The 288358-nt window shown below is 42.6% G+C and overlaps 5 protein-coding genes, 3 long non-coding RNA genes and 1 other non-coding gene across 13 annotated transcripts in view; 4 read left to right on the top strand and 5 right to left on the bottom strand.

The window, feature by feature from the left end:
* Positions 1 to 39631: 39631 nt before the first annotated feature.
* On the top strand, positions 39632 to 55198 carry TSGA13 (testis specific 13). Its single transcript, XM_032305232.1, has 8 exons — positions 39632 to 39731; positions 40860 to 41031; positions 43719 to 43797; positions 46007 to 46078; positions 47133 to 47339; positions 51811 to 51950; positions 52767 to 52894; positions 54809 to 55198. The coding sequence occupies exons 2-8, from the start codon at positions 41009 to 41011 to the stop codon at positions 54973 to 54975; spliced, it is 816 nt and encodes a 271-aa protein (XP_032161123.1). The 5' UTR covers positions 39632 to 39731; positions 40860 to 41008; the 3' UTR covers positions 54976 to 55198.
* Positions 42121 to 42225, top strand: LOC116569728. The gene has a single exon (XR_004277159.1). It is a non-coding gene; the product is annotated as a U6 spliceosomal RNA (small nuclear RNA).
* A 119-nt stretch (positions 55199 to 55317) lies between the features above and the next one.
* On the top strand, positions 55318 to 171393 carry COPG2 (COPI coat complex subunit gamma 2). 3 transcript variants are annotated; one of them, XM_032305225.1, is made up of 24 exons: positions 55318 to 55417; positions 56582 to 56634; positions 57208 to 57288; positions 59850 to 59921; positions 76825 to 76904; positions 85062 to 85137; positions 86610 to 86702; positions 88019 to 88105; positions 89145 to 89302; positions 112772 to 112905; positions 113671 to 113738; positions 115974 to 116162; positions 120219 to 120314; positions 120634 to 120877; positions 122694 to 122769; positions 123596 to 123699; positions 124191 to 124316; positions 125425 to 125487; positions 125948 to 126087; positions 126658 to 126829; positions 169009 to 169106; positions 169864 to 170002; positions 170237 to 170335; positions 170784 to 171393. In XM_032305225.1, exons 1-24 carry the CDS (start codon positions 55381 to 55383, stop codon positions 170912 to 170914), a joined length of 2616 nt encoding a protein of 871 aa, XP_032161116.1. In that variant the 5' UTR covers positions 55318 to 55380; the 3' UTR covers positions 170915 to 171393. The 3 variants fall into 3 exon arrangements, with proteins under 3 accessions (XP_032161116.1, XP_032161117.1, XP_032161118.1); XM_032305226.1 differs by lacking the exon at positions 88019 to 88105; XM_032305227.1 differs by lacking the exons at positions 55318 to 55417; positions 56582 to 56634; positions 57208 to 57288; positions 59850 to 59921 and adding an exon at positions 65354 to 65387.
* LOC116569175 lies at positions 132710 to 156326 on the bottom strand. Its single transcript, XR_004276895.1, has 3 exons — positions 156211 to 156326; positions 150407 to 152746; positions 132710 to 133962 (listed from the first exon to the last, which is right to left on the bottom strand). It is a non-coding gene; the product is annotated as an uncharacterized LOC116569175 (long non-coding RNA).
* On the bottom strand, positions 171297 to 190000 carry MEST. 2 transcript variants are annotated; one of them, XM_032305231.1, is made up of 12 exons: positions 189936 to 190000; positions 180977 to 181131; positions 179232 to 179311; positions 178766 to 178843; positions 178517 to 178653; positions 178305 to 178363; positions 177168 to 177208; positions 176545 to 176615; positions 176193 to 176294; positions 175567 to 175643; positions 173522 to 173585; positions 171297 to 172603 (listed from the first exon to the last, which is right to left on the bottom strand). In XM_032305231.1, exons 2-12 carry the CDS (start codon positions 181128 to 181130, stop codon positions 172486 to 172488), a joined length of 981 nt encoding a protein of 326 aa, XP_032161122.1. In that variant the 5' UTR covers position 181131; positions 189936 to 190000; the 3' UTR covers positions 171297 to 172485. The 2 variants fall into 2 exon arrangements, with proteins under 2 accessions (XP_032161122.1, XP_032161121.1); XM_032305230.1 differs by lacking the exon at positions 189936 to 190000 and adding an exon at positions 184381 to 184649.
* A 21562-nt stretch (positions 190001 to 211562) lies between these two features.
* LOC116569177 lies at positions 211563 to 231882 on the bottom strand. The gene is made up of 4 exons (XR_004276897.1): positions 230443 to 231882; positions 227911 to 228014; positions 225703 to 225865; positions 211563 to 212780 (listed from the first exon to the last, which is right to left on the bottom strand). It is a non-coding gene; the product is annotated as an uncharacterized LOC116569177 (long non-coding RNA).
* An 88-nt stretch (positions 231883 to 231970) lies between these two features.
* CEP41 (centrosomal protein 41) lies at positions 231971 to 278300 on the top strand. Of its 2 annotated transcripts, XM_032305228.1 has the most exons (11): positions 231971 to 232263; positions 245813 to 245876; positions 259889 to 259936; positions 264828 to 264889; positions 265810 to 265879; positions 271325 to 271475; positions 273553 to 273704; positions 274114 to 274181; positions 275275 to 275389; positions 275853 to 276068; positions 276766 to 278300. In XM_032305228.1, exons 1-11 carry the CDS (start codon positions 232231 to 232233, stop codon positions 276912 to 276914), a joined length of 1128 nt encoding a protein of 375 aa, XP_032161119.1. In that variant the 5' UTR covers positions 231971 to 232230; the 3' UTR covers positions 276915 to 278300. The 2 variants fall into 2 exon arrangements, with proteins under 2 accessions (XP_032161119.1, XP_032161120.1); XM_032305229.1 differs by lacking the exons at positions 231971 to 232263; positions 245813 to 245876; positions 259889 to 259936 and adding an exon at positions 262245 to 262458.
* LOC116569176 lies at positions 258410 to 261371 on the bottom strand. The gene is made up of 2 exons (XR_004276896.1): positions 261114 to 261371; positions 258410 to 258552 (listed from the first exon to the last, which is right to left on the bottom strand). It is a non-coding gene; the product is annotated as an uncharacterized LOC116569176 (long non-coding RNA).
* Positions 278301 to 286509: 8209 nt separating the features above from the next.
* CPA1 (carboxypeptidase A1) overlaps positions 286510 to 288358 on the bottom strand; it is a 6696-nt gene continuing 4847 nt past the window's right edge. Inside the window, exon 10 of the mRNA XM_032305427.1 lies at positions 286510 to 286784. Coding sequence (XP_032161318.1) covers positions 286597 to 286784 — 188 coding nt within the window. The 3' untranslated portion in view covers positions 286510 to 286596. The remainder of the gene's footprint in view (positions 286785 to 288358) is intronic.

A 288358-nucleotide genomic window follows, 5' to 3' on the forward strand; every position in this document is an offset into this window, starting at 1 on the left:
AGATGATGGAGGCAAGATTTATAGGTTAGTCCTGTTTGTTTGTTTTTTTTAAAGATTTTATTTATTTATTGGGGGTGGGGGGAGAGCACAAGCAGGGGGAGGGGTAGAGGGAGAAGGAGGCTCCCTACTGAGCAAGGAAGGAGAGGGGAGCACAAGCAGGGGAAGGCGCAGAGGGAGAAGGAGGATCCTCAATGAGCAAGGAAGGAGGGGGAGCACAAGCAGGGGGAGGGGCAGAGGGAGAAGCAGGTTTCCATTGAGCAAGGAACACCCTGATGCAGGACTCAGTCCAGGACCCTGGGATTATGACCTGAGCCAAAGGCAGATGTTAAACAACTGAGCCTCCCATGTGTCCCATAAGCTAGTCTTTCTTAGTCTTGGGTATTGTTATCCTTTCACTCGGGCAGCCAGACAGCTCTTGAAAAGCAATTATTAGTGAATTGTCTTGGAAAGGGCTTCCTAGTTTTATTGATGTTTCTTTTGCTTCTTTTTGTTAAACAGGTGGAGCTCAATTAGCTACTGAGTGTGGGGATTGGTTAGGGTCACCTGAACCTCTGGGCCCTTCCCCACCCCAGCCATCCTGAGTTCTGATGTAGGAATAACCAAAGCCATTAACAGAATCTACTGACAGGACTCTTCCTGAATTCTGGTTTGGGAGCTGGGAATGAATTCCAGGTTAGATCTTGGGTGCAAGAGAATTGGATCCCCAGTCCCTGCTGGGAGGGTGTGAAGAATAAAGACCTTGCCCCTATCCACAGGGGCACACAGATGTGTGCATGCACACGCGTGCACTCTACACTCCCTCCTTTCTCTTGTACCTTTTTACCTGCAATGTGTATGCAGTACATTCAGATCCAGCTTTCACCTAGCAAGCACACCTGTTGAGGCCCAGACCTGCCTTCCAGAGGCAGGTCTGAAGAGCACCTCTTTCTGTTTCCACATTTGGAGCAGCCATGCCCCCTTGCAGCACTCCAGGTGTTTCCTTTATATATTCTCCTTTGGGTAGGTCATCCCAATATGAGGAATTGGAGCAGCAGATGGTATTAGAAAGCCCAATTCTGGCCATAGATACAGCTTCATCAACAAAATATTGATTTTTAAAATATTTTATTTATTTGACAGAGATCACAAGTAGGCAGAAAGAGAGGAGGAAGCAGGCTCCCTGCTAAGTAGAGAGCCCGATGTGGGGCTCAATCCCAGGACCCTGAGACCATGACCTGAGCCGAAGGCAAAGGTTTTAACCCACCCAGGTTTGAGCCACCCAGATGCCTCAAAATATTGATATTTTGATCTTCATTAGTCTGATTCCTATCCCTATTACCTAGGTGGTTGAGAACTGAGAGAGGAAGGGAATGTGATTAATTTTCTCCCTTAAGCCCTAACACATGCAAATATGCTTTGGCTATATATCTTGGGAAATAAGCACTCTGATAGAAATTAAGGAACCAAAATAAGACATGTGGAGATGGGACGTCTGGTGTGCCATGGCATAGGTCTTTGGCACGTTAATGATCTTGGACCATTCAGTTCTTTGACCTTTTCATGTCCTAGCAGCTTATAGTAACTAGCTTTCATACCCAAGTTACCTCTTTAGAGGTACTGGACATAGGACTCTGTGAAAGTAGGCTGCCTAGGCCACTGTGGCTGATCTTGGTTCACATAGATATAATTGAGGCAGACTTGTTGCAGAAGGGAGAAACACCATTAAAAAAAAAAAAAGAAAGAAAGATTTGTTTTTTTGAAAGAGAGCACAGGGTGGGGCAGAGGGAGAAAGAGAATCCTGAAGCAGACTCCAAACTGAGCAGTGAGTCTGAGTGGCTTGATCCTAGAACACTGAGATCATGACCTGAGCTGAAATCAAGAGTCGGATGTTTAACTGACTGAGCCACCCAGGTGTCCCAGGGGACGCGCTGTTGAATGGAACAATTTGTGCTGCCTTTATTGTCAGCCAAAATTGTAGATGAGGACTTTAAGGTGCAATGGCATAAGTTCTGTGTGAACTTCAAAACGAAAGCTTAGCAGATTCTATCCCTAAAATTGTGCTGGGGATTACCAGGTGGCATTAGATCAGTTTCACCCAATTTGGTTCTCTCTTATCTTTTTATTATTTTTTTTTAAGATTTTTATTTGGGGAGCCTGGGCGGCCCAGGTGTTAAGCGTCTGCCTTCAGCTCAGACCATGATCCCAGGGTCCTGAAATTGAACCCCGCATCCTATCAGGCTCCCTACTTAGCGGGAAGCCTGCTTCTCCCTCTCCTTTTTAAAAAAATTTTTTTAAAAATTTAAGACTCTCTTAAAAAAAGATTTTTTTATTTATTTGAGAGAGAGGGAACATGAGCTGGAGAGGGGAGGGGAAGAAAAAGACTCCTTGCTGAGTGGGGAGCCCTATGTGGGGCTCCATCCCAGAACTCTGGGATCATGGCCTGAGCTGAAGGCAGAAACTTAACCTACTGAACCACCCCGGTGCCCTGTTGCCTTTCATCTTGATTTGAATTACATTCTTTATGTAATTCTCTCTCCCAGGAAGAGAACCATGGGAGGGACCAAGTTCTTTATTTCACAAGGGGTACCCAGTGTCAACTTCTGTTTTTGTCCCAAGTTGGTGCCAGGTATGTGGACTATATAAACCCTGACAGTGAAATTTCAGGGACTCAATCTGTTTTGTCACAGAGGGATAGTGGATTTTAATCATAAATATAAAAAAAGAGGATGCAAACGTTTGTTGTATATGGGCTTGGGATAGAGAGAAGCCATGCCATTATAACCCCAAAGAATAGGAAGGCTATTTTTTAAAGGGTGTGCCTAAATTCTTCTTTTCTTAGGAATCAAGTCTTGAGGAAATAAAATAGGAATTGTATTTGCCTCAAATATATGTTTAGATCTGGAAGTCAAAATGGAAGAGTGGGAGGGTAAAAAATGGATAAAGACAGGTTGATTGAACTGGAGGAAGGGAAGGATTTCTTTAGAAGAAAGGTGATGTTCTTAATTGACAATACAAATGGGAAATTAAAAAAAGGCCAGAAGCTAACCCATATTAAAGGTAAGATATATAAGAGGGTGGTAGTTTGGTCATTAATAGGTTGGAGGAGGTGCCCGGAATGCAGTGAGATCTAATAGAAGAAGATGAGCTCTCAGAGAGAAAACAAGAGTGCATACTTCTGCCAGGAATCTCAGGTCCATGGGAATATTGAGAGGTACCTACCTAAATCTATAGATAAACCATTAGAAAAATCATCCTTTTAACACTGGGATATGTTGGATACAGAATACGTAGACAATACTTTCAACATTTTTGGTTAGTCTCAGGAATGTCACCATTGAAGTGGAATAGGAATATTTGGGGTGCCTGGGTGGCTCAGCATAAAACCCTTGATTTCGACTCAGGTTGTGATATCAGAGTCCTGGGATCCAGCCTTGAGTCAGGCTCTGCGCTCAGAATGGAGTCTGCTTGTCCCTTTCCCTCTGCTCCTTTCTCTCTTTCTCTGAAATAAAAAAAAGAAAGAAAGAAAGAAATGGAATAGGACTACAAATATGGCTCAGAGAACATACAGAGTTAGGTCTCCAAGGGAAAGCATAGGGTGGAAGAAACATATAATAGATATGTTTCTATTTCTAAACATATAATAGATCAAAGTTTTTAACAGGAATCAGGAAGAAGTAAGCATGATCTTCTCATTTGATTCCAAAATAAGTATTTTTGAAAACTCAACACCAATTTGTGATATAATTTGAAAACACCTTCGTAGAGGCACCTAAATGGCTCAGTTGTTACATGTTTGCCTTGGGCTCAGGTCATGATCCCAGGGTACTGGGATGGAGTCCCGTGTCGGCCTCCCTGCTTAGTGGGAAGCCGGCTTCTCCCTCTCCCACTCCCACTCCCCCTACTTTGTTCCCTTTCTCTGTGTGTCTCTTTCTGTCAAATAAATAAAAATAAAATATTTTTAAAAAAAGAAAAAGGAAAAAGAAAACACTTTGGCAAACTAGTAACAAAAAAAGATGATTTCCTACATGAATAAAGAGTATCCGTCACAAGCCTATAGCAAACTTAGTGTTGAAAGATCACAGGCATTTCTATTGACCATATAGTGAGATAAATAGTCTTTAAAAGTATAGTCTTTAAATAGTCAAGGCAGGTAATCACATAAAAATACAACAAAAATATAACCAAAACTCATGTATTGGGAAGTGTAAAAGCAAACCTCTACATGACTCAGCAGCAGAGACAATTACAAAATTTAGACCTGAATGAAAACCAAAAGCACTACATAGCAAAACTTCTGGGATGCATGAAAACAAACAAGAAGAAATGTTCTTTATAGCCTTAAGTTGTTTATCAAAAAAAAAAAAAGAGAGAGAGAGAGAGAAAGAGGCGCCTGGGTGCTTCTGGCTCTGAAGCATCTGCCTAGGGCTCCTTGCTCAGTAAGGTGTCTGCTTCTCCCTCTCCTGCTCCCCCTGCTCTCTTGCTCTCTCTCACTCTGACTCTCTCTCCAATTTTATTTATTTGAGAGAGAGTGAGTGAACAAGAACACACACAGACACACACACACACACACACACGTGGGGGGAGGGAGGGTGCAGAGGGAGAAGCAGGGTCCTGCGGAGCAGAGAGAGCCTGACAAGGAGCTCGATCTTAGAACTCTAGGATCATGACCTGAGCCGAAGGCAGATGCTTAGCCAAATGAGCCACCCAGGGACCCCAGTAAATAAAATCTTAAAAAAAAAAAATTGAAAGTGAATGAACCAAGCTTTCATCTCCAAAGGAAAAGGAAAGCAAACCCAAAGAAAGTAGACATTACCACGAACTATGCATTCTCATTATGGAAGATATCGCCCCCAAGGTAGCAAAAATTGGTTCTTGAGGGGTCAAAACATATTTGATATTACAATGATTGTGGCCCTTCAAAAGACCGTACCACATAAATACATATACACTTTTTAGGTAGTTTAGGTGGGGAGGAGTTGGAGTTGATGATCAAGAAAAAAATATCTTGAAAGTCTCTTAGAGGGTGATAATGAAGAAAGGTTGAAAGACATGCTGTAGATAAAAGCCAAACTTGGTGAAACAGAAAGAAAAAATGAGAACTGATGAGTAAAACTTTTAAAAGCCTAGTTTTTAAAACTAGGGAAGTATGATTAAGAAAAAAAGAGAAAAGACACAAAAAACTTATCAGGAATTAAAAAGATGTAAAATCATGTAGCACATGAGCAGGTTTTAGAAATCATAACAGAAAAATGCAAACAAACTTTATATCAATAGAGTTGAAAAATATGGGTAATTTTATAGGAAAATAGAAACTTTAAGATAGTCTAAGAAAATGTAGAAAAATCAGAAATTGAAATGGCAATCAAAGATGTAGTCTCCAAAACGGCATTAGGTCTAGGTGGTTGCATAGGCAAATTCTCTAAATTTTCAAGAAACAGGTAATTTCCATCTTTAATAAATTATTCAATTTTAAATTATCCAAATTACATTATATGATGTAGTTAAATTAACTGTAGTACCAAAACAAGTGAGAGACAAAACAAACAAACAAAAAACCCTAACCATTTTTATTTATGAAGATGGGTGCAAAAATCCTGAGTAAAATATTAGAAATTCTAATCCAGGAGTGAATGAAAAAATAATGGATTACGATCATTGAAATTTATCTAAAAATGCAATATTAATTCAATAACAGATCTATCAATATAATTCACTTCATTAATTGAAGAAAGGAGAAAAATCAATGTCTTTTTTATATGCCAGCAGTCATCAATCAGAAAAGGTAATAGACTGATAGCGTATACGGTAGCAATTAGTAACAAAAAGAACCTTTATAGGTAAGACTATAAAACTTTTACTGAATGACGTAAAAGAAAATATGACTAAGTAGAGAAAAATATTGTATCTGTGGGTGGTAAAACTCAATAGTATAAAGATGTCAGTCTTTTTCTCAAATTTATACACTCAATGCAATTCCAGTCAAAACCCCAAAAAGATGTTTCATGAAACTTTTTCAAGGAAATATTATAGTAGATTGTGGAGGGAAACTGAGGAAGAATTGCTTTACAGATATCAAAATATTACAAAGCTGTGGTCTGGTCATTAAAACAGTGTGATAAAGTGCAGCTAAGTGGAATTGCATGAAGAACTCAGAAACGTATCTGTGAATATAGAAGAGTTTGGCATATGAGAGTGGCACTTCAGATCAGTAGAGAAAAGCCAGACTAGTTTGTTAATGCTTTTGAGATAATTGGCTTTTCATGATGAAACAAAGTAACAAAACACAAAATTACTTTCTATCTCAAATCTTTCAGAAAAATAAATTTCAGATGATAAATATCTAAACATTTAAGCCATAAAAATATTAGTAAGAAAAAAAACCTGGGAATTATCATAGCAGATAAGAAAGACTTTCTTACCAAGGACACACACAAATTTTTTTTTAAGATTTTATTTGAGAGAGAGCGAGCGAGTGAGCACAGGAGCAGGGGGAGAGGAAGAGGGAGAAGCAGACACTCCTTCTGAGCAGAGAGCCTGATGTAGGGCTCGATTCCAGGATCCTGAGATCATGACCTGAACCGAAGGCAGAGGCTTAACTGGCTGAGACATCCAGGACACATAAATTTTTTAAATAAAAATTCAAAGAGGGAGGGGCACTTGGGTGGCTCAATGGGTTAAAGCCTCTGCCTTCAGCTCAGGTAATGATCCCAGGGTCCTGGGATTGAGCACTGCATTGGGCTCTCTGCTCAGTAGGGCACCTGCTTCCTCCTCTCGCTCTCTGCCTGCCTCTCTGCCTACTTGTGATCTCTGTCAAAAGAAAAAAAAAATTCAAAGAGGGAAGAGATAGATTTAATTACATAAAAATTCCAAGACATTTTCTAATTTTTTAAATTTTTTTATTACCATATAATGTATTATTAGCCCCAGGCGTACAGACAGGTCTGTGAATCGCCAGGTTTACACTTCACAGCACTCACCATAGCACATACCTTCCCCAATGTTTATAACCCAACCACCCTCTCCCTACCCCCCTTCCCCCAGCAACCCTCAGTTTGTTTTGTGAGATTAAGAGTCTCTTATGGTTTGTCTCCCTCCTGATCCCATCTTGTTTCATTAATTCCTTTCCTGCCCCCCAAACCCCCCCACATTGCCTCCCAACTTCCTCATATCAGGGAGACCATATGATAATTGTCTTTCTCTAATTGACTGATTTAGCTCAGCACAATACCCTCTAGTTCCATCCAGGTTGTCGCAAATGGCAAGATTTCATTTCTTTTGATAGCTGCATAGTATTCCATTGTATGTATATACGTATATATACGTATATACATACCACATCTTCTTTATCCATTCATCTGTTGATGGACATCTAGGTTCTTTTCCAAGATGTTTTCTATCTGAAAACCTACACCAAGTTAAAGATCAAGCTACACTCTGAGAAAAAAAAAATTAACAGGCACTGGATTAATATCCAGAATATATAAAGTCCTAAAGATGTAAGAGATAAGGACCCAAAAAAGTGGTCAAAAGATAACAACAAGAAATTTAAAGAAAGAGCCAGGACTGAGACACTCCGGCAGTCTTTAGCCTTATGTGTTTAATACTTTTGTTCTTTTAAAAGGAGAATATCTTCATGTATTGCTTACATTAAGTTAACAGTTTAATGATATTTTCTAGGAGGGGAAAACACTATTGGTTAAAAAAGAAAAGCAGATGGTAAAGTAGGAAATGACATACTAGGCAAATGTTAATAAAAGGAGGTGTGACAAAATATCAGTCAAAACCAAATTTGAAGTCCAAAACATTCATGGGGCAAAGATTTCCTATGGAACGAAAGTTTCGGACTTAAGGATCTAAAGCAATCAAGACCTTTTTTGCCCATATATTAGGGATGTCAGCTCAGGAGTTCTAGAACCTATCCCAGGACTTGGACAAGGGTTTCCTCCCCCATCCCTCACTAGAAAGTCAAAGACCCATTCCCATTGTCTAAATTCACTGCCGGGGGGGGGGGGGGGGGGGGGGGGGGGGGCGGGGGGAGGGGAAGAATGCTAACAAAGGTTAGATCCCAAGGGAATTAACCCCAACTAAAATGCCCTCAGGAAACTACCCACCCCCCAATCCCAAGGCACTTCTTTCCTTTCTTCTCCTTCAGAATATTCTTTGACTCTCTCATTTTTCTACAATAGCTTGACCTAAAATGCTAGTTCCCCTTTCAAAATATTCTAGTTTAGTAAAGGGGAAGAAAATAAAAACGACCTTAAAATATACAAACATTTATAGGATGGTAGCTAACCGCTATCTGCTAACTGCTAACCTTACCTTATTAAACATGCTCCCACTTCTTTAATGATAGAGGAAAAATCTAAAGTTGTCAGACTCTCTCTCAGGGCTGACTCATTTCAAGGGTCTTTTTCCTCCTTTCCTACCCTGGTTTCTGAATGCTGGGAGCTTATGTGTTCCTTTGAGGGCAGAAAGGGAAGCAGTGTCAGGACTGTATTCTGTGTTGTCCTATGGTCTTCACTCATTTTCCATGCTGTGTGGCTGTTCCGAAAATCCCTAGGCATATAGTGCTTGTGCCCTATGAGTTGGAACAAGTCCTATTGGGTTCTTTTGGCTGCCTTTCTCATACTGCTGGAAGCCTGTTTCTGTCGCAGCCTCTCATTATGTGGTTTCTATGGAGAGACTTGGTCTTATCAAATGCAGACCTTGTCAGGACCTTGGGTTCTCCCAACAATTTTGGATCCTCTTACCAAGACATGAAAAACACTGGCTCCTCTCCACACACTCCAAGGCCACAGAGAACTGTAACAGACACAGGTCCATCTGCCTAACCACCTCACAGCCATTTCAGAATTACTCCTGGTATGGTACCATATTGCCAAGCACGACACTGAACATGGAGTGGAAGTGAAGGACCATTCTAGATGTTCCAGATTCTACCTCAACTTATCTGGGTATCCTGATGTTGTATCCCTCATCCCCATTCTGGGCCAAAGCCCAAGGAATGAAGGGGCTGATGGAGGCCTTCTAAGTCATCAAAGCACCAAGTAAGCCTAGTCTCAACTTCTCTAACCTCCCCCCTTCCTTGGCTCTTCCAACTAGAAGAACACTTCATTTCCTCCTTCAGGAGGTGGCAACTTCCCACCATCATATGCCAACTTCACTTTACCTATTGATTATAGTAAAACTTTCTGTCCAGGCTACAGGCTTTCCTCTTAATATCTAAGTGTGTTTATAATTCAGAACTTCCTTTACTTTCCCAACAAAGCTTTTAAGACTATTATTTAGCTCTAGGCCTCAATAGCTGAACTAGAATCATTATTTACCTTTGCATTCCTGCTCTAACAATCACGATGTTCTCTGAGGCAAATAGATGTCTCTGGGTAAAAAGGGAATGGTCATATGGGAGGAAATAAGGGGAAAAGAAAAATCACATTAATATTTTTCAAAACACCTCCCCACACCCATTTTTAGTCTGGTTAAAGATCACGTTATTAGTTCTGAAGGTGGAGCTAAGAACAAGGTTTCACTTCCCTCTAACTAATTGGGTCTTAATAAGAGAACGTACCTACAAAATAGAAATAAAACCAGAGGAAGTTTAGTCAGTCTTCTGCAGACCCCTAGAATCCCGAAAAGCTCAAGGGAAAGGAAGGATGACAATTATTACCTCCCTGAGCAGGGTATTCATGGCACAAGTAAATGGCATCAGAGGGTATCAGCAGTATCCTGTCACTCTGCTGGTCCCCAAGGAGTTCTAGGCCCACTCATCCAGTCAAGAGAGGGAAGGCAATTTGGTCAGTGGGTTCCAGCAGGGGTCAGCAATGGATTGGACAGGAGTGCCTCTAGCAGCCCCAAAGACGGTGCTAGAAGCTTTCCTTCTGGGATTACGTGTACTCATGGCTTTTACCTAAAAGAATCAGGCTTTCATGGGCCAGGCCTACATTTCAACAAATATTTATTGAGCATTTACAATGTGTCAGGCACTGTTATAGGCACTTAGGATATATATGTAGGGGTGGGGGAAAGATCCCTGCCTGTGTGATTTCATATTCCTGCAGAAGGGATATAGAAAGAAACAAGAAGTGAATGATATAGTATGTTAGGTAAAAATTCCATAAAGGTATGGAATTAAAAAAAAAAAAAAGTCGGCCAAGTGGAATCAGGACTGCTGGGTGGGAGTAGGGATTAGATTGAGGTCGTGAACAGGGTGATCTGGATAGGCTTTGTCATGCAAACAAGGCAAGACCAAGGGCAGGAAGAAGGTGAGAAAGTTAGCCAGAGGGGAAAGTATTCAGGCTGCGGGAACAGTGAAAGAAACCACCATAGGGAATGAGATAATACTTAAATCAAAAACAAAAATAAAAACAAACAAAAACCAAAGCCAGGAAGGAGAGCAACATTGTAGGAGCAGTTATGACCAGAAGGAAGAGGGGATCCCAGATCATATGGACCTTAGAGGCCACTGTGATAACAAAGGCTTTTTCTCTGGGTGAAATGGAGTCACCAAAGATTTGGAGCAGAAGCATCATATGATCTATTTTGGGTTTAAGTGGATCATTCTGACTGCTGTTTGAAGGATTTAAACTAAGAAATATGTTGGGTGACAATGTAATTAATTTAAGTAAAAGATGACGGTGGCTTAGAGAAGGCAGTGAGAAGCAGTCAGAATCCGACATTTTTATTTATTTATATATTTTAAAGATTTTATTTATTTGACAGACAGAGATCACAAGTAGGCAGAGAGGTAGGCAGAGGGGGGTGGGAAGCAGGCTCCCTGCGGAGCAGAGAGCCCGATGCGGGGCTCGATGCTGGGCTCGATCCCAGGACCCTGGGATCATGACCTGAGCCGAAGACAGAGGCTTCATCCACTGAGCCACCCAGGCACTCCAAATCTGACATTTTTAAAAGGACAAGCCAATAGACTTCTCTAGGGGATTTGGTGTGGGGAGGGAGAGAATGAGAAGAATCAGAGCGACTCAAAGTTCTTCGACCAGAGTGCGGGGAGGACGGAGTTGCCATCAACCGAGATGAGGAAGGCGAGAAGTGCAGGTAGGCTTGTAGAGGAAGAACCAGTGTTCCGCTTCGGACATGTTGAGTCTGAGTATGTTCAATGTCCCTGTAGAAAATCTGAAGAGACAATGAAGTCAGTCTGGAGTTGGAGAGAAAGGTCTGGGCTAGAAATAAACATGTGGAATTAATATCATATTTAAAGCTATAAGTCCACATTGGCTGCTCAAGAGAGAGTGTGTAGAGGGAGAAGAGAAGGGCTAAGACTGACCCCTGGGGCACTCCAACATGAACAACCGGAGAGAGTTGCGGAAGAAGCAACAAAGGAGACCGAGCTGTGACCGGAGGAGTAGGAGAAAGCCAAGCGCATGGTGTCCCAGAAGCCTAGTGAAGAAAGTGTCCGAAAAGGGAGTGGTCTGCTTGGTCAGGTGCTCATGCTATTTTCAAGTAGGATGAGACGTGGGGAGCTGGCCGTCCACTTTAGCCACTAGACGGTCATTAGTGACCGTGCTGAGAGCACTCTGGTGGTGGAGTGCTAGGAGTAAATGCCAGATGGCCACGATTTGGGAAAAACGGAGGGAAGAACCCGAAGACCATGATTATAGGGCACTATTCTGAGACATTTTTCTGCAAATGGGAGCAAAGAAATGGAATGGAAATTATTAGGAAAAAACGGGGTAAAGGAAAGTGGTTGCTTTAAAAAAAAAAATGAGGAAAGGAGCGCCTGGGTGACTCAATCTGTTGAGGGTCTGCCTTTGACTTAGGGCAGGATCCCAGAGTTTTGGCATCAAGTCCTGCATTGGACTCCCTGCTTAGCAGGGAGTCTGCTTCTCTCTTTCTCCCTCTATCCTTCTGCCTTCCCCAGCCCCATCCCTTGGGCTCTTTTTCTCTCTCACACTCTCTCTCAAATAAATGAATAAAATCTTATTTTTAAGATTCTTAAATCTTAAAAATAAGATTTTATTCATTTATTTGACACACACACACAGAGATCACAAGTAGTCAGAGAGGCAGACAGAGAGGGAGGGGGGGAAACAGGCTCCCTGCTGAGCAGAGAACCCGATGCTGGGCTCCATCCCAGGACCCTGAGATCATGACCTGAGCTGAAGGCAGAAGCTTAACCCACTGAGCCACCCAGGCACCCTTGAATAAAATCTTTTTTAAAAATGAGGGAAAATAGTATGTTTATATGCTAATGAAAATGATCCAAGAGGGAGTTAAAAGTTGTTAATGCAAGACAGAGATGGGGAGTATTAAAGGAGTGATTTTTTTTTTTTAAGATTTTATTTATTTGAGAGACAGAACAAGAGACAGGTAGGATACACAAGTCCAGAAAGAGGCAGTAGGAGAAGCAGACTCCCCACTGAGCAGGAAACCTGATGCGATATGGGACTCCATCCTAGGACCCTGGGATCATGACTTGAGCCACAGGCAGATGCTTAACTGACTGAGCCACCCAGACGCCCGGAAGGAGTGATATTCTTGAGGAGGCAAAAGGCATTGGAATCTAGAACAGAAGTGGAGGGATTAATTTTAGCTAGGAGCATGGATTTCATCTTCAAAGCAGTTGGAGATTCAGCTCTATCTCTTCCCCATTGAAGCCTGTTTGACACTTTAATGACCCTTAGTTACTCAATTACAACTACAGAGTCTATAATGGGGCATCTGCTTCCCTGATGAATTTCCAGGTTGGACAGTAAAAGGGAAGGGTCCATCAAGAGCTTGGAAGTATTAATTCTGAGTTTCAAATCCTACATATCTTTATCCTTAGATTATTAATATTTCATAATTTCTCTTCCCAGCACCATTTTTAAGGATGAATGCGGCCATTTTGATCTGGAGTCGCTGGAGTGACTGAGACAGACAGAGTCTTCTAGTCCATTTTGGCAAAATGTTAGTCATTAGTTACAGTAATGCCCTTGTAACAGGCAATCTTGCCTTGTTGCCCAGGAGGTCCTGAACATATATGCAATCCTCTTTAGGGGACCACTGTGATTGTGTTGAGGGTCTGGTTCATCCTGATGTAGTTCTTATGGTACCCAGATAGTTTTTGTTTTGGAGTCCTAGAAAATAGACCTCCTTCCCATCTTCCCAAGTATTTGTATAGCGAACACAAAACCACTCTTCTCAGGCAGCCATCAGCTTAATGGGTTTGGGGTCATAGGCAATGTCACAGTGATATTCCCCTGGATTATTTGTGAGATTTGCCCTTGCCCCTCACTATGTGTGTTTTAGGTCTAGCATTAAAGGGTTTCAGCATTCATTCTTTATACTTTGGCGGAGACATAAGGCACTTTATTGACCAGGGCGTTGTAGGTCAACCATTCCGTTATTGCCCAGAATACCAAGTTTAGTTCAACAAAAGCTGAAAGATTTTCTCCAGGGCTGTAATTGGATGCTGTCTGTGGCAATATGCACATCCAGAGGTTCGGAGACCGCTTGTTTATTTTTTAAGACTCCATGTCCTGCCAGAGCGATAGGAGGCACAACACCAAACAAGGAGGCCAGTCAAGGAGCCCCCAGGTAGAAGGCTGATGGGTGACTAGGTAGATAAGCTATAATAAGATACTGGTAACTCGACAAGTTTATAAGGCACCGAGTCTTCTTTGAAAAAGCCACCTTTAGGGGCAAGTCCACATGACAAAAGGCATTTCATGCTCAGAAGTGAGAAAAATCACTGGGATTATGGAGCTTGGAGATCCACAAATACTTCTGAATGGGCTCTGGATAAGGCATCATTGATGCAACCCTGCAAGAAAGTTCTGAGGGAGAAGGGAACACCAGGAGAAAGGTCTTACCGTTCCACAAAATTGTAGAAGTCAGAAGAATTCAAGCAACTATGGTTAATTATGCTGAGAGTAAGCTGCCGAGCATCACAAGGAAGGGGAATGCTGTTCATTGGAGTACACCAAGATCTAAAGGAAAACATGGACCATATTAATGGCAGCAAATAATTGTAGTGGGTGTTATATCTGAGCCAAGTTAGAGACGCAGGCAACAATCTCTGAGTCACCTGTGGCTAATCTTTTTAAGAGGCCGTATGGAAGATTTAAGAGATAACAGGTAGGAAAATGACTTCTATTGGAGCCTATCAGGTATAATTGATGTATTTTCCTTTTAAAGTCACAAGGCACCAGACATTACCATGTCATTTAAGATCCCAGCAAGAAACATGGCACACTCAAATTGGGTCAATAGAGGAGAGATTAATAAAGGTACTATTGTCAAAGTTGTGCATAGAGGTTAGGTATCCTGAGGTTCGGTATCCTGAGGCTAGTAATTTGGGGTGCCATTACCATTTCTAGACTTAAAAGAGCAAGGAGAAGGACTGAGCAGAACCTGAAAAGGGAGAGAGCTGTGCAGAGGGGTCCCCAGACAGGTGAGATGCTCTTAAGTTTAGGGGGGAAGCCAACTTGTAAGAAGCTGCTAGGTGGGAATCCAGAAAAAACTACTCTGATCTCACTCTCCTCCCTTCCACAGAGCTTTCCTTACTTATTCCCCATTGGTCAAACCTAACTAGAAGCCAGAGGACAAGAGAGTGTTTTGACTGGGTCAGACTTCTGAGGATGAAAAGCAGGGAAAGGTCGTGTGTGGATATCGAGGGATATCAAAAGGAGGGATATTGAAAGCTATCCAAGAAATGTCAGTAACTTGGGAGAGCTATTGGGATACCAGTGGTTTTTTTTTTTTTTTTTTAAACTTCCTTAGGTGATAGAACAAAATTCCTATTCTCTGAAAACAGGAGATCCTCAAAGCACATTATGGAACACTAGGTCTCACTGCCATTCCCTAAGACAAGCAGTACTCTCATGGGGTTGGCATGGCCAGTAAGACCAACTTTGAAAAACATTCCCTTTTACCAATTTACAATTTGAATGCTCTTTTATCCTTATTACAGAGCAAGAACAGTACATTTCCACTGTAGACCATTTAGAAACAAATTGAAAAAGTAAAGGAAAAACAGTCTTGTAATCCCACATTCTTATGCTAATCACCGCTAATATTGTGGAATAGATATTGTAAGTTTCTTGAGCATACCTTACATAGGTATTTGTATATATTTTTAACTTTGTATTTTCACATGATTTTAGACAGGAAGTTGCAATAATACTTCACACACTTGCCATCTCGTTTTCACAGTGATCATCCAAACGTTAACCTTTTGCCACATTTGCTTTATTCATCTTTCACTTTTTCATCTCTGTCTCTCTCTGTACGTACATACATACACACACGATTATAATTTACACACACATATACCTATCGTTTTTTCCTTGAATCACATGATAACTTTAAAATTTTAGCAGAGGCAACTTATGCCAATAACCTCGAAACCATCGATATCCCCAAGTGTAATGGGAATCCTCAAAATGAAGAATAATAGAATTATAATGATGACAGAGCCCTTATCAAAGATTTTCATCAGATCACAGCAGACTTATCTAGAAATTAAATACCCTTGAGCTTTGCAAATGCCTTACCGTCTCTTTGCAGTTCTGAGACCGACTGTGAGGGGTCCTGAGCGACAAATGTCCAGCCATGCTCCTATTGAATCAGAAGAAACTCTTCGAATTGGGTGAGCCTGGGTGGTATCAGGTGGCCATGAGAGGGCTCAGAGGGAGACCTCAGAAGGTCGCCTGTGAGGGGATGTGTGGAGGAACTGAGCCAATCGTGGGCGGCCAGGCCAGTGATGCTGCATTCCTAAGATACTGTAGCTTGACGTCCCATCTTATTTAATGCATAGTACATCATTGTGGGGAAGTCAATTCCAGGTGTCCAACTGTAAATGCTTGGTATAGGAGTTAGAGAAATTAGTCATTCCTGCGAAGACATAAGCAACCTCCCTCACAGTGGAATCACTAGGGAAAGAAGAGAAATTAAGGCCTTCTGTTACCTGTCAGGTGCTGATTTAAGTAGAATAATGCATTGGGGCTGGGTTAAATCTTTCTTTCCGGCTGAGCACGTCACCTTGAGAATTGGCATAAAATAGAGCCAGATGCTAAAATGTCTTCTTAAATTGTTTTTCAGGGTTGAGCCTATTCCCTTGAGGGGTACAGTTGAGGATATCAGATTGTCTGTGGTTCTAAAAGCCAAACGGCAAGAGGCTTAGCAACAGGGTCAAATCCCTGCAGGATGGCATTGAACCGGATGTCAGTAGAAGCCTGGAGAGTCCAGCTTGGGCTTACCAAGGAGCATCATGTGTCTATCTGATCCCACACTTGGCCCTGTTTTAAAGGAGAAATTGCATTATTTTCATTATAAACTGACACAGGTTTCAGTTCATTCAGGGGACTGTCTCTTTGGCCACAAAGAGACCCATTTTAACATAGTAATTCCTCACAACGTGGATTTCTTGGGAGCATCCAGCCATGTCCTGTAAAGGAGCTGGCAGTTGGTTCTCTAGCTGAATGTCTGCTCAGCCAAAAGACTGCCAAGGGACCTGCCCTGTGCTCTGAGATCAGAAGGGAAAAAGTGGAAGAGAAATGGCAGGGAAGGGCTAACAAGAAGAGAGTAAGTCAAGACTGCTCCTTCCTCAAGTTCTCAGCTCTGGGAAGGAACTGCACATTTGGCTCCTCCAACTGCCTTCGAGCCTGGAAGTTAGCTGCAGGGGGTAGAAGAGACTGGGGGCAGTCTTGTGGGGCTGCCACAGCAAGGCAAAGGTGCACCCCATGAAAAGAATGTGCTGTGAGCACCCTAGTTGGAAGGTAGCCAGGGGGAGAGCTTGACAGTGAGTTTGGTCTCAGGGGAGACTATGGAAGCCACCATCTTGTCAACACTGTGTCCAGAGGCAATAGCCAAAGAGAGACATAGACAATCTCTTCCTGAATAGCCCTCTGCTATTCCTGTCATCAGAAGAACATGTGCCAGGGGCGCCTGGGTGGCTCAGTGGGTTAAAGCCTCTGCCTTCGGCTCAGGTCATGATCCCAGGGTCCTGGGATTGAGCCCCGCATCGAGCTCTCTGCTCAGCAGTGAGCCTGCTTCCTCCTCTCTCTCTCTCTGCCTGCCTCTTTGCCTACTTGTGATCTCTGTCTGTCAAATAAATAAATAAAATCTTAAAAAAAAGAAGAAGAAGAAGAAGAAGAAGAAGAACATGTGCCAGAAGAGAGAGAGGGGTGAGAGCCAGACTGCTTCCCTCCTCTCCAAGCCACTGGAAACTAGGGTGAATAAAGGGTTTAGGGAAGACCTTAAAATCGCGATAGGATTTAAGTTGTGGGATGAAGAGCAAGGAGTCATAAGAACTGAAAATGACTGTTTTAATAGATGAATTGGTAGGAATCGGCAGGAAAGGAAGTTTCAAAAGAACAATTCCTAGCAGTCACTAAGACCCCTGGATTCTACCCATACTCCTCTTTCCATCTTTGCCTTCTTAGTACAGCAGCAGCAGCTTTCTCAAGGATCAGATGCACACCAACAAACATCATAAACTCCTTTTAAATCTAATCTTCAAGTGGCATGAGGGGCCCCAAATGGGCAGGAGGCAGTCTGAGCTTCTAATTCAATGGGGCTGTTGTGGATGTCCTAATGGAAGCATTTCTTCTTTTGGTATTAGGAGCTTTAAACAAGCAAAGCCCAAAGCACCAAAGAAAGGGGGGGGGGGAAACCTTTGCAAATGATATAAGAATCCCAAGCAGCTACTTACCTTGACCTGTGTATTCTGACTTTGAAAGAATCAATCCCATATAGAGTCCTGATTCAGAACACATGCCCCATCAAGCATCCTGATCCTGCAAGTGTTGTCTCCCAACTGACACCAAAACTGAGTCTTCAAAAGCCTTTCTACCCAGCAGCTTCTAGACGATGCACCACATGGCAAAAACCTAGTATTGGTTTTTGTGGTTTATTGTGGATCTCATGGGCGTAGTCAAACTTTTGCTCTACTCTTTCAGGAAGGAGCGAATTTTTTGGTCCAAAAAAAAGTTACATGAAATGTCAGGTTAGTGAATGAACACGAAGTCCAAAAATGATGCTTATGGGAGAGAAAGAGCAGGCAAGAAAGACCAATTCATATCCAGAGTAACTGTTCATTCCCAGGGTGGGAAAAAGCAGTTCCATTCATGATTGAAGGGATTCGGATCTGCTACCATTCACCTGGCTGTGAGGGCTCAGATGTTGCTGCTACTCACAGGTTCATAACTTGAGACAGAAAATAAATCTATGTTATTGATCCTATGTATAAACTCCAAATCTGCCATTATTTCACTTCATTCATGAGCCGGTGAAACGAGCTCTCAGCGTTTGGAGAGTCTGATTGACATTTGTAGTACAGGTCGTGCTATTTACCTGACACTTCAGCCTTTTCTGCAGTAGGAGCCTCTCAGTGACCAGCCACAGGGAACACAGATATGCTTACACTCTGGGTTCATTCTGAGCATTTCCTTCATTCATTCTCTAACATTCAGGTTCCCAGCAGAAACAAATGGCATGTGAAAATAAGATGTTTCAAGGAGGTTAAAAGGGTTGTTTACAAAGGTATAGGCAGCATGTAGCACAAAGGAGAGCATAGTACCCTAGTGCTGTTACCATAGCTAGACCCAAAGGCAGAGGGTGGAAAAAAAAGACCCAGGATAACATCATGAAGAGAGGGCCACCTAGAGGAAAACTGTGACATTCATTTGCCATAACCCAGTAGGGAGAGAGCCAAGAGAGTGTATCATCTGACTTCAGTCTCCTTCTTCCTTCTCATCTCCTGCTGGGGTTCTTACCTACCGAACTCAACCAGAAGCCAGAGGACAAAGGATGCACAACAAACAGATCAGCATCTCACGGCAGAGAGCAGGAAGTGGGCAGAGAGTTGGAAACAAGTGAAGAGTGAGTCTAAAGAAGCACACGGGAGATCTCCAGCACACATTTCTTTAAAAATTATTTATCAAGCATACTATGTGCCAAACACTATTCTAGATATTGGGGACTGAATAGTCCAAAAAAGGAGACAAAATCTTTTAACCTCAAGCAGCTCATAAAATAAAGTGCACACATAAAATACATAGTATATTATATATTCACATGTTACAATAAGAAAATTAAGCAGGGAAGGGATATGCAAAATATTGGCCGAGGAATATTATCACCATCTTAAATAGGATGACAGAGAGGATTTCAGGGAAAACTTGAAGGAGGTCAGGAAGGTGGCCTGTAGATAACTGGGAAAAAGCAAACCATACATAGCGAATAGCACACAGAAAGGCTCTCCGATATGAGTATCGGAGTATTTGAGGAACAGAGAGAAGGCTGGTGGGTGAGGTAGATTGAGCAGGGAGAACACTATTAAGAGAGAATATCAGAGAAGTAAAGGAGGGGAAGAGACAGGTGGAGGCCATACCATGTAACAATTTGTAGGACATTGATAGAAAGTTGGCTTTTACTCCAAATGAGACAGGAAACCATTGGAGGGTTTTGAACCGAGAAGGAGCATGATCTGACATGTGTTTATGTCATCATTCTGTCTGCTGTGTTGAGCTAGACCCCACATGGAAAGGAGGATGGAGATTAAGAGAAGGATACCAACTAGGAGGGTATTACAGTGATCTATTCACGGGCCAATGGCAGTTTAGACCATGATGGTAACAGGGTTAGTGAATGGTAAAGGTGACAGGATTTGCTAAAGGACTGGATGTAGATGGGAGAGAAAGGGAGAAGGTTGATGCCAAAGGTTTTGGGTTACTGGAAACATGAAGGTGGTAGGTAGATACATGAGTCTGGATTTTAATATGCTTTTGACAATGTGGTACCTGGAAACCAAGGAGGGTTTGACCAGCTATGACAAGTGCTGCTGAGAATTTAAAGAATTGACCTAAATTTACTGTTGGAAGAAGCAATGCAGGTGACACTTGTAAGAGCAGTTTTGGGAAAGTGTTGGGATGTATAGCACTTTGAAGCAGCATCAAGAAAAATGGGAGGAGAAATATTGGAGATAATAAGTATATACACAACTTTCAAGAATTTTGTTATAAAGGAAAGAAGAGGAAAGATGGACCTTTTCTCTAACCCTCATTGTCACCAATCCTCCGATCTTGATCAATTAAAATTTACCTTAGAAACTGAGGTATGGGGCGCCTGGGTGGCTCAGTGGGTTAAGCCGCTGCCTTCGGCTCAGGTCATGATCTCAGGGTCCTGGGATCGAGTCCCGCATCGGGCTCTCTGCTCAGCAGGGAGCCTGCTTCCTCCTCTCTCTCTCTGCCTGCCTCTCTGCCTACTTGTAATCTCTCTCTGTCAAATAAATAAATAAAATCTTAAAAAAAAAAAAAAAAAAAGAAACTGAGGTATGAGTCTGAATAAGAAAATCTTTCAATAAAATTCACATCAATATACTAAAGAGGAAAATGCAGAAAAATATCTTATGCTAGTAGGCAGCAAAAACACTTGATTTTTGATAAACATATATTTATGATGGAAATAAAACTTTCAGAAAACTAGGAATAGGAGGAAAGTCTTCACCTTGATAAAGTTTATATGTCAAAAATCAATAGTAAACATAATTAATAGAGAAACTTTAGATTAGGAGCAAGATTAAGATGCCCCATCTCTACTATTATTTACTCAAGGCCCTGGCCAACTTTATAAGGAAAGAGATAAAACTGCCACTATCTGCAGGTGATGTGATCATTGACCTAGGAGAAACAGCAGAATCAACAAACATTAGAACCAATTTCTCTAAACCAATAGTAGCCAACTAGAAAATGTAGCAAAAATAATATACTATTCACAGTAGCAACAAAACTATGAAGTGACTACATTTAATCCAATGTACATAAGATTTTTGTGAAGAAAACTTTTAAATTAAAGGATATAAAGAAAATCTAAAAAAACGGAATTTGATCTTCTCAAATGCTACAACTTGGTAGTAGAATGACTTATTTTTGAAAAAATTAATAAAGGATATAAAGAAGACCTATAGGTAAAATTTCATATTTTGGTATAATGCAACTTTATGTTACAATAATGTTTTCCTAAATTAATCTATAATTTTAACCAGTCCAACCCAAAATTCCAGTTGGACATTCTGAGGAAGGTGATAACCTGATTTTTAAATATGAATAAAAGTTTTTAAAAAAATTAAATCTTTAAAAAAATTTTAAATCTTAAAAAATGAATGAGTGTGGAAATGGAATTTATCCTACCTGATATTAACAGAATATTGGCTCTCAATACCTGATATGAACTAGTTTTCGCTCAAGAACAAATAGACCAGTAGAATAGAACAGAGAGTTTAGAGACAACCCTTTATGCATCAGAATTTAACTTACACCAAGCAAGGCACCAAAAATCCATGGAGAGATGAAGATGTATGTATGTATTTATGTGTGCTTCTATGTATTGGTATATGTATTCACAGAAGATGTTGAGGAAAGTGGCTCAGTCAGTGAAGCAATATAAACCAAATTATCAGCTAACATCATCACTATATTGAGAAATAAAAATTGCATCATTACCTACCATCAAATACAAAACATGAGTTAAAGATTTAAATGTGGGGAGAAAAGCCATAGAAAAAAATTCAGAGAATATCTTTATATCCTAAGAGCAGGGATGTATTTTTAAGCAAAACTTAGAAAACACAAACCATAAGACAAAATACTGATGAATTTATTATATCAAATTTAAAACTTTCCAAAACTATAGTGAAGTAACACTTCACACCCCTAGAATGGCTACAGTTTTTTAAAATGAAAAAATAATAAATATTGGCAAGGGTGTGGAGAAATTGAAATGCTCATACATTACTGGTGGTAATATAAAATGGTTCAACCACTATGGAAAACAGTCTGATGGTTCTTCATAGTATTATCGTAAGACCCAGCAATTCCCCTCTGAGGTATATACCTTAAAGAAGTAAAACCAAGTCCTCCAAAAAGTGTATGTTCATGCATGTTCATAGTAACTCAATTCATAATAGCCAAAAAGTGGAAATAGCACAAATGTCTATTAGTGGAAAAATGTGTAAACAAATTGTAGTGTACCCATAAAATGGAATATTACTGAGCCATAAAAAGGATAAAGTAGTGATATATGCAATAACACAAATGAACTTCCCATTTGAAGTAACTTCATTATGCTAAGCAAAAGAAGCCAGACACAAAAAGTCACATATTGTGTATCATTCCATATATAGGAAATATCCAGGATAGAAAAATCCATAGACAGAACAGATTGGTGATTGCCAGGGGCTTGAGGGTTGGAAGGACAGAGAGAAACCGCTTAATGCATAAGGGGTTTTACTTTAGAGTGATGTAAATGTTTTGGAACTAGGTAGAAATGGTGATTGCATAGCGTTGTGAATGATCAACATGTCACTGAATTGTTCACTTTAAAATGGTTAATTTGGGAGCACCGGGGTGGCTTAGTCGTTAAGCGTCTGCCTTCAGCTCAGGTCATGATCCCAGGGTTCTGGGATGGAGATGTGAGTCGGGCTCCCTGCTAGGGAAGCCTGCTTCTCCCCTGCTTATATTCCCTCTCTCGTTGTCAATCTCTCTGTCAAATAAATAAATAAAATCTGAAAAAAAAAAAAAAAGAAAAGAAAGAAGGAAAATAAAATGGTTAATTTAAAGTCTTGGTGGAGGCACTTAAAAAAAATCTTCTATCCCTGGGAAAAAAATTAATAGATAATAGAATTAAAGATTGCTTATATTCTTTAAAGTTAACAATGGACTGATACCTAGAATATACAGAAAAAATCTTGTAAATTTACAAGAAATAGATAGGAACCCTAATAAAACAATGGGCAAAGCTAGAAACCAGATTTGCAGAAGAAACCAAAAGTTGATAAAGTTGAAGAAACGCTCACACTCGTTAATAATCAGGAAAATGCAGATTAAAAAACACTGAAATGTCAATTTACATCTATTAGAAGAAAATTAGAAAGTTTAGTGATACTAAGTATGTGTGTGAGAATGTGTCTTAGATCATATTCTGCAGAAATAGATCTTGAGCTGTGGACTCATTTGCAAGCCACTTACTAAGGAAGTCATCCCACGATAACTTGGTAAAGGGAAACAGAGGACAGAAAAATGGAAGAAACCAAGCAGAGATGGACAGATCTTCCTTGACTTATGATGGGGTTAAAACCATTGTAAGTGGAAAATACTGGTAAGTCAAAAATGCACTTAATACACAAAACCTCGCAAGCATCATAGTCTAGACTAGTCTACTTTATTATTTTTTTAAAAAAGAATTTATTTATTTGAAAGATAGAAGGAGAGCACAAGTCATGGGGAGAGGCAGAGGGAGAAGCCAATTCCCTGCTGAGCAGGAAGCCTGATGGGGTGCTCGATCCCAGGACCCTGGAATTGTGACATGAACCAAGGGCAGCCACCTGGACACCCCTAGCCTAGCCTACTTTAAACGTGTTCAGAACACTTATGTTAGCCTACAGTTGGGTAAAATAATCTAACCCAAAGCCTATTTTATAATAGTGTTGAATATTTCATGTAATTGATTGAGTACCATTGCAAAAGTGATAAACAGAATTATTGTAAGCGAATGGTTTGCTCACATTTGGGATCCTGTGGCTGACTGGAAGGGCTGGCTGCTGCTATCCAGTATTGTGAGAGAGGATCTTACCATCTATTGCTAGCCTGGGAAAAGATCAAAATTCAGAATTCAAAGTAAGGTCTCTACTGTATATATGTTGTGTGGACACCATTGTAAAATAAAGAAATCATTGGTCAAGCCATCATAAGTCGGACACCATCTGTCTTTGAGACAGTGGTCCAGTTTCAATCTGATGTCAGAGGGGACAGTTCTGGAAAGGACATTACATCTAAATCTGAGCCATTTTAAGGCAGAAGAGTGGGCTTTAATAAATTTTTTTTTTTAAAGATTGTATTTATCCATTTTAGGGGAGAATGGGCAGAAGGAGAAGAGAGAGAGAGAGAGAGAGAATCCTCAAGCAGTCTCCCCGCTGAGTGGGGGCCCAGCGCAGGGCTCCATCCAGGATCCTGAGATCATGATCTGAGTCAAAAATCAAGAGTCAGCTGCTTAACTGACAGAGCCACCTAGGTGCCCCTGGGCTTAAATATTTACTACTGCAGACACGCATTGCCTACTTGATGCCCTGGGGTGACTTAAACCCCTATGCACTTCCTATTCTCTGATCTAAGGCTGTTGGCTCCAACAGCCCAAGGGCATTCCTGTAAAGTTTTTTAGGACCAGCTAGAAGCAAATCACACAGAAACTGGGAGATGAGCCCACAGAGACAGAAAAAGGGATTCCTAAATTTCTGGGCAAGGCAAGAATAGTGTCTGCAATAAGATACGGGACTGTAGGAACCTCCAGGACTACTGGTGGGAAAACAGATTGAATATGCAATTGTGGTGAGTCATCCAGCATTTGTTTGACAAATTGTATTAGACAAACATGCCTATCATACGATCCAGCATTTTTATTTTTGGATTTAGATCCCAAAGAAGTTATAACGTGGGTTCGTAAGAAGAATAGTTACTTGGACATGTCCACAAGGACATGGCTTTTTTCCCCCTGGGAATCACTAATGTGATCCTATTATTAAGGCTTCACGCAGGCTCTTTTCATCATCCTGAACTTTTAGCATCATTGGATCACTGAATTATAAGAGCCAAGTGACAGACTGCTTATTTGCAGTCTGAACTAGCTGAGGAAACTTCTTGCTTTGGGCTCCACTCAAATTTGACAGTTTTCCGAGAGTCACCTGTTGAATATGTCAACACAACACGTCCAAACATGTCATTTGTTGCCTGGAAGTAATGTCAAGTCTTTTTCTTAGTGTTAAGAAAGATCGCTCCTTTACCTGGAAGGAGATATCTTCACATACCCCCTAACTGGACCCCTTACAAGATGTACTGATGTCAAAGTCCTTCTATTTCCCACTTCCTGGCATACATGAATTTTAAGATTTTTTTTTTTTTTGAGATAGAATAACAGCAAGAGAGCAAGAGAGAGAGCGAGCATGAGCTGAGGATAAGGAAGGCAGAGGGAGAAGCAGGTTCTCTAAGCAGAGAGCCTGATGCAGGGCTGGATCCCAGGACCCTGGGATCATGACCTAAGCCAAAAGCAGCCACTTAACCAACTGAGCCAGGTGCCCCCTGGCATACATGAATTTTAACAAGGCTTTTAGGATACTTCCTGGACCCGCATAATAATCTTTTAGATAGTGAAAGGATCAAAATTCCTGTGTGGGTCTGGGTCTAGTCAGAAAAGTGGAAACCATGCTTGATATTTCAACCAGACTCCAAGTTAATGCTGGTCCCCAAGCACAGGGCACTCTCGTACTGGGGTATTACTTTCCAGTGGGTTGCTCCTGGTAGCTACCTCCCCCTTCTATTTATCCTCCAATATCAGTCCGAACGTTCCCACTCCACTTTATCTCTCGACTGGTGTCTTCTGCCCCCGAAGAGATCCAGAAGTGTATAATCCTACATCTTAGGCTGATTTCATGGTGTCCAGAGTGTTCTGGTAGGTAATTAGCTCACTTTAGAAGGCCAGTTGAAACAGGGTCTCCTACTTCTCCACCATCTTGCCTCACCCCTCCCATGCTTGATATTTAAAATGAAGGGTATTGGGTAAAAGGTAACTGGTTACACAATTGGAACACTGAACAAGCAAAAAAAGAGAGGTTGAGGTAATTCAGAGGTTAATATCTCTAGGATGAAGTTACCCTCCCCAGAGCTAGAAGAATAAAATGGAAGCTGTGATGTTACCAGAATCTAGAGAGGAGGACACTTCAGTGCTGGTACATAGACCGCCCAGCCCACTTAATGGGAATATGGCGAAATGGATAAAAGAGTAAGGTGGGCTTGGCAGTTACTTCTGTCATGACGGAGCATGATGAGGCTATTGCTGGGAATTCTTGAAAAAGCTGGAGGCTGGAGCTGACGGGTATGCAGGCTCAAACTGGAAATTTCTTTCCTCCTCTACTTTCCAATTCCTAAAAGTGCCACCAATTGGCAGAACACAACCAGAAGCTAGCTAGCAAGGGGATCTGGAAAATGAAGCTGGTGGAATTCAGTCCCGGCACTATAGCGTAAAGGTATTTTGCCAGCCTGCCAGATGAAAGCCTCTAGATTTTTTTTTTTTTTTTTTTAATCCTAGCCAAGATAACCCAGCACCTACCTAAATTCACCTGGGTCACACTAAGCTTCTGTTAGTGGATCTATTTTGCAGGGGAGACTCTTGGACATTGCTGATAACATAGACGGTACAGGAAGCAAGTTAGGTAGATGTAGAGGAGATTTAACAATTGGAAAGAGTGTGAGCCGGACACAATCTCCATGCACTATATTCTTTTGTTTTCAGCATTCTGTATTTTTATATTTCAGATGTGTCTTAGTAAACAATGTACATGCTAAATTTTTTAAATCCAACCTGAGAATGTCTCTCCCATAGGTGAGCTTAATCCATTTATAGTTATTATGAATATTAGTTTATTTGGGCTTACTTCTAATATTTAACTTTATATTTTCAATTTACCATGTTTTGCTTCTGCTTCTCTTCTTTTCCCTTTCTTGACTTATATTGCATCAGTTTTTCTTTATTTCCTTCTCTTTACTTAAAAATTTTAAGTTTCTTCTCTGGTATCTCCTACTTAAGTCAATAAGCCTTTCCTGCACACCAGATGTTCTATATTAAAAATGCTAAGCAGGAGTGTACTTTTTTATCATTTTAAATGAAAATATTATAATGGGTTTTATGTCAACAAAAATATCCTGATCAAGTTCTTAAAACATACAGGAAGAAAAAAAATCATCGTGTTAGGAAGAGAAATGCTTTCCAATTGCTTTCTGATCAGAAACTATATAATTACTAAACAGTTGATTTGATGCAATAATTTGGTCTCTCAACACCAGCGACATCTGAAATGCATGTTCCCTTGTCAATACTTGTGCTTTATAAAATGACTACATATGATTTCAACATTCTGCTAACTGTATTTCGAATGTAAATCAAATTACTACTTGCATGTTTTTAAAATATGCATTTTCAAAGTCATATTGAGTTTTGTGGACATGAATATGAATTTTTCTTAAATAAACAATGAAAGATATTTGTATTGCGAGAGATGCTTTTATAAAATTGGCATTTCATGTGCTCGCTTTGGCAGCACATATACTAAAATCGGCATTTCAAAGCAAGGGAACATTTACAATATTAACAGGCAAGATAGACGGTACGATATATCTGTATATGCTCTTAGTAATTATTCTTCAAATTTCAACATGCAGTCTTGACAAAGTGAAGAAATACGTTATCCTCCCAAACAGAAAGTGTTTAGAAAACTGTTTATGTCTGAACTTCCCCTTCTATTCTCCCTACTCTTGACCAGTATTTTGGTTCCATCTTGTTTTCTTGGTAACTATTCATTTTGAAAGAATTTAAAACTTAAGAGAAAAATTTGCAAGAACAGTATCTGCCCTTAACCTAGATTAATCAATTGTATACATTTTGCCCCATTATCACTGGTTTTCAGAAAATTTTTAGCCTTTTTTTAAAGATTAAAAAAAAATGTTATATATTTATTTGCCAGAGAGAGAGAGCACAAGCAGGGAGAGTGGCAGGCCAAGCAGGGAAAGCAGGAAGAGGAAGAAGCAGGCTCCCCTAAGTAGGGAGCCTGATGCGGGGCTCAATCCCAGGACCCTGGGATCATGACCTGAGCCGAAGGCAGACTCTTAACTGACTGAGCCACCCAGATGTCCCTTTTCTAATTTTATTTTTTAAAGTTTATTTATTTATTTTTTTTTAATTTGAGAGAGAGTACAAACAGGGGGTGGCAGGCAGAGGGAGAGGGAGAAGCGGGCTCCCCGCTGGGCAAGGACCCGATGTGGGGCTCGATCCTCACCCTGAGATCATGACCTGAGCCAAACGTAGACACTTAACCAACTGAGCTACCCAGGCAACCCTGGGCATCCCTTTTTAAAAAGATTTTAAGTAATCTCTACACTCGGTGGTGGGGCTCCAATTCAGATCAAAAATTGCTTGCTCTACCAACTGAGCCAGCCAGGCATCCTTGGTCTTCAGAAGTTTGAGCAAAATATGCCTCCATGTTATTTTGTTTTTGTTTATCCTGCTTTGCATTTATAGCCTCCCGAATCCACTGATTATTGTTTTTCTCCAAATTTGGAAACTTTTGGCCACTATGTCTTCACATATACTTCCTCTTCTTACCAAGGCCTCCAAATACACATTGATTAGACTATCTGTTATTGTCCTATAGGTCCACTGAAGCTTTATTCATTTTTCTCAGCCAATATTTTCCTATGGAACATGTTAGACTCAGTAAAGTCATAAAAAGACATATAAGGTTTTCCAAATATTAAAAAAATAGTGTCATTAGATGTTTTTCTTTTTTTAAGTTTATTAGTAATCTCTAACCTAACATGGGACTCAAACTTAAACCTCAGATCAAGAGTCACATGCTCCACAGACTAAGTCAGTCAGGGACCCCTAGATGTTTTAGCTGTGTGACTTGAACTATCACTGACCAAACAGCTTTTCACAGGATAATGTATTTCCCTTCTATATGTAGATATTTCCCCCTATAGTAATTGGGGTTTTGATTGGGTTAAGGTTTTAATCTGATATGGTACCTGTGTGTAGTGGGTTTTTTTTTTCCTTTTTATAAATCTCATTATGAAATTTTCTAGGAGAATTTCTAAAAGTGCTTATGGACCAATGTAGAATCTAGATTTCCTGAGGGTATGTGTGGGCTAACTCTACCAACCAGTCCAATGGACCATCTCCAGGACAAAGTTTCAGGAAAAGGTTAAAGTCTGCATGTGTTGAGTAGCTGCCTAAGCCTATGCAGTAAGAGAGAAGAATGAGGACTACTCTAGCATATTAGGAACCACGCGAAGATGTCTGGCCATATATATAAGATAAAGAAAGCGGGCACTGGGGAAATAGACTGGCCTCCTTGCAGATCAGATTATATAAAGCTCAGACATTGCTTTAGTCAGAGTTTAGAGGCTATTTTTTTTCACATCCCAAATTAGGAATTTGAGCTCCCAAACTACATGTAATAATGTAATAACTATTAATTTGATCAGCTCTCCAGTACATATTTAGCTGTATTGGTTCCCTCAACTCTAAATCAATACCTTGGCTCATGTTTAAACTGGTCCTAAAAACTCAAAATCCCTCTGTATCTGCTAATGGATTCCTGAACTATTCTTTCCCAAAGTTTTTATTCCCAGGAATCATCAAAGAGAGGTCCTCTCCCCTGCCCCTCCTCCCATTCTTTTCATTAAGGACTTTCTAGCTGCTACCATCAGAGGGCGACTTTCAATAATTTCCTGTATCCAGGCTCCCCCTTGGGGTGTAATTCCAAATTGTTCCCAAATATCATTCTTTTCATCTCCTGTTAAATCTCTCTGGGACTCAGTCATTTTCCCAGATCTACCATCATAAAAACATCTCCCAACCCTTTCCTAGCCCAGTTCCTAAATGTAAAAGCCGTGAGGTCCAGCTATAAAACCAGAGGAACATTCTTTTCTTTTATAGAAGACCAGCAGGACATTTCAAATCTGTCTTCCTCCACCTTTCTTCATTCATTTGCTGATATGTCCCTAGGTGGCCTTCTGTTATTTCTAAAGCTAACATTCTCAAGATATAATTCTCTCTTCATCTGAAACACCCAGTAGGTTGGCCCTACCTGCTCATCAGGACCCTCCCATTGTTTCTGTCCAGCTTGACTCCTAAATGGAGACATAGCAGAGGCAGGCTCCCTGGAGTAAATGTTCAGCCCTTGAAATGGTATTATATCATTCCTCTTGTAAGTAAAGACCTCTTCCTCTCTTATCTAGTCATCATAATACTGCTATGGCCTTCATAATGCAATTGGGTCATAACTAATGGATACGTCAGGGTCAAAATGAGCACATAGAGCAGAAAGGAAAGGTAAGGAAATCCCTCAGAGAGGCTGTGGAGAAGTCTTACAAATCTCTTAAATCAGGTTCCACCCTGATATTTCCTCGAACCTAGTATTTCTTCTTTATTTTTAAAATTTCATTTACTGGGACGCCTGGGTGGCTCAGTTGGTTAAGCAGCTGCCTTCAGCTCAGGTCATGATCCCAGCGTCCTGGGATCGAGTCCCACATTGGGCTCCTTGCTCCGCAGGGAGCCTGCTTCTCCCTCTGACTCTGCCTTCCACTCTGTCTGCCTGTGCTCGCTCTCACTCGCTCTCTCTCTGAAAAAAAAAAAAAAAAAAAAATTTAAAAAAAAAAATTTCATTTACTTATTTGAGAGAGAGAATGAGAGCATACAGGAGTAGGGGAGGGTCGGGGAGTGGCAGAAGGAGAGGGAGAGGCAGGCTCTCCACGGAACAAGGAGCCTGATATGGGACTCTATCCCAGGACCCTGGGATCATGACCCAAGTTGAAGGCAGATGTTTAACCAACTGAGCCACCTGGACATCCCTAGTATTTTATCTTTTTATTTTTATATTTTTATATTTATTTATTTGTATTAGTATTTTATCTTTAAAACAAGATTAGAAGGAAGGAAGTTTGGAATGGCTGTCAAGTACCACCAACAATGTATAAAACTCCCAAATATCGCATAGTCTACATGGAAATTTCAGTTGAGTCAGTCACTTTTTCAGTCAACAAATAGTTGCTGTGTGTCTCCTGTGCACCAAGTACTGCTCTTCCAGGCACTAGGGATATAGTAGTGAACCAAGCATGCAAAATTCTTGCCACATTGGAGCATATATTCTCATAAAGGAGATCGATAGTAAATGAACAAGTAGGAACATTCAGGTAAACATAAGGGCTTTGAAGAATAGTAAAGAGATACAATATGATTGGGAGTGAGTACCTATTTGGTATGGTTAACCAAGGTCTCTCTAAGGTAACACTTGCCTATTTTCAAGTGAGGAAGAAAGCCATAAGAAATTCATGGTGAACAGTGTTTCAGAGAATGGAATTAACAAAAGCCCTGAAAGTGAATGACTTAACATGTTCAAAGAATAGCAGTAAGTTCAAGATGGCAAAAGTAGCTGACACGATGAAGAGCCTAGTAGGAGATGAAGTTTGGGAGGGGCAGGGAGAATCACAGAGCATTGTATAATATGGCAAGAAGTTCAGATTTTATTTTAAGTGTAATAGGAAGCTATTAAGCAGGAAATTTCTGTGGTTTTTGTTTTTGGTTTTTGTGTTTTGTTTTGTTTTGTTTTTGTTTTTGTTTTTTACATTTAAAATATCTGTCTGTAGGGACACCTGGGTAATTCAGTCCGCTAAGTGCCTGCCTTTAGATTGGGTCATGATCTTGGGGTCCTGGGACTGAGCCCCCATCACATTGGGCTCCCTGCTCAGTGGGGAGTCTGCTTGTCCCTCTCCCTCTGCCACTCACCCTACTTGTACTCTCTCTCTCTCTCTCTGTCAAATGAATAAATAAAATCTGAAAGCAAGCAAGCAAGCAGGAAGAAAGAAAGGAAGGAAGGAAGGAAAGAAAGTCCTGCATAGAGGATGTCTGGGTGGTTTAGTCGGTTCAGCATCTTCCTCTGCCTTGGGCTCAGTTCATGATTCTGGAGTCCTGGGATGGAGCCCACATTGGACTCCCTGTTTGATGGGGAGTCAGCTTCTATCTCTCCCTCTGCTTCTTCTCTCTTGCTCATTCTGTCTCTCAAATAAATAAATGAATAAATCTTAAAAAAAAAAAAACCTCAAAATAGCTTCCACCCTCTCTTGTGAGTAGATATCACCACATTTTTTAAAAGTTTTTAAATTCCAGTATAGTTAACATACAATGTTCTATTAGTTTCAGGTATACAATATAGTGATTCAGCAATTCTGTACATTACTCAGTGCCCATCATGGTAAGTGTACTCTTTAATCCCCATCACCTGTTTCACCCATCTCCCCATCCACCTCCCCTCTGGTAACCATCCGTTTGTTCTCTATAGTTAAAAGTCTATTTCTCAGTTTGTCTCTTTTTCTCCCCTTTGTTCACTTGTTTTGTTCCTTAAATTCCTCATATAAGTGCAGTCACGGTATTTGTCTTTCTCCAATTGACTTATTTTGCTTAGCATCACATTCTCTAGCTCCATCCATGTTGTTGCAGTTGGTGAGATTTCATTTTTTTTTTTAATGGCAGGATAATATTCTTTTGTATATGCATACAACTTCTTCTTTTTTTTTTTTTAAAGATTTTATTTATTTATTTGACAGAGAGAGATCACAAGTAGGCAGAGAGCCAGGCAGAGAGAGAAGGGGAAGCAGGCTCCCTGCTGAGCAGAGAGCCCGATGCGGGGCTCGATCCCAGGACACCGAGATCATGACCCGAGCCGAAGGCAGCGGCTCAATCCACTGAGCCACCCAGGCGCCCCTGCATACAACTTCTTTATCCATTTACCAGCTGATGGACATTTGGGCTGCTTCCATAATTTGGCTATTATAAATAATGCTGCAATAAACATAGGCATAAATATATCCGTTGGAATTAGTGTTTTTGTATTCTTTGCATAAATATCCAGTAGTGCAATTACTGAGTCATAGGGTAGTTTTATTTTTAATTTTTTAGGAATCTCCATGCTGTTTTTTCCACAGTGGCTGCACCATTTCGCATTCTCACCAACAGTGCACGAACATTCCTTTTTCCCCACATCCTCACCACCACTTACTCTTTCTTGTATTTTTGATATTAGCCATTCCAGCAGGTGTGAGGATATAGCTCATTGTAGTTTTTATTTGCATTTCCCTGGTGATGAGTGATATTGAGCATCTTTTCATGGACCTGTGGGCCATCTGGATGTCTTCTTTGGAGAAATGACTTCTTCCCATTTTAAATTGGATTATTTGGTTTTGGGGTGTTGAGTTGTATCTACTATTTATATATTTTGGATACTAATCTTTTATCCCATATGTTATTTGCAAATATCTTCTCCCATTCGGTAAGTAGTCTTTTAGTTTTGTTGATTATTTCCTTCACTGGGCAGAGACTTTGTATTTTGATGTAGTCTCAATAGTTTATTTTTGCTTCTCTTGCTTTTGCCTCGGGGGACATATGTTGAAAGAAGTTACTATGGCCGATGTCAGAGAAATTATTGCCTGGGCTCTCTTCTAGGATGTTTATGCTTTCAGGTTTCACATTTAGGTCTTTAAGCCGTTTTGAGTTTATTTTTGGGTATGGTGTAAGAAAGTGGTCGCGTTTCATTCTTTTGCATGTAGCTGTCCAGTTTTCCCAATACCATTTGTTGAAGAGACAATTCTTGCCTCTTTGGTCTAGGGTTAATTGACCATAGAATCATGGGTTTGTTTCTGGGCTTTCTATCCTGTTCCACTGATCTATTTTTGTGCCAGGACCACACTGTGTAGATTACTACAGCTTTGTAGTATAACCTGGAATCTGGAATTGTGATAACTCCAGTCCTGTTTTTCTTTTTCAAGATTGCTTTAGCTATTTGGGGTCTTTTGTGGTTCCATACAAATTTTAGGATTATTTTTTCTAGTTCTATGAAAAATACTACTGGTATTTTGATAGGGATTGCATTAAATCTGCAGGTTACTCTGGGTAGTATATTTTTTAGTAGATCTACACACAGGGGCACCTGGGTGGCTCAGTCAGTTAAGCATCTGCCTTCAGCTCAGGTCATGATTCCAGGGTCCTGGGATTGAGCCCCGTGTTGGGCTTGCTGCTCAGAGGGGGGCCTGCTTCTACCTCTGCTGCTCCCCCTGCTTGTGCTCTCTCTGTCTCTGTCAAATAAATAAATAGATAGATCGATAGATCTACAAACAAATTTCATGGCCTTGAATTCCCAGATTCCCAATTTCCAGCTCTTTATATTTCTCCATTTCTGACAGTCTTTCTTAGCTCCCCATTTAAGCCAGGGTGACTATTATTGCTGCTACATTCTCCTCCTCATAAAATTCATTAGCTCTGAAAATCATTTTCCATTCATTCATCTCTGAATAATGCTAGTTCTGTTCAGATTTGGTGTTGGTCAAAGCTGAGATGAATGAATTTATAAATCTCAGTCCCCCTCTGCCCACAGATGGAAGACAGGTTGCCTGGCAAAACACCCTGCCCAGTCTCCGGTTTCTAGCAGGCTTTCCTTTTTGCTTTTCTGAGAAGATAACTTTCTGAGCACCCTTCCCCTCCACCCCATCTCCTGGTTCTCTGGTGTCTGTGCCGGTGTAGACTGTTAACACTGCAGCTATAGCTTTCACTGCAGCCAGGCTGTGGAAATACTTGAGGTACCAATGAGGTACCAATTACCCCTACCAGCAATTAATAAAGTATTTATTAAATTAATAAATAATTCCTACAAGCAATGAATAAAAACATGCAAGAATCAAATGAGTTAAAAATACCAGCATAGGGCACCTGGGTTGCTCAGTGGGCTAAACCTCTGCCTTCGTCTCAGGTCATGATCTTAGGTTCCTGGGATCGAGACCCTCATGGGGCTCTCTGCTCAGTAGGGAGTCTGCTTCCCTTCCCTTCCCCACCACCTGCCTCTCTGCCTTGTGATCTCTCTCTGTCAAGTAAACAAATAAAATTCTAAAAAAAAAAAAAAAATACCAGCATTTTTTTGTTCATTGTTTGGTTGGTTTGTTTGCTAGAAGCTAGTTCGGAGACTATGGCTGGGGTCTGAATATAAATTTGGCTTCCTAATACATGCCCTGTACTAGAAAGACATAGCCAGTCACTGATAAACAGTAGGTGTCTCCTGACAAAGGAAGAGCCTCCCCAGAGTTTTACCACATGTTGCTGGTGGGCTGTTTATAAAACATAGAGGCAGGAAAGGGATAAGCTATCCTTGCTCAGTACTATCTGCTACTACTTCTTTCTTTAAAAAAAAGAAAAGGATTTTATTAATTTATATGAGAGAGAGAGAGGGAGGGAGAGGGAGCATGAGCAGGGAAAGGGGAAGGGCAGAGGGAGAAGCAGGCGGTCTGATGAGCAGGGAGCTCAGGGCAAGACTTGATCCCAGGACCCTGGGATCATGACCTGAGCCAAAAGCAGATGCTTATCCAACTGAGCCACCCAGGTGCCCCACCACTACTTGTTCACTGTATGAGGAAAGAAGGGTGGATGCTACCATAGCAATACTTTCAAAGGGGTAGATAGTTCTTTTTTTTTTTTATTAAGATTTTATTTATTTATTTGACAGACAGAGATCACAAGTAGGCAGAGAGGCAGGCAGAAAGAGAAGGGGAAGCAGGCTCCCCGCTGAGCAGAGAGCCCAATTGGGGGCTTGATCCCAGGACCCTGGGATCATGACCTGAGCTGAAGGCAGAGGCTTTAACCACACAGGAACCCCAATATTTCTATTTTATTACCAGTTCAAAATAGGAGGACAGGAGGATGTGGTTCTGCAAAGAGTTCTTCCTGCCTGGTGTCCTCATTCACTGCTCTTGCTCCTAAGGTCATATCTTTCAGAATGCCCTGTGTCACCCCAGCACCCCGTCCTCACCACCCAGCTACCCTGTCTGTTAGGTCTCCATCTGGCTTTGAAAAGTTGTCGAGGTGGAGGTATGAGGGACCCACTCTTAGGTTCTGTAAAAAGGGACCATCAACCTGAGTTTTGGTTGAGCTAACGCCTATGCCTGAAAAAGAAGACAATCGGTGGAGAATGTGTGATAAGTTCACATTGTCTTCTCTCAGACAGTCTCTGTTCCAGCCAATCCTGGCTCTGCCATGAACTCCAGCTTAGTAGTCTCTTTCAATCTAGACTTATCTGCCTTACAATCAGTGGTGCTATACTATTTACTAAGCTTTGGCCATTTCAGTGAGTTTTTTTTTTTTTTCAAAATTTATTTTATTTATTTATTTATTTATTTATTTATTTATTTATTTATTTATTTGACAGAGAGAAATCACAAGTAGATGGAGAGGCAGGCAGAGAGAGACAGAGGGAAGCAGGCTCCCTGCTGAGCAGAGAGCCCAATGCGGGACTCGATCCCAGCACCCTGAGATCATGACCTGAGCCGAAGGCAGCGGCTTAACCCACTGAGCCACCCAGGCGCCCCCATTTCAGTGAGTTTTAAAAATCCTTTCTTGTACCTTCAAAAGCTGCAGTTCAGATCTGGGGTAAGGTAGAGGTTCTCCCTTTTTCATGGTATTGTCTCTTTCCAAGATTTCCATGGCTATCTTTTCCTGGTTCTCCTCCAACCTCTGGCCACTCTTTTTCAGTGTTCTCTGTACCTCTACTCAGGTTGCTCTTCTGTTGGTGAATGTGTCACCCGGGACTCTGTCCTGTGTCTTGGTGTCTTCAGCTCATCATTTCTCCAGCTTGATCCCACCTACCCATGGTTTCCACTAGCACATGAACTTGAGGCTGTCTCCCAAATGGGGCACTCTATCCCAAACCTCTCTCTTGAGCTCTAGACCCATATTTTAAACCATTGATTAGACAAAATCCCTACCTGTACCTCATATCCAACTAACCCAAACCAAAATCCCCCCCAAGCCCACTCTACCTCCCTCATTTTCTAATTTAGTACATTGCACCTCCATTCACTCCAGGATTCAAGCTAAAACTGTGACTGTATCCATCAGCCTGTGGATCCAACTGGTTAACAATTGGATGATTATCCTATTATTCTATCTTCCTAAATCTTTCAGATGTCCCAGGCTGCTAGCTGGCTTTAGAGCCCACATCAGCTTAGGTGGTTGTTTTTGTTGTAAACAACAGAAATGGACTCTGACTAATTTCAGAAGAAAAACGGTGGGGTGAGGATATTTGAAAAGCTATTGGGAAAGCTCACAGAACTGAAGGGAAAGCTGAGTACCTATGCTTCAGGGAGGACTGGATCTGCAGCAGCTTGAGAGATCTTGGTTGGTGGAGCTTAGCCCTTCTGCAAGGGAGGCTGCCTAAGACAACTTAGCTACAATCATCCTTCAAGTCTCTGTGTCTTTTTTTAAAAAGATTTTATTTATTTATGTTGTACCCAAGTTTTGGCATCTGAGAGACCACCAGGGAGCCAACACTGATGCAGTCACACAAGGGTTTATTTGACAAGCTTAAGCTTGGGCCCAAGTATACCCGACACAGCAGAGTGGGACTTGGACCCCAAGCTTAGTTAAGGCAGGGGTATTTATGGGTTTCTGTTACTAAAGCAGGGTGGGGATTCCTGTTACTAAAGGAGGTTGGGGGGTCTCTGGAACCAAAGCAGGGTGGGGATTCTTGTTATCAAAGCAGGGTGGGGGTTCTTAGAATGAAAGTAAAGTAGGGGAAAGTTCAGCCCCTGGGCATAGGGGTCTGAGATGGCTGCCGGAGCTAAGATGGCTGTACTTATGCTAAGGCTAAACCTGAGGTGGGATGGCCTTAATTTTTCTCGGCCTCCACAATTTAGTCTATTAAATAAATTTATTAAATTTATTTTAAGTTTATTAAATAAATTTATTAAATAAATTTTATTTATTTTTTATTTACTTATTTTATTTATTTAGAAAGAGAGAGACAGCACAAGCAGGGGGAGAAGCAATCTCCCTGCTGAGCAGGGAACCCAGTGACCTGAGATCATAACCTGAGTAGAAGTCAGCCACTTAACCAACTGAGCCACCCAGGCACTCCCATCTCTCTGTGTCTTTATTAAACTCTCAGATTCCTAGTGGAGAGAATCTGGTTGGCCATCTTTGAATAGGTCATCCAGGGTGAGGAGACAGAGGTGGATAGCACAAACTGACTCTTACATTTTCTCATTCCTTCCTTAGTACCATAGGCTTCTCAAAGGCCTCTCTGTCTTTCTAATCTATAATTCATACTCTCACCATTTTCTTTTCTTTTTTTTTTTTTTTTTTAAGATTTTTAAAATTTATTTGACAGATCACAAGTAGACAGAGAGGCAGGCAGAAAGAGAGGAGGAAGCAGGCTCCCTGCTGAGCAGAGTGCCTGATGCGGGGCTCGATCCAAGGACACTGAGATCATGACCTGAGCCCAAGGCAGAGGCTTAACCCACTGAGCCACTTAGGCATCCTTGTCACCATTTTCATATTTCTAAAATATGTATTGTTTAATATCTCTCCTGACTTAAAATCCCTCAATAGGTCTTTATTACTCATAGAAGAACATGTGTGTTTCTGTCAGGGACTACACTCCAGGATTTGGACCCGGGCTTCCTCCCCAGTTTCATCTCTTTTCTCCCTTTTTGTTAAATCTTATGTTCTAGGCATAAGCTATTTGCATTTCCCCTACATAAACCATGCTTTGTTCTGTTTTGTTTGTTTGTTTGTTTGTTTAATTTTTTATTTTCAGCATAACAGTATTCATTATTTTTGCACCACACCCCGTGCTCCATGCAATCCGTGCCCTCTATAATACCCACCACCTGGTACCCCGACCTCCCACCCCCCGCCCCTTCAAAACCCTCAGATTGTTTTTTAGAGTCCATAGTCTCTCATGGTTCACCTCCCCTTCCAATTTCCCCCAACTCCCTTCTCTCTATCTCCCCATATCCTCCATGCTATTTGTTATGCTCCACAAATAAGTGAAACCATATGATAATTGACTCTCTCTGCTTGACTTATTTCACTCAGCATAATCTCTTCCAGTCCCGTCCATGTTGCTACAAAAGTTGGGTATTCGTCCTTTCTGATGGAGGCATAATACTCCATAGTGTATATGGACTACATTTTCCTTATACTTTTGTCCGTTGAAGGGCATCTTGGTTCTTTCCACAGTTTGGCGACCGTGGCCATTGCTGTTATAAACATTGGGGTACAGATGGCCCTTCTTTTCACTACATCTGTATCTTTGGGGTAAATACCCAGGAGTGCAATAGCAGGGTCATAGGGAAGTTCTATTTTTAATTTCTTGAGGAATCTCCACACTGTTCTCCAAAGAGGCTGCACTAACTTGTTATGTTTTTGCTTATTTGCTGCCTGTTTCTCAAAAGCCCATTTTTGTCTTCTCTTCACGTGTTTCACTCGTACTCACCTTTCTAGGCTCAGTTTAGCTGTTAGTCCCAAATGTCCCGGGATTTAGTGTTCTTCCTCTTTGATCTGACAGCATCCCAAACTGATCTCTGATCTGGGCATTGCAATGTGTTGCATTGAACTCTTTTTTTGTCTCTCTTCCTGGCTAAACTGTGTGGTCCTTGAGGTCAAGGATTATGCCTGATCTGTGTTTGGTTCCCATTGCCTCATATGGTGCTTAACCCATTATAAGCAGTCAGGAAATATACTGAAACAAACAAATACTGATTTTTGAATCCTAATACACAAAACACTGTGGGGGGGGGGGGGGACAAATGCATGTAAAATTCACATATCACTCTGAAGATGTTTACTGCCTAGGAGGAAAACAGTATCTGCACAGAAGAAAAATACAGGTAGAACTATAGAATTGTACACACACACACACACACACACATAATGCCCGCGGGCTAGAATTTGGGATTGGATTGATCTGGGAAGTCTTCTCTGAAGAGGACAGACTTCAGTACTAACATAAAGAAAGAAGAGGATTCAAATGAAGAGGTGGAGAGAGCCTTATAAGTATGGGGAATAAGAGAGAAAGATTTCTGTATTTGAGGAATAGGGTAAAAACACTGGCTAAAGTAGAGGTTGATTAAAATATGGTGACAAGGTCAGGGTGTATATAGGGAAGTCATAGGTTGGAAAAACAAATTGGAACAGATGGGAGCAGATCTTGTTTAAGCATGTCTTTGTGCTGCCTCCAACACAGAACACCTCAGCATTCTAGATTGCCGACTCATCACAGATTCTGTGTCTCCTCCAGAATCAAGAAAAGAATAAGGCACTTTCAAAATGGAAAGTTTCAGTGCCGAGGAATCTCCCTTTCCTCAAGGAAATAGGGTTTCCTGATGTCCTTCAAGGTATTGTACACCAGATCTTTCCCTCTCTGTTTCAGATGTGGTTTTTGTGTTTGTGTGATTTTGTTTTTTCCACCCTGGGTTACAGAAGAGTAGCCCAAGATTTGTACCTCCCAGTTTGATGGCTTCTACTTATTGTAGTTTCAATATACACATGAATTGGACTCACTTCCAGTAAGCTAAAGGTGAGAAAAGGGTGAAAAGCTCATTAGTCTATTCCCCTTGAGGGAACGTTCAGATTTAATCTCAGTCTAATCATAAACTCCAGACAACTGTCTTTAGGGTTTCTGTCTAGACAATCGAACTCGATATAAACCTTAAACAATTACTTATTGACACTGTCAACACGAACACAAGCTTTCCTCCAAATCCATGGGCTTTATAGTGGCTTGGGCTGATAGGCCTATCAAAGTTCTACTTAATTGCCAAGACCTCCATAATTCGATCCATCCCACTTATATCCACTTTTATGTCTTGCTACTTTGAACAGCAATGACAAACACCTATCAGGTGAGTGACATCACACACCTTCTCATTGGCCCATAGCTCAGGCTCCACACATCCTTTAGGAAATGTCCCTCTAAGCCTCACTGACCTTTTTTCTCTAAAAGGTGGCTTGCACATCATCAACTTTTAGCTTCCATTTTAAATTGTCTATATAAAAAAAAATGTAGCAATTCCCTGCCACCCTCTCCCCATACCAACATATACACACACTTTTCCTAGCTTCCCAGACCTGACATATGGAAGCACAGTTGTATTGAAAGGGGAGATAAATGAAAGCATCATTGTTCTCCAATTTGCTCCCACAATTGACCCGTGAGTCAATTTTATTTCAGTTCTTAATATAGGGAAATTTTACTGCTGTCTAAAGGAGTTAGAGTGTTATCTTTAAATCATTTGGTTAGCTCTCTCCATTTTTACAGATGAGGAAATCAAGGGCCCAGGAGACATATATTAGCATGCATTTGTCATTCTTATTTCACATTTAGAGGTCACTTCCTCTCCCCACCCCCACCCCTCCCACCCCACCATCTACCACCCAAGTTCTTGAGGACAAAGGTCATCATGTCTTGTGCATTTTCTGCATTCACAACAGCACCTACCAGTCTTCTCTCGTTTCCCTCGTAGGATCAAGAACGGGGCTGGGCACATGATGTGTCCGAAGGAAGGAATGGATTGAATTGAGCCCCTCCAGAACGTGGACTCTTTGGAGGCACTGAATTTCTGTCTCTGGGTGTATACTTGCCTTGGACTGGCCCACTGAGTGGTGAAAAGCAATGGACCAAAAGAGATATGCCAAGTGTGTAGTTTTGTTTACCTCACTAAATTATAAATACCGTTTTATACAAACGTGACTTGTAGTCCAGATCTCTTTGAACAGGTCTAGTTCCAGAATAGACTCTCATTAAAAATGTTCTAATTGACCAGTTGCTCTCAGGTCAAAACCCAGGTCTTGGTCTGTGTTTCATGCAGCAACTAGAGTAGCATTAGCAAAAAGAAAGTGCCAGACTATCCTTGGTGACACTGCTGGATTAAAGGAACAGTTCTTCCCATGGCTCTATTAGAGCCTTAAATTGGCCTTAAAAAAGAGCATCTAGGATCCTGTGTTGCCTTTGAAATAATAAAGAAGCATTTTGAGAAGTGCTATAATAAAGATTATAGTGTATTATTATAAGATTGCTTAAGGTAGTAGGACACATCAAAAGTGTTAAGAAGTTAAGTGGGGATGAATTTATTTTGGTTTATTCACAATGTGTCACCTTCTCCACTTGACACTATTTTTAAGACCTCTGGCCTGAGTTAGTGATGAAGTTCATAGGCAGCAACAGACGGAAGTGATCCATGCTTGGGTGGGACTTGATACTGGATTTGGGATGATTTGTACCATCCTACAGCAGTTGACCTGCCACCTACATACATAGCCTGGCTATTTCTACTTTTCTTAGTTTGGTCCTTGCACTGCCACCCTCATTTTTTAGAGGAGCAAGGTGTACTTCAGGTAGATCCAAGCTCCTACTTAATATAAGCTAGTTTATTACCCAAATAGGAACTATCTCCAAGGAGGAAACAGGCCATTTATTTTAATCATTAACCCAATCTTACTGATGAGCATCTTTCACTATGTTTAGGCACTAAATGGGTTTAGTAGAATTAGTGAGGGATCTAAAATAGTTTCTTACTAAATATTGCAATGTCTGTGTCCCCCTCTTTTCTCCAAAAGGAATTGGTATCTGGGTAGGGGATCAGAAAGTAAGAGAAAGAACAGAGTGTGAGGATATTTGCCATTGATGATTTTTACCACCTTAGTCCTTGATAGAGAAACCTAGCTATGGTTAGGTACAAGATGGGAGCCAGTAATCCAAGCATGGTCATTAAGAATTGAAAATTTGTGCTCATGTCATCAGCACATATACTAAAAATGGAAATACAGAGAAGATTAGCATGGCCCCTGCATAAGGATGACATGAAAATTTGTGAAGTGTTCCATATTAAAAAAAAAAAAGGAATTGGAAATTTGGTTGTGAACTCCCACTAATAATATCCCTTCTCATGGAATCAGTTACTGACAAAGGTACAGTCATTTCCCTCCAGAGAAGAGTAGGCAGGTAGGGGCGCCTGGGTGGCTCAGTGGGTTGCCGCTGCCTTTGGCTTGGGTCATGATCTCAGGGTCCTGGGATCGAGTCCCGAATTGGGCTCTCTGCTCAGCAGGGAGCCTGCTTCCCTCTCTCTCTCTCTGCCTGCCTCTCCGACTACTTGTGATTTCTCTCTGTCAAATAAATAAATAAGATCTTAAAAAAAAAAAAGAAGAAGAGTAGGTGGGTAGGCATTCAAAACAGTAGGTGGTCTTTAAGGGTATTTGGAAAGTCTAGTTGCCCAAAAGAATGTCCTTAAGAAGTCCACCCAGAGCACTTCCTTAAGTTATCTAAAATCACTACTTTAGAAGAATTCAACTTACCAGGTATCATCATGTCTCCAAGAGGTCCCACTTGCTTAATTCTTCAAACCGAAGTTTTGTTTTCTCCCAGCATGCAGGCTGGATAAAAAATCCTATTCTTTACTATACATACATATTCAATTAGTGATCACCCAAATTGGGCTCTTTTTTTTTTAAATTTTTTTATTTCTTTTCAGTGTAACATTATTCATTGTTTTTGCACCACACCCAGTGCTCCATGCAATATGTGCCCTCCCTAATACACATCACCTAGTTCGCCCAACCTCCCACCCCCGCCCCTTCAAAACCCTCAGATTGTTTTTCAGAGTCCATAGTCTCTCATGGTTCACCTCCCCTTCCAATTTCCCTCAACTCCCTTCTCCTCTCCATCACCCCATGTCTTCCATGTTATTTGTTATGCTCCACAAATAAATGAAACCATATGATAATTGACTCTCTCTGCTTGACTTATTTCATTCAGCATACTCTCTTCCAGTCCCATCCATGTTGCTAGAAAAGTTAGGTATTCATCTTTTCTGATGGAGGCATAATACTCCATAATGTATATAGACCACATCTTCCTTATCCATTCATCCATTGAAGGGCATCCTGGTTCATTCCTCAGTTTGGCAACCGTGGCCATTGCTGCTATAAACATTGGAGTACAGATGGCTCTTCTTTTCACTACATCTGTATCTTTGGGGTAAATACCCAGTAGCGCAATTGCAGGGTCATAGGGAAGATCTATTTTTAATTTCTTGAGGAATCTCCACACTGTTCTCCAAAGTGGCTGTACCAACTTGCTTTCCCACCAACAGTGTAAGAGGGTTCCCCTTTCTCCACATCCTCTCCAACACATGTTGTTTCCTGTCTTGCTAATTCTGGCTATTCTAACTGGTGTAAGGTGGTATCTCAATGTGGTTTTAATTTGAATCTCCAAATTGGGCTCTTCTAAGTCAGGCTCCCAAACTCTGTCGACGGAGATTGAGAATGGGCCAAAGACCAGGCCTCAGAGTAAGAAAATATAATCAGATATTCTGCTTCTTTTTCAGGTTTCAACAACACAAATCAAGCCTTCCAAGAACCATCTCAGTTAAACTTGAGAAAGCAACAGTGGTTGATAATGATGAGGTAAGAAGGAGCATTAGAGGAAAGAGAGTACTTTATAAGTTGGGTTCACAAACTTACTGTTGAAAAGGAAAAAGGGGTTAATATTTATATAGAGAGCAAGGTTAATTTATCCTGATTTTATGAAAGGGAAAGAGAGATTTAGAAAAGAGACAGGGACATATCAGCAACTAATCAGGGCTAGAAGCCAGGGACCATAATCCTATCTTAGAAACCCAACTTGGCAGGGCACCTGGGTGGCTCAGTGGGTTAAAGCCTTTGCCTTCGGCTCAGGTCATGATCCCAGAGTCCTGGGATTGAGCCCCACATTGGGTTCTCTGCTCAGTGGGGAGCCTGCTTCCCCCTCTTTGCCTACTTGTGATCTCTGTCTATCAAATAAATAAATAAAATCTTCAAAAAAAAGAAAGAAAGAAAGAAAGAAACCCAACTTGGCTAGACTTTATGGCCACCTCTTGCTGCAAAACCCCATTGGGTAGCTCAGTTGCTTCCCAAGATTTCTTCATATGCAAGTGAATTTTCCAGGCCAATTTTATTTTACCAGCCAGGATAGTGTAATTCAACATAAAACCAAAAACATATTCCACTTAGGACACTGTTGTGGTTTTGGTCAACCACTGTAGACTAATTTGGAAACATTTAAGAGTAAAAGCATTTTCCTCAGAGACTTTCTCTCCCCTAAAATTAAAAAAACAAAACAAAACAAAAACAAACTATTGGGGCACCTGGGTAGCTCAGTAAGTTAAGTGTCTGACTCTGGATTTTTGTCTCATGGTCATGAGATTGAGCCCTGTGTGGGCCTCCATGATGTGTGTGGAGCCTGCTGAAGATTCTCTGTCTTTCCCTCTCCCTGTGCTCCTCCCCACCCTTCCCTTCTCAAAACAACAACAACAAAAAACAAAAACAAAAACACAACACACACACAAACCCTACAAAAGAAAAATTTTCACATAGTTCTCTCAAAATTTTTCTGAGACTTCTATGATTCTAAATATATATATCATATCTGTGAAGCAGATTGTTTATAATGTATCTTTGCTTTGAACAAAGAGACTTCAGTTTTCCAAAAGGGTAATAAAATGAAATCTTTGCATCTTTGGATTTATTTCTTCCCATTGTTCCTCATGGACTGCATGGCGTGGCTCTGATAGTCTTCCTGGTCTCTCCCCCCAACAGCCCCTGGTCATTGCCAGTCCCTGGCATTTTCCTCCAGGAGCACAACACCTCCCCTCATGGCAATGTTCTGTCCCATCCTTATTTCTTCCCTCTTTTCCATTCACGTTCATGCTTTCCTCACCTTTCAGCACATGTTCCCTTTCCTCTGCACCCCATCTTACCATATCACCCCCTTGGGGGCATGGCAATCTTTGGAAATGCTAATCCAAATACAGGATTGTGCCCGCTCCTCTTTTTTTTGATTTCTGATTATTCTAAGCCCAAAGTAACTCAGAGCTTTTCTCTCCTCGTGCCCTCATGCCTTTGACTCATCTCTAGGTGACCTAGGGCTGAACTAGAGGCCAGGCAGGGTCAGTGAAGGAGAGGCGGGAGGCCCAGCAACTGTACAACCAAGACATGACACTCTACCAGTCTGCCAATCACCAGCACATCCACCAGCGGAAAAATGCCAAGTGGTAGACAGAAATATTACTGGCATTCAGTTATTTTTTGGCAACATTTCCAAAAGAATCACATACTATAGAAAAAAAAAAAAAAAGCAAAATGCACCATTGTCTCTCCCTTCCTCCGTGTGTCTACTTCCATCTTGGCAGGCAGTGGTCCCTGGGGCTCCCTTCCACTACAACCCTGAGGTGATTACCTTTTATAACTTGCTTTTCTCCCTAGAGGGTGTCCTCTGTGTTGATTTTTACCTGATTTCCTATAGAAATGGAAAGGGCAGAAGGAAGAGATGTGATGCCTTGGAGTGGTTTGTCTCATCTGAACTTTGATGCTGCCCTTACCTACTTCCCCCCCTCACAGCTTTACCTGACGTCCGTAAAGTGGGTCCACATGTCCACGGACAAGCTTTCCTGTGGGGGATGCTTCAGAACGTAGCTCTCCTTGCTGTGGCCTGCATTCCAGAATTCCGGGGTACAAATCCTGAAGGACATGTTCTCCTCGCTTAATTCATACGAGAGACTAGTTTTTAGTTAGATGCAGGTGAGTATTGTTTAGGCTCTGTGCAACTTGAAACCGCTGTTTCAATTATTGTCTCTAGATTTGTGATCCCGTTGGGCCATCAAAATTTGTTCTGAAGAATCTTCAGCTTTACACAGTCCATCCAAATTTGGTAAGTGATAAAGGATTCACTGCCCCCCAACAACAACCCTAACAGTAAAGTCTAGGCATGGTGCCACCAGCTTCTATGACTGCACAGTCTCCTGGCACAGGGAAGCAGACCTGTCTTAGGACGCTATGCTGAGTATATGGTGATGGTGAGGGACCAGGGAGGACCTGGGAAGAGGGTGGTCCCTACAGCCGATTTCTTTTTTTTTCAGATTGCACAAGCATGCACGTGCAGAGGTAGGGTGGGAGTGGAGTGGCAGAGGGAAAGGGAGAGAGAGAATCCCAAGCAATCTCCCTACCTAGCATGGAGCCCAATACAGGGCTCAATCTCATGACCTGAGATCATTGAGATCATGACCCAAGTCAAACTCAAGTGTCAGAGACCCAACCGACTGAGCCACCCAGGTGCCCAGCAGCTGATTGATCTTTAAGTTGAGAAAACCTATTTCTAATCAGGAGGTATTTGATTCTTTCCCTCTCCAGTCCTTTGCCTCCTCCCTACAGACAGAAAAGCAAATTTTGTGGGACAGCCCCTTCTCGCACCACATCTTAAATGACATGCTTTCTTTTGTGACTGCTTTTCCTTTATAAGGTTGTGCTTGTGGAGAAATGTTGGTGTGTGGGAAGATGCAGGAGGGGGCTGTGTTGGTCTCCCTGAACAAGGAAGGAGCTTTGGTGTATGGCAATTTCTCCATTTGCCTCGGAGAGAGTTGTAGAAAAGACCATTTAGGTTTAACATGGAAACTTATCGTTTGCCCCACTGGGTTCAGCCAGATGTGACACTTTTCCAGGAGAACTAAATCGTCTCACTCCGTTTATGTGGAAACTTTTCCAATTCATTTCCTCATCCCTTAGACTATTTGTGGGGGGCTGCTCTGAGGGCAGAGAGGGACGGGTAGCTTCAGATATTTTCTGTAAAACACATTTCAGAGCAGATTTGTCCCACCCATGTGCAGCCTCTGTCCCTCCCCCACAGAGGCAGAAGACTAGCCAGTTGATTGGTGAATCTTCTCTTGATCTAATCCCTTTGTCTCTCTGGAAACCTCTGTGTCACTCAGGCAAAGTACTATGAGCCTTTGAAGCCCACTGCCGTGCAGAAATTCCTGGCTCGAAATGAGAAAATCAGAAGCTTCATGTTGAAAGTAGCGGAGTATGACCAGGATAAGACCTTACTGATTATGACCAACAACCCACTTCCCTGCCCAATTGACCAAGAAGGAAAGGACATGGCCCCAAAATACTTCTCCAAGGAGTTGCTGCTCAAGGTAATGGCACCTGGAGAAGCATCCTGGCACCTTCAGGAAGGACCCCCAGGAACTGGGAGCTAGCTTGAAGAAGGGAGTTAAATTAACATGGAAGATGGTACTCAGGAGCCAGCTTCTTCCTTCTTATTCCTTGCTACGTAGTATACACACACACACACACACACACACACACACACACACACACACACACACATACGAGCCTGGAGAGCCTGGGAAAGACTCAGAACTACACAAGCTTGTGTCATTGTGCAACGTCATTGCATGGTCCTAATTAGAAATTGTTCCTCCTTGGCCAAAGACATTTAGTTTGTAATTAACCAGGTAAAACAGTCATTGGCTTTCCAGTTGAGTATAAAGCAGTAAAGGATAAATCAGGAAATGACGAATAAGGAATAGAAATAACTAAATGGGAAATGGGTAGAGGGTTATGCTTTACACCCATTGCTTTCAGGTGTCAGAAGAAATGGAGAGGAACAGGGCGGAGAATTCACTATCATGGCAGCCAGACATTTGGGACTCTGTTCTACACTACAGAAGTTCATGCTCAATCCAGTAAACAATTGCTCAACATAAACAAAACAAAGAACTAAAATATAAAGATGCTTTCAGAATATATTCTATCTGGAAGGAACTTGGAGCCTAGTAGGAGACACTGATCAATACATGAGAAATATAAAAGTTATTATTAATACACCAGGATATATGGATAATAGAATATGCGAGATATAGCACTAATGTAGAGTAGAGCTCTGTGTCTTTGTTGGGGGGAAGGGAGTAATCAGGGAGGTTTTACAGAGGAGGTGCCCCCTGACAAAAGAAGGGGAGAATATCCCCATCAGAAGGAAAGGCAGAGGCATGAAGACCCAAGAAAGTGAGGTGCATTTACGGAGATGGGAAAGAGTCAATGGGGGGATGTAAAAGGTATAATCAAATTGGCACTTTAGAAAGACTGTGTTTGGAGTTTGAGAGAAAGATGTGTTCACTGTGGAAGGGATACAAATCAGATCAGTTGTGATGTTACTACAACAGTCAAGGTGAGAGTTGCTGAAGAATTGAACTAAATCAATAGCAGAGGAAGTGAAGAAAATGAATTTAAAAGATATGTAGGAATCAGGATCTAAGAAAAGATCTTGACAGCCTTGAGAGCAGGCCTAATACAACAAGAAGAAATTGAATGAAGTAAGTGAAAGTGCAAACAAAAGAAGCTAATTATCACAGAAATTACCCAAGACAGACCCTTGTGATACAATGTGGTGAATTTGAGGTCTGTGTTTCCTTAGTGCCCGGATGAATGGCAGTAAAAGCTTCCTCTCCAAACAGAGGGTAAATTGCCAATATGCAATGATACATGCCGAACGTGAGTTCATTAATGAATTCATTGCCTATGGTGTCTTGGGGTTCAGAATTTGTGTCCTTTGAGCATCAACTCAGTGGTGCATTCTCAGTGGTTGTGGGTAATGTACACCGAGAGAGGAACGCATGCTGGCCCAGGATTGTCCTACTCCAGGTAGAAAAGGAACTACAAGACTATTGTGTTGCTCCAAGTAAGAAGAGCTTTCTGCCAACAGTTGGCACTTTCTGAGCCTTCCAGATCACATGCAGGACCTGATCATATCCATGGGCAAATTATGCTACAGAGTTAAGGCACTGATTGTCAAGGACTGAATCCATGGTAATTCCTCAGGCTCTCTGGGACAAGTCCAAGAAGAAGGCCAATATCTAGAATGCTTCTTTCATATTCATGCTGCAACATCCCTTTTCCTTGTTAGACAAATGTGACAGCCTTTAGCGAGCCTAAGATCATATAAGCATTCTTTTGCTATGCCTACGCACGTATATAAGAAAAGGGTGAGTTCCAGCAGGCAAATCGAAGAATGGAGCCGGCATGTCTGTCACCAGGATGGCTTTCCTCACAGCCCCTTCTAAGTGAAATGGCCCTACCACCATTCATGAAGAAAAGGATGCCCTTGTACAGCTAGCCGGGACCTGAGGAGGACCCCAGACCCCGGGAAGCACAATTCATAAGCTGATTGGTGGTGCAGAGTGGTATCCCCAAGTGAAAACAAACAAACAATCACCCCAAGACCAACAATCAAACCAACACCAAAGCCCACCAACCTATCAACAACCAAAAATCCCTCACAGCGATCAGATTCCTGCTTCCAGGCATCTGAGTTGGGGAAGGGGAAGATGAAGGCAGTGGGAATGAAAAGCTGAAAGGATAGGTAGAGAGAGGCCACTAAAGAAAAAAAAGAAGTTAAACCAGGACGAAGAGGAGTGTGTGGGACCATGAAAGTAGAGGAGGCACAGGACAAAGTTCTAGGGAAATAGAAATGAGTAAGTGGAAGCTACAAGGAGAAGAAGGATACAAAATAAAGGCAGGGAGCGAACATGGTAGAGAGAGAAGGAAGCAGACAGGAAGAAAGTAGGAGACAAGCTAATGACGGGGCAGAGATGAGATACACCAACTCATGCTGTGGTTGTCCTTAGCGAGTGCCGGCCTGGATTCCAAATACTTTTCCTCTCCTGTTTTTCTGGCATGAGGTCCAGTTCTGGTAATGATTCTGTTCTTTTTGTGGCCAGATTGTTAGCTAAGTCTTAGATCCTAGGCCCATCAGCTCTTAGAGTAAAACCTCTATTTGTTAAGGTAACTTAGAAGTTCTTCAAAACTGGAAGAGCTTAAAGAGGAGGAGTACAGAATTTAAAAGACATGATTCAACAGGAAGGTTTTTTTTTTTTTTTTTAAGAGGCTTTAAAATTCTGGGGGAAACAGCTCAGTGTGTATCATTTAATCAGTCTGGTCATTCATTTATTCTTTCATTGACTTGGCAAGTGTTTATTGAGCACCTACTCTGTGCCGGGCACTGTTATGTGCAGTAGGGGTGGGTACACCAAAGTCTGGCTCAGTGAAGTTTAATTCCAGGGAGGCAGACAGACCAGAAGCAAGTCAACAATCACACAGATACTGTGGAATGTGCTAGGTGCCATGACAAAGCAGGATAAGGGAATGGAGCACGATGGGTGTGAGGGGCAATTCTAGATAGTGTAGTTAGACGAGACTCTCAGAAGAGGTGATGACATTGGAATAGAGACTTTAGCAGGGTGATGGGATGTGTCCTGCTGTTACTAGCATGTTGTTTTCATTTCAGATTGCCACACATTAGGAAGAATCTAAACAGTAGCTTTCTCAAGTGAGTTACAGGAAAAATCAGGAGAATAGAGAGCCGAAAGCCAGATCACATGAAAAAAAGTTCAAAATAGGGGCAATGTTGAGCCTAAGAGAGGAGAAGGAGCTTAGGAGGAATGTGATGGATCTCTTCAAATTCTTTAAGGACCCTGCAGAAGAGACTCTAGATTTGTTCTGTTTGGGCTACACGGTAGAAGGTTGGGGGGGCAGCCAGCAGCTGAGCAAAGAGGAAATGGGTTGAGTCGTTTGGTACAGGAAGATTGACCACTTGATAGTGATACTGTAGAGGGGATAAGAGGGTCAGATGAATGGTTAGACTGGATGACCTTTAAGATCTTTTCTTAAAGTCTTTGATTCTATGACCTTTAGTAACGGTGAAATGATTACCTCACAAAACACCCCATTTCATGACCTTTTCACTGCAGACAGAGAATGAAATGTGAATGAGGCAGTCATCTTTGAGAAAGGAAGGTAGAGTCCAATGGATTTCTTTCCCAATGTATTACCAAATGCTTGGTTTCCTAAGTGATTCACTAATTGAATCCTTCTCAAAACTGGGTAAAGTCCTCTGCCATTCACTTCCAAGGGCCACTGGGCAAGTCCAGCCAATGACTCAAGACCCTGATCAAGCTTTGGACGTGTCATCTGGCAACAAAACAAATGGGTACGGTAGTTTCCACCCCCACCTCTTATCTACAGTCTCTGTGGTTTCAGTTATCCAGAGTCAACCTGGGGCCAGAAGCAGCTGTTCCTCCTTCAGCAGTAGCCTAACGCTAAGTCACCATGCCTATGTCATTCACCTCCCTGGATCTCATCATGTAGGCACATGTTACCATCTCACATCATCACAAGAAGGAAAGGGGTCAGTGTAGTATATTATTTTGAGTGAGAAAGAGACACCATTTACCTAACTTTTAATACAATATCATTATCCTATTTTATTGGTTATTGTTAGTAATCTCTTACTGTGCCTAATTTAGAAGTTAAACTTTATCATAGGTATGTACATATAGGAAAAAATATAGTGTGTCTGGAGAGCTCGGTACTATTTATGATTTCAGGCATCCCCTGGGAGTGTTAGAATGTATCTTCTGTGGACAAGAGGGGGCTACTGTAGTAGCCCACTCAGGGAGCTGCCTCCTTTTCTTTTGGTTTCAGTCCCCACTTCCCTCTCTGGCAGGTTTTTTGCATCATTTTAGAGGAATTAAAGCCGAGTCCAGGAAATCAGTCCAGTCTCAAGGGCTCAGCTTACTCCATCACTTACTCTTCTTTCCTCTGCTGCAGGAAGGTCATCGGCCCAAGCCCGCTGAGAACTTCTGCCTACCCTTGATGTCTCAGGAAAAAAAGTTACGATCTGGACTGAAACCAACCTTTCCTGTGACCCTGTCGGAGGATCCTACATCCAAGCGAGAACAGTGGTTTAGGTGTAGTCCCAGCTCTTGTACTCATTTTCTTCCCTATCATGTCCTTATTCATGTTACTATCTTTTTTCATCACAATTTAACGAAAGCTTTTCGATTGTAGGAAATATATAGAACTGCATAATAAGACAGCTTTCCTACATGACCCCCAACCTCATTTATTTCCTAATGAAAAGAGACAGTAATGCAAAACTAAGGTTTTTCACTGAGAATGATTTTCAAGAGTGAAAAGAAGTACTCAAAGAGCTATGAGAGGAAACAGAACAGTATTTTCCCCCAGTGCATGTAAAGAGCTGTGGCTTAGGAACAATATGCTAGGAGATTTCATTTGAAACCAGGTACAGGAGCAACCCACATTTAATTTGGGGAGGAGAGAAGATCCTTTATTTTATTTTTACTTTTTAAATATTTTAAATTTTCATTTTAAAAAGATTTTATTGATTTATTTGACAGAGAGAGCCAGAGAGCCCAAGTGGGGTCGGGTGGGGAATGGCAGAAGGAGAGGGAGAAGCAGGCTCCCCACTGAGCAGAGAGCCCAACATGGGGCTGGATCCCAGGACCCTGGGATCATGACCTGAGCCTAAGGCAGATGCTTAACTGACTGAGCCACCCAGGCAACCAAGAAGACATTTTAGAGTTCCTTCACAGATTTACAATGCTGGGTTCTAGAAGTATCCCTCCTGTTGAGCAATACTCCCACTCCATACCAATGAGCATTCTCTAGTGACTGTCCTTTCTTCTCTCCCAGAATTGGAATGTAGTGAGTGCTTCCATTAATGCCCTGCCCTAGGATCTATTAAATGAGCTTTCTTTCTTAAGGTTTTCCACCGACAATGATTTCAAGAGCGAAGGGAAGTATTTAAAGGTCTATGCTTTGAGGAAACAGAAACAAATGTATCCCCAGCTCAACTTTTCTTCAGTCTGTAAAAGAGATATGAGGAAAGATGGTAAGCTTCTTTCTTTTAAAGCAAAGGTTTATAGATCTCAGATGTGGGCAGGAGGCACAATCTTTTGGGGACAAGAGATAAGGGCAAATCAACCTCTCTCATGGAAGTTCTGGAAACTATTTTTCCTTGTAGCATAGATGCTAAGAATTGTTAAGAGGCCTGAGTGATACTAGGCTTTGGACCCTGTTAAAACCTCAAATTTCTTTTTTTTTTTTAAACTCTCAAATTTCAGGAAAGCTCTAGCCTAGTGTTTCCCAAACTACATCGCCTACCACTTTGATAGTTTTAGCCGTATTGGTGTATTATTTGCCCTGTTACTTGGTGTTTTTCTTTAAAACTTTTTTTTGTTGTTGTTGTTCCTTTCTTAATACTGTATCATACGATATAATAGTTACATTTTTTCCCAATATAAATTTAGTCGAATTTATAATAATTAAAATTTAAAATATTTATCTATGTATCATCTAAAACCACCTTGTATTTTGCACATCAGACTTTGTGGAAAACTATTCTAGAAGGACCAAAGGATAAGTCTGAGGTTCATGAGTTTCTTTGGGATCGAGGCGTACACGGCGTAGAAGGGGTTTGTGATAAGGTTTTACAGAAGAGAATGCAATGAAAATGCTCCTTACACATTATCATTCATTTAACATTTATGGGGCAACTGTAAGTGTTGAACACTTACCAAGCTCCAAGACTGTTTTTCCCCCCCCAGTTCTATAATAATAAGTAGGGATGTTTATTTCCTTCAAGGGAAATTCCACCCCTCCACCAAGGTAAGGTTTGAGCTTTATAAGCAAGGTATGATGAACATAACAGTTAATAGCACATTAAGTAAAGGTGGAGTTACATCTTAAATGATATTGTGCGTAGGATATCAGCAGTTTGGTTTAAGTCAATACTGGGGGAAATAATTTCTCTGGAATCTAGAATCTAGTCTAGATTAGAATTTCTCTTTCTCAAGGGCATGAATCTTTAAGGATCTACCCAATTTACATTTCTAAATAGAACACATAATATCTCTGTCTATAGCAACTAGGAGATCTCTGGTGACTTTACAGTTTCCCCTAAGAAAAGTGAGTACCCTACTCCCTTATGTATCCAAAGGGCCCCTTGTGATGCTTTCCCTAAACAAAGACAATGGGGGCTATGAAGTTGAAACAATGTCTCCACTTCAAGCAAAAGAGACTGCTAGCCAACCCTCCTTCTGCCAATAGTCAGTCTCCTTACCAGTTTGCTGGGCATCTAAATAAAGAAAGATTAGGTAGAGAATGGTTTGGATGGGGGCCATAATTGGTTGGGAAGTGATTAGGAGGCCATCCAAGAGACAGATGATAGGAACTGAATTAAGGTGATAGCAGTAGGAATAAGGAAACAGATTCACGGGGTATTTACAAGACATAATACATCAAAGAAGTGCGGAGGGATGGAAGCAAGAAGAGCCCAGATTGGAAACTTCCACGAACAGGCAGAGGTTGAAAGAGAATCTGGATAAAGTGAGGACCCTGAAGCCAAAGGCAGAAACAGTTTCTTAGGTACACGCTCAGACAGGAAAACGGAACACCACCTACATTTTAGGAAAAGGCTAAGAGGAATATGAATGAATGTACCAGTGAGTACACCCTACTGAGTTGTCTAAGTGTTCATAGGGTTGCAGGTGGGATCATTTGAAAGGGGTGGGATGAAACAGGGAAGTCTCCAAACTGGCAGTATTTTAAACAGGGTTTTGATGAAGGGAAGGAATCCACAACTACAAAGAAGGTTGGGCATGGTAGTCCATGGTCTAAAATTTACCCTCTTGCTAAGAGTAAACTTTCTTGGTCTCTCCAAGCGGGTCTCCTTCCTGCCTCACATTGAGTGTCCTAAATCTTCTGGAAATCCACATTCACCAAGGCGCCCTGTGCTTTGTTGCAGTTGCAAAGTCAGGGAATGACCCGCCGACTTCCAAGATGATTTGGGAACCACTAACCCTTTCTTCGCTCCTGGAAGAGAAACCCATCAGAACTGTGCCAGGGGGGAGCATGTTCCGCAATGGAAGGGCCCAGCAGTGGGTAATCAAAAACGCCACTGTCGTCAAGTGAAAACAAACCCTCCGGGCCTCCCGCCTCGGTCTCCAGAGACTAAGGGGACTGCAGAAGTCACCTCCCAGGGCGTGCCAACCTAATAAAGTCGCATTCTGCCCGCTCCGGGCCAGGGCCAGCCCCCAGCTCCAACCTGTCGCTGCAGGGGCCCGGACGCAGCCCAGGGGCCCCAGCCCCTGGCCCCGCCTCCGCCCGGCTGGGGGAGGAGGAGAGGGCGTGGCCGCGTCCCCAGGGGACCAGAGCGGCCGCGACAGCCGGGGGAGGGCGGGCCTTCTCCCCGAGTGACGGGACGGCGACCCAACCGGCGCCAGAGCACGGGGCCGGCCTTCCTGCAGTCTCTTCCGCTCGCCGGCTGCGGCGCCTGGGACGGTTGCGGTGGGTCTGGGCGCTGGGAAGTCGTCCAAGATGATTAAAAAATTCGACAAGAAGGACGAGGAGTCTGGTACGCGCTGGGCTTCTGACGCCCACCCTCAGCCGCTGGGGCCCCTTCCCCGCCCGCCGACACCTGCTCTCGGGGGCCGCGGACCCGAAGGCGTGGGCGCCGGTGTGCCAGGGGGCCGGAGTTGGAGCCCGCCCCTCCCTCCGCCCGGCTCCGCTCTGCCGCAGCCTGGGGCCTGCCCCTAGCCCCTCCCCCGGGCGCCGGAGCCTCCCCTCGGGTCGCGCGCTCCCGCCCCGCGCCCGCGCGCCGCGTCCGGCGGCTCGGCGGCCCCGCCCCCCGCTCCCGCCCCCTCCCCAGGGCGCAGCCCCTCGGAGCCGCCTCCGCCGCGCTCGCGGGGGGGTGGGCTGTCCGCTGAGGAGGCGGGCCCGCGGCGCGTGGCCGAGGGAGTGGGTGCGCGCGTGTGAGAGCGGGGGGCGCTGGTCGTGGTAGGCCCGTAGCGGGTCTGGGCTCGACGGGACAGTGTGTGTACGTGTGTGTACGAACTTGGAAGTGCCTTGTACCTTCCAGTCTTCCGCCCCCCAGGGGGTTCAGACTGTCCCGTGGTACAAGGTCATTTAATGCTGAGGCATCCAGAAGTGAGTGCGTTCTTGATACCCGTCCTTGGTCCAGAGCAAAAGGGGAAGATGCCAAGCCACCTGAAAACAACCCCCTCCAAACTCCCAAACCAAAACCCCCCAGTGTTTGGTGCTGCTCTCCCATGGTGTAGTCGAGATTTGGTTTTAGGAAATCTCCATGGCCTCTTCCAGCTTGATATGATAGGGTTCTTTACTGAACTCTTTTTTGCCTCGCAGTAATTGTTGGAAACATGTAAGATAGTGCTTGCCTTTGGGGAGATCCAAAGGGCCCAGCCACCATCTCATCCATCTTAGCTGTGTGCCCGTGACATACACTTGTCACATTCATGTGAAAAGAGGACGGGGGAAGAGGGCACTCATTTGGGGCAGGGATCCTGCAAAAGAGAAGTACAAGATCTCCAATGGCTAGCAAAGTCAGCTAGTCCCAGAATCGGAATGATTTTATTCAATTTGTATGTGTATTTGTAAGGATTCTCACTTTGATATCCAAGTGGTCACTCCACTTAGGTGAGCTATCCCAAGCATTCAATAACCTGTAGACATAAATTGGTCTAGGACAGTTCTTAAAGACATTTTTTTGTTTATAACATAGGTAGTGGCTCCAATCCTTTTCGGCATCTGGAGAAGAGTGCTGTCTTACAGGAGGTATGACTTGGAAGTATTCTGTGTTCTTTCTTTTCTATTCTATTTTAGAATGGTGGTCAGAGAGTCCCTGGAATAGGGTGACCCAAAATAAGAATTGAGGAATGCAGTAATGTTTTCGGAGAATACAGACATGAGGGAGAAAAAAGATGGTTACTTATCCTCAGAGGGTCTAGAGCTTATGGAAATGCAAAAACATGTAGACTCTCCCGCATGTTGATAATTTTAAATAAAATGCCAAAGAGGTGTATAGTACAAGGTTACTGAAGGAAGTTGCAGACATTAAACTAATTGTATTTAAATGCTGTGAGTAAATACTGTGATTCTTACTTAACACATAAAGCGCATACAGTTGAAGTACTAGGTCTAAGGGAAAGAGTTAGTATGGAATAGAAAGTCAAGACCGTGTGTAATAATGTATCATATACTGTGATAAATTGATAACTGTAAGCAATTAACATTATTTGGATATTGTGATCAAAATATATAGTTTATTTGATTAAAATTGATTTTTTGTAATCTGTGATAGAAATGATAGAAAATATACTCTGTATAACAATTTTTTTTGTCCCACAGGCTCGTATATTCAATGAAACACCCATCAATCCAAGAAGATGTTTGCATATTCTTACAAAGATTCTTTACTTACTGAACCAGGTAAACTGTTTTGATTTGCCTTAGATTTGCTTCCTGGAATAGAAATACATAACATGCAGTGAAATGCTTTCCGGAAAATATAGTTGGTTTTTTTTTTTTTTAATTCACTTAATTTAAAAATATACAGTGTTTGATTCAGGTAAAGATATGTAAAGGTTATATAGGACAAGGATTATGACACATACTTCTGTTTTACTCATGAGGTACTAGATCAGCTAAATGCATAGTAGGTCCTCAATCTTGATTTGAATTTAACAAGTTTTAGTTGATGTTAAAACATGTTGTTTAGATTTGTTCAGAGGTCTCATGTCCCTCCAAAAATACAGTACAAAATTTTAAATTCCAGTTAGATAGTTTACTTTTTTTGGAGGGAGAAGAGTATAGTGGTGATTTTTTTTTTCTCCAAGCTTTGATTTTCATATTTAGAGTTTATATGTATTATCCCTACTGTACCATGGCAAGCGATATGATTCTGCGCTTAACCATTCTGTGCCTTAGTGTCCTTCTCTATAAATGGGGATTATGATAATGCCTATTTTCTAAAGTTGTAATGATTCAATGAGATAATGAATGGAAAGCACTGAGAACAATCTTGGACATGCACATTCAGGAATAGTTTTCATTCATTCATTCAGCAAATATTTATAATACACCTGTTGATTCCTCTGCACTGTTTGAGGCACTGGGGACATAGCAGACAAAACCAACAAAAGTATTTGCCTTGATAGAACATGGATTCTGTTTGCTGTTATTGCTATTAATTTTATTTTTTGTGTGTTTTTGTTTGTTTCTTTGTTTTGCTTCAGACCAAAAATTCTCATGAGATGTCTAGGACCTTAGAAAATGTGATTTTGTTTCTTAGATTCACACACTCACACATGCACACATAAATATACACTTATATATACTTAAGGTGGCTTACATATGGTGTTCAGAAGACCATGGTTTCCAATTTGAATTCCATGAGGATATCAAATTTTTACTGTATTTCATTACTGAAGACACGATGAAGGTTTGTTCTTTGCAAATGGAGACTGAGCAACAAGTACTTACTTTGACATAAAATATCATCTTGTACCAACATCATATTCTTCTGTGGTAGCATATTAGAAGCATTTAGGACAAAGTCAGTTTGATTTAATTTTTCATAACACACATTGAGCCCAGGTTGGCTAAATCCATTGTATAAGCAGAGTTTTGAGTAGTTGAAGGCAGTGCAGAGTAACACACACTTTTATATTGACCAGTACCTCTTTGATGAAAAACTCATGTTGAAACACTTCATTATCTTGATAAGAAAATTACCAGTGTAATCTGATAAATAAACACAGTCAACTACAGAAACAGGTTTGGGAACCTTAGTTTTATCTTTGGCCTAGTTCTTGGTATTGCTTTATGGAAACATACTTTCAAATTCCTGCCACAGCTGATCTATCGACTCATATATTCTGAATTTCAAGCCCAAAAGTAGGGACTTAGGGTTTACTGAGCTTACTGAAAAGTGCCTGGACTTCCATATGTTCACTAAGTATTTATGGAGGAAAGGGAGGGAAGTCTCTGACTTACGAGCATGTTGGGTCCTCTGATTTAAGAACTGTGAATTCTTATACTCTGTGTTTCAAACTCAACTTTTAAAGTTTTTCACCAAAATTTGTTTATTCTTATACCCATAACAAATAGATCGAGAACTAGCTATATTCCGAGCGAGATCTGAAGCCCTGAAAAGTGATTGAGGCTAACGCATTATGAGGATTGCTTTTAATGAAATTGGTTATTCAAATGTTAATGTTTCAGGTGGTCTCTAATCTGGAATTTTTTGACTGTGAGTGAAATAAGTTATCTCACATCTTGCTACTTAAAAACATGCCATTCTCAGCAGCATTTGGATCACCAGCAGCCCGTTAGAAATGCAAAATTTCAGCCTTCACCCAGGGCTATTAAAGCCGATTCTGCATTTTGGAAAGATCCTCGGATGATTTATTAAGCATATTAAAGTTCTGATCCAAAGCATCATCCAAAGCCTGACTTATATAACTAATCTAGTTCCTGCCTTTTTGGTTGGTCCCTTTTTACCATATTTTCTGGGATTCCTAATATATAGTTCTTTATAATTTAATATTTATTGTGCTCCTATAATATGTCAGGCTTTGTGCTGGGCATTGGATTATAGAAATATAAAAGGTGTGATCTCTGCTTGTAGGCAGTGTAGTATTAACATGCCATTCTGATTAGGAACTCAACTTGCTACTACTTTCTACCTCCTTATAAATTGTGGTTCTCTAGGGAAATCAAAATAGTTCCTGCTAAAAGGTTAGAGACAACTATTCCAGAACTTTTCTAGCATGGTGTATAATACTGAATTATTTCAAATAAGGAGTGGACACAATGCCCATACAAGTTTATAAATTGAAAGCCAGAAAAATAGCTCAGAGGCAGAATGTTTACAAAGAAATTTTTCCCCTGAGTTCTAAAAGATTTTTGCAGGAAAAAAAGGAAAATCCTTAATATACTTTTTTTATTTTTTTTTTTAAGTTTAAGAAGTTGTTTTCAATTTTCCTTAGGGGGAACACTTTGGAACTACGGAAGCCACAGAAGCCTTCTTTGCAATGACTCGATTGTTTCAATCTAATGATGTAAGTCTTTTTATTTTCTTCTTTTAGGCTGGAAAAGCTCCTTTTATTCTTTCTTCTTGGGGAGCTTAGAGTGTTCCAAATTAGAAAACGTTGCTTGAAATATTTAAAATTACTTAAACATTATTTATCTTCATCAGATTTTTATTTTTTGTTTATATTTTTATTTTTTCTAAGATTTTATTTATTTATTTGGCAGAGAGAGAGAAATCATAAGTAGGCAGAGAGACAGACAGAGAGACAGGGGGAAGCAGGCTCCCTGCTGAGCAGAGAGCCCAATGGAGGGCCCAATCCCAGGATGCCAGCATCACGACCTGAGCCAAGACAGAGGCCCTAACCCACTGAGCCCCACCAGGTGCCTCTTCATCAGATTTTTAAATGTTCATTAAAAGCCATGTGAATGTGAAAGATTGACAGTATACAGCGCAAAGCTCTTCCCCCACAGATGTCTCACGCAGTCACAAAAGCCGTTCATTTTCCAGCGTGCAGCATGTCCCCGGGAAGATGGGCTGGTAGAAGTCTCTGGACGTAGCTACCACATTTCCAAGTCCCAGTCAAGTTTCTGGGGGGCTTGGGATTGCTGCTAGTAAGCAGTGGGCCTGGCCACTTGAGAAGAAGAGCAGGAGCAGTGTGGGGAAGAGGACACAGGGTAGGGAAAAAGAAGCGTAAAGACGAACTAAAGTTGCCGGCATCTCTGTGTGTATCTCACTGCCTTAGAGCACCCGACTTCCAGAGCACCATGACTCTACAGCTTTACTTCTGTTTTCTAAATGTGCTGCACATTTCTCTTTTGCCCAGCTCTAGCTCAGAACCTACAGGGGAGGGAGTTCTGCGAGATAGACTTCCCAGCTTTCTGTTGACATAACTTGTCCAAATCTTGCGGTTATTTTTGGTATGTAACTACATACCTTCACAGGCCACGTTTTGTGCCCAACCCCCAGGAACTTCTAGGATTTGAGTGTGGTTATATGTCTGGATAACGATAGGCTTCGGGAATAGGTCTCCAGGAACTTAGCAGTGTGGGTAGGGTAGCTGTCTCAGGTGAGGCCATTACTGATTCTTCAGGCAAAGGGAGACTCTTTGCTCAGACAGAGAATGAAGAGCTGCTTCTACTTGTAGAGGAGTCTTGGGGAATTTAAGAGTTCAAGGTACTCAGCTTCATCAGAATCTTCCCATATGTCCCTATCCCAATTTTCAGGGTCCTGCTCCTTCCCAGTTCAAAGTCTTCCCTTTAATCTAAGATGCCCCACAGGGTGTGTATTGAATTTTCATTGTCTTTAGCCTCATGGAGGGTTTGCTTTTCAGAATTCTCAGAGTTGCGTCCACGTGACACAGGCTTTCTATGAAAGTGTTATGGAAGACTTCTAGTCTCTTTCCCAGACCTTGAGCCGTGAATTTAAAACTCTGGACTCATTTCTTTTACCAAGTTCTCCAGTGTACTTCGAAGCAACTAACCTATTGTATAATACATTTCTACAAAAATTCTATGGCAGCAACTACTGGGTTACCTAAGCCTTCTCTTCTATAGGTCCTTAATGATGCTTCTCTGCAGGTGATGATTTAAGTATTTTGGCTCTGCGTGCCATGGGCGACTAGTCTCCCCTTTACCACTGGAAACAGGGCCATTAGTGCCTTTTATCAAATCAGAGAAGCACCTTCAGGTTTCTGTTGTTAAGGTCCCGTTTCCCCTTAATTGCTTCCTCTACCAGAAATTCAGGGTTCAATCAGGGAAGCAGAACCAACTGTGATTTTTATAGATTTATGTATTAGAGGTGTTAGACTAGAAAGCCAGGCATTTCAGGCTGCTGGAGCAAGGTCACGGAGAGGGACTATTACAAAAGTTATGGAAGGCTGTTGTCTCTTTGTGGCTCTGTGAATTTGCAGCCCCAGGTTTCTGTTGCCCAGAGGGGTGGCAGCTGGGAAGAAGAGTTGGCTGTGGAGCAGGGAGGGGTTGGAGCAAGGACACACTCGAAGCCTCTGGCCCAGAGGTTGTATTAAGGAAAGAAGGCATGAAATCATTTTCTAGGAAATGGATTGGGGAAATGTAGGTTGTTGGACAGTATGAATGGCCCCTTGGAGTTAGTGGGCATGAATTGAAAGTATTAGCTGGTAGTATGGTGAATGTTTTCCTCCAGCTGCAGACTTCTGGTTAAAGCGTGGAACAGTTGGAGATTGGCTTTAGTCAGGGTTAGGGTTTTGCCAGGTTAGTAAATGGAGGGAAGAGCAAGGAAGTCGAGAGCTTGAAATATTAACTGTGCAATCTGCTTAGGAGGCAAGAATGAACAGGGGCTGATCGGGGCAGTAAAGGGTTGATCGGATCCATGAATTGACATAGTGAAAGGGCTGCTGGAATCAGGAGTGGTGGCTGGAGAGTGAAATGCTTGGAAATGAAATTAGGAAAGGGATGCGGTTATTGAAGGGGGTGACAGTGGAAGTGGGTGATTGCAGAAGGAAGGAGGACGGGTCCTGGGAGAAGTCAGTTCTATCAAGAGGTTAGAGTTTTAGAAATATTGTCTGTATGGATATTAAAGTCACCAATAGGGCACCTGGGTGGCTCAGTTGATTAAGCATCTGTTTTCAGCTCAAGTCATGATCTCAGGTTAGAGACAAGATGGTTGCTTTCAGAGAAGAATTAAGGATATAAGGGATTTTGCTGAGATTTTTCAGAGAACTTGGTGGAAGCTTTGGGATTTGAGAAGGATGGAAGTTAGAGTCTGATTAGATGCTGTTCCCAGCTGCATGGCGGTAAATGACCACGTGATGAGTAATGACCAGGACATTTCAGGGTTTTGTAGTGTTTGTGGTAAGGAGCCAGGTGCAGCATGCTGTGATTCATTTTGTGGGTCCCTTAGGCAGAATATGGAAAGGGGGGTATGGTTTTTGTGAGGAGGAGAGGGAAGTGGGGATTTTGCCGGCAGCGTGGGGGGCTTCTTCCTTTTCCAGCCATCGTTTACCAGAGGGTAATTGCTATCTTGATATTGGTAATCTCCTATCAGTGTTTATATCTCTATGTTTTCATATGTTTGTATCCATAATCTATACTTAGCATTTTTATGTGTTTAAAAATATAAGTGGGGGTGCCTGGGTGGCTCAGTCAGTTAAGCGTCTGCCTTGGGCTTGGTTTGTGATCCCAGGGTCCTGGAATTGAGCCCTGCGGTGGGTTTCTGGCTCAGTAGGAAGTCTGCGTCTCCCTCTCCTTTCCCTCCCCTCCCCCCACTTGTGCGCGCGCGCGCTCTCTCTCTCTCTCAAATAAATAAATAAAATCTTTAAAAAATATGTATGTATTTTATATACTTACTTACATATGTAAGTATGTATTCAGAGGTGCCTGTGTGGCTCAGTCGGTTGAGCACTCAACTCTTGATTTCAGCTCAGGTCATAATCTCAGGGTCCTGGGATCGGGCCCCATGTCAGGCTCCATGCTGAATGTTGAGTCTGCTTGAGGCTTCTCTCTCCTTCTCCCCTTGCCCCTCCTGCCACTCTCTGTCTCGCAAATAAATAAATAAATAAATCTCAGAAAAATATATAAGTGACCATATTGTTACTGCAGTTTTCAAAATTAATGTTTTCAAGTTCAGCCTTCTTGCTGCACGTACTTCCACTTTATTCAGTTTCACCGCTGCTTGTGATCCAGTGTGTTAATACACAGTATCTCTCCTCATTTATATATTCTCCCAGGGTAGATACGTGTGGCTTCCACTCCTTTGCTGTTACAAGTGATACCATACACAATGTTTATGTACATGTCTTGTGCACATAGAATTTTTCTGGGATAGAGATCTAAAGACCTACAACTGGAATTTCTAGGTAATGGCAGTGATTCAATCTTATCAAATTGATCTTTGAACTGATCCTGTCCTAATTTACACAGACATTGCTTCAAGTCCTTACTTGTTCTGATAATAATTTCTTATTATCAGACTGAAGTGTTTGCCATTCATAAGAATGTGAAATGGCATCTCTTTGTGGTTTTAATTTGCATTTTCATGATCATCACTGCACTTGAAACTTCCTATGTTAAGTGGCCGTTTTACTTTCTTCCTTTGTGAATCGTCTGTTCATATTCTTTGCTTATTTATATTCTTCTTACTGACTTACAGGAAAACTTTTTTTATTTTAGTGTTTAAAAAAATCAGCTTTGTCGAGTATAACTTACCAAGTAATAAAATTCACCAATTTTAAATGTACAGTTCAGTGAGTTTTGACCCATGTCTGGAGTCCGAGAACCATTCCCACATTCACGACACAGAAACCTCTCATCACCCCAGACTGCACCCCTATGTCGCTTAGTTGTCTGACTCCTCCCTCCACCCCTAGCTCCTGAAAGTCAATGAGTGATCTACTTTCTGACAACAGAGTTTTGCATTTTCTAGAATTTCACTTTAATTTAATCATATAGTATATAGCCTTTTATGACTTTAATGTCTTGTTTCTTTCTCTGAGCATCCGGCCTTTGAGACTGATCCAAGTCTTTGTATCAGTCGTTTTTCATCTTTGTTGCTGAGTAATATTCCACTGTATAGAGGTGTTCTACATTACATATTCATTCACAAGTACTGGTTATTTGAGTGATTTCTAGCTTATGGATATTATAAACAAAGGTGCTAAAAATATTCAAGTAGAGGTCTTTGTGTGGACCTACTTTAATTTTCTTTGCTTAATTTCTAGAAGTGGCATTGTTGGGTTTGCATTTTCTTCATGAGGAATGTATTAAGCAAATACATACTTGTTTGCCATCTGTATATCTTCTTTGGTGAAGTGTCAGTTCAGATCTTCTACTTTTTAAAAAAAAAATCATGTCTTTTGTCTTCTTACTCAGTTGCAAGTTGTCTTTATATTTTCTGGATGTAAGACCTTTATCAGATAGGTGTTTTGATATCCTCCTAATATGTTGCTTGTATTTTTATTCACTTATACTCTTGTCTCCTCCATTAAAAAAAAAAGGTATAATTTTCATAGAGTAAAATCCACCCTTTTTATGGTATAGTTTTATGACTTTTGACAGATGCATACAGTAGTTATTATCACTATTGCAATCAAGATTTAGAATGTTTCCATCACTGCAGAAAGTTCGCTCCTGCCTCTGCATATGATCTATTCTAACCATCCTCAGCCCCAGGCTACCACTGGTGTCTTCTTTCTGCCTAGTCTAGCCTGTCTGGGAGGTCACAAAAGTCCTATCAGACCACAGGAAGCCTTCTGAGTCACTAGCATAAGGCGTTTGATGTTTGTCCGTGTTACTGTTTGCTTCAGGAGTTTGCTTTTTTTTATTTCATTGTAGTGTTTTATTATGTGGACATACCTCAGTTTATCTGTTTGCCTTTTGAAGGATACTTGGTTTGTTACCATGTTTTGATGGTTACGAATAAAGTTGCTATAAACATTCAGGTATAGATTTTTAAACGTAAGTTTTTGTTTCTCTTGGGTCAGTCCCTGGGAGTGGGATTGCTGGATCTTATGTTTAACTTGGTAAGAAGCTGCCAACCTCTCTTCCGTTTCTGCCATCACGGTTCTAGTGACTGCCTTTCTGGCCAGCACTTGGTATTGTCTTTTTTTGCTTTTTAAAATTTATTTCTCTTTAATTTTAGCCATTCTAATAGGTGTATAGTGGTATCTCTTTGTAGTTTTAATATGCATTTCCCTAATGACTAATAATCTCAAGTATCATTTTGTGTGCTTTTTTTTGCTCTTTAGGTAGCTTCCATGCTGAAGGATTTGTCCATAACTTTTGCCCATTTTTACATAATTTGGTTGTATATTTTCTTATTTTTGAGTTTTGAGAAGTCTTCATGTATTCTGGATACAAGTCCTTTATCAGTTGTGTTTCTTACTATTTTCTTCCAGTCTGTAGCTTGTTTTTTCAAAGAATAGAAGCTTTAAATTTAGCCTTTCAGAGAATAGAAGCTTTAAATTTTTTTTTTTAAGATTTTATTTATTTATTTGACAGAGATCACAAGTAGGCAGAGAGGCAGGCAGAGAGAGGAGGGAAGCAGGCTCCCCGCTGAGCAGAGAGCCCGATGCGAGGCTCGAACGCAGGACCCTGAGATCATGACCTGAGCTGAAGGCAGAGGCTTAACCCACTGAGCCACCCAGGCGCCCCTAGAAGCTTTAAATTTTGATGAAATCCAGTTTATCAATTTTTTTTCTGTTGTGGATTATACTTCTGATATGAATTATAGAACTCTTTGCCTAACCCAGTGTCACAATGATTTTCTCCTATACCTTTTTTCTAGGCATTTTGATCCATTTTGAATTAATTTTTGTATATGGTATAAGGTGAAGGTTGGATTCCTCTTCCTCCTTTCACCATCTCCTCCTTTTCCTCCTATTTTATTTTCTCAACAAATGGTACTGGAATCGTTGCATATTAGTATGGAAGGAGGGGGAAGAGGTGATGACTGAGTTACATTGGCACACTGGAACATTCTGTTTTGTTTCATTGAATAAGAATAAAGATCCTTATTGAATCTTATTGAAATAAAGACCCTTATTGAATAAGAATAAAGGTAAGGATCTTTATTCTTATTCATATCTTATTCAAAGATACAGATCTTTATTCTTATTCCAGTACCACACCATCTTTATAGATACATCTATAAAGACTGTATCTTTATAGTAAGTTTTTTTTTTTTTTTTAGAGATCATAAATAGGCAGAGATCACAAATAGGCAGAGAGGCAGGCAGAGAGAGAGTGGGGAACAGGCTCCCCGCTGAGCAGAGAATCCCATGTGGGGCTCAATCCCAGGACCCTGGGATCATGACCTGAGCTGAAAGTAGAGGCTTTAACCCACTGAGCCATCCCGGTGCCCCTATAGTAAGTTTTAAATCAGGTAGTGCATGTGTTCCTTTTTTTCCCTCTTTTTCAAAAGTTTGGGTCTTCTAGGTCCTTTGCTTTCTATATGAATTTTAAAATCAGCTTCCATTTCTATTTTTTAAAGTCTGCTAGAACTTTGAGGGGGATTACATTGGATCTGAAGATCAGTTTGAGGGGAATTGACATTATAATACTGTGGTTTTTACTCCACAAACGTGGTATTTATCTTCCCTTATTCAGGTCTCTTTAATTCCTGCTAGCAGTATTGGAGCTTTCAGCATACAAGTCTTATACATATTTTTGAATTTATCCCTAAAGTAGTTAAGATTTAAAAAATACTATTGTACTTGTATTGTTTATAAGTAGTTTCTAGAATTAAATTGGTTTTTGCATATTTCTGTGATTTTGTTAAATTCATTTATTAGTTCTAGGGGTATTTTGGAAGATACCTTAGAATTTTTACTTTTCAATCTGTTTGCCTTTGATTATGTGTCTTAACTTACTGTCATCTTGCACTATTATACAGTATAAATAGAAGTGATGGTAGGGGACATCCTTGTTTTGTTCTTGATCTTAGGGGGAAGGTATGTCGTCTTTTACCACTAAGCGTGGTGTTAGCTCTTAAGTTTTTCACAAATGGCCTTTATCAGTTTGAGGAAGTTCCATTCTATTCCTAGTTTGCTGAGAGATTGTGTATGTGTGAGTGTAAGAGAATGGGTATTGAATTTTGTCAAATGATTTTTCTATATCCATTGGATTATCATGGCTTTTCTTTTTCAGTATGTTATTAATATGGTAAGATGCATTTATTTATTATTCTGGAAAATATAAAGTCTTTTGTTTCTGTTTGTTAAAAATTTTTAAGGATTTTTTAATCCGTGGTCATGAAATATATTGATCTCTAGGTTTTTTTTAATGATATTTTTGTCTGGATTTTGTATTTGGATAAGGCTGGCATTGTAAAATGAATTAGGAAGTGTTCCTTCCTTTCTTCCTCTTCACTTTCTGGAAGAGTTTTTGTAGAACCATTAATTTTTCCTGAAGTGTTTGATGGAGTTCACTATTGAAGCCATGTTTTTTTGTTTTTTGTTTTTTTTTAAGAGGGAGAGGTTAGGTGGAGGGAGAGGGGGGAAAGAGAATTCTAAGCAGTCTCCTTTCCCAGCGCCCATACAACCAACTAGGGGCTTGATCTCATAGCTTTGACATCATGACCTGAGCCAAAATCAAAAGTCAGATGCTTAACCGACTGAGCCACCCAGGCTCTCCAAAACTGACTTTTTTTAAAGGAACCTTTTAAAAAATTAACTCCATTAAACAGAAATAGATATGATACTATTCAGATTATTTATTTTCTTCAGTGAGCTCTGGTGGTTCAAGGAATTTATCTATTTCATGGAAGTTATTGGACTTTGTTTCCCTAAAACTGTTCATGATATTCCCTTATTTTTTGTAGTGTTTGTAGGATCTATGGTAATGTCTCTTCTTTCATTCTGACACTGGTAAATTGTATCTTCTCTCTTTTATTCCTGGAAGCCTATGGAGAACTTTATAAACTTTATTGATCTCTTCACAGAACCAGCTTTTCGTTTCATTGATTTTTCTCTGTTGTTTTTCTCTTCCACAGTAATTGTGCAAAAAAAAATAGAATGCTGAAAAATCAAGTCATGAGAAGGGGGAAAGAAAGAGCTAGATTAATCAAGAAGGACAAATGTAAATCATATAAGATGATAAATATAGACCTGAATATATTACTATCTACATTAAATGTAAATGAAGCACACAAAGAACATTTATAAAAATCGACTATATACTGAGCCATAATGCAAGATGCAACAAATTTTTAAAGGAATGAAATTGTACAAACTGTGTTCTCTAATTACAATGGATTGGTGTTGAAAATGAATAATAAAAGAGTCCCTAGGTAATTCGCCATATGTTTTGATATTCAAAACATATTTCTGTTCTCTTTCTAGCCATGATGCAGTCAAGGGGTGAGGCTTATTCTGCTACTTATTCTGCAAATACCTAGAAAGTCAAACAAAATATATTACACAGTAGTTTTTAGACATTAGATTAACAGGCATCCCAGGATTGTGATCTGAAGAAAAAGAAAAACTAAGTGAGCTCTAGGATTGCGTTAGCTCACTGCCCAGAGGCAAATCACAGGTATCAGGTCAAGGAGGGCACACTGAAAAAGAGCCTAGTTATCTCTCTGGAGTATGGGAAAGCCAACCGAGAAAGCGCAAATTTGTAGAGCAGAGTAATAGAGAGGAAAGAAGTCAGGGGAGAGGGAGAGAAGCAAGAAAGGAAGGAGGTAGTTCCAGCAATTTGCTGAGGGGTTCCCCTTGAATCCCTGGGTAAGAATTGATATGTGCTTATGTAAAAATAAACTTCCCAAGGCTAAAGAAAGAATCACGAGAACACAGGGCTGGGAAGAGTCCCCATTTCCAGCTAGGGAGAACAGAAAAACCTTGTCATTTGGTATAGTTCTCAGAAAGGCATCACTTCAGCAATGGAGACATATGAGACTTGTGCTAAAGTTTAAAAAGGCTTAAAAGTAAACCTCAAAAGTAAAAATACTGATTCCAGGCTTTTAATCTCATGAAGAGTAAAGTATCATACTACGTAAAAGAATACAACAAAATCTAGCATCTAAACCTGACAGTGTACTGCATCCAATGAAAAATTATGAGGTAATCCAAGAAGCAGGAGAATATTTTCCATAACCAGGAGCAAAATGCATCAATAGATCCAAAGCCAGAAGTGATATAATGATGGGAAGAGCAGATGATGAAATAAAGCACCCATTATATATAGAGACTTTGTGCCTAAAAATATATAGAAAGACATAAGAATGAGGAGCAAAATGGAAGGCATCCAGAGAGACCCAAGTGCACCTTCTAGAAGTTAAGGAAAATAAATTTATATGAGCTTGCATGTAAAATGAAAAATACACCTCATGGGGTTAATAACAGATTAGAGACTGTAGGGGAAGAAAAAAATCAGTAACCTTGAGGACAGATAGAAATTATCCAAAATGAAACCAAGAGAGAAAAAAGACAATAAAAACGAACAGAGCATTAGTGGGGTAATAGTTTGGAAGTTCTTTTAGTGGTTACCCTACAAACTACAACATGGTTATTTGACTTCAGAATCTAATATTCATCTTTATCTTGTACCTGTTCGTGGAAGATTTGAGAACCTTAGGACACTCTTATTTTGTATATGAATATTTAAACATATACGTGAACATATTTATACACACATGCTCGTTTACTCCTGTGTGTCATAACACATCATTTCTTGTGGGTTTTTGGGTTGTTCATTGCGATTTATCCATGTCCTCACCACTTTCTAGAGAAAGTCTTTATTTATTTATTTTAAAGATTTTATTTATTTATTTCACAGAGAGACACAGTGAGAGAGGGAGCACAAGCCGGGGGAGTGGGAGAGGGAGAAGTAGGCTTCCTGTTGAGCAGGGAGCCGGAAGCGGGGCTCGATCCCAGGACCCTGGGATCATGACCTGGCCTGGAGGCAGATGCTTAACTGACTGAGCCACCCAGGCACCCGAGAAATTCTTTATTTTTTAAGAGAAGTCTTAGGTCCACAGCAAAATTAAAAGGAAGGTACAGAGACCCCATTATCAACATCCTTAACCAGAGTGGTAAATTAGTTACAATACATAAGCCTAGATTGGCACGTCGTAATCACACAGAATCCATAGTTTAATATTCACTCTTGGTGTTATACAGTATAAGGATTTGGACAAATGTGTAATGACATGCGTCCATCATTAAATATTATACAGAGTATGTTCACTGACCTACAGATCCTCTGGGCTCCAGCCAATCATTCCCCATCCTATCCCTCAAACCCTGGCAACCACAGATGCTTTAGCTGTCTCCATAGCTTTGCGTTTTCTAGAATGTCATGTAGCTGGAATTATATAGCACATATCTTTTTCAGATTGGTTCTTTCAGTTAGTAATATGCATTTAATTTCCTCCGTGTCTTTTCACAGCTTGATAACTCATTTTCTTTTTAGTGCTACACTTGATCTTAGCCAAAAGGCCGAGAAGCGATCTTCTTTTTAGTGCTAAGTAATATTCTGTTTTCTGGATGTACCACAGTTTTTCCTTTCACCTACTAAAGGACATCTTGGTTGCTTCCAAGTTTTGGCAATTATGAAAAAAGCTGCTATAGAGAGCCAGGCTGGCTCAGTCAGTAGAATGTGTGACCCTTGATCTTGGGGTTGTATGTCAAGCCCTATGTTGGGTGTAGAGATTACTTTAAAAATTTTTAAAAATTAAAAATAAAATAAAATTTTTAATAATGCTGTAAGCTTCTGTATGCACCTTGGCCATGCTGATAGACATTTTCAGAATTTCCTGGTACAAATGGAAATGCAGGTTTTTATGTGGACATAAGTTTTCACTTCCTTTAGTTAAATACCAAAGAACATGATTGCTAGACTGTACAGTAAGAGTATGTTTAGTTTTGTAAATCACCAAACCTTCTTTCAAATTGGCTGTACCATTTTTATTTCTACCAACAATGAATGAGAGAGTTCCTGCTGCTCCACATCCTCATCAGCATTTGGTGTTATCAGTGTTCTGAATTTTGGTCATTTTTTTTTTTTTAATATTTTATTTATTTGACAGACAGAGATCACAAGTAGGCAGAGAGGCAGGTGGGGTGGGGGGGTGGGTGGGAAGCAGGCTCCCTGCTGAGTAGAGAGCCTGACGTGGGGCTCAATCCCAGGACCCCGGGATCATGACCTGAGCTGAAGGCAGAGGCTTAACCCACTGAGCCACCCAGATGCCCCGAATTTTGATCATTCTGTTATGAGTGTAGTGGTATCTTGTTTTAATCTGCCTTTCCCAAATGATATATGATGTGGAGCATTTATAATCTATGAAGAATTCTTGTACTTCAATCGTTATACTTCCATATCTTTATTTGTCATTTGTTTATCTGTTTAAGTGAAGCATCTTAAGGTCTTTGGATCATTTTTACTTAAGTTGTTTTTCTTATTTTTGACTTTTAAGGGGTTTTTGTATATTTTGGGTGACAATCCTATATCAGATAGGTGTTCTACAAACATTTTCTCCCAGTCTGTGGCTTGTCTTCTCATCCTCTTGACATTGTCTTTTGCAGAGCTGAAGTTTTTACTTTAAATAAAGGCTGGTTTCTTTCTCTCTCTCTCTAGAAAAAGGTAGGGGGTGGGGGTTGGTGGTGGTGCCTGGATGGCTTAGTTGGTTGAGCATCCAACGCTCAGTTCATGATCTCAGGGTCATGAGATCGAGCTCTGCATTGGGCTCATGCTGGTTGTGGATGCTGCTTAAGATTCTTTCTCTCCCTCTGCTATTCCTCCCCACCCCCAACCCCCCAAAAAAGGCTGGCTTATTCATTATTTCGTCTATGATCATACTTTTGTCGTTGTATCTAAAAAGTCATCCCAAGGTCATTTAAGTTTTCTCCTAGCAGTTTCACAGTTTTGCATTTTATTTTTAGGTCTGTGATCCATCTTGGGTTAATTTTTGTTAAGAGTGTAAGGTCTGGGGGCGCCTGGGTGGCTCAGTGGGTTAAACCTCTGCCTTTGGTTCAGGTCATGATCTCAGAGTTCTGGGATCAAGGCCTGCATCGGGCTCTCAGCTCAGTGGGGAGCCTCCTTCCTCCTTTCCCTGTCTGCCTGCCTCTCCCCCTACTTGATCTCTGTCTGTCAAATAAATAAATAAATAAAATTAAAAAAAAAAAGAGTGTAGGGTCTGTGTCTAGATTCATTCTTTTGCATGTGGGTGTCCAGTGGTCCCAGCTTGATTTGGTGAGGAGACCATCTTTGATTTGCTGTACTGCCTTTGTTCCTTTGTCAAAGATCAATTGAGTGTATGTATACACGTTCATTTGTTGTTCTGTAGCTCAACCAGACTACCTCGTTACTGTGTACCACTTTTCCTCACTCTCCATTTCTTGCTATATTTCTGAGTTATTACCTAGAATAATAATTTTTCCTGAGCCTAAAGAATATACTTTTTAAAATCTTGTCCTTCCTAGATGTTAGATATTTCATCCTCTGCCTGGAAGGCTCTGGGCTTGTACTTCTGTGGCTGTGAGGTGTTTGCTTTTCTGAGTTGGCATCTGTGAATTTCACTTCATTTTATCTTTGGCTACATAGTGAAATTTTTTGTTCCTATTTTATTCAACATTTCAGTGTATTTGTTTAGGCATTGTGTTTCAGTGGTCACCGGCACATATTTGCCAACACTTTGTATTGTCACTCTTTTTAATTTTACCCATTTTGGTGGGTGTGAGGTGGTATCTGAAATATGCTTTTTGGTATTTCCCTTATGACTAATGTTGAGGGCCCCACCCTCCCCATTTTTTGTGCTTTAGTTCAATTTTTTTTTAATGTTTTCATGTTTTATTCAAAGTCTGACATGTAGAGTAGCTGGCATAGCTATCTTTAACTGTCAGAAAGCATCTCAGGATGAAGTTAACTCACAGCTTTCTTTCTTTCTTTTTTTTTTAAATTAACATATATTATTAGCCCCAGGGGTACAGGTCTGTGAATTGCCAGGTTTACACATTTCATAGCACTCACCATAGCACATACCTTACCCAATGTCCATAACCCAACCACCCTCTCCCTACCCCCTCCCCCTGGCAACCCTTAGTTTGTTTGGTGAGATTAAGAGTCTCTTATGGTTTGTCTCCCTCTCGATCCCATCTTGTTTCATTTATTCCTTTCCTAACCCCCAAATCCCCACATTGCTTCTCAACTTCCTCATATCAGGGAGATCACATGATAATTGTCTTTCTCTGATTGACTGATTTTGCTCAGCATAATACCCTCTAGTTCCATCCACGTTGTCGCAAATGGCAAGATTTCATTTCTTTTGATGGCTGCATAGTAGTCCATTGTGTATGTATACCACATATTCTTTATCCATTCATCTGTTCATGGACATCTAGGTTCTTTTCATAGTTTGGCTATTGTGGACATTGCTGCTATAAACATTTGAGTGAACGTGTCCCTTCAGATCCCTACATTTGTATCTTTAGGGTAAATACCCAGTAGTGCAATTGCTGGGTCTTAGGGTAGCTCTATTCTCAAATTTTTGAGGAACCTCCATGCTGTTTTCCAGAGTGGCTGCACCAGCTTGCATTCCCACTAACCGTGTAGGAAGGTTCCCCTTTCTCCATATCCTCACCAGCATCTGTCATTTCCTGACTTGTTAATTTTAGCCATTCGGACTGGTGTGAGGTGGTATCTCATTGTGGTTTTGATTTGTATTTCCCTGATGCCGAGTGATGTGGAGCACTTTTTCATGTGTCTCTTGGCCATCTGGATGTCTTCTTTGCAAAAATGTCTGTTCATGTCTTCTGCCCATTTCTTGATTGGATTATTTGCTCTTTGGGTGTTGAGTTTGATAAGTTCTTTATAGATTTTGGATACGAGCCCTTTATCTGATATGTCGCTTGCAAATATCTTCTCCCATTCTGTCACTTGGCTTTTGGTTTTGTTGACTGTTTCCTTTGCTGTGCAAAAGCCTTTGATCTTGATGAAGTCCCAATAGTTCATTTTTGCCCTTGCATCCCTTGCCTTTGGCAATGTTCCTAGGAAGAAGTTGCTGCCGCTGAGGTCGAAGAGGTTGCTGCCTGTGTTCTCCTCAAGGATTTTGATGGATTCCTTTCACACATTGAGGTCCTTCATCCATTTTGAGTCTGTTTTCATGTGTGGTGTGAGGAAATGGTCCAGTTTCATTTTTCTGCATGTGGATGTCCAATTTTCCCAACACCATTTGTTGAAGAGACTGTCTTTTTTCCATTGGACATTCTTTCTTGCTTTGTCAAAGATTAGGTGACCATAGAGTTGAGGGTCTATTTCTGGGCTCTCTATTCTGTTCCATTGATCTATGTGTCTGTTTTTGTGCCAGTACCATACTGTCTTGATGATGACAGCTTTGTAATAGAGCTTGAAGTCTGGAATTGTGATGCCACCAACTTTGGCTTTCTTTTTCAACATTCCTCTGGCTATTTGAGGTCTTTTCTGGTTCCATATAAATTTTAGGATTATTTGTTCCATTTCTTTGAAAAAAATTGATGAGATTTTGATAGGGATTGCATTAAATGTGTAGATTGCTTTAGGTAGCATAGACATTTTCACAATGTTTGTTCTTCTAATCCATGAGCATGGAACATTTTTCCATTTCTTTATGTCTTCCTCAATTTCTTTCATGACTACTTTATAGTTGTCTGAGTACAGATTCTTAGCCTCTTTGGTTAGGTGTATTCCTAGGTATCTTATGGTTTTGGGTGCAATTGTAAATGGGATTGACTCCTTAATTTCTCTTTCTTCTGTCTTGTTGGTATATAGAAATGCAACTGATTTCTGTGCATTGAATTTATATCCTGACACTTTAGTGAATTCCTGTACAAGTTCTAGCAGGTTTGGAGTGGAGTCTTTTGGGTTTTCTACATAAAGTATCATATCATCTGCAAAGACAGTTTTACTTCCTCTTTGCCGATATGGATGCCTTTAATTTCTTTTTGTTGTCTGAGTGCTGAGTCTAGGACTTCTATTACTATATTGAATAGCAGTGGTAATAATGGACATCCCTGCTGTGTTCCTGACCTTAGCAGAAAAGCTCTCAGTTTTTCTCCATTGAGAACGATACTCGCTGTGGGTTTTTCATAGATGGCTTTGATGATATTGAGATATGTACCCTCGATCCCTACACTTTGAAGAGTTTTGATCAGGAAGGGATGCTGTACTTTGTCAAATGCTTTTTCAGCATCTATTGAGAGTATTATATGGTTCTTGTTCTTTCTTTTATTAATGTGTTGTATCACATTGATTGATTTGCAGCTGTTGAACCAACCTTGCAGCCCTGGAATAAATCCCACTTGGTTGTGGTGAATAATCCTTTTAATGCACTGTTAGATTAGTTCAATTTTTGTGTCTCTAGTTTTATTCTGCTTTGTGGTAGATTTTTATTTTGGGGGGGGGGACAAATATTCTTTAGCTCTGAAGTTTTGGTTTTTATTTTTTGTTTTCTTCTCATGGTTGTTTCAGATGGGTGTTATCTGCCCCATTCATCTGACCGCCACTGGCTTTCTCTTTCTTGGGGTGATTTTTTTCTGTGTTTAATTACCGTGAGAATCCTCACTTCCTTCTTCTCTTTGCTTAATGGGCTCAGTAGTCTCCACCTCTTTGTACAGCTTGGAGTCTGGAGCTGGGTCTGAGGCATTTGAGTTTCACTACTTATAAGAAGTGTGACGTCATTGGTAGGGAATGAGGCTAGATAGGCTGGAGGAACCAGGGCCCATAATGTATGAATAAACCAGAGACCAGGTGAAGAGGAGCATAGATGAAACTTTACTATCGTTAGGTGAACAGTTACTTTGGATGGAAATAACTTGGTAATTGAAAATGAAAGTTGGTTATACAAGCACAAATACTTCAAGGAAAAACATCTGCATATGCTGGACTGAGGGAGATATAGAGTCTAATCTCTCTCCATCCATATATTTAAAGTATTTGTAAAAATACATTTTCCAGGATAAGTCTTTCCATAGGTTTCTTGGGGAAACCTATGTCTTTGGATTCACACTGTCAAAGTTTGGATCTCTGCATCAATAGGATTTTTAAATTTTTAGTTTAAATCTTAAAATTTTCACCTCGATGTTGTTCACTATATCAGTGCATCATTTCCTTGTTTAGGAAATAGCGGTGTTCTGAATATTTTCTCATCCAGATATTTTCAAAAGGATTTTTTGAGTAGATGAGAATCTTATTAAGAATAACCTTCTAGGGGCATCTGAGTGGTTCAGTGGGTTAAGCCTCTGCCTTCAGCTCAGGTCATGATCTCAGGGTCCTGGGATCGAGCCCCACATCGGGCTCTCTGCTCAGCGGGGAGCCTGCTTTCCCCTCTCTCTCTGACTGTCTGTCTGCCTGCTTGTGATTTCTGTCAAATAAATAAATAAAATCTTAAAAACCTTCTAAATATATCTACTTGGGGCCCTCATTTCAAGAGTTTAAAGAAGCATTTCCTCATGAATAACCTGTTGCCTTTTATAAATAATTTTTCAGCAAACGCTGAGAAGAATGTGCTACCTTACCATCAAAGAAATGGCTACAATCGCTGAGGACGTGATAATTGTCACAAGCAGGTATGTGAATGGTCAGAACCTAACATGAGGCATTTATGTATTTCATGGAATATTTGTTTTTCTTTTTCTATTAATTTTACTTTTTTGACTGTAAGAAAGCTAATAAGAGTTAAAAAAAACTTAAAGTATTCTTTCCTAGAATGTGGTTGTCGTCATGTGAAAACCAGGCCTATCTGATAAAGAAGTCACAAAGGGTAATGCTATTAGATTTGCTAATACATTTTTAAATGTTCATCATAATATGTGAACGCACCCAAAATGTAAATGATGCATTGACATAAAATATTTACAATAAGCATATCAAAAGGCTCGTAAATACAGTATGTAAAGAACTCTTGTACTTCAAAAAAATTCCAAGTGATAATTCATAGAACAATTAATATAAAGGATCTGATTGTTTTTAATCATTCTCACTAGTAATCAAAAAATGTAAATTAAAAATGCAAATGAGTTATAAGATTTTTACCCATCAAACTGGCAAAAAAGAAAAAAGGTGGTAGGTACTTATAAGGGAGACTGGTATTTTGTATATAATAAGAGGCAGAATAATAAATTGATTCAGGTTTTCTAGAAAGCAGTTTGACAGCATTCAAATGTTAAACATTTGAAAAGCTTTATCCCTCTGACCCAGTAATACCACATTGATGGAACTATGCTCAAAACATAATCAGAAATAGCACAGGAAGAGTTATATATAATAATATTCATTGCAGTACTGTTTTCACTAGCAGAAAGGGTAAAACAATGTAAATGTCTGCTGTTGGTGAATTTAATTATGTATATATAATTATATGTAATTAATCATGTTATAATCAGATTATGTGGATTATTTTTATTTTTTGAGACATCTTTAATGATATGGAAAAGTCCTCATAAAGTGCTGAATGAGAGTTGGAGTCAAGCCTTATAGGTTATATAGTCTCCCTTTAAAAAATGCTTTATGTATATAGATAAAAATGTATGGATGGCAATATTCTAATGATATATACTGATGAAATATACCGATGATAACAGTAGGTTATCTCTGGTGTCTGGGATTGTGGGTATTTATTTTCTTAAACATTTTGAGAATTTCCCAATGTCCTAGAGTGAGGATGTATAACCCAATTATTAATTATAATTCATTTAAGTGAATTTGGCCTTTGTACAAGAACATCAATTTTGGAGGAGGGTGCTTGTTTTTAACCAGCAGTTGTCTTTTTTTTTTTTTTTTTTAATTTTTTTATTTATTCCTTTGACAGAGACAGATCAGAAGTAGGCAGAGAGGAAGGCAGAGAGAGGAGGAAGCAGGCTCCCTGCCGAGCAGAGAGCCCGATGCCGGACTTGATCCCAGGACCCTGAGATCATGACCTGAGCTGAAGGCAGAGGCTTTAACCCACTGAGCCACCCAGGCGCCCTAACCAGCAGTTGTCTTGAATAAGTTTCAATTAATGAAGCTTTCAGCTGAAAATAACAGAAAGGCAGATATAGTCATTAGGCATAGAGTAGCTGGTGTTGGTTCAGTCGTGCAACAGTGTGTGAGCGCTGGTATTTCTTGAATTTCACATTATTGCAAAATAGATGCCTTCATTACTGGCAGGGCACCATTCAAGGAGGGAGGGGTACCAGGAAGGGGGCCAGTGAGTGCCAGCACCATCTGCCTCTTTTATCAGGTATGCAGTAGCTTTTCCCAAGGCAATTTGTAGATTTCATTTGACACAGCTGTGTTATACGACTCTCGTTCGGACCAGAAAAGTGAATATTTCGCTTTTAAAGGCCAAGTACTAGGGGCAGGCAAAGGAGAAGGGGTTGAAAATGGGTATTATATTAGTTAGCTAACAATATTTGCCACAAGTAACGAATGAAAAATCTTCACTTAGGTTGCTTATACTCACTGAATATTGGAAAAGTTAAAAATAGATTAGGGTTTTTTTGTTTGTTTAGCTGTTAGTACTTCCCTCAGAATCCTATTAGGCTGCCCTGAATTATGGTTTTCTTCTAGCTCATTTTAAGATGATGTAGTAGATGTAGTAGGCAGAATAATGGCCCCCCCAAAGATATCCCTGGCCTAAGTCCCAGGACCTGTGACTTACACTGCAGAGGGGAAGTAAAGTGGCTAATCAGCAGGTAGGGGGAACAGGGTGGATTATCCAGGTGGGCCCCGATAAGGATAAAGCTCCTTAAAAGTGGAAGAAGGAAGTGAAAGGGTCAGTGAAGAGATGGGGTGATGGAAGCAGGTCACAGAAGCAAGGTTGCTGGAGGAAGGGGGCCATGAGCCAAGGAATGTGGGTGGCCTCTGGCAGTTGGAAAAGGCAAGGAAATGGATTCACTCCTACAGCCTCCAGAAAAGAATGTAACCCTAGATACCTTGATGTTATCCCGTGAGATCCGTGTTGTATTTCTAATTATGGAACTGTTAAGATAAATGATTGTGTTCTTTCATCTTTAAGTTTGTGGTAATTTGTTACAGTAGCTATAGAAAATGAATAGATTTTGTAACATGTAAATATCACATCAACACATTGTGTACTTTAAAATTGTACAATGTTACATGCTAATTATATTTCAAAGCTGAGGGGGGAAAACTTGGTACCCAGAAGTGGGGCACTGCTATAACAAATAACCGAAAATGTGGTAGTGGCTTTGCCATTGGGCAATGAGTAGATGCTGGAAGAATTTGGGGAACATGACAGAAAAGGCCTACGTTGCTCTGAACAGAGTGTTAGCGGAAAGCTGGATGTCAGTGACCTTGGCAGATCCGAAAGAAGTGAGCAGGGTAGAGAAAACTCTTATCCCTATAGAGAATGCTCACAGTGTTTTGAAGGTACTGTTGGTAGAAATATGGACGCTAAAGTTGCTACTGGGAGGGCTCAGAAGGAAATGAGGAAGGTGTTAGCAACTGGAGGGAATGGGACCCTTGTCCTACAGCTGCAGAGAGCTTAGTAGGATTGTGTCCCACGATTATATAGAAATCAGGGCTTGTGAGCTTGGCTGTTTAACTGAGATTTCCAGAATGTCAAGGTGCAGCCTGGTTTCTTTTTACCACTTAGAGTAAAAGTGGAGAGTAGAGAAATGAATTGAGACACCTGTTAAAGAGCCAGGGGTTCTTTCTAAATACATCATTGTGTTGTACACCTGAAACAGATAGGTTATGTCAGTCGTACCCCCTGCCCCCAAATCAAGAATTCCTGATGTGGGAAAATTTCAGCCTACCAAAATGGCAAAGGATGCTAAAAATCAAGCCATTCAGTAAGAAAGTGTGCTCTGCAGGAAAAGTCAAAAGGAGTTACTCTGCAGCCTTTTGCTAACACCTCAGAAGGATGAAAAGGTCAGAGAGTCTTCACTCACACACAACACTACTAAGAGATCAGGAGTGTGACTCATAGATTCCCTCGGCATCTAAGCAGAAGCCAGAAATACAGTTGGGCCTCCTTAGGCAAGTTCTGTGGTGGAGGCCCCCGTCTGAGGGAGTGAGGCCCTGCCTGTCTGTGGGGTCCTGGAAGGCTCGTGAGACGCTTGCAGCAGCAGCACCACGGCCAGTCTGGATGAAAGGGATGGAGGGAGACAAAGTGAAAGAAGGTTGTCAGGGTCCCAAATTCTCCCAACAGGATACCGTAGGCCGAGAAGACAGCTCAGCTTTAAACCCATGCCGCCCTCACAGAAAGGAAGGATGGCTCTGAGGGCAGGGTACAGGCTCATAGCGTGGAACTGGGAACTGTGGAGAATTCTACCCAGCAGCTGAAACCTTTGCCAGTTTGCTTGGCTGGATTTCAGAATTGCTTGGGACCAGTGACTTTTTTTTTTTTTTTCTTCCTCATTCCATTTTCTCCTTGTGAACAGGACAATCTAAGTGCTATCCTGTGATAGCCCCACCATTGTATTCTGGGAGCAGAGAACTTGTTTTCTAGTTTCACAGGCCCACAGGTGGAGAGAAATTTCTCTTTAGGAGAGCGTATACCCAGTCTTACCTGTACCTAACTGAGCCGATTTTTGATAAGGTCAGGATTTTTGAGTCAGTGGGATTTCAATGAGCTTTTGGGCTTAGAGTTGGTGCTTTAATGCCTTGAGATCTGGGGGGGGGATCTTGGCGTGGGGTGAATGTATTGTACCTGTGAGAGATGGCTGCAGCCTTGCTGACACAGTGACCTTAGCCCCATGAGCCCTATGTTGGACTGCTAATCCACGGGAACTGTAAGACAGTAAATTTTTATTTGAAGCCACTAATCATGGTCCTCTGTTACAGCAAGAAAAGAACTGTAATAGAGTGGATGACCACTCTGCATATGTAGACTGTTGTGTGACCTGAGAAACCATGGAGATTAAGAAAATCTGAAGGCAGACACTTCATAAAATGGTATACAAATGGCCAATAAATACATGGAAACGTTCTCAATAGTATTAGTCCTGAGGGAAATGCAGATTAAACCCTCAGTGAGATATTCTTCCATACCCACTAGAATCTGTTAAAATAACAAAACCTGACAGCACTAGAATCACCGAGTATATTGTAGGTGGGAATATAGATTGATACAATTGCCTTAGAAAAACCTACACAGAAAACTTATGAGGAAAAAATAACTTAAAGCCCTGAAAGACTCAAAGTTTGCTTGAACAAATGTTTCTGCATAGATCAATTAAACAAAGATTTCAGTATTCTCTAAATTAATTTCAGTAAATTCAGGGCAATCTCAGAAAAAAATCAACAGGCTTTATACTATGGAGTTAGAAAAGTTGGTACTAAAGTTTGTGTGGAAAAACAAACATTTAAGAGTAGCCAGGAAACAACTGTAGAAAAACTGTGAGCCCTACAGGTCCGTGCAGTATTAAGGCCTGAACACTTAACAGTGTGATATTGGTGGATGGATAGACACCAGAATAAAATTGTGTGATGACTCTAATGAGTCACCTTGGCCATGCTGATTGACATTTTCAGAATTTTCTCGTACAAATGGAAAGCATAGAATTAGACCCAAATACATATGGAAATTTAGTGTATGCCAAAGTGGTATTTCCAGTCACTGGGATAAAGAGGTATTTCCTGATACATGATGCTGGGACAACTGAGTAGTACTTGGAAAAATAAAAGTAGATCTGTATTTCATATCCTATACACAAATAAACGAAATGGACAAGGAATATAAATTTAAAAAATGGAAGCCTACAGGTACCAAAAGAAAACATGAGTGTATTCCTCTTTATTTTTGTTGTAGGGGAAAGTTTTGTTAGGACTGTAATTCCAGAGGCAGTGAAAGAAAAGACTGAAAAAAATTTGACTACATAAGTTTCTTTTAGTTACGTGGCAAAAGCACTACATAGAAGATGATCCAGGGGTTTTGGGTAGGTCTTAGTGGCATGGTTTCTTATGTCCATGGTATCCTACACAACATTGCCACTCCTTTTGTGACAAAAGTGATGTGACCGTAAGCTCATGACTCAAGAGATCCAGTAGTGTTAGCATATTCTGTTTCACCTAGGAGCCGACAGCCTGATGCAATGGTGGGATGACCTATGGAATGCTCAGCTGGGGTAGAAGGTTAGAGATGGGACCCTATTTAGTTGGAAAATTCTCCTCTAGGATGCAGCCTATGCATTAAATGGATGGTCAGTGTAGTGTATGGTACCAAGAAATATACTATGTGGGTCTAGGAATCAAGAGGTGGAAGTAGGACTTCCCATTGACTCCTGGTTCCCACTGTTTGAAGCTTGCCTTCAGCCCAGAAATACCCCACGCTTCTAGATCTGTGTGTCTCAGTGACCGGTTGGCAACAACAGGCACCCACCCCAGGTTCCAGTGTCAGAGAAGTCATAGGGCAGACAGGGAGCTGGATTGCACATTGGAAATGATGACTACTGTTAGGCTACTTTGGATTATTTATGTAGTGGATTATTTACCAGCAGGTTTAAAAAAAACCAAAAAAACTGCTGTCTTCAGTTACCATAGAGGTAATTGACCTTGATCATGGTCTGGAGCTAGGCTTGTTGCTATACAAACATGGAAGAGAGGACTGTATCTGGAATTCAAGGTATGGAGTATATTTTGGTGTATTCATGTCTGAGACAGTGGTGAATAGAGAATAGGGAACAACCACTGTTCCACCCCTGCTAAAATCTCCCAACAAAGAGCTCACATCCCTTGGGGTAAAGGTTTGATCCACTTACCAGACACCAGACCAAGAGCACTAAGGTGCTGGCAGAGAGCGAGGGAGATATAGGAGGAGTGATTATGGGAAGGAGATAGTGAACCTCAGTTACGGCTTTGGAATGGGTCATAGCAGCAAGGATTGTACCATATGCCCGTCATTTTCCTGCATCTTGTAGAAAGAATGGATGGTTACCATCTCGCAGGCTCGGTGATTGGTTCATTTTCCTGGAGGACACGTTCAAATTTGAGGGGTGCAAAGGGTGGACTGTTCTGGGTACTGCTTTTGAGCCACCTCCCGTTTTCTCAGCCTTCCCTCTGATCCCTGCTGCACTTGTGGTCCGCCGCTCTGGGCAGGGGCTGGCTCCCTGGCCTCGGTAGTCCCTCACTCCAGGCATACGCCGTGCCCGCCTCGTGTTTCTCCTCTTGCCCTGCCGTTCGCTGGCACTCCGGTTTGGGCACTCACCTGTGGGAGTTAACATGTGAATTTAACCCAACGGGGAGTTAACACTCTGGATTTAACTCTGCCAGTGGCCGAGACCTAGTGGGTAAATTCTTTCCTTTTCATGCCTGCAGCGGCAGTGACCCACTAGAAAAAATTTCTTTGTATTAATTTCCCTCCTTTTTTGCTCACCTTCCTGTCTTCACTTCCCTTCCCTCAGAACACATTCCCAAATAAAGTACCTGTCTGTAAGCCTTTGTCACGGCAGCTCAGACTGAGAGAAGCACGGAGCAGCAGTCAGCAAACTTTCGCCTATGGCTAAAACTGCCACCTCATTTTGTAAATAAAGTTTTATTGGAACACAGCCATGCTTTTTTTTTTTTTTTAATGTCTTCTGCATGGCTGCTTTCATGCGATGCAGAAGCCAAGGAGAGAGACCTCAGAAGAAACTGAACCTGCCAAGCCACAATTTCTATCTAATTGGAAAAATGCAAATATTTGTGAAAAAGCCAGGTTGATAAATTATTTATATCCCAATAGTGGAAATCTGTGCCACTATTAAAATGATATTTTAGGTGTATATTTGGATATTTAAAAATATATAAGTACCTAAAATTAAAAGAAAAAACCTACCAATAGGGAAAGCTTATTAAGATATATTAAGTGAAAAAGGGAGGTGCCAGAAGAGTGGAGATTCACCTGCATGTGTTTTTATATCTCTGTGGTTTTATATATTTTTTAAAAGTTCCTTAAGAAAACGTTAGTGACTGTTCACAATGATTGTCTTTAGTTGAGCGGCACTATAGCCGAGGGTGGTTGAGGCGAGGCTTCGACTTTATATTATGACTTTCTGAACGTTTTCAATGCATACTCTTATAGGAAAATACTTCTGTAACTAAAAAAAAATAAAGAAATTGAAGGACTATCAGTTCTTCACAACTTTCTCCTCTGGCAACCTGACGGAGCAAGTTGGAGTTGTAGGCTGTTTTGGATCCTGTGAAGGGGAGGCGATGGACAGTCGGTTTGGAAGACAGGAAGATAAAAGGGTGAATAACAGCATGTAAGGGCTAAAAACCTCTTTGAAGTATGGACATGGAATTCAGTAGCTCCGTCCAACTCTTCTCCTTATTTCTGAAACGCAGTAGAAAGGTCTGAAGTCACTGACAACTGTCGCTTTAGGAAGCCATTCCTGAAAGATCAGAACCTCGAGAGTTAATCATTTTAGTCCATGTCTTTTAAGGAGTCTGATGGGTTTTTAGGAGTTGGGGGATTTCACCATTGTCTTTACTTTTTATGCCAGTTACAAGTACCTAAAGTTATATATTTGTTTATGTGATAAAGTATATTATCTCCCCTCTCATTAATATGTTAGCTCCGTGAAGGCGAAGACTTTGTTTTGCTTGCTGCTCTAAACTTAGGCTTTTTAAGAGCCTTTTACCCAATAGGTTTAATGTTCCTCTACAGAAGACACTCGGTGAATATTTGCTGAATGAATGGCTGCATTAAGATAATTATGGGGACAATGGGAATTAGCTGGGGGTGAGCTCCACAGGAGGGTGTTAATTGATTTCATGGTACCTCATTTGATTTTTCTTAGTCTGACTAAGGACATGACTGGAAAGGAAGATGTGTACCGAGGCCCAGCCATCAGGGCTCTCTGCAGAATCACTGATGTAAGTTCTCTTTGTTTACTGAAGCATCAAAAGGGACAGTGTGTTTATCTACAGGTGGGCGTGTACATGTAATAGGATTCCTTAGTCTGACTTTGTGGTCTTCGGTATTACAGAAACCACCAGAAAGGCTTTTGTGCCTCCAGGCTTTTTTCCTTTCAGGTCCTGTTTTCCTTTTGTGTATTTAGATTGGTCTCTTTCTCTATTTGCCCTCATGGAATTTTGTCCTAGTCCGGGAACATTGCTTGCAGGAGACCAAAACCCATTTGAATTTAGTTTTTTTGTTTTTGTTTTTGTTTTTAACTTTATTGTAGAGAGTAGATCTTTCAGAATTTGAGGTGAAGCTTACAACAGATGCCAGAGCAAGAAATAGGACATCTCTGAGGAACTCAGCAGCAAGATTTCTAGGATATTTACGATTGTGATCCATCAACTTACCAGGCTCAGGCCTCCTCACTGAAATAGTGGAGAGAACCTGGTTAGCCATCGGCCGGCCTGTGGCCGTGTAGCCATGTAGATGTGAGTCAGGTATTTAACCTTGACTCCATCCCTGACATCTGGAGGGATGAGGTTATAAAGTGTATTAGGCTGTCCCTTTCTAGGAACTCTGAGTAGGAAAGGTTAAAAGGAAGGGCAGGCTGGGCATTGCCAAGCATATCAAATAATATTTCAGCTCTATCCATGGTTTGGTATGTTTTATGTGGATGGTTAGTCTTCTCAAGTTTTAAAGGTTGTGTAACAGCAAATGGTAAATCTGGATGCTAAGAGGAGTAGTAGAAATGGTACAATGTTCTTTGCTGCTCAACTGTTTGGCTGTGGTGGTTTTTGTTTTTCGTATTTAAATTGATCACAGAAGACGTGACAGAGGCAGTGCTGGCAATAAGGCAGTCTGAGTATTGATCTCCGTCTGTTTACACATCTTCATCTGCTACCAGCCTCCCAGTGCTCAGCTTTCCTCCAGTTAAATTTAAAAAGAACTTTATTTTCAGAGGATTTCCTATTGAGGGCTTACTATAGTAGTATATTAACATGTAATTCTTTGGTATCTAAAATAATCAGGGATTCCATTTGATTGAGAGGATTCTATGGAACCCAAATAAAATACATCCCCTTCATACAGAGGTATCTTCAGAATTTCAAAACAGCTCCATCCCCATCTAGGAATTTCTTTTGTAACTGCCCTAAGTTGAGCCTCTCTTTACAAACTGGGATTCTCCACTTTGAGACTATTGATGTCATTGTCGAACAGTTAAGTTTTTTTCCTTCCATATACACTTAAATATTCCTCTTTGAAGATTTTTGTCTGGGTCCTGCCCTCTGGGGTAGGATTACTCTGTTATATGATAATCCTTTTAATGCTTTCTAAATACTGGCACAGAAACAAATAGATGACTGCTTTTGTAAATGACTTTGAAGCAGTAGTTTTGGGTGAAAATGTTTTGCTTCAACAGCGTTTTCTTTATGCGCGTTACCAGGGAACAATGCTGCAGGCCATCGAGAGATACATGAAGCAGGCCATCGTGGATAAAGTCTCCAGCGTATCCAGCTCCGCACTGGTGTCTTCCTTAGTAAGTGAGCGAGCAGCCGCCTGCTTCTAGCGGCCGTTAGTTTCTACCACAAAAACCAAGTATTACTGCGATTCTCTCCCAAATGAAACATTCACAAAATGTACCTACATCATTTATCCCAGAGGGTTTTATCAGAGGAGCGTTAAAATGGGCAGTTAAAAACATGAAATTTTCCCTTTTGGTATGATGCTGTACAGGTCTCTAAAAAAGTCCTTACTGTCTCAGCAGCCAGTCAACTTACAGTTTATATTTTTCTGGGGTTTTGTTTTGTTTTCTTTCTAATCAAGGTGTGAAAGAGTTCCAGATTCAGTTGAAGTTCCTGATGAAGAAACACAATTGAGATTTTTCTTTTCAGTGATAAAATCTGGATATTTGTATCTCAAATAGTGTACCCAAAACTTATGTAAATTCCTCTTTTTTTTCCTTTTCTGGCTTAATGAATCTCATTTATTCGTATGAAATCTTTGTATGTTCCACATTTTAAGAAAAAATGTACATTAAATCTTGGTTTAAAAAAAAACAAAACCAGGAAATCTTCATGTTGAAAGGTTTTGGTAATTAGAGTTCTGTTGTATACATAATGAAGATGGGGTTAAGGGAAAGTGGTGGACAGACAAGACACTGGCTGAGTTTTTAAAAATTTTTGTTTATTTTTTAAATCATTGTGACCTGTACTTCTGCCTCTTGCTGCTTTATCCTCTACTTTCCATAGCATGTGTGGTGTCCTTTAGTCCAGAGCCTCTTGTCCCACTTTTACATTTCTTACCGGAAAGTGGTCTTTGTTTCAGCAATACCTTTTCTTTCTCCTGTTTATCCAAACAAAATGCATTCATCACAGCCTGATCACATTGCATTTGATGAGAATCGGTTGTTCCTGCGGGAATGGATTAGGTTAGACCCAGAAGAGGTTATGGGTCTGGAATATAGTTGGTCAAGCAGGGGATATATCAGTACTATTTCTCTATCTCTCTCTTTTTCCCTTCCAGTTGAGTTCTACTTCCTGGAAGTAGAACCTAGAAAGCGAACATTATTAAGCACCTTCTAGTCACTAGCCCTTCCTTTGCTGTCCGTCCCTTCGCATCGCGTTCTTTCATGCATGTCTCTCAGCGACCCCCCACCCCCACCCTAACATCTTGGAGAAAGTTTCTGGTTTATTAATTGCCTTGTGAGTAGAGATTTGAAATAGATTACTAAAAGCTACAGAGTTGTCTCTCTCATTTGGAAATGTCTGTTAGTGATTTTCTAAGAAAACCAGTTCATGCTTGCAAACCTCTAGTCACCGTGCATGATCTCCTCTTACTTTGCTCTGTGTCTAGCACATGATGAAGATAAGCCATGATGTGGTTAAGCGCTGGGTCAACGAAGCCCAAGAAGCTGCTTCCAGCGACAACATTATGGTCCAGGTACCACCATCGAGTCACACTGGGTCTTGGGACCAGATTTCTTTAACCCTCCTTCTTAGGGGCAATGTGTTGACTCCCCAGATGTGTACTAGCTAAAGGCTAATACGGAGTGGCTTATTAGTACGTATTCTCAAGTACGTATCCCACTGATTAGAATTACTGTCTGAGGCCCTGCTAGTGTTTCTTAAAAGCTGTAGGAAAGTTCAAGAAAGATTCTTACATTCAGTGGTGGTTGGAGATGCTCATTCCAAAGGTCCTTCATATTGCATTTCCTACCTTTATTTGAAAAATAATTTGTGATGAAGGATGTCCCAGTTCTAGGCTTTTCAGAACTTTGTTATGGTAGACATTACACAAACAGTGAAGAGTAATTTTTAGTTTGTGAAACTTAAAAACCTTCTTGGGAAGATCTTTTGATACTCATTAGTTCCTAATTAAAAGGAATACGATTAAAATTTTAACTGGCAATTTTGTGTACTTGAGAGGATATGTATTCATCCCCTTTCAGTGTTTACAATTTCTCATGTTAGCATATTCAGTTATGAGGAAACAGAGTAGTAATTTTTCCCTCAAGGAACATTCTCACTCTTAACTCTTATTGTGTTTTTACACAAAGTGCCACAATAATTACACTCTTTAAGTCTGCTTTAGGAGTTTACTCCTTTAACTACTAACATGGCCGCAGATGACTTAAAGCCACTAACAGAGACCTGTGACACTGGTAAAGCCTGGGACCCGAGAGCCTTTGTCCTAAGGATGTGTGGGGGCCACGCTGAACCTTCTAGAGCCATCTTCGGATTGTAGGTCACATCTTTAATACCGCTGGTCCAATCTGAGTCTTTGATTTCTGGGGGTGAAGCTCTTATCCTCTCAGTCTTGCCTGTGTGTGATTCAGTATGCAGAAGATATTCTGTTGGTATACATTTCACTTGGGTATCTCTTTACTAAAAATCTAGGGCCATATGATTTGATTTTCCTGGAAGTTTGTCCTCTCTCTCCTCAGCTTTCTGTGTGTGACATCGTTTTTCTTGTTCTTCAGTACCATGCATTGGGAGTCCTGTATCACCTCAAAAAGAATGATCGCCTTGCTGTTTCTAAGATGTTGAATAAATTTACTAAATCCGGTCTCAAATCACAGTTTGCTTACTGCATGCTGATCCGAATTGCCAGTCGCTTACTAAAAGAAAACGAAGAGGGGTAAGTGTCTTCACCTAAACCCCAGTTATTTTCTGTTTGCTGGGTTAACCTACTTCCGAGTTTATTTCCTTTATGTATTTTTTTGGGGGGGGAATGCTGATTTTACAGATGGATTTGGTGTTTTCCAAATAAAGAAAATTCATGGGATTCTAAGTAATGCAATCTTTTTTAAAAATTTACCTTAATGTATGCTCTGGTATATGTGTTTAATAGATTATGATCGCAAATAATATGGTAAGAAACTGATATTGAACAAGAAATACTTTTGGGTTTTAGGGTGTGCAATAATGTGAAAGCTAGAAGTGACATGAAGAATCTTGTTTGTTCCTTTTATTTTTATAAAAGAATATTGAAGTGCTGTATTTAATGATTTATTTATATAAAGGGCATGAAGGAGGAAAAGAGAATTCCACATTTGTAAGGCTCAGATCATTCATGAAGTAGTGTTATATTATTTGATGGTAGGCTATGATAGTAGAAGGATGAATATTGTAATCTCTTAACTAACCACAAAAAAAGAAAATAGATCTAGCATAAATGTCAACAGAGAAGGTAAAATGGAATATTAAAAAAAATATATTCGGTTGAGCTTCCTGCTTCTGGTAATGGTGGAGTAGCTTGTTCATACTAGTCCTCTGCAAATACTTCTGTCATTAATACAAAACTTTGCCTTCCATCAAAAGTAGGAAAACCCACCACTGTTTGAAGTACTGGTGAGTGGTGAAAAGTAGGAAAAACTGAAAGGAAGTTGATGTTTGAGAGGCAGAAGCTGTAATAAGTGAGATTTCTATATTTCTGGCTAGTCTCCTGAGATCCTGCAGTTCCCAGATGTGGGATCACAGAAAGCCAGAGTATTTACTGGACAAGAGGGGTCAGAATATAGTTTGAGATTGGAGGAGTGATGAAAACCTGTGCTGGAAATCCTGAAAGGAGGGAGCCTCAATTAGGGTAAGCCCTACCAAGGCCATTTCAAACTCTGCAAAACTCTGTGGTGTATATACAGTAAAAAATTGATAGAAATGCAAAGAATTTGGAAAATGTGACTAGTAGTTAAGAGATAAAGCAGTCAACAGATACTGACTCTGATATGCCCTGGACATTGGAATCAGCAGACAAAAACTTGAGCAGATTTATAAAAGATGCTTTCAAGAGTTTAAGTGGGAAATAGTTATAATGGATGAGTGGGGGAAATGAAAACTATAAAAAGGGACTAAAAAGATATTCCAGAGCTTTAAATTCCTTGCCAGTCAGAATTCAACCAGAGAAGCAGAACCTGTAGCAGATAAATATATAAAGAGATTTATTACAAGGAATTGGCATTTCCAGTAGGAGCTTGCTAAGCAAGTCCAAGATCTTTAGGGCAGGCTGTTGGGAAGGGAAGATACCACAGGCAGGTTGGAACTCGGGCACAGGGTGAAGCTGCTGTCCACTGGTGGAATTTGTCATCTCACATTTTACTATAAGCAGCAAGATGAAACCAGGTCACACCTTCAACACTTTCCCTGGAAAATTCCCTCCAGTAAAGAGTCAGGTTCATTATCTACAGGTTATATTTTCCCTATAACTGCAGGACAGGATTTCACGAATCTCTCCACTAACCTATAATAAGGATCCATTTTACTCCAGTTTACAATAACTTCTTCTTCCTTCTGTGCTCTTGCAGGATCCCCCAAGACTGGATTTTCCCCCTTCCTTCCCTTTTAATTCTAGTATAGTTAGCATACAGTGTTCTGTTAGTTTCAGGTGTACAGTATAGTGATTCAAGAATTCCATACATCACCCAGTCCTCATCAGAACAAATGCACTCCTTAGTCCCCATCACCTATTACCTCACCCCCATCCACCTCCCCTCTGGTAACCATCAGTTTGTTCACTATAGTTAAGAGTCTGTTTCTTGATTTATCTCTCTCTTTGCTTTGTTTATTTGTTTTGTTTCTTAAATTCCACATATAAGTGAAATCATATATTTTTCTGACTTATTTCACTTAGCATTATACTCTTGAGCTCCATCCATGTTGTTGCAAATGGCAAGATTTTGTTCTGTCTTATGGCTGAATATGGTTGTGTGTGTGTGTACGTACACACACACATACCCAGTCTTCTTTATCCATTGATCTATCGATAGACACTTGGGCTGCTTCCATAACTTGGTTACTGTAAATAATGCTGCAGTAAACATAGGGGTGCATTGTATCCTTTTGAATTAGTGTTTTGTGTTTTTTTTTTTAATTCTTAGGGTGAATATCATGGGGTATTTTTATTTTTAACTTTGAGAAACCGTAAACTCCATATTGTCTTTCATAGTGGCTGCACCAGCTTGCATTCCCACCAAGAGTATGAGTGTACCTTTTTCTCCACATCCTCACCAACACTTGTTGTTTCTCATTTTTTTTTTTTAAGATTTTATTTATTTATTTGAGAGAGAGGAGGTGAGAGAGAGCATGAGCGAGGAGAAGGTCAGAGGGAGAAGCAGACTCCCCATGAAGCTGGGAGCCCAATGCGGGACTCGATCCCTGGACTCCAGGATCATGACCTGAGCCGAAAGCAGTCGTCCAACCAACTGAGCCACCCAGGCCTCCCGTTTCTCATGTTTTTGATTTTAGTCATTCTGACAGGTGTGAGGTCGTATCTCTGTGGTTTGGGGTTGCATTTCCCTGGTGATGAGTGATAGAGGGTATCTTTTCACGTGTCTTTTGACCATCAGTATTCTTTGGAGAAATGTCTGTTCACGTCTTCTGCCCATTTTTAATTGGATTGTTTTCTGAGTGTTGAGTCTTATATATTCTTTATATATTTATATATAAATATATATATATTTATATATTCTTATATATTATTTATATATTTTGGATACTAATTCTCCATCAGATATGTCCTCTCCTTGCAAATGACCTCTCCCAATTAGTAGGTTGTCTTTTAGTTTTGTTGATTGTTTCCTTTGCTGAGCAGATGCCTTTTATTATGATGAAATCCCTATAGTTCATTTTTGCTTTTGTTTCCCTTGCTTTAGGAGATGTATCTAAAAAGATACTGTTACAGCCAGTATCAGAGAAATTACTACCTCTGCTCTCTTCTAGGTTTTTTTATGCTTCCAGGTCTCATATTTAGGTCTTTAATCCATTTTGAGCTTATTTTTATGTATGGTGAAAGAAACTGGTCCAGTTTCATTCTTTTGCAGGTAGCTGTTCAGTTTTCCCACACCATTTGTTGAAGAGACTGTCTTTTTCCCATTGCATATTCTTGCTCTTTTTGTAGATTAGTTGACCTTATATTTTTGGGTTTATTTCTGGCCTTTCTATCCTTTTCCTTGAATCTGTTAACCTGTTTTTGTGCCATTACCATACTGTTTAGATTGCTACAACTTTGTAGTATAACTTGAAATTGTGATACCTCCTGTATGGTTTTGTTTTTTTTCAAGGTTGCTTTGCTTATTTGGGGTTTTTGTGGTTCCATGCAAATTTTAGGATTGTTTGTTCTAGTTCTATAAAAAAATACTGTTGATATTTTATTAGGGATTACATTAAATCTGTAGATTGCTCTGAGTATTATGGACATTTTAACAATGTTTGTTCTTCCAATCCATGAGCATGGAATATCTTGCCATTTGTGTTCTTTTTAATTTCTTTCATTAGTGTTTTATAATTTTCAGAGTACAGGTTTTTCACCTCCTTGGTTAAGTCATTCCTAGGTATTTTATTATTATTGGTGCAGTTGTGAAAGGGATTGCTTTAGTTCCCTTCTGTTTATTATTAGTGTGTAGAAATGCAGTGGGTTTCTGTTACATTGACGTTTTTCATCCTGTGACCTTACTGAATTTATCAATTCTAGTAGTTTTTTGGTGGAGTCTTTAGAATATATACTATATTATATATAGTATATGCAAATAGTGAAAGTTTTATTTCTTCCGTACTAACTTGGATTCCTTTTATTCCTTTTTCATGTCTGATTGCTATGGCTAGGACTTCCAGTACTATGTTGGATAAAAGTGGTGAGAGTGGACATCCTTGTCTTATTCCTGATCTTAGGGGAAAAGCTTTCTGCTTTTCACCATTGAGTATGTTAGCTGTGGTTTTTTCATTTAAGGCCTTCATTATGTTGATGTATATTCCCTCTAAACCTACTTTGTTGAGGGTTTTTATCATGAATGAATGTTGTAGTTTGTCAGATGCTTTTTCTGAAGTGATCATATGGTTTTTATCCTTTTTCCTATTGAAGAGATATATCACATTGATTGATTTGCAAATATTTAACTACCTTGCATCCCTGGAATAAATCTCACTTAATTGTGGTGAATGATTTTTTTTTTTTTAAGGATTGTTGGATTCAATTTTTAATGTATATATATTTTAAAATATTTATTCATTTATTTTAGAGAGAGCATAAGTGGGAGGTGCAGAGGGAGAAGGAGAGAGAAACTCAAGCAGATTCCGTGCTGAGTATGGAGCACTACACAGGACTCAATCTCACTACCCTGAAATCACCTTTTGAGTTGAAACCAAGAGCGGGATACTTAACTGACTGCAGTCACCAGGTGCCCTGATTTGCTAATATTTTGGTGAGGATTTTTGTATCTGTGTTCATCACAGATAGTAGTACTTTTTATTTTTTTTTTGGTAGTGCCTTTATCTGGTTTTGGTATGGGGGCAATACAGGCCTCATAGTTTTTATTCCTCTTCTATTTTTTGGAATAGTTTGTGAGGAATAGGTATTAATTCTTTAAATGTCGGGTAGAAGCCATCTAGTCCTGGACTTTTGTTTGTTGGGAGTTTTTTGATTATGGATTCAGTTTTATTGCTGGTCATCTATTTAAGTTTTCTATTTCTACTAGATTCAGTTTTGGGAGGTTATGTTTCTAGAAAGGTATTCATTTCTTCTAGGTTGTCCAGTTTGCTGGCATATAGTTTTTCATAATATTCTATTGCAATCCTTTGTATTTCTGTGGTGTTGGTTATTATTTCTCCTCTTTCATTTCTGATTTTTCTGAGTCCTCTCTTTTTTGATGAGTCTAAGGGTTTATCAATTTTGTTGATCTTTTCAAAGCTCATCTTTTCAAAGAACCAGCTCTGCTTCTTTGATCTCTGTTCTGTTTTTTAGTTTATATATAGTTTATTTCTGCTCTAATCTTTATTTTCTCCTACTGGTTTTCCATTTTGTTTTTCTTTTTCTAGCTCCTTTAGGTGTAAGGTTAGGTTGTTTATTTGAGATTTTTCTTGCTTCTTGAGGTAGGCCTGTATTGCTATAAACTTCCCTCTTAGAACTTCTTTTGCTGCATCCCAGAGATTTTGAACTGTTAGGTTTTCATTTTCATTTGTCTCCATGTATTTTATTTCCTCTTTGATGTTTTTGGTTGACCCATTCACTGTTTAATACTATGTTATTTAACCTCCATGTATTTGTGCTCATTCCATATTTTTTCTTGTGGTTGATTTCTAGTTACATAGTGTTGTGGTCAGAAAAGATGCATGGAATGACTTCGATCTTTCTGAATTTGTTGAGACTTGTTTTGTGGCCTCATATGTTATCTACTCTGGAGAATGTTCCATGTACACTTGAAAAGAATGTGCATTCTGCTGTCTTAGGATAGAGTCCAAGACCAGATTTCTACAAGTGGTCTGTGAACCCTCACAGGCAGTGTTCTTAAAGACCATATTGCTAATAGCAGTCTGTTTAAGGCAATTTAGGCTTTTTTCATCATGCTTCCCTGAATTCTACCAGCTTCTACTGGCTTCTAGAGACAATTCCACAGTTTCACGTTTTTTTTTTACAGTAACACCTCACTGTCAGATACCAAAATCTGTATTCATTCTTTATTGTTACTATAACAAATGATCACAAACATAATGGCTATTAAAACATCCATTTATGATCCTGTGGTTCTGTAGGTTAGACAGAAGTCTCATGGGCTAAAATCAGAATGTTAGAAGGATGCTGATGCTTACTGGAGGCTTTGGGGGAAGAATTCACTTTTAATCTTATTTACGTTGTTGGCCAAATTCATTTCTTTGTGGTTAAAGATCAGTAGGTCTCTATTTCCTTAATCGCTGTCAGCCAGGGGTTGGTGTGTGTCATGTAAGATAACATATTCACAGGTTCCATGGAAGAAGCCTGGACATCTGGGGGGCCATTCTGCCTGCTACACAGACAGTAACCGAAATGGGTAATTTACTGGATAGACTTAGCAGCAGACTAGAGATGGCTAGCAAAAGAGTGAAGGAGTTAGTGTATTTGAAGGAAGAGTAATAGAAAGTAACTAATTTGAAGAACACAGAAAACAGATGAAAGAAGAATAAATGCTTCAGAGAACTGTGGGTTACTGTCAACTGGTATACCACTTGGTGTGTAATTGGAATTCCCGAGGGAGATGTGAGAGACGGGAGCAGAAAAGCTATACGAAGAAATAATGAACAGATTTCCCAATATGCATTCATTCCACCAGTGCAAGGTTCATTTAACAGTCAAAACCCAACATAACATTCCTCATTTAAAGAATAAAGGAGAATAATCTCAATATCGTAATGGATGCAGAAAAAGCACTTGATAAAATTGAGTGACAATTTATGATTGGAAATCTCTTTTCACAGCAAAGAATAGAAGGGAACATCATTATTCTGATGAGGGTGCCAAAAAAACTTCCAGTAGACTTTATACTTATTGGTGGCCTATTAAGGATTTCCCCCTGAGATTATAAATGAAACAAGGATGCCTACTAACATTTATATATATGAATATATATAAACTTTTTTAAAGCAGCATTTTACTGGAAGTCATACTTGATGCAATAAATAAAAAAAAAATCTAAGGATTGGAAAGAGGGCATAAAACTGTCTGCTGACAATATGATTGTGTATGTAGAGAATGTAAAATCTATGCATTAGCTATCGGAATTGATATAACTGATATGTGAATTTATCAAGGTTACTGGATAGGTCAGATTCCAAAATTGATTTTATTTCTATATTCCAGCAACCAATCAGTAAAATAAGATTTTGAGGGGCACCTGTTCGGCCAGTCAGTTAAGTGTCTGACTCTTGATTTAGGCTCAGGTCATGATCTCAGGTTTGTGAGATCACACCCCACATCAGGCTCTGCACTGGGTGTGGAGCCTGCTTAAGATTCTTTTTCCTTATGGTTTGTCTCCTTCCCAATCCCATCTTGTTTCATTGATTCTTCTCCTACCCACTTAAGTACCCCTGGGGATAAAAATACATGTTTATAAAAAAATAAAAAATTTAAAAAAATACATAAATGAGGGGGAATAGGATTGTGTTTTAATAAAGCATTACTTATGGATCCTGAAGAAAAAAAAAAAAAAGATTCTTTTTCCTTCTGCCCCTCCCCTGCCCTACCCTCTCCTTCTTTTTTTGCCTTTTCTACATAAAATAAAATAAAATACATTTTTAAAAAAGACATATTTATTTGAGAGAGTGTGGGTGCCCATGAGCTGAGGGAGGGGCAGAGTGGGGGGTGGGGAGTAGATTCTAGGCTGAGTGAGGGGTCTGATTTGGGGCTCAATCCCAGGATCCTGAGGTCATGACCTGAGCTGAAACCAAGAGTCAGACGCTCAACCCATTGAGCCACCCAGGTGCCCGAGAATAAAATGAAAGTTTGAGGGATGCCTGAGTGGCTCAGGTGGTTGAGCATCTACCTTTTGTTCAGATCATGCTCCCAGGGTCCTGGGGTCCAGCCCTGTGTTGGGCTTTCTGCTCAGCAGGGAGACTGCTTCTCTCTCTGTCTCTCTCTCTCTCTGTGTCAAATAAATCTTTTTAAAAAAGAAAGCTCACCATAAAAAACAAGTAAAATTGTGAAAAGATGGCACTATTTGTATTGAAATCAAATCCTTAGGAATAAATCTACCCAAAATCGTATACATTTCTACACAAAATTATAAAATGTTCTTGAAGTATAACCTGAGTAAATGAAGGGTTAAATCCTCTTCTTCGATTGGAATATTCAGTACTATAAAGATGTCACATCTTACTTTGATCTTTGGATTCAGTGGACCCCCGAGCAGAATCTCAGTTGGCATCTTCTAAATACCAAACAGGAATGCATACATTTGTGCGTCAAAAGACAAACCAAGGATACTTCTAGTGCTGCTATTCCATCCAAATGGAAAGAGTCTGAATGTCTGACAGTGTTAGAATGAGAAAAATCAGTTGTTGTGTATTCATACAGTCAGTCATGTTCAACAGAAATGTACAGAGTCCTATAAATGAAACCACGTGGATAAATGTCACTAAGTCACACAGATACATTCTGTATGGTTCTGTTGGAATTAATTTGAGACTTGGTAGGCACAACCCATCTGTAGCCTTAAAAGTTCCTATTTATCTTTAGGGCAGAAAGACAGTTGTGCCTGGAAGGTGGCATCTAGGGACTCGAGATACTCACCTTCATCATGGTAGCTTTGTAATAATTCACTTACTCCTGTTGTAGAACAAATTACTGAAAAACTTAACCTGATTAAAAGGACAAATACTTATTTTCCCCCACATAGTTTCTGTAGATTAGGGGTTTGGGAGTGTTCTTAGCTGGTTCCTGCTTGAGATCCTTCATGAGGTTGTAATCAAGATGTTGGTCGGGGTTGCAGTCATTGGAAGGCTTGGAGGAGGCTGGAGAATCTGCTTCCAGGGTCACTCACTCACATGACTGGTGCCTTGGTGCAGGCTGTTGGCAGGACATCTGAGTTCCTTGCCTCTCCATAAGGCTGTTCAGCGTCGTCATGACATTGCAGAAGTCGGTCATTTTTTTGTGACTTAGTCTTTGAAATCACATTTCAACATCTCTGCAATATTGTTTTGGATAAAAAGATCAACTCTCTTCAGTGTGGCTGGGGACTAGAAAAGGGAACGAATACTACCAGAAACCAAGAATCCCTGGGGGCGTCTCCAAGTTCAGCTACTGTACTAGTATGCTACAGCTGCCTTAACAAAATACCCCAGATTAGGCGGCTTAAACAACAGAAATGTGTTTGCTCACAGTTCTGGAAGCCAGGAAATCCAAGATTAGTGTGCCAGTAGGGTTGGTGTCGGGTGAGAACTTTCCTTTGGGTTGCAGACTGCTGCCTTAGCACTGTGCGCTCACGTGATCTTCCTTTGGCACATTTGTGTACGTGCGCACACGCCAGGCAAGAGCAAGTGGTCTATCAGATCAGGACTCAACCCTTATAACATCATTTAACTTTAATTACTTCCTAGAGGCCCCATCTCTAAATAGAGTCACACCGTGGGTGTGCAGGGAGGCTTGACTATGAATTTGGGGGAGTGAGGGGGACACAGACATTTCGTGTACCTTCTGTATTTTTATAAAATTTAATACGAAGTTAACACTTTGAGGTGGCTGGTCAGTTCTCAGGCCTATGGAAAGGTTGGATCCTTAGAGTGAGCACACACACGGAGCACCAGAGGCTAAGTAGAATGCAGTGCAGACATAAGTGAGCAAGCTTTAACGCTGAATTTTTTCTTAACGAGGGTAAAGAGAAAATTCTAGAGATTTTATGAAAACAAAGATACTTAACCTGTAGTTTTACTTTAGGTTTCTCTGTGGCATTGTATGCAAAGCAGCAATGGAGCAGTGTCTTCCTGGTGCTGTGGGAAAATAACGGTCAGCCTGGAGCACTCTCCCAAACTGTTGTTCAACAGTGGGCCTCAAAGCAAGGTAGTTTTAAGCATAAGGGTTTACCATAAATAGTCTGTCAATCACTTGTAGGAATTATTCATAGATTTACTCCAGCATGAACAAATACATGCTCAGAAGGCAGCAGTGGGATTTATGAAGTAAGAATGAACAATGGATTAGTATAAGCATTAGTAATTATAAATATTTTAACTTTAAAATTTAATAAAAAGCTGAGATTCCAGAAGACAGCAACATGATAAATAACGGTGTAGCTAGTGGTATTAGGTGGACATGAAAGCATGCTAAGATTTTGGTTTGGATTTGTTTTGTTTGGTTTGTTTTGGTGTTTCTGGGGAGAAAGATGTTAATTTTTATCTTCTTATATTTATTTATTTAAGCAGTCTCTACCCCCAACATTGAGCTTGCACTCATGATCCCGAGATCCAGCAGCCAGGCACCCCAAGATGTTAATTATCAATGTTAAACTTTGTCAGAAAAACATATGGCCTAGTAACTAAGAATATAAATGGAATGTAAGGCTTAAATAAAAATGGATAAAAGAAAACCTGATCAAAGTTTAGTGAAGAATAATGGAATATATAAATAGAAAACAAATCAGGTGGAGTTCAGTGTAAATGTATTAGTTATCTCTTGCCGTGTGATTAATTAGCACCAAACTTAGCTTATCACAGACATCCTCTCCTAGTTTCTGTGGTCCGGAATCTGGACATGGCTTAGCTTCCAGTTTTGGTCCAGCGTCCTTCATGAAGTTGTAGTCAAGCTGTCAGCCAGAGCTGCTGTCATCTAGATCTGGAGGATCTACTTCCAATTTCCCTCGTATAAATGTGGACAAGCCTCAGTTTCTCCCTGGCCGTTGGCCAGGTGCGTCAGTTTCTTGCTTTGGCAGCCTCTCCACTGTCTGCTTGAATGTCCTCACACCATAGCAGTGGCTTTTCCCAAAGCAAGCGAGCAGTAGGAGAGAGGCTCAGGTAGAAAACTGCAGTGCCGTATAAGCCAGCTAATCTTTTCTTTTCTTTTTTTTTTAATTCTTAAATTTTTAATTTATTTGACAGAGATCAGAAGTAGGCAGAGAGGCAGGCAGAGAGAGAGAGGGAAGCAGGCTCCCTGTTGAGCAGAGAGCCCGATGTGGGACTCGATCCCAGGACCCTGAGATCATGACCTGAGCTGAAGGCAGAGGCTTAACCCACTGAGCCACCCAGGCACCCTAAGCTAGTTAATCTTGACTGTGACCTGCTTTCACTGCCGATGTATTCCCTCGGTCACAGAGACCAAGCCTAGTATGTGGGAGGGGACCACATGGCGAAGTGGGTTTTCAAAAGTATAGAGTCTGCGGGACCATCATAGAGGTTGCCTACCAAGTAAAAATGTTTTGAATAAATGTGGGTGGGTTTACTGACATTATGTCAGGATTACTTATTAAAAGTGTCAGGTCAAGGGGCGCCTGGGTGGCTCATTCGGTTAAGTGTCTGACTTTAGCTTAGGTCATGATCTCAGTCCTCGGATTAAGCCCCATGTCAGGCTCCCTGCTCAGCTGTCCCCCCACCCCATGTGCTCTCTCCCTCAATAAAATACATAAATAAATAAAATCTTTAAAGGAGAAAGTATCAGGTCAGGTAAACAAAATAAGAGACCTATTATATAGCCTTTTAATAAAAGACACTTCTACGGCTCCTAGGTGGCTCAGTTGGTTAAATAACTGCCTTCAGCTCAGGTCATGATCCTGGGGTCCCAGGATTGAGTCCTGCTTGGGCTCTCTGCTCGGCAGGGAGTCTGCTTCTCCCTCTGACCCTCCCTCTTCTCATGTTCACTCTCCCTCTCTCTCTCATTCTCTTTCTCTCTCAAATAAATAAAATCTTAAAAAATAATAAGTTTTTAAAAAGACACTTTGAACAGTGACAAGGAAAAGTTTAAAATGTATCAAAAATACATGCTTGATAGGCACTAACACTACAGACACTGATTGCTTGCCTAGCAATAGTAATACAAGCCAGAACACAAGGAATCAGGATTTAGAGCATTAAAAATGACAAAGTGGGATTTTGTATTTTGACAAAAGGAGTGGTCTAAAAAACGGTATCACAGAATTGACTTTATATAAACAGTCGACTCTCAAATAACAGGTTTGAATTGTGCAGTCCACTTACATGTGGATAAATATAGTACAGTACCGTAAATGTATTTTCCTTCTGGTTTTCTTAACATTTTCTTCTCTCTGGCTTGCTTTTTTATAAGAATATAGTATAGAATGCCCATAGACATACGAAGTATGTGTGAATCAACTATTTATCATGTCAGTAGGGCTTCCAGTTTAATAACAGGTATTTGTGGTCAAGTTTGAGTTCAAAGCTATACATGAATTTTTGACTGCTTAGAGGTTTGGTGCTCCTCATCCCTGCACTGCTCAGGGACGGTTAAGTACTAACTGTACTTAATAACGTTGCTTCACGATATGTCTAGCAAAATTTTAAATATAAGAAAATAAAGGGTTTGGAAGACGCCTAACCCCTCATCTCTCAGAAACCGACAAATTACTTACAAAAGTAGAAGACTGTAGTCAGTCTCTAGATCACTGGTAACAAGACTGATCTCATTTAGAATCTAGATCCAAGAGAGAATATGCAATATTCTTGAAAAATTTTACATAGTATATATATAGGGAAATGCATAAGACTTAAAGTTGTATGTACATTATATATAATTGCTGTGGAACGCCCATCTAATGACCATATGCTACGTAGTTGTGCAGTTCTGGTGTCCTAGAAATGCTTTATGTCATATTCTTGGTCATACCTACCGCCAGTAGAAGTCACTATTCTGATTTCTATGTAATAATTTCTTTGCTTTTCTTTAGATTTTTACCCCCTGTGCATGCCTCCATAAATAGTAAGGCTTGGTTTTGTCTTGTTTTGAACATTATGTCAATAGAATCATGCTAGATTTTGTATCTTTTTTTTTTCCACTCAGTATTTTGGTGTAAGATTCATCCTTGTTTTTGCTGAAGCTCTAGTTCATTTTAATTTTCTATTTCCTTGATTGAATCCTTCCAGGTTCATTTATATTCATTCTTCTATTAATGGGCACTGGGTTGTTTTCTGTTTTGAGCATTTACTAATGAAACAGCCACAAACAGCATTCCTGTGATTATACGATGCTACCTCATTACCGTAGCTGTCTCTCTCTGTACGTAAGCATTTATTTCTATAGCTTGGTCTCCAGGAATGGAATTGGTAAATCATTGTTAAGACTGTTTTTCAAAGAGATTATACCAATTTACCTTCTAGCCAGTAGGCTGAGATCCCCTGAGGCCAAGACTTGATGTCAAATTTTAAGATTTTTACTAATCAGAGAGGGTGTATTAGATTTTCTTTATTGAGATATAACTCCCTTACCACAAAATGCACCTTTTTGGAATGTGTATATTCAGTGGTCTTTAGTATATTCACAAAGTTGTGTAACCACCACGACTAATTCCAGAATATTTTTATCATCCCAAAAAGAAACCCCCAGCCCATTAACAGTCATTCCCTATTCCCCCCTGCTCTCAGCCCCTGGAAAACATTAATCTGCTTCTCGTTTCTCTCGATTTGCCTGTTCTGAACATTTCGTATGAATGGGATCATACAATATGTGTGGTCTTTTGTTTCTCGTTTGTTTCACTTATAGTAATGTTTTTAGTGTTCATCTATATTATAGAAGTATCAGTATTTTATTCTTTTTATTGCTAAATAATATTCCATTGGGTAGCTATCCTGTATTTTATTTATCCATTTTTCTGTTGATGGACATTTGGGATGTTTCCACTTTTCGGCTGTTATGAATAATGCCACTATGAATAGTCATGAATAGTTTTTTATGTGAGTATGTTTTCCATTCTCTTGGGTCTATACCTAGGAGGAGAAATGCTGGGTCATAATGTAACTCTGTGTTTCACTTTTTGAGAAACTGCCAAACTGTTTTCCAAAATGGATGGATCACTTTACATTCTTGCCCACAGTGCATGAAGGTTCCAATTTCTCTGCATCCTCCCCAACACTCATTATTGTCTTTTTTTTCTTTTAAAGATTTACTTATTTTTTAAAGGCGAAAAAAAAAAAAGCCTACGGGGTGGGGAGGGACAAAGGGAAAAGGAGAGAGGCTCAAGCAGACTCCCAATCCCGTGACCCTGAGCTGAAACCAAGAGTTGGTGACTGTGCCACTGAGGCACGCCTGTTTTTTTTTTTTTTTTTAAATATTTTATTTATTTATTTGACACACAGAAAGAGTACAAGCAAGGGGAGCAGCAAGTCGAGGGAGAAGCAGGCTCCTGGTGAGCAGAGAGCCTGATGCAGGGCTTGATCCCAGGACCCCAGGATCATGACCTGAGCCAAAGGCAGACGCTTAACCGACTGAGCCACCCAGGCGCTCCCTGTCTCTTTTATTATATAGCTCATAGTATGTGCAATGAAGTATCTCATTGTGTGGGTTTCTTCCCCCATTAAAAAAAATTTTTTTTTTTAAGATTTTGTTTATTTGACAGTGAGAGAAATTACAAGCAGGGGGAGCTGAGCTGAGCAGAGAGCCTTTTGTGGGGCTCAGTGCCAGGATGCTGGCATCATGACCTAAGCCAAAGGCAGATGCTTAACTGCCTGAGCCACCCAGGCTTCCAGGCTTCTAGGCTTCCTCCCCATTGCAAAAGATATATTGACCAAAAATTGTACAAATAAGCTCTCAGTTTGATAACAACAAAGGCTGCATTTCCCTAACGACTAATACTGTTGAGTATCTTTTCATGTGCTTATTGGGCATTTATAGATTTTTTAAAAAAAAGATTTTATTTATTAGAGAGCACAAACCGGGGGAGGGGCAGAGGAAGAGGGAGTAGCAGACTCCCCACTGAGCAGGGAGCCTGACACGGGGCTCCATCCCAGGACCCTGAAATCATGACCTGAGCTGAAGACAGATGCTTAACCAACTGAGCCATCCAGTCATCCCCAATTGTAGATTTTCTTTGGAGAAGAGTCTGTTCAGAGCCTTTGCTCATTTAAAAAACTGAGTTATTTGTCTTTTTTTGAGTTGTAATTATTAAATATACTTTGGGTACTAGGCATTTATTAGATACATAATTTGCAAATATTTCCTCCCATTTTATAGATTGTGTTTTTAGTTCCCTGGTTGTGTCCTTTTATAGAAGTTTTAAATTTTGATGAAGTCCAGGTTATCTAGGTTTTGTTTTGGGCTTTTTGTTTGTTTGTTTTTGGTTGCTTGTGCATTTGGTATTAATACGGAGGAAACATGATCTGATCCAAGGTCATGAAAATTTACACCTATGTTTTCTTCTAAGAGTTTTATAATTTTATCTTTTACCTTTAGGTCTTTGATACATTTTGTGATATTTGTATATAGAGTGAGGTAGGGATCCACTTTCATTCTTTTGCATGTGGAGATCTGGTTGAAATAGGAGTTTGCAGTAGTCTCAGCACTATTTGGTGAAAGATTATTTTTCTGTTGTATTTCCTTGACATCTTTGTCAAGTCATTGTGGTTTTAATTTATAATTCTGTAATTACTAATGAGTTTGGGAACCTTTTTCTATGTTTTTTTAACCATCTGAATATCTTTTCTATTGAAATACCCAGTTTTCAATTGGGTTATGTGCCTTGTTCCTACTGATTTCTAGGAGTTCCTTTTGGATTGTATATGTTGCAAATAGGTTTTCCCACTCAAGTTTGTCTGTTCTCTTTTTTGGTGTCTTGATGAGCAGAACTTCTTTAATGTAGTCAAATTTATCAATCTTTGACTTTTGGAATAATTTTCTTTTGGTGTCTTGCTCAAGACATCTTCTAGTCCAAATTCTCAAATATATCTTCTGTGCTATTTTTTAATAAGCACTATAGTTTTGCACTCGCTTCGGCAGCACATACACTAAGCATTATAGTTTTAACTTTTGTGTTTTAGGCCTATAATCTACTTGGGATTGTTTTTTGGATATAGTGTGAGGTAGCAATTTAATGTCTTTTTGTCCTCCCTATGGATACCGAGGAGTCCTGCTGCCATTTGTTGAAATACGGGTTCATTCCCACTGCTCTGCAGTGTCAGCTTTGTCATAAATCAGGTATCCTGTACTCACTGCTCTCTTTCTGGGCTCCTCGGCTCTAGGAGCTCTATTTGTTTCTGCATCAACAGCACGTTCTTTATTATTGTAGCTTCGTAATAGTGTAGATATATGGCGGAACAAATCCTCCCCTATCCTGCCAGCATGTTTGCCAGTTCTTGTTTTGCATCTTTATTTTTCTGTGCATATGTATATGTGCTGCCCTAGCGAGTGCTCTGTGCATATCTATGTAATATTATTAGGCATTTTTTAGCCTTGTGCTCAGTCAAATTTGCCTCTTCCTGGGATACTCCCACCAAGACCATTAATAACAACCAAGGAGTTCTAAAGTGGGCAGTGATATCCCCCAGGTTTTTCATTCATTGGGATTTTAGGGCTATTTCTCACAAGTAGTGAGACTAGCCATCCCAGTGTCTGGTCATAAGGACAAAATGTGTCTTTGACCCCTGACCCTTTGATTTACTTCCAGAAGGCTGCAATAGAAACCTGACTTGATCCCCACCTCACTCTAACAGTTCTTACACAAATAGGCACAGATGTCCAAGGAAAACTCACACATAACCTATTGGAGCAGCATTCATTGGGAGAAACCCATAGAGACCAAAATCATACCAGGTGCACTGGGTGCCCAGGTTCATACATTCTGGTTCAGTGCACAGAGGTCTATCAGGGCACTGAGAGAGGGATTATGACCAAGGGGCTTTGTGGCTTCTAAACTGCTTTAAGTACAGGAGCAAAAGTGATGCACTGTTGTGATCAGAGTGGGATGCAGGAGTAGCATAATGTGATTACACATTACATCTGATGCTACAGGAGAAAGAAATTGTAAGAGACTACCATGAACAATTATATGCTATAAGTAGAACCTGTTTTGACAGCATAGTTTTTTAGGGGAAGCAGCCCTTCTTTGGCATATTCAGCGTCCGGGATCCAAATCTTGCAGCTGTATGATGTGGCATGTTAGTAGCAGGAATCTTCCTCTTTCGTGGTTGGGGAAATACCAGCCCCTCCCTAGGCATGATGGGAAGGAGTGCCGGTCCAGATTTTGTGGTTGAACCAGAATTGATTGCCATACACATTGGGCTGATTTCAGTTGTCATGGAGCTTCATAGGAACTCAGCTCCTTTTTTGGGGGGCCAGCAGGTCAGTTTTGGATGAAATGACCCTTACTCCTCACTTGTTAATTGTCAGAATTTCTCTGGCAGTTCTTTCTTATTTTCTATGTATATTAACATAGATGGCATTTTGAAAAACTTGTAATTTTTCACTATAAACTTCCCTCTTGGTACTGCCTTTATTGCATGTTTTTGTTTGTCCCATGGTATTTTCTAATTTTCCTTTTTAAACCGCTTTAAGTACTTCTTTGACCCATTGGTTGTTCAAAAGTGTGTTTACTTTCTACATATTTGTGAATGTTTCAGTTTTTCCTTTTGTTATTGATTTCTGGTTTCATTCCGTTGTGGTTAGAAGAGATACTTGGTGTGATTTTAATCTTCCTCGATTTGTTAAGACTTGTTTTGTGACCTAACATGTAATCTATGGAGAATATTCTCTGTGTACTTGGGAAGAATGTGTATCCTGCTGCTATGGGGTGGAATGTTCTGTGTATGTCTGTTAAGTCCATTTGGTATATAATGTTATTCCAGTCCACTGATTTTCTATCTGGATATTGTATCCATTACTGAAAACAGGGTCTTGAAGTGTTTTACTATTATCGTATCACTATCTGTTTTCCCTTCAGATATGTCAGGGTTTGCTTTATATATATAGGTTTTTGAAAATTGTTTTGACTATTCTAAGTCCTTTGCATTTCTATATAAATTTTAGGATCAGCTTTGAATTTCTACAACAGAAGCCTGCCAGCATTTCGATAGGGATTACACTGAATAGAATAATAGATCTACTTTGAATAAATCAGTTTGGGAGAATTGCCATCTTGCTATTGATTCTTCCAGTCCGTGAACAGAGACAGTTTTTGTATTTCAATTTCTCAGCAGTGTTTTATAGTTTTCAGTGTAAAAGTCTTGCATTCTCTTATTAAATGTATTTTTGAGTATTCTTTCTGATGTTATTCTGAATGGAATTATTTTATTAATTTCATTTGGATTATTGTTGCCAGTGTATAGAAATACAGTTGATTTTTGCAGGTTGACCTTGTATCCTGTAGCCTTGCTATGGTCATTTATTAGTTCCGTGTGTGTGTGTGTGTATTATTCCCTGGGATTTTCTATTTTCAGGATCATGTCATCTGTGAACAAAGACAGTTTTACTTCTTCCTTTTCAAACCAATGTTTTTAATTTCTTTTTTTGCCTAACTTTACTTTCTTGAACTATCACTAAAATGTTGAGTAGAAGTGGTGAAAGTAGACCTCCTTGCCTTGTCCCTGATCATAAGGGGAAAGCATTAAGCATGACATGTGTTTTTTGAAAGTGCCTTTTATTAGGTTGAAGACATTTCCTTTAGTCTCTAGTTTTTTGAGAATGTTTATCATGAATGGGTGTTAGATTTTTGTCAGTTGCTTTTCTGCATCTATCAGGATATTGTTATTTCTGTCCTTTATTTTATTAATTTGGCATATGACATGCATCAATTTTCTCATGTTAAACTGGTTTTGTATTCCTGGGATAAATGCTACCTGGTGATTGTGAATATTGATTACTTTTTTATATATTGCTGGATGCAGCTTGCTAATTTTTGTTAAGGAGTTTTGTGTCTGTTTCAGAGATATTGGACTGTAGTTTTCTTGCAAAAATTTGTCAGGCTTTGTTATGGGCTTTATTGGCATCACAGCATTAGTTGGGAAGTAGTGTACCCTCCTCATTTATTTCCTGGAAGAGTTTCTAAAGGATTGCTATTATTTCTTTAAATATTTGACCAAATTAACCAATTAAGTCATTGGGACCTGTGTGTTTCTTTGAGGGAAGATTTTAAATAACCCATAAGCCTGTTTAGAGTATGTATTTCTTCAGAAGCCAGTTTTGGTAGTTTGGTATTTCTAGGGACAAATCCCTAGAAATGACTTAAAGTTGTTCATAATATTCCCTTATAATTATTTAAATTTCTTTAGGGTCAGTAGTGGTGTTCTTTTCTTCATTCCTGATTTTGATAATTCTCATCCCCCTAGTTTAGCCAAAGATTTGTCAGTTTTGTTGATCTTTCAAAGAACTAGCTTTGGGTCTCATTGATTTTTTTTTTTTTTTTCCTGCATTCTAGTCTGTTGATCTTTCCTCTAATCTTCTATCTTTTGCTTGCTGTAGGCCCGATTCACTATTCTCTTTCTAATTTCTCTAATTTCTTAATTGTAGAAGCCTAGATTATCGATTTGGGACTTTTCTTTTTTGGTATCTGTGTTTAAAATTATGTGTTTCCTTCCTACCTTTCTTTAGATATATCTCGTATCTTTGTTTTCATTCAGCCTAGAATATTTTCCCATTTTCCTTTTGATTTCTTCTTGATACATGGTTTTCTTAGAAAATGTTTAATTTCCAAGTATTTGGGGATTTTAAAATTTATTTTCTGTTGTTTTATAATTTAATTCGGTTGTAGTTAGGAAACGTGCTTTGATTTCTGTTCTTTTAAATGTATTGACATTTGTTTCATGACCGGTACTTAATATATCCTTAAGAACTGTCCAGGGGCGCCTGGGTGGCTCAGTTGGTTGAGCAGCTGCCTTCGGCTCAGGTCATGATCCCAGCGTCCTGGGATCGAGTCCCACATCGGGCTCCTTGCTCCACGGGGAGTCTGCTTCTCCCTCTGACTCTGCCTTCCACTCTGTCTGCCTGTGCTCGCTCTCCCTCTGAAAAATAAATAAATAAAATCTTTAAAAAAAAAAAAAAAAAAAAAAAAAGAACTGTCCAGATGCACTTGAAAAGAATGTATCTTAGTCGTTGGGTTGAATGTTCTGGGTTAAATTGGGTGATTACATTGTTCAAGTCTTCTGTGTCCTTGATGATTTTTTGTCTAGTTCTAAGGATTATTGGGTAGGTATGGACATTTCCAACTATAATGGTTACGTAATCTATTTCTCCTTTGATTTTGTCAGGTTTTGCTTTGTGTATTTTGAGGCTTTGTTATTAAATGTGTATGTGTTTATCATTGTTATATCATCCTGATGTATTAATTTCTTATTATGAAATGTCTCTTTTTGTCCCTTTATAATATTTTTGTCTTAAATTCTATTTGTCTGGTATTAATATAGCCAGTACTGGTCTCTAATGGTTACTGTTTGCGTGGCCTATCTTTTCCCATCTTTTTACTTCTACTCTGTGTCTTTGAATCTAATGTCTGCTCTTGTAGATAGCATATAGTTGGAGCTTGCTTTTTTATTCTGTCTGGCAATCTCTATTTTTTGGTTAGGGTAATTAGACTATTTATATTTAATACAATTATTGATATAGTTGGATTTACTTTTGCCATTGTGCTATTTGTTCTGTATGTCTCCTGCTTTTTTTGTTGTTTGTTTTTCTTGTCCTCTTTGACTGCCTTGATTTTTCTTAAATAAATATTTTCAATGTATCACATTAATTTTTCTGTCAATATTTTCACTTTTTTTGTTTTTTCTTAGTTGTAACTCTAGGGATTAGCATATACATTTTACTTTACCACAGTCTAACCTCAGATTATTACTTAATTTAATTTTTGTAAAATATAGAATCTGTTCTCCAATATATTTTCATTCTCTCTGGGCTTCTATTTACTATAATTGTCATGTATGTGATGTATAAGTGTTATAAATCCAACAACATACAGTCAGTCCTCAAACAACATGGGCGCTAGGGGAGACAACAACCTCCCAGGTAGTTGGAAATCTGCATGTAATTTTTGACTCCTCCATAATGTAACCACTAATAGTCTACTGTTGACCAGAAGCCTTACTGATACTGTAAACAACATGTATTTTATGTTATATGTATTATATGCTGTGTTCTTACAATAGAGTAGGCTAGAGAAAAGAAACTGTTATTAAGTAAAGTATAAGGAAGAGAAAATATCTTTGCAGTTCTCTGTTATAAAAAGTCTGTGTATAAATTGACCCATGTGGTCCAAACCTCTTGTTCAAGGGTCAACTGTAAAGTTATAATTATTGCTTTGTAACATTTGTGTCCTTTAAAGTAGTTGAGAGAAATGAAAAAATGAAAAAAAATTTATCATTTTGATAAATGACTCTTTTATGTCAGCTCATATATTTATCATTTCTAGTGCTCTTTATTTCTTCCTGATGATTCACATCACTGTTTACTGTAAATCCTTAGGTCTAAAGACTCCTTTAGTACTTTTTGTAAATCTGGCAGCAGTGCATTCTCTGGTCACTGCTTATCTGGTAATGTCTTTTTTTTTTTTTAAAGACTATTTTCTTTTCTTTATTTTATTTTATTATTATTATTTTTTAAACATAAAATGTATTATTAACTCCAGGGGTACAGGTCTGTGAATCTCCAGGTTTACACACTTCACAGCACTCACCATATCACATACTCTCCCCAATGTTCATATCTGGTAATGTCTTTTTTAGCCTTCATTTTTGGAGGATAGTTTTGCTGGATATAGAATTCTTGTCTTTTTTTTTTTTTTAAAGATTTATTTATTTATCTGACAGAGATCACAAGTAGGCAGAGAGGCAGGCAGAGAGAGAGAGAGAGGGAGAAGCAGGCTCCCCGCTGAGCAGAGAGCCTGATGTGGGGCTCAATCCCAGGACCCTGAGACCATGACCCGAGCTGAAGGCAGAGGATCTAAACCACTGAGCCACCCAGGCGCCCCGAATTCTTGTCTTTCTATTTTAGCTCTTTGACTATGGCATTGTGCTGCCCTGCGTCTTCCATTATTCGGGTGGAAAGGTAGCCACCTGATTGTATTGATGCTCCCCTATAAAACAAGATGAGTAGTTTTTATCTTGCTGCTGTCAAAATCTTCTCTTTGTCTTATGCTTTCAGCAAATTGACTATGGTGTGTCTCTGTGTGAATCTTTTTCTCTTTATCCTGCATGGGATTTTTTGAGCTACTTAAGTGCATGGATTAATGCTTTCATCAAATTTGGACAATTTTTTTTTCATTATTTCTTCATATATTCCTTTTGTCTCTTTGTTTCTCTCTTTTCCTTCTGGGACTCTTATTATGCAGTTGTTCATACCCTTGGTCATATTCCCTAGAACTTCAAGGCTCTGTTCTGGTTTTTTTTTTTTTTTTCTTTTGTTTTTCTCAGCTGGATTATCTCACTTTACCTTCCTTCAGGTTTACGGGTTTCTTTCTACTGCCAGTGAAGATCAGCTGCTGAATTGCCGATTTGAATTTTCTTTTTAATTCATTATTGCACTTTACAAATCCAGAATTTCTATTTGGTTTCTTTAAAAACAACAACACAATAAGTAAACTCAAACTCCTTTTTTCTTTATTGGTATTCTCTCTTTGGTGAGATATCATTGTCATGTCTTAAATTCTCTTTTATTCTTTAGATATGGGTTCCTTTATTTCTTTGAACATGTTTATATTCATCACAAAGTCTTTGCCTGGTAAATCCAATACCAAATCTAATACCTGGGCTTCCCCAAGAATAATTGCTATGGACTGCACACTTCATTATTTCTTTACATGTGTCATAATTTTTTGTCAAAAACTGGGTATTTTAAGTGGTGCGGTAACTCCAGTAATCACATTTCCCTCTTCCCCATCCTCAGAGGTTGTTATTGTTGCTGCTTGTTGATTGTTGTCTGTTTAGTGACTTTCCCAGATGTATTCTGCAGTCTTACTCTTTGTCAGGCAGTCACTGAAGTCTCTGCTTAATTAGCTAAGTCATCAGCTTGATGATTTGACGGATTTAAGCCAGTAGGTCTCCAACTCTTTTTCTAATGGGCACTTTGTATGTTGGGACATGCCTTCTGTGGTCTGGCAGTTTACAACCCTGCCTTAGCCTTCACTTCCTACATTCACAGAACCTCAAAGTCAGGCATGGGTGAGAGCCTTCTTAGTGCTTGTCTTGTCTTTTCTGGGTATTTACATGCCTTTCTACGTGTGCATGGCCTTATGGATCCCCAGGAATATGTCAGAAATGGCCAAAGTCTCTTATGGTGATCTTATTTCTCAGATTTTCCTTTTAAGTTTTTTGACCAACCTCTTGTTTACCCCAGATGGAATCACTGGCTTGGCAACTGCAGTGTTAAACAGTTGCCACTGATTCTTTGGGACAAACTTGCTGAGGCTAGGGCTTTCCTCACCAATTGGGCTCTGAGTCAGATGAAATAAAGAGTAGCTCCATGAATGGGGCTTTTCTAGGGAGCCCAGTCAGGTCAAATAGTGAAAGTTCCCTGGGAACAGAGCTTTTGAGAGAGCTCCAAACCCATCTGCCTCCTCCAATGGCTGCTAGGCTGCTGGCTTTCAGAGCTACTGCAATTCTGAGGCTTCTGATTTCCAAGGCTACCATGAGACTGGGAAGAGGGAATAGAAAATAGAGCAAGTGAAAACACCAGAAAGCTTGTTTGCTGTTGTTATGAAGATTCAGCTCTTTTTCTTGAGTAAATGTTTCTGGGATTGTTGCAAGCCTTTGGCTAATTTCTAGAGTGCTGAGAAAGTTAATTTTGAAAATTTATGCCAGTGTTCTCATTGCTTTTATGGAGGAATGGATTTTCAGTGGTCCTTCATCCATAATTCCAAAAGTGCTTCTCAGTCTGCCTGTGTTTTTAACTGCTATACATATTATACCTATTCTTTTTGATACCTAATGATGCCCTATTTATATTTATTGTCAGCCATGAAAGTCCACTCTTTGATTTCATTGAGAGCTGCTTGCGAAATAAACATGAAATGGTTATTTATGAAGCTGCTTCAGCAATCATCCATCTTCCTAACTGTACTGCAAGGGAGTTGGCACCTGCCGTTTCAGGTTAGTTGTGTGTTTGATAGCTGGATTTTGTTTTTATTCATATGTTTTTGTTTGAAGTTCCATAGTTCTGCAGGGTAGGTAGTAAGAATGATTTTTGAACCCCAGCTCTATTATATATACCTTTGTGTTCTGATATGTAGATGATTTATTTTTGTTGTTCTTTAATCACCTTTTTTTCAGAACTTACCATTTCCCTATATAAAACATTAAAAATTTTGCGCTTGGAAGACAAGTAACTTTCATGCATTCAGTTCTCTTTAATGTTTGAAAAGCCCATTTGCTCTTTTTTTTTTTTTTTAAAGATTTTATTTATTTGACAGAGAGAGACACAGTGAGAGAGGGAGCACAAGCAGGGGAAGTAGGAGAGGGAGAAGCAGGCCTCCTGCCAAGCAGAGAGCCCGATGCAGGGCTCAATCCCAGGACCCTGGGACCATGACCCGAGCTGAAGGCAGACGCTCAATGACTGAGCCACCCAGGAGCCCCCCCCATTTGCTCTTATAACTATAAATATTGCTACCACAAATTCAGATATTAATGGGTATATTAATTCTTACAGAAAAATAAACCTTGTTTCCTATATTTAAATTTTGTATTACAGTTTTACAAAAAGTGCTTTTGTTATTTTTGATGATTCATGTGAAGTTTTAATGCTATGATCTAATCTCTTTATACATATTTTGAATATAATACTTCATGTACTGTATTTTCAGATACATGCAATATGATGAAATGAGCTATATTAACAATGATCTTTTTTCTTCCTAGTTCTTCAACTTTTCTGTAGCTCTCCTAAGCCAGCTTTGAGATATGCAGCTGTGAGGACCTTAAACAAGGTAGGTGTCCCTTTGCCAACTATTGACTTATATCAGTGTTTGCTTGAGAATCATTACATGTGAAGCATTTGGCATCCTCTCCAAGGTTAGTAGATAGGATTTTTGGGTTTCACTTCTGTAGCACCTTCCTTGTATTTGTGGCCGGAGGTGTGGCCATTTTTCCTATTCAACTAAAGATTATAATTCATTTCTGACTTTGAGCACTTGATAGCTGAGAACCACATTGTCCAGTATGATGGCCATTAGCCATGAGTGGCCATTTCCATTTAAATTAAGTAAAATTAAATAAAACTAAAAATTCAGCTCCTCCTCAGTCACTCTCACCCCACTTCATCTGCTCAGCTGTCATGTGGTTAGTGACTCTCAATATTGGACAGAGCAAAAATATAGAACATTTCTATTACTGTAGAAAGTTCTTTTGGACAATGCTGGTGCAATACAATGTGAGTCACATGTGTAATTTTAAATTTTATAGTAACTATGTTAAAAATTTTTCAGGCGAAATTAATTTGAATTATTTACCCTTATATCTACAAAATGTCTTATCAACATGGAATTGGTATAAAATTATTAAAGATCTATTTTACCTTGTATTTTTTCACACTAAGTCTTTGACATCCAGTGCTTATTTTATGTTTAGAGTATATCTTAATTTGGACTAGCCACATTTCAAGTGCTTAATAGTCACATTTGGTTATTCGCTACCGTATTGGACACCATAGGTTTAGAGGATACAACTCAGGAACATAGAATAAATTAAATAACCATAAACATTTGAAATGAAAGTTTGGGTTTTTTTTAAAAGATTTTATTTATTAGAGAGAGAGCACAGGTGAGAGATCACAAACAGTGGGGGAGAGGTAGAGGGAGAAGCAGACTCCCCACCAAGCAGGGAGCCTGACATGGGATTTGATCCCGGGATCCCTGGATCGTGACCTGAGCTGAAGGCAGACACTTAACCAACTGAGCCACCATCAGGGCACTCTTGAAATAAAAGTTTAATGTAGTAGAAGACTTGTCATAAGGCAGTGTGTGATCTATTATAAATTAATTGTATGAACAATTGGAGGTAAGAGAAGCCATGCATAAACCTTTACAGGACAGCCAAGGAAGAACCCTTTACAGAATAACAACATGAATTGTATTTTTAAGAAGTGATATAAGGCCACGTTCCTTTATCTATAATCTTGGGGCCAGATGTGTCTCAGAATTCAGTATTCTATGAATTTTAGGAAGGCAAAATGGTGCTCTTATATTATATACTAACCTCATTGAGACTATAGCAGTACCCTACCATTAAAAACATTAATTTTTTTTATTTTTATTTTTTTAAAAGATTTTATTTATTTATTTGACAGAAATCATAAGTAGGCAGAGTGGCAGGCCTTGGCGGGGGAAGCAGGCTCCCCACTGAGCAGAGAGCCCAATGCGGGGCTCCATCCCAGGACCCTGGGATCATGACTGAGCTGAAGGCAGAGGCAAACCCACTGAGCCACCCAGGCGCCCCTCTTTTTTAAAGATTTAGTAGTATTTCTGTGCTGTACATAGGACTGTCCTCACTATGTAGAATAAATTCATATTTAACTCATTTTACATTAGTTTGGGTCACATTTTCCTGTTAAATGAATTTTGATGCTAATACTTCGCTGAGTTTTCAGATTTTTAAAATTGTGGGTAAAGGATTCTGTACCAGTATTGAGATGGAGAGGTGAACATTTTGACAAAAACAAAGAAGCAGGAGAATGACAGACATGTTTCAGTGAGTGTGAGCAGTCCAGTTCGGCTGGAGTTTGCTCAAATACAGAAATGTTTTCGAAGTGATAAGATATTAATAGTCTTTGAGCCGTGTTTACCACGGTAGGTCCTGTTCTCCGAGATCCTTACATCTAGGGAAATAGATACCCATGGACACACGTACTATAAAGAGAAATGGGCCAACTGTAGCACAGCACAGACTGTGATATTGTTATAAAGATTATAGAAACCTAGGAGGAGAAAGTGCTGTTATACTGTGACTCTGACAGTTAATCCTTTATCAGATGATGTATCATACCTTATTAGTTGGAAATATTCTTCTTAAAACAATTACTTTTGACCTATTTTGTCCCATTTAGATTTTTAAAAGCTGCTTACGTTAATTAAAATTTCTGTTTTCCTCTTCCTTTGTTTTTGAATGTTCCTGTCTTCTTCAGTAGCAGTTTGCTTATTACTTTATTTTTCTTGCCCTTCCACAAGGTGGCAATGAAGCACCCCTCTGCTGTTACTGCCTGCAATCTGGACTTAGAAAACTTGATCACAGACTCAAACAGAAGTATTGCTACTTTGGCCATCACTACCCTCCTCAAAACAGGGAGTGAGAGCAGTGTGGACAGGCTCATGAAGCAGATATCTTCTTTTGTGTCTGAAATCTCAGATGAGTTCAAGGTAAAAGTTTAAATATGATCATGTTTCTCCCAGTCTCTGGCTTGCCTTTTTCTTAACAGTATCTTTGGATGAGCAAAAGTGTTAAATTGTTATGAGGTCTAATTTATTAATTTCTTTCACTGTTATATTGACTTTGTCTACCTCCAGGCCTTAAAGATATTTTCTTATGTTTTCTAAATGTTTTATGGGTTCAGCTTTTACATTTTGGTCTGTGATCCAATTTGAATTAGATATTTATGTATTGTGTGTGATAAGTTCAAGGTTTTTTCCCCACACTAATATCTAGTCATTCCAGCATAATGTATTGAAAACATCTTCTTTTCCCCCCATTGGAGTGCTTTGGCATCTTTGTCTGAAAAGCAGATAACTATATAATAGTAGGTGTATTCTTGTTTCCTTATCATATTCTGTTGATCTGTTTGTCAGTCCTATGCCAGTAGCATACTGTATTGATTAATGTAGCTTTCTGGTACCTTTTAAATGTAAAGCAGTGTGGTCTTCCAACTTTGTCCTTTTTTTACTATTTTAGGTCCTTACATTTCCATATAAAATTTAGGATCAGCTTATAATTTCCATAAAATAAAGTTGGCTAGAATTATGATTGGAGTTACGTCGAATCTGTAAATAAATCTGGGGGGAACTGACATCATTGCAGTATTCTTCCAGTTCATGAATATGGTATACCTCTCCCTTTATTTAGGTCTTCTTTAATTTCTCTGAGCAATGCTTTATAGCATTTACTCTATTGGTCTTGCACATCTTTTGTTAAATTTATATCTAAATATTTTGTGCCTTTATATCCTATTGAAATTTCTATTTTATTGTTTGCTAATGGTATATGAAAATACTTTTTTTTTTTTTTTTGCTTTCTCATAACTTGGTATCCTTGCTAAATACCCCTATTGGTTCCAGTAGTTGTTACACATTTGTTAAGATTGTCTGTATAAATAATCATATTATCTATGAATAGAGACAGTTTTGCTTCTTCATTTCCAATCTAAATGCCTTCCCTTTCTTTTCTTTTCTTTTCTTTTTTTTTTTTCTTATTAAAGTAACTAGGACTTCCACTATAGTGTTGAATAGAACTGGTGAGAATGTGTCAGAGATGATCAAAAGAATAATAAAATAAATTTCAGTTAAAAAAGTAAAGTAGAAAAATTTTGTTATTTCTCTTTTTTTCTCAATCAAGTATAACTGGCTTTATTTATTCTTTTCTACTATATATCTAGATTATTTCTTTTTTTTTTTTTTTTTTTTTAAAGAGTACACAGGAGCAGTGGGGTCGGGGGAGAGAATTTTAAGCAGGCTATACACTCAGTGCAGAGCCTGATGCAGGGCTCAATCTCAGGACTCTGAGATCATGACCCGAGCCAAAGTAAAGAGTCAGATGTTTTAACTGACTGAGTCACCCAGGTACTCTTATATCTAGACTTTCAAAAAACAAACTTAGCCTATATATTCAAGTAGACATTTTGAATCTTGGGGAACCTTAGGAGTTTATGAAGGTCATTGTGTGGTACAGCTTACTGAATGAATCTTCTATGCTTAGGTATTTATAGAGTTTTCAGTATTTTGCAATTACAAATAATGCTGCAACAGATAATCTGGTGCATACGTTTTCTTAAAATGTTGAAGGTATATCTCAGGGTCAGTTTCTAGAAGTTCATATGCTAGGTTGAAGGGTAAATCAATATGTAGTCTGTTTGTAGAGAATGCTAAATTCCACCAGCACATAGAAGAGTACCAGTTTCCCTGTGGTCTCACCAGTAGAGTGTATTGTGTGTTGAAGTTTTGCCAGCCTGACGGGTGAGAAAGTGATCTTAGTGTAGTTTTAATGAATTTTTCCTCCTATGAGGGAAGTTAAACATCTTTTTACATTTTTAAAGATCATCTAATATTTCTTTTCAAATATCATTTTTTCATCTCTTTTCTCCATTTCCTATAGGAATTTTGGTCTTTTGTTTCCTCAGTTATTTTAAGTTTCTTGTATGTTAGGGATATTAGTTCCTTATATATGAAATATGTTATGATATTTTCTCCCAGTTTGTCCTTTGTCTTTTGACTTTTCTTATGATGTCTTCTGTTGTGCAAAAGTTTGTTCTTTTTATGTAGTAAGATTTGTCAATCTTGTTGCATTTGACGTTTGGGTAATAGAAAGCTTTCCCTTCAAGGGCGCCTGAGTGGCTCAGTTGGCTAAACGTCCAGCTCTTGATTTGTGCTCAGGTCATGATCTTAGATCTTAGATCAAGCCCCATACAGAGCTCCATGCTGGGGGTTTTCTCTCTCCCTCTGCCCTTCCCCTGACTCCAAAAAAAAAAAAAGGAAAGAAAGCTTTCCCTTCAGATTTTAGAATATGATTGAGTGAATAGGGATTCACCTATGATCTCTTCCAGTGGGTGCATAGTTCCATGTTTTCATTTAGATCTCTGATACATTGGATTTTATTATCATATATGAAAAATGGAGCTTATCTTACCATTTTCTTATCATTTTCAGTGATTATCCAGCCCCCACCCATTTATTTAAAAGACTGTCTTTGCCCCAGTGATTTGAGATACCACCTTTATTATCTGTTGAAGTTCCATATGTATGTGGGTCTGTTACTGGGCTTCCTATTCTGTTCTGTTGTTCATTTACTCATATATCAGTATTACACACTATTTTAAATATACACACTTTGTAGGGCATATTAATATCTCATTCAGCCCCCTCGCATGACTATTTTTATTGTTTCCAGGACTATTCTTCCATGTTTTTTTTTCCTTCATAAATTTTAGTATCAACTTGTCTAGCTTCATGAAAGATCTCATCATTGGCATTCTTACTGGGATCGCATCAAGATAGCTTGATGATGTTGGAGAGATCCTGTCCAAGAACAAGGGATATCTTTTAATTTGTTCGAATCTACGGTTTTGCCTTTCAAGAATATTTTATAATATTTTTGTTAGTTTTGAATGCTTTCAAAATGCTTTTCTTATTTTCTCTGTTTGTTGCTGTTAGAAACCATTGTATCCATTTTATCTTCTAACTAGTTACGCATGTATATGTCCCCTTTGTATAGTGCAAGTTCTCTTCCAGCCTTAGAAGATACAGTGTCTCCCTCTAAAAGTAAAGGGCAGGTTTCCACACAGCCCTAGAAGATACAGCTAGTGCTCTCCCTAGAGCAAAAAGCAAGCATGCTCACTGTCCAGGATAATAAAGATGTTTCCCTTCAGCACAAAGGTCCCGCAGGCTTACTACCCTCTTGAAAATATTTGAGTTCCATGCCTCAGGATTTTTCTGTAATGAGAGCTACTGTGGCCCTTTTGACATTGTCCTCTGAGGAAACTGGCCCCCAAATGCTGATGCTCTAGCTATGCTGTATTTAATTGTCCTCCTGATTCCGAGGTCTTGTTTTCTCTACCACAATCCATGAAATTTGTGACAGACTAACTTGTTAGCTTGGAAGTAGGGGAAAATCTCATACCCTTCTCACTTCTTGACAGTGGTCTTCAAAGTTGTGGTAAAATTTTTCTAGAAACCATTTTGTGAAGTGGTTCCCAGGTAATTTTCTATTTGTTCTATGGAAATTGGCCTATTTATGCTTTTTTAAAAAAATCTGTTTATTTTAGAGAAGAGAGCAGGAGCGCAAGTGTGCAGAGGGAAGGGACAGAGGGAGAGAGAGCGAGAGAGAATCTCAAGTAGACTCCCGAGCTGAACACCGAGCCCGATGCTGGACTTGATCTCATGACTGAGCTTATGGCCTGAGCCCAAACCAAGAGTCAGATGCTTAACCAACTGAACCACCCAGACGCCCCTCTTTTGCTTTTTATCTTTACTCTTCACTTTAAAAATTTTATGTGATTATTGGCTTAGAGCAAAGGAATGGGGTCTCTTGAATGAACTTCATTTTTACATTGTTTTTTATTTTCCTGGGAGGTCTCCTTGCCTGTCTTTCAGAAGAACCACTCCAGAAAAGTGTTGTGCCACCTTAGCTTTCAATAAATACGAGGGAAAGTATGCCTCGTAGCTCAAGGTGTGAAGATGAACGTCCTTTCTGTGTTTGTTTCTCCACAGGTGGTGGTTGTGCAGGCAATTAGTGCTCTCTGTCAGAAATACCCTCGAAAGCACAGTGTCATGATGACTTTCCTCTCCAACATGCTCCGAGATGATGTAGGTAGACATGTTTTCATCACAGGAAGTTGCTCTCTTAAATTTTATGATTCCCATGAAATATCAGACAGTATTTAAAACAGCTCTGTCACCTTGGCATGCCTCCAGAATGGCATGCGTAATTTTGCTTGCTGTTTTATCATTACTAAACATGCTGTTGTTTTAGTTTTCTCACTTGGAGAGAGGGAAAAAAACCCACTTTTGTTTCTTTCAGAAGGGAAAGGAAAGGAAATTTGACTATTAGAAGCTTGAGCCTGGGAGTAGAAGCATTTCTCCAAAAAGCATCCTCAGAATGAATGGCGATTTTCTCTTTTGCCAGGGAGGCTTTGAATATAAGCGGGCCATTGTGGACTGCATAATCAGCATTGTGGAGGAGAACCCCGAGGGTAAAGAAGCAGGTCTAGCCCACCTTTGTGAATTCATTGAGGACTGTGAACACACTGTTCTGGCTACTAAGATTCTACACTTGCTGGGCAAAGAGGGCCCCAGAACGCCTGTCCCCTCCAAGTATATCCGCTTTATTTTTAATAGAGTCGTACTGGAGAATGAGGCTGTCAGAGCTGGTGAGTCACTGGAACCCTGATACCGATGTACCTGCTCATCTGTGGAAATGCTTGTTAACTCAGGGGGGTGGTGAGGACATTGGAAAATGAAGTTACGATGTCTGTTCGATGGTAGGATCTTGGAGCACGCTTAGGCCAGGCACACTGCTCTTCGTCCGCACTCCGGTTTCCACCCCGATTTCTGCCTTACCTTAGAGACAGACGACCCTTGACTTTCAGTACGATGGGAACACAGTGGTGGCAGCATGTTTTTTTTTTTTCAGAGTTAGAGTTACTCACACTGTCGATATGAACATCTATGAATTGTGTGTGTGTGTGTATTTAAGTGACTTTTTACACAAGTGGTAGAAAATTATTTTGCTTCTCCTTCCTCCCCTTAGCCTACGAACAGGCAAAAATCTCTCCTGTTAAAACTACAAACCCACCTCTGATGCGTTGTTTCTTACAAGCTCACTGACTAGACCTCCCCTGTCAGGCAAACTCGAAGCAGCAGTTATTAGCTGCCTCCATAAATTTATTCTCCATTTTTTCTTCAACTCACTATAATCTAGCTCTCTCCCTTAAAAGCCCTCTGAAGCTACTATTTTAGAAAACTTACTTAGAAGCTAGTTGGGAAAGCAAGTCAGTCACTGACGTTCTTACCTTTGTTCACCTCTCACTCAGCCTGACGGACTCTTGACTAAACACATCTTGAACGCTCTCCCCCTGTGGTGTCCACAGTAGCCCGCCCCTTCCATCTCTCCCTGTCTGATTTATAGAGCCCCTCTTTCATTCCATAAATACTTAGTTTTCCTTGGGGGCCTGTCATACAACACATACTGTCTTCCTGGGGGGCGTCTTCAGCCCCACAACTAGGGCGCGGGGACACCGCCGTCCCGCGTCTCTTTCCTGAACCCGCATGTCCATGGTCTCCGGCACTTCGGGTTCAACCCAAAGGCAAATCCTCACCTTTACCGTCCACTCCGCAGTGAAGACGGAAGCCCCTGCTGCTGTTTCAGAGCCCCCTCTGCCCGCTGACAGGATTCTCTCAGTCCCGCTCTGGGCTCCCCTCCGCTTCCGAGAATTCTGAGGCTCACGCTTGCCCAGTCTGCTCCAGCGCAGAGCCTCTGCCTCAGCCTCGCTCGGCTGTGTCCGTTCCAGGGTTGGACCCCCTCTCTCTGCCCCTCGTGCTCCTCTCCTGCCCCTCTCCTGCCTTGGCCCCCTGGCGAGCACTGCTTGGCCTCCCCGTGTTAGCGCAGCCAGCACGGCTCAGCCCCTTGTCTTCCTTCTCCAAGCAGTTCCGAGTCCCTTTCTCTGTTCTCACACGGCATCCTGGGGGTCACTGTCCCGGGGCTTCCTCTGCTCCCCTGTCCTTATCTCTTCCCTCACTTGTCTTCCCCACTGGAGTACAACTCCCGGAGCTCAGGAACCATGGCTTTTCTCTTTCCACCTCCAGCACCTAGCTCAGTTCCTGACACAAGTTAGGTGGGCCATAAATCTTGACTAAACGAAGTGAATTTGATAATAGAGTTTCTTATTATGCTTGGGGCTGGCTGTTTGAGTTCGAGCTGAATTACCTCCCTGTGGAATACGAGGGGTTGTGGTCAGAGTGGAGGAGAGCTCCCGTAAGAAATATATATGATTCTTTTTCCTCAGTGCATGGAGAATTTTCCTACTCATAGCTCTCTTGGGCCTGCAGATTTCTAGCTATGCTTATTACATGGAGCAAAGAAATAAAATCAAGAAACACACACTCATTTTTTTGGAATGACTATTGCTTAACTTTTGAAAAACCAATACAGCACTTAACGTTGTTTTATTTTATGCTTCATTATAGCTGCTGTGAGTGCTTTGGCTAAATTTGGGGCTCAAAATGAGAATCTTCTCCCAAGTATCCTAGTACTCTTACAAAGGTAAGTAAGACAATGTCTTTTTTCTTTGAAGAACACCATATGGCTGAATAGAGACTTCCTCATATCAAGTGCTTTGTGAGGCTTGAGAGTAGAATTGATGGAATAAGTCAAGGGCAAACGGCATTTCCGTTACCTTTTCTAGTAATCTTGTGTGTGCTGTGTCCGCCGTAATTTTGACTTTGAATTTCTGTTGTGTGAGTTTGAGGAAGTAATCTGAATGCGTGTGCCTCAATTTGCATAATAGGGGCCAACTTCAAAGTGATGCACTGTGGAGAGTTGAAAAATCAGCTTTTCATGGTTTCCATGACTCCCTATTTGATGAGGAAAAGACCTGCTTTCACAAATATACTGTGATTACATCTTATAATCGAAGCAGAAAAATTACAAGCCAGAGGCTGGCTGGTTTCACTAAAACAAATTGCCATTTGAGTAGTAACACTGCCTGGATTCTGAATGCTTGTTAGGATCCTTGGAAAGCAGAATATTCCTGTCTTGTAATTATAAAGAAGCCGAAGTCTGCCAGGGTCGTGTGGTTGCATATTCGAGAATAGAGGCCAAACTGCTAGTTCACGTTGTCGTAGCCTTCCTGATTATTCTAACGCTTACTTGCATGGTGCTTCTGGTTCGTAATGACCCTGTTTCTTTACCAATCTCAAACAGTCTCCAAAATTCATGGGGATTGTAAGATCCACCGTTGGCCATCGTGGACCTCTTTTATAAAGGGGGTAGCAGAGGGCCTCAACGGTGCCCTTCCAGGGTGGTGGTAAAGAAGGCGATTAGAAGTTGCTAGGGTACTGTGACATACCCCTTCTGTGTCCCCGGACAGGTGTATGATGGACACGGACGATGAGGTTCGGGACAGGGCTACTTTCTACCTGAATGTGCTGCAGCAGAGGCAGATGGCGCTGAATGCTACGTACATTTTCAACGGTCAGTGAGAGCCAGGGATGGAGACAAACACACTTTTATGCCCCAGATGGGGTCTTGGAAGCGTTATTCGCATACAAGCTGACTTCATTAGGCAAAATGCTTGATTTTTTTGTCTTTGAATACACTTCCATTTTTAGGGGAACCTCAAGTATATAAGAGCCCAAAGAACATGGCTTGTTCCCGGTTCTCTTTAAGCTCCGTCTTGGTTGGGTTTGCCTTTTTTTCTTATGTTAGGATTATTCCCACGTGGCTAAGTTGCTTTCTTTTCCGGAAGGTACTTCTAATCTGTTGGAAATTTTTATGCTCTGCTCCCATGCTCCCTTGGGCAAAATTATAAGGCAGTTTTATAAAATAGCTTCATTTTGAATGACTTCAGCTGTAAAGTCTGTGGTCTTACTCTTCTCTCTCGTCAGAAAGCTTAGGTTAATATTACAAATCTGGGCCTGTCCGGATCCTGGGATTGTGATAATGCCAAGATTTCTGTTTCATAGGCCTCACGGTCTCGGTGCCAGGGCTAGAGAAGGCCCTTCACCGGTACACACTGGAGCCTTCAGAGAAACCCTTTGACATGAAGTCTATTCCTCTTGCCGTGGCCCCTGTCTTTGAGCAGAAAGCAGGTAATGGGAACACTTAACTGTCAGTTTTTCTGTGTGTAAGTAGTTTCATACCCATTGAATACACTGTTAATACATTTTCTCAAATACTTCTTTTAATTGTCACTTCTAAATCTTAAGGCACTACGATAGGCTTATTTTCTTAATTAGGGATTTAAATAGTCTTTCCTGGGGCACCTGTGTGCCTCAGTCAGTTGAGCATATGACTCTTGGTTTTGGCTCAGGTCATGATCTCACGATCATGAGATCAAGCCCCACATTGGCTCTGCACTTGGGGTGGGGGGAGGGGAGGCTGCTTGAAAGATTCCCTCTGCCCCTCCCTGCACTTGCATGTACGTGTGCACTCACACTCTCTCTTAAATAAATAAATCTTAAGAAAAAAAATTAAAAGTTTCCCTTGGTTTTCACATAGACTAGGAAGCCTGACCCAGACTGAGTGTTTTCTTCTTTTAATGCTGACTGTTACAGCATTTGAAGTTAGTGGGTCTCAGAACAGTGATTGCGCTGTTACCTCCTAGTTTTATTTTTTTCTGAAATTGGTAAAGTCTTAGTTAATTTTGCTATTGGAGATTTGTTGTGAAAGAATATATAGGACAGGATCCTGAAAAGTATTCTCAAAGAATATCTGACTTTAAAACTCTAACACCAACACCACCACCACTAACAACAACAACAACAAAAAAAAAAAAAAAAAAAAAAAAGGAAGGAAGGAAAGTGTTTAGTGGCTCAAACTGAGGATGAAAGATATTATGCTAACCTTCAAAACTTTCAGTATTTCTGTTGATATTATACCAGTAATTTTTCCTGTTTGAATCACGAGATTTGTTTTATAAATCATTCCTCCTTTTAAGAATAACTTTTTTTCCCCATCCTGGTCCATTTAAAGCAAATTCTGTATTTTGGGGGCCATTTTATTTCACAAAATACATTCACTAAATACACTTTAAGTTGAACTTCTCCCTAAAAACGGTGTCAAAGAGTCTACCGGTATGATTTAGGAATAGCTCTTTATGTATCTGCTAGAAGTTTCTGCCCGCTTTTCTTTCTGTCTTCATTTTTAGCGTGATAGTGGGAGGGACACTCACTTGATTGCTCATATCTGTCTTTGTAGAAATTACACTTGTGGCCACCAAGCCAGAGAAGTTGGCTCCTTCCAGGCAAGACATTTTCCAAGGTATGTTGATTTGATGTGTAGAAGTAATAGTCTTGCATCCCAGGCACTGTAAATATAATGAAGTCTCCCCAATTTTATTCAAAGTGATTAATTGTTAATGCAGGAAATCTTTATATGACTGAGTATCTATTGTTCGAAGTGACAGTTGCTGGGGCTACCTGGAGCCCACGGTAATTCCCACCTGCTAACTTACTAACTGGGAATATTGTCCTTACTCTGTATCTTGGTTAACAGGGAACTCAAATTCTACAAAACTAGGAATTTAATTTCTTTTATTTTCCCCCTTGTACTAATTCAGTATATAAACTCTCTTAGAAGATTATTTCACTAAAGCTTAGGGACATAGTTGAGCCTTCCACTGTGACTAAAACAGTGGAAACTTAAAACATTTTAGGCACCCAGAGTAATGTCTTTTCCTCTCTCCTGTTGCTTTCTTCCTTCTCATCTTTTTCCTCAAAAGAACAATTGGCTGCCATTCCCGAGTTTATGGATCTGGGACCCTTGTTCAAGTCTTCTGAGCCCATTCAACTTACAGAAGCAGAGACGGAATATTTTGTTCGTTGTATCAAGCACATGTTTACCAACCACATCGTGTTCCAGGTGAGGAAGGTACCGCCACCGGCTCCCATAGCATCTCCAGGAGCTCAGAGAGCAGTGTTGATTCCCCTTCAGTTTATGATTCTAGCTGCTTTCTACTGAGGAGAGGAACTTGGCCTCATTTCTGGGGTGTTCCCTAACTCCATAGCTATAGAAATGCCTTCATATGATGGTTAAAATGTTAAAGGACATAAAAGTGAAATGTGTGAATAAGTCAGAAAACATCATGTACAACCTATTCAAAAACAATCATCATTTAACATCAGGGCAACTTAAGTGGGTTCTTCAAGAACTTGGGTTTTGGTTTGATTCTTAGCTACCAGACTTCCACCATCTCGTTTGGTAGAACTCAATCTCAGGAAAGAGAAGGAACTGATAAATAAAAGAAACAAAAGGAACTCAAGGCAACCACTCTTGCCTCAATAAAAATCTTAGGAGGAGATGTGCAGGGTAGTCGAGGGAGGTGAATGCTAGTAGGTTCCAGAACGGAGTTGTGCGTCGTGGGTGGGAAGGACCAACATTCTAGGGAGGAGTTGTGCACCTTCGTCACTTCTCTGTCTGCTGACTTTTCAGTTTGACTGCACCAATACCCTAAACGACCAGCTGCTGGAGAAGGTGACCGTCCAGGTAGAGCCGTCGGATTCCTACGAGGTGCTGTGTTGCATCCCAGCCCCTAGCCTCGCTTACAATCAGCCGGGAATATGTTACACTCTGGTTCGCCTGCCTGATGATGACTCAACCGCAGGTACTAACCCCCAGGAGGGAAGAGAGAGGAGTAGGAATGCATTACAACTTGAGCTCTTAAATGTCTGGGCAAATGCGTGGGGTTCGGGAACAGGATTCTTTTCCAGAATGAAATATAATGATAATGACAGTGTATTTATATTTATAAAACTCATTAGTGCTGCAGAAATAACTGGTTTTGTAACTAAGTCTCTGAGTAGTATTCACTTGACGTTTAATGTTAAAAACTGAATGTATACAGTGGTAGCTCAACAAGGAATTCCTGCTTCCTGGTGGAACAGTGTAACCATTGAAGAGGGTTCACATTCCTGATGTCTCCTGTGAAGGATCATGGTCTCCTCCTCCTTGATGTTTGTTTCTGGGGCAGCCTAAGGACTTTGTATCTAGTAGGTCCATGACATTTTAAAACAATTGCTTCTGGGGTCCTGTAGTGCAAGGCTGGTGGCTGAGAGTATATCCCATCCTAATGAGTGGCTTAGCCAACTTCTGTGTACCCACATTTGAGAAGGGCGATCTAATTCTCTCCTTGACCCACGTGCAGTCTTGAGAGGGGCGGGGAGGCCTATGAAGGAGGGCCAACTGCTAGGGCCAGCAGTGTCTACACACTTGGGGTTTGAGGTCCTGTGACCAACCTCCTGTGAATGTCAAGTATTTATTGTCGTGATTTCTTTTCCCATTTTCCCGCCTGAATTCTTCTCTTCCCACATTCACTCCACTTCTCGACACTGTTACCCAGTTTTTACAGAAATAAACACACATATCACATCTATGTTTTAAACCATTTTTATTACTAGTACAGGAAAAAAACAATTTTTATTACTAGTACACAAAAAAACAATTTTTAACTACTAGTACACAAAAAACAATTTTTACTACTAGTACACAAAAAAACAATTTTTACTACTAGTACACGAAGAAACAATTTTTACTACTGGTACAGGAGAAAACAGAAGTTAACAAAATTCACAAATACTGGGGAAAGAAGTTACAGAGTTACAAGAAATTGTAAAAGTACTAGTAAATAGTTATCCCTGGTCATCATTCAGTTCTGTCTGGGGCTTAACCTGCCTTCTCTTAGCTCCTCTCCCAACTCCCTTTTTAGTTGTTGGTTCTGGGAGCCCCTGCCCAATCTCCTCTGTGTTGGACGATAGACCAGGCTACTCTCTCTAGCACGAGGTAGATTCGAGTTGGCACCATTGCTGGGTCTGAATCCCAGGTGGTTCCTTCTGGCCCTCGGCGGACCTGCTGTTCTCTTCTGCAGCCACTCGGGATCCCTAACCCCCTGGGTAGGAAGGCACTTTCCTCTCTGGCCTCCGGTATTTCTCCTTCAAGCATCAGGCCATCTGACTTTGACTTTTAATCACCTTCTTTATCCTTTATGCAGTTTCTCTAGCTCCAGCCCCTTTTGGCTTCACTTGCTTTCCTGGTCGTTTCCCTCTGACATTCATCTAAAGGATGTCCACGAGCCACTAATGAAGCTGGCCGTACTCTGAAGTCAAGCCAGTTTTATTCACCCTTGTTCTAAACCAGTATCAGGGCCCAGTCTTAACATGGCCCTGTGGCTTCCACCATCATCCTGGGAAACTGGGAAACGGCGTTTTATCTTTTTTTTTTTTTCTTTTCTCCAATAGCCCCTTCTCCTTTTTTTCAGAATTCCTCCCCTTATTGGACTTCTAAGGTTTCTCTTTTTTTAAGGGATGCCATTACTTTGCAATTTAATTTTAAAGGGAAGTGAAATGTCGAACTCACTGAAGAATCCAACTCTTCCCAACTGAGAATACTAGCTCCTTCCATTTCCCCAGGCTCACTTGGATAGTCGACAACTCAGGTGCCTCACACTCCAGGGAGTGGTCTTCACAGAATACAAGAAATACAAGTTTACAATATCAAAATACAGAAAACAACAATATCGAAATTACAGAAATTACATTGTACAGGAGAAAACAACCACAACAATAAGAGAAAACATTTCTACCAAGAAAAGAAGCATAGGGAAGGTTTTCTCACCCCTCCTTTCCAAAGAGTTAATTTATTTTTAAAGCGTAGATCTTACAAATTAGCCCAGAGGTTTCAACCTTTGGTCTGCTGGCTGTGGACTCTTTTGCTTGATGGTTTGTTAGTATTTTATTTATAAAAATTTGGCACTTGGAGAATTTTCTTTGTTTCCTATTAAACTTTTCAAGGGGTTTGCTGATTGGTGTTAAACTCTTGTTTAGAGTTATAAACTCTTGTCCTTGCGTCTTGGAGAAAAGAAATGGAATTTTGTCTCAATACTTGGACCTTTAAAACTTAATTGTTAGTAGTCAATTTATATTTGACCCATCACATGCCTGCTTAAAACAAAACTCCTTTCTATTCTTTAGTTTGGTCAGAAATTCACACATTTTTAATCAATGGCCAATTCAGAGTCTTTGCTGTGCAAAGAACAGAAGTGAAATACCAGGGCATAGATGGTAATAAGAGTCTTCTTACCGCCCCCCCCCACCATTTTGCATTTTCCCCACCGCAAATACTATGAATTTTTCCAATCACCTGAAGATCTATACATCACTTCTACTAATTGCAAAAAGTTTATTTTTCACACAACCACAGAAGAGAAAAAGAAAAAAAGAAATTACACAGATCGCGATTTCTATCAACTCGAAAACTGTATAGCATAATAGAAAGACAGAGATAGATAGATTTTTGGGAGATAGATTGGGATCTGGATTTTGACTGCTACATATGGACTGGGTAACTTAGACAGATTATTAATTCTCTGTAAACCTTTTAGGACTGTTACAAAGATGAAATGAAATTCATAAGATGATTAGCATGGTACCAGACACACAGTAAATACTCAATAAATGGAAGTTGTTATTGCTTCATCTGGAACTACCCACTTCCTCTCTTTCTTCTTTCAAGTCTATCACAGTTCACAAGGACACACGCCCTCCAACCTCCAGAGAGCTATCCTAGCAATTATCCTGATCTTTGCTGTATCTTGAGCTTTTCTCTCTCCCCCCTTACTATATATGTGTACAAAACATCTAAACCCCATCTGACAAGATTTACCTAAACCCAACACCAAGATGGTCCCATAAGTCCTTCCCTCAGATTGTGGGCAGTGTGGGGAAAGTTATCGGTATCACAGATCTCAATTCTGTGAGTCCTACTGGTCATCTTCTGTCCTCCAGCTGTTCCTCCTTTATGCCAAAATGCTTAGAAAAGCCTTCAAGGCAGCCTTCTTTCTTAGTGTCCTTTCCCATCCAGCAGCTTTCTTTCCCCTGAGGCTTTACTGCACTCAGATGACGTGTGCGACATCCTACAAGCCTTTTCCTCTCGCTGACCCCTGCCTGTTGAGCTTTTTGTCCCACTCCCTGTTCCGAATCACTGTGACCCCTCTGTTTGCATTATGGGACCATCCGGCCTTAGTGTATCACACTTCCCATCTCAGACGTCTTCACCGCATTTAAATGACTCACTTAAAAAGTCTGCAGTGGAAAGTACCCATCCCAAGATCCGGCTGAACAGCACACGTGTAGGTGCCTCGCCCTCTGTCACCAGGGACACTGTGACAATTCCTAACTCCTCTCTGCTGTTTGGCTTGACTTCCTGCCAGCATGTCCTTGACACCCATCCTCACTTGAGCTACTGCAGGATTCCGACAGGCTCCGAACCACCCTCTCCCCCAACACGGCCATGCTCCAGCCCCCTGCCGGTCTGTAGTCTCCATTCCATGGTCTGCTGTTCGATATTAATCATATTAGCTCCCGACACACTGGATGAGCAGCTTCACTTAACTGAAATACATCTCAGAGTTTCTCACTTTTATCTATCTACAACCACTCACTGGAATCCTTCTTCATGACCCTTCATGAAACTCTGCATCCTTCAAGCTAGGCACATATCCCAATTTCTTATTCAAATACTAAAAAAGTAGGACAGGTAGAACATTATTATTCAACCACCACTTCCTCTGCCTCCGTCACCAGAGTGGGCAGCAGTCTGGCCAGTATTCCTCCAGTCTGACCCATGTTGAGATTGGCCAAGATTCCCAGTCCCCTTATCCACCTGCTCACTCATCTTGCCCCCGCATCTGGCTCCCTTCACATACACTGAAATTTCTATCATTCCCTTCTCTGTTTACTTCCTGCCTGCTTCCCGTCCTATTACGTGTTCCCTTGTCATAGCATCACCGGCATACAAATCTTTGTTGCTGCCTTTCCTGCATGATATTGTCTCTCCAGAAGGCAACAAAAGGTGGCATATCTACTCATTTCCACTTTCCCTTCTTTTGGCCATAGAGAAAACCCTCCGCTTGTCTGCAGCAGTCAGGCTTGGTTCCACTTGCGAGTGACTACTCTCATCACTCACAGTTCCTCTCGTGACTGGCATGCGCCTTGATCTTTGGACACCAGGAGCGCGTGAAGCACCTTCAGGCTTTACTTCATGAATTTATCTCCAGATGATACGACATTATTCTCCTGGACCTATCTACCCACTTCCATGTGATGATCTGAGAGAGTTTGCAGGCAGACACCTGTCTTCCTACGACAATTTATTTTTATAAATTTCTCCCATTTTCCTTTATCCCATTAACGGTGATCAAGTTCACAGGCAGCGCTGTGCGTCATAACCATTAGAATGTTGCTCAGTAATTCCAAGAATTAATTAGTAAGTATACTGTCAACTTAATTTCATTTTAACCACTTCTCTTCCCGTTTTTCATCTGCTCATTTCCATTAGAAAGACAGTAAATATGTTAGTAGTGTGTCACCATCAACAACATGCATATTTTCCAGTGCTTGGAGCAGTGCTTTCAGAGTCCATTGGGCTGCCTGGGACCACCGTGCTTTCTGCTTGGCTATCCGGCAGCTGCTCCCTCTGCAGATACTCTGCACTGTCTGCCGTCCCATCAGAGCACGTGCCTGAACATCCAACAGCACTCACTTGCTTCTATTTCCTAGCGTGCTCCTGCCTTCTGGCCTCAATACCACATAAGCCTTTCCTCTCGCCCCCAGAGCTGCCTGTGTCCCCGGATGGGGAGTTCTTCATCGCACTGTTCCATTCTCCCTGATGCCCTTTTATCAACCTGAGCCCTTGAAGACTCCTCCACCCGCCTGTCCCTTTCTTGTCCCATATACTCCCGCGACACACCCTGCCGTGGCGGCCTGACTCCACTGTCACTCTCTTTTCCACACTGTGCAGGATCACTGTGCTCAGACACGGGCTCTGCTCCACTTCACTGCCGCCTGCCCGGCACGTGAGGGAGTCCCAGCTCTTTTCTTTGACATCTGCTCCCTACTTGGCCTGCCCTCCTGCACCCCGGGTGACCAGCTTCTCCGTCCCCAGTGAGCTATACTGAGGCCCTCTGACGCTGAAATCATGCTAAACCCTCTACCTTCTCAGGGCCACCATTTGGGAGGAGGTCCTTCTCTGGGCATTTCTCTGACCTTCCGTCTTGTCACCATCCCCTGCACCGACTCGGTTGTCTACAGCATTCTAAATGGGCCGCGACCTCTCCCATCTCCTCCTCCGCGGGCCTCCCTATTCTCCCCCACGGTCCTCAGCGGCCATGGTCGTCCTCTCGCACCAGCTTCCTCATGCCCTCGTCCCCACTTGGGGGACCCGGCTCCTGGTCTCTCCACATCCACTCCTTCTGGGCTCTGTGCCGCCCTCTCGGTATAGCGCGCTCCCCGATCCTCTCACCAGCCTCTCCCGCCCTCCCTGCCAGGCCCCATCACCTGTCCTTTGTCACTCTTGTCGCCCTGTGGACCACCTCTGCTCTCCCACACTCTCCCACCCCTGCAGACTGCTCCCCTGTCCCCGCTCCAGGGCCCCGGCTCAGCGCCCCTCCTGCTTGGCGTCTCCCCTGCACACGCGGCACAGTGACCTGAGCCACCTGACGTTCCTTCAGCCACCCTCTGGGAGTCATCCCGCTGGACTCGGGGTCTCCTCTGCTGAGCGCGCCCTTCTCCATCCCGCACCCGCCGCTCAGCCCAGGTCAGTCGTCTCTGCCTCAGACACACGGCGCTGACCCCGCTCCAGCCACTGCCGTCTCCCTCCGCCTTCCTCTTCCAGTGTCCTCCGCTGGTCTGCACCCCCGACCCACTGACAGGAAACCCCAGCCTGCAACCCTCCACCACCCCACCACCCCGATCCCCACATCGAACCAGAGGCCTTCTCGGCTACATCCATTTGCTCGCTGTCTGCCTGGGCCGGGCTCCTTCTCCCCCACGTCTCACGGCCCTGACTCTGCGGCCTCCCCCGTCACCTACCCTGGCCCGGGGACTCACCTGCTCAAGCGTCACCTCTCTGCCCGCCTTCCACTCGGCCCCTTCCACCCAGTGATTCTCACCCGAGGACCCACGACCCCCAGGACTGCCTATCAGCGTCATCGTCTGGGCGTGTTGTTGGGTTTGCTTTTGCACTGAGCAGAGCACAGCTCCCCCTCAGATGTTCTGATAGGCCTGCCCTGGGGGCCGTGCCCACAGCCCCCCTCGGGTGAAAACCACCCCCCCACCCTCGGGGAGAATCACTGCAATGGAAGGTTGCCTGGACTCCCTGGGCAGCGCCCCGCCCTCGCGCACCTCTAGCCTCCTGCTTCCATCAGCGGCCGGGAACGCTTGTCCTCCAGGCCCAGCACCGCCCCAGCGGCTGACACGGGCCGGCTCTCTGCCCTTGGATCCCCTGCGTCCCCCCCGTATTTACTCTCTGACATGTGACCTAACCCAAACCCCAATGTGCGCTAGAGCACTGTTCTCTTCCTGACCCCTGCCCTGACGCTCTTGGTGGCTGTCTCTTTTTCTAGTGTTTTTCTCTTGGTATATGTCAGGACACCGTTCCCCTGCAGAGCCTTGGCCCTCACGTCCCTCTGTGACTCCTGCCAAGCGCACCTCTCCCTCTGCCTTTCTGGCAGCTGCTCTCCTGTCCTCTCCATGTGGACTCCCCAGTCTTCCCCGTCGTCTCTTCAGTCTGCGCTCGTCGCCCTCAACACTGGGTGTGAATCAGTCCACAAGCTCAGTTTGAGAACGGGCTTATCTCTATGTCTGGAGTCTGCCCATGTCTCCCCACACCCCTCTCCATTGCTCCTATCCTGCCCTCATGTCCAGCCCCATCAAAGCCAAGTCCTGTCACTAACCCCAGCCCCACCTCCCACCCCGTCCCCTCCGGATCCGTAGTAAAGAGCCTGGCCGAAAAGATCTACCCTCGCCACCATATTCAAGGCCGTGGGAGCAGCTCCTGCCACCACCTCTTCTTCTTCCCTCCTTCCCCTGCCACCGCTTGGGCCGCCCTCGGCTGGCCCACCTCTCTGAGCTTCCTCTTGGGGGGCACCTCGGAGACGGGTCCGGACGCCTTCTTTGCCACCTCCCTCTTCTCTGCTCACCCTGTTGGTGTCCAGCCTGTCTCCCTTCTCCTTCGTCCCCTGGGTGCCTCCCTTCACCTTGCCTGTCTCTGAGACGTGACCCTTCTGTCACACTCCATCAAGACCCCTTTGGAGGGTCTTTCTCAAGATCTTTTCTCGCAGGCTGCATTTCTTCCCTTTTCCTCCTCAGCCCGGGGAAAGCGCCCTGCCTCTTCCCCAGGACTCGTGCACCTCAAAGCTCCCCAGAGCCTGTCATGGAGTCCCATTGGGTCGTCCCCTCACCATCGGAAGCGCTCCTTTCCCGGGACCTGGGCTCAGCTCACACTCTTTCCATCCCCTCAACAGGCCATTGTCCTCTCTGAAACCATCTGCTGTCGCTCTTCTGGTCCTTCCACCGGCTCTGACCCGCCTCCCTGTGTGAGGCTCCCCTTCCCCTAGCCTCACCCCACCTCACCTTCCTCCTTCCTCTGTCTTCCCTCTCAGTCGAGCCCTTGCACACAGGACTTTATGCCAGACCTGGACTTCCAGCTCGTGCTCCTTCCCTCACCTCCCTTGCTTCCATTCCTTCTCCCCTGGGTCCCCTGAGGCACCCCCACCCTGCACACCCCACTGACACTGTCCAGATGCCCGTCCGCCCTCCTTCCTGCTCGGCCACGTGATTTTGAGCCCATCCTGTCTCTCTCCATCCCGGGCAGGCTTCCCACCTCAGTTGTCCACCCAATGAAGCCTCTAAAACAAGTGTCCCCAGACCTTACCCCCCACCCTGCCCCTTGCTCTCCTCCTGGGCCCCTCCGCTGCCGCCATCATGTTCCTGGACCAAACCTGTGGCACCACACTGCTTTGAAGTTCCTTCGTACCCTCCCTGTCCAGTCCCTGCCCCAGGCCGGCCCTGCAGCCCCCTGAGGCAGCACCCACAGATTCTGTGGCTGCTGCATACTCTCCCTTCTGCCTCGGTTGCCACCCATTCCTCCACTCTGTGCATCTTTTCGACCCACACAGTGGACTCCAAGCACGTGAGTCCATCCCGAGTCCCTGAAGGGGACCTGCTAGAGGTCTCTGGGCCGGATCTGTCGTCATGTGCTGTGCTGCCCCCCACTTCTCTGTTTACCTGTATCATAGTCCCCTTCTCCTCCTGCTCTGGGGGCCCCGTCTCCAAACGTCCAGCCTGCAGAATCTCCATTCTGCCCCTGTCATTGGGCCTGAACACCACACACACCAGTCCTCTCCCTACCTAAGACATGGTGATGTCCCCGACAGAAGCTTCCAGGCCGCCTCCCTCTTTTCACCACTGAGCCCCTTGCACACTCCTGAGGTTCCCTGCCCTTTCTCTGCTCGTGGACACCCTGACCCAGCCTGCACCCTACTACTACCTGCAGGGCTGCTCTCTCCCTACTGGATGCAGAAGCACCTCGCATAGTCCGCCCTCTGTTTCCTCGTCTACTCTTGTCTTCCAGAAACCCTCTGCTTCGTCCTCAGCATCCTGTCCCACTTCCCCGAGCACCTTCTGGTCCTCCCATGGACTCAGTGGTCTCTTCTTCACATCTGCTCTCTTCTGACCGGCCCTCGTGCTCTTCTGTGGCCAGGCTTTGGTCCCCAGCCTGATGTCCCAAACGCATCTGCTCCCCAGTCGACCCCAAATACTCTCCCCTCTGTGGCTATCATCCTGGAGACAGTGTGTGCTTCTCTGGACGTCTGACTTTTCTTATCTCCATATGCCCTTCACAGACAGGGTTGACTGGCCCTTCAAATGAGCCTCTACCTCGACCACCTCATCCTCCCAGGTCTTCTGAGGGCTTCCTCCCCTCTTGGGGGACCCAGCTCCTGGTCTCTCCACATCCACTCCTTCTGGGCTCTGTGCCGCCCTCTCGGTATAGCGCGCTCCCCGATCCTCTCACCAGCCTCTCCCGCCCTCCCTGCCAGGCCCCATCACCTGTCCTTTGTCACTCTTGTCGCCCTGTGGACCACCTCTGCTCTCCCACACTCTCCCACCCCTGCCCCCTCTCCAGGGCCCCAGCTTGGCGTCTCCCCTGCACACGCGGCACAGGGACAGTCCTGTGACCTGAGCCACCTGACGTTCCTTCAGCCACCCTCTGGGAGTCATCCCGCTGGACTCGGGGTCTCCTCTGCTGAGCGCGCCCTTCTCCATCCCGCACCCGCCGCTCAGCCCAGGTCAGTCGTCTCTGCCTCAGACACACGGCGCTGACCCCGCTCCAGCCACTGCCGTCTCCCTCCGCCTTCCTCTTCAGTGTCCTCCGCTGGTCTGCACCCCCGACCCACTGACAGGAAACCCCAGCCTGCAACCCTCCACCACCCCACCACCCCGATCCCCACATTGAACCAGAGGCCTTCTCGGCTACATCCATTTGCTCGCTGTCTGCCTGGGCCGGGCTCCTTCTCCCCGACGTCTCACGGCCCTGACTCTGCGGCCTCCCCCGTCACCTACCCCGGCCCGGGGGCTCACCTGCTCAAGCGTCACCTCTCTGCCCGCTTTCCACTCAGCCCCTTCCACCCAGTGATTCTCACCCGAGGACCCACGACCCCCAGGACTGCCTATCAGCGTCATCATCTGGGCGTGTTGTTGGGTTTGCTTTTGCACTGAGCAGAGCACTGCTCCCCCTCAGATGTTCTGATAGGCCTGCCCTGGGGGCCGTGCCCACAGCCCCCCTTGGGTGAAAACCACCCCCCCATCCTCGGGGAGAATCACCGCAGTGGAAGGCCGCCCGACTCCCTGGGCTGCACCCCGCCCTCGCGCACCTCTGGCCCCCACTAGTTGTCACTGACACTGTTCCTCAAATTCCCAGCGTTTCCCCACACTTGGACATTGCCCCGGCTCTGTCCTCTTGGAACCACCACATACATCCCTTCCATAGTTACTCTTTGACACTGATGTGCCCCAAGCCCCAGTGTGCACAAGGGCCCTGTTCTCGTCCCCCCTCACCCTCACACCCCTCCCGCCCCACCCTTTAGGACACAAGGCACTGGGACAATATCTCTGGCCCCAATTTTGTTCTTTTGGTGTTTGCCATTGCCCCTTACAGTATGTTACCCCTCCTGATTTCAGACCCGTGACACCGTGTCCCTGTAGAGCCCTGCCCCTGTGGGTCTCACGTCCTTCTGTGACTCTGCCAAGCCCACTCTTCTTCCGCCTTTCCTACAGCTGCTCTCTCTTGTCCCCTCCAGGTGGATTCACTGGTCTTTTCTGCCCTCTCTTCTGCCTATAGTCTTCATCCTCAAACCTGGACGTGTAATCAGCCTAGAAGCTCAGTTAAAAAAGATGTTTTTTTCAGTACCCAGAGCATGGCTCATGTTTCCCAACCCCCACCCCCATGCCCACTGATCCCAACCCTACCCTCCCATAAACCCATGCCACACCCCAACCCAAGTACTGCCCCCACCCCATCCCCCCTTCCCACCCCAACCCCCCCTCCCGCCCCATCCCCCCTCCCGCCCTGATCCCCCCTCCCGCCCCGATCCCCCCCTCCCGCCCCAACCCCGCCGGATCCGTAGTAGAGCCTGGCCAAAAATTATCCCCTTGCCACAACATTCAAGACTATAGGAGCAGCCACTGTTCGCCAGCCCTTTCCCCCCTCTTTCCCCTGCCTCTGCTCCCACTGGAGGGCCCCACCACTGGAAATCTCCTTCAGATTGGCATCACCGGGACCTGCATAGATTCCTGCCTGTTCTCTCTTCTCCTTGCTCCCCCTGTTGGGTCTCCCATCACCCTTCCACCACACTTCATTCTCCATCCTTCCCAGTGCCTCCCTTCACCTCTGAGGTGTGACCCTCCAGTCACACTGCATCAAGGCCCCATTTGGACAGTCTTTCCCATGATCTTGCCTCACGGACTGCATTCCTTCCCTTTCCCTGCTCAGCTCAGGGAGAGCACCCTGCCTCTTCCCTAGGACCTATGCACCTCAAAGCTCCCCAGAGCTTGTCATGGGGTCTCATTGGGTCATCACTTCACCACCGGGTGTGCTCCCTTCCTGGGACCTGCTCTCAGCTCACACTCTTTCCATCCCCTCAGCAGGCCACTGTCCTTTCTAAAACCATCTGCTGTCCCTCATCTGGTCCTTCTACTGGCTCTGACCCCACTCCCTGCGTGAGGCTCCCTTTTCCCTAGCCTCACCCCACCTCCCCCTCCTTCCTCTGTCTCCCCTTTGAGTCAAGCCTTCGCCCATGGGACTTCACCCCAGTTCTTCCACTTCCTCCTCTTCTTTCTTCCCTTGACTTTGGTGCTTCCCTCTCTCCATCAGGTGTGAGGAACCACCCAGTGCATTGTGTTTGATCTCCCACTCCTGGTTGACATGGTACAGACCTTCTTTGCCCTCCTTCCCTCCTTCCCATGTTCCCCTCACCACACCCACCTGTAGACTTAAGACCCTCCTCTCAATCTGCATCCCATTGTGCCTCGCCCCCACCTGCTGTCCACCAGAGGAAAGGGGTCCTCAAAGCCCCAGTCCCTGCCGTCTGCCCCTTGCTCTCCCCTCTTGTGCGCCTTCACCACCCTCATCACCATCTTACTCTAAACCTGTGACAGTCCACTGGTTTTGAAGGTCTTAGCCCTTTTCTGGTTCCCTGTGTGGTATCCCCGCCCCATGCTAACCCTCATCTTCAGCCCTGGGTTACAGGGCTTCCTTCCTTACATTCCCTTTCACCTTGGTTCCTACCCACTCCCCCACCACTTCTAAGCAGACTTGCTGTCCACACATTGGACTGTACCCACCTGAGATCCCACTTCAGCAACCCTGAGGTGACCCGCCATGGTTTCTGTACAGGGTCTGTCTTAATGGGCAGCGTTGCCCCTTTTGTTTTTCACTTCAGTTATCGGGACTCTTTTCCCCACCTGCCCCTGCGGGCCCCTGGTAGTCAGGAGTCTGAACTGTGGTGTGTTCAACTCTGTTGAACTCAGCTCTGTTCCTGCTGTGGCCCTCCTACCCTCTCCCCACCTCCTGCCTGCTGTCCCCAGATTGGGGCTCCTCAGCCTCCCTCTATTATGTTGTGCCCCCCTTTACAGACCCGGAGTTCCTGGTACATCATGATTTTCTCCCCTCTTCCGTGCTGCTTGTTGCTTTGTTTCCTGAGTTCCATGACCTCTCATCTGAAGGACCACCTTCCATGGCTGTCTTTCTCTTTCCATGCCGGCTGCGCACTGACCTGGCTCGGCCCATCCCCCACATCTGCTTCTGCTCTCCTAGAGACCTCTTCCCCTTCAGCGTCCCATCCCACTTCCCCATCACATGCCTGTCATGCAGCACGTTTCCAAGCTTTTCTTGACATCTCCATTTGGACCAGCCCTCTTGTTCCTCCTTGCTGTCACCTTTGTCCCCAACATGCCATACTAAATCTGTCTCTTGTTCCAGTTTGCCCAAGACCTTTCAGGTCCGCCATTTTGGAGGGTGTTGCTTCCTTAAGCTCCTCTCTGAACTTTGATCATCTTACCATGATCCGCTGACAGGGCTGTCTTCCAACATTTCAATGAGCCACCGCCTGTATGACCTCATCCTTCTGGCCTCCTGTGTCTCCCAGGTTCCATGCTTGTCTTACCTGTGCTGTGCACGTTGTCCTACACGGGCATCCTCATGCCTCTGGCTTACTCTGGGGCACACAGCTCCTGGTCTCTCCATGTCCACTTCCTCCTCTGGGCTCTCTGCCACCCTCTCAGCACAGTGCACTCCCCGATCCTCTCACCAGCCTCTCCCGCCCTCCCTGCCAGGCCCCATCACCTGTCCTTTGTCACTCTTGTCTCCCTGTGGACCACCTCTGCTCTCCCACACTCTACCACCTGCTGCAGCCGCTTGCCTGCCCCACCTCCAGGGCCCTGGCTTGGTGGCCCTCCTGCTTGACATCTCCCCTGCACATGCGGCACAGGGACCGTCCTCTGACCTGAGCCACCTGACGTTCCTTCAGCCAACCTGTGGGAGTCATCCCACTGGACTCGGGGTCTTCTCTGTCGAGCGCCCTTCTCCATCCCGCACCCACTGCTCAGCCCAGGTCAGTCGTCTCTGCCTCAGACACACGGTGCTGACCCCGCTCCAGCCCGTGCTCCCGCCCCTGTGCGCCCACGCTGTCCTGTCCTCCTGGGCCCCACAGATGTCCCTCCCTGAACCTTTCATGCTTCCATTCAGACCCCTTTATGCTCCTCTGACAGTGCTCTCAGGGAGCCTGTTCCCGGTTCTCCTCCCTTCTCCCTTTCAGGACAGCATTCCGCCCTCTGCCTGCCCTCCCGCTCTGGCCCCCGCCAACCCCAGCCCGACACCACTGCACTCCATGTCCACTGTAGAGAGCCCTGGGTCCTCCCGCCCAGCCCTCCTGTCTTCCTCCCTCCCCCCTCCCCCAAGCTTCTCTCTCCCAGGTGCTCCCCTTCAGTGCAGTCTCCTGTCCTGTCTGTCCCTTCCTATAGGGACAGGGCTCTCTGCTTCTGTCCATAAAACCCAACTACCTTTGGTTGCTCCTTCCATCTCTCAGTCTTATTCCTCAAGTGTCCTCAGCTTCTGGGCTACCGCCTTTGCTCTCCAGTCCCAAGGTTGTCGGCGGATCCTAGCACAGCCTCCATCATTCCCGGTGCCTTGTGGGCTGTATCCATTTCCTCGCCAACTGCCTCGTCTTGAGTTCTCGTACCCCAGGTCTGACAGTCTTGACTGATGCCTCCACCCTTACTGATGGGGACCTCATCTGCTCGGGCTTCATCTCTCCGCCCATCTCCCCACTCTGCCCCTTCCCCCAGCAGTTCTTCCCCAAGACTGCTAGCACGCACCGACTCCTGTCACCAGCAGCAGCAGCTCAGGTTTTTGTCCTGTACTTATTTATTTGCTTATGGTTTGTCTCGAACAGAGCTCTACTCACCCCTTCAGTCTTTTCTTGGGCTTCCATTGTGTCCCATGCCCACCGCCCCATCCCAGGGAAGGATCACTGCGGTGAGAGCCCAACCTGCCTCCCTGGGTGGCCACTCCCCTTGCCTGCCTCCAGCCTCCAGCCATTTGCCAGCAATTTGGGTTCCTCAAGTCCCAGCACTGCCCACAGTCGGATGCCAGCCACGTCCCGACCCCTGGCTGCGTTCCAGCCTCATTCTCTCCTTATCCCCTCAGCACACTCCCCGCTTCCTCCAACTCTTAATGACTCACTGTGATACCATGTGTTGGTCTTTCTCCATGGTCTAGTCTTTCTCCATGCTTGCGGCTGGCCCTTTTCTTGCGGTACCCATTCTCATCAGATCTGTGAAGCAGTCCCACTGTACATCCTTGTTCTTCCGGTGCTCCTGGCCATTTGTGTTACCTGCTAACCAGACCTTTCCCTCCACCTGGCCCACAGCTCCTCTCTCTGTCCTTCCTGGGTGGATTCACTCCCGCCCCCCCCCCCCCACCAATTCCCCATCCTGTAGCCTTCACCTACCACACAGGACGCAAAATGAGCCCCCTTCTCAGTCAAATGAGATGGATTTGTCAGTGTCGGAGCTTAGCTTGTGCCCCCCTCATCTCTGCACCCAGTAATGCTCACCTTGCCCTCCCATCTAACCCACATGCAGACCTGAACCCTCCCTCACATGTTGTCAGAATCAGTGGTAAAGAGCCCACCAGAAAGTTCTGCCCTTGCCACCACAGTATTCAGGGCCACAGAACAGCTATGGCTCCACTCCCACTGCTGACTACCCCTTCTCCTCTCCCTTCACCCAGTGCCTCTGCTTCTACTGGCGGAGCCCGAGCTCCAAACTTCCTTCTGGTTGGGACCTCTGAAATCTGACTGGATTTCAACCCGTCACTTCCCTCTCCTTCCCCTCCTCTCCCCTCCCCACCCCCATTAGTGTCCAGCCTTCCTCCTGTCTGTCACACTTCTTCCTCCTCTTGGTGCCTCCCATCACCTTATCTGTCTCTGGGAGTTGACACTCTCATTTAGTTGCAACAAGGCCCCATTCTGCCATCCTTCCTGCCGCCTTTCCTCGTGGGACACTTTTCTTCCTCTCTTCCTCAGGCCACCTCTTCTCTGGAACCCACGCATCTCATCTCTAAGATCCCTGATGCCTGTCATGTGGGTGCACTGGGTCATCCCTTCTTCATCGGGAAGTGCTCCCTCCCATGACCTGCTCTCACAGCTCACACTGTTTCCATCGTCTTGCCAGGCCACATCCTCCCCTGAAGCCATCTGCTGTCTCTCATTCCCATCCCTCCACTGGCTCTGGCCACCCTCTTCCCTTTGGGCTCTCTTTTCCTAGCCTCACCCCATCTCACCTTCCTTCCTTCTCTCTCCACTTTCAGTCAAGCCCTTGCCCAAGGGACTTCACACCAGACCTGCCACTTCCTCCTCCTCTTCCTCCCCACGCATTCACAGCTTCCATTCTCCATCAGGTCCCCTGAGACACCCCCGCCCATCGCCCTTGCCCTCCCTCTCTCCTCTGCCATGGGCTGGATCCCCTATTTCCCCCTTGGCCATGTTCCTCACAATAACCACATGCAGGATTTAAAGCCCTCCTCTTGAGGCACCTGGGTGGCTCGGTGGGTTAAAAGCCTCTGCCTTCGGCTCAGGTCATGATCTCAGGGTCCTGGGATCGAGCCTCACGTCGGGCTCTCTGCTCAGTGGGGAGCCTGCTTCCCTTCCTCTCTCTGCCTGCCTCTCTGCCTACTAGTGATCTCTGTCTGTCAAATAAATAAAATTTAAAAAAAAAATCTTTTAAAGCCCTCCTCTCACTCTGTATCCCATTTTGCCTCACCCCCTCTGTTGTCCACTGAATCACAGCTCCTAAACCAAAGCTCCCTAGGTCCCCACTATCCTGCCCTTACTGTCTCCCTCTGTGTACTCTGCTGCCCTCATTCTCTTCTTGGACACCCCACTGATCTTCAGAGTCCCCCTCCTTCCCAGTTCCCTGTGTGGAGTCTCTGGGCCTCATGCCTTTGCCAGCCCCACAGGATGGGCAGAAGAAGGATTCAGTACTTGGTGCAAAATGTCACCTCTGCTTTGGTTGCCACCCACTACCCTGCCATTTCTAAGCATATTTGCTGCTCACAAAATTCCATGTAAGTCCATTCCAAATCCCTGAGGGTCCCTGCCATGGTTTCTGTGCAGGGTCCATCATAATGTGCAAAAATGCCATGTCTCTTGTTTCACCCTATTTTGACCCTTTTACCCACTTCTGCTGAGGGCTTCAAACACCCGTCTGTGGCATCTCAGCTTGGCTCAGCTCAGCTCTGTCCCTACCATCTGGCCTCAGTACAGCACATGCCAGCCCTCTAACCTCCCAAGATATCCACTGTCCCTAGATTGAGAGCTCTCTAGGCTGCTTTCCCCTTGGTGTCCCCTCTACCAATCCCGACTGCCCTGTACCTTCATGAGGTTCTTTCTCTCTCCTCTTCTGTGCTGCCTGTCCCTTTCTTTTCCCTTCGGCTTCTCTGACCCAACTCACAGCCCCCAAATAGCTTTCTCATGGATGCCCACGACTACTGTCTATATCAACGCTTGACTGGCTGAACCTTGCTTGGTCCACTCTGCTTTTTCTGCCGCTCTTGTCTTCCAGAGACTCTCTTGGTCACCTTCAACAGCCTGTCCTACTTTCCGTACCACATGCCACTCACAGAAAAGACTCAATGGTCTTTTCCTTAACATCTACTCCCTTCTTGACCTGCCTCCTATTCATTCTGTTGCCAGCTTGTTCAACTCTGATTTGCTGTACTGAATCCATCTTATGTCCCTCTTCAGGCCCAAGCACCTAGCCTTTTCAGGTACACCATGTTGAAGACAGTGGTTCCTTATCAGTGCTTCTCCAACCTTTCATCATTCCCCCCAATGCCCCTCACTGACCCGGCCATAGCCAAAGTTTAACAGGCCACCTCTCCCACCCCATCTTCCCCTGGCCTCCTCCAGCCTCTCTCAAGTTCCTTGCTGCCTGACCCGCAGTGTGTTCTTTCTTCTGCATGGGCTTCCTCATGCCCTTGGTCCACTAACAGAGGCAAATTCCCTCACAGCTCTCTCCTTCAAGCTAACTTACTTTCTTGGTGAAGTACAACGCAATATCCTTTGAACAAGCCTCCCATGCCCCAGCTGGAAGAAGCCCTCACCAGTCCTTTGTCACTCTTTTGCCCTGTGCACCACCTCTGCTCTCCCACACTCTCCCACCCCTGCAGACTGCTTGCCTGCCCCACCTCCAGGGCGGCACCCCTCCTGTTGGCGTCTCCCCTGCACACGCAGCACAGAGACTGTCCTGTAACCTGAGCCACCTGACGTTCCTTCAGCCACCCTGTGGGAGTCGTCCCTCTGGACTCGGGGTCTCCTCTGCTGAGCGTGCCCTTCTCCATCCCGCACCCGCTGCTCAGCCCAGGTCAGTTGTCTCTGCCTCAGACACATGGTGCTGACCCCGCTCCAGCCCGTGCTCCCGCCTCTGTGCACCCACGCCATCCTGTCCTCCTGGGCCCCACAGATGTCCCTCCCTGAACCTTTCATGCTTCCATTCAGACCCCTTTATGCTCCTCTAACAGTGCTCTTAGGGAGCCTGTTTCCAGTTCTCTTCCCTTCTCCCTTTCAGGGCAGCATTCCACCCTCTGCCCTCCCTCCTGCCCTGGTCCCTGCCAGCCCCAGCCTGACACCCCTGCACTCCATGTCCACTGCAGAGAGCCCTGGGTCCTACCCCCCAGCCCTCTTCCAGTCCTCCTCCTCTCCTCGCAGGCATATCTCCCACGGATGCTCCCCTTCAGTGCGGTCTCCTATCCTGTCTGCCCCTTCCTTCTGTGTGGACGTCCCCTCGGATGCTCTCTGCTCACACAGTATAACCCAGCTCTCTCGCGGTTACCATTCCCTCTTCCTCAGCTTTAGTCCGCCAGTGTCCTCAGCTCCGGGGACACTCACTGGCATTCCACACCTTCCACCCTGAGAGCAAATCCCAGCACTCCCCTCATCATTCCAGGGGCCTTCTCGGCTACATCCATTTGCTCACTATCTGCATCCATTTGCTCACTGTCCTTCCCCCCGTCTGATGGCCCTCACTCTGTGGCCTCCACCTACCCCAGCTCAGGGGCTCATCTCTCAAGCGTCACCTCTTTGCCCACCTTCCACTCGGCCCCTTCCACCCTGTGATTCTCACCCAAGGACCCACGACCCCCAAGACCACCTATCAGCATCATCATCTGGGTATGTTCTGAGGTTTGCTTTTGTGTTTTGGGGGGTTTGTTTTTGCTTTGAACAGAATATCGCTCCTACTCAAGTGCTTTGCTCCCCCTGCCCTAGGGGCCATGTCTGCAGCCCTCCTCAGGTGAAAACCAACCCTTCCCCCCCTCCCCTGCAACCTAGAGAAGAATCACTACTTTGAAAGCCCTGACTTCCTGAGCTGCCATCTCTTCTCATGCACCTATAGGTGTCCATTGTCTGCCACGGAATCTTCGTCCTCAGATCCCAGCACTGGCCCCACTCTGTCACGAGCACTCTTCTGGCACTCTTCCTCTTGGAACCACCATATTACACTCCCTTTTGTGTTTACTTGTTGACATGTGACATGCCCCAAATCCCAGTGTCACAAGCACTGTTCTTTTCACACCCCCTGCCACACTCCTCTTACTCTCTCACCATTTGTGACTCTCAAGCATTCTGAAATATCTTTGGTCCAGTCTGGTCTTTCTTCGCATTTGCCACTATCCCTTTACCTGTGTTACTCCTGCTCATTTCAGACCCGTGACACTGTCGCCCTGTAGAGTCTTGCCCCTGTGGTCCTCACGGCCTACGGATGTACCTGCTAACCACACCTTTCCCTTCTACCTTTACTGTGCTGCTCTCCTTTGTCTTCTCCAGGGGAAGTCAGTGGTCTTTCCTACCTTCTCAGCCTGTGGTCAGCAGCCTCAACACTAGATGTATAATCAGTCCACAAGCTTAGTTAAAGATGGATTTCTCAGTGCCTAGAGCTTGGCTCATGTCCCCCCCGACATACACACCCCAACCCCAACCCCTCCCCACCCCTAGCCCATTAATCCCAATCCTACCCTCTAGACCCAGTACAACCCAACCCACCCAGTAAAATTTGACCCACACCCCACCCAACCCAACCCCTTCCCCTGTCTCCCCCCACCCACCCCTTTCCCCACCTCCCACCCCCTTCCCCCACCTCCCACCCCAGCCCCACCTCCCACTCCCAGCCCCCACCTCCCACCCCAGCCCCATCCCCACCGGATCCGTAGTAAAGAGCCTGGCCGAAAAGTTCTACCCTTTCCACAATACTCAAGGATGTATAAGCAGCTGCTGCTAGACACCCCTTTTCCTTCCTTCCCAATGCCTCTGATCGCACTGGCTCGCACCAAGATCTGAACTTCCTTTGGCAGGCATCTGGGAGATCTGCCAGGGGGCACACTGTACCTCCCCCTTCTCCCTGCTCCCTGTGTTAGCATCCGCCTTGTCCCCCTTCTACTGCATTCTCCTTTCCTTCAACCCTTGGGTGCCTCCCCTTACCTGGTCTCACGAGGAGATGGCCCTCCTGTCAAGGTCCCATTTGGACATTCCTTCCTGCAGCCTTTCCTCGTGGGCTGTATTGCGTCCTTTTCCCTCCTTGACTTAGAGCTCATGCATCCCCTGCCTCTTCTTGGAGCTCATGCATCTCACTTCTAAGGCTCCTTCATTTTTGTCATTTAACTGCACTACGTCATCCCTTCATCATAGGGATATCTCCTTTTATAACTCTCTCACAGCTCATACTTTTTCCATCACCTCAACAGACCATGTTCTCTCTGATACTATCTGCTGTCACTCATCTGGTCCTTTCACTGGCTCTCACCACCACCCTTCCATGAAGCTCCCTCTTCCCTAGCCTCACCCCATCTCACTTTCCTTCTCTCCCTTCCCTTACAATTAACCCTTTGCCCGTGGGACTTTACACTGGACCTGCACTTCCACCCTTCCTATCACTCATGCTCTCCCACTCCCCATTGTCAAGTTCCAGATCCCTGCTCTGCCTTCTTTACCTCTTAACCACATTCTTCTCTGAGCACCCAAGTGCAGGGTGTAAGACCCACCTCTCATTCTCCATCCCGTTCTGCCTGGCCCCCTCTGTCAAGGGCCAGATCAGGCATCTGATCAAACATTGTGAACAAGAGCCCACCACCCCCAAGCTCTTGGCATGCTTTTCTCTCTCCTTCTGTGCATACATTGTCTTCTTAGACTAGACGTAGGACATTCCCTGGTTTTGAGTGTCTTCTACCCTCCCTCTCTGTGCGGAGGCTCTGTGCAGACCAGACCTCTGTCCTTGCCGGCCCCCCTAGAATAGCAGAAGCATGAACTGGGTCTTATAAAATGTCACCTTTGCCTTGATTCCTCCTCCACTCCCTCACCATTTCTATTACCTATCTGCTACCCCCACGCTGGCCTCCATCCACAGGAGTCCATCCCGCATCCCTGAGGCTACGTGCTAGTGGTTTCTGTGCAGAGCCTCTCAGTGTGCAAGACTGTGTGGTTTCCTCTGTTCCATTCCCCTCACTGAATCCTTTCCCTTCTTGCTCCTGACGCTCCCAGCTTTTCAGCCCCTGTGGCTGTGGGGGTTCTGCTCTGCTTCTCCCATCTGCTCTCCCTACTGCACATGCTGTCCCACTGCCCTGTGAGATGGGGAGCTTCTCAGGATGCCTTCCCCTTTTGCAAGGCCCCCTTTATCAACCCTGGGTCTCTTGCATAATTGAAGTTCTCTTCCCTCTTCTATGCTACCTGTCTCTTCTTCTCCTGTCTACTCACCGGACCCAGCACACTCTCGAAGACTGCCTTCTCACAGCTACTCAAGATGCCACTGTCTCCTCCCCACATGGGCTGTAGAATGTACCTTGCTCAGCCCATCCTCTGCCTCTTCTCCCACTCTTGTCTTCGAGACACCCTCTGCCATATCTACAATGTCCCGTCCTACTTCTGTCACTGGCCGCCATCCTGGGATAGATTCAGTGGTCTGCTCCTTGATGTATGTGCTCCCTTCTGACCTGCCCTAATGCCTGCCCCATTCCCAACTTCCTCACCCCCAACCTGCTGTGCTGAATCCATCTGCTGTCACCCCAACTCGTGCCACCTTTTCAGATCTGTCACTGGGGAAAGGTCCATGTTTCTCTGGGCTGTGTGGTGACACATCACCTCCCACCATGCCCTGCAGTGACAGTGTTCTCTCCAATGTTATCACAAGGCCCCTCAGGCACCCTGGACGTCCGACCCCCCCTGGCCCAAGTTCCTGGCTTGCCTGATGCATATTACACTCATTTACCTTTATGGGCATCTACATACACCAGTCCCACCAGGGGCAAAAGTTGCCAGAGCCTCCTTTTGGCTCTTTCTCAACCCTCTCTTGGGGCAGTGTGGTCCCTTGTGCTCTCCACAAGCCTCTCCTGCCCTAATTACCAGGCCCCAAACCTGCCCTTTCTCAGTCTTCTCGCCTGTTAGACCACCTCCTGAAGCCTTCACACCTAACCTGTCTCCTGAGCCCAGACTAAAGGTCTCACCTGCTTTGTGCCTCTATGTGTACAAAGGAAAGAAAATGTCTAAGTTAATTCATGAGCCATTCAGCCACCCTGTGGGAGTCGTCCCGCTGGACTCAGGGTCTTCTCTGCCGAGCACGCCCTTCTCCATCCTGCACCCGCTGCTCAGCCCAGGTCAGTTGTCTCTGCCTCAGACACATGTTGCTGACCCCTCTCCAGCCCGTGCTCTCGCCTCTGTGCACCCATACCGTCCTGTCCTCCTGGGCCCCACAGATGTCCCTCCCTGAACCTTTCATGTTTCCATGCAGACCCCTTTATGCTCCTCTGACAGTGCTCTCAGGGAGCCTATTCCCAATTCTCCTTTTTCCTTCCATCCTCTGTCCTCTGTCCTCCCTCCTGCCCAGGCCCCTGCACTGCCATGCAAACATCAGAGCACTTAGCCTCAACCTACACAGCCCTGGGCCCTGCCGACCACCCCTCCTCTCTTCCCTCTCTCCCCAGCAGGCATCTCTCCCCCAGATGCTGTCTTTCAGTGTTGTCTCCTATCCCTGCCACCCCGCCCTCCTGTGGGGCCATTCCCTCAGGTGCTCTCTGCTCCCGTGCCACACACAGCTTCCTTCTGGCAGCCACTCCCGTCTCTCTAGATCCTGCAGCTAAAGCATCCTAGGCTTTGAGAACACCACTCTGGCATACTAACTCTTTACCCAGCCCCAGTGTTCCAGAGGCCTTCTCAGCTACATCCATTTGCTCGCTGTCTGCCTGGGCCGGCCTCCTTCTCCCCAACGTCTCACGGCCCTGACTCCCCGGCCTCCCTGGTCACCTGCCCTGGCCCAGGGGCTCACCTGCTCAAGTGTCACCTCTCTGCCCACCTTCCACTCGGCCCCTTCCACCCAGTGATTCTCACCCAAGGACCCACGACCCCCAAGACCGCCTATCAGCGTCATCGTCTGGGCATGTTGTTGGGTTTGCTTTTGCACTGAGCAGAGCACTGCTCCCCCTCAGATGTTCTGATAGGCCTGCCCTGGGGGCCGTGCCCACAGCCCCCCTCGGGTGAAAACCACCCCCCCATCCGCGGGGAGAATCACTGCAATGGAAGGTTGCCCCGACTCCCCGGGCTGCGCCCCGCCCTCACGCACCTCTGGCCTCCACCAGTTGTCACTGACACTGTTCCTCAAATTCCCAGCGTTTCCCCACACTTGGACATTGCCCTGGCTCTGTCTTCTTGGAACCACCACATACATCCCTTCCATAGTTACTCTTTGACACTGATGTGCCCCGAGCCCCAGTGTGCACAAGGGCACTGTTCTCTTCACACACCTTCCCCTACTCCTCCTCTGCCTCCAGCAGTTGACTCTCAGGCATGGTGACAACAATCAGTCCCAACCTGGTCCTTTCCAGCAATTGCCATTAATCCTTTTCCTATGTTACCACTCCTTATTTCAGACCTGTGGTGCCATCCCCCTGCAGAGCCTTGCCCTCTGGTGGTCCTCATGGACCTTTGTGATTCCTGCCAAGCCCACTTCCCTTCCGCCTTTCCTGTGTATCTTGCCTGTGTCCTCTCTAGGTGGATTCACTGGCTGTTCCCAGACTGTCATCACCCCCAGCATTGTACATGTATCAGTCCACAAGCTCAGTTAAAGAATGTTTTTCTCAGTGCCTGGAGCACAACACATATCCCCACCCCCACCCCCCCACCTCCCCACCCCTATGCCCACAGATCCCAACCCTGCCCTCCCAGCCAACCCCAGCCCAACCCCAGCCCCCACACCAACCCCAGCCCCAACCCCAGCCCCCACACCAACCCCAGCCCCAACCCCAGCCCCACCTCCCACCCCGTCCCCTCCGGATCCGTAGTAAAGAGCCTGGCCGAAAAGATCTACCCTCGCCACCATATTCAAGGCCGTGGGAGCAGCTCCTGCCACCACCTCTTCTTCTTCCCTCCTTCCCCTGCCACCGCTCGGGCCGCCCTCGGCTGGCCCACCTCTCTGAGCTTCCTCTTGGGGGGCACCTCGGAGACGGGTCCGGACGCCTTCTTTGCCACCTCCCTCTTCTCTGCTCACCCTGTTGGTGTCCAGCCTGTCTCCCTTCTCCTTCGTCCCCTGGGTGCCTCCCTTCACCTTGCCTGTCTCTGAGACGTGACCCTTCTGTCACACTCCATCAAGACCCCTTTGGAGGGTCTTTCTCAAGATCTTTTCTCGCAGGCTGCATTTCTTCCCTTTTCCTCCTCAGCCCGGGGAAAGCGCCCTGCCTCTTCCCTAGGACTCGTGCACCTCAAAGCTCCCCAGAGCCTGTCATGGAGTCCCATTGGGTCGTCCCCTCACCATCGGAAGCGCTCCTTTCCCGGGACCTGGGCTCAGCTCACACTCTTTCCATCCCCTCAACAGGCCATTGTCCTCTCTGAAACCATCTGCTGTCGCTCTTCTGGTCCTTCCACCGGCTCTGACCCGCCTCCCTGTGTGAGGCTCCCCTTCCCCTAGCCTCACCCCACCTCACCTTCCTCCTTCCTCTGTCTTCCCTCTCAGTCGAGCCCTTGCACACAGGACTTTATGCCAGACCTGGACTTCCAGCTCGTGCTCCTTCCCTCACCTCCCTTGCTTCCATTCCTTCTCCCCTGGGTCCCCTGAGGCACCCCCACCCTGCACACCCCACTGACACTGTCCAGATGCCCGTCCGCCCTCCTTCCTGCTCGGCCACGTGATTTTGAGCCCATCCTGTCTCTCTCCATCCCGGGCAGGCTTCCCACCTCAGTTGTCCACCCAATGAAGCCTCTAAAACAAGTGTCCCCAGACCTTACCCCCCACCCCGCCCCTTGCTCTCCTCCTGGGCCCCTCCGCTGCCGCCATCATGTTCCTGGACCAAACCTGTGGCATTCTTAGGTTTTTGAAGGTGTACCCCTGCCCAGCTGAAAGTCCCTGTTGGAGTCTCTAGCCACGTGTTTGAATTCCACCCTTCAACCCTGGAATAGCAGAAGCAGGAATTTGGTGACTGTTGAGAAAGGTCACTTACGCATTGCTTCCTGTTAGCTCCTCCCCCATTTCAAAGCATATGTGTGACCTACATACTGGACTCCATTCCCTGAGACCACCGTGAACTCCCTGAGGTCTCCCATCAGCAGTCTGTATTCAGTACCTGTTCTGATGCACAGGGCTGCCACACTCCTCAGTCACCTCTGTCCCTGTGTCCCCTGTTCCTCCTTGCTCCTGAGAGCCCCGGATCCCTATACCCAGGTGGTAGCATCTTCCCTCTGCTCTCTTGCTACTGTCCAGCCTCAGTACCACACACGACAATCTTTGTGCCACCCCCGAGATCTGCTGATGTCCCCAGATTAGAAGTTCTTTGTACCCCTTCCCCTTTTCCATGGTGCCCCTGACCCTCTGGTGTGTTCAAGAGATTCCGTCCCCTCTTCCCTACTGCCTGTACCTCGTTCTCCCACCGATTTCCCTGACATGACTCACATCCCATGGACCCACTCTTTGTGGCTGCCTCAGTCTTCACTGTCTTGCTCTCCCTCTGCTGGATGTAGACTGAACCTTCTGGGCCCATCCTCGGCCTATTCACCACTCCTATCTCTGAGAGATCCTCTGCTTCCCCATCTATGTTATGTCCTACCTCCCCATCACGTGCTAGTCATGTGACATCCCATTGTCTCTTCACCGCTCCCTTCAAGACAGCCCTCCTCCCTCCATGGTCACCTTCCTCAACACCGGGTGCTGTACAGAATCAACCTACTGTCCAGACTCACCACTAGGCACCCCACCTTTTCAGCTCTGCCATTTTCGAGAACGTTGGTCCTCCTCTAGACTTCTCTATGACCTAGACACACCCCATCCTGACAGGATTCTCTCTAAAAATTACCCAGCCAACTACCTCTCCCTCCTCAACCTCTGGCCTCCTTCCATGTCTCCCACATTCATCACACATTCTTCACATCCCTCTGTGCTTTCTTGTCTTACCTAACACCATGCTTTTCTTCTGACACCAGTTTCCTCACGCCCTTGTCCCCACGTGGGGGACCCAGTTCCTGATCTCTCCATATCCACTCCCTCTGGGCTCTGTACCACCCTCGTGGCACCGCACACTCCCCGATCCTCTCACCAGCCTCTCCCGCCCTCCCTGCCAGGCCCCATCACCTGTCCTTTGTCACTCTTGTCGCCCTGTGGACCACCTCTGCTCTCCCACACTCTCCCACCCCTGCCCCCTCTCCAGGGCCCCAGCTTGGCGTCTCCCCTGCACACGCGGCACAGGGACAGTCCTGTGACCTGAGCCACCTGACGTTCCTTCAGCCACCCTCTGGGAGTCATCCCGCTGGACTCGGGGTCTCCTCTGCTGAGCGCGCCCTTCTCCATCCCGCACCCGCCGCTCAGCCCAGGTCAGTCGTCTCTGCCTCAGACACACGGCGCTGACCCCGCTCCAGCCACTGCCGTCTCCCTCCGCCTTCCTCTTCAGTGTCCTCCGCTGGTCTGCACCCCCGACCCACTGACAGGAAACCCCAGCCTGCAACCCTCCACCACCCCACCACCCCGATCCCCACATTGAACCAGAGGCCTTCTCGGCTACATCCATTTGCTCGCTGTCTGCCTGGGCCGGGCTCCTTCTCCCCCACGTCTCACGGCCCTGACTCTGCAGCCTCCCCCGTCACCTACCCCGGCCCGGGGGCTCACCTGCTCAAGTGTCACCTCTCTGCCCGCCTTCCACTCGGCCCCTTCCACCCAGTGATTCTCACCCAAGGACCCACGACCCCCAAGGACCGCCTATCAGTGTCATCATCTGGGCGTGTTTTGGGGTTTGCTTTTGTGTGTTTTTGGGTTTGCTTTTGCACTGAGCAGAGCACTGCTCCCCCTCAGATGTTCTGATAGGCCTGCCCTGGGGGCCGTGCCCACAGCCCCCCCTCGGGTGAAAACCACCCCCCCATCCTCGGGGATAATCACCGCAGTGGAAGGCTGCCCCGACTCCCCGGGCTGCATCCTGTCCTCACGCACCTCTGGCCCCCACCAGTTGTCACTGACACTGCCTCAAATTCCCAGCGTTTCCCCACACTTGGACATTGCCCCGGCTCTGTCCTCTTGGAACCACCACATACATCCCCTCCGTAGTTACTCTTTGACACTGATGTGCCCCAAGCCCCAGTGTGCACAAGGGCACTGTTCTCGTCCCCCCTCACCCTCACACCCCTCCCGCCCCCACCCTTTAGGACACAAGGCACTGGGACAGTATCTTTGGTTCAATACTGGTCTTAGTGTTTGCCACTGTCTCCTTCCCTACGTTACCCTCCTGGTTTCAGACCCGTGACACCATGTCCCTGCAGAGCCTGGCTCCTGTGGGCCTCACATCCCTCTGTGACTCCTGCCAAGCCCACTTCCCTTCTGCCTTTCCCACAGCTGTCTCCCTTGTCCTCTGCGGATGGATTTACTGGTCTTTTCTGCCCTCTCTTCAGCCTGTGATCATCATGCTCAGATTTGACTTGTTATCAGTCTATAAGCTCATTTAAGAAGATGGTTTTCTCAGTGCCTGGAACATGGCTCATGTCCCCCTCCCTCACCCACATCCTATTCCTGTCAGTCCCAACCCTGCTGTCCTGTCCAACCCAGTCAAAGCCACCCCACCAGGACCCAAACCCCATTCCCCACCCCATCCCCTCCTAGCCGGATCCATATTAAAGAGCGTGGCCAAAAAGTTCTATTCTTGCCACCACATTCAAGGCCACAGGATCCCACAGCTACTGCCCTTTTCTGTGCCTCCTTCCCATGCCTCTGCTGGAGCCGTCTAGCCTCACGCTCTGGAATTCCTTCTGGTAGGCCCCTGAGTTGTGCCAGGATTCTTACTTAACTCTTCTCTCTTCTCACTACTCCTCTTGGTGTCTGTCTCCCAGCACATTCCGTCCTGTGTCCTCCCAAGTGCCTCCCATCATTGTCTCCCAGTCTGTCTCTGGGAGGTGACCTGTTCAGCTGCCACAGTGCCCCATTTTGACATTCCTTCCCAGGAGCTTTCCTCACACAACCCATTTCTTCCTTTTCCCTCCTCAGTGCAGGTAAGCACCCAGCCTTTCCTCCAGCGTCTGTGTATGTCAAAGCTCCTAGTGCCTGTCAGGGAGTCCCAATGGCTCATCCCTTCCCCATTGGGTGTGCTCCCTCCTGAGATCTGCTCTCAGCTCACACTCCTTCCATCCCCTCAGCAGGCCATGTCTGCTGTAAAACCATCTGCTTTCACTCATCTGGTCCTTTCACTAGCTCTGGCCTCCCTCTTCCCTTTAGGTTCTCTTTTCCTAACCTCATTCCATCCCCCGTTCCTCCAGCCTCCTCCCTTTCAGTCCACCCCTTGCCCACAGGACCTTACGCCCCAGGCCTGCACTTTCAGCTCACCCCCCTCCCCTCCCCTCCCCGGCTTCCGTTCCTTCTGCGCGAGGGGTCATCTGACGCAAGCTGCCCATCGCGCTGCCCTGCCCCTCCCCACTGAGACTGTCCAGATCCCTCCTTCCCTCTTGGTCTTTCTCCCTTGGCAACGCCGCATGCAGGTTCTAGGATGTGCCTGCCCCCCTCTTTCCCCCCCTCTCTGGTCCTCTGTTGTCCACCTGGTCAAGCTTTTCAGTGAGAGGTCCGATACCCCATTGGTTTCGACGGTCCTCCCTCCTCCTCTGTGGAGTCTTGCTGCTACCTACTAGACCCCCACCCTCTCTGCCCCCTGGCCTAGCTGACGCTTGCTTCCTACATGCTCCCCCAGCGTTTCTAAGTGTATCTGCCTTCCACACCTGGGACGGCAGGCACAGCAGTCTGTCCTGTGTCCCTGAGGCCACCTGCCACAGGCTCCAGGTGGGGCCTGACAGTGCGGTGATGCCTTCCTTCCACCTCATCGTGCCCCTTCCGCATTTGTTCATGAGAGTCCCGAGTCGTCGGATGCCCAGGGTGTGAGGTCTTCCCTGGCCATTCCCGCCGTCCCTTCTCAATGCTGCATATGCCACCCTTCTTGCCCCCTTGCCCCTTTTCAGCGGCGCTTCCTCTACCCATCCTGAGCCCCTGCATGTGTGAGGCCCTCTCCTTTCTCCCCTGCCGCCTGTCCCTGTTGCTTCCCTTCCACTCCCCTGACTAACTCCCTACCACCTGTCACATGAGGGAGTCCCAGCTCTTTTCCTTGACATCTGCTCCCTACTTGGCCTGCCCTGCCGCACCCCACCCCCACCCCCAGGTGACCAGCTTCTCCGTCCCCAGTGAGCTATACTGAGGCCCTCTGACACTGAAATCATGCTAAACCCTCTACCTTCTCAGGGCCACCATTTGGGAGGAGGTCATTCTCTGTGCATTTCTCTGACCTTCCGTCTTGTCACCATCCCCTGCACCGACTCGGTTGTCTACAGCATTCTAAATGGGCCGCGACCTCTCCCATCTCCTCCTCCGCGGGCCTCCCTATTCTCCCCCATGGTCCTCAGCGGCCATGGTCGTCCTCTCGCACCAGCTTCCTCATGCCCTTGTCCCCACTTGGGGGACCCGGCTCCTGGTCTCTCCACATCCACTCCTTCTGGGCTCTGTGCCGCCCTCTCGGTATAGCGCGCTCCCCGATCCTCTCACCAGCCTCTCCCGCCCTCCCTGCCAGGCCCCATCACCTGTCCTTTGTCACTCTTGTCGCCCTGTGGACCACCTCTGCTCTCCCACACTCTCCCACCCCTGCAGACTGCTCCCCTGTCCCCGCTCCAGGGCCCCGGCTCAGCGCCCCTCCTGCTTGGCGTCTCCCCTGCACACGCGGCACAGTGACCTGAGCCACCTGACGTTCCTTCAGCCACCCTCTGGGAGTCATCCCGCTGGACTCGGGGTCTCCTCTGCTGAGCGCGCCCTTCTCCATCCCGCACCCGCCGCTCAGCCCAGGTCAGTCGTCTCTGCCTCAGACACACGGCGCTGACCCCGCTCCAGCCACTGCCGTCTCCCTCCGCCTTCCTCTTCCAGTGTCCTCCGCTGGTCTGCACCCCCGACCCACTGACAGGAAACCCCAGCCTTCAACCCTCCACCACCCCACCACCCCGATCCCCACATCGAACCAGAGGCCTTCTCGGCTACATCCATTTGCTCGCTGTCTGCCTGGGCCGGGCTCCTTCTCCCCCACGTCTCACGGCCCTGACTCTGTGGCCTCCCCCGTCACCTACCCTGGCCCGGGGGCTCACCTACTCAAGCGTCACCTCTCTGCCCGCCTTCCACTCGGCCCCTTCCACCCAGTGATTCTCACCCGAGGACCCACGACCCCCAGGACTGCCTATCAGCGTCATCGTCTGGGCGTGTTGTTGGGTTTGCTTTTGCACTGAGCAGAGCACTGCTCCCCCTCAGATGTTCTGATAGGCCTGCCCTGGGGGCCGTGCCCACAGCCCCCCTCGGGTGAAAACCACCCCCCCACCCTCGGGGAGAATCACTGCAATGGAAGGTTGCCTGGACTCCCTGGGCAGCGCCCCGCCCTCGCGCACCTCTAGCCTCCTGCTTCCATCAGCGGCCGGGAACGCTTGTCCTCCAGGCCCAGCACCGCCCCAGCGGCTGACACGGGCCGGCTCTCTGCCCTTGGATCTCCTGCGTCGCCCCCGTATTTACACTATGACACAGATGGGCCCCAAAGCCTAGGCTACTTTACAGTTATACTTTTTTATTTCTTGGATTTGTCTTCCCTCGTCATCAAGAGTCATTCTTGAGTCTGACTTTTCTCTTTACTTAATATCCTATTCCATGCCTCATTCATTCCAGTGTTTAATTTTACTGGTTTTCAAAGTGCTTACTGTTTCCTGTCTCCGACAGACCTTTGGAAATCTACTGCAGCTCTCATTCTTTCCCCGCTGCCGTTCTGCAGGCGGTTCTCTCCTCTTCCTCCCATCCCTCGTCCCTCTACTCCGCTCTCTTTCCCGGACCCTTTGTTTCTTTCTCTTCTAGATCTTGTTGGTAACTGGAGCCTAGCTTGAACTCAGCTCCAAAAAGATAAACACTCTAAACTCCCTCACCAGATTTCCATCTTGTTCCCACTGGACATTTTCTCTTCCTTCATTTACCCTTCATAGCTCCTTGATTTCCATACTGTGATAAGTTTTGCAAGATTCCCTGTCCAACCACCTTTAGTCACTCTTGACTGTTTTCTCTGTCATGCATTAGTTTTACTGTACTCTCACTTTTTCATGGTCTCTGCATATAGTAGTAAGTCATGCAACTTTTGTTCCTCTTTTATTTCCATTATTACTGAGGATACTTTTGTCCCTGAGAAAAAGCGAATAGGAGACTCTTCTAGTCCCATCCGCCCATTTCTGCATAGCGCCCCCATGCCTGCCTCTCCCTGCCCTCCCACCCCTGGCCCATAATCTGCCCAGTACCGCTCTTCTCATCACGTTCAATGCCCTTTCTAGGTATGAATGTGTACTTTTTAGTGCCCTTCCATGACACCCTTTTCCCCTATGACCTCTGAGTCCCTTTTGACCCATTTCTTAACCTCTTTCCCCCTCCTTTGTTTGGAACCGGATTAAACACGCAACTTGATCCCTCTTTTCCCCTTTGCCTTTTGCACACATGCCACTCTAATGCCTGCATGCCTTCTGACTTCTTTCCATCCTGCCTTCATGCCCTTCTGTACTTTCCGCCCACCTGTAACCCTGTATCCGCTTCCTTGATGCGTGCACTACTTCCACTGCCCTCATGCTTCTGCATCTCCTTACTGGAAGATCTTCCCCTTATATTTGCTCTAGTTACTTGGAAACAAGGGCTACTTCATCCAGTGCTTGTTTACTTAGTTTCCATCATCTGTGTTCTTCCTCGTTCTATTAGCTACCGGTACAGTGCCAAACCTTGCCTCAGTATGCCCTTCTGCACATGACCTTCCCCACTTGAAGGTACGTTTTGCTTTTCCACCCACTTTCTTGGTGCCCCTCCCCAATTTTATCTTTTATTAACCGCTCATATACTGGGCATGTATCATTCTCTTCCACTCACTAGTAACTCCCTGTTTGGCCTCCTCTTTATATTCTGCATCCACTGCCCTATCTGGTTCTGTATTTCTTCTTTCCTGCAGATTTTGCTAACTGGCTTTCGCTTCTATTTATTCCTTGGTAGGATTCCTGCCACTTTCCTCCTTTTAAGCCCACTTGATGGGACCCGTCCCTAACCCTTCTCTTTGTCCGCCACACTTTGTTACGCAAACATACAGCTCATTTTACTCCTCTCTCTCTTCTTTTGAGAACTGCCTTACCACACAGTTCTCTTCCTGACTTACCTGTTTTATAAGTATAAGCAATTTTCATTATCCTTGGCTTAAAGTATTCTGAGTAACAATTTTTGTTAGTAAATGCTTACGTTGCTCTATTTTAAATTTGAAAAAGCCCTTCACATCTCCCTTTAAAAAAAAATCCAACCTATTTTCTCAACCATCACAAAAATATTATTACAAGAACTTTCAAGTATCTCTTATAGTATAAACCATTTTAAAGGACAACTACATAATTACTTAACATATAATTCATTCCTTAGTGTACGTGTTTGTGTGCAGTATACAGTGCTCCCATGCTAAAATAAAAGACCGTCCTTAAGTGCATTCTCCTTTTACGCTGCGAGGAATAATGAAAGGCTTTCAAGATAAATAACAAAGTCATGTACATTTTTTAAGTGAAATATATAAAAAAGAAACTTTTTGGAACATGTACTTACCGACTGGCGAATTGCTTGAGTTGTTCCACGCATTTTGTAGGGAAAGTGATGGAGACAACGCACAACACATTGAAAAACTTTGAGCATAGGAAGCAAGCCTATTAGCAGAAGAGCTTCAACCCCAGCAAACACATACTAGTCTGAACACCCTTGTGTGCAAAAAATAATGCTGACTTACTGTGGTTTTGCAAGCACATGGGGAGGGATATAGAGGTAAAAACTTCATGGTAACAAGTACTTTGATAATGTGTGTAGTTATCTGGTAGATGACACCTGCGTCCCTCATTCTGGTCTATGTGGTATTTGCCATTTTGAACCCTGCACATCCCAAACCCAGCCTAAGTCATACTTCCCCTCTAACCAGCATTTTCTCTCCCTTTCTCTTTCTTCTCGTTTTACACACATCTTTTCAGTTGCTTCTCCCGCTTTCAGCCAGTCCTTACACAATTCCTTAACTTCTCAGCAAATTTAACATCACTCCCAGGTGAGTCTTCCATAATTTCTTTTGAGTATCTGCCCTACCAGATCTTAAGCATTCACTGTGAGTGCCCACCACTCCTCAACCCATAAGCATTCATTTGTTCGACAGAACAAGTACTCAGTCCACACCTCCTAAAAAGTCAGTGGGGATGTTTTTAAGGTTTCCACCAATGGCTTATCAGGGTTTTTCTTAGTCCATCTCCTCCTAACCTTTCCTAGGAAGCAATCACTGAGTCATAAATAAGCGGAGACTTCAGGAGCCAGCGCACCCAGCTCCTGCTGTCTTCAGGCCCTGGAGCCTCTCCCATTCCAGACCCAGTTCTAAGATGGGACGGCTGCTCTGTTTCTTTCATTCACACCTGTTGTGTCTTGCTGCCGTGCCCTTTCTTCAGGTGCTCTCTTAATTCCTACTGTGCCTCTGCGCTCACGTGCCATCCTCTTTTCCTTTGTATTCATTCGGTCATGACCTTTGGCGCACATAGGCAACAACAGCCATTTCTCCCATCAGTAGGACTTTGCAAATAAGTGTTCCATCTGCAGGCAGCCTGAACATTGCTCTTCTGATCTTTTCTCCATTTTCCCTTTCTCCTGCTGCTGCAAACACCCTACGTTTCCTTCCTCATTCCTCCGCCTTTCAGCTGGATCATTCCAGGGAACCTAACCGCCTCCTCTACAGTTTTGATACTCAGCACAGGCTGAATTCTTGGATCTTCCTTATTTCCTACACTCTGTATGGAGTCTGTTTGCACCTTCCATGCAGCCTGCACTGCCCGAAGCTCCCCACTGTGGCCCATTTTATGTCCATCCCGTTTAATCTCTCTCTAGCTTCTCGTTCTATTGACAATACCGATGGCTTCCCATCTTTTTCCAGCAAAGCCTTCTGGTAGCAACACATCATATTCCAGTTCTTATGTAAGCCACATCCCAACCTCTTTCCTGCTAATCTGATCATCTGAATTAATATGCGACTCTACACTGAACTTCCAATTCTGACTCTCTCTGCGCACTCCCCGTGCTGGCCTTTCCTGCCCTTCCCTGTTTGCCATTCCGCAAGACCTCCTGCTCTGCACCGAGCCTAGATGTCACGCTCCCTCTTCTCAGATTCCCGCCTCAGTTCTTCTCTACTTCTTCCTTCTCTCCCTCTTTAAATACATGTCTCAGTAGTTTCTCACACTTTCAGCCAGTTCTGACGTGATACCTTAATTTCTGGGCAAATTTTAACATCCATACTTCAACGACTTCTTAATTTCCTATGATTATTTGCTCCGTCATAGCTTATTAACATCTGTCACATTTTCAGCTTCCATCTCTGATCATAGTGAGGGAGCCGTTATTTTTCTCTTGAGGTATTCTCCCTTAAAGATCCCCCCCTGCTGCTTACCGAATACAGACCATGCTCTCACCGGACCCCTCCCGCTGCGCTCTCCCATTGGACAAACAGGTCGCCATCGATGGCTTTGCATCAAGATTCATCCTGAGCTTGCCCCCTAACTATTCATATCCGGTCTTTCTGTGAAAATTATTCCATCCCTCCCACATCCACACACCTACCACCCCACTCCTTTATATCCTAAGTTGTCTTTGTGGTTTTTTAAGAGAAAGAAAACATTACACATATAATTAAGATTTCCTCTGTACCACTTCAGAATCACTTTCCTCTCCCTCACTATGTAATCTGATGCTTCTGTATTTATCATTGTAATAGATATTTGTCTCCTTCAATACCATGTAATGCTGTCCTTGAGGATTTTAAATACATGTATGTGTGTATAGACACACACACACACACACACACACACACACACATATATATATATATATATATATATATATACACACCACACACATATTCTTTAAAAAATTTCTCCCATCAAGACTTCAAGAGTTAATCTGCTTCCTGACTTCTGTCCATATGCAGGCCTTTAACTTATTATGTACACCATTCACTGCAGCCTTTAATATTTTAACCAATTAGACCTCTTCTAAGACCTGACAGATTTCTCCATTCTGGGTTTCTTTAATCCACATCGTATTTGCCATCTTGTCACTCTGACTACTGAGAAACTGCTCAAATTCATGAATGTGCCCATTACTTAACTCCTTTCTTCTTTTGTATTTTGTTATGCTCTGCATATCTTAACTACCCCTCCAGCTGTCACATCACTGATACTGACGACACGACACCTCACATCACGTGTACCACCGCCCTGCAGTGTACCCTAACAATGGGTACGCACCTAAGCTTTATGTCCCTTATGATTTCTAACCACTCAAGAAATACACATAATCTTGTCTACAAACCATTCACCCACACTCCCTGACTGGTCAGTCCCGATGTATTCTCAGATTGCTAGCAACATCTTTTTAGAATTCCTCTTAATCAAAGTCCCTTAAACCTGGTCTGCATTTTTGCCACTCCATTTACTAAGTCTTCTCTAACTCATACAATGGTCCTTTTCTCCGCTCACAAACCCTCTCCCGCTTCTTATTCCATCCCAACCCTGGTCTAAGCATGTGCCTCGCCCATCAGCCTTCAAGAACTGGCTGCTTCTCAAACCCTCCCTTCACATCTGCAGCAGTCTTCGCTTTGCTCTTCCAGTCCTCTCCTCCTTGTACTGTATTTCACCCCAGAGAAACATGCTGCCCGAGCTTCTGGGTCCCTCCTTCCAGCTACCGCCTACTTCCATCTCCTTCTTCCAGATTTCCACTGGCTCTTCAGGACACACATGTTGGGTGCTCACTGCTCAACCCACTGCCATCTCCCTGGTGTCCTACATTCACCACCGCATCCGCTCTCCCTCTCAGTTCAGCATAAACATCCGCAGTATTCCTGCTTCTGGTTTGCCTTTTATGTCCATGCCTCTCAGCCTATTTGACCTTTGATACTGAGCAAACATGCTACCTCCAGGATCTTTCCAGCAAAGCATCCTGGAGAGCAAACCTCGAACTCCAAGTCCAACTCCATCACCTTCTTACCTCACTCTCTCTCCTTGTTAATACACAAATCTGACAAATGTCCAACTCCCATTTCCTCAAGTTCCCATTTGGCCCTCTCTAATGCCCTTCCGTATTTATTTTTCTACCTGTACATTTTGCAGCCTTGCATAACCCACACATCCCCTCTCCTTATTGTTCCCAGCCTCCGTCTCTTGCTCTTTGTTCATGCAAGTCTCCTCGGTTGCTTCTCTCACTTTCTGCAAATCCGCATCTCCTTAATTCCCGAGCATGTCTTTAACATCCTGTTAAAGTACATTCTTTCCAGTATCCCCTGTGCATCTTAACCTTTCAGAGTGGGGAGTGATGACCTTTGGAGGTTCCCTCCCCTCGGGTCCCCACTCCCTCACTCAAAACCAAGTGTCTGTTTTTTAGACAAGCCCTTCCCTGAGAGAGCAACTAACCAGTCTCCTTCCTTTTCCATCATGACCTTTGGCCCGCGTGTGGTGCCATATACTTCCAGTTAGCATCAGGGACCATTTCCACGTCAGTATTCAGTGGTTTATCTTCTCATCTGATGGCAGTTTTAACTGTGTTTTACTCCTTTTTCTTGATTTTTGCCTCATAAAAACCACCTTCTATTCAGCATCCTTCTTCCGTGCAGAGACTACGAACGCACTTACCGTTCCCACAGATTCAGACTCCCTTCTGGATAAACCAACACCTCTGATTCAGCCCTCACTGTTCAGACTGTGGCCTGGACCGCAGGTCCGTCCGCTGTGGCCGCTCTCCCCTCCCCTTCCGCAGGGCCTCCTGAACAGCTCCCCTTCCTCACCTGTATGTAGCCATACCCCCCGCCTTTCTTTCTTCAGTGGTCATGACTGGGTTAACGTAAAACCACTCTACAGAGTCCCTACCCTGACATCCCCGTGTCCCTCACTCCAGCCCTCTTCGGCGACCTTCCCCTTGGCCCGGTTACTCTCCTGCAAGCTCCCTGCCCTAGCATGAGTCACGGGGCCCCTTGCCCTATTCTAACCTCCCTTCCCTCCGTATCCCCTGTCCTTTCGTACAGTCTCCCCAGTTGCCTATCTGTCAGCGGGTGCTCACATGACAGGCTGCTAGCAAGACTCATCAGAATGGCTCATCTGCCTTCCTCTAGAGCAGTGGTTCTCAAACTGCAGCTCGTTAAGACAGACTCAGTGGCTCAGGCGGGGCTGAAGCACACGTGTGAGGAAGCACTGCTCTAAACACTCCCCTCAGCCGAGTCCCTTCATTAAAAATTTCCCACTGAGGCATCAAGACCGAGTCTACTTCCGACTTCCATTATTTTGCAGGCCTTTCTTTCTCTCTCAGTACACGCATGAGTCCCTGAGGTGTGGCCTTATGCCCAACATATTAGGCCAGTGAGGCCCTTCCTTGTTGCCGGTGGGGTCCCCATTCTGGGGGACTGCGTGGTGCACATGGTTTTTCTTAGTACCACGCCGGCTCCTGAGAGTTGCTCTCTCCACACTGCTCGTCTTGACCTTAACCCCTCTTCCCCGCCCTCACCCCGCACCTCTGGCCCAAGTGTGGGGCCTTCTCTTTCCAGTCAATACCCGACATTCTTCAGGTGACCTTTTAATCTGGGGGCAACTGTAATGTCACTCTCCCATTCCTGTCTCCTATTACCTGTCCTGCCCTAAAGAAATAAGCTGCCTTCTCTTGAGTACCACCCCCCGCCCCTCAGGCATGGCCTCCTCCTCAACAGCTCTCCACCAGGTTTTCTCCCCACTAGTAAAACATCTCCGCTTGACAGTAAATTCTAGGGTGACTTCAGTGTGGCGCTCACGTGACAGTTATCTGTATGCCTTCGGTTGCTTGCCCTGACATGTCTTTATTCCACACAGTAGAATTTCATCTACCACCTGTACAGAGAAGTAACAGAGTTCTACTCAAGTTGGGTTCCCACCATGACCTCCGGACACTCGTCGCCCAATACTTGTCCTCCCTGCTGCAGACACACTATTCACACAGCAATCCGGGGTCCACGTGCTGTCCTCGCTTTGTACCAGGGGCATCTCCATCCTTGTCCTTCCAGTCCCCCTCACTAGAACAGCCAGTCCCCTTCAGGCCCTACATACTGCTTTCAGTTTGGCTTTAAGACCCAACATTTAACAAACCAGACAGACCTCTTACAAGATCTTACGGGATTTCCCACTCTGGGGAACTTTATTCTTCCCCTTCTCTGTCCCTGCCACCCCCCCTGCTCCCCACTGCTCCTCCCACAGCCCTCCCTTGGTGCAGTCTCCACGGCTCTCCTTTCTCATGTGATCGTCATCTTTGCCCCAGGCACGGCACCATAGCCTTCCTCCCCAAACCGGCTGATCTTCAGGCGCCCCCACCTCTTCCTCAAGCTCTCCCACTCTTTGCCCGGGTTGACCCCAAATGAGCATCTCCATTACCTACAGAGCTGCTTGTCTGGTCGGCTCCCTTCTTGGTATCATCTCTCATGGGTTTGGCTGTTGCCTTGTTCCTCTTCCTTGTTCTGTCCCTGCTCTGCCACGTGCACTTGGCCCCTCCATTCAACCCCAGCTTTCACAGGACTCCTGCCCCTCACCGTGGCTGACATCCATCCACCCTAGGCTCTTTAACCTTTCACTCTGTTGGTCACACTGTGGCTTCAAGGGAGAGTCCCACATGGCACTCCTTCGTGACACCACTTCTTATCAGCCACTTCCTCTCCACACACTCTCTCCTTTGGTTGTAATCTAGCTTTGCTCACAGCTCTCTGCCTACTGTCAGCTCGGCGGCCTCCCAGCGCCCTCGTCCTGATCTTTTGTGTCCTTCCCTCCTCGCACGTTCTAGTTCACTCCACACCTTAAGTGCCCTCCCTTCTTGGCTTCTGGCCTCCAGCTTCTCGCTCTTCTCCTCCATGCTATTTTCATACCAGTCAGCCCAGGAACTGTCACTTTTAATCAAGCCTTACATGGCAGGTAGCTTCAAAGAGCAACCAACTTTAATGGCACTTCACAAATTAAGGTGGGACACCTCACCCAACCCTCCTTTACTTGTCCCCTCTTGACAGAAGGCATGGGTGCCAGACATTTCTCTTCAGATGTGCTCCCTCATCCTCTTCAGCCGTTCCCCACGGCACAGTAAGCTCTTCTCCGGACAGACCACCTCCGTGCACACTACTAAGTCAAGACCGGGATCTCTAAAGACACCAGCGATAGCTTTTCATTAACTTCCCTATCACCCAAGTCCTTCAACTCCCAATTTCCCTCCAAATGGGGGCCCCAAGAGCTGGTCCACTCCTGCCTCTGACTGAAGTCCTTGCTCCTCACACTTTTTAATACTTCTACACAAAACACCCAAAACGTAACCAGTGAGCTGTTTAAAGCTCTCACAGGATGCCCCATCCTAGACCTTCTTCATCCCTCCCCTGCTCTGCCTTGTGGGTCTTCCACTACTGTGTTTCCTTTTCTCTGCTCCCAGTTTCTCCATACTGCGTCACGACTTAGACTTACGGCCCAGGAATGATGTCCCATCCTGGCAGCCGTTACGTCATTCCTTAGTGACTCCTTCCCATCTGAGAGCAACTTAATGCTGCTTTTTCTGTACCTTTCCTCCTTTTCCCCTACATTTGTCCTAGAGAAAACCTTCTTTCAGCAGCCCTCCAGCCACGTGCAGAGCATTCCTGGGGATTCAGCCCTCTTTCCTGGTGGGTATTTGCTCCTCGGGTTTGGCACTCACTCCTCGAGTGGCGTCAGTCTTCCCACACGCTGTGTACGGCAGCCGTTCCTGTTCGGTGCAGTCCGGACCTGCACGGACTGCTGTAGTTGGCGTTTTACATCTAGCCCTTCTACCCCTTTCTAATTTCGGCCCCACTGGCCATAGCCTTTAAATTATTTCAACAAAGTTTTCTGGAATGTTCTCATAGCCGCATGTCTTATTTAATCAGTCTCCCCTCTGGTGGCTGAGACCTGGCAACTCCCTGCTGCGTGTCCTGTGCCCGGCCTGACCCCCACGTCTCTCTCCTGGCTTCGTTTCCAGCGTCTGTCTTTTCTCTAATTTGTGTTCTTTCACACAGGTCTGCTCAGTAGCTACCTCTCATTTCAGTCAGTTCTCTTAAGACAAGCCTCTTCTGAGAGGAATTTTAATGTAGCTCTCCAGGGCATTCTGCCCTTACTCCCTCTGGTTATTTGCCTGGCTTCATTCATGAAGTTCTCATCTTTGTTATGGCAATGGATTCGATATTGTTCTCTTGCCATGAAAGGGCCTCCTCACCCCCTCGCTCATCACCCAGTGTTAGCCATCCTTTCTGGCAACCTCAATAGATTGGTACCAGTGGTTTTGCTGGAGTTCACCTTAGATGCCCTGTAACCTCTCCTTCTATCAGCCAAACCATTTACTTAAAAATTTGTCATAAACATTTCGAAACATTCTAATACTAGTTCTTTGGCTATCTTAATCTGTTTCTGTATCACTTACCTACACATTAAGTGTCTTAGGTCCTTACTTATACCTAAAATTCAACCAGTTTGCCCCAGGTTATGGTCTACCCCTGTTCCCAGTTGTCTCCTATTCCTCTTGCCCATTTGGCTGTAGCCTCCCTGCTTACTCAGAACCAAATGGGATTCACATACTCTTGCATTACCCAACGTCTATCCTGCTCCTCATTCTTACTTGATTATGACCTTTGTCCCTGCCATAATCCCGTATCTCCTCTCTTTGTCTGAATACTTCAACTGACCCATTTTAGGTCTGTTAACTTCCACTTCTTTCTTCCTTCTTCCCTTTCTTTCCTGCAGAAAACCCTACACTAATTTAACCACGATCATTCTTTGACCAACCCCTCCTGTTGCACTGAAGTAAGATTCTCTAGTCTTAACAGGTACACTCTGTCCTACATGGCACAACCCACTACTGTCATCCGTTCTCAAGGTATTCTGTTAAATTCGTTTGCTCTCCAAACTCATAACCTGTTTTGTATAGGATTCCCACGGGTGGCTTTAGTGATTTCTAATATTCCAGTCTCTTGACTGCCTCCGCAAACCAGAGCCTGTTAGAAAATACCTGGTCTCTTTCATTTGAAATACAAGGTATTCAAATTTGTTCCTAAACAAATTCGCTTCAGCACGCTATGCCTTAGCATCTCTTCTCATTTCCACTTACCCCATGGCCCTTCTGGTGGCTTTCCTTTTTTGTGTGTACCTTCCACTGCTTGCCTGCCCAATCTCTTTTGCATCCTTTGAGATCCTGTTAAGCTGTTACATTCTTTCAAGTATTTTGATTTCCCCCGGCTGTTAATCCTGTACCCCCCCCACCGCCCTCTATTCCAACTTACAGAATCTATGGCGTGGAGTTGTAGTGTCACAAGTACAGGCAGATAGCTGCCCCCCACACACACACACACCTATTTAACTCCTAGACAGTCTGCTGAGACAGAAGTCATGTCTCAGTCATCTTTTTACCCAAAGATCTGACACATTAGATCTAATGTGTACATGTCTGATGTCAGCATGTACTGACATTTACCACATACGTGACTGGAAGGAGGGAGGGAGGGAGGAGGGAGCTTAAACTTGAGACTGAGCAGATGGAAGTCCCACTACCCAGCATGTCATATATGGTCTTTACATCAGAATCTGTTCTTTTCCTGTCCTTCCTATCCCCCAGATAACTCTCTTACCCCCCAGTGTCTAGTATGTTTTGTACCTGACCCTAAATGCCTTTTCTAAAACATCCAGACTTAATAAATGCCTGCCTTCCATCCGTTCAGAAAATCTCTTCATGAAGACTTCCCTTTCCAAAAATGTATCCCCCGATTTCCATTTCTTTCTTATTCTACCATTCATCCCCAAACAATAAGGCTCACTTGTTTTTCCATTCTAAGACACTGACTCTACCAATGCCAGAATCTCACTTCAATCTGCTTACTGCAGGTTGAAAGCTGACATAAAGCACATTCACTCTGGTGGCCTGGCCTGTGGACCCACTGTCAGTCCACAATCTAAAGATAAAATATTGATACTGAGATTCTTGAAGTACTTCGTGTTAATTTAATGACCTGTGTGGTTTTTTTTTTTTTTCCTTTGTCAGCTCCTAAAAGTAATGGTTCTTCTATTTTTCAACATGTAGACTCTTGACAAGCATGGCAAAAAGCCCCCAAAGGTCTCTCCTGGGCTGCTTGCTTTATGCAAATATGGAAGCAGTGTTGCCCATGTTGTCTTTTCTGTGCTGTTCTAACCCATGGTGGGGGATGGGTTTTAGAGTCATTTTGCGCAGCTGCGCCCGCCATGGGCAGCCGGGACTCTGCGCTCTCGAGGGAGGCTTTGTGCCTGCACTGGCCCTGACCCAGGCTCGCCTGCTGTTTCTCGCCCAGTTACAGCCACCTTTAGCTGCACCATGAAGTTCACGGTCCGGGACTGCGACCCTGACACCGGGGTTCCGGCCGAGGAGGGCTATGATGATGAGTATGTGGTGAGTCTGCCCCCCGCCAACCCCAACACTGCCTCTGACACCCTTGCTCCACCGAGTGACTGCTGCCTGCAGGAAACATGCTGGCGACATGGGACATGCACGGAGGGGGCTTTAGTTTCCCACCAACCACAGCTGAGGAGGACCTGGACAGAGCCTCCTCTCTAAGAGGAGTGTGTCATGCCAAAGAGAACTGGGATGTACCACTTAATGACTGAGTGAAACAGAACTCACGCTTTGATGTCTTTATAATGGGGATAATTAAGAGATGAAACAATTACATGATTTTCATGGAGATCAATGAGTTTTATTTCAAGTATTGCGTTTTTTTTCTGTTTTTGTTTAGCAGCATTTAGTTTACTTCTAACGTAGCTACATCACAGACTGAGAAGCCTTCACAGAATATAGGGAAAAGTTTAATAGGGATCAGGCTATTAGTGAAGGTGATGTTCAGAAGACCAGCGTGGCCTTGAACGCGAAGGTTAGGTGTGGCAGCAAGACCACTTTATACCCCAGGGTTACGCATGTTGATCTGAATATAGCTCTTGCCAGATGTCCTATTTTCTGCTTTCCTTTGCTAAGTCCTACATCGTTAGATTTATCTAGACCACAGAACTTAAACTACTTGGGTGGTCAAGTTTTTCCTAGTCTCCTGCAAAGGAGAGAATACCAAATGATAAAACCATTCTGATCAGTCCCTTCTGTCCTCATGGTGTCCTGAAGGACTTTCCTTTACTGAGCCCTGCTTGTTACCCACTAGCTGGAAGATCTTGAAGTGACTGTGTCTGACCACATTCAGAAAGTACTGAAGCCTAATTTTGCTGCTGCCTGGGAAGAGGTGGGAGACACCTTTGAGAAGGAGGAGACCTTTGCCCTCAGTTCTACCAAAACTCTCGAAGGTGAGAACAGTTTTGCCATCTGTGTATTGCAGGATGAAACCTAATGGACGTATTTATTATTCCAGAGTTGTCTCTTTTCTTTACATATTTCATAAACCATTTTGCTGTCTTCATCATCTAACTGAGTCAGCTGGGTTCTAGTCTGGTGGCTTCCCTCCTCAGCACCTGCTGGGACAGAGGCAGACCCCTAGGCTGAACTTTCCTGATACTGTTGAATCTGTCCCCTCAACACAGAAGCTGTCAACAACATCATCACATTTCTGGGCATGCAGCCCTGTGAGAGGTCGGACAAAGTACCTGAGAACAAGAATTCCCATTCCCTCTATCTGGCAGGTAAGAAACTTCCATCAGATTCCCCCTTTGTATGGTTGCAAAATAGGAACGGGTGTGCACAGGCATCACAGGGGTTGTAATTTACAGCCCTGTCAGTGTGAATAGTTTGTTATAGCTGCTCAGTTATTCACAGGCTATCCTTAGGCTGTTCTTTGAAGAGGTAAGTTTGACCTGAGACCCTTGAATCACTCCCACATACCAACACCACCATTTCCCGCCTCTTGAGTACTCCAGACCAGTACTACTGAATACCTTCTATGTGCCTGGTATCATGAAAATACAAAAGATTAACATTTTGTACACAGGATTCAGTTCTCACCATAAACACAGATCTCTAGAAAAGCTAAACTAAAATAATAGAAAGGAAATGCAGGCAGAGCATGACGTATTTCATTATTCAGAGCTTGTTTTGAGTTCTAACCTAGTTTTCCTTGCTTTTCTCTCTCAGGTGTGTACAGAGGTGGCTATGACTTATTGGTGAGGTCCAGGCTGGCCTTAGCGGATGGAGTGACCATGCAGGTGACTGTCAGAAGCAAAGAGGGAACACCTGTAGATGTTATCTTAGCTTCTGTTGGATAAATTTTTACTGGACGAGATGATGTCAATGCATACTTCATTGTCAGTGGGCTTTTAGGCTAGTGGCATGAATTTCCCAGAATCATACTTTTAAAGATTAATGGCTTTGGAGAAGCAAATTAAATACTTGGCCCTGAGCCAGCAGATCAAGCAAATATCTGTCCTCGTGCATGTAAATTTTTTTTCCTTTTTTTAAAAATTATACTTGGTCAACTTTGGTATGACAGTACAGCTTTGGGTGATCTTGCAAATCAAATACTATCCTGTACCCCAGCTGCTTAAACCTCATTATAGTCTTTAATTTAATGTGCGTCTGAAAGCTCCTGACAATGTTGGAAAGCTTTTATCCCAGAGGGGTGGCGGGGGAGGGGAAGCGAGAGTCCACTTTTGTCAAAATTCATTTTTATTAATAGAAAATAAACACTTATTCCAGTTTCAGTTATACTTGAAGTTGCTAATAAAAAAAAAATCTAAAATAATCACTTAATTCTCCTGTTTCGACTAAGACAGTGAAGCTGTGGCTTAAAAAAAATTTCAGCACCATTTGCTCATAGGTCTTTCAGAATTTGTTCTTAAAGTTTCTAGAACTTTCCTGTGTGGAAAGTACAGGAATTACTGAGCTACAAGAGGAAGTCTCTCTGAGACGACCAATGAGAAGTTAAGTTAAGCAGTCATCAGACAAGGAATCTCTGTATGTTCGGTTCGGTAACCTGGACTATACAACGGTCCCCTCCCCTCCAGCTCAGGAGGGACATGCCTCAAAGCACTGAGGTATGAAGAGTCAGACTGTTATTCGCTGTCAGAATTAGCTAATAACAGTGTATCTCTGGCACAGATGCTACTGGTCCTTAGTATCCTGTGATTTTAGGAACTTCTGTAAATAGTCTGGATTTACTTCAATGTATTCAGAAATTAAACCTATTTAATAAGGTTCACTCCTCTGCCAGAGTATCTGCTGGTTTAGTATCCTTAGAAAACACATATAATACATGTAGGTAAATCGTAGTCTTAAAGTATACTTAGAATACTGCGTTATTCAAACCAAACCCTATTTTAAACAAAATGTCTATTAATAAAAGCAGCCGAAGAAACGAAATCCCAAGTTATGACAAGGGAGACTCACTCTCACTTGAAGCTGTGTTGCCGAGAGAACTTAAGAACGCATGTGCCCTTACAGCCGTTCAAGGACAAGTCAGGAGACACCCTCTCCTCTGTCTTTACCATAGGACTCCGGTCAAGGATGGGCCCAAAATGAGCGTTTCTAGATATTTCAGAAAAGTCCACAGAAGTGTTAAAAAGACTTTGAAGAAGTTCCTAATAGCGCAAAGGCAAGTCCATACACTCGCTCAGATGTGAAAAGAACAGGAGGTGGACTGTTAGGGCCATCCTTAGCCGGAGCTTCTGTGGGCTTTTGACTATATGCTGATCACCAATGTGCATCAGGTGGACTTTTGTGAGAGAATAGTGTTTGGTGGCCAAGACCTCTTTTGGGCATTTCTTCCTAAGTGGAATACACAACAGATAAGGGAGTGGGTTGGGGATGGGGGTAATACAGGGAAGCTACTCTTTCCAGCTCAGAAGGAGTTGATGAAGCCCATATATGCATTCAAGAAGCCCATGGGATCCTCTAGCTGTGGATAGTGGCTAATGTGGTCATCCAGAATCGACACTGTGGACCGCGGCAGCGTTTTCCTAGTGGAAGAGAACAGCATGGAGGTGAACTTGAGGCTGCAGGGAGGGGACGGATGCAAGCCAGTGGGCAGCCCCGGTAAAAGGCCCTTGCGGACATACCACACTGGAAGGAACCAACAAAGAGCTTATTCACCTTCTACTTTGGAACTGTATCTTAGGCAGATAAACTTGCCAATTCTATTTATGACATAAACAGACTCATTCTTAAATGTTCATAATCCAACACACAACAAACTGAGCATTAACACTTTGCAACACCTGCCCAAGCAGGAGGACCTTCCAGCTCCTTAGAGAAGCATGAGGCATTAAACAAGTAGGCCACTCAGCAACTCACTGTCCAAATAAAGATAACAACAGACCTTCCTTAACCCTGGGAGGAGATGAGGGGAGGGCATTTTGCTTAAAATTAAATGCACACTATTTACTACTGGGTTGTTTCTGCTAGGCCACGTGAAGGTATGGGATGGTCTTATGTGACACAGTCAAGATTTCGTATTCCAACACCTTCTGAGTAAGTACCTAGAGAAACTATGAACCGATGAGAAGGCACTTTTCCACAGTGTACTCTTCTCCATCTCTCCTTGCGGTCTGCTGAGCTGAGGTGGAGGAGTTAGCTTTATGATCAGACTAAAGCAAACATTTCTTAAAATAGATCTACTTCCACTCCTTGGTTCACATGATAGCTTTTTCTTACCTGTACACCTACGGATATGTAGTAACCATGACAGTGAAAACATGCTGTGTAAATCAAGCCAACATATATATTTACATTTCTGAATGTAAGAAAGTAAGATTCCCCAATTCATCCTTTTCTAACATGTTTCCTGGATGAACAGCCAGCAAGGGCAGAAACAGTGGCTATCCTGTTCACCACTGTCACCATGAGGAACAAAGCAAAGACCCCTGAGGGAGACTCACCTGTACAGCTCCAAAAACTCTGGATAGGGATTTACAGGATCCAATGGCCCATAGATAAAATGAACTAGGAAAGAGAAGAGGAATGAATTACTAAAGCGCTCACATCTATTCTCCTACCCTCAAAAAATACTTTTTCCAGTCTTATTGAGAAATAATTGCCATATATCACTATATGTAAATTTAAAGCATACAGTATGAGAGTTTGGTTTATGTATATTGTGAAATGATTACCACCCAAAAGAAAGAAAAAAAATTCTTGTGCTGAGAACTCGTAGGATCTACTCTCTCAACTTGTTAGCTGTAGTGGTCATGTTGTCCATCACATCCCCAGTACCTGTAAGTATGGGGCTGTATATTTTGACTACCTTCCTCCAGTTTCCCTCTCCCCCGACCCCTGGTAATCATAAATCTATCTCTTTTCCTCTGAGTTGGGTGGGGTTTTTTAGATCCCACACAGAAGTGAGATCATATGGTTATTTTTTCTTCTCTCTGACTTATCTCACTTAGCATAATGCCTGGTGGGCCCATCCATATTGTCACAAGTGGGAAGACTGCCTTTTTGTGGTTGAATAATATTCCACTGCAACGTGTGTGTGTGTGTGTGTGTGTGTGTGTGTGTCTGTATGTCTGTCTGTATGTCTCTCTCTCTCTCACACAGCTTTTTTATCCATTCATTGACTGATGGGACACCTAGGCTGTTTCCATGTCTTGGCTATCATAAACAGTGCTATGAACAAGGGGGTGAGGACATCTTTTCAGGTTAGTGTTTTCACTTCCTTTGGATATAGTCCCAGAAATGGAGTCACTGGATCATATGGTTGTTCTATTTTTAATTTTTTGAGAATCTTCCATACTGTTTTCCATTGTGGCCATACCCATTTATAGTCCCACCACCAGGGTACCAAGGGTTCTCTTTTCTCCACATCTACACCAAAACTTCTCTCTTATCTTTTGAGGACAGCCATTCTAACAAATGTAAGGTGATATCTCATTGTGGTTTTAATTTGCATTTCCCTAAGGGTCAGTGATGCTGAACTTTTTTCATGTACCTGATTGGCCTTTCCTATATCTTCTTTGCAGTAAATATCTATTCATGGCCTTTGCCCAGTTTTTAATTGGCTTGGGTTTTTTTTGCTATTGAGTATATGAATTCTTCCTATATTTTGGACATTAACTCCTTATCAGATGTATGGTTTGCAAATAATTTTCCCATTTGTTGATGGTTTCTTTGACTGTACAGAGCTTTCTTAGGTTGATGTAGTCCCACTGATTTATGCTAGAAAACCCAGCTTCTTTCAATAAGAAGGTTATAAGGAGCTTCTGGGAATAAGCCAACAGTCCATTTGGGACAGTTCTCCTATATACAGACACTCATTCCCTCCCCTCCAGCTCCTCTGTGCCTGAACCCAAAGGACTAAGTCTCACTCTCCATATTCTCTTCCTATAAATCCAGGATACTGTCATCATTTAGGTCTCTCTCCAGTTACAGCTGGCCACTGACATTTTAAATCAGCCACTAATTTCTGGAGCACTACTATGTCTGGGACACAGCACTGATTTTTTTTTTCTTTTTAAATCTATAAGATTAAAGAGACAAATGAGCAGAAACCACCTACAGCCTCTCGATTAGTCATAGAAACCACTTTCTGTCCCACCCAGCAGTTCAGCCTGTAACATGGCAGCCACGGCCACCGCACCACGCCACAGCCGCTCCCGCCCCCACTCCTGACACGGACCCCAGCTACCCTGGCGGCAGCAGCTGTTTCAGATCCTCCCTCTACAACGCGTGTCCAGATTTGCAGAGTAGGGCTGCCAGATTAAATAAAAGATGCCCAGTTAAATTTGAATTTCATATAAGTAATGATTTTTTTAAGTATAAATATGTCAAAATATTACAAAGCACATACTTATTCTAAAAAAGTATTTGTTGTTTATCTGAAATTCCAATTTAGCTGTGTGTCTCATATTTTTATTTGCTAAATCTGGCGATTACTTTCGCCCTATGGTCCCTCAGTCCTATCAAGATGTAAGGTAGAGATACTCACTGGGAATAGTTACAGAAGCAAGAGCTCCCACCCAGCGTCTTCTAAACTTCTTCCTCTGGTTGATGTACTGTAAGAGACTATAGGACAGCCAAGTCAGCAAGAGGAGAACAAGAAATCTTTAGTGTTACAGGAATGCAAAGGCATCCTAAAACGAAAGCTGCTACATTCTCATTGGGACCAAGTCGAGAGCATTCTTTGTGTAAGACTGAGAGCTGTCCTCCTCGGTCCCTGCTGCTACGGAAAAGACATGAAAAAGAAAGAGACATGCATTTTTAAGAGGTGACTAGGCTCCTTTCACGACCACGATTAGACATCTTGAGGCATTTAATATTCACAAAAAGCCCAAAGTAGGATGTGCCAAAGTCCACCGGCCAGTTAGAAACTGAATGAGCATTAGAATTTAAAGCTGTTTATCTAAACGTTGTGTGACACATGGCTTACACTGATGGCTCACTCGCTATTTTCAATTTTTTTCTTCTTAGAACAGTGCGTGACTTCTTGGTTTGCCTCACAGGTCAGAGAGAGGGAATAAGCCAGCAAGGAACAAAGCAAGCAATACTCCACCTATCCCCACTTCCTCCCAAAAAAGAGCTTCCCTGGAAACCAAAGCGAAGTGTTATTCTTACCTGTCGATTACTAAGTTCCCATCGTTGTTGCGAATCCCTGCCCACATGTCCCACAGCTCACTCTCAGAGGGGCGGGTGTACGGCCCAAAGACTGGGGTGAGACTGAAAGAGCCCGAGAGAGCAGGAAGACACATGTGAGAAGAATCCAGAATGTCAAATATGACTGGAACCTCATAGGTCATACAGTCTGACCCTTAACTGATTTATGAATTCCTTCTACTACTTCCCTGGCAAGTGGCCAACATCTTTGTTTTAAAGTATCAAACCCTAGGATTTGGCCCAGAATTTTAATGGCAACTTTTCACTACACTGTTCCCAGGCTATAGCGAATCAATCTCTGACAATGACTTACCCTCGGGAGAACACAAAGAAGTTCATCAATCGAGTGAGAATGGGTGACAACATGCCTCCATCTTTGAGAAGCTGTAGGTGAAGAAGTAAAGATGTTAGAGAAAAAAAAAAAAACCACTAACCAGAACAAAAGTTTTATATTAGGAACTAAAAAAGGACTTTAGTCAAATGTCCCGCTACTGAAATGTTTGTTTATTGGCCTTTTTTGTTTTTTATTTATTGGTTTTGTTTGTTTTGCCTACCCATTCTCTCACAAAGACAAAACCTATTTGTAATTCCCTTTAAGATTACATTTCTACACTAAATCCCTAAGCCTTCTAACTGATGTATTCAACGTTAGGGTCTGATCTGTTCAGCCACCGTGCTAATGGCACAGATCTCTAGATAGCTGTATTTCTCTAAGTATCTGTTGATTTCTTACCCTCAGAAATGAGGCTGTACCTAGAGGCTGCTTGGGTTTTATCAGCCTAAGAAGGAAAAAACTACCTTTATTAATGTAAGTTCCTGAGGAGAGCATTTTCACTATGGCCCATTACAGCAGGTATGGCCCTTATGTAGGTCCTAGCATTATTCATGTTGGTATAAATCTTAAAAACTAAAGATTTTGTGACCGGAGTAGCCAACCTTTTGGAGAAGGAGAGGACGGTGAGTCTCAGGAAATATACCTATAGGAGAAAAAGAGACTTATGTTAGTCATTTACCAACAACCGTAGGCCAAACATGGGTCCATTACTGGAGACTACCCCCCCTTTGGGGTCATCACTGCCAGAAACAGGATTACCAGTAAAACTTAGTTCTGTCATCTAATTACTTCTCCAAGGAATTCTGTTTAATAGGTCAAATTCTGTCCCACTGGGACTAACGTCCCCACGATCAGAGTAGAGAAACGGGAAAGATAATGTCGGTGCCCGTCCTTAATGCTGATGACTAAACCTTAACTCCCCCTTGGCCTTTCTAACCATTCCTCAGAGCACCCAGTATTGTTAATGGTTTGGGCTGCAAAAGAAACCACCCATCTTTTTTTCAGGGACTGCGGGTCCCTGGGCAGGGTTGGGGGAGAAACGAGAGTTTTTCCTTTTCCATTTTTCTCTGGAGTCAATGGGAGAAGGCCCTGAGCACTGCTGATAAAGGGATAGACTCCTGCCCCAATCTGCCCTTATGGTATTCAGGAGACATGTGCATTATTCATGGATTTATACGCTATGCTCCATGGCACACAAAGAAAAAGAAATCCCTCCTAAAGGTCTAATCAGAGGCTCAATAATTTCTACCTAAAACCTGGCACTGCCACCAATTAAGTTTCTGCAGCAAACCACAGGAGTACCAGAAGCCCCTGCGGCCTCATCACGACTGTTTGCTGATCCAGTGCGGCTGCTGCAGATCGTGCCAAACGTCACCAACCCTCCTCACTCCCGAGCGCGGTGCTCGCTGGACCGCCCCGTTGACCTTGCTAAGCGATGCTTTTACAAAGAAGCCCTTAGCTCTATAACACGGCTTTTTATGAACTGTATGTTGATACGATCCATTTCTTTTATAATCCTATTCATTTTATTTTCTGTATTTAAAAACGTTATTTTGAGAAGGGGGCAATAAATCTCATTAGGCCACCTAAGTAGTTCATGGCACAAAAAGGTCAAGGGCCTCTGGTTTAATTGTGTCTGCCTGCAGTCTCATCAGATTCCCATTTAGACGTCGAGGTGGTATCTTCCTGTGGCCCTTCGTGGCTACACCTCACTCTCCACCCACCATCACGGCAGTTACCTCCGTTTGACAGACAGAGACTCTTTATGGTAAGCCGACCGGATCGATTCTGCTTGAACCTAGAACAGGTGAGGGAAACACAGCTGAGTGGACATAACACTAATCCAGCAGCTGAAGACAAACTCCCAAGAGGGAAAAGGGCTAGAACGAAACTTCTCCCAACATCTCAAGCCAATGCGACCCGTGGTGCAGAAGCCTATGACCTCACTGACCTATAGAGCAGCTCCTGAGCAACGATGTCTCCGTAATCATGAGACAGAAGGTTGATCCTGCGGTTCTGGAGCCCCAAGTGCCGCAGAAGTGCCTCCACGATGCTGGCCTGCTCAAATATGGAGTAGTGATGCGGTCTCTAAGGAGAAGGCGGCCCAGACATACAGGAGGAAGTCATGAGTGCAGAGCCTCTGCCAGCCAGACCCACTCCCTCCCCCACCCAACACTGGTCCCATCCAGATGCTGCTTACTGGTTTGTCACTGAAGCCAAAGCCCAAGAAATCAAGCGCGATTACTCGATGAAACCTCAGGGTCAGACCTTCCCAAATCTACAAGAAAGAAAGAGATGATCTGGCTTCTATGATCCTGCGCCGCCTCTTCTCCGGCCTACAGCACAGGAATTTCATTCCTATCTTAGCTTAGCAAATGGACTTTGATAAAGGGAAAATCTTGTGCAAGTACCACAGGCCCTCAGATGATGCTCTTCGTTTATTCCTAATCTCCACCGAGGGGAAATCTCCAGCATTTTTAACTTGGCAATGATCCTTCCCACATCACCAGAGTTTTTACTGCCTTACATTAAACGAGAAACAGCTCTACACTTGATCCTATTTCATTAGGCAATTCAAATACAGAAGAACCTTCCAGTGCTGAAAAAAGAAATCCTTGATTTTGGATTTTTAAAGAAAGTAGGATCTAGAAATCTGATTTTATTACCTTGTACCAATCATAGCTGGATGTTGGAAAGCCATGTAAAAGCACAACTATCTCAGGACTTCCAACCACACCCACAGAGTCTGGGAAGAAGGAAAGAAATGAGTTAGGCTGACTGCCTATAAAAATAACCTTGAAAATCTTAAACTCTAAGTAAGCTAGTATAAAGGACAAGAAACCCTGACTAAATTAATGAAATAAAAATAAATTCCTTTTTAAAACAGAAGCTTACTGCTTTAGGTAAAAACAGGCATTGGATTATTTTCTTTTGTATCTTAAAAACTTGTAAACAACACATTTTATATGAAAATGCTGGAAGGCAGTCTGCTTCATTTCACCTATTTTTTTTTAAGTATTTCTCCATTTTTTCCTTTTTTCTGTATTATCAATATGTAAGTTGTTTTTCACAGTAAAAAGTAACCTTGTGAAGTTAAAAGTATACAATGACAACATAAACACTACAGATTCTTTGTACCTTATCATTAAGGGCCTCGCAAAAATTTTCTAAAATATAGCAACACTTCCTCAACCTACTGGACACCTTAGTTTACCCTGTTTGTCCAGCACCTTTATTTCTTCCAGGGGAAAGCCAATCCAGTATCAAAAGCATAACGCTCAAACTATTAACAATTCTAACAAGCAAAGGATTAAGGGGTATAGACGTGGACATTTTTGAATGCAGAAACATTTTAAATTAGCTAAACATTTAAACAGTAAAATGCCTTGCTTGTAGCATTAGATTAAAAGTGGCACATTCATACATCCTGCCAGGGGCATGAGATTTGGTAAGGTTTGCAAAAATAATTTAATTGGAACCAATTTTAAAATACTGTTATTCTTGAGAATCCATGCAAATAAAATCATTCCATTGACAAATAGTGTAGTTTGAAAATATATGGAACAAATAAACATATACACGAAGATATCCCTTCAACATTAACTATTTAAAACATGAAAAAACTAGAAACAACTCAATGACCAATATAAAGAAAAGTAAATACTTACTTAGTTGAATATAGCAAATGAGAGGGGGTCAGGAGCAATAATGAAAAACGGTTTATGACAAACATTTTTCGTTATTGCTCTTGACCCCCGCCCAAAAGATATCTTTTCCAGTCTCGTTTCAGTTTCTTTACCTATAAGATGGGGTTAATGGCACCCATCTTCAAGTACTGTTGAAGTAAAGATATTTTAAAGATAATAACAAAGGTTAAATACATAATTCAATGACTAACATATGGTAATTACTTGATAAGTAGCAGTTATAATAATTATCATTAGCAAGTTAATCTATACAAAGGTATAAGGCTTAAAATCACATTTAGTTATGCATATAACAAATACACTTTATAGAAAACAATAAAATGAAATCAGGGATGGAGGGAAACAGAGCGAGCAGTAGGGCTAGCCGTTGAACACTAGGGGCGCTCAAAAGAGAAAACTGCTATCTATCAATACAAATGAGGCTATGAAGAGAAAATCATACTGAAAAGTCAGCTCTACAGATACCGGAATCTCCATTCCATTGCTCCCACCCAGCTACCCCTATCAGTTTCCTTTGACTTTCCCTGCTATGGAGTTTTTAAGGGGAATTAACTGCTTCCTTCAAGCACACTACACAGAAAAAGAGGATTCTTCCCCCTCCCTCCCTTGAGTGGCAACGAGACCAACAGAAACAAAGTGAGTACCTCAGTGGGACTCACGGAACCTATGATACACGCCGGGTGCTCCAACAGTCCTCTTCTTACCTTGGTAGAAGATGCGCAGTCCCTTGTAGGTGAAAAATTTGCCCGAGGACTTCCAAGAGTGAAGAGCGGGAGAAAGCTGGGGAGGGGGGATATGCAGATAGGCCGCCAGCAGGGGCACGGCCAACAGCCCCACCTGAACCCACCACTCCCTCATCCTGTAAGACAATCAGAGACCTGGGGTAAGCAGTCAGACGACGCTGTACATGCTTTGACAAGCCCCAAATTGGTAAAATGGGGTGGGAAATTTCTGTCCCATGCCATGGCAGAAAGTTTACCAAGAATGCAAGTATACCTCTCCCCGCAATGCAGTCACCATACCTGCTCACCATTCTAATTTTAAGGAAAAAATATATTACTTTAATACATCATCTTCCCCCTCTCCTTCCCACTTTAATCCCTTGGCACCCACCCACCCCCCCCCCCCGTGCTTTTCCTAAAACCTGAAGAGGTTTTTACGTAAAGCAAAAGGAAGTTAAGTATTCTGCACCTTTTTGTTGGCTTTTATCAAAGCTTCCCCAGGAAAGATTTCCTTCCTATTTATTCTAAAAGCTCTATCACCCACCCACCAGCACCCCCCTCAAGTAAAATGTTAAATATATATAGATATACATATGTAGTTTTCCACTAATGTTTAAAATAGCATCACATGTTCTTAAACAGAGCCATTTTTGATTTTTTAGTATTTATCAACTCTCTGACCCCAGTGAAGCCCCACTTGGTACTACTCCCTGTGTCTGTGCTGAGAAACTGCTCCAGGTAAACAGTTTGTAGGAAGCTAGGTACGCTGTGTATTTCGCCATAAGCAGCTTTGCCATGACCCACAATATCTAATCTCTTGAGAGGTCAGGGCAGCAGGTTATATTTCTGCTTTTCTTAGACTCTGAGGTAGCTCCCATTTATTTAATTTGTTAGAACTGGTACCCCACACACACACATACTGCAAACCCCTCAAAAAAAAATGAGTCAGAGCTCATATCCAACACCTGAAAATTGCTTTTGCCTTTGGAAGGAAAGCACTGGTTTGCATACCCAACCTTCTCATGCCCAGAACTTCTAAGTCAGTCTATCCACAATGAGGAGTGCTAAACAGGAATCAGAGACAGTTCCCTCTGTTTCTAGTTGGACTGCTAATAGTCCCATAGTCAGCAGGGAAAGAATTATCAATACAATGGAAGTTCTCTAAAATAACCAGAATGGAAACACCTTCTAAAATGAAAATCTAGCCATAAATCAGGGAAATGAATTGTTACAGCCATGGCAGCAGTGGCTGTGTGTACACACCCTTCCACCATCTTGCCTGTGATCTGGCCACAATCTCTATCCATCATAAACTAATCAAAAAAAAATTTTTTAACTCTAAAACAAGTCCCACAGGGGCCAAATCACCAGTGCCTTAAAGACTCTGAGCAGCACTGCCTATTTTTTTTGCATCACCAGGGAAGTCTTTTTTTCCCCCCTTCCTCCAAAGCAGCTGTCCAGAAAACACACCCAATGATTTGGTTGTATCTTTCAAGTTAATATTACAAATGATTCCCTAAAATGCCCCCCAAACATCATCATATCACCATTTTTACCCCACAACAGCAGCAGGCTACATCCCAGTATCTACTTGAAAAATGAGATGACAGAAAGTATCAGGTTTGGATATCATTAGCTATCATCTGTCCTGTACTTCAGCTCCTACATTTGCACGTTCACATTTCATCACTCCTTCCCCAACCCCCCCCCCCCCCCCCCCCCCCGCTTTTCCTCTCATTCATTCAGGGGTTCCAGCGGAGGAATATCTGCAATGACTCAGCAGAGAGCCAGGGAGGGGCTACGAGAGGAGCGGGCAGAAGGGCAGAAGGAGGCTCCCTGCAAGAGGGGTGGGGGGGGGAGTTGGGGGGATGGAGGGAGGGGGATTGGAGTGGAAGGTGAGCGATGGGGGGATGGAGAAGGGTTGGAGGGTGGGGGTGGGGAGGGAAGTGGGGGGGGTGGGGAGGAAAGTGGGGGAGGAGCGGAGGGTGGGGTGGGCAACGACTGTGCATTTTCCACTCCTGGACACCCCCACCCTCTATACCTTCCTTCTCTTTCACTCCACTAAAGAAAAGAGGCAACCTTTCAGGAAGCCGTTTTCTAGTTTAATTACTCGGTAAAAATGTTCCTAACGACATTTTGGGATTTTTAGTAGGGAAGCAATCTGGTAGTCAGTAGCCGAAAGGGATTAATCATTTTTTGACCAAAATCTCCATTACTTGACGAGCCACAAGTCAAGACTATAAATTCAGCAAACCCAAGTAGCAAACGTTCTGGAAATTAATCAACCCTTCCAAGCCTTGATTTCTTCGTCTCGTCAAGAGGAAAAAATACATTTAATACCACCAAACCTGCCACCTTCCAGCGTCGGGTGAGGCTGTGAACTACTTTGTAAATCATTGCAAACAATTCACGTGTAACATTATGACAGTTTGATCACATCATCATTCTCACTTAGCGTCTCATTACCGAAATCTGAAAAATACTTACGCCTCGGTGATATGGTACTGCAAGTTCTAGTCACACCTATGCAGTAACTCACGCCACAGCGATACCAGGGTCTTCAAATCCTAAATCGCGCCAGAGCGATACCGGCGTCTACAAATCTTAAATTGCGCCACAGCAATACCACGGTCTCGAAATTCTAAACCGTGCCAAGATGATATGGGGGTCTAGAAACCCAAAGTCACGCCAGGGAAATGCCGGGGTCTAAAAATCTTAAATCACACCAAAGCGTCACCAGGGTCTAGAAATTCTAAATCGCGCCTGAGCGATGCCGGGTCTAAAATCCTAAATTGCATCCCAGCGGTATCAAAATCTAGAAATCCTAAATCGTGCCAGGGTGATGCCGGGGTCTAAAAATCCCAAACTGTGCCAAGGCAAAGATGGGGTCTAAAAATCTTAAATCGCACTAGGGCAACGCCGCGGTCTAGAAATCCTAAGTCGCGCCAGCGCGAAGCCGCGATCTAGAAATCTTAAGTCGCGCCAGGGTGAAGCCGCGATCTAGAAATCTTGAAGTGCGCTAGGACGATACTAGGGTCTAAAAATCCTAAATTCCGCCATGGCGACACAGGGGTCTAAAAATCCTAAGTCGCATCAGAGCGATACCAGGGTACAGAAATATCAAATCTGGGAGATCTCCAGCTCCATATTCTACTGCGTCCAAGAGTGGCATCCCCTCCCAAGTAAGCGGATAGGGCTCAGAGGGCAGGCAGGTGCTCCCCCCAACCCCAAACCCCGGGTGGGGGTTTTCCCTCCACTGCGGGAGTCGCGGTCCAGCAGCCCTGGCACGGACACACAGAGTCCCCACCAGCTAGCCTGCACCCACCCTCTCCCAGACGGCAGCTTGGAGCCAGCCACACCCCCTCGCGCCTGCCGCACGCACCCACCTGCGGAGGCGATCTCGGCGTACCATGGCCGCGTCTTATCCCATGCCGCCCGGCACACGGTTTGGAGCACCGCGCGCCGCAGCTCCCGCAGCAGGGCAGGCCGACCGGCAGCCGGGCACAGCCTACAGCCTGTGAGGGCGGCAGCGGCCGCGGCAAGCAGCGAGCAGCCACCCGGGCGTGCGCTGCGGCACTGCGCGAGATGCGACTGCCGCAGAGGAAGCACCAAGATGTGCTGGTTGCCGCGGCAGTGCCGAGCGAGTGGGCACCGACTTTTAGAGCCCACCCGCGCTCCGCCCCTGGCCCGCCCACCGCGCCGCAGTGCCCCTCCTGCCACAGCCACCGCCCCTCCCCGCGGCCCCTCCCCGCAGCCCGGCCGCCACAGCAGGGATGGAGCATCCTTCTCACAGCAGCACCTCTAGGGGGCACCTTTAGAGTTGTCGACCCCCGCCAGCACCCCACTGCTCCCTCACAGGCCCCCCCAACCCTGAGCTCTGGGTTCTGCTGAGTTAACACTGCAGGAAAAGACCACAGATCCCGAAATCCCAACACACACCCCAACCACAGACCACCACCCACAGTCCCCCCCAACCCCAGAGGTGGCCACTCGACCTCAGGTGCAGGGGCTCAGAGCGGCCAAATGTGGTTACCTGCTCTCAGTCTGCACCACGCCCGAGGCATGGGTTCTGAACTAGGCGAGTACCCAGTACAAAGCAGCGGTCCTCAAGTGCCCAACACCTCTTAAGTCCCTAACTATGGGACCTATGTCCAGCCAAATGGCTAGGGAACGATAAGCTCTGCTGGGGTCCAATCTCATCGGCTGATTCGGGGTACAGCGGCTAGGAAGCAAGAAGGGCAAAACTTGGGGGAAAAGTCTGGATTCTCCCTCTCAACCACGGCCATGACCACGGCGCCAGGCACGTCTCCTTTGCAGCAGCACTACGTGGCCCGCATGCCAGAGCCCCGCCGCAGCCCTCTCGCGCGTATCGGGCCAGAAATAATGATATTCACAATTATGAGACGAAAACTCCCCCTTTTTTAGATGTACGATTGAATCACAATGCAAGGGCCCCAGCGGTACAGGAAAGAGGGAAGGAATTTCCTTCTTCATCTATAATCCTTTAAAAGGCATATATTACGCCTTTGGAAAGAAAAGTAGAGAGAATCACAGTGTCTACGTTCATTTTCTGGCTATAAACTTAAACTGATGAACGCGCGCGCGGGATGCAAGCGAGCCAGGCAGCCCAAGCAGTGCCGGCTCCCTCCAGCGGGGGCGCTGCAGGCCTCTCCTTCCACTCACACCCGCCAGCCCGGGCCATTCCGCAGCCCAGAGCGCAGGCAAGCATGAATCGCAAAAGGCCAGTCCAGCGGAGCCCACCCAAGGCCGCCCAGCACCTAACATTGCACTGGAAGGTAAGGGCCACCAACCAGACACAGGAGAACCCACCACTTATGAGCTGTCATCAAAACGGGTGGCGCAATCCAGGGTACACTTCTGGTGTCCGATGAACAAGGTCGTGAAAGGAACGATTTTTTTTAGCACCTACAATGAGCTAAGAGCCGGGGATACAAAGACGAATGAGAAATGGCCCCTGCCCCAGAACAAGATGCTGACCATCCGGTGAGGAAGACGGACAAGAACTGACGCCGCTTAAATTTTCTCTTTAATTTCCTGGCAACATTCTGTGACAGGCTGGCCCCCTCCCCCTAACATCTAAGGCCCTCAAAGGCCGAGCCCAAGTATTATTCACCTTTTGTATCCCCAGAGCCCGCCACAGTGCCAGCCACAAAGCAGGCCCCTAATAAATACTGCATGAATAAGTACAAGAATTTGAGGGGCGCACAGGGGAGGAAGTAATTAAGGGGAGGGGAGGAGGGTTGTCTTGAATGATGAATAGACATTTACCGGAGAGACAAAGAGAATTCCAACCAGAGGGGACGGCATTTGCAACCGGAGGCGCAGGACTGCGCAACCTTTGGGGAAAACTGCAAGTCCTCTGGGTCCAGCGCCGGCAGGCAAAAAATTAGGCTACAACGAGTATTTCATCCTAAGGAGTTTGGAATTTGTCCTAAAGAAAATGAGAAGCCACAGATGGATGTAAACCCTTTATGGACTCAAATGGTTACTTACCAAAATATAAATTACTCCCTTTAACAGTAGAAGATTACCTATTTTAACTAACTACCACCTTTTAAGGACTGAATTAATTACTTAGCAAAATTCAAATCAGTCCTCTCAACAGAGTAAAGGTTTTCCCATTTTAATTAAGACAATAGTAACAACCTTTGCATTATTTTTTTTCCCCCGTACTTGTTGTCAGTGAGTCCCACGGATTCCATACTTTCATTCTTACCACACCAGGAATACCAGCACCCAAGATGAAGGCAGTTTGATATTTAACCGACTGGGCACTTACAAAGGATCTTATTCTGAGAGCCTTAGAACGAGTGGACACATAGGAGAAACTGCTAGGGGGAGGCATGGAGAGGGGACCAAGGAAGCTTTTGAAAACAACAGGAATTCTAAGTGAGGTGCTCAAGAGAAACAGAGTGGCTAGAAAAAACTTCCTTGGAGAAGGAGGAATTAAGGGTTGAGGACTTCAAACCCAGAACTTGCTTAGGCGACAAAAACATTTCTATTCGGAAGACCCTCCAGTGCAGAGGCAACAGAGTCTTAACAATGCAGAAGATACTATGAGAGGTCGGCTTCGCTAAAGCCGGGAATTTGCTTTTCCAAAGTCGAGAGGACTATGCTAGCAAATAATGCCCAGGAACTAGAGGGTTAATGAATTTCTAAATGTGGAATTCTAAATTCCTAAATGTGCCTGCCTTACTTCCAGAAAGAAGCTTCCTCCACCCCGGGAGAATCTAGCCTAAGGTATAAAATAGTCCAAGCGCCTGAGAAAACATGCAACCATACATAAATCCAAAATCTGCCTCCGGCTTGCTCTCAGTACACTCTTTCAGCTCTTGGATACAGAAAACATAATCCACAGACATCCGACATGCCGGGCAGCGCATTCCCTCGACCAGCAGCTTATTGGACACTCCTGTCACATTCCAATTCTAAGATGGTCCCCCATAATAAGACCTCGGATTTGTGCAAAAATTAGTGTCGGAAGCTCAGCATTCATTGTGCAACAGCGGTATGAGATCAGTGGGGCTGGTACCATACGTTTGATCATATTTTTTCTAACCCCGGTGTGAGACCCATACTATGACAAGCACAAGGATATTTCTGAAGACGAAGAGACAGAACTGGGACCGCCACTCTGAAGAGCCATCTATAATTATTGATTCAAATAAACGGAAGAAGTTCAACATGGGAGAAATTTGGCTGAACAGCACATGTTAGAGACTTAGGGCTTTAGGGGACAGGGAGCCAATGTGATATGGCTCCAAAAATGCCATTGTAGACTGCAGAATGTCATTAGAGAAGCACCGGGAATAAATTAACTCTACTCTATTTTGCTAGTCAGACTTCACCAAAAGTATTTTATTCTGTTTTACAAAGCAATTTAAGAGACACATAAACAGGAATTTGTTCAGGGATCACCTAAAAATGCATTGCAAATTCTGTCACTGAAGGTATAACCGCTCTCATATTTTAAGCATGGATCTTCACCAATTTATCCCTAATCCTTACAATAACTCAGCAAGAGGACTATTTTCATCCACATTTTGCAGAGAAAGATACAGCAGCTCAGAGCACTGAGTGTTAGTATGTAAAGGACTGGGAACTGAACACAGATGTGTCTGGCTCCAAAGCTGGCGTTCTTTCCACTACCCCACACTGCCTCCCTGTTTAAAATAACTGGGCATGTTTAGCTGGAAGAAAAGAAGCCTTGTGGAGTACGTGGAAGAAGGAAATGTGTTAGCAGTCCTCAAATATTTGTGGAAGCAGCATTAGACATTTTATTCTGTATGGCTCCAATGAGTGCAAATTGTAGAGAAACAGATGTCGATTCAACATAAAGAATTTTCCAACAGTCAGGTCTGTCTGGAGAGACTGAGTGGGCTCAGCCATTTTGGGACGTGACAAGTTCCCCGTCACGAGGGGCTGGGTAACCCTGTGGCAGGTATGCAAGCTCTGAAGAATGCACGAATGACCTTAAAGGTCTTTTCCCATCTGACAGAAACTAAGGATCAGAGAGGTACTGGAACTTGGCCAGGGTGACCCCTCTACCTAAGGGTCAAATCCAGAACTAGGTCTTCCCTGGGTCCCTCAGCCCACAACTCTTTGTACAATATGACATTTCATGCTGAGGGCAAGAAAAATTGAAATCATCAATACAATCACACAAATCTCCCTCTCAGCCAAATTTAATTAATATATCCCAAAAGTGACTGGTGTTTTCCTCTTCAGGCTCATTTTTGGGTGAAAGTCTTTGACTGAAGAAAGTTCAAAAGATGTGTGGTAGAGAAGCAAAAGGTGAATAATCCATTAACCAGATAAAATGAACCTAAGTGACCGAGAGCTGTTTCTATTGAGTATAGTGTCACTTGGCCCCCCGTGTATCTTCACACACCCTCTGCGTTACTGGGCAGGTCCCATAATCCCACACCCAGTCCTATCCCACTGATCCGTACCTACAGCACATCTTACACACTCACACAGGTAAGATAAATAGATTGGAGGATTCGAAATAAAATTTGTCTCTTGCATTTTGATAGCTCTTTGCCTTTCACATATATTATCTCATCTGATGCTCACCACAGTCCTCTAAGGAAAACAGCTACTTTCTTTCAGACAGACAAGCAATTTCCTAGATGCCTGGGGAAGAGAGGACGACGGTACACAACTCACTTAAAAATAAATAAGTAAACAACCTCCTTTCCACATTAGATTATTCCTCCAGCCTGGATGAGTCAACCCAGAAGCAGGTGTTTCGCTTTTGCTCGATTGCTATCCTCACCTCACACCTTCTCCAGCTGTCCTCCCCCACCGTGCCCTCCAGTGCCCCCACCCACGCTACTCCTGCGGCGCTGCCTCCCGAGTCCCCGTTACTACCACACTCCCCGGGCACCCCCCCCCCCCGCGAGTGGCTCCAACTCCCAGGGCAAACTACCCTCCCTGCGCCGTGTGGCCGCGTCGACGCACCCGCACACCCACCGAGGCCCCTGTGGCTGCCACATCCCTGGCCACGACCACTACGGCTATCCCAGCGTGGGCAGGCACAGCCTCCCAGGAACGCGAGTCCCGGTTCCGTGGAGGGCGGTCAAGCCGACTAAGGGGAGTCACGCCGAGGGCAAGGGTTAGGGGACTTTTGTGTTCTCGTCCGACCCCAAGGTTCCGGGAGATGACGACCGAGGACCTCGCCCACGTGGCCCTCGTGTGGCGCGCACACCTCGTGCAGCCACCCACGAACCCCAGCGCGGTCCTGCACGCCCCCAGCATATCGTCACGCACTCCTGGGCCATTATCATCACTCCAAGCCTGGTCCCCAGCATGTGTGGGTGCTCCACGCACACTATCCACATTCCCCAAGTGTGGCCACACCCGCTCTTCGGGGGGGTCTGTGAGGGTTAGGGTCACTTCTCCCCCGCCCATCTCTTACCTGACTCAGGTAAGACCTGGGCTACAACACTCCATGTTTGGGGAAAACGGTTGCGCATGCGCTTCCTGCGGCCAGAAGTACTGGGCCTTACCCCAGTCCCCAGGGAAGCCCAGCCAAGCCACTGAATACCCGGCTCTGGGCTAGAGCGTCGCCCCTCCGTGCATCGGCCCGTCGCCCCCAACCCAACCTGTGCAGCCGCCTTCTCCCTGCCGGGCGTCAGCGCCACCTATTGCAAAGGGTATGAAATGGCAGTCTGTGCCTTGGAGAAGAATCTGATGGATTGGATAAATGAGAATAAAATTTTATATGGCCTCATCTTTTATGTGATAAACTGAAGGCCAAAGAACAGATATTTGGGTAGTTGTTAACTTTGTAGAGATCTTTGGTGTGTCTTCTATATCTCAGCTAGTCATAGTCCCTAACGACTCGTAGTACCCTAAAGGCTCCCCAGTCTACATCTCCAGTCCTGTCCTCTACCCCCAAATTCTAGATGCATATATTTGCCTGCCTTGTGTTCATCTTGCCATGAATGGTGCACACACATCTAATATTCAACAAGGGCGAAGTTAAATTCACTGTCCTTTCTCCATGTCCTCCTTCCCACACTATCATGACTTCCTAAGAACCTGTGCTTCCTTCTCTACTCTCTATCTTGGTTAATGACATTACCATCTATTCCAGTCACCCAACACAGAATCCCCGTGATGTAATGGAATGAGGCTAAAGAGCCTGGCAACTTTGGGTGTAGATGCAAGTTCCTTCCTTTCCCCTCCTATCCATCTTACCTCCCAAGTGTCTCTTGAATTCATCTGGCTCCCCTCTGTTCCCACTACTGTTTGTCCTTATTCAGGTCTCATTATCACTCACCTGGACTACAGCCTTCTAATTGGTTTCCAGGTCTCCATCATCACATCTTTCTAATCCATCATTCACGCACCTGCCAGTGATTTTTCTTAAAACGCTTTCCTGCCTCCCTATTGCCAATGTTAAATTCAAACTCTCTGACTTGCCATGCAAAACACGAATCCTTCCTCTAGAATCTTCTTTCTTATCATTTCCACCTGTCCCCACACTCCCAAAACTTCCCAAAACTTGTACTTCCTCCCAAACACCATGGGTTTCCTTTCTCCCTGTTCTCCATGCACACATATTCTTTTCCCTTACCAAATATATTCTTCCCCACTTTGCTACCTAAAAAGTTCATTCATCAAAACTCAACTTAGGGGGCGCCTGGGTGGCTCAGTGGGTTAAAGCCTCTGCCTTTGGCTGAGGTCATGATCCCAGGGTCCTGGGATCGAGCCCCACATTGGGCTCTCTGCTCAGCAGGGAGCCTGCTTCCTCCTCTGCCTGCCTCTCTGCCTACTTGGGATCCCTGTCAAATAAATAAATAAAATCTTAAAAAAAAAAAAAAAACCAACTTAGTTGTCACATCCTCTTGCAAGCCTTTCCTAAAACCTTCCCACAGAACAATCACTCTCTCCATTGTGATATCTGCGTCCCTTGCACACACTTGAACAGTTAAACTTGAACAGGGACAGCTTCTTGTTCATGTCTGACTCCCTTGTGCCAAGCCAGCATTTTATAATAAGAATGAATAAAGCGCACATTTGTTCATCACTATGTGCCAGACTCTGCTAAACTCCTTATATATGTCATATTATTTAATTCTAGCATATAAAAAGAGCTATTATTGTCTTCATTTAACCAATGAGAAACTGAGGCTTTGAAAGATGAAGGAGCTTACCCAAGGTGGCTGAGCTGGTAAGTTGTGGAGCCGGGATTTGAATCCAGATATGTCTACTTATGTTTATTCATCCAAAAGTTTGTGGAATTGGGGTGCCTGGGTGGCTCATTCGGTTAAGCATCCAACTCATGACCTCAGCTCAGATCTTGATCTCAATATCGTGAGTTCACACCCCATGAGTTCAAGCCCCTACTTTTTCAACATTATTAATGCTTACAGAGTTAATTTATTTTTTAAAGGGAAACACATAACTATTCTATGCTAGTGGAGGGAAACAGACTGTTCTAATTCAAACTAATGGTACAGAAGGTCAAAGAAATACCCTTGATATCAGGTGAAATAAGAAAACAATCCTGCTGTTATTCTGTATAATCTGTTCTTACTATATGCATGTTATGAATACTTTCGTATTGTAATGTAAGTACATTTTTTCGAAACCACTTCTGGGTGTGTGGGGGAGGAGAGATATAAATTAAGAGAGTCACCATCAGAATGCTCAAGAAGTTGCTGGAGGGGTGCCTGGATGGCTCAGTCAGTTAAGTGCCTGACTCTTGATTTCAGCTCACGTCATCTCACAGTTGTGAGATCAAGCCCCCCCATCAGGCTCCATGCTGGGCATGAAGCTTGCTTAAAATTCTCTCTCTCTGCCCCACCTCTCTCTCTCTCTCAAAAATAATACATAAAGTTATTTTTAAAAAAGAATAAAAAAGATTCTCTCTCCTTCTCCCCCTCCAACTCCTCTTTAAAAAAAAAATTGCTGGAGATGAGGATACCAAAATATTATGTAGGATGCCTGCTGTCTAAATGAGCTAATATTTGAAAAGCCCTTCAAAGAATGCTTGGCACACAGGAACTACTCTATTACTACTACTGCTATTACTGTTGTTGTTGCTGTTAAGATCTTCAATAGCTCCCAATTCAATGGTACAGATAAGCACATAAGCTGATAACAAGCAAAGTGATGAATGAATAATACAGCTGTGAACAAAAGTCCAAGGGCATTCCCAGAGTGGAAGGGGGCATGTATCTGCCAGGGAATAGGGAGAGGGGCAGGAAAACAAGATGGCACCCACAGATAACACGACTGGGGAAGGTTGCTAGAACCAGAGCAACACCACCTAACTTCCGCAGAAACATTTGTCAGCAAATCTTATACTACTGAAAGTTCTGTTTCTCCAAACCTCTAATATTTGAAGTTTCCTTGCTATTCCAAGCATTCTTTTGCTGCTGGCGCAGGGATGGGGCCTTAACCACTGGGCAAAACGAGACTTTCACCAAGTTGGCATGAGAGTGTGCAGGAGGGAGAAAGCTGAGTGCAGCTTATGATGGTGTGGCCCTGTCCTCAAAGGAGGTTCCAACCCCACCTGGAAGTCCAGCTAGAATAATCAAGCTGGACCTGGAAGTCCAGCTAGAATAATCGAGACTCCAGCTAGAATAATTGAGACTCCGGGAAAAGGACATTCCCATCCCCCAGCCTCCAAGCCCTCCTTAGCAGAGGAGAGACAGTTGGGCATAGACTTGGTGATGTGTGCCCTGAGCAAGAAGGAAGGGCTAAGTAGCAGAGGCCGTCGTCCAGCTTGGCAGGCACTGCCCAATAAGGCGCACCTCTTTCCTCCAAAACCATGCCAGGTGTCTAGCACACTAACCCAGTGTTTCCTAAGCCAAACGACATGGAAGGCTGCTTAAAGGTCTACATTCTTTACCACAGGCCATTAACTTTATACGTAGGCAAAACATATTTATGTTCCTCCCGTTCTTCAATAAACAGAGTAAAGAAACTTTCTGTGGGTAGTTCACTCTGGACCAGTGAAATGAGGGCAGCTATTCTGATGGGAATAACTAATGAGACACATACAGAAGAAAAAGCTAAACATTAAACAGAGGAACACTGTTGGTGGAATTAAATAGATAGAACTTTTTTTGGAGAGCATTTTGGCAACGGCCATCAAAATTGACCTAGTGATTCGACTTTGCCAAATTTATCCTATATGTATACCCCTTAACATGTGTTCAAGGATGAACAATGCTGCATTATTAGGGGTAAAAAAAGTTTTTTTAACTGAAAATGAGCTAACTGTCCATCTATAGGGTGCTACCTGTGAGGCTAACACCTAAAGCTTCTGGATAAACATGAAAAAGCAAGGTTCAAAACAATGTTTGTTACAATCCTACTTATATAAAAACATCTGTGTATCGTGTATCTAAATATCTCTATATTTATAATATTGATATATTTGTATATGTATTAGAAATGCCTGGAAAGATACAGATGTGGCAAATTGGCAGCTTAGGGACAAATTCGGGCAACAGGGAGATTGGTTTTACTGGGGGTTTTTGTTTGTTTTAAATTCAAATCTGGAATGCCTTTAGGAAGGGTTCCATACAGCTTGCTCTCTTAACTCTTATTATCTTACCTTCGATTCCCTGAGTCTTCTTTGCCGGGGCCCTAAATGCAAGTAAGGAGACAAGTGAGCTTGGAGGAGGGCGGGTAGCTGGCGGGTACCTTCCACTTCCATCTAATCAGCAGACAGGACTTAAGGGAGGTTGGGGAAGGGATTGATGTCTTTCATTCTCAGGACAAGAACTGGAGGAAAACACCCATGCTGAAAGAAGAGGCACGGATTTGCAAGCTATTGCCATGGTCCAGATAAGGACAAGGAGGATCTGAAAAAGCCTGTAAATGCAAGGCTGAATTGTGAAACCCAGATTTGAAACTTCTTTTTAAATCCCTTATCAGCCACTGCCGTTAAAAGAATGCACAGGCTTTTCTTTCTTCTTCCTGTTTTCCCCATCATGAAAAATTGCAACCTATGGTTTATCACATGGGCCACTTTTGCAGGGCACTGTTGTTCTCTGTGGGAATCCAGCTCTGCTCAAACCGTGCCTGGAGAGTCTCATTTTCCCATACCCGCAAGTTAATTTCTTTTCTCTTCACTGTGTTGATGATACCAGCTGTATAGAAAGCAGGAGTCTTCACCACTAAAGGTGTGGCAGAAACCAAACTCTGATGTCCCTGGACAGAGTCAACCAGATAGGACTGTCCTGGCCCTTGTTGCCTACCTTGTAGGATCACTGGTTTCCACAGTTCACTTTGAGATAATATTAGAAACCCCACAGCCTGCAAGTAAGAGTAAAGCTTTACCTTAAAATAAGAACAAGGAAAACTTCCAAACGAAACATTCCCTTGTTTTTGGCAGTAGCTAAAAGACAGCCTGGTGTGAGAGTCCTGGATGCCATCCTATGCTCTTTCATCTACTGGAAATTCTTCAGTTGAATGAAATTATTTATTTGAAAAGGTTTCATTGAATTTAGGCTGGTATTTCAGAGACTTTCTCTTCTGCTGTCTCAACAGTGGGGAATGTGGCACGGTACTACGTTGGAGAACTTGGGGCACGAATAAAGTCAGATCCATGATTACTCACCTCTTTGCTGGATCATTTCTCAAAAACAGAGAAAGGGAGAGAAAGGAGGATGGGGAGGTGGGATGTAACACAGAAGTTTTACAACTGTAGAAGGGGTTACTGCCCACTGGTAACCCACCGTACCCCCATTCCCACTATGTTTGTCCCAAAACATTATGCGTGTCAAGGATATTCAAGTCCTTCAATGCAAATCCACTGAGTTCATACAAGTAACTCAAATGTCCGTTCATTGATTGATGGATAAATAAACATGGTATATGATACGATGGAATATTATTTGGCAATAAAAAGGACTGAAGTACAGATACTTGATACAACTTGGATGAATGTTGAAAAAACTGTTAAGTGGGGCACCTGGGTGGCTCAGTCATTGAGCATCTGCCTGTGGCTCAGGTCCTAGGATCGAGCCCCACCTCAGGCTCCCTGCTCAGCGGGAAGCCTGCTTCTCCCTCTCCCACTCCCCTTGCTTGTGTTCCCTCTCTCGTGGTCTCTCTCTCTGTCAAATAAGTAAAATAAAATCTTCAAAAAAATTGTATTATGTGAACAATGCCAAACACAAAAGACCACATGTTATATGAGTCCATTTCTACACAATGTCCAGAATAGGCAAATCTATAGAGACAGAAAGTAGATTAGTGATTGCCTAGGGCTAGGGAGAAGTGGGGGAATAAGAATGATTGCCAATGGGTATAGAGTTTTTTGGGGAGGTGGTGAATATATTCTAAAATTGATAGCGGTGATAGTTACACAACTCTGTGAATAAGCAAAAAACCACTGAATTGTATATTTTACATAGGCAAAAGAGTTGTTTTTAAAAAAAATAAAAAGGGGTGCCTGGGTCGCTCAGTGGGTTAAGCCCCTGCCTTTGGCTCAGGTCATGATCTCAGGGTCTTGGGATAGAGCCCCGCATCAGGCTCTCTGCTCAGCAGGGAGCCCGCTTCCCCCCTCTCTCTCTGCCTGCCTCTCTGCCTGCTTGTGATCTCTCTCTCTGTCAAATAAATAAATAAAATATTTTTTAAAAATCTGAAGTAGCTAATTTTATATAAATATAAATATAAATATATATACACACACACACAAAATACCTAATAGAATTAAGAAGAATTTCATAAGAAGAATTTCACAACAAAGAAAAAGGGATCAATTCATGAAAAAAACTCTTAAGTGTGTGTGTATGTGATGATAGAGCTTCAAAATAACTGAAGCAAAAACTGATGGAAAATAGAAAAATAGGTAACTGGGAATTTTAATATTCCTCTCTCATTAATTTATAGAAGAAATGGACAGAAAATGAGACTATAGAACACTTGAACAACACCATCAATCAATTTGAACTAAGTGCCATTTAAAGAAACTCCATCCAACAAAAGTAGAACACATAGTTTTTTCAACTGAACAAGAAATATTCACCAGAATAGATCATATTCTGGATCATAAAACAGGTCTCAATAAATTTAAAAGGATTGAATTCATATGACATATAGTTCTCTAACCACAATGGAATTAAATTATAAATCAATAACAGAAAAATATATGGAAATCCTTAGATATTTGGAAATTAAACACTAGACTTCTAAATAATCTATAGGTCAAATAATAAATCACAAGAGAAATTATTAAATATTTGAACTGAGTGGAAATAAAAACAGAACATATCAAAATTTGTGGGATACAGCTAAAGCTGTGCTAAGAAGGAAATTTATAGCAATAAAAGATTATATTCAACAAGGAGAAATGTCTCAAATCATAAATTTAATCTTCCTTCTTAAGAAACTATAAAAAGAAGAGCAAAGTAAACCAAAGTAAATAGAAAAAAGGAAATAATAAAGAGCAATTGATGAAATAGAAACAGAAATAATAGAGAAAATCAATGAAAATAAAAGCTGATTCTTTGAAAAGATCAATAGAATTAATAAAACTCTAGCTAGACTAATCAAGGAAAAGAAAAAGAAGACAAAACTTACCAACATCAGGAATAAAAAAGGAAAGAATACAGATCCTCAGACATTAGAAGGATGAAAAGGAAACATTATAGACAACTTAATGCTAATAAATTCAACAACTTCAATGAAACAGACAAATTCTGTGAAAAATACCAGAGATCATTCAGGAAGAAAGAGATCAACTGAATATCCTTATATCTACTAAATAAATTGTACTCATGGTTAAAACCTTCCCCCAGAGAAAACTCCAAGCCCAAGTGACTTCATTGGTGAATGCTACCAAATAGTTCAGAAAGAAATAATCCCAATTTTACACAAAGTATTCTAGAAATAAAAGAGCCAGGAACATTCCTAATTCATTTTATGAGGCCAGCTTTATTCTGTTGCCAAAACCAGATGAAGGCATTACAAGAAAACTAAATACCAATATCCTTACGAACATAGATGCAGAAATCCCTAACAAATTTTTGGCAAATTGAATCTAACAGTATATAAAATGAATAACACATCACGACTACATGGGGTTTATCCCAGGAATGTAAACTTGTTTTAATATTCAAAAAACAATCATCGAAATTCACCACAATAACAGACTTAAAAAGAAAAGCCATCTCCATAGATGCAAAAAGCATTTGACAAAACTCAAACCACATTCTTGATAAAAATTCTTACCAACCTAGGAATTGGAGGGAACTCCCTCAACCCAAAAAGAGAAAGACCTATCAATAACATAATTTTTAATGTCTTCCCTACTAATACAGGGAACACGGACATCTACTCTTCACATTTCTATTCAGCATTGTACTGGAGGCCCGAGCCAGTGAAATAATGCAAGAAAAAATAAATGAAATCACACATGTTGAAAAGGAGTAAGTAAAACTGCCTCTATTTATATACAACATGATTGTATATATGAAAATACTAAAGAAACTATTAAAAAGCTACCTGAACCAAAAAGTGAGTTTATTAAGATTATAGAATACAAGGCTGTAAGTATACTTGCTAGCAATGAACAATCAGAAATGGGATTTTTAAATAATACCATTTACAGTATATCCTAAAATTATGAAGTACTTGGGGATAAATTAACTAAAATATTGTAAGATCTGTATACTGAAATCCTTACTGAGAAAAACTAAGGAAGATCTAATAAGTAAAGAGTTATATGATGTTCATAGATTAGAAGACTCAATATTGTTCAAGTATCAATTCTCCCCCAATTGATCTATAGATCTGAGCAGATTTGTTTTTTGTAAAAAAAAATTAAAATAAAATAAAAAGATGAGGGACGCCTGGGTGGCTCTGTGGGTTAAAGCCTCTGCCTTCAGCTCAGGTCATGATCCCAGGGTCCTGGGATTGAACACTGCATCAGGCTCTCTGCTCAGCAGGGAGCCTGCTTCCTCCTCTTTCTCTGCCTGTTTCTCTGCCGACTTGTGATCTCTGTCTGCCAAATAAATAAATAAAATCTTTAAACAAACCAAAAAATAAATAAATAACAAGCTGATTCTAAAGTTTATGTGGAGCACCCAGTTTGGTAACACACATACTAAAGTTTATGTGGAAATGCAAAGGACCTAGAATAGTGGAAACAACTTTTAAAATAAAGAACAAAGTTAGAGCACTCACACTACCTTATTTCAGGACTTACACTAAAGCTATCTTCATCAAGACAAGGTGATGCAGGTGTCGAAATAGACACGTACAGTAATGTCACAGAACACAGAGTCTAGAAATAGACCCACATATATATGATCATTTGATTTTCAACCATGTCCCCAGGTAATTCGGTAGTGAAAGGATAACATTTTATCATCTATTTCAGAATACTATTTCAGAAAATAGTACTAGAACAAAGCAGAGGTCTATTGGGTATCCACGTGCAAAACACAAACACATACACACATGTGAGAAAAAAATCTGGTCTTACTTCACATCACTTATAAATTTAATTCAAAATGAGTCACAGACCATAACCAAAACATATTCAAAATGCATCACAGATCTAAATATTGTAAGAACTATAATAATTCTAGAAGAAAACATAAGAAAAACTCATCGCAGGCTTTGGTTAAGCAAAATATTCTTAACTAGGACATAAAAATAAAAAATATGACAAAAATGATAAATTAGGGGGCACCTGGGTGGCTCAGTGGGTTAAGCCGCTGCCTTCAGCTCAGGTCATGATCTCAGGGTCCCGGGATCGAGTCCCGCATCGGGCTCTCTGCTCAGCGGGGAGCCTGCTTCCTCCTCTCTCTCTCTCTCTCTCTGCCTGCCTCTCTGCCTACTTGTGATCTCTCTCTGTCAAATAAATAAATAAAATCTTTTAAAAAAATGATAAATTAGACTTTACCAAAATTAAAAACTTCTTGGGGCACCTAGGCGCACAGTTGGTTAAGCATCCGACTCCTGGCTTCAGCTCAGGTAGTGATCTCAGGGTTGTGAGATGGAGCCTTGTGTCAGGTTCCCCACTCAGTGGTGAGTCTGTTTGAGATTCTCTCTCCTTCTCCCTCTGTCCCACCCATTCATGCTCTCTTTCTCTCTCCTTTTCTCTCTCTCTCACTCTCTCAAATAAATAAATCTTTTTAAAAAATTAAAATTTCTCTAAAGATACTGTGATGAAAATGAAAAGCTACAGACTAAAGATATTTACAATACCTATAGCTTAGAGTTTGTATCCAACATAACTAAAGAATCTTGCAATTGAATAAGAAAACCATGCAGTTTTAAAAGAGCAAAAGAGGGGCACCTGGGTAGCTCAGTAGGTTAAAGCATCTGCCTTCAGCTCAGGTCATGATCCCAGGGTCCTGGGATCAAGCCCTGCATGGGGCTCTCTGCTCAGCAGGGAGCCTTCTTCCCCCTCTCTCTCTGCCTGCCTCTCTGCCTACTTGTGATCTCTGTCAAATAAACAAATAAAATCTTTTTAAAAAATAAATTAAATAAATTTTAAAAAGAGCAAAAGATTTCAACAGACACTTCACCAAACCAGGTATATGAATAGCAAATAAGCACAGAAAAGATGACTAACATCATTCCTCACTAGGGAAATGCAAACTGAAATCACATGAAATACTATTTCAGGCCCAGCAAAGTGACTAAAATTAAAAAGATAGACAATACCAAGTGTTGACAAGGATATGGAACAACTGAAACTCTCATACATTGCTGGTGAGAATGCAAAATTGTGTAACCTCTTTGGAAAACAGGTTGTTTCATGTAATGTTAAGCACATGTTTAATATAGGACTCAATTACTCAGACACTGGGTATCTGACAAATGGAAATGGAAATGTACATTCACACAAAGTCTTGTCGCATGTTCAGGGGAGTTTTATTTCTAACAGCCAAATCTAGAAATGCTCTTCAAGGGGCACCTGGGTGACTCAGTGGGTTAAAGCCTCTGCCTTCAGCTCAGGTCACGATGAACACCGCATCAGGCTCTCTGCCCAGCAGGGAGCCTGCTTCCCCCTCTCTCTCTGCCTGTCTCTCTGCCTACTTGTGATCTCTCCCTGTCAAATAAATAAATAAAATTAAATTTAAAAAAAGAAATGCCCTTCAACTTATAAAGAGATAAATTCTGGAATATCCATTACATTGAATAATACTCAGCAATAAAAAAGGAGTGAAATACTATATATGAAACAGTATAGATGTTTCTTTTTTTTTTTTACTTTTTTTTTTATTATGTTATGTTAGTCACCATACTATGCTAAGTGAAAGAAGCCAGACAGAAAAGCCAACAACCCATATGATTCCATTTATATAAAGTTCCAAAAATGGTAAAACAATAATATCTACAGATAGAAAGCAAATCAGTGGCAGACAGAGACCAGGGGGTCAGGAGAGAGAATTAATTGCAGAGGTGGTCTGGAAAACTTTTTGGGAGATTAGAAATGATTATGTCTTTGTTGTGATTGTGGAATGGCTGGATACAATGTACACTTAAACTTACTGAACATTATCGTATGTAAAATATACCTCAATAAAGCTGACTTTTAAAGTGATAGAAAAATAATATTTAGCATAAGTTTAGAAAAAGTCTGGAAGAATGTACATTAAATTCGTAAGACGAGGGATGAGACCACAAAAGATTTTCCCTATTCCACTTTGTTACATACTTCTATGCTTTATTTTGTAATGAAGAAACGTCTCTATTAGTCAGGATTTTTGTGATTACCAGTGATAGAAACCCATCTCAAGCTAATTTAAGAAAAGAAGGAATTTATTGGTTTATGTGCCTGTATAGTCTGGGGTAGATTCAGAGAGAGCTGAATCCAGGTACTCCAATGAATTTACTGAGAATGAGGCTTTCCCCAACTGTTGACCCTTTCCCCTCTGTTTTGCCTTCGTTTTCAAACTGCCTCTCCCCCTGTGATGATGACAAAGCAGTCTACTAGCTTAGCAACTCCGGAGGAAAACACACACCAGGAAAAGTCCTGGGCCAGTTCTTAATGACCCAGCATGGGACACAGGTCCTTCCTTGAGCACTGGGACTGTGACAACCAAGCCTGGGTCAGAGGATGTGCATGGAATTGAGCAAGGGCAGGGTGATCTCAGCTCACCCGCACACTGAAGATCAGTTTTCAAAAGGAGAAAAAAGAAAAAAAAAAAAAAAAGGAAGAGGATCTGATATCAGAATAAAGCCTTGGCAGGCAAAAAGCAAAAGATGACTACTATAAGGTACTGCTTTTAAAATTAGGAGGGAAAAGTTTGTTTTGTTTCATTTTTTGTTTTTAATCTTTAGAATAACTGAGCCCAAGCCAATATTCTTTGGTGTTCTCCTAAGAGAGCACAGTGTACAGGAGAAGAAGGTATTCCTGGGGCCCACTCGTATGAAGTAAATGAATCTATTTAAAATTCATATGTTGAAACCTTAACCCCCAATGTGATGATATTAGAAGGTGAGGCCTTTGGGAGGTAATTAAGTTAGATGATGTCATGAAGTGGAGCTATCCTCCATGATGGGATTTGATTCCTTACATGAAGAGGAAGAGACTTGGAGCACCCGACTCTTGGTTTCTGCTCAAGGTGTTGATCACAAGGGTGGTGAGATCAAACCCCACATCATGCTCCAGGCTCAGCACAGAGTCAGCTTGAGAGCCTCTCTCTCTCTGCCTTTGCCCCTCCTACTCATGCTCTCTCCCTAAAATAAAGAAATAAATCTTAAAAAAAGAAGAGGAAGAGGAAGAAGAAGAAAAAGAAGACAACGATGACAACGACTAGAGCTCTCTACCATGTAAGGTACAGTGAGAAGGTGGCCATCTTTTTAAGCCAAGAAGTGGGTCCTCATCAGACAGAGTCTCCCAGCACCTTGATCTTGGACTTCCTAGCCTCCAGAACCGTGAAAAGTAAATGTCTTCTGTTTAAGCCCCTGGTATTTGTTACAGCAGCCTAAACTTTAAGATGCCGACATGGCAGCATTCTCTGAGATGGACTGGAGAGGAACTAAGGAAGATTCTATCCAGGAGGAATACTTTCCTTGCCAAAACAGAGAGTAATTTGTAGAAAGTGGTTCTTGAAGGAAAGGATATTGGAAGTTGACTAGGAATGGGGAAAGGATTTCTGAGTCAGCCTGAGGGTGGGGAATGGGGGATAGCTGGGGCACAGGGATGGCCGAAACCCTTGTGGGTGGCTTCTACGCACCAGGATTCCAGCCCCAGGATAAACATGCTGCACTTCTGAAGAATCAGGCCAATTTTGCTTGATGGTAAATAATTTTAAATACTTTCATATTAATACAAATCCAAATGCATTATGAAGTAGAATGCAAGAGTTGCATGAATTCTTAAAATAAAAATTCCTTGCTTGCAATCATCCCTTCGGCTGCCTCTCCTTCTCTCCTCATGAATTCAATCTTTTCTGCTGTTAGGAATGCTTCGGTGGAAAATTTTAGGAAGTACTTCTTTAAGGAATAAGGGCTGGGGATAAGGGATGTTCTTGGATTTTTTTTTTTTTTTTTTTTTACAGTGTCCAGACACTTTCCAGAAGAAGAAATCAGGCAAGGATTCAGAATTCAAAAATTTGGGATTTTGAGGACAGGGCTAACATCTGGAGGGGTTGGCAGAACAGATATGAATATAAGCATTAGGGACTGAGGTTCAGGACTGTTCATGCAAACCCTAAAAGCAGCTGCATTCCTGGGTGGAACATCTCATGTGGAAACTATGGGATCCTGCCCTGGCTCAGGGTCTGGATTAGCGTCTCTTGGTAGGAGTAGGAATCTAGTGTTCTTGGAGAAGCAGATTCATGTCTGGGGTCAGGGGAAGTTCATCTCCAAACAGTGAGCTCTAGTGAGCCAGCTTTCGGCTTCAGAACTGGTGGAAGAAAGAGATGGAGCCCAGAGGTTCTGAGTTCACAGGCTTAATAAAATATGGGAGAGCAACAAAGGGCCATAAAAATAAAGACATTTTAACACCAGAAAAGTACGAAGGACAAAATAGAAATGACAGCCCTTCCCTAGAAAAGGACCATTAACGGGCACCTGGTCTTTTTTTTTTTTTTTTTTTTTTCCCTTCTTCCCCATCATCACGAGGCAGGAAAAACTTTATCACAGATCACATCATTCTGAGAAACTGGGAACCAATGAAGCAACAAGAAGGGTCCTTCCTTTCATGCATTGTGGGATGAAATGAAAATTACCCCCAGGGGGACTTTATTAAAAGGCAGTTGGATTAGCTAATACTACTGGAATAATCGCATTACAATATATATCAGACTTACATGTCATACACCTTAAACTTATACAATCTTCTACGTCAATTATATCTCAAAAAAAAAAAAAAAAAGACAGGGAAATATCAGCTCACAGCCATCAGCTTAGCATCTTCAGCTAAACCACTGGATAACCAAGAACAACACAGCTCTGCTTCCTCCTGGGTGGGGGCCCTTTGGAAATCTTAATAAGTCTTGACGAGCATGGTGGATTATAAAGGACAGGGAGCGAGAAGGGGTGGCGTCAAATGACAGGAGTAAATTGAAAATATAGATTCTTGGTGTGGGGTGGATGAAGAAATTAAGTAATTACAAATCCAAAGGCAAAAGAAAAAAAGAAAAGAAAACGAAAAAGGAAGAAACACAATCAGCCTGCACCTGGAGCATTAGGTTCTGGAAATCCAATTTGCACATAAAGAGTGAAGGGGCCTTCACAAAGGGGGGCAGGAGCTGAGGACCTGCTAGTGGGCAGAGGACCGTTGCCCTGGAGACAGTCTTAGCTAAGAAATGGCAAATAGAAAAATAACAGGGGCTTAACAGAGAAAGGAAAAAAAAAAAAAAAAGGCATTACTCAGGATGGTTGAAATCTTAGAAACCAGACTAGACTACATGAAAGAAATGTACTTAAAAGGACAAATATAGATTTAACTGCTTTAAAAAATGAAAACAGGAAGAAGGAAGGCGTTTTAGTTATTTCTAGGTTAGGAGAGGTGATCAGACACACAATAGATTTAATAGAGGATATGAGAGAAATTTGTTAGGAACAGAAACTGGGATACACTTGTCTATCTCCTAGCCTTTGTCCTGGAAGGTACTAACAAAATGTATACTTGGAGAGCCTTTATAATAGAAAAATAATAGTAAAAATAAATTCAGGGAGCATCCTTATTGTTGCCCATGATAATGACTTGAAATGGTAGATTTAAGAGGGGGAAGTCCAGAGTTACTAGCATGAATGCCATAGATACTAATTGACTAGTTTCAAGGCAAGGTAATGATTGAGAGGAAGTAGTTTGAGCAAATATAGCCAAGAGGTTTTGGGGTTAGGACTTGCTAAAAGTTGGTCTAGACACCGTCTGCAGGGTGGCTAAGGGTTTTGGTATTGAATTTGGAAACCAGAGAGGCTAGACTAGAGAAGGGATCCTATCTGGATGACCTGGAACAGGAAGAGCCACCAAGACAGGTCAAAGGATTTAGAGTAAAAGACAACTGGGAGAATGAGGTCTAGGAAGGAGCACAAAAGATAGGTGTGGAGCTAAAACAGTAAGTAGCCAATAACAAGGGGAAAAATAACAAAACTTGGATATCATATCAAGTAGGTTGCCAAAAGTACATCAAATGACAAATGCATAAAGGTCATATACACACAATGGAATATTACTCAGCCATCAAGAAAAAATGAAATCTTGCCATTTGCAACTACATGGATGGATCCAGAATGTATTGTGCTAAGTAAAGTAAGTCAGAGAAAGATAAATACCACATGATCTCACTTATGGGGAATTTAAGACAGAAAGCAGATGAACATATGGGAAAGGGGGAAATTAAAAAAGGAGAGAGGGGAACACGCCATAAGAGACTCTTAATAACAGAGAACAAACAGAAGGTTGAAGGAGGGAGGCGGATGGAGGATGGGCTAGATGGGTGACAAGTATTAAAGGGGACACTTGTGATGAGCACTCGATGTTGCATGTAAGTGATCAGTCACTGAATTCTACTACAGAAACCAATATTGCACTGTATATTAACTAGGTAAAATCTAAATATATAGAGATAGGTAAAAATGAGGGTTCTGGACAATTCCAAGAGGGGACTAAAGCAGTGGTTTTCTGAGTGTTGTCCTCTGACCAGCAGTATCGGCATCAGCCAGGATTTGGTAAAATGCAAATGTTTGGTCTCCCTAAAGCAACTCTGGGGTTGGGGCCCAGCAGTGTCTGTTTCAACAGCCCCTCAAAGAGATAGCAACACACACTGAAGTTTCAGAACATCCTTACTAAAGCATCCCTGACTCGCCTTTTAATGGCTCCTGAGATCAGCTTGTTAGGAGATTCCTTTAAACCTCTGGACCAGCATCAACAGGAGGAAAAATAGTAAGACTCACTGAAGGGGACCCACACAAAGCCATATTGGGGTTTGACGTTGGTGTCAGACTGATGGTGGGAGAAATCTGAAGCCACATGACCCAACTTGTAGAAGAAAGGTAGACAGAATTAGTTAAAGAGTAGAACTTTGGGATGAATCCGAATTCACTGCTAATCTGTATCAGATAATTAACTCTAGAAAACTATGGGTTCATAATAGAAAAATTCATGAACCCAATAACAAAAAACAAACAAAGGTGACCCCCTGGTCTTCATATTGAATAGGTCTATAGATCAGAAGTTCCCCTGGAAATGGAAAAGGAAATTTTTCAGCTTGGAGAGATCAGGTAGTAAAGTAACAAGAAGCTTTAGGCATCAGGAACCAAAAACATGCAGACATCACTGGATGGGGTCAGGGCACTAATGGAGAAGACTGTAAATGACTGTAATTTTTGGAGCCATGAAGCCATAAATTGCACTGGGAGGGCTGCCTGCTATTAGAGTAGCACTCTCTGTTCTCAAGATGAAGCAGCTGGAGGCTATGGAATTGGTTAAAGTGATTCCTGGAAAAATAAAAGAAAACTGAACATGTACTATAAGAGGTCTTCTGCCACCCTCCCCAAAAGAAATGGGGCCCAAAGCCCTGGATATAGGGGCCTGGACCATCTTCAGAGGTGAGACTGCCTTCATGCTTCTGAAATTCAAATATGGGATTTCAAGGCTAAAAACTCAAGGACACTAAAAAAGTAAAAAGGCTGCCCATTCTTGCTACCACTAAACTTTCGGTTTAATGACGAGGCAGTTGGAAGGGCAGTGGGGGGTATGACGATGTGCAGGATGCAAAGAGAAAAACTTGCTCAGGTTATGGTCTTAGCTTTAGAAATGACAGAGGGCAAAGTAGGGACCTAACAGAGGCTTAAGGAAAAGACATATCCTCTCCAAGTTCCAACCCCATAAACTGCTAATGCAGCAACAGGAAATAAAAGTTAAGATAAATGAAGGTAGATCAAGGCACTAGGAAATCCAAGAATGAGAACTAGGCAAGTGGGTGGGCCAGGGATGGAAGACTGCCAGAGACTGAGTCTATTCCAAAGCTTTCCTCAGCCCTCCCTCTTATTTCCTTTTTTTGGGGAGGGGTCGGGGGAGGTGGTAATGGTGGTGAGTTTTTAACATTTTTCTTGAAATGCAATTGATGTACAACAGACCACAAATATTTAAAGCATATACTCTTCATATAATATCATGAATTTTAACATACGTATATACCCCTGAAATCATCACCATTATCCAGAAAATTTCCTCCTGCCCCTTTATAATACATTTCTTTCCCTTCCACCACCTCCTACTTACCAGTCCCCGTCCAGGCACTCAATCACTGACACAATTTCTGGCACTAGATTGACAGAAATTTTCTAGAAATTTCTTATAATTTTTGTATACACTTTTCTAGAACTTTATAGAAAATTGTGTAGTACATACTCTTTTGGATGACTTTTTTCATTCAACATAATGAATCTGAGATCCATCCATTTTGTTGTGTGTATCAATAGTTTATTCCTTTTATTGCTGAATAGTATTCCATTATGTGGAATAAACTATATAGCCAACAAGTATCTATTCATTTATCCAGTCATCTGTAGATGAACATTCAGGTTGTTTCCATTCTGGGGTATTATAAATAAAGCTATTATGAACATGTGCAAGGCTTGGATGTATTTTTCTTAAGTAAATGCTGAGTAAGGAATCTTGCCAGAGATAAAGGTCTGTATCAGTTTTCTATTGCTGCATAGCTAATTACCACAAGCCCAGCAGCTTAAAATAACACCCACGTATTTGTTCACATTCTCTATATTAGAGGTCTGGTACGGCATGACTGGGTTCTCAAGTCAGGGTATCACGAGGTTGAAATTAGATATCAGCCAGGTTAAGTTTTCATCGGGAAGATCTGTCTGAAAAAATCCACTTTCAAGATCACTTTGCTAGAAGAATTCAATTCCTTATGGTTGTATAAGTGAGCTCCCCATTTGTTTGCTGGCTATGAGCCAGGGGTCATTCTTGGTTCCTGGAACTTACCTCATTCTTTGACTTGTGGTACTCTCCATCTTAAAGCCAGCAAACAGGGAACTGAATCCCCCTCATGTTTCAAATTTCTGACTCCTCTTCTGTGACTAATGAAAAAAATTCTGCTTTCCTGTGATTAGGTCAAACCTTATGCCGATAATTTCTCTATTGTAAAGGTCAATAGGGCAATATAATATAAACTAATGCTAGGACTAAAATTCATCACATTAACAATCTTGAAGATTATTCAGGTCATGTATAACAGAGACAAAGGAAATATTGGGGGGTCATCTTAAAATTTTTCCTGCCTCAAGGTCATTTCATAACAGTACAATGATTATTTCATCTAAACATAGGAAAACTAAATGTGTTTGTATCTAATAACAGAGTTTCAAAATATAGGAGATAAAAACTAAGGGAACTAAAGAAGAATTATACAAATTCACAGTTGTAGTTGGAGATTTCAGCCTTCCTTTCTCAGTAATTGACAGGACAAATTACAAAATTAGATAAGATTTAGAAGACTTGAACAACACTATTAACCAAATTGACCTAATTGACATTTGTAGAGCATTATTCCCAGTGATTTTAGAATGACCACTCTTTTCAACTTCATGCGGTATAGTCACCACTATAAAACAAAAACAAACATATATAAACTAGTTTAAGTTTCAACAAATGTATAAAGACAGAAATCATATAAAATATAGTCTCTAACCACAAAGTCATTCAATTAGAACTCACAAAACCCCCGTTATAGCAACTCCATCACAGCATGGAGACACTCCAACTTTATGTTTAGATGTCAACAAGACATTAATCCTTTGGTATGATAAAAGAAATATTATTTAATCACAGAGAATAGAAATCCCAAGGTAACTGGTGGGGAAGACTGCTTTCTCTGGGACAAAGTCCAGAATAGAGAGAGTGAATAGTGAGTGGGCAACTTTTTTTTTTTTTTTTTTTTAGATTTTGTTTATTTATTTGGCAGAGATCACAAGGAGGCAGAGAGACAGGCAGAGAGAGAGAGAGAGGAGGAAGCAGGCTCCCTGCTGAGCAGAAAGCCAGATGTGGGGCTCGATCCCAGGACTCTGGGATCATGACCCAAGCTGAAGGCAGAGGCTTTAACCCACTGAGCCACCCAGGCACCCCATGAGTGTGCAACATTTTATAAAGGGAAAGTTCTATCAGTGTAAAATTTGAAAGAGGTTCCACCCAGCATGAAATTTCAAAGAGCCAACAAAAGGGCCCATGTGCTTATGGGGCCTGGGAGCAAGCTGGCTGTATTGGGATGCTGCATGAGGCAACAAACACAAGCAAGCTATTAGACCCATAGATGTCTAGCTCCAAATCAGATGTCAAATCAGATGTCAGAATTTGTTTCTTTCATATCTTCTTCATAACCCCAAATAGGAGAAAATTAATAAAAGTAAATAATCTGTGGATTAAAGACGAAATTATAAGGGAAATGAGTAAATACTTAGAACTGAATGACAATGAAAATACAGTATATTAAAATTTCTGGGATGCAGCTAATTCAGTGCTTAAGGGGAAACTGAAATCTTACTGAAAAGAGGAAAACTAGATTCAATGACCTAAGCTTCCACCTTAAAAAACTGGAACAAGAAAAGCAAAATAAGCCCATAATCCATAAAAGGAAAGAAATAATAAAGAGCAGAAATATACAAAGGAAAAGAGAGGTAATGGAAAAATCAACGAAGTTTAAAAAAAAATGCTTCTCTGAAAGGATCAACAAAAAGGACAAATCTTTAGCTAGACTGGTCCAGAATAAAGAACACAAATCATCAATATCAAAAATGAAAGGTGTCATCACCACAGACCCAATAGATATCAAAGGGACAATAAAATAAATATTTTAAATAATTTTAGGCTAATAAATTTGACAACCTAGATGAAATGGAAAGAAAGTTCTTGAAAAACATAATTTGCAGTAATAATTGATACTTTAAAAAAGCAAGTACTCACAACACATTTTTCAGGTAAAGGACTTGTATCCAGAATATATATGTGATATATAATAGTAATAAAATTATAGTATAATATCAAAGTAATATAATAAGTATGTAATATAAAAAATATATCTTACAACTCATTAAATAAGAGAACTATCCAATTTAAAAGTGGGCAAAGCATTTGAAGAGATCTTCACAAAATAAGATCTACAGTCAATCTGCACATGAAAAGATATACAATATGATTAGTCATCAGGGAGATGCAAACTAAAACTATAATAATTTATCACTAGTACCCACTAGAATGATTACAGTTTTAAAAAGTGACAATTCCAAGTGTTGGAAAAGATGTGGAGAAATTAAAACTCATTTATTAGGAATATAAGATGGTACACTATAGAAAACACCTTGACAATTCCCTTTAAACATACACTAACCATACAATTCAACAACTCTACCCCAAATTACCAAAGAGTAATTAAAACATATGTTCACACAAAGGCTTGTACATAAATATTCATAGCAGCTTCATTCATAATAGCTTAAATCTAAAAATGAGCTGATGTCAACTGACAGATAAATGGATACACAAATTGTGGCATAACCATAGTCAGCAATAAAGAAAACTACCACCACCTGCAGCAGCATGAATAAATCTCAAAAAAAAAAAAAAAAAGAAATGATGAACAGTGATTCCATTTAAATGAAATTCTAGAAAATGCAAATCTAATCTATAGTGACAGAGAGCAGGTCAGGGGTAGCCCAGGATGAAGGGAAGGTATAGTGCCTGGGCCTGGGCACAGAGGAAATTTTAAAGGTGATAGAATTGATTGCATCTGTGATTACATGGATCTATACATTTGTAAAATTCACCTGCTTGTGTACTCAACATTAGTGCATTTTATTGCATGTAAATTACAACTCAATAACTTGAGTGTAAAAAATCTTCCCACAGGAGCTCTTGGGTGGCTCAGTGGGTTAAGCCTCTGCCTTCGGCACAATCATGATCTCAGGGTACAGGGAATGAGCCCCGAATCAGGCTCTCTGCTCAGCAGGGACCCGGCCTCCCCTTCTCTCTCTGCCTGCCTCTCTGCCTACTTGTGATTTCTCTCTCTGTCAAATAAATAAATAAAATCTTAAAAAAAAATAATCTTCCCACAAGGAAAACTCTAGGTGACTTCACTGGTTTTCATTAAATATTTAAGGAAGAAATCATACCAATTTTACACAAATGCTTTAAGTAAATAGAGGAGGGGTGCACCTGGGTGGCTCAGTGGGTTAAAAGCCTCTGCCTTCAGCTCAGCAGGGAGCCTGCTTCCCTCTATCTCTCTCCCTGCTTACTTGTGATCTCTGTCCATCAAATAAATAAAATCTTTAAAATATATATATAATATATATAATATATAAAAGAAAATAGAAATATATAAAATTTATATATTTTTATATATATTATATATATATATAATATAGGTATTATATATTTATAAAAGAAAATAGAGGAGGGAACACCTTTTAACTCATTTTAATGAGACCAGCTATAACCCAATAATGAAACCAAAGAAGTTACAAGAAAATAAAACTTCAGGCCAATATCCCTCATGAACATAGATACATAAACAGACAAAATATTAATAAATTGAATGTAGCAATACATAAAAATATTCATATATCATGACCAAGGTGAGTTAATCCCAAGAACAAAAGACTGGCTCAACACTTGAAAATCGATCAATGTAATTCAATATATTAACTGAATAAAAGAGGAAAAAGCCATAAATGGGCAGACAATTTTCTAGGTACTCTAAGAATACCTTTTAAACAATTCTCCCTCCAGCTGATTCTTGTCCAATATGGGTTAGTATTACGTGAGTAGTTTGACCCCACCTGCCAATTTGCCTCACATCTAATCACCAATTCTTTCTTGAACAAGCTTTGCATCATCAATGTCCCAGGCCCACGCCTGCGTGACAGCAGGAGAGGGTCAGAACAGGCATTCAAGCGATGACTTTACCCTTTTTTCCTTACAACTTTATTGAAATATTTCTTTTGTAGAAAGGGTTTATACTGCTATGGCAATCACACTGGATTCTGGGATTTGTCGTATTTTATTTTGCCAGTGAGCAACACGCAGAGACCCAAACTAGGAGAATTCTGTCTGGTGCCCTCTCCTCCAAAAACTTAAAAAGCTAATAAAAGATACCTTTCCTTTGGATGCCTGCCCACAAACTGGAGGCATCCAAAGGAAACCACTGCAGCCAGATTTTGCATTTACTAGCCACCCTGAATCCTGGGAACCTGGTCTCACAATTCTGTGACAGGACTCAGCTTCTGTGCTCCCAAACTGGATCCCTTACCTTGGACCTTGGCAGCCACTGTGAGTTTCTTGCCCTGAACTTCCAAACAGGCTTCCACCAAGTCACTGATAGCGGCACAAAGACCATTAGAGCAGGACTTCCTCCACCAGGTAACTCACCACCGTAAATCTCAAGCCATACTCTGGCTCAGGGAGCTCAGAGAGGGACTGCCACATAGCTGCTCTTACCAGCAATCCATGGGAAATGTCTGCCACAGCCTGGCGGTGGGCCTGAGCTTCCCTGTGAGCCAAAGCAGGTGGGAATAGGATCCAGTGATTGTTTTGTAGTAATTTAGGAGGAATGAGCTTGAACCACGAACTCACCCAACATGGGAGTTCAAGAGATACTTAAGAAACTGAAGTGGGAGCCTCCATGCCTTTGCCGGGGAGCCATGCTCAAGCCCTTCAACTGTTTATCTCCAGGTCCATTGTTGGTATCGGTCTGGTTCCCCATGTCTTCTGCTCTTGTGGCTGTCCCTGAGTCACCTGCTGGCTTCCTCACCTCCTGCTGTTGTCAATAACTAGTGCTGGCCATGAAATTTATAATCCAAGCTAGGACACCTTTAAGAACATGAAGTGGGTGCTATTAATAATTATCCTGTAACAACAGGTATAAACTGTTTTTTCCGCCCCCGGGAAAACTAGGATATATGATTACTCTAGCCATGATCCCCCCAACCCCAAGGAGTTCTCTCTCTCAAAACTAACTGGGAAAGTCACAGTCACCAACTACATCATTTTCTTTGCTGCCCCCAGAAAAAAAGACACGCTTTTAATTTTAAAGGCTTTCGCTCTCAGCACTAGAGGTAAATTGACAATGGTAACAAAAAAAAGAAACTAATAAGGGAAAATTAAAAGAATATAAAGTTTTTAAACTTATGGCCCCTGGTGTGAACAGCCAAATTTACTAAAATGGCAAGCAAAATTCCATGGACTTTAAATTTTTTTTTCTTTTTATAAACGACCAGTTATTATTACAAATATATCACCTGTGTATTGTGGGAAAATAGAAAATGTAAACAAACCCAAACTACAAAATTAAACACTGCATGCCCATCATCAAGAGATTACTGCCGCTGAGTGATGTTAGCAAAAACAGTGGACTAAGAACCTCCAAATGCTCTCCTCCATACAGGTGATGAAAAAAGTAGCAAAAATCATTAGACTCAATTTTTCAGAACTCTGGAAATTAAACAAAGCAATCCAAAGAGCATTTAGTCAAGAAAAAAAAAAAACAGCTGAAACGCAGGAAGAACTATGAGTTCGTGATCATTTAACTTACTCTATTCCCATGTACCTCTCTTCAGCTTCACAGCAGCCTTGAAAACCGATAGTCCACAATTACAGTGAAAATTCAGCAGTTTGGCAGCCACCAGAGAGGCAGAATGGAGTTGGAACTTCTTTAAAGCCTCAATTTATAAAGAATTGCCATTATCTGACCTATCTTGGTGGGTCCCTGGGAGACCCCACTTGCAAGATGGCTTTATTTGAGTAACTCAGGGTTCATCCAGTACAGAAACCCTCTCCCCAGGACATTTGTTTAAAACAATAAGAGGTAATTGTCTGACTTCACAGCTGCCTGAATTATGGGATAATGGTTGGGGCAAATAATAGACCAACTAAAAAGCTAAAAATGGGGACACCTGGGTGGTTTCGTGGGTTGGGCATCCGACTCTTGATTTCAGCTCAGGTCATGATCTCAGAGTCGTGAGATGGAGCCCCACATTGGATGCCACACTTGGCAGGGAGTCTGCTCAAGATTCTCTCTCTCCCTCTGCCCCGGCCCCATGCTCTCTCTCTAAAATACATAAATAAATCTTTTAAAAAATAAAAAGCTTTAAAAAAAGCGATGGGAACAAAACGTGCATAGGGGCTATAAAAAGATCTGTATATTCCTGGGACTCTAGAAGCCACATACATATGTGGGCTTGTGCTTATGGCCAGGGCTGTGCACATGATCAGCAATGACCTTAAGAGCTCACTTTTACTGATCTGATGTTCTGTGCAAGCAGGAACTAAAGGAAAAGGAAGAATTTTCAACTGCCTGGCTGAGTGTTGAAGGTATGTCCCAACATACACACTGAACTCCTGTGTAAGGGCTGGGAGACTTATTGGTTCCAAGGAAATCTCTTTTATTATTGACTGACCACTAAACTAATATATTGATCAGAGACTTCAATGGTCATATACAACAAAGAATACAGACGTCATAGAATTTGTTCAGAAAAGTCACTAAACAAATAAACAATAACAAATAGCACAGGTATAAGAAACTCTGGGGAGGGGAGATTTACAGATTATATTCCAGACTGCCAATCTGAATTCCAGACTGCCAGATAATATGATATTATTTTAAATGATATTATTTTAATTTTTTTTAAAAAAATTAAAAACGAAAATGTCCATTTTTAGTAAAAACTTCTGAGACATGAAAATAAACAGGAATATAGATGAATACACAGCAGGGAAAAGCAATCAATAGAAACTCCCTGAGGAAGCCCAGATATTGGGCTGAAAGGACAAAGATTTAAACAAGCTATTATAAATATTTTCAAAGAATGAGAAAAAGCCAGGTTTACAAAACTGAAGGAAAGTTTGAGAACAATGTCTCATTAAATAGAAAATACCAATAACAAGGTAGACACTATATTTTTAAAAAAGGAATCAAGTAAAAATTTTGTAGTTGAAAAATACCATAACGGAAATGAAAACACTCAAGAGGCTCTAAAACAGAGTTGAGCAGGCAGAACAAAGTTTTTGCAAACCTGAAAATAGTTCAATTAGCTTATCCAGTCTGAAGAATAGAAAGAAAAAAAGAACAAAGGAAAATGAAAAGAATCTCAGAGACCTGTGGGATGCCAAAAGCAATTCAACAAAAGTTGCCAACTTGAAAAACCCACTTTCGATAATAGGTAAAACAACTAGACAGATTAACAAGGAAATAGAAGATAGAAACACTCCGAACCAACTAGATCTAACAGACATCTACACAACACTCTACCCGAGAATATGAGAATACACAGCTTTCTCAAATGCACCTGGAACATCCTCTAGGACAGACCATATGTTAGATCATAAAACAAGTCCTAATAAATTTGAAAGGACTGAAACAATACCAAGAATATTCTCTGACCAAAATGGACTGAAATTAGAAATCACTAACGGAAGGAAATCCGAGGAAGTCACAAATAATTGGAAATTAAACAACACACTCATAAATAACCACCAGGTAAAAGAAAATGTCACAAGGGAAACTAGAAAATACTTTGAAATGAATGGAAATAAAACACAACATGCCAAACTTTACAGGATGCAGTGAAAGCAATATTCATATGGAAATATATAGCTGTAAATAGCTACATTTGGAAAGAAGTTTTCATGTCAATGATCTAACCTCTCGTGTTAAGAAAGTAGCAAAGAAGAGCAATCCAAACATAACGCAAGCATACAGACAGAAATAATAAAGATTACAGCTAAAATAAATGAAATAGTGAATAGAAAACAACAGAAAATATTAATGAAATTTAAAAGTTAGTTATACTTTTTAATCCACAACATTAATAAAATGCTGACTAGACTGACCAAGAAAATAAAGATGGAAGATTCAAATTACTGAAAACAAAAATGAAAAAGGGGACGATACTAGGGACCTTACTGAAATAAAAATGATTATAAGGAAATTCTATGAACAATCATATGTCAATAAATTAGATAACCTAGATGAAATGCACAAATTCCTAGGAAGACACAAACTGTCAATACTGACTCAAGAAGAAATAGAAATTTTGAAAAGACCTATAACAAGTAAAGAAACTGAAATAGTAACCAAAAACTTCCCACAAAGTAAGCCCAGAACCAGATGGCTTCACCAGTAAATTCTATAAATGTTTAAAGAAAAATTAACACTAATCCTTCCTAAACTGTTACAAAACATAGAAGAGGAAGGCACATTTCCCAACTCATTCTAGGAAGCCATTACTACTCTGCTACCAAAACAAGATAAAGATATTACAAGAAAAAATTAAAAACCGATATCCCTTACAGATTTACAAGCAAAAATCTTTAAGGAATCAGACAATTGAATCTAGCAACATATAAGAAGGAATGTATACTATGACAGAATGTAAGGTTGGTTCAACATATGAAAATCAATGTAACACACTATATTAATAGAATAGAGCATAATACCACGTGATCATCTCAAAAGACACAGAACAAACATTTGACATTTCATGATAAAAAAACACCCAACAGGGCACCTGGGTGGCTCAGTGGGTTAAGCCGCTGCCTTCGGCTCAGGTCATGATCTCAGAGTCCTGGGATCGAGTCCCGCATTGGGCTCTCTGCTCAGCAGAGAGCCTGCTTCCCTCTCTCTCTCTCTCTCTGCCTGCCTCTCCATCTACTTGTGATTTCTCTCTGTCAAATAAATAAATAAAAATCTTTAAAAAAAAAAAAAACCCAACAAAACAAAAACACCCAACAAGGGGTGCCTGGGTGTCTCAGTTGGTTAAGCATCTGCCTTTAGCAGCTCAGGTCCTGGGATTGAGCTCAACATCAGGCTCTCTGCTCAGCAAGGAGCCTGCTTCTCCTCTCCTTCTGTTTGCTATTCCCCCTGCTTATGCTGTTTCTTTCTCTCTGTCAAATAAATAAATAAAATCTTTGAAAAAAAAAAAACACTCAACAAATTATAAAATATAAAGGAACTTCCTCAACCTGATAAAGGCCATCTACAAGAAACCCACAAGTGACATTACACTTAATAGTGAAAGACTGAAAACTTTTCTCCCTAACATCAGGATCAAGGCAAAGGTGTCTGCTCTTGACACGTCTGTTCAACATCGCACTGAAGGTCCTAGTCAGGGCAATTAAGCAAAAAAAAAAAAAAAAAAAACAGCCAGAAAAGGAAGGAAAAAATTCTTTAACTATTTCTATTTGTGGATGACATAATCTATTAATAGCAAATCCTAAAGAATACATACACACACACACACACACACACACACACACACACACACAAATACATACACAAAATTAGAACTAATAAATGATTTTAGGAAGAATACAGGATACAAGATTTAAAAATCAATTGTATTTTTATATACTGGCAAAAAAAAAAACAACTAAGAAAATATTTCCATTTATAATAGTATCAAAAAATATTCAGGAATGAATCTAACAAAGAAGTGTAAGACTTAAACAGTGAAAACCACAAAAATATTGTTGAAACAAATTAAAGACCCAAATAAAAGGAAAGACATCCTGTTTTCATGGGTTAGAAGATTTATTAGGGTTAAGATGGCAATAATTCCCACATTGATCTACAGACTCAGGGCAATCCCTATCAAAATCCCAAATGCCTTTTTTGCACAGATTGACAAGGTGATCCTAAAATTCAAATGGAAATAAGGGGCCCAGAAGATCCAAACAACCTTGAAAAAGAACAAAATTGGAAGACTCACACTCCTCCATTTCAAAATTTATCCAAAAAGTTATAATATTCAAGACTCTGCATGGTTCTGCCATAGAGACATACAGATGAATAAAACGGAATTCAGAGTTCAGAAATAAACTCATATATTTACAGTAAACTGATTTTTTAAAAAAGATTTTATTTATTTATTTGACAGAGAGAGAGACAGGGAGAGAGGAAACACAAGCAGTTGGAGAGGGAGAAGCAGTCTTCCCACTGAGCAGGGAGCGCAATGTGGGGCTTGAAACCAGGACCCTGGGATCAGGGCCTGAGCTGAAGGCAGACGCTTAATGACTGAGCCACCCAGGCGCCCCAGTCAATTGATTTTTGATAAGGGTGCCAAGACGATTCTGTGGGGGAAAAAATCGTCCTTTCAACCAATGTTTCTGGGGAAACTGGATACCCACGTGTAAGAGTGAAGTTGGGCACCTACCTCATACTGTATACCAAAACTCTCAACATGAGTCAAAGACCTAAGTGTAATAGCTAAAACTCTAAGACTCTTGGGAGAAAACGTAGCGGTAAATCTTCATGAATTTATATTAGACACAGTTTTTAAGATATGACACCAAAGGCATAAGGAGCAAAAGAAAAAATAGTTAAGTTAGACTTTATCAACCTTTAGTGCTTCAAAACACACCCATTAAGAAAATGAAAAAACAACCCAGAGAATGTAAGAAAATACTTGCAAATCATACATATGATAAGAGTCTAGTATTCAGAATCAGCTCAATAATAAAGAGACAACCTAATTTTTAAATTGGCAACCAACTTAGGCACTTCTACAAAGGTATACAAATTGCAAATAAGCCCATGAAAAGATGTTCAACACCGTTAGTTATCAGGGAAATGAATGGTAAAACCATAATGAGATACCCCCTCATGCAGAGTACGGCAGCTGTGATAGAAAAGTTGGACAGTGACTCGTGTTGTAGAGGATGTGGGGAAATTGGATTCCTCATACACCGGTGGTGGGAATGTAAAATGGCGCAGCCCTTTGAGAAACAGTTTGGCATTTCCTCCAAATGTAAGCCGTGTGACCAGCAAGTCTACTCTCAGGTTTATATTCAAAAGAATTGAAAACATATGTTCACACAAAAACTTGTATACAAATGTTCATAGCAGCATTATTCCTAATAGCCAAAATGTTAACACAACCCAAAGGTCCATCCACCGACGAACAGATAAATAAAATGGGATATATCCATATAATGTAATATTACTCAGCCATAAAAAGGAATGAAGTACTACTCATATATGCTACAATGTGAATGAACTTTGAAAACATTATAAGTGAATGAGGCCAGACACAAAAGACCACATACTGTATGATTCCATATATACGCAATATTCATAATAAGCAAATCCATAGAGACAGAAAGTAGACTGTTGTTTGCTAGAGGCAGGGAAAAGGAGTTAAGGGGCTGATTACTCATAGGTATTGGGCTTTTCTGGAGGTGACAGAGCTGTTTTGGAACAATACAGTGATGATAGTAGCAAGACCCTATGAATACAGCAAAATCCTCTAAATTGTATACCCTGAAAGGACGAGTTTTATGGTATATGAATTATACCTCAATAAAAAATATCTCAGAAAAACAATTGTATTTCAATACCAACATTACCAGCTTTGTGGATCTTTCTCTATGCTTAGATGTAGTATGTAAGATTTTAGCCAAAATGGCATATCGCTAACTGTACCCTTGGAAACCTTCTTTTCAGTCACCTTATGATTTCTGAAAGTTTCATTTCATCTAATACTCAAATACTCAATCCATATTAAAATGTCCCCATTTGTTTAAAAAATGTTCTTTCCAGCCAGTTTGCCCAATCTGTATCGAGCCCAAGGCCATCCATATAACACATCTTATGATATCCCTTAAGTCCCTTTTCCGGGACACTGGCTGTTGAAGATGCCAGGTCATGTGTCTTACAGAATACCCTACCCCCCCAGATTTGTCTGACTGCTTCCATATAATATTGTTCAGCTTGTTCTTCCATCTTCTGCTTTTCATATAAAATAAAAGTTATATCTAAACTATATATTCCAGTTAATTGTATTTGTCTAGAACAGATCATAGGTTTTATTGTATACTCCATATTGAGTCACAGCAGAGGACACATAATATCTGGTTGAGTGTCTATTAGTAACACTAAGTCTGATCCCAGGATATGAGAGTGATGACAGCCTGACTCCTTCATTGCACGTTTTTTTTTTTTTTTTTCCACCTTGCCACTGGAAAGCTTTCTGTGATATATTGCTTCCACACTACACATGTCTCAGCTCCCCAAATAACCATCCACCAAACACTTTTTTTTAACACCAATTGAAGCTCCTTGTCTGAATCTGTATTTTCATTAGAGTTTCCAAAATATTGTTTTCCTTATTGTGTAATTCCTTCTTACCTCTATGCAGGAATGCTTCTGGTGGGGCTTTTCCTTATCAGCTAGGGTTAACCGGTACCTTGAAATATAGCTCCTACTAGAAAGGAAGGATAAATGCTTAATTCCTTCCATCTAATTACAAATTTTCAGGGTTTCTTTTTTTTCTTACAGTAGTGTTCACCCATCCTGTCTTCCTTCCTTTTTACTTTCTGTGGCTCTTCCAGTCAGCCTGAAAATGTATTCAAGGCCTCTCTCCAGGCCAGCCTTCATCTATTAGGCACTTTCTACAGGGGTTCCACTCACTCAGCCCCTAACTTTTCCCAAAACTCAAATCAGCCCATTGAGACAAAGCCCCCCAAGAATACCCACAGAACTACCAAAATCATGAGTTGAGGCCTTAGGGTTTCCAGAAATTATCCAGGCATGCATTTCAACAAGACTAACCAAACAAACCAAGTAGAGGCTGGTCTCCTTTTTCTTCTTCCATTTTTATCATACCTGAGCCCTTGTCAGGGCAAGCCCTTGCCAGACTCAGCTCAGCTCTAACTGTGTTCTCTGAAAGTATTCCTCCTAATCCTCAGCCTTTGGAAATGATTACTAAGGTAAATAAACACATGGGCTAGGAATTGTGGTATGGGGAGATAAGAACTGTTTCCTCAGCAAAGGCCGTATTTCTGAAGAAGAGAGAGAATCCTGAGGAAAGATCCTGCACATCAGCACAGATTGTGGGTCCGAAGCCCTTTTCTTTTTTTCCTGTGAGGAAGACTAAGTCTGAAGCAAGATGGGCTCGAATCTGGAGGAGATGTGGCCGATTCGAGATACTTTGTCCTCAGCCTGGGCTGAGTGAAGGTGCAAACAAAGGGGAGCAGGACCTCACTGGCAGCCTCAGTGAGAGCTGGGAGAATGAGCACCTCTCTAGCCCCTGGGGTATATGAACTGACTGATGTATAAACCAGAACACCAATGCATTCATATACAAAGAGGACAGTCCTTGCCAAATGAACCAGATGTCCATGTTGACTGGTCAGCGCGTTCTCTCCTGTTGGAAACTCTACATGGGAAGCCAAATTATAATCCAGAGGTTGTTTGTGAGCATGAAATCAGAACAAAGCGGGGGGAATTGGATGAGCTCTGTGGCATCCATAGGGATAGAGGGTGGATTGCATATTTGTGTCTAACGGTCAAAAAACAACTCTTTCCCTTGACAGGGCTGGAGACATAATGACAAATGTTTGTTCCTTGGCTCTGCTTTTCAGCACTCCCTACAGACCACCCCCCTTCTGCTCACATATTCTTTCTTCAGCTGTTAAGCCCATTGATTATGTTACAGCTTTCCTCCACATTCCGTCATGCCTTGATTAAATTTCCAGGCGCTGCTACATCCTGTTTCTTAGGATGACATTTGCAGACATGTATTCACATCCATTGTGTGTGGATTTCACTAGTTTAACGATCACAGAATAATATTTATTATCAGTTTGGGAGATGCTTCACGATTATTCCCTACATATTGATGCACTAGACAGCAGAAAAAAAGGAAAAAATGACCAGTGTGATGAAGGAGAAGACATCCTGTGTTTTGGTCTCCCATATATCTCCACGACCACTGTCAGAGAATTTGATTCATTTGACAAATGCTTGTTGTGTGCCCACCATATGCTAGTCACCATAGCCAGCACTAGGAATTTAAAAAGTAGGATATGGTATCCCTGCCTTCAAGGAGCTGACAACGTAGTAAAGGAGGCAGGCAAGGAAATCATCCATCGTAGCACAGTGTGATAGATACTGTGTGCCATTTAGGAAGAACACCTCTCAAAGTCTGGGATAGGGTAGGGGTTAAGAGAAGGCTCTCAGGAAGGGACAGTCTCGGGGCACCTTGGTGGCTCAGTTGGTTAAGTAACTGCCTTCGGCTCAAGCCATGATCCTGGAGGTCCAGGATTTAGCCCCATGTCGGGCTCCTTGCTCAGCGGGGAGTCTGTTTCTCCCTCTGACCTCTCCCCCTTGTTCTCTCTCTCTCAAATAAATAAATAAAATCAAAAGAAAGAAAGAAAAAGAAAGGAAGGAAGGAAGGGAAAAAAAGGGATGTTTTCCATTTTGATCCCAAAGGAAGAGTGAAGGGTGAGAAAAAGACTTTCCAAACAGGCACAAAGACTCAGAGGCAAGAGACAATGAGGCATATTTGAAGCTATTCTGTACTTCAGAATGGCTAAAGCACTTACTATGGTAAGAAACTGGGATGAAATGGTAAGCAGAGGACAGAATTTCTAAGGTCTTGCATGTCATCTAAAGGATATGGACTTTGACCATCAACTGTGGAGACTCACTGAAGGGTTTTAAAGTCTACTTTGTCTAAAATTAATGTAGCCAGTCTAGCTTTTGCTTTGTGTTGTTTTTACTGTGAAAAAATATGCATAATGGGAAGTATATAGTTTTAAACATTTTAAAGTATGTATATAGTGTATTTTGTTTATCTGCTCATTAGCTGATGGACACTTGGGTTGTTTCCACCTTTTGGCTAGTGTGAATTACACTAGACAGATTACACAGATAATCTGTCTGAGTCCCTGTTTTCAAGCCTTCGGGTATATATCTAGGAATGGAATTGATGAGTCATATGTAACTCTATGTTTACATTTTTGAAGAACCATCACACTGTTTTCCCACAGCCAACTGCACCAGTTTACACTCCCACCAGCACAAGACTTCCAATTTCTCCACAACCTCACCAAGATGTTTTCTTTCCTTCCTTCCTTCCTTCCTCCCTTCCTCCCTTTCTTTTATCTTTTCTTTCTTCTTTCTTTGTTTCTTTCTTTCTCTCATAGCCCTTGTACTGGGTATGAGGTGGTAACTCACTGTAGTTTTGATTTGTATTTCTCTAATGACTAATGATGCTGAGCATCTTTTCAGATGTTTATTGGCCACTTGTAGATCTTCTTTGGAGAAACGTCTATTCAAGTCTTTGCCCTTAAAATTGAGTTGTTTGTTTTGTTGTTGTTGAGTAATAGGAGTTCTTTATGTATTCTGGATATTACTTCCTTATTGGATATAGGATTTGCAAATATTTCCTCCCATTCTGGAGGTTATCTTTTCACTCTCTTGACAGTGATCTTCAAAGCACATTTTTCATTTTGAAGTCCAACTTACTATTTTTTATTTCGTTGTCTGAGCTTCTGGTGGCATATTTAAGAAATCACTGCCAACTCCAATGTCATGAAGATATCCCCCCATGTTTTCTTCTAAGAGTTTTATAGTTTCAGCTCTTCCATTTACGTCTTGATTCATTTTTAGTTCATTTTTGAATATGGTGTAAGGTTCAGCTTCATTCTTTTGTGTATAGATACCGAGTTTCCACAGCACCATTTTTTCAAATTTGTTGAATTTCCCTAGACCAGCTTTGTTTTGATTAGTGTTTGCATGATACTGTTTTTTTCTATCCATTTACTTTTAACCAAAGGTTATTTTTATATTTAAAGTATATTTCTTGTAGATAACAAATAGTTGGTTTTCTTTAGCTAATCTGACAATCTTTCCTTTTAACTGGGGTATTCATACTAAGGGCTGGCAAACTTTTCCAGCTAGTAAATATTTTAGGCCTTGTAAGCCATCCAGTCTCTGGACTCTGCCATTGTAGTAGGAAAGAAGCCAGAACAATACCTAGATCAGTGAATGAGACTGTGATTCTATAAAACGTATTTTACAAAACAAGCAACAGGAGATCTGAGCTGAGGGTCAGTTTGTTGACACCCCCCCACCCCAGTTTAGACCATTTATATTTATTTTAGCTATTGATATGGTTGGATTTAAACCGAACATCTTGCTATGCATTTCCTATTTGTTCCATATCATCTGTATTCTTCTTTTTTCTGCTTTCTTTGGGATAATTGAGTATTATTATTATCTATTTTATCTTCACCATTGGTTATTTAGCTACAATTCTTTTTTAAGTGGTTACTCTGGAGTTTACAATATATGCCTTAATCTTATTACAGTCTACCTTGAAATAATGAACCATTTCATGAATAGTTTAAGACCTTACAACAGTAGACCTCAATTTCCTTTCCCAAGGAAAATAGCTTTGAGCTATTATTGTCATACATCTTAATTTTACATGTTATAAATCTCACAATACATTGCTACTATGTGTACTTAGTAAATTTTCTTTTAAAGAAAACAAAAAGGGAAATATCTCTTATATTTATCCTCATTTGATTTCCACTGCTGTTCATTTGTGTATGTCCAAATTTTCACTAGTACTGTACTCTTTCTGCCAGAGAACTTCCTTTAGCCTTTTGTGTAATACAGGTTTATTGGCAACGAATTCCTTCAATTTTTGTGTGAGAACGTCTATATCATCTTCATGTAAAAATATATTTACACTGAGCATAGAATTCCAGAAAAACATTTCTATTTCCCTTTCTGCACTTGATGTCTCTTTATTGTCTTCTACTTTGTATAGTTATTGACAAGAAGTTTGCCATAAACTTATCTTTCTTCTTCAGTATGTAATGTTTTTCTCTGGCTGTCTTTGAGATTTTCTCTCAAAAGAAGAAAAATCTTTGGTTTTCACCAACTTGACTATGATGTGTCTGTAAGTGGATTTTATATTGATTTTGGTTTGGTGTACTTATGTTGCTTAAGATTCTCTGAGCTTCTTCAAGCTGTAGCATTGTCCTTCATTAATTAAAAAAAAAATACTGGCCATTTTATCTTAAAATATTTCTTTTGCCCTATTGTCTATCATCTTGATATTGTCCACAGTTCTAAACTCTATCTTTGGGGTGCCTGGGTGGCTCAGTGGGTTAAAGCCTCTGCCTTTGGCTCAGGTCATGATCCCCGGGTCCTGGGATCAAGTCCCGCATCGGGCTCTCTGCTCAGTGGGGAGCCTGCTTCCCCTTCTCTCTCTGCCTACTTATGATCTCTGTCTGTCAAATAAATAAATTAAAAATATTTTAAAAAAATAAATTAAAAAAAAACAACCCTCTATCTTCTGTACCCTCCTTCCCCATCTTTTTCTCTGTTTCATTTTTGATGATTTCTAATGTAGTATCTTTAAGTTCATGCTTTTGTCAACAGTATCTAGTCTGCTGGTGAACAGACTACAAGAATTCTTCATCTTTGACATTATATATTTTTATCTCTATTTCCTTTTTATAGTTTCCGTTTTTGTGCCCCAGTTCCCCATATGTTCATAAATGTTTTCTACTTTTTCCACTAGACCTTTCATATATTAGCCATACTTATGTCGAAGTTCCTTTCTGATAGATCTTTATTGTTAAGATCTAGTTCTGTTGATTGTTTTCACTTGATAAGCTCTCTCCCCATTTTTATTATCTTTTTATATTGTTATAATTTGTCACTGAATGTGGAACATTACATGCGAAGCCAGTAGAGACTGAAATTAATAGTGTTTATGCCTGGAAGTGGGCTTGCCTCTTCTGTCAGGCTATTATTGGACCATAGGGAGGGGGGGTTAGGGTATAAGGGGTTGAGTTAATTTAGCCAGTAGTTGAGCTGGTTTGAGTTTAGCTGTTGAGGTCCTTACCCATGGTGCACCTCGTGCTTAGTGTGATGGGGAATGGGTTGCTGGAGGGTTTTTCTCAATACTCAACCATTGGCTTTCAGCAGTACCTGCATATTTGCACCACTCCGTGGGGTTTCTCTCCACAGTCTTGCCTTCTCCTTGGCAACAGACTGCTTGCTGCCTGTTGCTAGGCTGTGTTGGAAGGCAGGTTGTGGTCCTTGATTCTCCTGGAATCAGCCTCAGTCTCAGGCAAGTCCTGTGCCTCTGGGCCTGGAGAATAGGACATTTTCAGCATTACTCCCCTCCTCCCCTCACCTCCCCAGTGGTGACCAAACTCTGTCTTGTGTCTTTGGTGGGCCTTGGGAAGGAGAGAGGTACCTGTTTCTCTCCCAGTGGTAGTCTACCTCTGCTTCAGTTGGTGCAGGTTCTTGGACCCAAGAGGTTTTCATGATCACTCTACCCCACCCCAACCACAGAGCAGACAGTTTTTGCTTCTATCCTTACCCCCAAAGTAATAGATATCTTCTGGGTTCCTGAGAGTGAGAAGAGTGAGAAGGTTCCTGCCCTACCCCAGATGCAGACAGATTTGTTCCTACCCCTCCCCTGGGGACAGGAGGGTCTGCTTTCCCTCCCCCAGTGGCTTAAGACTTTTTGGCTTTAATAAAAGAAAGGTCACAAGATATGGGTGATTTGTGCCTGTCACCTACATCAGGCAGTCACCTCCTGTAAACCTATACCACCAAGGGGAGGGGCTCTCTCTGGTCTCCTGTCTCCCCCACCCCTCATTTTCTTTTGAGCAACCAGTGACACTGTGTAGAAGACCTTGAAAATGAACATAAACTTCCCTTGTGTCTGTCACTCTGAATGAACACAAATACATAGAGATACAGACATAAATCTACCTACCTACCTACCTATCTGGGAGAGAGGAAAAGATATTTATTTTAAGGAATTGGTTCATGCAATTATGGAAGCTGGCAAGTCCAAAATCTGCAGAGTAGAGCAGCAGGCTGGAGACCCAGGGAAGATTGCAGCTGCAGTCTAAAGGGAATCTGCTGGCAGAATTCCTTCTTCCCCAGAGAATTTGAGTCTTTTTTCCTTCAAGTCTTCAACTGATTGATAAGGCCCACCATATGATGAAGGGTAATATGCTTTATTCAAGTCTACTGATTTAAATGTTAATCTCATCTATTAGGCTCCTGGGTTGGCATAGTCGCTTAAGAGTCTAACTCTTGGAGTGCCTGGGTGGCTCAGTGGGTTAAGCCTCTGTCTTTGGCTCAGGTCATGATCTCAGGGTCCTGGGATCAAGCCCCGCATTAGGCTTTCTACTCGGCAGGGAGCCTGCTTCCTCCTCTCTCTCTCTTTCTCTGCCTGCCTCTCTGCCTACTTGTGATCTCTCTCTCTCTCTCTCTGTCAAATAAATACATAAATCCTAAAAAAAAAAAAAAAAAAAAAAAAAAAAGAATCTAACTCTTGCTTTTGGTTCAGGTCATGATTTCAAGGTCATGAAATTGAGTCCCACACTGCTCAACACAGAGTCTACTTGAGATTCTCTCTCCCCCAGCCCCCATCCCCGAGCTCACAAGCACGCATGTGCTCTCTCTAAATAAATAAAATCTTTTTTTTTTTTAATGTTAATCTCATCTACAAAGTACCCATAGAAACATCTAGAAGAGTGCTTGACCAAATATCTGGGTACTGTGCCTAGCCAAGCTGACACATATAACTAACCATCACAGGCTCCCAGTTGTTCTAAACTGATCCACTAGTCCAAATTCAGCCTTTAGGAAATTGTGAAAATTTTAGCTTGATTTCTCATAGTCAAATCTATCACACTCACCTTTTTGCCGGTGCTCTGCCAAATGAGAAACAGCTTGTGTGTCCCTTTTTCTCCTTAGTCGGGCTTGCCCCTTTTTGGCATTTGGTTATGTGGCTGCCTTGGGATCTCAGTTCATACATTCAAGAAAATGTATGCATTTTGTAGATTATTCACTATTATGGATAGGAAAGAAATAACGGCCCTACAGGTTTCTACATCTTAAATAAAAGCAAAACTCTCACTAATGTTTGCTTGTCTTTTACCATGGGTATGATCTTGATTATTTAAAAACCATAAAGGATAGGAATGATAGCTTGGTTTTATATGTCATATGTTGGTGGCCTATGGATTTCACATGAAAACCTAGGTTTCTATATTATTCCGAAATTCAATTTTATTCTGAAAAATGGACATCCGACACACTTGATCCACATCTACTGAACTTTTCATGGGCAGGGGGTCTCCAACTGCCCAGCATGCCAAGTCACACAGGTACCTCACGGCTGACTCCTCCTCCTTCCCACCGAGACAGAACATTCTGAGATTCAGGTTGGCTCCTCAGAGTCCTCTTGGAATGAGAGTTGCGGCTCTATATATATCCTAAGGCAGAAGCAGAATATGGCATGTGACAATTGAATGGCCTGAGATAGGATCATAGTGCGTGAAGGAAGTCTTAGATCTGCTGGGAAGGGACATTGTACATCCTTCCTACAAACAGCTGGGCATCCTAGGTGGCTCTCAGAGGTGGCTGCAGAACTCCACATGTGGGAACGCCAACCCCATTATGTAAGCAAAACCAGGATGCCAATATTTTGTTTCACCAGAAAGCAACGTCCCCAGTGGTGATCCCTGAGAAATCCTGGGAGGTGGGCATTAATTTCCTGGGAAGGACTGTAGGGATGGCTGGTGCCTCTGGGCCCAGGCCAAGCACTTCAATTCTGGCCTAAGCTGGACACAGGCAAGGGTCAGCCCTCCACTCAGAGGCTGGTGTGCTACTCCCTTGAGGCACATTCTACCACCAGACAGAGTGACACTAAATTGTTCCCAGGACTTCAGGGACTTTCTCCCAAGGTAGGGTCTGTCTGGGGATTTGTGGGTTCACTGCAGCAAGTACAGTTCCATTTCTTGGGGACAGGGACAGAGCCCCAGAACTGGACTGGATTGGGCAGAATTCCTTCCTTAAGAACCTAGAAGTCCTTTATTTAGGGAGCAAAAGTAAATGAATCCAAGGAAGGGAGCTGAGGCCTATTTCTGAGAAGCAATGTCATGAGACAGATCTGAGGGGAAGGTGCTGGGCTCCCATCAGCAAAGGCTGAGAGCTGAGGGTGAGGGCGGTTGGAGAGACAGTTGGATGGCATGAGGCCAGATTCAGGCTGAAGATGGGTCCAGAGGGTTTTAGGCTCAGAAGAGAATCCGACTGCAACACCTACGTGCCCACATGGTTTCCCAGGAAGGGAGGCTGGGGGGAAGGGATAGACCAAGTACAGCAGACCTAAAACATGAACTACTCTCAAGCCAGCCCCACTTAACCTATCTGGGGCTCCCACAAACTCTGCGGAGACTGAAATCTTTTTGGAACACCTACAGGGTTAAAAAAGAAGACATCAAACAAATGGAAGTTCACAAGAGCACTTCTAACTTCATGAAAAATAAGATTAATCAGTGGAAGCAGGAACTTTTAAAGAAAAGAATCAGAACTTCTTCTCTTACAAACAAAGCTTGAACCTCTTAGCAATCACGACTCTGATTGCAAGGATCTCACTCAAGTGCCTGGAGGGTCTTTTACTGCCAAGAACGGGAGTGCTGGAGCACTTCACAGAGCAGAATTACGCAGAATTCAGCTCAGGTCTAAAACCACCCAGACAAAGACCACAGACCATTTTCAGGCTGAAATCAGAATCAGGCTTTTTTGTGTCTTAGAAGGAGAAGGCTTTTTACTAAAGTACAAAATTAAATTCACAGTCACTGAAGGATATCTGCAAAATACACAGAAGTGTAAAGAATTTTAAAAATCCACATCCCATCATCCAGAGACGGCTTACATTTAAATTTTTCTTTTCAATGTTTTCTGTGGATACCTTTATGTTTCTCCACGCAAATCAGGATTATATTAAGTAAAAAATTATTTCCAGCACTTCTCTTTTATATCATTCTCCATAGCCTTAATTATTCCTTGAAACTTACTTTTTAATGGTTCCATAATTTTACTTTTTGTGGATATGCCCTCACTTATTTTAATCATTTTTAAACTGATGATTATTTAAGTTGTTACAACTTTTCATCATTTTAAAAAGATCGCGGTAAACATCTGTGGGTGTAATCATTGCATATCTCTCTGATTATCTCCTTAGTAGACATTCTGAGAATATTAATATTTGAGGGCTTCATGACACCTACTCTAAAATTACTTTTTAAAATGGCTATACTTCTTTACAGTCACACTAACAATGTATGAGCATGCTTGTTTCATGCACTAGCCAATACTGAGCATTATCATTTTAAAAAGGGAGAACACAAACTTTGGTCCATTTGTTAGTTGAAAAATGAGATCTAGCTGCACGGTATTATATTTCTTTCATTATTAGTTGGAAGTTTCTTCATATGTTTATTAAATGTTTTTCTTCTATGAATTATCTTTTTATGACACTTATCTATTTTTCATATTAGCAGTACGCACCTTGCTTTAATTATGAGGCAGTTTTGCTACATACCCAAAAGGAATCTTGAAGGGAAATTCATCATGTTAAAAGCCTTTTGATTTATAGCTTTAAGCTTTCTAAGGATTCCACCGAGGCAAAATAAGAAGTTCTTCTACAGCAGAGCCTCTCAAGGTGTGGCCCTTGGACTCCATGCATCAGAATCAAAGAGTAGGAGTGGGAAAACATGTATTTAAAACCCGAAACCCTCACCCTAGACACACAGAATCAGCATCTCTGATAACTGGACCCCAAAACCCACATTTCGGTAATCTCTCTGCATGCTTACAGGCAGCCCAAATTTGACAACCAAAATGAGTACTGAGACGAACCTGATATTCCCATACCCTCTGGGGAAAAAAGGGAAACGACCATATAGAGAAGTGAAGAATGGAAGTCGAGCTTCTGACTCCAGAAGGATTTGGGGTCTTACACTTTCTGTTCTTTTGATTTATTGACCTCCATTGTTCTTTAACTTGATTCATGCATTATCACTCATCTACTTGGTCCCGACGTTGGAAAAATTATAGCCATCCTTGATGCCTTCCAATTCTTTGCACTCCTTACTTCTTTGCACACATATAACTGTTCCTTTAAACTACACATGTTTTGAAAAATATTTTTCTCTTTTTACTAGCTTTTAGTTTAGTATCCTATTCTCACTCTCTCCTCTCTCTTCTATTTATTCTACCCAGCATCTCCATCATCACCCCACCTCCACACCACTCCAGTAAGTATTCCTTCTAAGTAGCAAGGTGTCCAAAAGCCTCTGAATAGTAAGATATCCTCCCCACCGCCCCTCTTCCCATTTTTTGCAGCCTCTAAACTCCACCTCATTCTAGTGGAGGAATGAAAAACTAGTAATTTTAGAGGGATTAAAGGATTGGAGGACATGAGGGAAATTCGGACAATGAACATGCAAGAGACAGCTGTGGCCAGTTTAGACTCCTAGAGGTCAAGCAACACCATTTAAGGTGTGGCCCTCTGGGGGGGAGGCTGAAGTGTCTGAAAGGACAAGGGCATGTGAGGCTACCTTATTGAATGGGTCACCGGCACAGACCCTGCTATTACTCACAAGCAGAGAGCTAGTGAATATGAGCAGTTCAGAGTAACCTTTCTCCATTCCTGGAAAAACAACTTAGAGCAAAGGACAAAGGGTTACTGTGTTGTTCTCCCATGTCAAAGTAAATAATTTTGTTGGATTTGGTGGGACATTTTGGAGCCAAAGTCAAACTGTGTGTGTGATAGTCTTGTAAAGGTGCTAGGACTTAATTTTCAGATCTGGAATAAGAACAGGTGGCAGCTGATGGCAGGAGTCACAATGGTTTCCATGACAACGGGACTGGTTCTTAGTCATCCTCCCATCCTCCACAAAACCAACTGCAGCTTTTCTCATAAGGTGCTTATTAAATATTTGTTAAATGAATGATGAATCACAGAATGGTGTGTGCGCTTTGCAATTAAGGCTGCCGTTCCCTAGCTACAATAAAAAGCTTTTAAAGCTACAATAATTACTGTATTTACCCATGATATTTTGCATAATTTGCATATTAACTTAACCCGAAAATAATAAACTAGAGATTCCCATTCTTGCTGAACCACTCTGTCTCAGATCTTTTCCCTATTGTAGAAGTAGCCCAGATGTTTGCTTAAGATGGCCTCAGGAGGGGAGGGTGCCCTGTGTCACATATGTGCCTGCACACTACCTAGAAATACTTGTTTCCCCCTTGAAGTCCCCCTCCACCGCCTTCTGCTCTCCCGCCCTTCCCACTCCCTGGGCTCTGCGCATCCGCTTACGCGCAGGCGCTAGCCTACCCCTCCCCCCGCATCCCTCTTCCCGCGCTCAGACAGCAGCCGGCGGGGACCCGCGCAAAGCACAAAAGGCTTCCGCAGCTGGCGTCCCCCGTTGCCTGTGGCAACCATTGAGCGGCGCTTCGCTCTCCCTTGACCCCGCAATGGCAGAGTAAACAGGGCCTCCATTGGCTGGCCGGAGAAAGAAGGCCAATCGGAGTAGAGGTTGTAAGGAGGCGGCCGAGAGAGGTTGTTGGGGGGTGGGTAGGAAGCTAGGGTTAGAGGCTACCGGTGAGGCTAGAATCCCAGCGTGGTCGTTTGGAGCAGATATGTCTGTCCGGAGGCACATTGGGAATCCTGAGGTGAGGGCCAGGTCCGGATCGGAGAGCCGGAGGGGGCGGGCGCACCGGAAAAGGCTCCACGTGGCCGGGGAAGAGCAGCTAGCGACTTCCGCTGGCCGGAAGGCGGGAAGCGGCCGGCGTGAGGAGGGGTCTGGAGAGCGCAGGGAGGCGGGGCGGGCCCGGGGGACTCGGAGCTGAGGCCGGGATCCGGTGCGGGAGAGGCCGCTCTCCCGCACATGCTCCCTGAGCGCTGGCGGTTGTCGCCCAGAGCCGCGAAGTGCGCGAGGACACAGCCCCTTCCCTCAAAGGGCTTCCAGTCTAGGCGCGGCAGTTACATAAAATAATGAACTCCTGAATGAACGCCCGGAACACGGAAGGAGCAAAATCAGGAGCAACCATCATTTCTGATTATGGGGATGCAGAAGAGTAGGAATAAGCAGATCAAGCCATTTGGAAAGGACGCAGAATTTGACCTTAGTTTACCCTCTAACCGATAGGACCTTGAACTTGGTTCCGCCTGTAGTGCCCCGCGGTATTTGTGGTCCCTTAGTTTCAACAAATGTTGACTGGACTCTTACATGGCAGCAGGTGCTAGCACAGAGTAAGACAAGGCATTCGCCCGTTAGTAAGTTCAGTCTAGGGAGGGAGACTTGGAAACCATTTGGATACAGCGTGGTTGGGGAACAGGATGCGAGAGCACAGAGACGAGTGAGGGAAGCGTCGGTCCTGGCCATGGTCTGAAATGGCGAGGTGACTGGGAGTGGACAGTTCCCTGTAGAGAAGCTGGAGTCAAGTCTGGAAGGGTCTTCCGGGCCTTTATACCGAACAGGAGTTGCAAATTATTTCATTTCATGGTGGTTGGCTATGAGCTATGCGGAGAAAGTTGTGAGGCTCTGCAGGGCAATACCAGGATCAAATATAATCTCTATCATGAAGGTGGGGGAGATAGGTGAGGAGAGTGGCCGTTTGCCCCATATTTATCTTGCCTGCTGGACTGAATTTGAGAAGCTTTTGAGGATCTTTCAGTAACTGAGTGATGTGGTCAGATTTGCATTTTAGGCAGACGGCTGTTAGCCACATCGTGGAGTTGAGGAGGCCAGGAGAGGGGTAGGCAGATGGGTTAGGTGGTATTTACCATATAGATCTAAAGGAACGTCATGGAACATGGGACAGAAATGAGAAATATTTAGGTAGTTAAATCATTAAGACTTCATGGTTAGCTTTGAGAAATGAGAGTGGAATGGATGACTTAGTTTCCCAGCTTGGGCTACTCAGCAGTGCCCATGCCATTGATGAGATCAGGAATGTGGGAGAGAGAGGAGTGTAGGGGACCAGAGCTGGGATGCTCTGTGTGGTCATACATTTGTGTCCTAGAGGAAGATGTCCAACTTCCTTGTTTTAGTGGAGCACATTTTCCAGTAATTTCTTGGAAAAAAGTGCATGAGAAATAACCATTTTTTATTTCTTTCTAAAATGCTAAGCATGTCTGAAAACGTTATTCTGCCTTCACATTTATTTGCTTGCAAGTTTGGTGGAGTATAGAATTCTTAGTTGGAAACCATCAGCATTTTGAAAACATGGCATTATAGTTTTCTAGCATCCACCGTTGCTGTGGAGAAGTCCAGAGCCATGCTCTACCTTTGTACTTGACTTGATTTTTCCTTTTTGGAAGCTTGTAGAATTTTCTCTATGTTAACAGTGTTGTGTTTCACAAAGATACTCCTTGCTGTGGGTCTCTTCACTCGTTTTGGTAGACACCAGAATTCATGTCTTTATATGCTGTGAAATTCTGCTGAATTATTTTGTTGTTGACTTCACCCTCCTATTTTCTCCATTCTCTCTCTTATTTATTTATTTATTTGACAGAGAGAAAGAGGTCACAAGTAGGCAAAGAGGCAGGCAGAGAGAAAGGCGGAAGCAGGCTCCCCGCGGAGCAGAGAGCCCCATGTGGGGCTCAATCCCAGAACTCTGAGATCAGCAGAGGCCTAACCCATTGAGCCACCCAGGCCCCCCTCCATTCTCTCTCTCTTTTTTTTTTTTAAAGATTTTATTTATTTGACAGAGAGAGATCACAAGTAGGCAGAGAGAGAGGAAGGGAAGCAGGCTCCCTGCTGAGCAGAGAGCCCGATGCGGGCCTCGATCCGAGGACCCTGAGATCATGACCTGAGCGGAAGGCAGCAGCTTAACCCACTGAGCCACCCAGGCGCCCGCATTCTCTCTTTCTTAAATTAATTATTTTCATGTCGCTTCTATAAGACTGGTTCTCTAATTTTCTTAAATTTTATTTCCTGTTTTCCACATCTTTATCTTAGTCTTTTTGCTCTCTTTGGGAGATTTGTTTATTTAACTTTATCTTCTAATCCTATTTAATTTCTGCTGTTGTGTTCTTAATTCTTAAGACCTGTTTTGGGCTCTGATGTCCTTTTACAAAAATTTTATTTTGAAATAATGATAGATTCATAGGAAGTTGCAAAAATAGTATAGTCCCATGTACCTTCACCCAGTTTCCCCATTGATTATATTTTATGTAAGTATAATACAATATCAAAGCCATAAATTTGTACAATTTGACATTTGTACAATGTGTATATTATTCTAGGCTATTTTTTCACATGTGTAGGCTTAATATAATCAAGGTATCACATGTTTAGATTTATAATCAAAATACAGAACTATTCTGTCACCACAAATAGCTCCCTCATACTGTCCCTTCCTAGTCATTTCCATTTCCTCTACCTCACCATCCTAGCCCCTGGCAACCACTAATGTGTTCTCCATTTCTGTAATTTTGTCATTAGGAATGTTACATAAATGGAATCACATGATATGTGACCTTTTGAGATTGGCTTTTTTCACTCAGAATAATGTCCTTGAGACACACCCAAATTGTGGCCTATAGCAGTAGTACATTCCTTTTGTTGCTGATTAGTATTCTGTGGTGTGTATTTATAACAGTTTGTTTAACCATTCAACTATTATAGGATATTTTGGTTGTTTGCAGTTTGGGGCTATTCTGAATAAACATATGAACTTTTGGGTACAGCTGTTTGTGTGGATGTTTATTTTCATTTCTCTGGGATAGATGCCTAGGAGTATAGTTTCTAGGTTGTATGTGAGCTTACATTTAGTTTTTTAGAAAGTACCAAACTATTTTCCAGAGTGAACTGTACCATTTTACATTCTCATCACCGGTGAATGAGAGATGAGTTTCTGTACATTCTTGACAACATCTGGTATTGTCAGTATTTTTTATTTTAGTTTAGTTTTTTGTGGGGTTTTTTGTGTGTGTTTTTTTTGTTTGTTTGTTTGTCTTTAGGGAGGGAGAGAGGAGGAGGGAAGGAGGGACTGAGGTTGAGGGAGAGAGAATCTCAAGCGGGCTCCGCACCAAGCACAGAACCCAGTGTGGGACTTGATCTGATAACCCTGAGATCATAACCTAAGCCAGAATCAAGAGTTGGACTGAGTCACCCAGATGCCCCTATTTTAGTTGTGTGTGTGTGTGTTTTTTTAAAGATTTATTTATTTATTTATTTGACAGAGAGAAAGAGAGAGAGAGCATAAGCAAGGGAGCAGCTGGCAGAGAGAGAGGAGAAGCAGGCCCCCAAGGATTAGGGAGCCTGACACCGGTCTCTATCCCAGGACCCCGGGATCATGACCGGAGCTAAAGGCAGTTCCTTAACCAACTAAGCCACACAGGCGCCCCATAGTTGTTTTAATGGGTATACTGTGACATCTCATAATGGTCTGAACTTGTATTTCCCCAATGGATACTGAGGTTGAATGTCTTAAATTTTTTCATGTGCTTATTTGCCATTCATATATCTTCTTCAACAGAATATCTCTTTGTATCTTTTTCCTAATTTCTAATTGGATTTTTTTTACTGTTGTTTTGGTCTGTGACTATATAAATATAAATTATTGCCAAAGCAGTGATCATTATGGTTATATTTGCTTTCTTATTATTTTTTGTTTTTCTTGGAGTTCCTATCTACCTTTATTTTTATTCTGTATTATTCCTAAATTTTTATAAATAATGTAGGAAAATTTTCCTCCATCACAACGTATCATTTGTTTCCAGTTATCTTTTCCAAAATGTTCTCTGTGCATTTGTGTGTGTGTATATGTGTGTGTATGTAGAGAGTTTTATTTTGCAGTTTTCTTTTACCTAAGTGTTAACAACATCATATATATGGCTTTTTTACTTACTCTTTGCACTTAACAATAAGTCTTGGAAATCTTTCCACGTCAGACAAATAAAGGTCAACTTAATTTTTTTTTTTTTTAAAGATTTTATTTATTTATTTGACAGACAGAGATCACAAGTAGGCAGAGAGGCAGGCAGAGAGAGAGAGAGAGAGGAGGAAGCAGGCTCCCTGCAGAGCAGAGAGCCCGATGTAGGGCTCGATCCTAGGACCCTGGGATCATGACCTGAGCCGAAGGCAGAGGCTTTAACCCACTGAGCCACCCAGGTGCCCCTCAACTTAATTTTTTTTAACGATTTTATTTATTTGTTTGACAGAGAGAGATCACAAGTAGATGGAGAGAGAGGCAGGCAGAGAGAGAGAGAGAGAGAGAGGGAAGCAGGCTCCCCACTGAGCAGAGAGCCCGATGCGGAACTTGATCCCAGGACCCTGAGATCGTGACCTGAGCCGAAGGCAGTGGTTTAACCCATTGAGCCACCCAGGCGCCCCTCTTTTTCTTTTTTTTTTAAAGATTTTATTTATTTACTTGATACACAGAGAAGTCACAAGTAGGCAGAGAAAGAGGGGGGAAGCAGGCTCTCCGCTGAGCAGAGAGCCTGATGTGGGGACTCGATCCCAGGACCCTGAGATCATGACCTGAGCCAGAGGCAGAGGCTTAACCCACTGAGCCATCCAGGTGCCCTGAGAGGAACTTTCTGACGGTGAGCCTAATTACAGGAAGATCTCACTGGGCCATGGTTTGGGCAACTATCCTCCCAAATCTGTACCTTCAGCTCTTTCCTCTTAGGCTGGTGATTGTCCTCAGAGAATTCCTTCAGTCTCCTGAAGTAAAAGCCTATCTGAATTCCTGGAGGAATTAGGGCTAGGAGCTAAATCTCAACATTAGTATGCATCATTCACTTAATACCCCTATTTTCAGTAATGATATCTCTGCCTTTCTCTGTCTATAGACCTCCCAGTCCAGAAATCCTTCTCAGGGAATAAATCTATAGAGAGCTACCATGGGGGGGGGAGGGGCAGTCACCCAGTAGCGCGCAGGGAACAGGAATTTGGAGATCAAGTTGCTTCTCAATCAGCCTTCAAACGATCTTCCTTTTTTGAGCCACTCCTTCTGCTCCCCATTTCTGGAGGTGCTTGAGGCTTGTCAATTCCTAAGACTTTTAAGAATTGTTCTTGGCTTTCCCTTTGACTTTCTTGAATCAGTCAAGTCATTTTCACTGTTGATCCGCTTTCTAGAATTCAAAAATCTATTGCTGTCACTTCTCCCACTCTCTGGTTTTTTGAGCTTTATGTCCTTAAAATAGAAGACAAAATTGAGGTTTTGGAAGGAAGTGAAATTAAATGCATGTGTTCAATATGCTGTCTTCATCCAGTAGTTCATGATCTGTAATTATTTTATTTGTAATCTATAATTATTTATTTATTTCTGGCATACTTACAAGAACATAAACTAGGGTCCTTGTATGCATTGTCCCATTTACTGCCTGGCATGCAGTAAACATCTGTTGAATGAGTAAATGAATATATGCCTGAGCTGGGAGAAGAAGTCAGGCCATGGTTCCCTATTTGGATATCAAGCATATAAATGGAATTAAACCTAAGTGTTTGGCTCTCAGAGAACCTATAGATTGAGAAGGTGGAATCCTGGGGATCACAGTGTTTAAGCAGCTGACAGAAATGATCCTTGTGTCATTGGAGAATCGGGAGAGCGATATCCCTGAAGCCAAGGGAGTGGAAACTAAAGAAGGTGGGGCTATATACCAGTGTCAAATGGTACCGAAAGGTCGAGTGCGTTAAATAATGGAAAGTCAGCATTATATTCAGCAATTAAGGGCTCTCTGATGCTGGCTAGCTACCAGAGGAACCATAGTAGAATGTTGGGGACAGTAGCCATGTTGCAATGGACTGAGGAATAGCCAGAAGGCATTCCAGTTATATATTAGAATATGTATTCTGCTTATATATTGACTTATCATGAATCACCCCATGTTTAGTGACTTAAAATAATAGTCATTTTATTATGATCTCTATGGTTCTGAGGGTTGACCTGGCTCAGCTAGGTGCTTCTTCTTTGGGATCTCATATGGTTTTGCAGGCAGACAGAAGCTAGGGCTAGAGTTTTCTTGAAGGCTTCTTCATGGCTGTTGTTACAGTCTGTTGGCAAGGACCTCAGTTGGGGCTATCAACCATACCACCTACAAATGGCCTTTTCTATGTGGCTTGGCCTTCCTGACAACATTGTAGTTGAGTTCCAAGAACAAGTATCCCAGGAGAACCAGGTAGAAACATATTGTCTTTTATGATCTCGCCTCAGAAGTCATAAGGCAGCACTTTAATCATAGTCACAAGCCCATCCAGATTCAAGCGTGGGTGTGGGGGTGCGGGGGAAAAAAGGGGACATTGGCCCACCCCACCATGGGAGGAGTTTCAACATCACAGTATAAGTGAGATGGGAAATTCTGTTGCAAACGTCTTGAAAAACACAATCAGCCATACAGAGTAGTTGCTAACAAAATGGGGTTGCTACATGTGCAAACAGGGTCAATCAAGATTGGTGTTTGAGATCAGTAGAATTGGACCAGATTAAAACTGCCATTAAAGGGCGCCTGGGTGGCTCAGTGGGTTAAGCCGCTGCCTTCGGCTCAGGTCATGATCTCAGGGTCCTGGGATCGAGTCCCACATCGGGCTCTCTGCTCAGCAGGGAGCCTGCTTCCTTCTCTCTCTCTCTGCCTGCCTCTCAGTGTACTTGTAATTTCTCTCTGTCAAATAAATAAATAAAATCTTTTAAAAAAAAAAAAAAACTGCCATTAAAAAAAATGCTCTCTTTTCAAAGACCTGTATTAAATGTGAGATTGCCTTAAATGAGACTCTTTTCAAGATTGAATTCATTTCCTTCTTTTTAGGGACCCCCTGTCTATTCAAAGGAGATAAGTAGGGAAATTCTGAGCAATAATGGTATTTTTTAAAGTCCTTTAAAAGTAAATCTTATTATATATGTTGCAGTTGAAATACAACCAACCTTGTGAGTTTCATTTTGAGAGAGGTGGGAAGTCAGAAAAGCTCATTCATGTTTGAACAATTTGAGATTCAAACAATCTCACTCATTTTTTAGTGATTTGCTTTCAGAAAAATCCCATTGTTGACTTCTCATTCTTCTCCCCTCTCCAACATCTATGCATTCATAGAGCCCAGTCTTTCTTTGCATGTATTAGTAATTGGCCAAAATACTCTTGCAATGATGTGGCTCATAGCTCAGTATTTTTGGTACCTTCCATTGTCCTCAGGACCTCCTCCAAACCCTCAGTCTACATTCAGGCTTTTCTACTTCGAGTCTGCATGTCCACGTCCCACCATAAGCACAGGATTTCATATACCCATGGTTCTTAACCATTTTTGGGTTATAAACCTTCTTGAAAATGTAGTGAAAATCTCAGACCCCTTCACCAGATGAATGCACATTCACAAAATTTTCATAGTTTAATAGGACTCATGGGCCATCTAAAACCCACTGGTGGATCTGGTATCCAGAGCCCCTGGAACAAGTGGAAGTGGGCAAGCTCTAGAGACAGACTACCCAGTTTCATTCCAGGTCCCACCCTTCTCACCAGCTGACTAACCTCGGGAAGTCACTCCATCTCTGTGTCCCATTTCCCAATATGTAGAATGAAGATAATACTAAAATCTACATCAGGAGTGGTTGTGAGGATTAAATGAGATAATGTAGGTAAAATGCTTAGTCAAGTTCCTGATGACATGGTTAAGTGCTCAGCAAATGTTAGCAGGGATTATCTCCATTGTTTCTGTTGTACCTTCTCTAGCAAATCGAACAATGTGGGGTTCTTTCAACATGCTTTTAAAGTGGCTTTACTGCTCTAATTTTCTCCACTTGGAATACTTTTTCCATCCTTCCCCCTTGGCTTTATCCATAGAAGTTCAACCCTTAAAACCCAGTCCCAGTGCCATTTCTTCCACAAAGTCTCGCACCCCCAACCCCCCCAACCCCCATAAGTGGGTTCCTAGGGCATCCCGCTGTGCTATTCAAGGCTCAGAGCCAATGCATCCATTAGGCAGTCCTTACTGCTCACACTGGTGGGAGGCCCTGCAGCAGGTACAGAGATCCAAGAGGTCAAGCCATGTCCCAAGTGCAGGAAGTGAGGAGTGTAATTCGTACAAAGTGCTGTGACCATCTGGGCAGGGAAGAGACTTCCATCTGGCTGGGACCTTCAAAGGAGTCTGCTTGGAAGATACATCTATGCTGGGTCTTGAAAGACAAGTAGAAGTGATGGATGGCATGGATAGACAAAAAAGACATTATCTTTGGACCCTTTCTAGGGATCTAAACCCTCAAAGGATCTTTGACATTTTTCATTGCTCACTGATAATACCACAGACATGAACTTTCTTAGCCTCCTCCATCCCCCCGACGAACTTCATCATGATTACCTATCTGATATCTTTATGTTAAATACATATCCAAAGCAGAACCTTCCACCTGGGCTCTGGGCCTCATCTTTTCCTGCTCCCTCCTCTCCATTTCCAACCCCTCCTATCTAGCCTCTAAACATCCTTAAATCTCTCCTTTCTTCCAAAACAAAACAAAGCAACAACAAAAACTAATTCCTTAGCAACTCTCAAGATAAAAAAAAAAAAGGCCATCTGGCTACTATCTTCTTTCCTCCCTCCCCGTCTCATACAACCTGCTGTTTTTGCTTCTGCTTCTGTCAATTTGCTATAACCTCAAACACCAGGGTCGTCAACAATGTCCTGCTTTGTTCAATCCAAATTTGCTTTGTTATTCTCATACTTGACCTGCATTCTTGCTGGCTTGTTCATGTTTGACCTCTTGTTCTCGGACTTGACAGCATTGATCACTCTTGATCACTCCCTTCTTCCTGAAACTCTTCTTTAGTTTTCGTGACCCACTTTCTTCTGGCCTCTCATGAGTCTCATGCATGGTGCTTTTTTCTACCTGACCTTAAGTGCTGGGGTTTTTCTTCTCCGTCTTACACAACCTCTGAGGGTGATTTTGTCTATTCGTATGGCTTCCTCTGCTTCCTATATGCCAACAACCCCCAAGTCCTTTTCTGCAACCCCAGATTTCCCTCCTGATCTCAGACCCAAACAGCCAGCCCACCACTTCCATTTTGAATGACCTACAGACATCGCACACTTAACATGCCTCAATAGGAAAAACATAATGTTTTTTTCAATATATGCTTCCCCTTTAAGTCCCTTTTTTGGGGAATGATAATCACTGTCATCCCCTGTTACACCAGTCAGTTTTCAATCATATGATTTTACGTCTTTAAAAGATTTCTTGAAACTGTCTCTTCTTTGTCATCTCTACTGTCACTCCCTTAGCACCGCAGACGTTTCTTAGAACTACCACCCCTTAACTTATCTTTGTGCCTCTATCCTTGATGGCGGCGATCCCATTAGTTCTCCAGAATGCTGCCAGTGTGAGATTTCTAGAATGGAAGGATGATCCCATCACTTCTCCTTAAACTGTCTTCAATGACTCCCCAATCATCTGTACTGGGGTTTTTCAACTTTGGCACCAGTAGCATTTGGGGCCAGCTCCTTCTTTGCCGTAGGGGACTTCCCTGTCATTGTGGGAAGTTTGGCAGCCTCCCCGTTCTCTACTCAGTGGATACCAGTAGCACCTCCACCACCACCCCCAGTTCTGACAACCTAGAATATCTGCAGACATTGACAATTGTCCCCAGGAGCAGGGGGAGCAAAATTGCCATTTAAGAACTAGTCAACTACAGGAAAAAAAAAATCTGGGTTTCTTAGCGTGGATACAAGGCCCTTGAGAAACTGCCCTCCCTGCCTCTTCAGTCTCATCTGACCCCATGCTGCCCCCTGTGCCCTGGGTCCACCCAGAAACCCTGCTGCTTCCACCCACTACTCCTTTAGCTTGACTGATTTTCTTGGCCATCAGATTTCGGCCCAGAAGTCACCGCTCAGGACATGGTTCTTGACTCTTTTAGTCAGGATCGGGAACTGATTCCGCAAGCTCCTGTCCCCTGCTTCCCTCTCCTTTTCATCATGCAAAGTGGGGTTTCTCTTTGTTGGTTTATCTTCCTTCCCAGCACCACTGAGAACTGGATGGCTGTGGTCCTCAGTGCAGGAGCTCACTCCTCCAGTTAATGTTGCCTGAATGGTTAGTGCTCAATAAGGCTTTGTTGAATGAATGAATAGTCCTTGAAACAGCTTCTTTCCTCAGCTCTTTCACTTTCTACTATTCCATCATGTTTATGTAATTTAAAGAAGCCAGTTGGTCAGTAGGTCAAGAAATAGTCACCCCCCACAAAGCAAGAATTTTAAGGAAAAAAGTATGGCAGTTCCATAAAAGCTATGGCAGTCTGCTTAGAGTGAAGCACAGTTGTACGTTGTAGTTGGCACTAGAAAGTCAGGAACAAGAAGTGGTCCAAAATGGGAAAATGGAAAAGAGACACTGCATTTTTCTACTGCAGCATATGGATTTCTCATTAGTCTCTGTAAGGGAAAACCGGGGGCGGGAAGGGCCCAGCGACTGCAGCTGTCCACACTCTCTCCCCCATCATTCTGCTGCCACCACACCTGGTCCCAGGAGACACCCTCACTTCTTAGCTATGTTGGCTTAGGTATGGATAAATCCCCTTGGTTCAGCACAGACTAGCCTGGAGTTTTTCAAAAGACACTTTGCTAGGAAACTAGTGGAAAACAAAACTAAACAAAAGTAAAAACAGGAAATAGCATATAGAAATGATGAAAGTACAGAGTACCAAACAAAAATAAAATTAAAGAAAATCCCTTAGCCTAAGATAATGGAATTCTACTATTAGCTTTTCTTGACTCAGTTTACCAGATACGTGATTTTCCTGGCTTTTTAGTTTGCATTTTTGGGTTTTTTTGGTTTGTTTTGCTATGATATTGTTTTCCTCTGGGGGGATCTTATTCTAAAGTTCCCCTTTTCAGTCTTTAGATATTTCCCTTCTCTCACTTAAGAATCTTCTGTTTTCATCTAGGAAGGAGTTGGAATCGATGTCAGAGTCAGTTTCTCTTAAAGACAGCAGTTTGCTGGTCAGAGGGAGACTGAAGTTTTCCAGTCTTTCTCTAGGGATAAAATAGCTCAGGGGTTACACGCATGCGCGCACACACACACAGATATGTGAGGCCCAGTGCTAAGTGTTCACTTGCCTGGAGTGAAATGGAAAACACAGACAATGTCATGAGTTTTTTAATAACACTTAAAGACCAATCTTTTTATTCTGGGATTTTTTTTTCTTTCTTACATTTTAGGTATTAAAACATCAGATGGTGGTTATGAATTTTGTGCTTTCTTTTTAATGTCCTTTCTTGGCAAAATTAAATGTTGATTTTTCTCTGTAGGTGCCCCCAGTTTTAAAAAAATTCTTCCTGGTCTCTGAAATCTAAAACGCTGGCCAGCAGGACATGCTGTAGCTAACTACGTTTTCAAGAGCAGATGATTCGGGTTTTAAAGTTTGGTGTTCTCCACACGGTTTTTTCTTCTTCTTTCTTTCAGCTGGTAGAGCAAGCGACTCTTAATCTCAGGGTCATGAGTTCAAGCCCCACATTGGGTATAGAGATTACTTAAAAAAATAAATAAATAAGGGCACCTGGGTGGCTCAGTCATTAAGCGTCTGCTTTCGGCTCAGGTCATGATCCCGAGGCTGGGATCGAACCCCACATCGGGCTCCCTGATCGGCAAGAAGCCTGCTTCTCCCTCTCCCACTCCCCCTGCTTGTGTTCCTTCTCTCACTATCTCTCTGTCTAAGTAATTAATTACAGTAATTAAAAATAATAATAATAAAGTTTGGTATTCTCTTCCAAGGAACCAGGGGATTATTATAAGATACTATAAGATTTTATTTATTTATTTGCCAGAGAGAGAGAGAGAGAGGGAGAGTTCAGCAGGCAGAGGGAGAAGCAGGCTCCCCACTGAGCAGGGAGCCCAGTGCGGGGCTAGATCCCAGGACCCTGGGATCATAATCTGAGCCAAAGGAAGTTAGTTATTTAACCAACTGAGCCACCCAGGCGCCTCTATACTCTGCATTCTAGATACTCATTTGTTGACTGCCTATCAGCAAATGTGTCCGCTGTGTACTAGGTTCTGGATGAATACAGATTTGAGGAAATCTAGAGGAAATCTAGAGAAGCAGCTCAGGTTGCTTCTGAGGGATACAGGGATACAGGGTACTCTGGGAGCCACAGAGAAGAAATGCCTGATTCCACCTTGGGTAAGTTTGTGGTCAAACTTACAGTGGAAGTAAGTTTCTACCTAAGGGCAAGTCAAGGAAAGGCATTCTAGGCAGACATTTGTTAAGCCTGGAGACTAAAGTGAGCGCCGCAAGTTAGGGGAGCTCTCGGGCAACATCAATAAGGGAACACGTGCAAGAGGGGCGGAAGATGAAGCCAGAAGTGTATTGGCCAGTTTCAGTTTCCTATTCCACAGCTGCCTGTGACTGAGCAAATGATGTTCTTTCTTGTAGGCCAGGAAAAGGCCCAAGCAAGAAAGCTGTATCTTGAAGTGTCAATTCACCAGCCTTCCCTCACTTTGATGGCTTTCACCAATACCCCTGAAACTTAATATGCATAAATGTCTTGTGCTTGGACTTTGAGTTCACTCCCAGAGTACAGGACAATAGCCATTTTTGGATGACCACAAACTTACCCTGGGCCGTGAGGAGCCTCAGCTGCCCCAAGAGTGGACACCATTGTAGTGACATCTGTGGAACCTCAGACCCCAGGCAAGCAGCAGGGAGGACTGCCAAACTGGGTCCTGGCCTGGCAGCATCTGGGCACAGTGCGCAGGTCTGGGTCCAAGTGCTACTTTTCAGGGAAGAGATGGATAAAATCTGGAGGGTGTCCAGGGGCAATGGCCTAGAAATCATCATACAAAGAGTAAAACTAAAAAGAAGGGTGAGAGAGCTGCCTTTAGTTATTTTCACAGATTTCTTGAGGCAGGAGTGGAGGGGGGGTGTCTTATTCTGGGTTGTGACAGTGGATTGGATGGAACTTAGAGGGAGACTAATTTGGCTCAATGTCAGAAATCATCTTTAAGAGTTTTTCTTCACCCCCACCCCCAAATTACTCGTGCTATGAGATTATTTGGACCAAAAAATAAATAAATAAATAAATAAATATTTTGATAGAAACAAGATAACCATCTTCACCTGTGGAAATGTTGTCGTGAAGAGTTCTTGACTGAAGGGACAGTTGGACCTCTAGAGCTCCTTTCTTCTTTAAATTTGATGAAATTTTATCATCCGTTCTATTTTTTAAATATATGATTCTTTCCTGCCTTTGTCACCCTTACTTTTATATTAACTCAGTTAATTGTGAATTTTCTTAATTTTTAGTATCTGACCAAAAGAATACCACAGAATCCACGGTATCAGCATATCAAGTCAAGACTGGATACTGGTGAGTAAATATTAGAAAATTAAAACTTAAAAAAAAAAATCCAATAACAAATTACTGTCAAGAAGCAGGCTGTTATTCCTGCTGTCAGTCAAAGCTCAAGGTCACATTCCAGTCCCATGGCCTTCCAGGTTCACGCTCTGTCTTTGAAAGCTTTTTTTTTTTCCTTCAGATTATCAGTAAAAATTTCTATTTACATAACTTAGCTTCTTATAAATTGCAAAACTGATAAAAACCTTGTTCAATAAATTACAAGGCTGAGGCTAAATAAATACCCCTAAATAAATAAATAAGTAAACAAACAAACCTCTCTTTTGAAACACTTCAAGTATATTCCTTTAAACTTGGAATAATAGATAGTATCTGTATACACTTGTTCAATTCAGTACTTGCTGAGTACCAACTACATGCAAAGTTATAGACATAGAAAGATGAGTGTAAATTGTGAATTTTGTGGTCAAAGAGCTTAACCACTCCCCGGGTCCCTAGTGGATTTGTAGGCTTTTGAGATTTTGATTTATTTGTTTCGTTTTTCAACCATTCAAAGTCCTTTGTGGCAAATCCATTCTATTGGGAAGGTTTTGCTAGTGGATTGGGGCACCACATGCCTTTGGCAATGCTGAGTTTGCCACGGGTAACCTGAGGACAACCAAGAAGATATAGACAAGATATTGACTTGGTTTGAATCTCCTTCATTTTGTCTTTCCCTTCCTCCAGTCTCCTTCGAAATTACTGTCTTCCATTATGCAAGCTTGCTCATATAAAATGAACTTCAATTGAATGTTTTAAATGAACCACCTTTGCAGATACAATTTCTTGGGACCTTTCTTTCAAACATTTCCAAGCTGTATAGATATTTATCCTTGCAAATATCCTGCTTGACAGTAGGTAGAAAATTTTATCTCCGTTTTTGAGGAGGAGGAAATTGTGACACAGAGATTGTGTCATTTACTTCAAGTTCAATGAAAGGAGACAGAACAAGGGTTTGAATGCAGGGTGCAGAAGTCAGTGGTACATCAGGAGACCTGGTGTGAAGCCTGGCCACTGTCTCTTCAGCCAGCTGCCCCAGCTTTTCCCTGAGCCTCATTCCTTGTACCACAAATGCCTTCAATTCCTCCATCTCTACCTGCCCCCCCACCCCCTTAACTGTAACTGTGACCCACTCCTCTGGAATAAGCTATTCTGTGAAGGAAGCACTTTGGTTAAAAATGCTATATATTTTTTCTGAGGGGTCCAGATAACATTTAAAAGGCAACTATAAAGGAATGCATTTCTTTTAGAACCTTCTTAAAATGAAAATTTTTTAAGAGCTGAGGTTTATTTCAGATATATAGGTTTGTCTGTATCTTCATAGATTTTTCTCCTGGAAATTGAATTGGGATTTGTGAATAAAAACCCATTTCTTTCCCTTCCATTCCTCAATTCCTAACTAAAATTTGACTTAATAATAAATAGTACCTGAAATTAATTTCCTCTTTTTTTTTTTAAATTGAGATACTGAAATCTGCTTTTTGTAATTCATAGTAATTGCCGATAGCCTTTTATATCCCCAGATTTTTAAAGTAGTGTTTTGCTAATTAAACTTTTTATTTTGAAGTAATTATGGATTCACAATTTTAAGAAATCATGGAGAAAGTTCCCATGTACCCTTTACCCAGTTTCCCATAGTAACATCTTATGGAAACTATATAGTATAATAACCATGATACTGACATTGACACATCCAAGTCTAAATTCAGAACATTTCCAGCACTGCAGGGATCCCTCATGTTGTCCTTTTAAAGGCATATCCGCTTTCTACCCTCACCCTCTCCTTAACCCCTGACAACTACTAATCTGTTCTTCAATTATATGATTTTGTCATTTCACAGATGCTATATAAATGGAACCATACAATATGCAACTTTTTTTTTTTAATTGGCTTTGCACCCTGCATAATTCTGTGGGGATTCCTTAACGTTGTTGCATTTATTAGTTGATACTTTTTAATTTATTGAGTAGTATTCCCATGGTATGGAAGTGCCACAGTTTAACCATTTATCTGTTCAAGGAGGTCTGGATTGTTTCCACTTTTTAACTCTTACAAATACAGGTGCTATAAACATTCATGTTTTGATTTTTGTGTGAATATAAGTCTTCATTTCTCCCAGATAAATGCCCAGAAGTCCAATTACTGGGTGAGATGATAGTTGCATTTGCAGTTTTTTAAGGAACTGCCAAACTGTTTTCCAGAGTAGCTAGACCATTTTACCTTCTTCCCAGCAATGAATGAATGCTCCAGTTTCCCAACATCCTAACCAGCATTTGGTGGTGTCACCATTTTTAATTTTAGCTATTCCGCTAGCTGAATAGTGGCATATCACTGCCATTTTGATGTGTGTTTCCCTGATGGCTAATGATGTTAAACAGCTCTTCATGTACTTATTTGCCATCTGTATATCTGACTCAGTGAAGTATCTCTTCATGTCTTTTGCCTGTGTTCTGATTGGACTGTTTGCTTTTTAACTTGAATGTGGAGTGTTCTTTATAGATTTGAGCTACTGATCCTTTGTTGTTTGCAAATATTTTCTCCAGTCTACAGCTTGTCTTTTCATTTTCCTGGCAGGGTCTTTGAAGAGCCTAAGTTTTTAATTGTGGTGAAGTCCTGTATATCAGGCTTCCTTTTCTGGATCATGCTTTTGCTGTCAAGTCTAAGAATTCTTTGCCAAGACTAGATCCCAGAAATTTTCTATCGAAGTTTTTTCCTAAAAGTTTTATAGTTTCAGGTTTTACACTTAAGTCAACAATACACTTTGATAAAATAAATCGAAAAAATAAGAAACAAAAAAAGAGAGAGAACCTGGGTCACTCATTTGGTTAAGCTTCTGCCTTTGGCTCAGGTCATGATCCCAGAGTCCTGGGATTGAGTCCTGCACAGGGCTTCCTGCTCAGTGGGGAGCCTGCTTCTCCCTCTCCCTCTGCTCCTCACCTCTGCTCCTGCTCTTGCTCGCTCACTCTCAAATAAATATATAATAAAAATACAAAAAGAGAAAACAAAACATTTTGAGGTGATTACTGTATAAGATATGCAGCTTAGATCAGAGTTAACTTTTTGCTTATGGATGTCTAGTTGCTCTAGCTCCATTTGTTAAAAGCCTGCCTTTCCTCCATTGAATTTTGCATGCTCACCTTTGTCAGAGAACAGTTTAGCACATTTATGTGGGTCCATTTCTGGGTTCTCTCTTCTGTTCCATTGATCTATGTGTCTATCCTACCACTATCTCACAGGCTTGATTAAAATTGGTTAGACTGATTACTCCCACTTTCTTTCTCTTTACAAATTATTTTAGCTATTCCAATTCCTTTGCTTTTCTGTATAAATTTTAGAATAATCTCATTTACATTTACCAAAAAAGCATTGCTCTGATTTTTTTTTTTAAAGATTTTATTTATTTATTTGACAGACTGAGATCACAAGTTGGCAGAAAGGCAGGCAGAGGTGGGGGCGGGGAGGTAGGCTCTCCGCTGGGCAGAGAACCTGATGCGGAACTCGATCCCAAGACCCTGAGATCATGGCCTGAGCCAAAGGCAGGGGCTTTAACCCACTGAGCCACCTAGGCGCCCCTGCTCTGATTTTGATAGGAGTTGCATTGAACCCATATACCAATTTAGGAAAAAACTGACATCTTTACTATGTCAAGTTTTCCAGTCTATTACTATAGTACACTAGTCCCCCACCCCCCTGCTGCCCCCACCTTCCAGTTTCAGTTACCTGCGGTCATCTGCAGTCTGGAAGCAGACACTCCTCCTCCTGATGCATCTCAGAAGGTCAGTAGTAGTTTCATGCTACGTTACAATGCCTATGTCATTCACTTACTTCTCATCAGGCATTTTATTATCTCACATCATCACAAGAAGAGGAGTATAAGATGTTTTGAAAAACAGACCGCTTTCCCATAACTTTTATTGTAGTATGTATTATAATTTTCCTTTTTTATTATTAGTTATTGTAGTTAACTTCTTACTGTGCCTAATTTATAAATTAAACTTTATCGTAGGTAGATTAGTGTAGGGAAAACAGTACATGTAGGGTCTGGTACTAATCTGTGGTTGCAGGTGTCCACAAGGGGGGACAAATTGCAGCATAAGTATCCTGTCTCTTAGATTTATATGTCTGTTAGATTTACACCTAAGTATTTCATTTTTTGTTTAGCAATTGTAATTGGTGTTATCTTTTTAATTTTGGTGTCATTGTGTTCATTGCTAATGTATAGAAATTACAGCTGATTTTTATATGTTTCTCCTGAATCCTAGGACTTTGCTAAATTCACTTATTAAGAAAGAGAAGAGTTTGTTTGTTTATTGGGGTTTTTTGTTGGTTTGTTTTGTTTTTTGGTTGGTTGGTTTTTTCGGTAGATACCGTGGGCTTTTCTCTGTAGACAGTGGTGTCATTTACAAAAAAGAAGTTTTATTCATTCCTTTCCAGTCTGTGTATGTGTTTTATTGCACTGGCTAGGACTTCCAGAACTATGTCAAATAAGAGTGATGAGAGTAAACATCCTGTCTTTTCCCTAATCTTAGGGGGAACGCATTCAGCCTTTCGTCATCCAGTATAACGTTAGCTGTATCTGACTGAAGAAGTTTCCTCCTATTCCTGTTTTTCTGAGAATTTTCCATCATGAATGACTATTAAATTTTAACAAATGGTTTTACTGCATCAAGTGATATAATTATATGATTTTGTCTTTAGCCGGTTAATATGGTGGATTACCTTGATCTGCAAATATTGTACTATTGCTACATCCATGGACTAAACCTCACTTAGTCATGGTGTGTAATTCTTGTTATATATTGCTCAGTTCTGTTTATTATTTGGCTGAAGATTTTTGTGTCTATATTAATGATGTGCATTAGTTTGTAATTTTTGGGCAGTGGGGGGGCTGTCTTTGTCTAGTTTTAGTAGCAGGGTAATACTGGCATCATAAAATGAGGTGGAAAGTATTTCCTCATGTTCTGTTTTTGGGAAGAGATTGTATATTATGAATTGTACACTTAAAAGCGGTGACTTATAGTGGCGCCTGGGTGGCTCAGTTGGTTAAGCATCTGACTCTTGATTTTGGCTTGGGTTATGATCTCAGGGTTGTGAGATCGAATCTGGTATTGGGCTCTGAGCTGGTCCTGGAGCCTGCTTGAGATTCCCTCTCTCTCTCTGCTCCTTCCTCCCCCACCCTACTCCCACTGATATTCTCTCTTCTCTTGAAAAAAAAAAACAAACCTAAATTAAAAGGTGACTTTTATCATATGTAAATTATACCTCAGTTTAAGAAAATAACACACCATTAGAAAAAATACTGAATAGAAAACAAAAAACCCTGGTGTTAATTGTTATTAATTGGTTAATTGGTGTTAATTCTTTCTTAACCATTTGGTAGAATTCTCTAGTAAAACCATCTGAACCTAGAGATTTCCTTCCTGAGAGTTTTTAAATTTTGAATTTAATTGTTTCATAGTTATGGGACTATTCAAATTACTTGTTTCCTATTGGGTGAGTTGTGGTAGTTTGTGTGTTTTGAGGAATTAGTACGTTTCATCCAAGTTTTCAAATTTATGTGTGTAGGACTGTAATCTTCACTTATTATCCTTCTGTTGTCTGAAGTGCTAGGCCCTGATACTGCTCATTTGTGTCTCTTCCCTTTTTTCTTTGCTATGGATTTATCCATTTTACTGATACTTGTGAAGAACAAGCGTGTGATGTTTAAAATTTCATTGATTTTTGCTCTCATCTGTATTGTTCCTTCCTTCTGCTTTGGGTTTATTTGTTCTTCTGTTTCTAGGTTGTTGAGGGTGGGAACTTAGCTTATCGTTTTAAGACTTTTCCTCTTTTTTAATGCATATAGTTAGTGCTGTAAATTTCTCAACACTGCTTTAGCTGTGTCCCACAAATTTTGATATGTTGTATTTTCATTTTCATTCAGTTCGTTGTGCCTTTTTATTTCCTTTGAGACTATCTTTCTGACCCATGAATTATTCAGAAATGTGGTGTTTCATTTACAAGGGTTTGGAGATTTTCCTGTTATTTTGATTTCCCGTTTGATCCCATTGTGGTTGAAGAACACACTGTTTCGATTTTTTAATAAATTGTACTGATGGGGGGACAGTTGGGTGGCTCAGTCAGTTAAGCGTCTGCCTTAGGCTCAGGTCATGATCCTGACTCCTGAGATCAAGCCCCATGTCAGGCTCTTTGCTCAGCAGGGAGTCTGCTTCTGCCTCTGCCCCTCCCCCTGTTCATGATCTCTCTCTCTCAAATACATAAATAAAGTCTTTTAAAAATACCTTTAAATTAGCTTTAACATTGATGTTCATTTTATTGCTCAGGATATGGACTATCTTGGCATTTATTCCATAGGCACTTGAAAAAACGTACATATGCATATTTTTGCTTCTTCATATATTTCTTCTTTCCTTAGGTTTTTTTCTTTTTCTTTTTTTTTCTTTTTCCTTTTCTTTTTTTCTTTCTTTTTTTTTTAATACTTTTTTTTAAAAGATTTTATTTTATGCAATCTCTACACCCAATGTGGGGCTCAAACTCACAACCCCAAGATCACACACTCCACTGACTGAGCCAGCCAAGTGTCCGTACTTTTCCTTTTTGATTAGAGAACTTTCTTTAGCTCTTCTTTAGGGTAGGTCTGCTGGTAAACAGACTCTCTGAGTTTCCTTTCATCTGCAAAATGTCTTGATCTCCTTTCATTCCCGAGGGGAATTTTCTCTGAGTGTGGGAGCCTAGGTTGACAATTACTTTCTTTAAGACCTTGAAAAATACTGTGCCACTTTCTTCTAGTGATGATTTCTGATCACGAACTGTTTTTCCCATATAGGTAAGGTGTCATGGTTTTTTTTTGTTCTTGCTGCTTTCAAGGTTCTTCTTTTCTTTAGTTTTTCAGAAGTTTGATTATGATGTATCTGGTGTGGGTTTCTTTGGGTTTATCCTGTTTGGCATTCACTGGGCTTGTATGTACATCTATAGATTCATGTTTCTTGTCAAATTTGGGAAGTCTTCAGCCATCGTATCTTCGAGTACTTTCCCATCCCCACCTCCTTGATCCTCTTTCTGGTGCTTTGATGGCACCTCATCATAGCCCAGCAAGGATAGAAATCAAGCCCCCCACCCCGACCCCACCCCCACCCCACCACCCCAACATTTGCTGACAGGTGAGGGTGGTGTTTGGTTGGAGTAAAGCAGTTATTGTCTGACAGTTTTCTGGCTTGCTAGGCTGCCCCTTCCCCAGTCCTTTGGGTGGAGCCAGCAGGCTTTTATGAGGGATTTATTTTTTCCTGTCTGTCCATTGGTGTTTCCGGGTTGCTGGCTTCTTTAGCTCCAAGTCTAAGATATATGAGGCAAACAAACAGGCAAGACAGATAAAACAAAAAGCCAAGTAAGTCAACTATCACGCCATTTCTTGGGTCCTGAGGTCCCTACCCAGTCTGCCCTCCTGTCTTGAACCTATCAAGTCTTTTTTTATATTTTATATGTAATGTCCAGGGTTTTTTTTTTTAATCAGTCTTTTTTAATAATTGATATATTATTGTCTTAAATTGAGGTATAATTTACATACCATAAAATTCATACTTTTAAGCAGTTTAGAAGTTTTTAGTACATTCACAAAGTTGTGACTCCGTCATCATTCTAATTGCAGAACATTTTTGTCATCCCAAAAAAGAAAGCCCATACCAAGAGCAATCACTTCCCATTCCTTATTTTTTCCAGTCACTGAAAACCACCAGTCTACTTACTGTATCCATAGTTTGCCTATTCTGAACATTTCACATGAGTGGAATCATGTAATATGTAGCCTTTTGTGTCTGGCTTCTTTTAGTTAGCATAATGGGTTCAAGGTCGGTCTGTGTTGCAACATGTATCAATACTTCATTATTTTTTACTGCCAAATAATATTCTATTATATAAATATATTCCACATTTTGTTTATCTACTTGCCAATTAATGGACATTTGGGTTGTTTATACTTTTTAGCCACAATGCTGCTATAAACATTAATGTACAAATTTTTGTGTGAACATATGCTTTTAATTCTCTTGGTTAGATACCTAGGAGTCACATAGGACCGTATGTGGTAACTCTGTGTTTAATTTTTTGAGGAACTGCTAAACCGTTTTCCAAAGCAGCTGCACTACTTTGCATCCTCACCAGTAATGTACGAGGGCTCTTTTTCTCCACATCCTTGATGATGCTTGTTACTGTCCATCATTTTGATTATAGTTATCTTTGTGGATATGAAGTGGTATCGCATTGTGGTTTTGATTTGCATTTTCCTAATGACTAATGATGTTGAGCACCTTTTTATGTGCTTTACTGGCATTTGTGTATCTCCTATAGAGTAATACCTATTCAGATCATTGGTCCAGTTTTTACTTGTTGTTGTTGTTTTTTCCCTATTGCTGTGTAATAATAGTTCTTTTACATAGACTGGATCCTAGACCCTTATCAGAAATATAATTTGCAAATACCTTCTCCCATTTTGTAGGTTGTCCAGTGTTTTTGTTGTACTTAGCTGAAGGAGTAAAGTACATCTACCTCATCTTCCTGGAGTCATAAGTCTCCCAAACTAGTTTTAGAATAGCTTTTGGAAGGTCCAAGGTGTACTCCATTGCTTAAAACGGTATTTTAAAGTCAGTGTGGGACTATGCTAGTGTTCGATTTTTGTTGTTGTTGTTGTTGTTGTTGTTGTTTCAAACTTAGACATGATTTTGAAGTCAATTTCAGGGGAGGATTTTAATGGTTTTTTTCTATGACTTACCTCCTTGTGTATTCAGAGAAAGTTTCCGCTTGGTGTGCCATGGCCTATTGGTTATGTGCCGTGATACTTGTCCTGTTAGCTCTCTGGGTAGCCATCAAGGCCCAGGGCACCCAGCATGTACACCAGCGTTTTGTTCAAATATTATCATTTATATGCGTACCAAAAGGTGCAAAGGGTGAGGAGTCCTGGTTAAGAGAGCACAAGAATAACCTTATAGCCCCGTGAGAGTAAGGAGCCCCTGTCTATGGTACGTTTTTAAGCTCTGCAGTCAGAGCAGTGGAAATAGGGCCAGGTGTGAGTGAGCATTCCTCATTTCTAGGCAAAATAGATGGGTCTTTAATCTTTTCTTACCAAACAGTGAGCAATTCAGAGTTAATCACAAGGAATCAAGAATTGCATGGTATCTCCAGTCTTCGCCCAGATCACCTCCTGAGTTCTTCAAAGACTGCGGTCTTCTTCCTGGGTAAAGATTATTTTTGACTTCTATGCTTCTGACTCTACTTCTCCTATAAACTCAAACACTACTATATAGCCACGCTAGAAACAGCAGAATCATTTTGAATTTCAAATATTTCTTTTGTTCCATAGGTGCCTGGGTGTCTCTTACCGGCTCCCCAGCCTTGCCAGCCAGTGCCATGAATGGATTATGCTTCTGACGAAATCCCTGACGGCGTTTTGTTCGGTCTCCACCGCAGGGTTCTGGTGTATTCTCAAGCACCGTTTCTGGGTTTCCGTTCCGCAGCACCACAGGCTGATGAAGGGACACTTTCCAAACCACAGGGCTCTCCCTTTGTCAGTGTCCTGCACTCTTTCATCGCCTGCATTAGCCTCTCATTTCAGTCTCTAGCCAATCTAATTTCAAATGTCTTCAGTTTTCTAAAATTCTGTAGATTTTTCTCCACTGTGCCTCTTCTAGCCTTATTTTCAATTTTTTAAAAATTCATATTACTCTTGTTATCACCACACAAACTAGTCATTTTCTTTTTTACCCTCTACTCTGCCTGAATATTTGCTAATAGCCTTGATCTTAAGCACTCAAACTCATTATAGACAAGGTACTCTTCACTTTTATTTAGTATTTAATTCTGTTTCTTATGTCAAAGGAAGAAATGTATGTGAAAGCCTTTTATAAACCAGAAAGCACTATACACTCATATAACTTACTGAGATTAACAAAGGACCACTGTGCTTCTTTTCACGCTTTCTGCTCCTTCTGAGCCAAAGAACTTCTCAGTAGAGGAGGGAAATATTGAAGAAAAATAAAGCAATGGAGTTGTCTCTTAGCAACTGAGTTCGTGCCTTATAAATCTTGCCCACTTTAGAGTGCTGCTGCTCAAAATCACTTGCTTTCTTTACTGGCTCAGTACAAATAATGTTATTAAATTATAGGAAAACAAAGGGAAAAAAATCTAACAAATGAGTCACTCCGTTTATTGACTGTGTATAGCACTGTTGATGGAGTTGGGTTGTCTCTTGATTCTAATCGCGAAACTTTTTTATGTATATAAATACATATGTCTATATGTGTGTGTGTGTATATATATATATATATAGAGAGAGAGAGAGAGAGAGAGAGATACGTGTGTGTGTAGGTATCTTTTTTGTAATTTAAAATATAAACTTATGGGACGCCTGGGTGGCTCAGTTGGTTGGACGACTGCCTTCGGCTCAGGTCATGATCCCGGAGTCCCGGGATCGAGTCCCGCATCAGGCTCCCAGCTCCATGGGGAGTCTGCTTCGCTCTCTGACCTTCTCCTCGCTCATGCTCTCTCTCACTGTCTCTCTCTCAAATAAATAAATAAAATCTTTAAAAAAAATAAATAAATAAAATAAAATAAAATATAAACTTAGGTAGAAGCCGAATGCCACCTTATACATTTCGAGGTTACCCAAGTCTTGAAATAATAAGGATGTCACATAGATAGTACAAAACATAAACTGTGATAATGATCAAGTTGTGCATAGCTTAAAAAAAAATCAAGTGTCCAAAAACGCAAGCCAAATTGGGGGCATGATAACTTGTGTTATAAAATAATTCATTATAAGGATTCTTCAGATAGTTGATCTTCATAGTATATTTCACTTAGCAAATAATTCCAAGTACCTTTTGTGCTAGACAATGAAAGAGATAAAGATTCTGTGTGTGTGTGTAAATAGTCTTTGGCTTTCACTATCAGAAGGTGGATAAGACTTGCACACAAATGAGGCGGTAGGATGATGAATTCCTTGTGGGTGGTGAGCTGAGTCTGTAGAAGTTCAGAGGAGGGAAAGGTCACTTCCAGCTGGGTGAGCTATTATGATTACATGGACAAGATGACATGTTAGAGAACAGAAGACTAACGGAGAGTTTGTCAAGTTTAGTAATTAAGGCAAGATTGAAGAGGCAGGTAAGACGTTGGCGCTTTCAGCTCTAGAACAAGGAGTTTAAACTTTAGTCAGGAAGCAATGGGGAGCCACTGACATTTTTTTTCTTTTAATCAAAGCCTTGTCTCAGAAAATTTATCTAGCAGTAATGTGTAATTTCAGTTAAAAGAAAAGAACTGGTTTGCTGATAGTCTTTTATGCTCCTTTTGTATGAAACAAAGCTGCATTTATAAATAAGCCAATTACAGAGTTGATTCATTTCTAGTCTTTTTAGAAGGTAGTCAAAAGCCTGTTTGCAGATGCAATTAGATCCAGTAAGATAAACTGCATAGTTAAGATAAAAGTGTTCTATGAAGTGGGGTGAAATACTACATTTCATACTTTCTAAGATCATTTTTAAGGATCTTTCATGGCAGGCATCCTAGTGTCTGAATGCAGAAATTTCCCATTTCCTCTTTTCCCCCAATGCTTGGATAGAATAAATGTCTATAATGAAAAGACCTTCTTATCAGTCACCCTCTCAGATTTGTTCTTAATTTTACCAAATATTTGTATACCTCTGCAAAAGACTGCGTTTGCCTGCCTTCTCCTTTAGTGGGAGAAACAGAAGGAGCGCCGGCCTACCTCACAGGGTTGTTGTGAGGCCGCACGGGTACAAAGACGAAGTGCTGGGTAAATACTCAGAAAATGCTGATAATTGATTGATTGAGAAATGGGCTTGGTGTTGGTTGGCTGTTGGTGGAAACCTCCCTAGACTGGAAATGCAATGTTTTAATAATAAAGACCATATAATAAGCCTGGCTATTGTCTTCCATGTGTGGTGTGCCTCGGGGAGTTCAGAGCGTAAAATGGGTCCCACCTGCTACTATTAGGGAAATCACACTTCCTACATATTTACCTCACAGTGAAATCGTGTTTTTTAAAAGCAGCACTCCCGAGAGAAGCAGTATGTTCTCGTGAGCCATATTACAAACCAGGAGGTTGGGAACATTCAGCCCGGCTATCACTGGACAAATCGGTGATCCTTTTGGTACCTCGGCCTCCTTTTGTTTTTTTTTTTAAGATCTTATTTATTTATGACAGAGAGAGACAGTGAGAGAAGGAACACAAGCAAGGGGGGAACTGGAGAGGGAGGAGCAGGGTGCCCCGATATGGGGTTCGATCCCAGGACCCTGGGATCATGACTGGAGCTGAAGGCAAACACTCAACCAACTGAGCCATCCAGATGCCACTGTACCTCAGCCTTCTGACGAGACCGCCTGAAGCTGCCAGCCCAAAAGAAGCTAACTGCTGGGTCAGCAACACACAAATATAGGGGACTCAGGAACACTCGTGACCAAAAGCTGTTACGAAAATAGTTTAAGAATGAGACATTTGTCATGTCTTTCCCCATTGTATTAACCAATGGGTTCCCACCTGAGGTCAAAGTTGCAAAGGGAGAAGTGTGTGTGTTGAGGAAGAATTCGTGGCTCCCGCTCCAGAAATCTGGTCACATCTCAGGTCACTTCCAGCTGAAGAACCTAGAAAAGATCATATTTGATGCTATGTTGGTCTGGGGTGCTGTTTGAATCTCAGGCATTTTCAGGGTCTCGCCTGAGAAGTCTCGGGCGTTTCAGCAGCCCTGACTGCTGTCATGTCTCTCTGAGCTTTTGGAAGGCCACAGTCTGGCTGTAGGGCTACACTGTGCCATGCTGTCTCATCCTGATCTGGACAGTGTGTGTCTTCAAGTGGAAAAAAAAAAAAGAACAAGTGTTTTTAACTCAGTGGAATTTTATTCTCTGATGAATTTATAAGTAAAGATATAATAACATGTAAGTTTTTTGTTTTGTTTTGAGGATGTATTTTGAGTTTCAGAGCAAGAATTTTCTCTACTTCTGACCTAAAACATGAAGAAAAGCTCAGGCTAGTCCTTAAAAAACATCAGTTTGTGCCATTAATTGAAAGCATTTCTTTTATCTGAAGTTGGGACTGAATCGGACTAGCTCCTCCCAAAGCTTAAAAGTTAGCACAATTTTCAAAATGAGAAAACTTTGAAACAGTTTTCCCCTTTTTTGCTGTATCTTTCAAATGCCAGGCAGAGCTTGCTGTGTTGAATCAAATTGAAGCATGCCCAGTGAAAAATAATAGCCCCTGGCTTGGGAACTAGACCTTTAGTTCGTTCGGAAACCAAAAGGATCCTGGCCCAGTTTTAGTGTATGGAAACCCTCCAAACCACCTTGGCTAGCCCCAGTATTGTAGAACCAGGCTATAGAACACGAGGGCTCAGTGCTCTCCGCAATGGTGGGAATCTGCTGTTATTTCTTAGCAGATCAAATCCATGGTGAATACTAGGGCACAGACTGTGTGGTCTAGTTCAGGCTGCAACATCAGCAAGAAAAGTTGAAGACCAAGTTCAGGAAAGCAAGGGAAACCACAAAGACTAAGCAGAGGGCAAGGGCTTGCTTGGGTAGCCACCGCAGCACATTTTAGACATTCAGAGAGATCCTTGCTTCTTTCTTTCTTACTGGCACAATTTCCCCACAGAAAGATTATAGAAGAATAAAGGGAGGAGGGAAGTCTTGACTCAAAAAGAGAAAAAAAGAAAAAAAAGATTATATAAAGTGATCATTTGGATGGCCTGGGACTTCCTAGTGTTTACTGTGTACCCTTTCAATACATGTGACGAGTACTTTCCCCTTGATTCCTCATCATTTAAGGAGGCTATATAATCCAAAAGACTATTAATGTGGTCCAATTTACCTACTATGATTCTGTAGGAAGAGGATAGGAAGGCTTAGGGAATACTTGTACTCCATTCTGTTCTTGCAGTGTTCACTCATTTTCTTCTACTAAAAGCCTGTTTTATTCTCTTTCTAGGTAACAGTATGACTAAATACACAGAGAAGCTAGAAGAGATCAAAAAAAGTGAGTAACACTATTGAGGTTCTGGGATAATGGAGCCCTGAAGTTCTAGAAGTAGGTTATTAACAACCTTAGCCCCGTCCTACAGCTGACAGGCATGGAGAGCTATGGGAGGCGGGCGAGCCTGGCAGGTGCCAAGGAGGATGTGGGAAACCCATGTTCCATCCCAGCCAGCTGCTAAGGTTGTCGCCTGAGGGCTGAGTTCTGCCCAACTAACATCCCACAGGAGATGTTAGTGTTAGAATGCAGAATGAGCTCTCTAGTTAGGCAGTGAGCGTCCCAGCTTCTTGTTTCACTGGACTGCAATCTCCACGACCTTTTTCAAGGTCATGATCTTTCCTGTCTTCTTCGTTTTTTCTATGCCTGAGATAGTAAGCATACCACCTCTCCTTTCATAGCCTCCTTTGGCGTATAAATTAGTCGGTTATTCATGAAAGACATGGAGGGGCGAGAGGGAACAAGCTTAGTCTTAAGTGGTGCTGCCATGCCTTCTGAATTCATTGCATTCTGCTTTCCTTTAATTAAAAATCATATTTCATGCACGTCCTTTTTACAAAGTAATCTGCTTCCAAGATAAGCTACTAGTCACCAAGTGCATCGCCCTTGCACAAAATCTTAATTTTTCAACTTGTGTCCAAAATGGATGGAAAGTGTACACAACCAAGGCCAGAACGAAAGAAGTAGAAACATCTGTTTCCTAAGATGGATTTGTCCATCTCCTCAGTAGAGGAACCCGGTGCCAGGGGAGTAGTTAGCTAATGGGAGGCAAGAGGCCCTCTAATGGTTCCCAGTTCAGGACTTCACTCTGGTAAAACACATCCTTTGGGAAGAGAATATTACAAACCCAGAATTCACCATAACTTCTGTTTTTATAACAGGCCTTTTAATTTAAATGATAATGTTTCTGCTTCTTTTGAATTGCTGCGGTATTAAGAAACCCCAGCCAATAGTGTGGGGACTCCGGGGAGGCTTTATGCTGTGACCCTGCTGGTTGCCGTGTTCGGCTGTAAGGGCTGTTACAGACATTTGTTTTTTCCTGTGTAATTGTCACACCATCCTTTTCTTCTTCAATCATTTATAGCAGATTTTGTACTTTTATTATATAGAGAGAGAGAGGGAGAGAGAGAGAGAGCATATTTTACCATTTTAAACTTATTTGGAAAAAAATCTCATTACTTACCCATGCCTCATTGTTGTCATCCTTAGTTCATCCACAGCAGGTAAAATTCAGCCGGCTTGCTTCTGGTTGGGCCTACAATCCCTTTTGCCTCCTATCCATTCGTAGTTTAGTGTAAGCTCTCATGTCCACACCAAGATTTGTCCTCTGAAAATGTCCCATTCCACGCAGATTGCGGAACCCTGTTTAAAACATTTCTTAAAAGCACAATGTGGGGGCACTGGGTGGCTCAGTGGGTTGGGCTTCTGCCTTCGGCTCGGGTCATAGTCTCAGGGTCCTGGGATCGAGCCCCACATCGGGCTCTTTGCTCAGCGGGGAGCCTGCTTCCCCCTCTCTCTCTGCCTGCCTCTGTCCTGACTTGTGATCTTTCTCTCTGTAAAATGAATAAATAAAATCTTTAAAAAAAAAAAAAAAAGCACAATGTGGTTTCTCTAATATCTAAACTTTAAATGGAACTTGTTTCCCCACCCTCTCCCCCCCACACCCAAATACCTCTAGATAAAGTCCTTGAAAATGTTTGCTTCCCTCTTGAGAAGTTTGGGCCTTCCTTTTAGTAAGACAGGAGGCTCCTCTCACTTTGTTTCACACACTTTGTGCTGATTCCCTGACTAGAATTACTTCAGATTCTGGTTTGAGATCTACATTTTGGAAGCTCTTCCCTTCTCTTTCCCCATTTTCTGCTGTAGATGTTCTTTTGGGTCACAAGGGAGGAGAATATTGCCTTGTTTTGTGACACCCTAGACCCCTCACTTTTCTCGGGTTACCTTAGATGCCATGTCTTTCTGTGAAATCACAAACCTTGTTCTCTTACTTCCTTTGATTTGTCTTCCACTGTGAACCCAACTTCCCTTTGCTACTAACGTGTTTTAACAGAACCCTGAAAACGCAGAATTCCTTTGTAATCTGAATATTCTTTCTGCTCTGTCTCAGGAAAATAGACACTCTGTGTCTATTGACTGCTCACAAAGCCTATTCTTGGCTTCTGGTGGTTGGATGACACTAGCTGAACCCAGTGTGAAGCATCCTAGATAGTCAGGTCTCTGTCCTTCCAGTAACTCGAGAGAGCCAGCCCGAGACTCCGCACTTACCGGAGAAGCAAAACTTGATAACATATCTGAAACTAGGATTTTTTTTGTCTTCATCCCGGAGTTTGGGAGAAGTGAGGGTAGCAGAAGCTCCATTCTTAAAGCTCTGTTCGCCCTTGCAAGGACAGACTGACAGAGCTTTCCAAGTCAGCCTTTTTAATAAACTTTAAAACTTACTAGTAAAACGTCCAGGTCGATCTTTTATCTCTGAGTAAGAATGTCAGAGAGTCCTAACGATGGCTGTCCTTCTAAACAAGAACCAGGTATGTAGAGTTCAGGTTCAAATGTACAGCGGGATTCTGAGTGCCTATGAGAGGATCCTAGATATACCAGTCAGCAGAATAGACGAGAGCCTGTTTTTCATTTGAGATCATTTCTACTTTGTCAAAGGGGATTTGGATGGGTACATTTTGTACTGGGAATGTGAAGAAGTGGAGAAGTATTTCAAACTATGTAACTATCGGTGGGAAATGCCACAGAGCAAGCTACTTGAAAATTGTTGACTCTCTTGATTGGTTTATTTTATTGCCACTGTGATGGACATAAATGACTTTTGGTGGGCAGGTTGGTGGTAGTCTTGGGTCTGCGTCCTCATGGGTCTTAGGAGCTCCTTTGCATCTAGGTTTGTTACCTTGTTGTATCCAGAAGAAGCTATTATGAGACTTATCTAGAAGTAATGGTTAGTTATTAGCCACCTGTCTCTCTTTGAGACATAGGAGAGCAGAGAAGCTTGAATTCATTGTAACAAAGAGTCTTGGTATAGTGACAGAAGTCTAGTTGTTTGTTTGTTTGTTTTTTTAAGATGTTATTTATTTATCTGACAGACAGAGATCACAAGTAGGCAGAGAGGCAGGCAGAGAGAGAGGAAGGGAAGCAGTCTCCCTGGGGAGCAGAGAGCCCGACATGGGGCTCGATCCCAGGATTCTGGGATCATGACCTGAGTCTAAGGCAGAGGCTTAACCCACTGAACCACCCAGGTGCCCCCAGAAGTCTAGTTTTTAAAGTACTATGATTTCCTGACTCTTGAGTCATAATGTGTTTTGGTCAACCAAGCTAACACCCTCCAAAGGGTTCATTCTATGTTGGTTTTTGGAAAATTCATGGAAATGATTAGTAACACCAGGTAAATAATTTTAAATACCTTTAATCCTTTCCTTTGTTGCTAGGAGTCTTGGTTTATGCGACTTCTACCCTGTGAAGGCCATAGTAATTATCCACCTAACCTTGAGTAATTCGGGATTAATGAGGAAGTACTTAAAGAATCATGGCGCCAATATAAAAATGTAGAGATGAAGGGGAGCGTGAGGGTGGGTGGGAGTTCCATGCTGAAAACTCTTCAGAATTGGCCGTTATCTTCAGGAAATTTTAAGGAAGCTAACTTTTAACATGCCTCTGTGGGACAGATACTAGATCGTGTGAGACTGGCTAAATTTTAAGACCTTTCAATGTGATATGAAGAACTGTTAACAACAAACAAGCATAAAAGTTGTCCCCATTTGAGTCATGTCTCAGGACTGTCAAGATAGAGCTGAATAAATACTGATGTTTCAGGAGGATGATTTTTCTTTTAAACTGTGGTTAAAAAGAAAACAACAAAAAGACAAACAAAAAACACCTAACATAAAATGTACCATCTTCACCATTTTTATTTTTTTTAATTTATTTATATTTATATTTTTTAAAGATTTTATTTATTTATTTGACAGACAGAGAGATCACAAGTAGGCAGAGAAGCAGGCAGAGAGAGAGGAGGAAGCAGGCTCCCCATGGAGCAGAGAACCCAATGTGGGGCCCAATCCCAGGACTCTGGGATCATGACCTGAGCCAAAGGCAGAGGCTTTAACCCACTGAGCCACCCAGATGACCCACTCTTCACCATTTTTAAATGTGACACTGCTGCACAACAGATCTCGGGAACTTTTTCATCTTGGAACACTGAGTAGGTGGATTTTTATGGAAGTGGAGTCGCGGAGAAACTGATAGAAAAGATTATCAGCACCAGGCCTAACTTTGTTCCCAGTGCAGTGGCAGTGGCAGTGGCGGTGGTGATTGGGGCAGAGGTGGGGGGAGGTTGTCCTGTGTCTCCAGCATAATTTGTAACCACAGGAACAGAACCGTTCTCCCTTTCGGGCAGAGTTAGAATAATAGGGTGTGAATGTCTTACCAGCTGTTTGACCTGGGGCAACTGAGCTTCTCTGGGTCTCTGTCCTCATTTGCAAAATGCAGGCGTTTATTCCCCCTTACCCTCTTTGTTGGGAAAAGGATTTAAAGTGTCTTATAAAATGCACAGTACTACAACAGTGGTCAAAAGGAAGAAAGACAGCAGAAGTAAAAGGGGAAAATGGTAAGCAGATAGAAAAAATGCAAGGGGTAAAGTCACCAGACACAAAAAGATGACTTATAAATTGACTTTAGGCTTCCTACCAGCCAAAGCAAAGGTGGGAATGTAGAGGTGATAAAAATGTGTGGCACACTTCATTTTGACCTTACCGTGAGGATCCTATATGAGATAGGATATGTAAAAACAAATAAATCACTTGAAAATTACACTGTCTAACTTGATGGGTAGAAAGAATGAGTACCTCTAAGAAAAATATACCTAGAAAATTACTTGTCCTATCCTGCTTTTCAGATTATAGATACAAAAAGGATGAGCTTTTCAAGAGACTAAAAGTTACAACTTTTGCCCAGCTGGTAAGTTTAACTAAAATCCTTTGGAGTAAAGACTCTAATCTGTGCTGGTTTATGTGAATATTTCTAATGCCACGCTAGGTAATGTTTGCAGAAGAGTTCCTTCTGATTCTTTACACCTTCAGGAGGATTGATGTGTGGTGTGTGTGCTCGCTCAAGGGTAGTATGAACAGTCTTCTCTGGTAAGAATTTTATAAAGTGCACATTCTGCCTTTCAGTCATCACTCTATGGCTTAGGTTTGGTTGTTTTGTTTTGTTTTTTTTCCCTTGCACCCTTTAACTTAATATTTAGAATCTAGAATTGTGGTCTTTGGATTGTTTGGATGTTTTTCTCTATGAAACCAGGTGATTGCTATGGGCTATTTGTTACTTTGGGAAAGTCACTTTCTTCTTTCGTTTGAAAATTACGGACAAAGTGTCTCTCGGGCCCCCCAAACATGAGTTTCATTGATGTACCTCAGATGGATCTTGGGTCTTAGGAGCTGAGCTGTGAAAAGTGCTTTAAAAACTATGTGTCGGTATACAGTGATGTGCTGAATATGTTTATAATTACATGTATTTACTCATTGAATGTAGAGTTGTTGATTCAGTTCTGTCATTGCAAGTACTGCACATTGAGACTGAAATATATATGATTATTTATTCATGTTTCTTGTCCATATTGCCCTTTTGGTCTTTTTAGTTTATTATGTGATGTTTTAAATGAAGCTTTTTTTTCTGGAACCATCATTTGCGTGCGGTATTATTACCACTCCCAAAACAAGGAGGCCTAAGATTTAGTCTCCAATGGAGGACACTGACGGTTCCTTAAACCCAGAGATCTTTTATGTTTGATGTTTCCTCATCTTTTATAAAAGATAGAATTGCCTCTGTTTAAAGACAAACATACATGCGTCTCTACATTTCATTCTTTCTTCTATCAGGTCATCCAAGTTGCTTCCCTATCTGATCAGACACTGGAAGTGACAGCTGAAGAGATTCAAAGGCTGGAAGGTAATGGGAATCGAGGATGTGGGGTAGATAAGTGATTGACCATTCGACTGAAGTGCTTGCCCCGTCTGCTTCGCTGTTGTGTTCACAGAGAACTGGGACTTTGATGGATCTATTTGCAATTCGATTGTTACTCTCTGAGAAACGCTATCTGGTGCTTTAATTGTTAATTCTTATTTATTTTCAAAAGCCATCTGGTTTTCTGGCTCTAACATTTGTAGTTTTAAATGTTTTTGATGTGTTTAATATACTAATTACTTTCCAACAAATATTTTTAGTGCCTTCTCTATACGCATAGGTCACAGTATTAGGTGCTAGGAGACCACAGAGATGAACAACGCCCGCTCTGCTTACGTGGAGCTGGTAGCCGCAAGTGCACACGCACACACGTATGTATGCTGGATGAGAAGAGCGGAACAGAAGCACAAAATCATGAACGTGACAGAAATTCATAATGGAGAGCTGGAGAGAAGCCATCATTGGTTGAATATATATTGCTAAGTACTGCACTCAAGTTTTCTTATTTAATCTTATCAAAAACTCTAGAAGGTACACTTTAGAGATGAGAAGCCCAAGCCTCAGAGGTTACATTACTTGCTCAAGGTGACACAGCCAGTAAGGAATGGGCTCAGGATACACAGATTTGCAGGTGTCTGGTAACAATCATTGTCTTTGCTGTGGGAGTTCTGAGGAAGGAAAGGTACTTTCCAATTAGAAAACTGAGGTAGGCTTTCTTAAAAAGCTTTTGAACTAGGCCATAAAGGAGGGTAGCATCTCAACAGGGTGCAAGTTAAGGGTGAGGTTCTTGCAACCTGAGCAAAGAAAGGCATGCGGAGAATGAGAAGCTCCAAACGAGTTTGGGCAACATGTCATCCAGCCTGATGGCCATGGGGTGGGTGGGGGTTGGGGGTGGAATGGGTGCTGGGTTGGAGATAGGGCCAGGAAGATAGGCTTCTAGAAGCTCCAGGTTTCCTTTCTGAAACACTGAGTGGAAAATAAAACCTCTTAGTTGTACTCTCATGAAAAAGAATACACAGAGTTGAGGTCTTTATTTTATCCTGAGGTACTCAACCATCAATGTGCGGCTGTTTACTGAAGGGAAATGTGTTCTGTGAAGGTTGATGGAGGCCAGGAATCTGACTTCTGATTTCAAGACAAGTTTCTCAGGAAGTCCCGAGCCCTGGTTTTGTGCGACTTAACTGTCATCTCCCTGGGCTTGTTTTTGTTAGGGAGGATAAAGAGCATCTGACAAAGACAGGAATTTATCTCTGACAGATGCCTCTCACACGGCAGAGAAATAAGGGCTCTTTGTAACAGAGATAATTGAATCTCCTCATAGAAGTACTCCCAATTTTAACCTGGTTATATAAGTACCTGGATTTGGTCCTTTAATTCATTGCAATTGCAGCACTGGAACATATGGGCACATGCAATTTTCTCTTCTGAGATGAATTTGCACAGCAAAATAGGCTCTTATAAAGTAGGACACCATAATGTGTGAGTAATATTAGTGTTTTTCTAGTGCTCTACACAGAATAATAACTCACTCAGGAATGCCTGTAGAACAGATTGTATGCATATTGGCTATTTTTGAAGGAATAAAAAAAAATCTCCTTTTGTAATGTTTATTGTTTTTTTTCCTGACTTAAAAAGTGTATTTCTAGAAAATTAGAAAACGGAAAAAAAAAAAAAAACAGCTATATAAAGAAAATTAAATAATCCCTGCTAACATTTTGTTCTATTTTACCCCTATCTAACTGCCCAGCCAAATCCCTTCTCTTTGGGCATGCTTGTGAATTGTGCTGTTTCAAATTAACATTTTATCATGCATACTATCCTATGTCATTAAATGGGCTTCAAAACCTGAATTATGAAGGTTATGTTTTCATATAATGCCTGTCCTGTGAATATACCATAATTTATTTAATTATTCTCCTATTGGACATTACAGTTTTTCTAATTTCTCACTTTTATAAAACAATGCTGTAATGTAAATACATAAACGTCCGTGTGCTTCTGATTATTCCCTGAAGATAAATTGCTGCAGATGGTCAAATGACAGAACCATTTTAAGATGCTGGATGCTGATTCCACATTATCTCCAGAATGGTTCTTCCTATTCGCATTCCCAACAAATAAAGGAGAAGACCTTTTCCTCTTCATCCTTGGCATTGTGGAATAATTATCATTTTTGCAAAAGTTTGCCAATTTGGTAGATGAAAAGTGGTATCTAATAATTTTCCTTTGAAGCTCTCTGATCATGAAATAGACCTTTGTGGTACATATGTATTTGTTGGTCATACCTGTTTCTTCTGAGAACATTATATGTCCTTCCCCATTTTTTTCCTCTTGTGGTATGTCCATCTTTTACTGATTTGTAAAAGCTCTGTATATTAGGATATCTTGAAATATTGGAAAGCAGTACAGCCTTGAAAATGAATGAGAAAAAGCTTTACTTAATGATTTGGAACAGTTTTCACGCTGTATCATTAAGTAAAAATAAAACAACAACAAAACAAAAAACCAAAGTGTAGAGCAGTATGAATGGCATTCTCCTGATATGTAAAAAGGAGAAGAAATAAAATAGATGCTAAAGTCCATGGTTTTTTTTTTTCTGGAAGGAGACAGAAATCTCTGAATGCAGTTCCCTTGGGAGAGGAGCCTGAGGGCCTATGGGTCTGCAGAGGGAAGGGACTTCCCTGTCCCTATTAATAGTTTTATCTTGTTTGCATTTTTACCTTGTGCACAGGATCTTTTTTCAATTAAAGCACTAGGTAATTAAAAAACACTTTGTAAATTAAGTATATTAACCTTTTCTCATGCATCTGGGTCATAGATATTTTTCCTAATTTGTTACTCACCTTTTAATTTTCATGTTGGTTTTTGACATACACGAGGTTTGTTGCATTTTTGCAAGATTAAATCTATTAGCCTTTCATGTTGTGTTTTCTTTTATTGCCTGAGGCTCATAAAATCCAAAACAAGATAAATGATTCACCTATACTTTCTTCTGTTAGCTTTGTTGTTTGTTTGGTTTCCGACATCAATCTGTTTGTTAATATTTTGGTATATGATGCGAGGGGGGTTTCTAATTTGATTTTTCTAGATAGTAGGCACAATATCCCACTATCATCTACTCAGTCGTTCTCCCTTTACCCACTGATTTGTGATGTTACCTTTAACATATATATTAGCTTTTTATGTATATTCTGGGTTTTATTTCTGTGTTCTCATACTCCATTGTTCTGGTTTGTGGTTCAGCATTCTTTTGGTCATTTTATCTTTGCAATATATGTTACTATTTGCTAAGGTATAGTCTCTAAATTACCCATATGTATGAATGCCTGTCCGTGTGTGTGTATATGATATAAATATAAAATATTTACATATATTTTATATTACACGTGTATAATATTTTATATATATAAATATTTTTTTCTCATCTTTAAAATCCCTTTAAGCTTTTCAGAAATCCCATTGGGATTGTTTTATGTCTAAAAAATAAGTTTGGAAAGAATTAATATCATTTCACTTTTAGTCAGCCAGTCAGGAATGTGAAGGTACATCACTGTCTTCATTCAGATTGTCTTTAATGTCTCTTAAGTAAAATTTATAGAAGACCTATAAAGGTTGTAAGTTTTTACAGGTCCTTTACATGTCTTAATAGGCTTATCTTCAAGGAGAGGATATCTTATATTTGCAGTTGTTACTGTAAACAAGATGCTGATCATATTCCTTTCTAATTGGGATATTAAAAATAAGTAGTTTTTTAGTATTTCTTTTTTTTTAATTTAACCACATACTTATTTCCCTTATGCTCATAGGATTCTTCTGAAGTTTCTAGGTATATATATATCATATGCAAAGTAAATGTTAATATTCTCTTCAATAACTAGGCCTCTTAGTTCTATTTCTTCTCTCACTGTAACAGTTAGAATAGCGAATTCTCAAACTTTTTGGTATCGTCTCCCTCCGCACTCTGAAATTGAGGACCTCAAAGAATTTTGATTTATGGACATTATATCGGCTAATATTTAGGATATTAAAAATTTTAACTGAGAACTTAAAAATATTTATTTACTATTTCATTTACAAATAGTGGTACTGAACCCACTGCAAACATAAATAACATTTTTATGCAAAATAGTTGTATTTCCAAAACGAAAAAAAAGTTTACTGAGCATAATATCGTTTTACATTTTTTTTTAAATCTCGATGTCTGATTGAATAGTAGACAGCTGATTCTCATGGCTTCTGCATTCAGTCCATTGCAATATGCTGTTTGGGTTGAAGTACATGGAGAAGATCTAGCCTCACATGGATCTGTAGTTGAAAAAGGGAGAATCTTTTAATAGCCCTTTCAGATAATTGTGGATACATATCTTCAGTACTATACTAAAACCTGACAACCCATAGCTTCTTAAAGGTTAGCTGTAATGTGGAACCTGAAACCATATCAATGCGGGTTTCATACTCTGTTCCATTAAACCCATCGGTCTGTCGTGTACTTTGAATTAATCTTCTTACCCATGCATGATTTTATAACATCATCCATTGGTCATTTGGAAAAGATCGATTCACCGAGTTATGAAGATCTTCCAAACATTGACAAATTTCATTCATTACACAATATCCAAAATATATATATATGTATTTATTAAACTCACCACCTATCTTATCAGAAAAGTCATTAAGTGCAGGGAGGCAGTCAAGCTCCTGGTGGCACGAACAGGATTTCCAAAATTCTGGTTTTTTTTTTTTTTTCAAATTTGAATCATCACAACAGATACCATCAGTTGTTTTCCTTGAAATGACAATCCGCTTAGATCATTTTTGAGAAAATGTCTGCCACATGCACGAGTCTAAGTAACTATAATTTTTCTGTCAGTTTTCCTTCCAAGTAAAAATGGTGTTCAGGGCAAAAGCAGCACTAATCACACTAATACTTTCCCTTGAGACAAGCATGGTGTGTCTTGGTTTGGAGCCGACTTGCTATATGCGGATCCCCATTTCATCCCACGGAATATTCAAAAGGTGTATATTTAAAGATGAGATTTAATAGAATCATGATTATGGCTCCCTTGGGGACTTTTCCCAATGTGACTGTCCTATTTATGAACTGAGCGCATCCATGATGGTGAACAAATATGACGGTCACTAATAAAACTCGGTGCCTCTGCCCTGATTGTGGCTCAGGTGCTCTCAGTTTAGCCCCCATCACTTTGGCACCATTCGTGCAAGTATCAACACAGTAGGAGAGACCTTGCAGGTGCCCCTGAACAGGTCTCAGGGACCCCTGGGGTCCTAGATGATAGAACTTCCGGGACAGTCTTAAAAATTAAAACCATGATGGAATTTCCCTGTCTTGACCTAATTTCAAGGGGACTGCCGCACTCGTCAATACACTCGGAGGTCAACTTCACTTATTTATCCCTTTGCAAATCTTAGACCATGAGTCCTCGACGACTTCAGAGCCCGATGACAGGGAAATCAGTGCCAGGACCAACGGGAAGGGGAGCCCCGGGGAGCAGTCGCCAAGCCCCATGCAGGTCCTAAGCAGCACGGGAGCAGGGGACTCCAGCCGCTCGACTCTGCAGAGGTAGGCTTATCGCTCCTCGGGTCCAGGGTTTTCCCTGCATTTGACTTCATACTCATTTGGGTAACAGTTTCAGTGATTTAGTCACCGTAGAAACAGACTGGCAGTAGTCAAGTTCTGCATTTTCACCGCAGCCCTTCTAATTTTCTCTTGGTATAAATGCCACCGCCTGAATCTTTTCACAGCATCTTAGCGAGGATGAGAGTATATTGCTAGGAGAGCATTCATTTCCACTCCCTAATTCCATCCTTCTCAGCCTTCCTGGATGCAGGTTTGCTATTAGGACTTAGCTTTACAACTACTATCTTCTGATTCCCACTCCCGCCCCCTTTACTGTCTGCCGCAGCTTATAATTACCCTGTCTGGAATCAGAAGAAAAACAGAGTGCCATACGCCCTGCTCTGATATTACGCAGGTGCAAAGGAGCGTGAAAGCAGCCTCTGGCGTCAGTTCTCCAACGGCACGGGACTGGTCCTCCTTGCTGCATAGACTACGATGCAACACTTTCTCACAGATATTAGGTGTTGATTATAGATGGGTGCTCATTTTCAGCACACGACCATCCCTTCTACAAGCAAAACAGTTGTGCCAGAGAAACTAGGTCTGCTAGAGAATGAATTGCTGTCATCAGTAGCACTATTATTTTTTTAAGATTTAATTTATTTGAGAGAGCACAAGTGGAGGGAGAGGGGCAGAGGGGGAGGGAGAAGCAGACTCCCCATTCAGCAGGGGAGCCCCATGCGGGGCTTGATCCCAGGACCCTGGGATCATGAACGCAGCCGAAGGCAGACTCTTAACTGACTGAGCCACCCAGGTGCCCCAGTACTGCTATTATTTTTTTTTATAACTATTTCACGCAAGAACTCTAAAATCGGAATTAGCAACATGGACCAACACGACTTCCACTGAGGGTGCAGCTTCATAGGAATAGATTTTCTTCTTTGGTGCGACAAAACGGGCCCTTGCTGGCATCTCGTTACAGCACAAACAGGTCTAAGTGCAGAATTTGATTTTCCCGTGCGGGGAGAGGAGCCGTCAGGGGACACGTCAGATTTGCCTGGGAAGGGCGTCCTCTTACTTCAGTACAGGCATTTCACTCCGTGCCATTTTGTTCATAACACCCACTCCTCTTAAGCCTTTGATTCATATTTTTTTTAACCACATTTTGTCTGTAATCTTTAATATGGCAACCAGTTTAAGACCTTAGAAACATAACTGTCAATGGCGAGCTCATTCATTTAATCCTAGTGTTTCCTCTGTCTCGTTATGTGAATGTCACCAAATCTAAAAGCCTCTTCAGCCTCAACACTGTCACCTATAAACTGGGAATAAGTACAGATAACTTTTGAAGACATTAAGGGTCGAAATACCTGTCGGATAAGTCGTTGTATAAATAGATGAGAAACATTAAAATGATGTTGGGTTTTTTGTTTTTTTTTTTAAGATTTTATTTATTTATTTGACACAGAAAAGGAACACAAGCAGGGGGAGTAAAAGAGGGAGAAGCAGGCTTCCCGCTGAGCAGGGAGCCCAGTGCGGGGCTCGATCCCAGGACCCTGAGGTCATGACCTGAGCCAAAGGCAGAGGCTTAATGTCTGAGCCACCCAGGCGCCCCACAATGTTGATTTCTAGTGCATCTAACGTACATAGAAAGCCTTCCTTTTTCCTGTCCTACCAACCTTACTCTTTCCTATTTTGTTCTGATTTCTTACACTCCTCACAATTCCATTAGATTAACTGTTGGCCTCTTTCTTTCTCTGAATGCTGTCCTTGTTGCTGGAGGTGGCATGTGCCCAACGGTTTCTGCCCCCTCAGCCATGCTAATGACCTAACATGCATTCTCTGAAGGTGAGTATGGGTGGACGCCTGGGTCCCTTCCTCGGGGCCCAGGGTGCTAGAATAGGAATCCATACGGCCATGCATTCAGAGGCAGAACTGAGACACCATTTCCATTTTCGTTTTTCTTTGAAGTACCCTTTGAAAAGACACTGAACGCTTTCTGACTTTTCTGAAGAAATGCATTTGACCTTGAAGGCACTCACCCTTGACTAGTTTCTGCCAACCTTCTTTTCACTTGCAGCGTCATCAGTGGTGTTGGGGAACTGGATCTAGACAAAGGGCTAGTGAAGAAAGCAGAGCCCACCGCCAAAGACAAACCTTACCCCGACTGCCCCTTCCTGCTACTAGATGTGCGAGACAGAGATTCTTACCAGCAGTGCCACATTATTGGAGGTAAGAGAGGGAGGAGGCGTTCTAGCGTCTCATTCCAAGAACAGAGCCTGTTCTAGAGTCCTGGCAGGCCGGAGCCACACCCCAGGGGCAGCAGTTAAAGAGATTTTCTGTTAGTGGGATCCCTTATGGGAATCTGGAATTGGGCTCTGCCATAATGCTCTTCAGAGAGGCTGGTGACATTCTCAGATGGCTCTAGGGCCCAGTGCTAAACGTCCTCAAAGGTGACATAAAGCTTCCTAATGTGTTCATAGTGCTCTGTTTCTGTTCTCTCAAGAAAGTATTTAGGTTTATGGCTGGTGGATTTTGCAAGTATGTTTCTTTGAGCTTTTAAACTTTAAACCAGCTGGGAATTTGGGGCCAAGTTGTACAGAGAGCTACAAACTGCCTGAGCTTTTTCTTCTCTTTGCAGCTTACAGTTACCCAATTGCAACTCTGTCTAGAACAATGAACCCTTATTCAAATGACATTCTTGAATATGTATCCTTTGTTGCATTTTAAGGAGTTAGGTGGTTTGAGGACTGTAAGAGTCAAACTTACCATGAATCATGCTTGTAGGGAAAAAAAACTCTGTAAAGGACCTTTGATATTAATTAGCTTACTTAGCATATTTCAGAATTTGGATTCTTAGCTGTTGCTGAGTACCCTGACCAGCCTGGCAGATGCTTCCAAGCTATCCCGCAGTGGGCCAAAAAACATTAGGTTAAAGTCTGTGATCTGTTGAGAGTTAGTCCTAAGACCTTTTTTCCCCCCAAGAAAGCTTTCCCAACTAAAACTTCAGAGGTAAATTTTTTTTCTTTCTGTCTTAAATTTTTTCTTTCTTAAAATTTTACTTAACCTTTTTGCTCATAAAAATGACACAAATAGAAAATAATTTAAGCACTGAAAAATATAGAAGAGATTGATAATCGTACAACTGAACAACTCTGATTATGTTTTTTTCATATTTTATTTCTAGTTGTCTTCTCTGTATTCCTTTTAACAAAGGAGAAATCATACTGGAGATATAATTTAGTATTTTGACTTTTCCTTAGTTCATAGTACAGTGTATTTCTCCAGGCTAATCCAAGCTCTTTATAAACTTCATTTTTGATGCAGCACGTTATCTCGTCTAACTATATACTATACTATGATTTACTAAACTCTTCCTCTCTAATGGGCTTTTAGGTGGGTCTCCTTTTTTTTACTAGCATAAATAAGCCTGCAGTGGACCCATAGGACAGAGGTTTTCTATTTCCTCACCTGTGAATGGAGCTTGTCATACCTTTCAGGGCCGTGAGCATAAAAGAGCTAAAGGGTGTGGGGTGTGGAGCTGGTGCTGTCTTGGACCATGGTGATACTCGTTTATTAAAAAAAAAAGAAGAAGAAGAAGAAGAAGAATACCAGCTCGTATGGTTTCCATGACAAGAAAAAAAAAAAAAAACAAAAAAACAGAGAGTACAGATGTGCAGAATAAAGAGTGGGGTTGTCCGACGCTCTCTGAACTCAGGAAGGTGACCCCAGACCATTCCTTGTTCCTTGGGGGTTTCTAGGTAGTCTAGTGTGGGTGAACCTTAACTCCTGTGACTCTTAGAAAAATGCCCACGGCAAGGTCATCATTCTGTACGACGATGACGAGAGGCTGGCCAGCCAGGCAGCCACCACCATGTGTGAGCGGGGCTTCGAGAACCTCTTCATGCTTTCCGGAGGTGAGTGGGCTGTACCCTGTTTGGGATTGAAAACAAGATATTTGGACTCACAACCCTTCAACCCCCTCCCCTATCACCCTTTTCCTGTGCACGCTCAGAATTGCGAATTCTGGAAGGAGAGAGAACCACGCTGGCTGCAAGGGGTCAGGAGTTCTGTGAAACTTCTCTTAGCTCCGTCAGCACATGTTTTTAATTCCTGAAATACTGCTGTTGCTATAGGACTCTGGGAGAAAAACCTTAAAGCTGAAGACTGGAGCGAAAGGATTTCTGGTGGAATTCTCAGAATCCCGCCTAACCGTGGACATTTTCTGGTCTAATCTGCTTCATGGTGAAGCAGTTAAGATGTCCCGTCCTTGCGTTGGCTCGGACTGGGAGACCAAAGATGAGGAGACGTGCAGCCGCCTTCCCAGGCCCTCGCCTCACCACGTTAACACTGCTTTTTCTGATGCTCTTTCACACCCAGGTCTAAAAGTCTTAGCTCAGAAATTCCCAGAAGGACTGATTACGGGTTCCCTGCCAGCGTCTTGCCAGCAGGCCCTTCCTCCTGGCTCTGCCCGGAAACGATCGAGCCCCAAAGTGCCACCCCTGCCAGCTGAGAATAAATGGAGATTTACCCCAGAAGACTTAAAAAAGATAGAATATTACCTGGAAGAGGAGCAGGGTCCTGCAGACAATCCTAGTAAGATATTTGGACCTTTAGAGATCATGTTTGCCGTAGACCTTTGAGATTTGCAGCTTTGAACATCACCTCCTCGTACGAAAAGTTTGTTCTCTTATATTCAGTCTTAAAATATTTGTAGGGGATGGGGAGTGTGCGGGTGCTGTGTGGGGAGGGGTGGGACAAGGGGTGGTGATCCTAGGTTGTGGGAAGAATTAGACGTTGCATATAGACAGAGAAAGAGAAAGGGTTTATCAGTTGGATAGTGTACGTATTCCAGGCAGAGCGGAGGGGCTAAGTTGACGCACAAGGATTTCCTCTCCGATGGGCTTTGTTTCCCTCTGTGGCTTCTGGGCACCTTGAAACCCCGTCTAGCCTTCCCGTGAGCACACTACTTTCTCTTCTCTTTCCCCTAATCCCTCCTGTACCCATTTCTACCAAGTATGAAGGTCAGGCTAGGCTGGTTGGGGATAACAGAGAGGAAGGGGGGGGGGGGGAAGCAAAAGCTCTCTGGGCTTCCTTTCCTTCCTGCCCCTTCCCCACCTTCCGGCTGATCTCAAGGAGGAGGAGTAGGTTTTAGCCTAAAGTAGACCCTGAATAGGACTTCATTAGCTTAAAAGTGGTTGTACGCTAAGACTTCATTAACTTGAAAGTGTACTTGGCAGATCGTGCCCAGAGTCATTCTTGCAGCTCTGCCTCTGCTTTCTCGCTCCCTCAGGCCGCCTGAGCCAAGCTAACACCTCTGGAAGAGACTCCAAGGTTCCAGGCACCCGCAGCGGTCAGAGCCTACCTGCCGGGGTCCCCACCGGCCCCCTGAACCCTCGCTCGCTCAACAGCGGCCACCTGCAAGGCAAGCCCTGGAAATAAAGACTTTGTCTGTCTTAGTCGAATAAATACTTTTTCTCCTTTTGGAACTTCCCAGGGGTTCCAAGTTGGTCATTTTCAGAAACTGCTGCACAGGAAAGACCCCCCTGCGTGTGACAGGCCCTCTTCCCTCTGCCCCGGGGCCAGCACTTGCCTGCATTCAGCTCGGAAGGAGTTTTACAAAAACCAGAGGCATGACAGGCTCTAGCGTCCTCCCTGTTGTTTACAGAATATTTAAGTTTCTGAAACTGAGCAGGAAAAAAAAAAGTCTAATGTTTTAGGTCCTTAAAAAAAAAAAAAATGGCCCAGCTTGTATTGGGTCATATCTTGCATTGTTTTGTAAATTCTTCAGTCCCATCTGGTATGTTCTTCCCAGGCAGTTCTTTTTCACTCATGATCTTGGTTTCATGAAGATTCTCCAGGTGGACTTTGCAGCAGCCATCTCGGGGTTGGGGGATGTGGAAGGTTGGGGGAGTGGGTGCTTCTCACCTCTCAGCACCCCCCAGCCGTGGGCCCACTGGTCTGTTATGAGTTGGGAGGCGACGGGGGACACCTGGAGCATTGCTTGGTTTTCGGGTGTGTTAGAGCCACCCTCACACTCCCTGAGTGTCCCTCCCCGCTGGCTGTTTTCCTGAACCAGCCCTGTAACGATGCCCTCACACAGGGCATGAGGGCTCCTCACCAGGACGCCCTGTCTGCCGGACAGTCCTGTGTTAGGGCCACTGCTGCAGCCCCACTGCCTACCCTGACCTGCCCCTCATCGGCGGTCGGTCTCCTCGTTGTACATTTCCACTCCCCAGCTCAGGCCCGTCCTTCTTGGATGGATAGAAATTATGGCCCCTTGAAAACAGCAGCGTCAGTTGGGCGACCTCAGGCAAACAAGGTGAGGACAACTCCATGGTCCTTTGTCAGGGCTGACAGCCCCTTGAAGCCCTAGCTTTAAAATACAGTATTAGTCTAATTGAGTAATTAGTGCAATTTCCTGCTTACTTTTCATTCTCATGACTGAGCTGTGATTAGGAGGTTGTGATTACAGATTCTGGTTTGGGCCAGAATTTTGAATCAGCATTAATTGAATTGCTAGGTGACTGACATTCATTCCATTTAATTGGAGGAACAAAAGACCTCAGGTAAGGATGAGGGACTCCGAAATCATCAGGCAAAGGGAAAGAGCCTTGTTAATTTTTATGGTCTGTGATTTGTAGCTGTGATAAGGGACTGAGGAATAAATTGTGCACTTTGTCATGGCAACCGGCTTCTGAAAAGCCAACTGAAAATTGCCTGTCCTTAGGTGGTTCCTGCTGCCGGTTAGATTTGCCTTAACGGGACCATTTTCTTGCCACCAAAAAAAAAAAAAAAAAAAGGGAAGGAAGGACGGAAGGAAGGAAAGAAAAAGAAAGAAAGAAAGAAAGAAAGAAAAAGAAAGAAAGAAAGAAAAGAAAGAAAAGAAAAAGTACCACAGTATTTCTGTATTTCTAGAGTTGGGGGCTGTGTTTGTAAGAGAAATAAAGGTAATAAATATCTCAAAGAGACATATGGAAAAATAACTCTCAGATTCAGCCCAGTTCTGTTTTAGTGTGTTTATTCTTCTCTACTTGATTTCCAAAGTGCAACATATTCTGACGCTTTAGAAATCAAACAAACCAGGGACATTGTTCAGATGTCAAGCCGTGCCCAATTTTCCACAAGATTCAAGAATCCTGTATAAAATGCAGCCAACGTACACATAGCTTTAATGAGGAGCCTGTCATGTTGCCCCATAAATTTATTGCCTGAGAACTTAGTTCAGCCTTTTGCTAATGCCAGAATGCTCTGGCTTTTTATTTTCTTTACGGCACAGATTTTAAAAAATGCAAATTTTTCCACACTCAACTTTCCCCTACCATGGACAAGATTTTCAGCCATTTATGACACATATAGATTTTCAAGGGGGGAAAAAAATCTCTCTGTGTAACAAAGTTCTGTTTATGCCATTTTAAAGTTGACTAGTCAGGAGTTTCGATTCCCCATTCAATTCTATTTTGACAGGAATGGTAGTCCTCCTTTGTTCCCACTCTGCATTCCGATCACCAGACACCCCTAGAGTATTAGAACCTACTTTGTGTGTGTGTGTATGTATATATGTATATGGAAAGTCACCGTAGCCAAACCTCATAGAATCGCTGCGCATTTAGCTGCGACATCTGGCAGGTTGAATATATTTGTGTGTGTTTCTCTGTAGCGCTTTGCCTGTTGATAAGGATTTTAAATCACTGCTCCTCAAAGACCTCTTCTGATTCTGTTCTTTGTGTGTTAAGTGTCCACTCGCAGACAGTTTTTTACACGCTCGAGTTACTGCTTCGAATGTTCTACTCTGTTAGCTTCTTCATTGGATTAACTGACATGTATTATTGAAGTGATCGGTGGTACTTTGTGCAATTATGAATGTTGAAGATTAAAGTACATAGTTATTAATTTGTTGTTTGCTATTCATATGCTGAGATCTGCCAGCTTCTCTTTTCCTCTCTGTGGAGATGATCTGGGGGGGCTGCAAGACCGAAGTGATTTGAAAGCATGCCTCTTTTCACGGCATCTCCCCAGAAGGTACTTATTCTTTGTGTAAAAATCAGGACGTCGTTCCAACCAGAGTGAGGGACCTTAGCTCTCCAGACAGAAGGCCTGGGTTTCTCCTCATGTTCAGGCAGGGGCTGGTGGTCCCTTAAGCACCTCACAGCAGGACTTTCTTGTCAGTGTTCCAGGGTTTGTCGGGCTGCACTTGCCTGGGAATGTGAGACCCCCCCCGACCCCCCCACAGGATGGCACTTGCATTAATGATATATAAATGCATTTCCACCTGAGCAGAGCTGATAGCCAAAATCTAAATAATAACCCCCGTGCTTTAAAGGGGTGTGTCTTTAAGGAAGAAAAGAGAAAAGCAAAGAAGCAAGAAAAGGAGTGAGGGGCTATGGCAGGGGTGGAGGGCTGTGGGGGGTGGGGTGGGGGAGCTACATTACTCACCCAAAAATGAAAAGCATATCTTGGGTTGTAATAATGCCAGGGTTAATCGACTGGATGGTATAGAACGATGCAAATGGCCTCAGAGTAATTTTATTTTTTGCCTTTAGTAAAACACCAAAATCAGCGCAGTCATGTCGGACTTGTTGTAAATCAGAATTACAAGAGAACAAATAGTGGTGTTCATTAGTTGCTGAGGGACTTTTTTTTTTTTCCTGTGGAGCTATCGAGATTATACAAAAATTCTTAAGACTCCAGGCCACTCACCAAGAAAACAGGACAAAACAAAAACCTTCTTTTCCCCCAATTCCCTGGTGGAATATCAGTGAAATCAGAGTCCTCAGCGAGGAAGAAAGATGTAGGTAATTTTTCTTGTGCTGGTTTCGGGTTCTGTCATGTCACATATTGGTTATAGATTCAGTCTTTATGTTATCCGACATTTTGGCAGGGGTGGGGGTGTCATTAATTTCTGTCCAGCGGGATTTACAGCCCCGACTGCCCCCACCACGACGATCATCGCTGAGAACCTTCCTTTCCCCCGTTGCAGCCCATGGTCATTGTCTTTCTTGGTCATTTAGATTCATCACAATTCTTTCAAAGGCATCATTCCTAGAATACTTTTCTTTTTCACAAGAAGCATCAGAAACATGCATTATAATTCATCAGTTTAATTATGTGGGCATGATGATATGCTTATATGCAGCTCAATTAATTTTTTGACTAACAAATATTTTTTTTCCTATAAAAATGGGAAATAAGACGCACTGTGCTCCCAGAGTGTTCCGAGTACGTCTGGGTAGCAATACTTTCCCAAAACGGTAGGAATTATTGACACTGTTGTTGCCGTGTCCTTCCGCTGAGCCTTAGGTCTGTTATGACGTGGAAAATGTAAGGATGGAAATTTGTCAGCACTGAATTCTGACAAAACAGGATTCAGTGCGTGATTTTAGGCGTGTTTACAAAAGTCCATTTGTCACACCGCGATCCGCGATCCCCTGGCGATCTCACTCTCTGATGCCGATCCTCCTTTGTTCTGAACGCAGAAGCAAATGCTCTTCGCCTGTGTAACATCTTGAGGCATCTGGTAAGATGTGTGGCAAACAGAGGCCACTTATTAAATGCTCCTGACTGATGGACTGCCTTTTTTAAAGGATGCAAATACGTCTTCCAGTAGACATTATTTTGACTATAAGCTCCCAGAGGGTGAAAATCACCAGCGATGGGACAGTGACCTTTAGGAAGCGTGCGTGAATAAACGCACTGAAGCCGTCAGGACTGCGGTCTAGGGTGGGGTGCCCATTACGGGGGCCACTCGGAGCCGGCCTGCTGTTCTAGAGACCCTGGCAAACTCGTTATCTTTTGTCCCTGTGTACATCCTGCTTTTGTAGGAGAGGCATTCACAAGCCTGAGATTTTTAGATTACCCACTGCAGGGGGCACCCTGGGAGCTGTTAGGGCTGTTATTATTACCCTGGCTATGTGCAGTTTGCTGGGCCCATTTTCATGGTCCCCTCAGGCTCTCACTAGCCTTTGGAATTCATCAAACACAGGTGGCACACCGTCCCGATCCCAGAATGGGTTCTTTTTCTCCCTTGTTTCAAATCTCAAAACTCTCCAGATAGTGATCCTAGCAAACACGCTTACTGTGTGTTAGGCCGTGTTTCTAGACTCTTCCAGGTATGTTTTGGCTCAGTTCTCACAACAGTCCCATGAGAGGGGCACCCCATTTTTCAGTTGAGACTGAGTATCCAGTGGAAATTAACCGACTCGCCTCGAGTCCCTAGACCCTGAGCTAAAGATGGAGAAGCCCAGAAGCGACCTGAGAACCATGGTTTCTGAGCAAGTTCATCCGGACCGCTCCACTCTGTCTACCCACATCAGCTAGGCACTGCGCTCTCCCTCGGTGGTAACCCGATTTACCAACATGAATGCAACTTGCCCTCGGGTATCGGCCTCCCTGCCCTCCTCGTCCCCGGCAATCCCACCAAAAGCTTGTCCTCCTCGGCCTGCACAAAAGGCAAGAGGAATTCAGAGACTGCACATCTGCTCCCGGGAGTATGTATTTCCACAAATCCACTGTCTGTCTGGCTCCCACCGCCTGTCCTGAGAGCAGGGGCGCCAGGCTTTCTGGAATCCATTCTGTGTCCAAATGAACACGAATGAGGTCTCACTTAAAAAAACGGGAGTTACAAACTTTTAACCTGTCAGAAAAGAAGGAGGCTGTTTTCGTAAATTGAACTATTCATTTAATAGACCACATTGATATGATTTGTGTCCAATCGTTCCTTTCCTTTGGGGTGAGGTCTCTGATTTAGACTGAGACGTAAATTGTGGGAATTGGCTCCTGGCCACGGGCCTGGGTCTCACGGGAGGAAAGCGGCGGCAAACCTCTGCCTCCATCCGTGTCCACAGAGCGTTTGCTCCACTGCACTCTCCGCAGAATGTAGCAGAATGCCCCCCCTGTGGTAGAGCAGGAGACTTTTCATTTTCTTCTTTGCATTTGGCCATAAACATTTGGCAGTCTCCGTCTCTGCGGTTGTGAGGCGATTAACTCAGCTCACAATTCGAGTTGCCAAATTAATGCAGATCCTGAAAGCTTTGGGGAAAATTCATTACCCTGTGACAGTTTTCAGATTTGATGGGTCCTCTGTGCCTCTCTCTCGGAGTCCTTCCTTCATGTGGCTGATTTGAATGTGATGGTTGGTCAGATCAGTTTCCTGGGAGTAGCACCTGGGGCTGATGATATTTGCAGAATGGTGTTTCTGTCCTTGGAGTCCTTAGGACAAGAGCCCTTCTGCACCCTCAAACCCACCTGGCCCCACTTGCCCTTGCAGAACCCTCGCTGAGATGATAAATAGCACTGCACTGGATGAGGGACTGGTGAGGTCATATCTGGATTGTAGTCAATGACATTTCAATTTGAACTTCAAGCCAAAACCGGAAAGCTACACGTGCATATCTGAGTGTCCCTTCAAGAGGCCACCTGAAGGATTCTCGTGGACCACCAATGGCGCACAGGCCACATGGAGAACCATCTAGAATGGTGTTAGAAAGAAGCCGAATGTGTTCATTTAAAAATAAAGACTTTTGGAAGGCCCTGGAAAATAGGCATTAGCGTAATCAGTTCCCCAGATTGCTGCAGGAACCAAATGCGAGCAGAAAGGGCTCTTGGGGAATTTCATCAGAGCTATGGCAGACTGCTCAGGGAACAGCTCCCAGCTGGGAGCAGGGGAAACCCCTTCCCTGTGTCGAAACACTGCTGCTTCCTGATCTATCTGGAGTATACATTTTTCCCAAAGTAAGATTCATTGTTCTAGGCAAGATAGAGAAATAGGACGCCAGAGCAGAAGAGATGAGTTGAGGCAAGTTATAAAAAAGAACCTGGGCACAAATTAAGATTTGGCCATGAAATGTTGGATGTTAGTATTAAGTTGATTCCGGATAACTTTACCCACAGGGTATTTGGTGTGTTTGAAATAGTTGTGTTTTTTTCCTGATTCTAAAAGCTTGTTGCAAGAAATTCAGAAAAGAGGAAGACTACCACCACCACCACCACTACCCAGGGTGACCTCGATTATCACTGGAGAATATATCCTTCCCGGCATAGTGTGTGTCTATGTGTGCATGTGTATGTGTGTTTCAGACAAAAATGAGATTCATACTCAACATACTATTTTGTAACCAACTTCTTATTTTTTAAACAACTGTATGGAAGTACAAATCCCATACTTTAAAAGCCATGCATTTTTAAAGCTACAGTTCGAGGACACTCAGCAAATTTACAGAGCTGTGCAACCATTACCACAATCCTATTTCAGAAGATTTTCAGTGTGTGGTCGGCTTCATTTCACTCAGTATTTTGTGACCCATTTCCTCATGTCAACACGGTCTGCAGTGGCCTCATGCTACTCTATTGTTCAAACACGTCAAAATGGGCCTCTACAATGGTGCCCAAATGGGTTTTTTTCCTTTTTATTTAATTTTGTATTCTTGCAGCCTTTACGTACATATCTTTGAACTTGTCTGAATATTTTTATAAAATAAATTTCTGCAAGTGGACTTTCTGAGTCAAAGCAACAATACATTTGAAATTTTGATTTCTTTTGTGTCCCCCACCCCCACCCCCCGGGAAGGTGGCATCAATCTATCCTCACACCAGTAGTACATGACCGGTCTTATTTCTTCATACCCTTGATAACACTGAGTTGTCGATCTTTTTTTTCTTTGTCAATCTGATGGGAGAAAAATGATTCCTTTGCTTTCCTTTAATGTACAAAAAAATCACTCAGAGGAATGGTATCTCTCATACGTTTATTGGCTTTTTCTGTTTCTTCTTTTTGGGATTGCTTATTTTTCTTTCAAAATGGTCGTCCTTTTTATTTAACGCCTTTTACTTATAAGACCTCTTTTCTCCTCAAGGTTTTTAATACTTTTTCATATATGCTGCACCATTTTCTAAAATTATCATTTCCCTTTGTGCTTTATGTTTTTAGTTCTAAAATAAAATTTTTGCCCCCAGATTTGTAAAAATATGTATCTGCAAATAAAAATATAAGCCTCTTCCTACCCTTGGAAATAAAAAAAAACCCAAAAACCCACATAGTACTAACAAATTCCATGTCTCCATTTAACAAGTATTTATTAAGTGCCTACTGTGTGCCATGTATTTGGCCTACCGGTGAGGATTACGTGCTGAAAAAAACAACGCAGTCTCTGCCCTCATGGAATTTTCCTTCTGGGGTCCGTTCCTTATCTTGTCAGGTATCTTAAGACTAACTTGCTCAGAGCCTCACTTTCTAAGTGAGGAATTCCCCATTCGGGGAATTCAAAATACCTCCCCAGCCTACACTATACAGATTATAAAATTCGTGAGTTCATTTGTTAGCAAAAGGAGAGAACATTGGCTCAACAAATATTTATTGGGCATGTAGATATCAACTACTGTTGGTGGTTTTGGACATTGAATGCTGAACCAAGTGGTGCCCGCTATCAGGAAGCATGATTATTTTAAATTAAGCAATTCTATCCTTGAAGCCTAAGTAATCTAATTTTGTTAGATAAAGTGTCCTTGCTAAAATTAATATTTTTTGCTTATCTCTTCTTATCTTTCGCCATCTTAAGCAAAAAATAAGATCGGCTTATTTGACTTACCCAAACTGAGCCCTTAAAATAGATTTTAGCCTATCTACATAGATTAAATGGAAGTGTTTCGCAAAAGATAACTTGAAGGAAGTGTTATAAAATCTTTAGGTCATTTTTCTGTAAAGACTGAAATACTGGGCTACCTGGGTGGCTCAGTAGGTTAAACGGCTGCCTTCGGCTCAGGTCATGATCTCTAGAGTCCTGGAATTGAGCCCCGCATTGGGCTCTATGCTCAGTCTGCTTCTCCCTCTTCCTCTGCCCTTACCTCCAGCTCGCCCTCATGCACTCTCTCTCAAATAAATGAAATCTTAAAAGAAAAAGGAAAAAAAAAGACTGAAACACCATTTTACCTTGCCTCATAAACCTACATATATATATATTTATGTTTGTATATACTACATGTATAGTCTTCCTCACACTTTTTGTTTTCTGGAATGTTTGGTAGCAAAACAAAAGTAGGGCATTTGTGCTGTGGAAAAGATAAGCCTCTTAAGTCCTTAGAGCTGGATGCCATGTGACACCCCACCTGGCTCAAACAGGGGAAGGCTGCCATCTTGACCTGTCAGCTTCACTCTTTGGGGAGCTACCAACCCACCCTCACCCCCTTCCCAGTGACTCCTGTGAGAGTAACCCCCTGCTCCACATTGGCATCTGAAGAGATTGGGAAGAAACACCAGGTAGATTCTTGCTTTGAAATAAGTTGAGACGCCCAGTGTCTTGTGCTAGAGCTCAGGCCATACCACAGCCATCAGAACCAACAAGCCAAAGGAGGGAAATCAAGTTTTAGGAGCTATGGAGAGTATCAAAGGGAGAGTCTTATATTTGAGGAATTATGCAGATGATAAGGAAGCGGTAGTGGGTAAAACAGGAAGGAAAATGGAAGCATGCCAGAAAGGACGTGGCATATGAAAAATAAGGCTACTTCTGTCCCTAAAAGCAAAGTCTTCGTGACGTACTACAACTAATAAAATGTTCTGGGATTGCTGTTTGTTCTTTATCTTCAGTAAATTTTTCATCGAACCCAGTTGTTTTCTTCTGATTTAATTAAGTTTGCTCTGCCTGGCGGCGACGTGTCTTTGGAAGAGCAGTGGCCCCCACAATTATTCTAGTCCGTCTCCCGAGTTATTGCTTCTGTAGATAAATGGACCCAACTAGCTCTACTATTGTGCAGGCGGAATTCCTCACCCCTGCAGGGTGCCCAGCATTTGGTTAGCAGCTGTGGCTGCACTGGCTCCCGAGGTAGGAACCAGTCGCCGTCCTGATGAGCTGAGCGCAGGGTGGTCTAATTAAAACAGATGCCACTTGGATCCAACTTCAGAGGACCTTGGAATGTAGGGGAGTTTGGGGGTCATCTAGCCCAGCCACCCACACATTCCCCTCGAGGCCTGCGGGAACTAAGCCCCTTCTGCCCCAGCTTGCAAAGACAGAAACGCCGCGGACACTCCTCCACGCCAGTCCCCAGATTCTGTTCCTTGGACAATCCAACTTTATTTGTTGCTGGGGGCAGGGGCAGGCAGGGAGGAGGAAGAAGAAGGTGCCGAAGGGTCAGTTCAGTAGGGGTGCTGCAGGGTGTGCTCCATGATGGTCCGGAGCGCCAGCCACGTCTCCTGGGCCGTGGGGACGATCTGGGAGGCCGGCAGCAGGAAGCCGTAGCGCCCCGTGTCCCGGAGCTCGAAGGTGAAGGAGTACTTGATGCCCTGGCTGTAGGTCCAGTCAATGGTGCTTCCACTGGCTTGGTCTGGGGCGGGAGCAGATGCCAGAGAGCAAAGTTCAATCACTTTTGACACATTAATATGGGCCCCCCCACTGGTCCAAAGCCCAGAACCTCATGCAGGGTTCATCGGAGTTAACGTCTGCTGGGGCCTGCAATTGACCAAGCCGCCTGGCTTCCTCCCAGAAGCTTCCCCAACAGCTCTAAGCTCAAGAGGCCCAAAGAGAGGGACCAGCAGAGATTCTCCTATCACGGGGGTTGCAAGAAAATTCTCGCAATTGCGAAAGCTCCACTGAATACCACCCCCTCCAGCAGCTGCTTTGGTCAAACCTCCAAATATACCAGAGTTATCCACTTGGGCAACCAGGATTTGTCCCCTGGGGCTCTGGTCTGCAGGAGAAAGTGCAAAGAGCCAGAGGCAAAGTGAAAGCCCCCTGACTGGCTTTTTGCAAGAAACTTGGCCCAGATTTGCAGTGAACAGAGGGTAATGAAGCTGTTTCAAATCGGGCCAGGGTGCAGGAGGCAGCTGCGTATCAGAATGTAAGTTGACAGCACTGAAGGAAGCCAAAAAACTTTGATACAGTTTGCAACTGCTTCCAAACAGAGCCTGGAATCCAAAAGTAAGGCCAGCCTGAGTGAAGACTGGTGCCCACTCACTGGCTAACACCTGGCACCCTGAGCAGAAGGTATGTGAGGGGTGTGTACAGCCCTCTCATCTCTGTCCCTGTCCCCTGCCTCTTGTCAGCCAGCAAACCTATTGCATTCCTCAGGGCCCTAAGGGATATGGCCCCACCCCACCTGGCCCCTATGACTCTGAGCCCTCTCACCCCACTGCCATCACATGGGGCTCCTTGTTGTTCCCACTATTTCCCCAACATGCCAGTCCAGATCACAGGGTAGGGCCTTTGTTCTAGAAGATTCCTCTGCCCAGAAGTCTCTTCCCCAGATAGCCTCTTGGCTCCCTTCCTCATTTTCCTTCAACACTTGTCCAGTTTTTACTAAATGAGACCTATTCTTCTACCCACCTCCCCAACTTCCATGCCCCGTATCCCTGATTCCCCTTACCCTGTTCTAGTTTCTCTTTTTGTCCCCAACTTTCACCACCTAACATACTGTATCATTTACTTCTTCATGTTTATCGTCACTCTCCTCCACTAGAATGTACAGTTCCTGAACTTCGCTTATTCCCAACTGTTTCCCAAGCACAGAAAACAAGGCATAGTAGGTGCTCAATAAAATTTGCTGACGTTATTCCATTTTGATGTAGCAGTGCTCCTCCCAGGGGCATTACAGGTACAAGTAAGCTGGGGATAGATAAGATATAAGATATCTTCTTTAAATTGAAAGGCATCGGAGGAGGAGTATGTTTTTAAGCTGAATTTCTTGGTGATACAGAAATGCCAGCAGAACCCTCCACCTCCTCCATAAAGCTGGACTTAACCTAAAACAAGGGGACAAATGTGCTCAAAGGAGCTGATATGCTTGTCTGAAGATATCAAAGAAGGCAGAGTTCCTGTCAGAAAAGGGCCCTGCTGCCCACCGAGGCACGGCCGAGAACTGTTCTCCTGGCCCATGCTCCCAGATCTAGGCACTCCTGGGCA

This window comes from Mustela erminea, chromosome 11 (genome assembly GCF_009829155.1).
Source record: "Mustela erminea isolate mMusErm1 chromosome 11, mMusErm1.Pri, whole genome shotgun sequence".
NCBI classification, from domain to species: domain Eukaryota; kingdom Metazoa; phylum Chordata; class Mammalia; order Carnivora; family Mustelidae; genus Mustela; species Mustela erminea.

Coding starts and splice junctions, on each gene's coding strand:
- TSGA13 (XM_032305232.1), top strand. CDS start 41,009: ATGGACCAAAAGAGATATGCCAA. Junction 41,032..43,718: donor GACCAAAAGAGATATGCCAA/GTGTGTAGTTTT, acceptor CTTCTTTTTCAG/GTTTCAACAACACAAATCAA. Junction 52,895..54,808: donor AAGAGATATGAGGAAAGATG/GTAAGCTTCTTT, acceptor GCTTTGTTGCAG/TTGCAAAGTCAGGGAATGAC.
- COPG2 (XM_032305225.1), top strand. CDS start 55,381: ATGATTAAAAAATTCGACAAGAAGGACGAGGAGTCTG. Junction 122,770..123,595: donor ATCCTAGTACTCTTACAAAG/GTAAGTAAGACA, acceptor GTCCCCGGACAG/GTGTATGATGGACACGGACG. Junction 124,317..125,424: donor TGTCTTTGAGCAGAAAGCAG/GTAATGGGAACA, acceptor CTGTCTTTGTAG/AAATTACACTTGTGGCCACC.
- MEST (XM_032305230.1), bottom strand. CDS start 184,406: ATGGTACGCCGAGATCGCCTCCGCAG. Junction 177,209..178,304: donor TCTCTGTCTGTCAAACGGAG/GTAACTGCCGTG, acceptor TTTCTCCTATAG/GTATATTTCCTGAGACTCAC. Junction 176,616..177,167: donor GTCCTCTCCTTCTCCAAAAG/GTTGGCTACTCC, acceptor CTTCACCTACAG/CTTCTCAAAGATGGAGGCAT.
- CEP41 (XM_032305228.1), top strand. CDS start 232,231: ATGTCTGTCCGGAGGCACATTGGGAATCCTGAG. Junction 259,937..264,827: donor GCTAGAAGAGATCAAAAAAA/GTGAGTAACACT, acceptor CCTGCTTTTCAG/ATTATAGATACAAAAAGGAT. Junction 275,390..275,852: donor CCTCTTCATGCTTTCCGGAG/GTGAGTGGGCTG, acceptor TTTCACACCCAG/GTCTAAAAGTCTTAGCTCAG.